Here is a 288,358-nt window from a genome sequence, read left to right on the forward strand (position 1 = left end):
AAATTTCTCAGGGCTGGTGCCATGGCTCACTTTGTTAATCCTCCACCTGTGGCGCCAGCATCCCATATGGGCGCCGGTTCTAGTCCCGGTTGCTTCTCTTCCAGTCCAGCTCTCTGCTGTGGCCCAGGAGAGTAGTGGAGGATGGCCCAGGTGCTTGGGCCCTGCACCCGCATGGGAGACCAGGAGGAAGCACCTGCCTGTTAGCTTCGGATCGGCACAGCGCACAGGCCGCAGCAGCCATTTGGGGGGGTGAACCAATGGAAGGAAGACCTTTCTCTCTGTCTCTCTCTCACTGTCCAACTCTGCCTGTCAAATAAAAAAAATTTTTTCTAGGCCGGCGCTGTGGCTCAACAGGCTAATCCTCCTCCTGCGGTGCCGGCACACCGGGTTCTAGTCCCGGTTGGGGCGCCGGATTCTGTCCCGGTTGCTCCTCTTCCAGTCCAGCTCTCTGCTGTGGCCAGGGAGTGCAGTGGAGGATGGCCCAAGTGCTTGGGCCCTGCACACCCGCATGGGAGACCAGGAGAAGCACCTGGCTCCTGGCTTCGGATCAGCGCGGTGCACCGGCCATAGCGCGCCGGCCACAGCGGCCATTGGAGGGTGAACCAACGGTAAAGGAAGACCTTTCTCTCTGTCTCTCTCTCTCTCACTGTCCACTCTGCCTGTCAAAAAAATTGTTTTTTCTAAGACAAAAAAATTTCTCTGGTTGCCATACAGATAAAGCATTTTGGATGAGAGAAATAGAAGTAAGAAGATCTGTCAGAATTATTGCTATAGACTAGGATAATGGCTTAGACTAAGGTGGTAATGGCGGTGACTGAAGAAAGTAGATGAATCCTAGTTATACTTTGAAGGCTAAACTAACTCTTGCAGAAGAATTGGTCTCAAAGGACAAGAAAAGCATAGAAATACAGGCTGACTTGTGGGCGAGGAACTGAAATTCTAGTATACTATTTTATAAAGTGAGAAAGACTGGACAAGAAATAGATTCAAGGATGGGGCCAGCGCTGCAGCACAGCTGATTAAAGCCCCAGCCTGCTGTGCTGGCATCCCATATGAGAACCGGTTTGAGACCCAGCTGCTCCACTTCCAATTCAGCTCTCTGCTATAACCTGGGAAAGCAGTGGAAGATGGCCCAAGTCCTTGGGCCCCTGTACCCATGTGGGAGACCCAGAAAAAGCTCCTGGCTCCTGGCTTCAGATCAACTCAGTTCCGGCCATTGCAACCATTTGGGGAGTGAACCAGCGGATGGAAGACCTCTCTCTCTCTCTCTCTCTCTCTCTCTCTCTCTCTCTTTGGTTCTACTTCTCTCTAAAACTCTGTCTCAAATAAATAAAATAAATCTTTAAAAAATTACATTCAAGAGGGAAATGAGAATTGTATTTTGGACATTACTTTGGAATATTAGTAGAACAGACAAAACATCAAGGAAGTAGGTAGTGAGTTCCAATCACCACTTCTGAAATCCCACCCATTCAGTTGTCTATCTACATTTAAATATGTGGACACTTGCCACATAAATTCTACTTCTGGGTGTCTCTCTTCTAGGAAATACAAGCATACATGTACAAAGAGACATGCACTGAGATATTTATTGTAGCATTTGTTTGTGAAAACAAAAACGATATCAACCTAAGGATTCATAAAAAGGAGTGATTCATAGAGCACATGGCATCTTTAATCTAATGTCTCTGGCAGTATTGGATGGGTAGATGTCATGTGCTAAAACAAGAAGAAAGCTTTGTATATAGTTAAGTGAAAAAAGATTATAGAATAGTATATTATTATAGTCTCGATTATGGGAAATGTAGCATTACAAAGATATGTACACTAATAAGCAAATCCATAAAAATATAGCCCCATAAAATTACACCTGGAGAGGAAAATACATCTGGTAGATTAGGGAATAAGGCTTAAATTTTTAGGGCCGGTGCTGCGGCTGAGTAGGTAAAGCTGCTGCCTGAAGTGCTGGCATCCCATGTGGGTTCTGGTTCATGTCCCAGCTTCTCCACTTCTGATCCAGCTCTCTGCTATGGCCTGGGAAAACAGTAGAAGATGGCCCAAGTCCTTGGGACCCTGTTCCCTCGTGGGAGACGCAGAAGAAGCTCCTGGCTCCTGGCTTCAGATCAGCTCAGCTCCAACCATTGCAGCCATTTGGGGAGTGAATCAGCAGATGGAAGATCTCTCTCTCTCTCTCTCTCTCTCTCACTCCCCATAACTCTGCCTTCCCTCTCTCTCTCTTACTCCCTGTAACTCTGCCTTCCAAATAAATAAATAAATCTTTTTTTAAAAGACTTAAGCTTTTTATTCTACTTGAGTATTACTTGAATTTTTATAAGAAAAATGTGTAATACATAATTTTATATTTAAAATAATATTTTAACCTCTAAATCATGCCCACTGACCTCAAAAATAATAAAATTCTACTCCCATATTTTACAGGAAATGGAACAAAGATGTAAAAAGGTTGAAGTATCTCATCAAGATTGCATGGTTGGTTGAGACTGATCTCAGGTTTCCTGGTAAGGTAGGCTGCCTGGCTCTTAACACATGTTGACATGTTTTGTTCCTATGTGAATGTTTTGTTTCCTTACGTATCTGCCTGTAATATGGATTTTGAGGATCAGACGTATTCTGCTGGCCTCTACATAAAGAATACACGCATAGTTCTTTCTAGCAGTGACAGTAAGAATTAAGAATGAGCAGATCCAGGGGATTTGAACTGAGCTATGGAGTCTTGAATAAGTAGGAACTCAGTAAGAACAAGAAATACTAATGGGAACCTGGGATTTCTCTTTGTCTCTCTATTTCTCTCTCTCTCTCTCTCTCTCTCTCTCTCTCTCTCTCTCTTTCTCTCTCTCTCTCTCTCTCTCTCTCTCTCTCTCTCTCTCTTTCACACACACACACACACACACACAAACAGAATGAGGACCTAACAATTTAGGATAAAATAATGGACTAGCCACATGTCCGAAGAATCTGACTTCCCTCACCATCACACCCAGAACGGTGATGACTGCTAATTAAATGATAGTTTTAAGGTGTAAAGAAGTAAATAGTAAACCAAGGCAGGATTTTCTGTGGCCAAGATTTAATGGACATGAGAAGAAGATAGATCCTCTAGGAGGCAGAGGACAGAACAAAGAAGTATATCTGTGATTTTGTTTTTGAGTGTTCTTTTTTTATTGCAATTCATCCAATGTGCTATTGATTCTTTCAAGTGGGGATAACAAGCATTACCTTCGCTACAGGGACTCAAACTTAATTCCCAGGTATACTGTTGGGGGAGCTGGGAGAATGTGGAAGTCTTTCCCCACCCCACACTTCCATAAGGAAAGGTCTTTGTTACTACAGGGGCCCTGTACCCTCCCCCGCTTCACCCATTCCTCACTAGGGAAGAGCACAGCTGATGTCCCTGACTTTTCGTGACTAAGATATGAACCTGCATCATCTTGGCCTTTCATCTCCCTTTTCCCACTATGAGATTTGAAATTACCTGTAGGAAGCATGCATTCTACTCTTTCTCCATGCCCTGTGCTTTACATTCTCAACAGTGCATGTATTCTCAACATAGCAGGGTTGATATGGTTAAGTTTTTCTACTTCTGGGATTCAGGGTTAGTAAGCCTGCTATCCCATTAAAAGAAACTACATTACCTTATATCAGCCTCAATAATAATATGAATAACATACTGGCCTCCAATATGCCTCAATCTTAAACCTTATTATCCCCTTGGTTCAGAACCCAAATGACAAGAGGGGTGCAGGTTTTTCTGGCTCCCTCAAACCCCAATAACTACACTCACATATGGAACAGTGGAGACAGAGTTCTCTGGTGGAATTGGATTCCATATCAGTGACTGGGAACCTTCTGGGGCATGGTGTTGATGGCAGACTAAGAAGCGCCCAGATCAGAAGACAGCATTTTTTTCCGGATTCATTGAACAAATATTATCACAGAAATCAACATTCTGCTATTATTAGAGCTTTGTGTGCACCACATGTCATTAAAATATCTCTATTACAATGAAAATAAAGCATACTGCTTGGTTGGCTTTAACTCTATGAAAAATATTAGCTCTTCCCGCAAGACCCATTTCCTCCTGCCTCAGTTCTTAAAACGATTTTTTTGTACCACTAAAGCCACTTACTACAATCAGCCTTCTATGGCAGCAGCTCTGAATACATTTTCTCTCCCATCTCTAGTGTTGTTAGCTCCTCCGGTCAGGGACCGTATCTTATTCATGGATGTATGCTTTGCAGTATCTATTACGAGATTTTCAATTTGTAGATAGCAAGGAAATACATTTTTAAAATGTTCAAGAGGAAGCATATCATAAACCAAAAGGTTTAAAGTTGATGTCAAGTCGTATGTACTTTTCCTCTGCATAGCTCATTAATTACCTATTGAAAAATCGATAGGTATCAAGAACAGTCTTGAAAAGCCAAAATTTCTAAGAAGCAGCCTTGAGACATTGAGGAAGGAAGAACAAAGGAGAGGCAGTGCCTCTTGTCCTATGTTATGTTCTTTGCTTTTTCTAAACCTTAATAATCCATATTTCTCAGGCTCTCGCTCGCCTGCATGCTGTCAGAATAAATGCAAGAATTCACCATCACTACAAAATTCTCCACTCCCTATCACTATGACCAAATGAGGACCTCAGGTGAATTTTCACACTTCTATCCACAAAGCCTCTTGAGGGGCTTGTGGCACCTCTTTCTGCCACAACTGTCTCAATTCTTGCCTTGATTCTCGATTCTTTCCAGTCTCTTTCTCTGAGGGTTCCCGAAGTTGCATTCCTAAGCAACAACATGGTCGAGGAGGAGGAGGAGAAGGAAGAAGAGGGTCTCAGAGCCAGAGGAAACTTGCACCATATCACTTGACTGCAAAGAAGGGATGCTTCTGTTCTTGTCTTCTGGAGAACATTGCTTTCAACTTCTGCCTGGAGTTCCCTCATTTCCGCCCATCTTTTCTTCCAGTACTTGTGCAAACCTAATCTCACTCTCCTTCAGGAAGAAATAAAATTCCTCAGGAAAATCCATGCTTGGAGATCTCACTCACACTTCAGCTGTGTTCCCAAAGGATCTAAACAAGGGATTCATTGCTTTGGATCCTGGCTTATCCTACACTGACTGGTGAAAGAAGCAAGGTAGAGCTTCAAAGGGAACCTCAGGACCCCAGAGAAGTCATTACTAATAAACTGTGCAAGCAGTCCCTTAGGCCCAGATACCTGCTGCTCCCTGTCCCAGCCCAGGGCTCCTGCAGGCCAGTCACTGCCCAGCTCTACAGCTCAGACTCCACCCCAGCATTATGACACAGCAGACGGGAACGTGATGTATGAGCCTCAGAGTACCAAAAAGAGCTCTGTAGTCAATGTGACATCATGGCTCCTCATTCCAGGCCCAGCTCTGCTCCTCCAGCCATGTGACCTTGGCAATTTAATTTTCTCCACATGTTTCCCTTTGTATGTGTGGTGGTTGACTGGATCTCATGATCTGCTTGACAAGCTAAGGAAATGACATCTTATATAACAGAAACACTAAATGCTAACTTTTCAGTCCTTGTTGAGTATCTTTTGATCATTCAAACAGGCCCCACACAATCTCATGCTTATTCAAACTTGATCGCATCTAAGATTGCACAATCCCAGGGATGCTCATTCAGAAGTCCCGTTCATGGCCTTTCAAGGTGGAAAATGGCTTGCTGCATGCTCTCCTGCTGCATTATGACAAATCCCAGGGCTGACAATGAATTAAGCAGGAGAAGCCTTTAGTATTCCTGCGGGAGCATCCAGTCTGATGGTAGAAGTTCAGTAGCCAAACAACTGTTTCTGTTTTAAGCCATCATCTTGGCTAAGGAAATACACTGAACCACTGGGTTTTATCTGACACTCAAGGAGGGTCATGTTGCAAAAGAAATAATGGAATTGGAGTTTGCATTGCAAAGTAGCAAAAATCAATCGCTGACTTGAGCTCCAGGAGGCCTTTCTACTGCACAGTCCATATGTGATAAATTGCACACCTTCTTTTCTCAATGAGAAACCAGGCTCAAATTCATTGCATTAATTTTATTGATTTACAGTCTGTGCAAGATAAAAGTCATGTGATTGCGTGGCTAACCCTGGTAATACTCCATGTTCCTTGACAGATTTTCTGATCGGTGTGAGAGTTATTTTTTTCCCTAGGCCACATCTTAAACAGCCAACCTCAGCATTTTCATAGTAGCTCAGGAATGCAAGTGATCTCCCAGGTTTTCATGTTAACTCTCTCTTCCCAGTACAAGGATTCACATCCACTTAAAACTTCTCTAAGGATCATCCAATTTAAGGGAACACATCTAAGGGGTAAGGAATTTATGACCTCTTGGGTCAATATTTTTCATTTCTGAAATAACTTCAAAGCTTAGAAAGTTCCAAAGAATTATGAGTCCAAATTCTGTCTTTCCCAGGCTCTAAAACGTTACCTTAACCTATAAACTCAGCCCAGCTTCTCAAACATAGTACAAACTTCATACACAGTAGATATAACACAGTTACTATACTAAAATAATTCACACCATCTGCTACCATCATGGATTGCAAAAGCAGGCATGCCTAAGGTGAAGTGTAACTTTGGGTAAACTCTAAACCTCACTTTCCTCATCCTAAAAATGTGGATAATAAGAAGCTTGGCATTGTAGAGCATCAGGTTGGGCTGCTACATGTAGCACTGGCATCCCATGGACCACCCATTCAAGCCCCAGATGCTCTACTTCGCATCCTGCTCTTTTGCTGATGTATCTAGGAGGGCAATGGAAAATGATCCAGGTGCCCAAACTGCCACCCACACTGGAGACCCTGATGCAGTTCCTGGCTCCTCGCTTTGGCCACATGCCCCAGTCCTGGCCATTGTGGCCATCTAGGGAGTGAATCAGCAGTTGAAAGATCTTTCTCTCTCTCTGACTCTGCCTCTTTCTTTATAACTTTACCTTTCAAATAGAAGAGTAAGATGAGTAAATCTTGTTTAAAAATATGGGTATATGGTCGGTGCCAAGGCTCACTAGGCTAATCCTCTGCCTGCAGCGCCAGCACCCCGGGTTCTAGTCCCGGTTGCTCCTCTTCCAGTCCAGCTCTCTGCTGTGGCCCAGAAAGGCAGTGGAGGATGGCCCAAGTGCTTGGGCCCTGCACTCGCATGGGAGACCAGGAGGAAGCACCTGGCTCCTGGCACACTGGCTGTAGCAGCCATTTGGGGGGTGAACCAACGGAAGGAAGACCTTTTTCTCTGTCTTTCTGTCACTGTCTCACTCTGCCCGTCAAAATAAATAAAGAAAGAAAAAATAAAAAATTTTTAAAAATAAAAATATGGGTATAGTAACTCTAATAGCGTTTTGAGCATTAAATGAGCACCCAAAAGATTTAGATATTATTAATATTACCTTAATATTCATTTCCAGTAATGGTGTCTTTATTTTAAAGATTTATTTTATTTATTTGAAGTACAGGATTACAGAGAGAGGTGGAGACAGAGAGAGAGAGACATCTTCCATCCACTGGTTCACTCCCCAAATAGCCACAATGGCTGGAGCTCGGCCTATCCAAAGCCAGGAGCCAGGAGCTCTCTCTGGGTCTCCCTTGTGGGTGCAGGGGCCCAAGATCTTGGGCCGTCTTCTACTGCTTTCCCAGGCCACAGCAGAAAGTAGATCAGAAGTGGAGCATCCACGATTAGAACTGGCGCCTATATGGAATACGGGCACTGCAAGCAGTGGCTTTACCTGCTACAACACAGCACCAGCCCCAACAATGGTATCTTCAACTAAAAAATTGTCAGATACATACACTAAAAGGAGATGAATGAAACAATCTGAGAGAGTTAACAATATAAAACAATCCCTGATTGACAGCAGGAATTCTCATGGTTCATCTTCCAATCTCTTGTGCATAGCACAGTACTGAGAACTTGGTATGTGCTACATAAATATTTATTGAGTTGAACTGACCCAAACTTTCTTTTAATGAGGACAAATCAAGCATAACATCAAAATATGTTCTCATAGACATTAGCATTCTCCCATTAAGCTTTACTTGGAAAAATCTATGGCAAATGTATTGGTTGACCATTATAACTTTTTTACATAAATCCTTTTTAATCCTTTCTTTGTTCTACATCCTTTGGGGCATTGGACCTATTTTTACTATTGCTTGTGTATCTGGATATCACAGCCTATCATGTCTACCAATCAATGATCAGAAAGTTAGAACAGATCATGGAAATGGTTATATTTGTCTTCTATATTTTATAGATACTGAAATTAAGAACTAGAGAGAGGAAGCAGCATGTCCAAGGCCACATTGGCTTTTAGTATTAGAACTAAACCAGAAAATTACCTCTGATTCTCAAGTTATAATTCCTTTTATCCTACCATATTGTTAATATTTGCCAAGATGCTCATCAATGTATGGCATCTTTGGCTTTCTGAGCTCTGTTCTATGAATATAACTATAAGTGTATTTTCTCTTTATATTTGTGAAAAGCATTTAGAGATATTTGATCTACTTTCCTCTTCTGCCCCCTCTCTCTTGCTTTTTCCACAGATTTTCAACTAATTACCCTCTTAAATAATATTACTTACATGAATCAGACTTATTTGGATGTAGATAACTGGAAGTCAACTCAAACAAATTCAGGTAAAGGGTAATTATTGAGAATGATTGCTACATGTCTTCCATTACATAGGCAAATATTGAATTTGAAAAGGAAAAAATTAGCTTTTAATTCATGGACCTTCTGCCCAAAATACTATCATAAATGTGATATAACTCCAGTGATACCCACCCAGTCTGTGTCTCTTTTGTTCTTAGTTCTAAGTAAGAGAGGAGAGAATGAGAGGAAAAGGGAGAGAGAAGGAGATGGAGAGGGAGAGGGAGAGGGAGAGGGAGAGGGAGAGGGAGAGGGAGAGGGAGAGAGATCCAGGTTTAGTCCTTGAATCAATTTGCTATCATGAAAGTTGGAGAGTTATCCACATTGCATAGCTTCCCTAGAGGATTCCTTCCTTTGGACACTAGGGGCTGTATATAGAGAAAAGGAAATTGTGAACAGAACAGCTGCTGTACCTTTACAAGTCTCTCTGGGTGGATTTCAGGAAGTCAGGGACCATGTCAATTTCATCTTTAGACAGTATATTCAAGTACCTCCATTGCCTTGTGTGTAGTAAACACCCATTACATGTTTGTAGAATTAAATTATATTGAATATGCAATTTCTATTTATTCATTTGAGAGGCAGAGAGACAGAGACAGTCATATAGAAAAAAATCTCTTATCTACTGATTGACTACCCAAATGCCCACAACAGCAGGGGCTGGGCTAGGCTAAAGCCAGAGCCAAGGACAGAATCCGTTTCCCATGTAGGTGGCAAGGGCCCAAGCACTTGAGCCAACACCTGCTGCCTCCCAGGGTGTGCATTAGCAGAAAGCTGGAATTGGGGGGGAGGGGGAAGCTGGGATTCAAACTCAGGTACTCTGATATGGGATGTGGGGGTCCTAACCACTAGGAACAAATAATCACCCCAGAAATTTCCTTTGATCCCATTTTACTGAGGCAAGATGAGAAAGGAAAGAGGCCTCTTGCAGTGTTTTGGGGCGCTTAGAAAACCTGAAACACAAATAATGCATCAAAAATACTCTCCCCGTGCTTCCCGCCACATCTTCCTGTAAAGACAGAGCCCCCTTTCTCTGGCAGCCTCCCTACTGGAAGTGGCTCTTCCTGACACCATGGAGCTTCCCCACAGCTAAGTCTGCAGTGGTTGAAACGGAGCCCTGCTGTGCCTGAGTCATTAGGATTCTCATCTCTCCTCTTCACATGACAGACATCAAGAGGACACATTCTCTTCTCCCCAGAAAAAGCCCCAATTAAGCATGCTCATTAAAGCCCTGTGATTCTCCTGCTTTCCTCAAATACACAACAAGAATGAATTACTTTCTGCTGACCTGAAACCTGGCCAGGGCGTGCTTGGCCCAGGCTGCGGTGCCGGCTGACTGCCAGAGCCTTACGAGATGCAGTAGGCAGTTTCCCCATCAAATGCCAGGCTTTCGCGGCTGCCCCTCCAGCTGGGTATCAGATGCTGGCACGCAACTTGTAAAGAACCCCAAACAAAATATCACAGTTTACCCAGAATCAAAAGATGAGAACAAATTAAGGTAAGAATGAGTTCAAATCTGCCTAATTCATCCCCTAATTGGTCTCATCTACTCTGTCCTAGCTTTGTAAGCACAGGCTATAATGTAGTATGGTAGGGAGAGCAGGAGAGAGAGAGTCAGTTGGCCCACTGGCCTTGCCATTAGCTGCTTTGTATAATCTTTCAGCCCTGAGTGCTTTGCTTGCAAAGAGGATACTGCTAAGATTTTTCAGGTCAAAGACTTTATTGTAAGACATGGTTCCAACAAATTTCATTATCCCTGATACTACTACAGTTAGCTAATGTTTATAAAAGATTTACTACGCATCAGATACTGTTATGAGCTTAATTATTATGCGTTCACTTGTTTAATACTTATAACAACCCCATGCATGAATCTAGAATGCAAATATTACTCCTCCTATTTTATGGGTGAAGAAACTGAAATATGGAGAATGAGATAACTTGTTCAAGGTTATACAGTCAGTAAACGACAAAGCTTCAGAGCCCATCCTTTCCATCTCTTCTGTGTTACCCCAACAGTATTTTAGTTACCACAACCAATGTAGTAATACTATGCTTCTAGCTTGATCTCCCTCTGCATCAAACACTTTGCTTCTATCCTAAGTGCACGGTTTTCTATCCTTCAAATTGGTTCACTATTTCTGTACTACTTCATAAGCCCTTATCCCACTTAAAAATCATTCCCTCACTGCTTCTATGACACACCAGAGTCTCAATGTTTGTTCTGATCTCCATGAATTCACCATGGAAAATTTTCATTTGGCAATGAATATGTTGTCTCTTTAATCATTTATTTTATTATTTTCATTTATCCCTTGATCATACTTCGTTATTTATGTCTTGTCTCCACAACCAGATTTGAACCTGTTGAGGACCAGGATGTGGATCATACTTCTCTAAACTTCTTTTAGGCTCTGGCACAATGCCTTGTGCCAAACTTGTGCCAATCCATAAATAGTAATTCAGTTTGGTATAACTTTTCCTCAGCTTCAGCCAAAATTATATTTCCTATCAGTCCATGTATATATATTTATGTCATCTTTAAAAACTATGGGATTAGAGTATTCAACCAGGAGCCTGGCAGCCCTTCTATGGCAACATTTAGCTTTCTCTGTGCAGAAGGATGTGGGAAGGGCACCCTGACCCATACCCATGCTCCTATGTTAGCCTTGGTGAGTCTCATTTTGTTGTCACACCACTATATGTCTGATGGCATCAGGGCAAGCTTTTCCGGTAATGCCAGCCAGGAAAAGAACTGCTGGCAAACGTGAAAATGATGGTAGCAGGCACCTGGCCCACTTAGATCAGCTTTATATGCCAGCTTCACATTTTGCATCAAGGCCAATATGGAGAATAGGAAATGACTACATCTTCTCTTCTCTCCAAAAGCTGGTCTTTGGTTGCCAGGTTCATTATGGTCATCTGTCTGTCCATAGCACCTGCAGTTCAAAAAGACAAATCCCAAAGTTGCCAAGATATTGACAGGGTACAGTGGCAATGCTGAGAGCCAAAAGGATGACAAGTGTCTAGATTATCTTGTCACCTCCTCTTGGACACTGTAACAGTGCAGAAGGAAAAAGGAAAGTTATTCCAGATGCATTATATTCTACAAATATCATGCATTTCTGAAAATAGAGGAAAAGATTCAGCAAATTGTGAGGCACTCAGTGATTGATTTTCAGTAGGAATGATGTCTTTTGATTGCTTCTACAAAACTGAGCTATTAACAACCCTCAATATGCTTCTAAATAGCCAGCTGTTCTCCAGTAGCATTGAGAACAAGGCAAGGTAAACTGATTTTGGCCAGAGTAGAAAGAGAAATTCCTACTGTTAGTTTTACCAAGAGTTACTTAGTTTTTACTTTTAGTTTTGCAACTATGCTTTCTTTTTTCTTTCTTTTTTTTTTTATTTGACAAGTAGAGTTAGACAGTGAGAGAGAGAGAGAGAGGTCTTCCTTCCGTTGGTTCACTCCCCAAACGGCCGCTACGGCCGGTGCTGCGCCGATCTGAAGCTAGCAGCCAGGTGCTTCTTCCTGGTCTCCCATGGGGGTGCAGGGGCCCAAGCACTTGGGCCATCCTCCACTGCCCTCCCGGGCCACAGCAGAGAGCTGGACTGGAAGAGGAACAATCGAGACTAGAACCCGACACCCATATGGGATGCTGGTGCTGCAGGCGGAGGATTAACCAAGTGAGCCACGGCGCCAGCCCCCAGCTATGCTTTCTTTAAAACTGCTTTGAAGGAGCTGGTGAGCAAGAAAGGCTCTGGGCAGGGAAAAGAGTAAATAGTAGATATGAAGCCATTTATACTGCTATTTGATTCTGTTGAAATAATTGACTATTTAAAACAACAATAATAACAATGCATTGTGGGGTTGATAACATGCAGAAACATTAAATGTACAACAAAGCACAAAAGCCAGGAGCAGAAAAATGGAAATATACTCTTGTAAGATCCAAATACTTGATGTGAAATGTCATTTGGAAAAAGATTTGAATATGATTGAGACAAATACAAAAACCCCATACCCAGCCATTAAAATAAAACAGGTAAGAGTTATACCTAATTTGCCAACAAAGGATATAATAAAATAAAACCTTAAGAAAAAAAACTCAAGAAGCAGAGAAAGAAAGGGGAGGAAAAGGGAACAGCTGGAACAAATAGAAATGAATTAGAAAAAAATGCTTAAGTTAACCCAACCATGTAAATAATCACAGTAGCTAGAAATAATCTAAACATGCCTGATTAAAAGAGAGAGGTCTTCCATCCACTGGTTCACTTCCCAAATGGCCACAATGGCCAGGGCTGGGCCAGGCTGAAGCCAGGAGCCAGGAGCTCCCTTCAGGTCTCCCAGGTAGATGTGAAGGGCCCGGCATCTTGGGCCATCTTCTGCTGCTTTCCCAGGCATATTAGCGGAGATCTGGGTCATAATTTAACTATAATGTTATAATATTTTTCAGAGATTTCCTCAGTAGGGAGTGGAAGACATTCTAATGTACTTTTCCAGAATGTATTGACACCAACATTAACCTGAGTATAAGTTCTGGGGACCAGCACTGTGGCATAGCGAGCTAAGCCACTGCCTGAAGAGCCAGCATCCCATATGGGAGCAGGTTCAAGTCCTGGCTGCTCCACTTCTGATCCAGCTCACTCCTAATGTGCCTGGGAAAGCAGTGGAAGATGGTCCAAGCGCATGGGCCCCTGCACCCATGTGGGAGACCTGGAAGAAGTTCCTGGCTCCTGCCTTTGGATTGGCCTAGCTCCAGCCATTGTGGCCATTTTTGGAGCGAAACAGTGGATTCAAGATCTCTCTGTCTGTCTCTCCTTCTCTGTCTCTGTAATTCTGCCTTTCAAATACATAAATCTTAAAAAAAAAAAAAGTTCTGAAGCTGATGAACCAGTCCCAGCCAGAACAGCTAGGGTTAGGGCAGAACAGCAAATTCCCTAGTTAATTTTCTGTCTTATCAATGCAGAATTTATCAGCTGATCTTGAGGACTGGGAATAGAAGGATCCCTAGAAATCACTTACTTTCCTTGATGTCACCTTAAGTTCAACAAGTCCTGAATTCATATCCCTGATTAAATCAGCCGAATCACTGGACTGTTTAGCCAAAGATTATGCAAGTCCCAACTGTAGAGGAGAAAAAAAAGAGTAAACCAGAGCACCCAGTTCAAGTATCGTCAGACCGCACTAGACAATAAACCAATTCTACCATGAAAACCATAGACTTTGTAGCAAGTTATGTCCCCAGATATGTGAACTGGGCAAGTCCTCTGACTTCTTCTCCAGAGCCCCCTATATTGTGGCCTCACACATCTCCCATGGACCAAGTTCCTTCTTGCCTCCATGCCTTTGAGCAACAATTTATCCTTCACATGTCAGACAGCTTCTTTTTCAGGTCAGTTCCTGACAGAAGACTTTCTGGATCCATGTATGAAAAGTTATCCTACTAAACTCCATCCCCAGTCACTCTACCATACATTCTGAGCTTTCTGTTTCATAACCATTAATATCACTTTTATTTGTTTACTTGTTTACTGTATCCCAAATGTAAACATTTAGGTTACATGAATATTGGATCAAGCATTTTTTTCAAAACTTGTGAAAATATTCATAACATAAAATTGATTATTTTAACAGCATGCAACCCTTTTTTCCTACAGAAACCTTTTATTTTAGGAGTATAAATTTCATAAGTACAACTTTAGGAATATAGTGATTCTTTCTATCATACCCGTCCTCCCACCCACAATCCCACCCCTCCTCCTTGTCCCCTTCTCAGTCCCAGTCTCCATTAAGATTCATTTTCAATTAACTTTGTACACGAAGGCCAACTCTACACTAAGTAGATTTCAACAATTTGCACACGCACATACACACACACACACACAAAACAGAACAAATTTTACAGTTAACTCTCATAATACAACTCTTTGAGGACAGAGGTCCTGCATGGTAAGTAAGTTGCAGACTGACTCCTGCTGTTAATTTAACAATTAGCACTCTAATGTATGACATCAGTAATCATCCAAGGCTCTTGACATGAGCTGCCAAGGCTATGGAAGCCTTTTGAATCCACAGTCTCTGATAGTATTTAGACAAGGCCATAAGCAAAGTGGAAGTTTTCTTCTCCCTTCAGAGAAATGTACATCCTTTGATGGCTGCTTCTTTCCACTGGTGTCTCACAGATATCCTTAACGTAGGACATTTTTTGCTGTAGTGTCTTGGCTTTCCACACCTGAAATACTCTCATGAGCTTTTCAGCAAGACCACAATGCCTTAAGGGATGATTCTGAGGTCAGAATTCTATTCAAAGTGATTGTCATTCTATGAGTCTGCTTTGTGGACTGCTTCCCATGTTGGAACATTCTCTCCTTTTTTAATTCTATCCATTATTATTGCAGACACTTGATGTTATTTATATGATCCCTTTAACACTTAATCCTAGCTATATGATCACTTTAACACTTAATATGAACAGGTATGTTCTCCCTTTCTGCTGTACCCCAGTGCCAAGAAGGGTTGACAGCAAGCCAAAAGCATTCATAGTCTATTTGTTGAAATAATGAATGGAATCTTGAAAGGAGGGTAATTTCTACTCTGCCAGCTTCATGGGACTCTTCTAAGAGAGAAAAAAATGGCTCTGAGAAGCTACCCATAAAAAGGTATTGGTGTTTTTACCATTAAGGAATGTGATGTAGTTTGATGGTGATTGGATGAGCAACAGAGTTAGATGGGGCTGGAAAGATCAGAGTCAGCTTCTTGGAGTAGGGTTAGAGCCCAGTGGCTGAGAAAATTTGCATCTTACTGTCCTGGACTTGTCTAGAGCCCACGTGAGGTGTTTTCACTTGCTGTCTTTTTTAAAAGGTGCTCTTTCCATTTCCTGCAAAAAGCCAAGGAGGCCAAGTTGGTGCTTCTGAGGGAACAAGCAAGGAGTATATATTCTGGGAGTACTTAAAGAGTTCTGATGGCTTTGTGTTTTCCCTTAGAGGGCTCACAGCTTGTAGATCTTCTCCTCTACCAATTAGGACATTACAGTTTTGGGGCCTGTGTTGTGGCACAGAGGGCTAAGCTGCTGCTTGTAACCCCAGCATCCCATATCAGAACACCTACAGATTCCAATGCAGGCTGCTTAAATCCCTCGTTTACAAGAGATAGGAATATTTAGGTGGGGCGAAGAGTTAGTAAATAAGAACCTTGGACTCATGGGTACAAAAAAGTGATTTAAATTGAAAAAAAAAAGTAAACAAAATTATGTGCAGACCAACTAAAGGCAGTGTGTGCAGTTAAGAGAAATCCTGAGAATGGCTCCAGAGAGCTGTGAGTGCTCCCACCTCTGGTCTTGAGTGTCTGAAGGTCAGAAGTTGTTTTCCTTAATAACTGAGCTTGGCCTCCTGAAAACAAGAACCATGCACTAATGTAACTCCCAGCTCCTTGCTGGCCTTGCTGTTCTTGTGATGCTCTTCTGTTCTACCTGGACAGAGGCAAAGTCAGCAGAAGTCCTAGGCAGCCTTATACCACATTTGCTGATCTCCGCCCACATTGACTCAGGTGGGAAATTCATTTTAGGACCCTTCTCTCATGTAATGGGGGATGGGATGCCGCATTTGGAGGACTGTGATCAATTTAAGAAAAAAGGAGCTCATGGAAAGAATGTGGGCAGCTGAAAACCACGGCAAGACTAAAGAAGCAAGAGGGGACATGGAGCCTGGAGCCAGCTAGGATCAAAGCCATCGTGTTCCCAGTCTGGCACCCCAAAGATGTTATGATGCCTCCACCAACACTGGATGCCAAGCTGGCACCACCACATACACCCTCAGCCTTCACCCAGGAGGTCACAACTGGCAACACGAGGCTGCAGCAGCTGTGCTGCCACCTGCCTCTGGAACAGGTTTTTGGCTGCGTCTGTTTGTTGCGCAACAAGCTCCCAATGCACTCTTGAAGGCCAGGTCTGATGATCTGAGCTGCCATTATAGACTCTAGTTCTAGCACAACAGAAATGGTAAAATGATTACGTGGGTGGTTTTACATCTACAGTGGGCAACAAGTTCTATCTCCCACCAAGACTTATGAGATGAAGATTCCTCCCACAGATAGAGGGGCTCAATAATGTCACAGCTATAAAGACAAATGTTTGAAATACCTGAATAACTTGCCAAAAGAAAATGACATGCCTCCTTAAAGTCCCCCGTATCATAAAGGACTTCAACTTCTTTTTATTTTTAAAGATTTCTTTTATCTATTTGAGTTATATATATAATTCTCTCTTTATACATACATACATATATACATATATATACATACATACATATATATATGTATGTATGTATAAAGAGAGAGAGAGTTCACTCACCAAATGGCTGCAAAGGCTGAAGCCTGGAACCAGGAATTTCATCCCGGTCTCCCAGATGAGTGGCAGGGGCCTCAACATCTGGGTCATCTTCCACTGCTTTCCCAGGTGCATTAGCAAGGAGCTGGTTCAGAAGTGGAGCAACTGACTGGAACCAGTGCTCATATGGGAAGCTGGTATCAAAGGCAGTGGCTTAACCTGCTGTGCCATAGTGCCAGACCTGGACTGCAGCTGCTAAAATCTAGTCTTGGAAAATAGATTGTAGGCCACGCCATCTAGCACCTTCATTTTACAGATAAGCAAATTGAGGTTTTCAGAGGGATGATAACCATCCCAGGTTGACAGCTGGATTAGAGCTGGGTGTCCTGCTTTTAAGCAAATTGTCTTTCCACTGTGTCAGGCTGCCTTCTAAGATAAAGAACAGAATCCTTCTGTGTTAAATGGGTTTTAAATGTCAAAAGGTTATAAAAATGTATTTATTTTTGCAGTTTAGCTTGGTTTGATTTGTTGTGAAAAAGTTGAGATTAAACAGAGCAGATATGATCCCCTCCAGATTCAGAATTGCTTAGTACTTATTAATCACCTACAAATGTGGCAGACCTTGAGCTGGTATTCTCCTTCATGTAGCAGGAGGCGCAGGGATCTGCCTGCATCTACAGAACAATTGATAAAGGGGAAAAGAGTGCTGTGGGCTTCTCTCATCACCTGTCACTTTTGCTTTTCTGTGATCGTCATCTTAGTCTCCCCTTTTTGATAGATATCTTCTGTATCTGGTCCCCTTGGCTGAAACCAAGGCCTGGAACAACTGCAGAAAGTTATGTTAGCGTGCCGATGACTGGTACCTAAATCCCAAGGATGAAACAGTTGACTTTGAGTGTCCATCCCTGGCCTATCAACAGAAGCCAGGGGGTCAGAATTACATTGTGCTTGGCTGCTCCAAGAATAACTACAAGGATGGGGAGAGAGGTTCCAGGGAAAGCTTGGAAATGCTCCAACAAAACATTGATTCCATCACACAGAGAATTAATTTAATGCATTATCCCCATTCATTTATTCATCAAATATTTATTGAATGCTGCTGCATTTTAGCCCTGTTTTAGATAATAGAAATATGGCAGTGAACAAAATAAACAAAGATAGAAAAAAAATAACAGCATCTTAACCATTAGCCACAATACCACCCTAGAAATATTTATTTTTAAGATGAGTATTACAGCAATTTTTTATGCCTATGTGAATGATCCAGTAGAAAGGAGAAACTCATGGGAGAAACAAGGGTGAAATACTGTAAGGATGTCCCTGGATTGGTAAGAAATGGTGGGACCCAGGGCACCCAACTGAAGATTGACCTTAACCAGATGAATAGATCGAAAATTCAGCCTTTGTAACTGGAGGAAATTCAAGTATAAAAGTGGATAAAATGTTAGGTGTAGTAGTAGAAACATACGGAAACTATCTGATGCTTCCAAGTCAATTTCTCTTTTCAAGTGAAGTAAGAAAATCATCAGCTAAAATTGAGATGGGAAGAAGCAACCCCAGAGGTTTGAGGAGCTAGGAGTGAGCATGGATCACAAGCAAATGGGAGATTAGACAGGAAATTTAGGACTACAGAATTGTAATAGCTTTTCTGCCTGCCCTGTGGACTCTGTTCAAGTTTGTGGGAGATAGTGTGAGGCCAGGCCACAGAGGTAGTTGTTATTTTCCAGGTGCATTTAAGCTGCGTGTGTGTGGTCACAAAGTAGGTGGAGTATTGGATTTAGCCAGATTCCAAGTTTTGCCAAGCAAATTTGATCAAGAAAGAGAAGAAGAGAACAGAATAGAAGGTATCAGCAAAGGGGTGATTATAATGATGGGCTATGGAAGGTAAGTTGAGTAAGGTGGGAGAACTGTGGGGTATAGAAGCAGCAAAAGGATGGAAGACTAAAGGATTGTGGCTCTCAATGGAGTTGAAACATTGTTAGAGATGGGATCCAAGAAGCCGAGGATCACACATCTATAAAGCAGTCATTTACAACCCAGGAGGTAGGATGAGACATGTGGCCAAGGGCTCAGTAATTGAACCAAGAAGAAAATGCTTCTTGTGATGGAAATAATAGTGGACAAGGACACAAAAGAGTCAGAACAAGCAGGAACACATTCTTGTGGCAGCCTAGAAGCCTCAGGGCCTTTTCCAGTCTCTTCTCATTTGCTCCCTCACTGTTGTATAAAGGATTAGTAAGGGTGGAAGCCTTTCAAGAATTCATATTAATTCTGTAAGGTCATTGAAGTGCTCTAAAACTGTTCATCTTCATCTTTTCATTCCTATTTTGAGAAACAGGAAGAAAAATAAACAGGAAAAGTACATGAAAATCCCCAACAGGAACCAATTGAATAAAAATAGTGCTGGCAGGAAACAAACATGTTAAGACTTTACAGAGGGTGGCGACAGTATGGATTGGGAAATCCAGTAGGACTGAGTCTTTTCAATTGATGCTGAAATAATCACTGTTAAAAGGAACAGGGACCATTTGGGCAACAGCTTAGCACCTACTGGCAACCACTTTCCATCTTGCTAAACATTTCCCAAAACTGCTATCTGCCTACACTCTGAAAAGGAGAAGGAATCAGACCTGGCAGTGCCTCTTACACAGACCTTATAGGCATCTGCCTAAAAGTAATAGCTAGCATTTGTTGAGAGCTATTGTGTATTAGACACTTGCTTGTGGATTCCACCACCAGCCCTTTGAAAAACTGACAAACCTGAAAAGTTCGTCCTTCATTCAAGTCATCCTGACTTGTCAGTTCTAAGCTTTGATTAGCATGTAATGCCTCAAATGTGCAATGTGAATTAATTCATCAACTTATTCAGAGTTGGTTAAATGAACATTTATAGAATACTATTCTGCAGGGTCCCCATTGTGGCATAGTGGGTTAAGCCACTGCTGCAACACTGGATGTATGTGCTGGTTCGAATCCCAGCAGCTACTCCACTTCCAATCCAGCTCTCTGCTAATGCCCCTGGGAAAGCAGCAGAGAATGACCTAAGTCCCTGGGCCCTGCACCCATGTGGAAGACCCTGATGAAGCTTCTAGCTCCTGGCTTTGGATCAGCACAGCTCTGGTCGTTGCAGTCATTTGGAGAATGAATCAGAGGATGGAAAACCTCTGTCTCTACCTCTATCTGTAACTCAGTCTTTCAAATAAATCTTAAAAAAAAAAAAAAACTATTGTGTACAAGGCATCCATATTATCATTGTGAATGAAGAGACAGATAAGGCATAGTCCTCAAGGAGCTAATAATCTAGTTAAAACAATTATATTTAGGGGCAAAAAGTGTTCTGGTGTAATGGGTTAAGTTGCCGCCTGCAACCTTGGCATCTCATATTGAGTTCAAGTCCCAGCTGCTCTAGTTCCTTTCCTGCTCCCTGCTAATGTGCCTTGGAAAAGCAGCAGAAGATGGCCTAAGTCCTTGGACCCCTGCACCCATGTGGATGAAGCTCCTGGTTCCTGTCTTCAGGCTGGCCCACCACCATCCTTTAAGGTCATTTTGGGGAGTGAACCAGTGGGTAGAAGATCTCTATCTCTATCTCTCTCTCTGTAACTCTGCCCTTCAAATAAATAAAATAAATCTTTTTTTAAAATTACAGTTAGGATTTGTGAAAGCTCTATTATTGATGTCAATCACGTGTTTCCTAGTAAAAGAGAGACTTGATTGGAAATCAGGACACTTTTCCTACTCTGTGTGCCACCGCCTTAATCAGCTGTGAGGATGGCAGGTGAGTAATTTCCTTTTAAAAAAAATCCAATCACCTCTCTTTAAAGGACTGTTTTGGCCCCTTGTCCCTATATTCTCTTGCAATGCTGACAATCTGTGAGTGACTACTATTTTAATTTTCTTTATTCAACTGATGTCAATATAGCACTATGTGTCAAGTACTACTCTAAACACTTTACAAAAATTAGCCTACATATTCGTTGTATAAATACTATTATTATGCCTAGCAGTATAATTATATTAGTCATATAATAAAATTATTATTAACTCCTTTTACAGATTATGAAAATGAGGCACAGTCATTTCAAACACTTAAGATATATTTACTCTTGAGACATTTATCATGTGTTTAATTTTGCTTTGCTGAGTGACCTATAAGCGACCTTTGACATTTCATTAACAAGTACAGTTATGTTATCTGTTTTTACAGAATCTGTTTCTTACTCAAGTGGAAGAAAAGCCCCAGAAAGATTTCCACTGGAGTCAGTGGAGCAAGAAGTCTGTGTCACTGTCACACACACACACACACACACACAAAACAGCCACACTTGAGCAATCAAAGGGACCCCTGGGAACATCTTCCTGTCCTTTCCGCCCCCACCAACCCCATTATCTCCTAACCCCTCTTTAAAAGGGATGTAAAAGTGCCCAACATAAAGATTGGCTCATTTCCCACTGCGAAAAAAACCTTCCCTCCTCTTCTCACCTTCTCTCCTTCCATCTTTCTTTCTTTCTCACACTCTACCTTTCAGCACCAGTGATGTGCTTTCCTGTTTTCTACTTCCTGTCCAGTTGGCTCCTCCCCCACTGCAGGCCATCTGATCCAGGTATCCTTTTCCTGCCTTGCCCACTGCTGGTGTACATGAACTTGCATCATTCTCTTGCTCTACACTTTGAGAACTCTACATCTTCTGTAATCGTGAGGTTTGACCTGACCTTAGCCTTCTCAGTGCCCTGCCTATTTGACAACACAAAGTGGAACTTTAACAATGTGTGTTCATTATCATGCTATTGAGCAGTGATAAAAAGATAACAGTTTTAGACAAATGTACAGAGCAAGTTGCTTTAGTTTTCACTTGATAGCTATATATTTTAACAATTTATTTTAAATTGAAAAATTAAAATTGTATATTTACCATATACAAGACAATGCCTGAAGAATATATACATCATGGAATGGCTAAATAGAGCTAAGTGACATATGCATTACCTCATATACTGATCACTTCTTGTGGTGAGAATACAAAACCTATTACCTGAGCAGTTTTCAAAAATCCCATACATTTTGCATGCTTTGACCAACATCTCCCTAACCCTACCCTACCTCGCCAGTATCTGGATACCAACATTAGGTTCTCTACTTCTGTGAGTTCAAATTATTTAGATTCCATATCTATCTAAGTGAGACCATACAGTTTGTGTCTATCTGCATCTGGCTTATTTTACTCATCATAATGTCCTATAGGTTCTTCCACATTGCTGCAAATGTCAGAATTCCCTTTATTTTTAAGTCTGGGTAGCATTCCATGGTGAATATATACACATTTTCTTGATTTGTTTAGACTGAACGAGCAATGCTGCAATGAACATGGAGTGCAGATTTCTCTGACATACTGATTTCATTTCCTTTGGATACATAATTGGTTGTGGAATTACTGCATTATATTGATGCTAACAATATTTAAAGTACTGACACTTGTAATTTCTCAGAAGATAGAGACCAGGCAAGGTGACGTGTGTATTAATATGACTCTCATTTGCATTATGACATCATTCTTGAGAGGTAGAGATAAGCATTGTCCCCGTACTGCTCTCTAGCGATTTCACCCCACCCTCAGCTATGCCCAGGGGAGACTGTCATTCAGGTGGGCGTCATCAATCAAATGTGTCCTAGTGGGGAAAAGGTCTCAAGCCAGGAGAGAGGGGCCTTTGAGTCAGAAGATTTGAGATCATATTCTAGCTTGTTATTTACTTACACTTTAACTTTGGGCAAGTTATTTCTTTCATTTGACTCTTGGTTTGCATGTCTGTAAAATGAAGAACTTGGTATATTAATCACCAAGATACCTAATGCTTTAAAGTTCTAAAATTGCATGATTCTATGTTTATTATCCAAAATGTCCAATTTTTTCAAATTACTTATGACAACAGTGATTTCCCAGCTCCCTCGCTGAGTAATACCTCTATGCTACGTGGGTTCTGTGGACACAAAGGGAAACATCAACCACGGATCCTACCTAAAGGAACATGACTTATCTGCTGAGAGAAAAGTTGATTAGGATAATCAGCATGAATACATGGGAAATGAAATATTTTAATTCTAGTTACACTTGAAATTCACCAAAAAATTTATAATTAAAGACTGGCATGATATTGGTTGTAAGCTGGGACTTACAGAATGGGTGGGTTTTGATTAGTACACAAAGGAAAAGACTTTGGGGTAGAACTAAGCTCCAGTGAGTATTTGATAGGATGTGTAGACAATATAATTGGACAGTAAGAGTTGAACTATATTATGGAGGGTTTAGAGAGAACTAGTCAGGAAATTTCAGCTTTGATTCCATGAATGATTAGACACATTAAAGGATTTCTGATCAGATAACTGATATAATAAATGCAGTCACCAAAAAGATCAAATATACATCTATCTCAGACGCTCTTTAAATTTTACGTATTTATTTATTTGAGAGAGACACACAGAGAGAGAGAGAAACTGAGAGTCTGTCTGCTGGTTTACTCTCCAGATGCCCATGATGGCCATGATTGGGCTAGGCTAATCTGAAAGGGAGCCAGGAACCCAATCCAGGACTCTTGTGTAGGAGGCAGGAATCCAATTACTTGAGCCATCACTGCTGCCTCCCAGGGTCTGCATTAATAAGAAGCCAGAGCCAGGAGCCAGAGCTGAGTATTGAACCCAGGTACACTGCCGTGAGATGTGGACATCTTAATCAACAGCATGTTCATTGCTAAGCCAGATGCTCCTCTCTCCAGGAAGTCTGAAATATGGCAGGTTCCAAAGTTAAGGACATTGCTGTAAATTTAAAAAAATAAAATAAAAATTTTAAATAAAGCAAAGAAAAAAGATGATGTAAGCCTCCTGCCTCTCATTTCTGATACTGCAACCTGGGGACTATTAACTAGAGCAGCAGAGTTTTAATTGCCTGTTAATTGACACTGCATGGGGAGGGAACTGATTGCGGAGGTAACCAGGTCCCAAGCCATATGGGGCTTTGCAGAGTCATTCCAACACCTTGAACTACCCTTGGAAATGAACTGCTGCTCTGTCTGTGGCTAAGCACTTACTTCTAACATCTACCCAAAAGAAGGCAGGGCAGTGATCTGCGCCAGCTGACATTTCTAGGTGATTTAATTTAAAAGAGAAGTTTGATGCAGAAATTTCATCAGGAAACACGAGAAGATAAATTTCTATCACTGGATCACAATTCTCTGTTAAAACAATTGTAACTGGGACACTTCAGAAATTTTTCAGCAGAATTTTGTAGCCGCAAAGTGTTATAACTGGAATTGTCCTGCAATGGCAATGCTTTGATTTTTTTTAGTTGAGGAAATTAGCTTGGAGTGGCAAAGGAAGATTTTCAAGGTCAAATTTTAATTAACAACAGACTTGGGATTAGACCCCAGATTTCACCTTCCTCAGGCAATTTTTTCCCCAATTTATCAAATGATTTCTCATGTTATTAGTTGTTTCATTTAAAGAGACATTCTTCGGGGCTGGCACTGTGGCATAGAGGATAAATCTACCGCCTGTAGTGCTGGCATCCATATGAGCACTGGTTCAAGTCCTGGCTGCTCCACTTCCGATCCAGCTCTCTGCTATGGCTTTGATAGCAGTAGAAGATGGCCCAAGTCCTTGGGCCCCTGCACCCACGTGGGAGACCCAAAGGCAGCTCCTGGCTCCTGGCTTCGGATCGGCGCAGCTCTGGCTGTTGCCGCCAGCTGGGGAGTGAACCAGTGGATGGAAGACCTCTCTCTCTCTCTCTCTCTCTCTCTCTCTCTCTCTCTCTGCCTCTCCTTTTCTCTGTGTACTTCTGACTTTCAAATAAATAAATAAATCTTTGGAAAAAAAAAAGAAAAACATTCTTCACAATATTCAAGATCAGTGTGGGACACAGCAATGGTGAAGTAAGAGTTCTTTGAAATTCCCATGTGGGTAAAGTACTCTGTGCAAAAGACTCACAAATTCTACCAGTTTACCGATGCAACCGCAAAGTGACAAAGACTTTCAGTGATGTGATCCTATAAGCAAAAGCTTGGTTATTGCTTGACAAATCAGCTTCTAAGTTACTGGATATTGTGATGAAATCTATCCAGCTTAAAATTCAATTTTCAAGGTCTCCCTTCTTGCTACTTCTCTTCCTTTTATCCTGCTCTTTTTTTTTTTTCCATAGCATTTATGACTTTCTAACTTAGCATGTGATGTTCATGTACACGTTTTGATTGTTAGCTGATTACCCAGAAGCTTCCTGCAGGTCTCCCACATGGGTGCAGGGGCCTAAGGACCTGGGCCATCTTTTACTGCTTTCCCAGGAATGTTAACAGGGAGCTGGATCAGAAGTGGAGCAGCTGGGACGCGATGGTGTGCCGGCACTGCAAACCGGGGCTTTAACCCAGTGCACCACAGCACTGGCCCCTGTAGCAGGTTTCTAAAGACATTGTCTGTCACCTCAGGCCTCTGAACTCAGCAACAGCTGCCCTTCTGTTTGTCTTCCCGAGATTTGTAATTATCAACTCCTTCTTCAAGCCAGAACAACTGAGTTTCCCTCAATAATTTATTCATTTTATTTATTAAAATCTCTGTTGTAAGCAGTGAAGAAAACTGAACGTAACCTTCTGTCCGATATTTCCAGAGCTTGTTCTTGTTCACCCTCCCATTGTCCTCATCTGTCTGCTTTTATGCAAGTCATTTAGATGTGCCTCTGCCTCCCCTGTGACTCCTGAGTTCCTCACCAAAATCCATATCCCTTTGATTCCTACCACTGCCACCATGGGTTCTCAAAAAATGCTAATGGAATTGAAGCTGAGAAAGCACATTTTCTTCTAGTTCCAAACTGATTCTTCAAGTTCTCATATAATACTTAATCCACAAAGAGAAAATTTTTTCAAACGCTTAGAATAATTAAATATTGAGATTTAAGGAGAACTTTAAGTTCAATAGCTATGATCTAATTTTTATATCCTTATTATATCACTTATATGGGGATGAGACACAAAAAGATACTGGAATGATTGTAAGGCAATGTAATATTCACCTGTAGGAGATTGTCAACTGGAGGAGAGTTACTCTCTGTCTCATTCCTTCATCCAATGGTCCATGGCTGGACTAGAAGCAGGATTGATGTAGACAGAAGCAGAAAAAGGACAAGGACAGAAGTTCGCAGTCTCTGGAAGAGGCAGGATGGACCAACAGAGAAACCTGTGGAATTGGTACAAACAGTATCAAGACTAACGTACATGTAGGGTCTTCACTCACATATGTATGTGAAGCTCTTTGAAAGTGCATCTCAGAAGTGTGTGAGGAAACTAAAGAGGGGACGGACAGCTTCAACTGGAGTGGGAGGTCAGAGATCCACGCTCCCTAGGCAAGTCTCTAAGTAGTCGTGGAAGATCCTGTCCTGCCTTTGTGATGGGAAGAAAGCAGATTGCACTCAGGGCTCTAATGAGATTTCTCAATCTTTTCTGTCTATTTTTCTTTTCATGTTGATTTCACTTCAAATTTCTATTTGATGGCATTTTTTTTTTAAATTTTTATCAGATCATCCACGGGTGTAGCTGAAGATCGGATGCAGGGTAATGGGAGGCTGAACAGGACGCACAGAAGCTGCCTGTGCACTATTCTTACAGTTAGCTTACCAAATTCCACCCATTAAAAAACTCCTATCCAACCCAACTAACACAGTGTATTATTGAACTTTTTGATCTTTGCCTTTTTTCACAGTCAAATTTGTATTTCAGTATGTTTTCAAGTTGCATGTCCTCTATAAAAGTCTAAGAAAAAATGTGATATATTTAATATAAAAGGTAATTTTGAGATGGGGAAGACTATTTCAAGCATGACACAAAACCTAGAACTCTGAGGATGGCAAATAAAAACCAATGTTTCTGAGTGTGTTAAAATAATATAAACAAAGTTCAACAGCAAATGACAAGAATAAATATTAGCAAAATATATAAAATACAAAATGTTATAATTCCTTAAAAAAGGAATTTTATGAATTAGTAAATTTGTATTAATACAATACAATAAAGAAATATAGGTAGAACATGAAGGAAAAGTAATAAAATGTTTCTAAGAGAAAACTCAATTTCTCCTTTTCTTACACTCCAATAATTTCCCAGCATTCTTGGACTCAAGATCAGAATCCTGCATGACCTGCTCTCTTGGACACCATCTGGCTCCCCTCCATCTCTGATCACATGGCCTGCAGTGCTGCCCTACCTTCCCTCTCTCTTCCAGTTTCTTGACTTCCATCTGCATTCTCTTCCTTTGAAACACACCCTCCTCCTGGAAAAAAGAAAAATGAAACACAAGCCTTGTCACTGACAGAGATTCTGATCTGATCTTAAGCGACACTTTCTCAGAGAAGCTTTTCTTGAGCTTGACAACCCTAGCCCATACTAGATGAAATTCAGTGTTCTTTGGCCTCATTTTCTCCTACAACCCAATACCATCAACTTAACAGAGAACATTGGGGAAACCCTGCAAGACATTGGCATAGGCAAAGACTTTCTGGAAAAGATCCCAGAGGCACAAGAAATAAAAGTCAAAATTAATAAATAGGATTATACCAAATTGAGAAGCTTCTGCACTGCAAAAAAAAATACTCAGGAAAGTGAAGAGGCAACTGACAGAATGGGAGAAATTATTTGCAAAATATTCAACTGATAAAGGTTTAATAACCATAATATATGAAGAGATCAGGAAACTCAACAGCAACAAAACAAAGTATCCAGTGAAGAAATGGGCAAAGGGTATAAACAGATATTTTTCAAAAGAGGAAATCAAATGGCCAACAGATAAATGAAAAATGCTCAGGATCACTAGCCGAGAGGGAAATGCAGATCAAAACCAAATGAGGTTTCACCCCACCCCAGTTAGAATGGCTTTCATACAGAAATCAACAAATGCTGGTGAAGATGTGGGAGAAAAGGTACCTTAATCTACTGTTGATGGGAATATAAACTGGTAAAGCCACTATGGAAGACAATATGGAGATACCTCAGAAATATGAATATAGACCTTCCTTATCACCCAACCATTCACTCCTAGCAATTTACCAAGGGAAATGAAATCAGCATATGAAAGGGTTATCTGCACCCCTATGTTTATTACAGCTCAGTTTTCAATAACTAAAACATAGAATCAACCCAAATGCCCATCAACTGAAGACTGAATAAAGAAATTATGGGATATGTACACACAGTGGTTAAAAAAAAAAAAAGAAATTTGGTCATTTACAACACAATGAATTAATCTGGAAAACATCATACTCAATGAAATAAGACAGTCCCAAATAGAAAAATACCACATGTTCTCATTGACTGTGATAGCTAATAGAACACCTAAAAGGCAATCTATAAAAGTGAAATTGACACTTTGAGAAGCAGTGACTTGACAGCTTTTGTTTTGACTGTGAGGAACAGTTTTTTAATACTATTTGTTCAACTCTCTACATAACATAGATTTAAACATATGTGTATGAAGTCAATTGAAAATAGATTTCCATAAAAAGTAAGAGTGGGAAAAAGAGAGGGAGGAGGAAGAGGAATTGGGAGTATGTGTGGGAAGGTGGCATGGTGGGAAGAATCACCATGTTCTTTAAGGTGTAATTATGAAGTGTATGATGTTCATAAGTGTAAGGCTGTATAGTTCTGCATGCATTCCTATGGACTTACTTCTAAGGATACAGTTTAAAACTCGCTATAGAACTCCAAATCCCCTTAAGCTTAGTGGTAAAAATATCATCTTAAATGTTAAAGTTATATGGATAGGATTAAGGGTCTGGTAATAATAGAAGTTAAAAGCAAGAAATTCTCCAACATGTGAAGCAGTTCATACAGCAGACTCATAGAATGACAATCACTTTAAATAGCACTCTCACCTCAGAATCAATCCTTGAGGCATTATGGTCTGGTTGAAAAGCCCAAGAAAGCATTTCAGGCCAAGATACTGTGGCAAAAAATGTCCTACATAAAGGAGCTCAGTGTGTGAGCTCCCAGTGAAAAGAAGTGGTCAAAGGAAGTATTTCTCACTGAAAGGAGAGAACTTCCACTGTGCTTATGGCCTTGTCTAAATACTGTCAGAGTTTGTGGATTCAAAAGACTTCCATGGCCTAGGCAGTTCATGTCAAATGCCTCGGGTGATCACTGATGTCATACATAAGAATATTGATTATTAAATTAACAAGAGCCACTGTACATTAACTTCCCATGCAGGACCTCTGTCCTCAGAGAGTTGTATTATAATTATGCCTAAGTGCTTACAAAAGATGTATCATTCTTGGGTGCTTCCTTAAAGTTAATTTTCTAAAAAAAAAAAAAAAAAAGTGAAATTACCTTCAAGATGTAATGACTTTGAACAACTCTTGTCTCCACTGTTGAGGAACAGTTTTTGTTTTGTTTAGTTTTGGTTTTTGGTTTTTGGGTTTTTCTTTCCATGCAAATTGTTGACCTCTACTTAGTATAGAGTTGGTCTTCTGTGTATAGCGTTAATTGAAAATGGGAAAATATTTGAAAATCATGTCTGCTAAGTGTACAGTATGCCGAATATTTAAACAATTCTTATAATAGATAAAAATCAATAAAAATGGGTAAAAACTTGAATTGTCATTTTTTCAAAAAGAAGATCCACAAGTAGCCAAGAAGCTTTGAATAGAAATTTCAAATTAAAACCACAATGAGATGCCACATTAAACTCATTAGCATAACTATAATATAATAAGAAAATAACACTGCCAGTAGGAACACAAAATGATGTCAATGCTACGGAAAAACTGTTTGGTGGTTCCTGTAAAAAGTAAGCGTAGAATTATCTTATGATTCAGAAATGTCATTCTTAGGCAAATGACTGAAAAGAGGTGATCAAATAAAACCATGCACATGCGTGTTCACAGCATACTATTTATAACATCCGAAAGATGGAAATATCCATCAAATAACCATCCATAGATATATGTATAAACAAATTGTGACATATACATACCAGAAAATATTACTCAGTCATAAGAATAAACGGTAGCCAGTGCTGTGGTGTAGTGGGTAAATCCACCACCAGCAGCACCAGCATTCCATATGGGTACCGGTTCTAATCCTGGCTGCTCCTCTTCAGATCCAGCTCCCTGCTAATGCTCCTGGGAAAGCAGCAGGAGATGGTCCAAGTCCTTGGGCCCCTGCACCAACATGGGAGACCCAGAAGAAGCTCTTGGCTCCTGGCTTTGGATCAGCGCAGCTCCAGCAGTTGTGGCCATCTGGGAAGTGAATCAGTGGATGGAAGATTCTCTCTCTCTCTCTCACCCTCTCTCTGTAACTCTACCTTTCAAATAAATAAATAAGGAACTGGCACTGTGGTGCAGCGGGTTAATGCCCTGGCCTGAAGCACCGGCAACCCATATGGGCGTTGGCTTGAGATCCACTTCTGGTCCAGCTCTCTGCTATGGCCTGGGAAAGCAGTAGAAGAAGGCCCAAGTCCTTGGACCCCTGCACCCAAGTGGGAGAGCCAAAAGAAGTTCCTGGCTCCTGGCTTAGGGTCAGTGCAGCTCCGGCCATTGGGGCCAATTGAGGTGTGAACCATCAGATGGAAGACCTCTCTCTCTCCCTCTTTCTCTCTCTCTCTCTCTCTCTCTCTCTCTCTCTCTCTCTCTCTTTTTCTCTGCTTCTGCTCTCTCTGTGTAACTCTAACTTTCAAATAAATAAATAAATCTTTGGAAAAAAAGTAAATAAACAAATAAATAAATCTTAAAAAAGTGGAGCTCATTGATACATTCTATAGCCCAAAGGAACCTCGACATTATGCTAAGTGAAAGAAGAAAGACACAAAAGATTATCTATTAATGTATGATTGTATGAAATAGGTAAATCCACAGAGACAGAAAACAGATTGGTGAGTGGATGGGAGAATGGGGAGGAACTCTTTAATTGGTATAGGCTTTGATTTTGGGGTGATGAAAGTGTTTTAGTGGTGGTTGCATAACAACAGAGGGTATTAAGTGTTATTGTTTCATTCACATTAAGATAGTTCATCTTTTGTTAATTTCATCTCAATTTAAAAGAGAAACTATTTAGGCCCTCACTCTAAAATCCCAACTACCTTTTTAAGAGTCCCTAATTGATCATTGATTTTTAAAAGACATAACAACAAAAAGAGCCATATAATTTTAATAAAGTTGTTTGTAAACTGATGCTGTGATCTCAACTGTTCTAAATAAAGATTCTGACACTAAAAACCTGTAGTAAATGCCACTCTTAGGATCATTGGTTACTATCCTCACTCTGTCTTTTATGACCTTGTCTAAATATGATCAGAGTCGGCAAACTTGGAAGGCTTCCATATCCTTGGCAACTCATGACGACAGCCTAGGATGGTTACTGGCGCCATAAACTAGAGTGTCAATTTGTTGGGTCAACAACAGGAGCAACTGTGCACTTGCTCCTCATGTGGGATCTCTGTCCTTAATGTGCTGTACATTTTGATTTAATGCTATAACTAGTACTCAAACAGTATGTTTCACTTTGTGTTTCTATGTGGGTGCAAACTGTTGAAATCTTTATACTAAATTGATCTTCTGTATATAAAGAGAATTGAAAATGAATCTTGATGCAAATGGAAGGGGAGAGGGAGCGGGAGAGGGGAGGGTTGCGGGTGGGAGGGAAGTTATGGGAGGGGGAAGCCATTGTAATCCATAAGCTGTACACTGGAAATTTATATTCATTAAATAAAAGTTAAAAAAAAATAAAAATAAATAAAAAAAAAGAAATGAAAATAAATAAAGTACATTAATATATTTAGGTTAAAAATAATAGTTTAAAAATATCCTTTGTTACTAAATGCAAAAAGAAAGTTTTAAAAAATAAACTTTCAACCTCTTTGGGATACTGAGATATGCTGAGGTCCTGCCATTTTGACAGAAATCACTAGAAAACTATAAATAACCACGAAAAAGCTGTGACAACAGATGGTGCAAGACTATGCTAGGATAGCAGGCCTATTATAAACAAAGTTAGAGATCTACGTTAATGGAGCGATCTTGGATGCTCTACAAGTGTATCTGAAGGAGATCAAAGTCAAGAGCTGTGCTCCTGAGAGCAGTTCTGCCATGACTGACACCCGAGCATGGTGACTGTCAGATCACATGCCTTCAGTACTGTGGGCCATCGCCATTCTCAGCTACACCCTGCCTGGTAATGGATCAGACATAATGATGCCCACTCATTTGAGCTCAAAAGGATGAAGTTACTGAAGATTGATATTTCCCTCAAAACCCTGCTGACTCTCCACGGAGATAAAATCCTGTTAGCCTTGGAAGAAGTCGTGATTTATTGTAACATTACCAAGGACATTTCTCAGGATATCCTTTCTTCTTCCATTTATTTTTGAGCTTAGACTGACACAGTCTTTTTCTCTTTCTTACTCTCTTCCCACTTGAGTTTTCCCCTTTCTCCTCCTCTTTCCTCTTATTCAACAGATGGCCTTCTCGCCAAGGGATGGAGGATGTGTACTAGTTGGTACCCAAAACTCTTATAATCAGACCTGAGTAGGTAGTTGAGGAAGTTCCTTTTCATTTAAAATATATATATATTTTTTCATTTTATTTGAAAGTTGGAGAAACACACATACAGAGACATACAGACACAGACAGAAGTCTTCCATCTAGCTTAACTCCCCACCTACCTACAACAGCTAGAGCTGCACCAGACTGAAGCCAGGGTCTTGGAATTCAACCTGAGTCTCCCATGTGGGTGGCAGGAACCCCAGCACTTGAGCCAGCATTTGCTGCCCCTCAGGGTGCACAAGAACAGGAAGCTGGAATCAGAAGCGGAACTGGGACTTAAACCCAGGTCTCTGATACAGGATGTGGGTGTCCTAAGCAATGTCTTAACCAATGCACCAAACACCTGACCCCAAGGCAGTTCTTGAACAATATGGAACCAATAGTTTCCCCCACGGAGTTCACTCTAGAATTCACCTATTTCTGATTGATGAAGAGGGGAACTCACAAAGAAAACCCAAAAGTTACTCCAGAATTCATCTTGGGCCTCATTTTGATGCTTTTTATGCCCAACATTAAAGGATATGTGTGTTTTAGAGTTTGCTTCCTTCACCATCTATGTGAAAAATAAATGAGGTGTGACAGAAAACAGAGAAAGGTAAGAGAAAAAATAAGATCCTGAGCTAACCACAAACAGAATACTCAACTTGCAAAGCAATGAAAATGAACATTTGTGAGCTCTTACCTTGAGCCAGGCAGTAATCTAGACACCTGGAAAGGATGAGAAGAAGATGCCAAAAACAAAATAAATAAATATAGATGAATAAATGAATAAACCCAAGAATTTGAGCTAGGATTCAAAGTATGTGAATCTTCACAGTCAAACTAAGTAAAATATGATTATCACACCAAAAGCAGTAGTATGCCTACTATACCTGATGTAACAGATTCTTAAAAATTTAACTTTGGGGGCAGGCATTTGGCCTAGCAGTTAAGATGCTGCTTTGGATGCTTGCGTCCCATGTCTGAACGCCTAAGTTTGATTCCCAGCTCTGTCCCCAGCTCCAGCTTCCTGCTATTGTGCACCCTGGGAGACAGCAGGTGATAGTCCAAAGTAGTTGTGTCCCTGCCACACACATGAGAGACCTGGACTGAGTTTCTGGGTCCCTGCCTGGGCCTGACCCAAGCCCCGCCCTGGCTGTTGAAGGCATTTGGGGAAGTGAACCAGCAGAGGAGCCCTCTTCCTCTCCCTCTCCTTCGCAAATATGACAAAAAAAAAGGCAATAAATAAAATTTTAAAGCTTAACTTTGGCTTTCATTTAGGTGTTGATTACCTTATCTGTTTGTAGTCTTTAATCATCTCAGAATATAAATTTTCCTTCATTGCAACAGATTTTTACCACTCCAGGTTTGCCTGTGTTTTGCAAATTTTGAATGACCTTAAGTCTTTGGCTGATTATAGCTAAAATTGATTCTCCTAGGCAAAGTAACTCACTCTGCGCTTCCACAGCATTCTGTTCACACCTTTATCAAGCAAGGATCACACTGCATATTAATTATGTGTTCTTTTCTGGCTCCTTCACTAGTGAGAGCTCCTTAGGCAAAATGATTGTGTCTTTTTGAGACAGGAAAACATGGCGAGCAGGCATCCAGGTTCCCCACTCATTCTCAAGTTCAAGTCCTTGCTCTACCATTTCCTTTCTTGCTATGTTACCTTGGATGAGTTATTTGTTACCCTCTCTCTGTTTCCATTTCTTGCAGTGAATAATAACAAATCTATTTCAGGAGGATGTGTTGTGAACAGTATATTATATATATACAGTATTTTCTACAGTGCTTAGCACCTGAGCTGGGATCAATAAGTGCAGAATCTCCTCCCCTAGTCTAGGGTAAGGATTTACAAAAAATTCATAGCCAATTAAATTAATAAATCATTTTATAAGAGCTGCCTAGGTTAGGGCATAGTTTTTTCCTGCCAAAATTTCCTTTAGATAAAAAGAGAAATACCCTCTCAGACATTTCAAAATGCTGGAGTGAGTTATTCATTTCCCTTTGGTTTCATGGGGAAATGACAGTAATTCTTTCTTCCTCTTGTTTCCCAGAATGGTTGGACTCAGCTGAGAACTGCGATAGGGAGCCATGATCACAAGAGCAGCTGACAAAGGGGCCCTGACCTTGCAGTTTTCTGGGGACTGCTGTGGCCTGGTAAAGGTCCTCCACAGAGAGAACACTGCTACACATCTTGACTTTGTTAATAAAATGCAGATTCCCACCTGCTTCCAAGGTGAGTTAACACTCCTCCCTCCAGTCCCCCAGTACCTAAGTGATGATTACGAACTCTGAAAAGCACAAGCTATGCTAAGTGCTTCATACAATTTGGTCAACAAATCTCGAGGCTGGTGTTGACCTTCATTTCACAGGTGAGGAGACTGCAACATAGGGAGTTGAAGTCATTGGCTCCAAATCACAAAGCTACTTCCTGGCAGAGCTAGAAGGTGACAGGAGGCTGTCTACTACCCTAGTCCATGCCTGTAAAGAGCACTCCAGACGGCTTCCACAACTACTTCCATGTTATTCGTTCCCCTATCAGGTAATGGCAGGGTCTCTAATCTGCCTCTCCATCCAAACTGTGGGCCTCTTGATGTTATGGCCCATAATGTCTCTGATCCCCCTACCCTTGTCACAGGACCTGGCATATAGCTGATGTTGCATACACATGGAAGAAATGAGTGAATGATCACACACATTGACTTAGGACTTCAGGTAGGAGACACTTTGTTGGATTTGAATGAAGATATGGGAGGAGAGAAATTGTGTGTGCTTCCAGGAGAAACCTCAACTCTCCCAGCTCCGGCTCCAAGGCAGGGTAATGGAGCCCTCCTCTCCACACTCCTCATTTAAACATTTAGAAGAAATTTTGAATAGAGATTATTTACTTGCCTTTCCCCACAATGGTTCCAGAGTCCTACAGGTAGCTTTCACAGCTGACTCTTAGTCCCTTGGCCATACATTCCCTTCTGACTTCATTCAGCTTCCCTGAACTGCCCCTACCATGGTCACTGGGACCCTGAACACCTGTCAAAACTCTCTCAAGTGAAGCAATCCTCAGTGGCTGGATGTGCTCATGTTGGCCCAACAATCGGGCCTGTGGAAGCCTCTCAAGGGAGCTCTTTAGGCACAGCTCTTCCTTGCTTCCCCAGGAGTGGGTTGCTTTTCCTGCCTTTGGTGGGTTCTCTCCACCCATCTCTCAGAGAAGAACTGGAGTCTTCTACTGACCCACCCTGTTGGTTGAAAGTGTCATGAAGACTTTAATGAGGATTAATGATCTCAGGGTATTTTCTTGAAGAAGAAAACCTTATTTGTAGCCAGGCATCTGAGTGTTTCCATTAGGCTTTCTTATGATACTGTGAATAGAACCTGTAGCCTTTAAACTCTGGAAATTTGACTCCTGGTTCTTAGCCCCCATTGCCAATAAAATACCTAAACAGAATAAGCAGGATTCTGCCCAGGATGTACAACAGGTTTCTGTAGCTCAGGATATCCTTCTGGAGTTAGTTGCAAATGTTTGGATTCTGACACACTTCAAATAGAACTGAAATAGAATAGATATGCAAGAGTGGATTGCCTGGTGATATGGCTTTGAGAAAACTGGAATATTGATATTATACAAAGAACTATAAAGCTATAGTGCTGCCTTAGTCCACACATTCAAGCATGGGCTCAAGTGGATTAAGAACCTAAATGCTAAGATAAAACCATGAAATTGTCGAAAGAATATGAAGGCCATCCCTGTGAAAGATAGGAAAAGCCTTCTGAAGAAGTATTCCAGAGCACAAACAATCAAGTTTAAAAGCTAGTGGATGTGACTGCATACATACTAAGGACTTCTGCTCAGCGAAAGACACACTGACAGAGTCAACAGAGGACAAACTGGAAGAACACATTTACAACATCTACAGCAGTCAATGCATGAATATCTAGAATATGTAAAGAACTTCCACAACTCAACAAAAAAGATAGAGGAAACAAAGCAGAAAAGTATTTCAAGAATATGAACAAGTAATTTGTAGAAAGAAAAATCTTAAGTAGGAAAGTTAGGAGAACAGTTTATGAAAAGATACTAATAAAAATGCAAATTGTACCAACATGATACCACTTTACACTCACCGAAATGGCAAACTAAGAAAAGAAAATAATACCAATATTGGCAATAGTATGTGGAGACAGAAATAATTTGGCACTGCTGGTTCTGTGTATAAAACTTGCAGCCTTTGTGTGATGCAATCTGGCGATGCTTTGTGACTGTAAGGACAGGTCTACTGCATGGTCCAATAATCTGAAGGGGAATACCTAGAAAATTTCTCCCTTGAGTTCACTGAAAGACATAGACAAGGGTGTTAATTGTGACATTATTTGTTGTTTCAAATATATGAAGGTGCATGAATAGCTTTTTTTCATAATATGAATATTTCATGAACTTTTTGGAAGACCCCTTAGTACATGGAATTAAAAAAAAATTTTGCACCAAAATAAACATTTTTAAATTCCATTATCCTGTGACTATTTGGTAGTACACTCATAAAAGCTACAAGTATCCACCAGAGGAGAATAATGAGAACAAGGTGGTATGATAATACACTGAAATAAGACTGTGGTCACAGTTATTAACTAAAGCCACATGGATAGACCTAAAAGCACAGTACAGAATGGAAATTTCTAGCAAGTACCTTTAAATCATTTAAAACACATACATAAACCAGCATTTGCCTAGTTAAGGACATATCAACTACAGTGGAGTGAGGCTCTAAAGGAGAGAAGGAGCTAAGAATGACTGTTGTCAACAGAGAAAAGGCATATAATAAAACAAATAAGAGTACTAATGATGATTGTATTCTATGAATCAACAAATGTAATTAAATAAACTTCGTGGGACTAGGCTTAAAAAATAGACCAAATAACAGGACTTCTGATGGGAAATGATGAAATAGAGAAAAAATTATCCTGTCCTGCAAGAGAAGTTCTGAGTTGCCATGGTGACTCTGCCTTTTGCTTATTGAGGAACACATACCAGGTACTTTTTCCTCTAGATTTCCATTTTTCTCTTTGGTATGATAACAAAATGAGGCTAAAATTCTAAGATTTTTTTCCAGCTTGGTGCATCAAATATTCTGTTCTTCCTCTCCCGTCAATAACCTCTGTAATGTCATAAGCAGCAATAAAACCATATCAGCCATTTCAGAACAATTTTATTTGCTTTGAAAAACAATCTAACTTCTAAGAAATGTCTTTTGCTGAAGGTGTGTTTTCATACACCTGACTGACAGAGTGATGTCCTTTTTTCAAATGTGTAGTCTTTTTCATCTTAAAGCAATGCTTTCCCTCTTTGTAGATCAATGAGTAACGACAGAAACTTTAACAAATGGCATAAGTGTTATTCAGGAAGAATAGAGGTGCTGTAGAACCAAAGAACCTTTCATGGATAACCAGAGTCTGGATGATAATGATGATGGTGATGAGGGTGATGACAATAAACTAGAAAAACATGCATCCAGGAAAAATCTTACCTGGACACACCTTGCATGTGGAGGTCACTAGGCTCTTCTTGCTGAACTTGATTTCCTTTAGATCCATCTTTAATTTACCTTGAATTACACTCTTGAGAGATGGAAAGCATTATGAAATGAAGGAAGTCGCCTTATAGATCTGTGGACCCCATTTGCAAAACAAAACAACAAAATGGAAAAGTACACATTATCATAGAAAATCTATTCTGCATTGTACTAGAGGAATTCTTTCACCCTCTTAAGAGCTCATTAAAATGCAACAGTGCTCATTTCAACCAATTACTATTTTGGCTATGAATAGGAAAATATGTGTGAATGGCCAGTTCAGTGCAAACGAAAACATTTGCATAACATCAGCTCTTTCTTTGGTTGCATAATTAATCATTTGGGATTAGACATTTGTAAACATAATTTTTCAGTGTCAGAAGAAATCATATTTTACTTTCTGAAGCACTGTGCATCATAACTGCAGCTATCGGTTATTGAACACCCACTAAGTAGCAGGTATTATACAAATAAAAAGTTATGCTTTAAAGTGAATATTATTGTATCTGTTTTCAGAGAGGGTGATAAACTTGTCCAAGACAATAAGTAAGCAACCCAAAGCTAAGGATGGCTGTCTATGGAGTTCATGTTCCTTTACCGCACTATGAAACCTCCCCTAATGAGCTTTCTTCTGAAAAGAATGACCTCATATTAATAGCTAATATATACTCTGGACTCACTACAGACCACTGCACATGTAACTCTATATGCATTGCTTTATTTAATTCAACAACCATCTCTATGATATGTGAATACTCTCATTATACACACCTTAGGTAATGAGAAAGTTGAGGCTTAAAGAATATGATATCTGGTCCAATATAGCAGAGATAGAAAGTAATAGAATCTGGATTCAAGGTCTTGGCAATTAAGTTCTTTTTTTGTATTTTATTTTTAAAAATTTACATACAACAAAACTGACCCTTTTTGATGCATAGCTCTTAGAATTTTAATACATGTATAGATGCCTATACCCATCACCATAATTTGTATACAAAACAGTCCCATCACCCTAAATGCTCCCTTATGTTACCCCTATGTAGTCATACCCTTCTTCCACAGCAGCCCCTGGCCCTTCTTGATCTGGTCTCTGTCACTGTAGTTTTATCTTTTTCAGAATGTGATCTAAATGGAATCCAGTGGTATACAACCTTTACAAACTGTCTTCTTTCACTCAGTATAACGCCTCTGAGCTTCATCCATGCTGTGTGGTCCTTTTCATTGTTGAGTGGTTTTCCACTTTGTGAATGTGTCACATTTGTTTATCCATTCACCTTTGGAAAGAAATTTGGGCAATTTTCTGTTTGGGATGACTGTAAATGCTATGGATAGTCATGTTCAGGCTTTTGCATGAATGGAAGTTTTCATTTCGTTAGGACAAATACCTAGGAGTAGGATTTTTGGGTCACACTGTAAGTGTTTGTTTAACCTGGTAAGAAACTGCCACAGTGATTTCAGAATGATTGTATATCATTTTGCCTTCTCACTGGCAATGTATTAAAGTTCTAGTTGAATCCTTGTCAACATTTGATATTGTCAGTTGTTGTTTCTTTAATTTTAGCCATCCTAATAGATATGTAATAGTGTTCCCTGGTAGTATAGTCTTCATTTTTCCCTCTTAAATTTATCTATGTGTTTCTTAAAGAGATTTTAAGCATCTCTTCATGAGCTTATTTGTCATATATATCTCTTCAGTCATCTGTTCAAGTATTTTTGCCCATTTAAGAAACTTCCGTTGCTTGTGTTCTTATTGTTAAGTTATAAGAATTCTTTCTATATCTAAAATATAAGTCCTTTATCAGAAATACAATTCACAAATATTTTCATCAGCAAATCTGTAGCTTGTCATTTCAGCACCTTAACAGCGTCCTTCACAAATCAGAAGTTTTTAATTTTGCTGAAATCCAATTTATCAATATAAAAAAATGAATCATGCTTTTGATGTCATGTTTAAAAACTCTGATTACACAATCTGAGTCCAAGACAAAGAGAAATTGGAAGACACTGGAGTCATGGCTTTGCTGGTGGAGAAAGGGGCCACGAGTCAGGGAACACAGACTTCCTATAGAAGCTGGAAAAGAAATGGGTAAGGCTCTGTCTTGGAGGACTGATGTTAGCCTAGTGAAACCCACTGAGTTTTGATCTCAAGAAATGTAAGATAAGTAATGTATGTTGCTTTAAACTACTATAACAACAAAGAGAACTTGTACCTAATGGCATTTTAAAAAAAATTTACCTTATGGTTTCCTGTAAAGGTTTTGTTGTTTTACATTTTACAAATAACTTTATGATTCATCTGGAGATAAGTTTGTTTTGTTTTTGTTTTTTTTGACATAAAGATTTTTTTTCTCTTTTTTAAAAAAATTTTATTTGAGGTATAAAATTTCATGTATTGTATATACAGATTTAGGAACATAGTGATACGTCCCCCCCTACCCTCCTTTCTGCCCATGCTCCCACCATTCTTCCTCTTGCCCCTCCTATTCCTACTCTTGATTTTTTACTAAGATCTATTTTCAATTTACTTAATACTCATAAGGTTAACCCTACACTAAGTAAAGGGTTCAACAAATAGCATGAAGAAAAAACACTGTTCCTCAACCATCAAGAGAAGAGGTATAAACAATCATCAAATCTCAAAATGTCAATTTCACTCCAAAGCATTACGTTTTAGGTACTCTGTTAATTACCACAGATCAGGGAAAACAGATGGTATTTAACTTTTTGGGACTGACTTATTTCACTTATTTCACTAAGTATAATGGTTTCCAATGTCATCCATTTTGTTGCAAAAGACAGGATTTCATTCTTTTTTACAGCAGAGTAACATTCCATAGCATATATATATATATATATATATATATACATATATAATAATTTCTTAATCCAGTCATCAGTTGATGGACATCTGGGTTGATTCCATATCTTAGCTATTGTGAATTGAACTGCAATGAACATGGGAGTACAGATAACTCTTTCATTTTCTGATTTCATTTTGTTTGGGTAAATTCCCAGGAGTAAGATTGCTGGGTCATATGGTAGATCTATTTTCAACATTCTGAAATATTTCTGTAATGTCTTCCACAATAGCTGCACCACCAACAGTGGGTTAGTCACATCTTCCTGTGGAATTGATCCATCATTACATAGTATCCTTCTTTGTCTCTTTTAAGAGTTTTTGTGTTAAAGTCTTATTTTGTCTGTTATCAGGGTGGCTGGCTACACCAGCTCTGTTTTGGTTTCTGTTGGCATGGATTATATTTTTCCATCCTTTCACTTTCAGTCTACATGGATCTTTGTTGGTGAGATGTGTTTCTTGTAGGCAGTTTCTTTAATCCTTTCAGTCAGTCTGTGTCTTTTAACTAGAGAGTTGAGACATTTACATTCAGGGTGAACTATTGTTAAATAATGACTTTGTCTTGCCATATTTCCATTGTTAGTCCTAATATTTACTTGAGTTTCCTTTGTGATTTTACTGGATGACTTTCTTTCTTTACCTCCTTTCTTAGTGATGTTCCTGTTTCTGTGTTTCTGTGTGTAGCACATCCTTGAGCATCTTTTGTAAGGCTGGGCAAGCAGTTATAAATTCTTTAAATTTCTATTTGTTATGGAAGATCTTTATTTCATCTCCATTCATATATGAGAGCTTTGCAGGGTACAGTATTCTGGATTGACAGTTTTTTTCTCTAGGGACTTAGAATATATCTCGCAATTCTCTCCTAGCCTGTATGGTTTCTGATGAGAAGTCTGCTGTGAGTCTAATTGGGGCTCCTGTGAATATAACCTGGCATCTCTCTCATGCACATTTTAGAATCTTTTCTTTAAGCTTTACTTACTGTGGAGTTTTACTACAGTGTAACATGGTGAAGATCTTTTCTGGTCTTGTCTGTTGGGAGTTCTGTATTCTTCCTGTATTTCCCCTTCTTTCTCCAAATTGGGGAAGTTTTCTGTTATTATTTCATTTAAAAGACCTACTAATCCTTTCTCTCTTTCCACACCTTCAGGAACTCCTAGGACCTGTATGTTGGGTAGTTGGATAGTATCTTGTAGATCTCGAACAGTGTTTTTTCTAATTTCTTCTTTATTTTTTTTTTGGGGGGTCTGACTGTAAAATTTCCAGAAATTTATTTTCTAGTTCTGATATTCTTTCTTCTGTCTCACCTACTCTATTGTTAAGACTTTCCACTGCATTTTTATTTGATCTATTGAATTCTTCATTTCTAGTATTTCATGCTGATTTCTCTTTAATACCTCAATTTCATGGGAAAAATTTTCATTTAGTCCATGAATTTGCTTCTGATTGTTTCTTAGTAATCTGAAGATTAATTTTCTGAATTCCATTTCTGGCATATCCTCTTAACCTACTATTGTAATGTTATAGTGTTCCTTTGAGGGGCTCATCATGTCTTCTTTATTCTTATTTAAGTTTCTTCCTTTGTTTTTCGGCATTTGTGTAGTTTTTTGTTTGTTTATTTTTGGTCTGGTTGCTTTTATCTTTGGTTTGTGTCTTTGTGGTTTAGTGGGACATCTGTATTTTCAGTGAGTACCAAGAGATGTGTGCTATATGTGGTCGGGTTGCTCTGTTCAGTATTCCCGGTTGTAGTAAGTATCCAAGGTAAGGCCCCAGTGGGGCTTTGTAGCTCTCCTCTGGTTATCTGGATGGAGGAGGATGTTCACCTCAGTTGGTGTGACCTGTCCTCCTCACAGCTGCAGGACACCCCAGTGTTAGCCCCTGGTGTGTCTAGTTCACACTGATAAATGAACTGCACCTTTGATCTGTGGAGTCCTTCCTGCAAGCATGGTTCCCTCTGTTATGAGCTGCTATAGGTCTGTGGGTCATGAGCTGGTGCACAGAGCCCCCACCTACTGGAGCCTAGCTCACATCTAAATGGTGGTGGGAAGGTACGAGCTTCTGAGAGGAGGAGCTTCCCCTTGTCGTAGAGCTTGTGTGGTGGGGGAAGGAATTCTTTTGGATTGTTGTGACCCTCATTTTTGGTAGGGGGTGAAGCGACCCCCACTATTTCTGGGTGTGTGGGAGGCAGGGGTGGTAGCCACTTGCCTGTGTCCAAAAATAAAAACAAACAAGTAGTGAAATGGCTTATCCCTATGGGTTGCAAGTCCCTGCAGGATGGGGAGAGGGAAGAGGGAGGTGTTCCACCTCCCTATTTGTTCATTTTTTTTTCCCCATATGGAACTTCAAAAGCGGTTCACCAAGCTCTCCCTCCCACTGCTATCCGCAACTCTGTGGACTGGCAGATTTCCCCTCTCACTTGGTTCGCCAGGGCTGTCGCTTTCTTCCCTGGATCCAAGCCTCCACCTTTTTTTTTTCCTTATTTGCTCTTTCAGCACAGACCTGGACCGTCTCTGCTGTTCTTGCCGGGTTTCCCACTGCAAATTCCCCATGGCTTTATCTCAGGCCTGTATTTTCTCCCCTTTTTATGAAAATATTATTTTTACCCCGCATGATTCAGACCTTTGTGTCGCTATTCTGCCATCTTGGAATCCCCCTCATTGGTCGTTGGTATAAAGTTTGAGGTTTATGTCAAGGTTCTTATTTTCCCATATGAACATCCAATTGTTCTAACACCATTTGTTGCAAACACAAATCCTGTCTTCACCGAATTTCCTTTAGAGCTTTGTCAAAAATCAATTGGCCATATTGGTATGGGTGTTTCTTGGTTCTCTCTGCTATCCCACTGATCAATATGTCTACCCTGTCCCCAGTGCAAGACTGGCTTGGTTACAAGATACACAGTTAGTCTTTAAATCTGATTGTGAGTGTGATTCACCCAGCAGTTACTGTTTTAAACCAACCAACAGTACAGCACAATGGAATCAGTTCTTTGCCACCTGGAGGATGTTAATAATATGATTTTTTGTGTGTAGAAAGGGATGGAGAAGCAAGCTGTCTGACCTACTTCCTAGTTCAAGAGAAAAAGGGATGGCTGTCATTTGCCTGAATGGCCTGGAAGTCCCCACTAAACACATTCATTATGCATCTTATATTCTTTTTTACTTCTTCTTCTTTTTTTTTTTTTTTTTTTTTTTTTTTTTTTTTTTTTTTTTTGGACAGGCTGAGTGGACAGTGAGAGAGAGAGACAGAGAGAAAGGTCTTCCTTTGCCGTTGGTTCACCCTCCAATGGCCGGCCGGAGCACCACGCTGATCCGAAAGCAGGAGCCAGGTGCTTCTCCTGGTCTCCCATGGGGTGCAGGGCCCAAGCACTTGGGCCATCCTCCACTGCCTTCCCGGGCCACAGTAGAGAGCTGGCCTGGAAGAGGGGCAACCGGGACAGAATCCGGCACCCTGACTAGGACTAGAACCCAGTGTACCGGTGCCACAGGCGGAGGATTAGCCTATTGAGCCACGGCGTCAGCCCGCATCTTATATTCTTACAACCCATTTATTGTTGTGTGCTTCTGTGTTGGACATCTCTGTAGACTGTGAGGAAGAGCAGGACACAGGAGTTTCTTCCTCCTATGATGTTTATATCAAACAGTAGACAAGTAACATATAAACAATGGACACAAAACTGGATGGCTGCTCTTCAATGAATCAGCATTGAGTAAAGTGTGAAAGAGAGACTCGGGTATCTTAGATTGCACGGGTAGGAAATAATTCTCTGAAGGTGACATTCACACTAAATCTGAGTGGAGAAGAGGAGGATTCTGGGTATGAGTCTGCAGAGCCTTAGCTGAGATCATGCTTGCTATGTCTGAGAAGCAAAAAATGACAAGGATGGCTAGGGAAGTGAGCCAGGGAGAGAGATAGGAAACCAGTTCTGGGAGGTGGGCCAGGGGAGATGAAAGGACTTCGCATCCAGGACAGGAATCTGGGTTTGACTCTAAGTGCAATGGGAGGCCTTTAGAAAGCTTACACGAAGAAGGATTATGTGACCAAGCACAGAACTGGGCTCTCAGAGAGACATAGGAAAATAAGTATTGTATGAATTTGCCCAATCTCATTTCCCACAGAAAGTGTTCCCTGTTCAAGTTAAGCCAATCTCTACACAAAGGCAATGTATGTATGATTCCAGAGAAGTCAAGTTCTGGACTCTGTCCTCCATGTCATGCTGAGTTGATCAATGACCCATGGCAGGGAAGGTTGGATCCTGGGGTAGGGCAGTTCAGCTCTTCTGAAGCAAAGGAGGCTGCTGTCTCTCGGCCCTGTGAAAGCAGAAGCAGAGGTCCCTGTTTGCAGGCAGGGTGAATTGTTCCATCACAGCTACTGCCCCATGGTTCCCAATCTTCATAAACAATGTGTTCGGAAAATTACCCTAATATTACAGTGTGAAAAATAAAAGTCCTGCAGGGAAGGATTTTCCTGCCATTGGAGCAATCAGCACAGACTGTATTTCTGGGCAGAGGTGTGCACAGCCTCCCAGAGACTGTATTTATTCTGTTTATTCACATTACACTCTGGATAAATAACTACCTGTGTGGAAACATAACCATTACACCTCTTCCCCATTATAGAATCACAATTTCCAGCTCTATGCCATCTCTTCTATCATCAATGTGTATATATAATTTTTATGGAGTTATAATCCCTGTGATGCTGGCTTCCTGGTGTTCTGATTTTTGCTTAACATTTCACATCAATTTTCCATGTGACAATGCAGCCTAAATGCTGACCCTTTCACAGAGCCGCACAGCAATACAGTGCAATAGGGACAGCCCACACTTGCATGGCAACCGCTACTGGTCAGGCATCTTCTAAGCACACGACAACCCTCCCAGGTGGCTGCCATCTCTCTTGGTGTGGCTTCAAGATAAAGCAGAGACTTAAGTAAAGGGTGTCATGCAGACCTTCGTTCAGGGCCCAGTCCCAGGCAGGGAGAGTTAGGGGAGGGGAAGTGAAGGGAGGCAGGGAAGGGGGGAGAGTGCATTTCAGGGCATGGCTGAAGAAGCTGATTGCCAACAAAGGAGGTGGATTGCTCCTCACAGGCCTGTCTTCCCAGCAGACCACTCTCCCCAACGCTGCATACACTACCTCTCAAACAGCCATTTTGGGGGGGAGAGGGTGTTGATAACAGCAAAAGCAAACCCTGACTCAGTTTCTCTTCCTGTGCACGCACCACGCAGACTTCTCTCACTCCTCATGTGAGGAGTCTCCTCACACCCACCAAGCATGTAATTCATTCTGCAGCTGAGTTTTCTCAGATCTAATTCTACTCTGATGCTGCCCACCTGGAAATAGCATCAGACCCCATAGGTTGGGGGCTCAGTTCCCAAGACTGCCCTCTGTAGATTGTTTTGCCTGCACTTCTAACTGGCCATAAATTGGAGTTCCCAGTACATCCTCTTTGGGTTCAGCAAATTTGTTTGAGGGACAGACAGAACTCAGGGCAACACACACATATCTGAGCTGGTGCATGTCACACCTCTGTATGAGCAGGGAACTCTCAGGGTAGATCACAAAGGTAAGCTTGAGGGCTTGAAGCTAGGTACTCTATAGTTTGCCTACACAAAGTCATAGAGTGGATCAGAGCCCAGGTGACTCTGATGTGGCAGGAATGGCTGGAACATACAAGTGATTGTATTATTGCATGGATTTTACAGATGAAAGATAAAGTGATTAAGTGCCTGCACCAAGCCATTCAGGTAGTAACTTGTGGCATTACAATTTGAGCCCAAAATGCCAAATTATGCCGAACTATCTCTTCGATTTGGGGAGATAGAGCATACCAAATGGATCCATGGACATGGATCTGAGATTTAGACCCTGGCTCAGGCGTTTGGAAAACTGCTTCTCCATGTGTCTGAATTTGCTCATCTGCTTTTGGAAGAGTTCATGCTAAATGATCTTAAAGGTGTCAAGTTCTGATTAATACTATTCTAAAAATCTGAAAAAAAAATATTTTTTAAGCTTGCAAATCCTTAGGATGAAAATTCAGAAATTTGATCGCTGGGTCATAGAGTAGGACTATTTTTAGGAGTTATAGTTTAAATTAGCAGATTGCCTTTGAAAATAACCACATTGGAACAGGCGTTGTGGCACAGTAGATTAAGCTGCCACTTCAGACATTTGCAGCCAAAATCTGAGTGCTGTTTTGTGTCATCTACTCTGCTACCAGCCCAGTTTTCTGCTAATACACACCCTGGGAGGCAGCAGGTAATGGCCCAAACACTTGGGTCCCTGACACCATATGTGGGAAACCTGGATGGGTTCTGGGCTTCTTGCTTCAGCCTGGCCCAGTCCTAGCTACTGCAGGCATTTAGGGAATGAACCGGAGGATGGAAGATATCCTGCCCCCCTCCCTTCCTCTCTGTCTCTGTCTCTCTCTGCCTTTCAAGTAGATGAGTATAAATAAAATAAACATTTATAAAAAATCACAATCACACCAACTTAGTACAATTATAATATCTTCATGCTTGATGATTATCATTGGAATTAAGGGACATTATAAATAAAAATATTACTTTTTGATTACTTTATAACCATGCAGTAGTACTATAAAACTGTTTTGTTTTTTATTTCTTGGGTGACTGAAACAACAAAGCAAACACCTCTACCAGTGGTTTCCCTAAGATTTCCTCTTGAGTGAATTTGCTTTGGCAAGTTGCTGCCTTTCTCTGGAGAGTTAGCTTTGTCACCCCAAAAATTAAAACATAGACTGAAGTCTCCAAGGCTGTCGTGAGGGTTCAATGAGACAACCTAGAGGATGTAGTTATTGCAGAACTACCACAGTTCAGTAAGTAGACAAGTGAGGGCTGTGGCATCTTCAACATTCCAGGAATGAGCCCAGAAAGCAGCAAGAATGCCCTTGACCAGGTATCTAGTCAACCACATTCTTTGCCTCCAGGTGGTTTATGCATTAGTCCACCCTGAAGGAAGAAAAGGTGAAATTAAATGGCCTACATGTTTTTTTACTGCAGTTTGATGAGAATCAGATATCAAATTTCTCTCTCACAGTAGCACTGATCTCAATGGACTTATACTTGTAGGGAGCTTCTAAGCATTTGACACATTTGTTCTGAATTTGTGGCGACCTACTTATTCTAAGTTTCAATCTTTTAGCAGAAAAGATTAAACATGGCCAAAGTAATGATGTCACACTTGTCATTCTTTGGAGATTTAAAAGAAATAGGACAGCACGCTCAGACGCTAGGGCAGAGGCAGGAGCCTGGGAACTGGGAATCTGAAAGCAGATGATCATCATGTTTCCATTTGGTGCCAGAGTTTCAAAGAAAGAGAGTGATCCTTGGAGAACTCCAGGCTTTTTTTTTCTGAGCCTTTTCCTCCATTCCTTGCTCTTCCTCCTCCTTATTTTTATTCTCGCATGAAAATCTGTGCTCAGAACGGGACTAAGAGGCAGGAGAGATTAGGCCCAAGCCCAGTTCTACCACTGAAGAGCTGTGAATTTTAGTGGGTAATTTCTTGTCATTGAGTCCCAGTTTTCTCACCTGTGGCTATGATTAGAGTCTCTTTGATTGTTTGTTCGTACTCTCCATGAATTAGTTTGTAAGATTCCTGATTTAATGCCAATGCTTTGTTTCTGTGGTCTCTACAGAGGCCTGATGTAGAATTTGACAAATGAAGGTGGTCCTTCCTATTTCATATACTGGATTTTTATCAGCTTCTTCTTGTTCCTGTGAGTGATCACTACCATCCCATCTTTCTAAGGCTGCCCAGGTATAATAGCTTCATAGGACTGTTCTAATGACTGACCAGTAACTTGTTGGGTTAACACAACAGAAGTTAAAAGTCTTGGTTCTGGAGGCTTGCTGTCTCTGAAAGTTCCAGAAAAGAACTTTCCTGGCCTCTTTTTGTGATTGCTCAAGATCCTTGGTGTTCCTTGGTTTCAGCTGTAATCACTCTGATGTTCCTTTTTGTGAATATGTCTTCTGTGCTTCCATCACTCTCCATATGAAGATACCAGTTGTTGGATTAACAACTACCTTCATCCAGTATGACCTCATCTTAACTTGATTACATCTTCAAAGATCCCATTTGAAATATCACCGCATTCACAGGTTCCAAGGGAACATGAATTTGAGGGGACATATTCAACCCAGTGCATCAAGATACCTCCACATCCTTTCTCCTCCCATCTCATAGCTTTGGGTGTTGTTTCTTGTCTTTATCATGAAGAATCTTCCCCCAAGGATGACTCCCCTTTATTGGTGTCAGGTTTATCATCCTCATTATTCCCTTGACTATGGGATCTCCTTGCTTTAATCCAGGTTTTACAGGACCTGCTCTCTGGCTAATCTCATAAAATGGACAGGTTAGATATCTGAACTCCCCTGTTCAAAAACTTTCTCGCGGCCCCCAACTATCTATACTACAAGGGCCACCCTTCCTCAGAGCCATGCACAGATGTTTCCATGTGACCCCAACTCACCATCCAGGGTCCTACTCATTGAATCCCCCTCCATGCACACCTCAGATTTCCTCTGTCCTTTACCTTCTCTGCCCTTGTTTTCCTTCTGTCTGAAAAGACATTCTAATATGGTCTTATTTTCCACCACACTTGAGAAACCAACTCTTTTCCAAAGTCAACCCAAATGCTCATCCCATGGGCAGTCACAATAATTACTCTTCTCCAAACTTCTGTAATGTTTTGTTGTTTACTTGATACTTCCCGTTCTGAAATTATTTGGAACTGTCTTATGTCTCTCTTGATTAAACTATGAGCTCTTAAGAGTGGGGTGACTTTCTCATTCCCTGAGTCTGTGGTCCTTAGATGTTTGGTACATGTTTTGAGGGAGGGGAGAAAAGAAGGAAGGAGGGGAGAAGGATGGAAGAATTCCAAAGCAATGGTTTTGAGAAAAGCCTTCAAAAGAAGTGTGCAAATAGTTTTAAATCAATAATAGTAAAGTTAATAAAAATAAAAATGTTACCTTTACCCATAATTTCTAATTTTCATAAAAATAGCTCAATTCTTTATAATAAGCAAATAGTATTTACAATTACTTAATAAATGTATGTTAATAAAATGCATTTCTATCTTATAAGTGGGTTCTGAGTAAGAGTTTTTTGCATTTAAAAATTATGAAAACCATTTTAGAAATGAGGTCAGATATTGCCCCTGGCAAATGAAGTATTTGCATTTCCTTTTAGGCTCTTAATCCCAAGAGATTTATTGAGGGTTGGGATTTTTGTCCTATGGGGGAGACTAAAAGAGGGGAATGTTGTGAGGGCAAGAAGCAGAGGAAAATGATAGTGGACTTTGGGAGCTACAAAGACGGAAATAATTCTTTCATTTATAACTGATACAATTTCAGAGAAATTACTTAACTTCTCAAAAATGGTGTCTTTCTTATTAAAACGGGAATTAGCTCTAATGCTTAGTGTTGTTGAGAGGATTAAACAATATGCCTGACATGAATAACATAGGAGACACTTCATAAATGACATCCACCCCAATTACAAGGGTTTGCTCTGGTGAGAGGTGGCATGTCTTTTTCACGTGAATTGCAGCTCTAATTCCGACAGAAGTCAAGTAAGTGGATGAGGCCGGCCTTTTCCTCTAAATTGCCCCGAGGGAGAGTTAGCTAATGAAAACCACAAGAGTGAATTATCTGTTGAATGTATTCTTTTACTGAGCTCCATAATTACTTTTATAGAAATATCCAGTTTGCTAATTATCTTCTAAAAATCAAATGAGAGTTCTTCCTAATGTCCTGGTAGTGGCCAAGACATATTAATGGAAAAACTTCTGATTTTATTCAAGGATCAACACATTTAGAAAACACATTTAGAAATAAGTACCCAAATAGCTAGTGTTTGAGAGGGCATTGGAGCCGATCAAATATTTCCTTATCTGTGTTTCTTCTCCTCCAAGGTTTGGGTGACTAGATTTTTCTCGAGGGATGACTGAGAAATAGAGCTCACTTTCTGAATTAATTTGGGTCTTTAGAGGAAAGCCAGTGACAGATTTCCTGTCTTACCAGTTACTTTTCCTCTTCCAGGTGACAGTCCTTCTCTGCTCACTTCCTGGGCCTTGGTGCACGTTGGCTGGAGCAGTCGGCCTTCCTGGAGAAGGTGGCTTTACCCTCTTCTGGAGGGCTCATTCTAAGTTTGACTCATTTGTCCAAGAGGCTCTTACTCACCACCAGCCAGCAATCGCCACAAGCTTGTGCATGCACTTTCACTCCTGGGACCCAGAGTGTCCCAGAAGCAATATCCATGCCCTTTTATGGACCCCTTTCCTGTGCGTCTCTTTCTAAAATGAGGTTCTGGGGCCATTTCTGAGACTTGAGATCATTTTATCCTCACTGCCTTAGGCCTCAAAGAATTTAAACTTCTGTCTTTCCGCCTTTTAAATGTTCTCACTATTTGCCACAGTATGCCCTGAACAAGTCACCAGGGCTTTCATTTTAAGAGTTTTAGTTCAATTCAGAATAAGGAACAGACATTATTCACGGAGAGAAACGACATGGGAAAGGGGAAGTTTCCAGCATCTTACAAAGCAAGGAGGGCTCATGTCCACAGCTGGGATCTCCATTAACATGAGGGACATCTCCTCTAAGCATTTGAAAAGAAGCACTTTGCACAGTATGATTTGCTCAATGATATTTGGAATATTCAGTGATGTTGGGGATAACTGGCTTTCACTCAGAAATTGCTCTCTTTCCAACTAATTAGCACTGGATTCTGAAAAGCAGGGGGAAAGTGATGGGCTTCACTTTTTAAATTCTCTGAAAAACACCAGCTCTTTCAGAACGCATCTAATCCTTGCCGACGCCAGCCTCCCGCCCTTTCTCCTGCACGGCTCTTGATCATATTGGGCTGCAGGGATGCTTCTTGGCCCCAGTATCTGCAGCCTAGCAGAAAGGTGCAAGCATGCACCTCCTTTTCCACACTACGCCAGGCAGCTGTCTCCTGTGAGTGAGGCACAGACAGAATTTTTTTTAGGAAGTGAGGGGAGAGATTATAGTGATAAAAGCAACATGTCAATTATAACTTGACATGACCCAGCCAGTGAAGCCCCTCTAGGTGCCCGAATCTCATATCACAGCGTTGGTTTGAGTCTTGGCTCCCCATTTCTCATCCAGCTCCCTGATGATGAGCCTGGAAAAGCAGAAGATGATGGCCCAGGTGCTTGGGTCCCTGCTACTACATGGGAGATCTGGGTGGAGCTCCTGGTTCCTGCCTTCACCCTGCTACAGCCCTGGCTGCTGTGGGCATTTGCAGAGTGAACTAGCAGATGGGTGATCTCTTTCTCTCTCTGTCTTTCCCTCTATTTCTGTTACTATCTTTCAATGAATAAAAAATTTATTTTAAAAATTGACAAAGAAGACTGGAAGAAATCTAGAAAAACTCACATTGTCAAATTCTGTTCATTTACATTTTCAAGAACTTGTACCTTTTTCTCAGTCTCATTTCTTTCACATGTAAAATGCTGGATGAGATCATTATTCCAGCTCTGACCTTCTAAGACCTTACAACTCTAGATTATTCATACATGTTGACAAAGAAATCTAAGGACAGCATAAAAATAAACCAACTGGGCCCCCTACCAACCAGAGACAACAGCTATTGTTTTTGGTTGTGGGACCAACATATTTTTTCATATTCTGCTGCATATTACTTTGTGTATGCCAAGTTTTGAGCTGTTTTGCCAAGATTATTAATGCAACACATCCAATAAATGCAAAATAAGGAGAATATTGAAAGTGTTAGTTAAAAGAAGCATAGAGGATATTCGGGACGTGGGACAAGGTCAACGTAAAAATTTAAAGTAGCATGATTCCCTTAACTACAGGAAATATTTTTTAAAGATTTTTAAAAGATTTATATATTTATTTGAGAAATAGAGTTACAGACAGAGAAAGGAAGAGACAGAGAGAAAGGGTTTTCATCGGCTGGTTCTCTCCCCAAATGGCCAGGAGCTTCTTTTGGGTCTCCCTCATGGGTGCAGGGGCCCAAGCACTTGGGCCATCTTCTACCGCCTTCCCAGGTCACAGCAGGGAGCTGGATTAGAAGAGACATGGACTGGTGCCATATGGGATGCCTGCACTACAGGCAGAGGCTTAGCCTAGGCTTAGCTTACTACACCAGGGTTACCTCCCACCAAGGGGAGTGGCCACAGTGAGTTTTCAGAGATGAGCACAGACCTAAGCTGGGTCAGTCCGAGCTCCCCATGGCACCTTCCAGGGACTCTTTATCTGGGGCCATAATCTCTAAAACCTATGTAAGCCTGGAGCTGTTGGAAACCACTTTGTGACTGCATGGAGACCAACTGCGAATGAAGCCAAGCACAGGTCTGGCGCATTAAGGGAATGCCTGAACAACCACTACCAGAGTCTCCTACTAGAACATTCTGGCTCTGGGAACCAATATATTTCTCTAGTTACACTTGTTTATTTGTTTATTTAATTTGATTTGAGTTATTGCTGGTAATAAAACCTCCAGCATTTCAAGAGTCCTGACTATAACACTTGGTTTTGATTTTTCATCTTTTTATGGCACTCCTGTTGTGTGCCAAGACCTTTAATGGGCTGATTAATTGCCTACAGAACCAAATTAAAGCTCCTCTGCTTCACTCTCAGCACCTTCCACAGGGGTCCACTTGTCCTGATCCAAGGGCATAAACCTCAGACTGCCCAAACACTTAATTCTTATAGGAACACATGGTATCAATCCATTTCTGTCCTAACCTCTAGAATTCCACATGTGTTAGCTGTTCCTGTGGAATTATTGCTGCTTTGAGAGTAGGGACCATGTCTTACAGACAATTCTGTTCAAGATTTTCCTCTACAACTCTACTCCTTGTGACAGTTCAGTTCTTAGCCTGGTACCGAACCCATAAAACACCCAGCAAACACTTGTTGAATTACATTTCCACAGCAATATTTCTTTGGGAAGTAGACTTCATTTTCAACAGGCTATCCTTTTTCCTTCTGAGAGGAAAGAGACAATTTGGGGAGGAATTTATAGCATGAAAAAGTGCTGAACTGACCAAAGCCATCTTGGAGGGCAGATTTTGAAGGTCACCTTTTTTCTTTTATTTTCAGTGCTCAAAAAGCGATTCAGAAAGGGGTTCCCAACAACCGACCCAAGTAGGACTCTCTTTCATACGTGAAAGAGAAATCAAATTCTTCACAGATCAGCTGTCCAAGAGCTAAAAAGTTCTTCATTATTCTCAGCACATGATAATAGATAGTATTTGTTGAATATTTTCCCTTGGGTTCTTTCTTCCAACTCCAGAATTCACCATTTCCTGAGAAAGACACAAAACTAAGGTGTAACAATTCCTCATATTTTTATAACATTTTTATAGCTTTTATTTCCATTCTGTCTTTTTTACCTGCCCTCCACCATAACTTTGTATCTAGGAGGCGAGAATAATGTCCAACTTACAGAGATGGAAAACTGAAGTTCAGAGAGGCCAGGGAACCCAAAGGCTGAGCTGGGAAAGAACAGACTTGAGCTGTCAGGCCTTGTAACACAGCCGTATCACTTCCCCCCAGGTTCTCTACTCATCACATGTTCTGGTAGGTGACCGGAAGGCAGCTCACAGTTGGTGCTCAAGACAACAGATGTGAAGTCAAGGAGACAGAGGGGAAAGTCTGCATTTGCCGCTTACTCTCGTGTGGCCTGAAATAAGCTGCATGATCACTTGGTTTCCTACTGAGGAAATGGGAATGATACTGTGACTTCCTAAGGAGAGTGAGGATGGACTGACAAAAGACTGAAGAATGCCCAGCAAATATTGATTGTTAAGAACAAGGGTGTTGGGAATAGGGAGGTAACAAGGAGTGGTTACTAAAGGCCTGGAAACTGGAATTCAAATCTCCATTAGATCACATAGGCTAGTAACTGATCTATGCGATGTCAACTATTGCTACAGTGGGAAACAGCCTCCTCTTTGTAGGACATCAAGAAGAGAAAGAGAGCTGGTACTCAGCCCCCAAATCCTTAGGAATCCCCAGAGTTTATCATTTAGATATTGTCCTTGGCTGACTATGTGAGGGAACCTGTCCATGTCAAACTATGATCTCCCAAGGAGGACAACCGAAGCAGCACTGGAATTCCAGAGTCAAGGGGCTAGGTCTCTGCTACTTCCATATCACTTGAGATTTCTTATTCCAAAACAAATGTATTGCTTAAGTCCTTGCTGCACTCTCCCTGCATGACAGTACCTTCCCGTTCAATGCAGTCTCCTTTGTGTGGGTCAAGGCCTGGAAGACACAGATGTTCCACCCTGTGGCCACGTCCCCACCCACCCCATTGTCAGCTTTCATGCAGCCTTGTCCATCTGGAAGTGACTCCTGACTTTCTAGACTCCTCAAGTTCCAGGCCCAGGCTTTTTCTTATCTACTTGCCTTGGACTTGCCTCAGGTATTTTGTGAGGCCATAGCTCTATCCTGATGATTGCCTGGAAGGATGTTCACTCTATTTTAGTCCAGACTCTGCACTCCAGAGGGATATGCCCTTGTCCTGAGGCTAAAGTGAGACATAGCAAATGAAACCTTGGGAGCAGGTGTTGTGGCGCAGCAGGCTAAACCACCACTTGGGATACTTGCAACCCATGCTGGAGTGCACGTTGGAGTGCTGGCTACTCCACTTCAGATCCAATTTCCTGCTAATGCATCCTGGGAGGCATCAGATGATGGCTCTAGTGTTTGGGTCCCTGCTACCCACGTGGGAGACCTGGATGGAGTTCTGAGCTAATGGCTTTGGCCTGGCCCAGCCTTGGTTGTTGTGGGCGTTTAGGGAATGAGCCAGTGGGTGGAAGTTTCTCTATCTCTCTCAGTCTCTGTTGCTCTGTATTTCAAGTGATAAAATTAAATAAACATCAAAAAATAAACTGAACCATGTAACAGTAGATTATAACAACAGATAAACACCTATTCCTGGAGGGGAAATTTTCCTAATCAAAGGCCATTAGTTAGTTGTTGTGATTGCTGTTTATCTTCATCAAGATGCTCCATGTCAATTTACAAACATGCAATTCCAAGGAACAGACAAGGCATCCCTAGCCACACTTCTACCCAGGTGAATTCATACGCTGTGGATGGTTGAACCCTGCCCTCCCTCCAAATGTGATGCAATAATCTGCTTTGCCTGTCCTGCAGGATTGTTGTGAGGATTAGTATTAAAATGAGATACTATACTATCATCTGCATTATGTAAATATCTAGCCATATGATCCTAAGCCTCTAGACACATCCTCCATCTTTGGAAAATAATGGAAGAATAGCACCGCACAGCAAATGTTCAGTTATCCACACGGAAAGTTGAACTCTGATCCCTCTTGAGTGTTTCCCATGTCAGTTAATACCCACTCCTCGATGATGCTCATTTATTTAATACCCCTGATCAATAACCTCATTTCTCCCCAGTCTTCCTTTTACTAGCCTCTCTGATAGATTTAATTAAAGTAATGTACTTTACGAGGATAAGAAACCAGGCACCTGATGACGTCACTTCCTGGTTTGGGTCCCCTCAGCTTCCCTTTCATAAAGTAGAAAGTGGGAGGGGCAGAGGGGATGAAGAAGTATAATTTATCCAGCATGAAACTGGATAAAGACTGGTCTGGAGTCCTCTAATTCCTGTAATTATCTTAATATTTTTAAATGTGACATTAACCTCAAAGCCAGGGCACTCATTTTGAATGCCATAAAACCATCATTTCTCAGAAGCAATGCTGGGCTGGTTAGCTCATTAGTAGAAAACATGAATTCCTGTGTAGGCAGAAGAATGAGTTCAGTGCCAGGAAAGGGGAGGGTGGCAGTGAAGTAAGTAAGCTAAGGCATGTGTATTCAACAGCGATTTGCTAACCCAACAGCTATTCCTTCAAATGACGCAGGGGCCTGGGGAATGGCAATATCTCTGTGTTCCATGAAAATTACTCCTAGTGTTCTAACACTTATCAGAGAATGACAAGACTGTTTCAAAGATTGAAACAACAGGAAGAAAGTGTTCTCCTTTCTTTGGAATGGCAGTGGGTGAAGAGTTAGCAATAATCAGCTTCTGAAAGAACCTGTCACCTGCATACAGCACCCTGAAGGATTCCTGTGTGACTTTGCAGGAATGGCTTGATCTCTCTGTTTTGTCTGCATATGTGCTAATAGCTTGGACATGAGTATTGGAACAAGCACAGAGTAATCACTGTCTAAATAAAAGAGGTCTTGATGAATGTTCCATATTTCAGCCAAACTGAGCCACTCAATGTTTCTATGTACATCACACATTTTACTGACTCTACACTTTTGCGTATGTCATTTTTCCCATTAAGAATGTCACCTGCCTGTTTCCCTTGTGCTAATTTTATCCATTCTCTAAAGACAAGGTCAACTGCCTCTTGTGTTCTCAGTTTTTCCTGCTTCTTTACCTGGAAGCACTGTTCTTTCTTCCAAACCTGCAGACATAGCACTTGTTCTTTGGCACTTACGATTTGTAGAGCTATGTTTTTATGTACTTATTTGACTAAGTATCTAATGTTCTGCCATTAGGGGGCCAGGGCTATGCATGATTAATTTCACAACATGGCCTGTGATTTGTACCTAATAAATGTGCATTGCGTAGGTGATGTGGTAATCAGTTTTACTGTCAGCTTGACTAGGCTACTGTGCCCACTTAGTTAATCAAACACTAACCTAGGTATCGCTATGAAAGTGTTTTGTGGATGTTGGTTAATATCCACAATCACTTGACTTTAAGTACAAATTACCCTGGATAATGTGGAATGGCCTTATCCAATCAGCTGGAAGTTGAAATATCCCATGAAAACAAAACACTAAGCCTCACAGAACAAGATATTCTGTAGCATCATCTCCTGTGTGAGCTTTGAATATGCTGACTTGCCCTCTACATTTCAGATGCTAGCCCTACAGATTTTGGATTTGTCAAGCCTTCTAATGCCACAAACCAATTCCTTGAAATAAATCTTTTTAAAAAATTATTTGACCATCCCCTCAGCTGCAGTGGTCACTTTGGAAGTTGGGCTGAGTGAAGGGCTTTTCAGCTTAGAGCCAGTAAGATCTGTGGCTCTGACCTGGGCATCCTTCGACTCCAGGGCAGGTCCATTTCCAGTGATCCAACTCTTGGCAGAGCTGCCAGGGCTCTTCACAAGCTGACTTCTGCTGAAGCCCAGGCTTACCACATTGAAAGCCACTGCAGTGGACTGGCCTGTTGGGTCTCCTTGAGGGCAGATCACTGTACAGATCAGCCATTAATAGGCCTGCCACCCATTGCTTCTGATGCCGAGCTTTCTTTTCCTCCTGGTTTGTGTTAAAGCAGACCAGAGGATGCAAGTCAAGGGAGTGCCCGTTTCCCATCTCTAATCTTCGGTGGCCTGAACTACAAGTCTATAGTCACAGGCATGTTCTGTAGTAGTTTTTCTAAGGTAGACAATGCCCATGAGGAAAATTATATTCTCACTTTAAAACTTTCTTTCCCTTTGGTCTGAAAGGGAGGTTTTTTCTACTTACTGTATACTTCGCTGATGGTGAAGTGAATCAAGCTATGAGATTATTATTTGAGTTCTTATTTTGGCTATGCTATTGCAGAAAAATGCACTGCAGCTGAGGGGATGGTCAAGTAGGGTCAGCAACATTGCAGGCAGAACTGTAAATCTCTTCTTAGAGATGCCACCTGCCTTTACCTGGCCAGCTCTCCTCCCAGGCCAGCCAAGTAATGAAAGTCAACAGAGTGCCTTCCCCCAGGAGGTTCACACCTCCCTTAGGATATACCCCATGTGAAGAGATAGATAGGTCTGGGCCTCTGAATTTACAAGGCCTAAAGCCCACCAGATTATTATCAAGCCCCTTCTATCAGGTTCTATTTGCCTCTCAATCAGAAAACTTAATTGTAGCTTAGACAGCACCTTTCTTAGCTCCTCTAATAATGACTCTGTCCTTTGTTCTAGGCCCTGTCTAGTGCACTTGGGCCTCATTCCTTTGTAATCATAACCTCTACTCTACCACCAATGGCTCTACTCCCAACATGTGTGTACTGATGGTCCTCTTCCCCACTTAATGCTGTATAATTGTTCAAACCTGGTAAATGCCACTCTTAGGATCATTGGTTACTATCCTCACTCTGTCTTTTATGACCTTGTCTAAATATGATCAGAGTCGGTGAACTTGGAAGGCTTCCATAGCCTTGGCAACTCATGACGACAGCCTAGGATGGTTACTGGCGCCATAAACTAGAGTGTCAATTTGTTGGGTCAACAACAGGAGCCACTGTGCACTTGCTCCTCATGTGGGATCTCTGTCCTTAATGTGCTGTACATTGTGATTTAATGCTATAACTAGTACTCAAACAGTATGTTTCACTTTGTGTTTCTATGTGGGTGCAAACTGTTGAAATCTTTATACTAAATTGATCTTCTGTATATAAAGAGAATTGAAAATGAATCTTGATGCAAATGGAAGGGGAGAGGGAGCGGGAGGGGGGAGGGTTGCGGGTGGGAGGGAAGTTATTGGGGGGGGGGGAAGCCATTGTAATCCATAAGCTGTACACTGGAAATTTATATTCATTAAATAAAAGTTAAAAAAAAAATTATTTGAAAGATAGAGTTACAGAAAGAAAGAGAGAGCGAGAAATCTTCTATCCTCTGGCCCATTCCCCAAGTCACCACAATGGCTGGAGCTGGGCTGATCCAAAATCAGGAGCCTCTTCCAAGTCTCTCACATGGGCGCAGGGGCCCAAGGACTTAGGCCATCCTCTGCTGTCCTCGCAGACACGTTAGCAGGGAGCTGGATCGGAAGTAGAGCTGCCAGGACTCGATCCGCCATCCACAAGGCTTCACCTGCCGTGCAACAGGGCGAGTCCCTATTCATCTATGATATTTGTTCCATTCCCTTAGACAACCCTGATACAGATGGAGAGGTTAATTTAGTATACTACATCATTTACCATCTACACTGACTTATCTGAAATGAAAGCTTCAGGAGGACCAGAATCTTTGTTTTGTTTGCTGCTGGATCCCCAGTGTCTCAAAAAGTATCTGACACCTAAAGAGTGGGTCAAAAAAGATGCCAAATTAATGAATAAAAAAGACAACTTTGTGGGAAAATACCATATTCCCACGGTTGAGACATTTACTGGGCTATTTTACTAGGTTTTTGGCAATGGTGGCCATTTATAGCTTTGTAACAGCAATTGATGGATTAATAATGATGCATGTCTTGAATAGACATGAATGGCAGAAAAATCCAAGTCCTGCAGTTCTGGGAGTTTCCTTAGGCAAATCACCTCTGTTCTCCCCACCTCATCTCCACTTGTGGAATTAAGATTTCATGTGATGGCACTCCGATCTTCCCCTCTTCTTTAATATTTGAATTTTGTACATGACTATACCCTTAATTTCCATCTATTTTTGTTGTCATGCATATTTGAATATTATTTAGTGCCTGATGATAATTTCTTCATTACTAATCATGCCATCATCAGTTGCTACCTGAAATTTATAAAGTTGCTCCTTATACTGAAAGAACACTGCAGCTCAGATTTCTAGGTCCAGACTTCTTTCCCATTTAGGTTTTGAAGAAATAAGATTCCTTAAGGCTTTTTACCAAAACCACAATTCCTTGTACCCAAGTGCTTTATCATCTTGGCTACAAAGCCCCCTATATACAATTCATCTTGCACCTGGGCTTCAGAACATCAAACCTTTCCTTTGAAATTTAGGGCCAGAAAATTATTTTATAACAGTTTTTCAGCCTTTCGCAAATACTTCCCAGGGTATTTTCTTTGGGAACCTATTGTTCCCTCTTATCCTGTGGGGAGAAAGATTTCTGGAGTCTGATGCACCTGCTGGGTCCTGGCTGGACCCTAGAATCCCGAGGCCTTAGATCCATGCCCCAGGGCTGAGCTGCCGAGTGAATTTCAGCAGCGGGCTTTGCTTCCTCCCCCACCAGCAGAGAATAAGAAGCAATTAACGAATATGTGCCAAGGAGGGGGTCTTAATGCACTTACAGACTCTCTTCTCTTGGTTTTAGGCTAATTCTTACAGAGTAAAGATCCTTAAAAAAAATCTTAGAACATCCAACTATGGAATGTCCAGCTGTGCACGGATGGACTGGGGGAAAATAAACAGAGGAATGTGTTAAGGATTTGTGCGGAGCACAAGATTGCTTTATTTGTCTTTTCATGTTAGCTACAGTCTCAGAATGTCACGCCTGGATAACACCTTATCCGGTGCATTTACACATGAAGAAAAGAGATTCAGAGAAGGGGAAAGATTTTCCTCTGATTGTGGAACTAACCAGACTAGAACAGAACTCTCCTGACTTCCAGCCCACTGCTTTCATCTGAATATGCATCCTAAATACTCCAAATAAATAAATAAACAAGGCAAACGTCATCAAAATGCTCACACTCATAGATATCCCCAGGACCTATGTTTAAGCACACAAGAATCATCAGAAATTAATTAACTAGGGTAAGCGGGTGTGTTTTCTTCTTTCCTCCTTTTCTTCTCCTCTCTCACCTTTTTTCCTTTGCCTTTGCCCATTACACTGTGGAGAAATACTCAGGTTTTGAGAGCAGGGTTTTGTTTTCCGCCTAGCAAATCCTAACGGAGAAGGCTGGGTCCGGGAATATATTTATGGCTGTGCGTGATAGTGTTGTCAGAGCTGAAGGAAGTCAGCATTTTCCTCAATGCCCTCTCCAGGTTTTGCAATGTGGAATTTAAAATGAGCTTTGGACCACAGCTCAACACATCTGGCCTCAGATCAGGGGATACAACTCCTTGTTTTTGTATACTGCACCAGGCGTGGCTGGAGAAAGCGGGGGAAAAAGGCAAGTTTTCAATAGATTTGATACGGTGCAGGGCTTAGAGAATCCAATCCTTTTTGGGCAAGGTCTGGAAAACAAAACAGGACTCACTGTGATTCCCTGATCAGTTGTACAGACCTGCTCAGAGAAAAGGCTTCTATTACTATAAAATGAGCGTGTAAATTAACGTGCTAAAGGAAAAAAAATTTTTTTATTAATTAAAAAAAAAACTTGTGGGGCGGGGGGCAGCGATCTCCTATTAGCTGACTCATTCCCCAAATGTCCACAATGGCAGAGGCTGTGCTGTACCTCCATCAGGACTGAGCCAAAGCAGGACCAAGGCTTGAGCCAGGAGCCAGAATGCAACCGAGGCCTCCGGCATGAGTGGTAGTGACCCAGTCGCCTAAGCCATCCCCACTGGCTCCCAGAGTCTGCATTGGTGGTTATCTGGGGTGAGGAAGGAGCTGCAGTCAGAAATCAAACCCAATCATTCCAATCTAGGTTGCAGGTGCCTCAACCAATAGACTAAATGCCTGCTCCCAGGGGGGAAAAATCTTTTCTTTTCCCTGAGATCTATGAATATAGATTTGGGGTGTGGGCTACGTGTGATGTCTGTGGCATGTTTCTGAGCCACAGGACTTCTTTGCACAAGAGGGGAATGAAAGAACTTGCTGGAACTAGAGACTAGGAAAGTCAGAAACAAGGAATATATATTTTTCAACTTAAAAAGAAAAAATAGCCACAGTCTTTGATCTCGGGTCTTAGGTGAAAATGGCTATAAAACACCTTGTGTTTAGCGCCTAGTGTAGCTCCGTTGGGAGGCATTTCCTTGTAGAAAGCCGTTCTTGGTTATTCTGCTAACCGAAAATGGATCACAGAATCAGTCAGTTTCTCGGAGGTAAGAAGCACTGGAGGAGTCAGAGTCTGGGTTCCTCACCCACTGAAGAGCCTCCTCTGGCACGGCCCGGTCGGTGATAGACGGGTGACACAGGTCTCAGCCTCTCTTGTGACAGGGACATTACTAATTCATAAAGCAGCACACTCTGGGCAGGGCAGCTCTTGCTTAGAACACCTTGCAGCTTTTATTTCTGAAGCTGTGCCCATCTCACATGGTCCCACCCTCTTCAGCCACTTTAAAAGAAAAATTTCTCCTGAATTAATGGATCACAGCAAAAGAAGCCAAACATCCCCATTCTTTCCATAACCAAGCATCACCCTGCATGCTCGGTGCATGGTGTGGTACCCAAGATACACACAGGGATAGGACACGGATTGGCCTGGAGGATCTCGAGCTGGGCCTGTCTGCAAGTTCAAGGCTAGAAGGGATGTAAGCGATTGGTTGTACCAGAGATGTCAGATTCCTCATAGCAGCTGAGGGGCTGAAGACTTTGTTCATTTACAAACAACACTTACAGTTATTTATAATTGCCTGCAGTTAGGTACTTTGTCTTTTCTTGCTTTATATGGAGAGGTCAAGTTGAATAGGCTTCCCCTCAAAGGTGGATCAACTGGAAATTTGGACTTAGAGGTTATTCTGTTGTAAGTTTATTGAACAAATCATCTGAGCTTAGTTTCCAAGGTAAAGAGGAATAGAAAGTTTTGCTGGCAATGAGGGAACTCGAGTCAAGCTTTAGGGTGAGAGCTGTATGGGAAACACCGGGTGAAATATGCCCAGTCTCTAAAGGGTAAGAGATTACTGGTATTTTCTGAATATTCAATGGTAGCTAACAGTGGAGTCGTTGAGGTTTGGTGGAAGGAACCTGGATCGTCACTCAGAAGACCTGTGTTCACAGCCAGAGCCTGCCATCTGGTTCATTCACTTACTTTTTCATTTCTCATTTGTTAAACACCCGTGGGCTTTCCAGATCCAGTGATAGGCACTGGGATACACCTGGGATCTGCTGCCCCACGTGGAGCATGCACTCTTGTGAGGGGGACAGATGACATGTGGGAAAGCAGATATCAAAGCCCAAAGGCAAACCAGAGTCTACAAGGGGCGACTCCGGCCAAGGCTTGGGGTGCAGGAGGTCTAGGAAACCGTGTCTAAACAGAGAGGTGATAGAGGACAATCACTGCCTGGTGACCTCACAAAAATCTCTCTGAACCTTCCTTTCTTATCTCTGAAGTGGAACTAACAGTGCTAGTCCCAGCTAACCCGCTATGGTAGAAACTTGTGAAGAGGCAATGAATGAAGTTTTGTGATGGGTGCTTTGTGGAGCAGTAAAGTGCTCCCTTGCTGCAAGGCATGTCAATAATTGTTATCAGATGTCGTTATGTCCGGTCCTAGACTTTTTCTTCTTTCCATACACACAGATTTCACTGCCCTGAGGACAGCAGGAAGAGATCAAAGCAACAGACTGGGGCAGGGAGATTTACGTTGCTGTAATTATCCGTGCAGCGAGACCACCCCGCTCCCAGTATTACTGGGAGAAAGCATGGGACAAGGCTCTCTTAACCATGTGAACATGAAAGAATGGGTATGCCTCACTTGGGCCCCATCTTTTGGAACTCAGTTGTCTGTGTGAAGAGAGTTGTCCATACTGTTTTGTGAACCTCGCTAACATTTCAATGGACGAAAAGGGCAGAAGTGCCCCATTTGTCCCAAGCAGAGACATGCGCACCTGAACAACTTTGTGTGACACAGATTTAGTTCTAGTCCTGATTATCCACCTATTCCCAGGAAAATGCAGTAGCCAAGTGATTTCCAAATGTCAGCAATTCCCAATTCCAGGTGTAACTAACATTAATTTTCAAATGTGGTGAGCGCATTTTGCATGGGGATCATTCTCCATTGTTTTATTTCTTTCCCCTGTGATTTCGGTCACGTGTCATGGTTTTGCCCATGCCCCTTTGGTGGACTGGAAACCCAGTGAGCATTTTAGTAAGTTTGAATTAGCATAAAGAACAAAAATGGTGCTGTCTCTCCTCCATAGGCAGGGCTCCCTTCTTTTTTTTCAGTTCTCCCTTCTCCAAGACTAAGGCAGTGGACAGCGTTTGTCTTTGAAGCCCCTTGCACCAGCAACATTCTACACTCCTGTGATGTTTGCCTTTTTCCTGCCTACACTTTCAAATCATAAGAAAGCCAGGCCACTTGCATTTTTCAGACCTTCACCAAGAATCCAGCTGCCCGAGAAGGTCAGGTCTTGTAGCCTGGGCTGCTATTTAAATCTCTGTCAGACCAGAGAATCTTTGTTTAAAATTATATTTTGTTAATCCATCATGTGGATGCGGAGCTTGCTATTTTTAATTCATGCTCTGCACAGCTCAGTTATTCATGGCTGAGAGTTGGCCACAGAACTTCAGAGCTGCACTGAAAAACAAAGAGCTGTAGAGAAGCAAGATGAAGGTGTCTTTCACAGTCTAAAAAAATTCAGAGTGGGACAGTGAAGGGATGGGAGTTTCTCTGTCTTGATTTGCTTATTTATTTATTTATGTATTTATTTATTTATTCTGGTTCCCAAGTTTTATTCAGGAACCTATACAAAATATTCCAGATAAATAAGTTTTTATCCTCATCTTTCTCTCTCTCTTTTTGGTCCTGCTTAATTTGGAAGCAACATAATTTGTGACTCTTTGTGTTACTGGTTGGCCACCACCAATCTCATACTGGTCTTCTTCACATATGTTTTGGTGAGATATTGCAAAGACCCTTTGGAAAAAGTCATCTCAGAAGTTCCTTGTTCCTTTGATGGTTCCCACCCCTTCATCCTCTGCATGAACAAGTGAAAGAAGAGCCAACCTCAGTTCTTATTTGGATGGCAGACTCTGGTGGGGCTTTCTTGGGTCATTTGTCAAATCCAGAAATGTGCATTTTTATTACAAGGCTTGGGTTTTTTTTCTTAACATCTTCTTATGATTATTCTTTTTTCTTCATATTTCTTTCCATTTCCCTTCCTTCTCTTAGATCTGCACACAAAAAAGAGACTTGAAAATGGAAGCACTTAATTAAGACTCCAGTTTCTTTAACTACATTTTCAACAACTCTTAAGTGATGCTGGGAACCATCGCTAGTTTACACTGAGATATGTAATTGTACCAAAATTGCCTGTGTGCCGACTCCCTGGACTTTGAGGGATGGTATTAGTTCATTCATTCACTCAGACATAATTATTAAGGTCAGAATATGGGTCAAGAGGTACATTAAATGCAGTGTTTGCAAAGGTATACAGAGAAAACACTTGCTCTTGAGTTCATCTCCTGGGTCCCAGAGGTTATAAAGTCTCTGAAGAGACCAATCAGGAAATGATGGCTCCTGAACAACTTTCTCTATTTTTCCAATTGAAGAAGGGATATTATACCATCTTATCAGAGTTCTAAGAGAACCTATGCAAAGTATTAAGCTTCACCATAAATACATAGGCTTACTGAGGGTCAGTGAGTCATAGAATTGTGATTTAGCTGATGGAAGGAGAACAGACACAATGAAGAACCACAGCAAAACCAATCATTGACACAGACTGTCATGGCCCAGAGTTAAGGCCCGACTGGGAGTAACTCCTGCTGACCACCTGTTGTCTCTCTATGATTATAATGAATATCACAAGAAGAGGTAGAAACATGGGGACAGCCAAGCGTCATCCATGCTTTTGGAAATTCACAAAGGTATGTGTACATTTCTGCTTGAAGTATTTCTAACTGTACAGGGCAAGTTGGAAATAAACTCGAAAACCGTTGTGATTCAGGGGATACCTGCTTCAGCCAGCTCTCTCACAGAGGCCTGCCATTGGATCATTAGAGAAGTGCTGATGGATGGGAATAGATTAATCTGTTCCAACCACTTGTGTGGCTTATACTACTGCCCAGGTGATGAGAAGTCAGGGCAGCATGGCAGAGGGGCAAACGTCAGAGGTTTAAGTAGTTTCCGCGTTAGTTCATCAGTGTTTATATAGCACATGTCTTCCCTTTTCCATACTGGCAGTGTGAGAAAGCTTGTTTTGGACACCAAAAGCAAGACATTACCTGGTTATGTCAAAATCCTTCACTCAGTTTTTGATTCAACACACAGAAAGGATCCTTGTGTAGGGCCAAATGTTGTGGCGAATTCCAAGATGAGCCAGATGGAATCCTCACCCTCAACAATCTCCTGGTCTCAAATTTGCACTCACAATGATTAAGCACAGTCAATATGCATTGGTGTCCCAGGTAAGCTTTGGAAAGGGTGCAATGGAGGTTTCCAGGGAGGAAAGGTTGCCGTCAGCTAGGAAGAGGCTCCTGGAGCTCTCTGGGTAAGGCAATCCTGGACCGGGCCTTGGTGCTGAGGTGGGAAGGGAGCAGAGAGCAATTCTGAGCGGGGAATGTCAGTGGTCAGATCTGTGCTTTGTAAAGATCTCCTTGGCAATAATGCGGACTAGATTATGGCACAGGCAATAGACGCTGTTAACAGCCCACGTCTATGAAGTAGTTATAGGATGTCAGTCCTTGCGCTAAGGGCCTTGACCTGCTTCATCTCACATCTTTTCCTTCAAACAACTTGTGAGACAGGAATTGTTATTATTCCCATTTACCCAGAAGGCATGGCAGACACTGGAGTTCCTTCCAGGTCTCACAAAACAGTTTCTATTTATACGAGAACCCAGGTAAGGTAAGACAAGGAAAAAAAAAAAAAAACTGATCTAAATCAAGGATTGTGGGATAGAGAACAGATGGATGCTGGAGAATTAGGGAGAAAGATCACTCTTGTTTCTGAGAGCCTGTGGGCCTCCCAAGTGTTTGTGTTACCCATCTCACAGAGCTTAAGACCACCACCATGAGATCCCATTGCCTCAAGGGCTTTTCAGGTAAGTGTAGATCTAACTGCATGTGGGCAGGGACGGACGGGTCTGTCCACCCACCTGCCCACAGTGAGTGCTCTAATGCTTCAGCTGAAAAAGAAAATCTTCTCCTAGGCATTCCACACTCATTGGAACCTAGGGCAGGTCATTTGGTTTCCCCTCCCCTACTCTCACAGCTTAGTTCCTCTATGTTTATATTAGAACAGGTTGAACCTCATTAACTCATTATGTGTTAAATTGAAAATGCTGTTATCCAGGAACATTAATTACCTAGGTCAAAGGGCAAAGGTAGAGGTACTTTAGCGCTTAATTGGAGCGGCTACACAGGTCAGGATGGCTACGACCCACCACCCCCACCCCGTTTTATTTTTAAATAGGCTTAATCTTGTCACGCTTAGCAATCCAAACAAAAAAGCGCAGAAGCAGGTTTCCTATTCCTCAAGGCAGGTTCTTTCACCTTCTAAACGTCTCGGAGTTCTCGGGATGGAGGCGGAAAGGCGTCCTGGCCCAGGACACCGCCCTTAAGCTCCGGCGGAGGCTGACTGCCTCCCCGTGGAAGGCGCACCGCAGGCCCTGCCCCCAAGGGTGGGGGTGGCGGTGGAGACGCCCACACCTCGCGCCTCTGCCCCAATACAGATGGGCAAGTGGCAGAGGCGCGCACAGCTCTGTCACTTATTTATTCCTGTCTCCACCGGGTGCGCTGTCCCTTTAAAAGGGGACGCTGGTGCTGGCTCCGTAACACGGGAGCCGGCAGCTTGTTGATTTCAGAGCTGGTGAATTTCACATTGTTTCCACTTCACTTTCCCTGCCCTGGGGGAGGCTCCGCGCCGCTCCGCCACCGCCTTCGCCTCGGCCAGCTCGGGCCAGGGGAGGGCAGGGACCTGCAGCATCTCCGGCGGGCGTGGGGCCGGCGGAGAGGGTGTCGGGGCCACACGCGCACCCTCGCTGCAGCCCGGCTCCTCCCGAAGCCCGGCGCCCGAGCGCACGGAGCGGGGGACCGCCCGCCTGGACGCCCGCCCACGGGCCGGGGCCGAAGCCCGGGAGCCGGCGCGGGGAGGAGGCCCGGGGGGCGGGGTGGGGGGCGGGGGTGGGTGCCGCCGCCGCCGCGGAGCTGCTGCTCGGCGCGTTTTGCATGAAGATGGCGGCTCCCACCGCCAGCAAGGCAGCCTCCCTGGGCTGTAACAACAAGCCTGCGTTCCCGGAGCTGGATTTCAGGTCGGGAGCGCGGGTGGAGGAATTGAACAAACTCATCCAAGAATTCACGAAGCACGACCAGCGGGAATACGACGACCAGAGAGCGCTGGAGATCCACACGGCCAAGGATTTCATCTTTTCCATGCTGGGTAAGGAGCAAACGGGGGAGGTGTGTGCGTGTGATGGGAAGCGGACGGGAGAGCCCACTGCCCCCTCTCTGGCGCTAGCCTTGTCCGTTTCCTTCACGGAGCCCGGAGATAACCGGTCTGTGTTCCGCCGCCAGCCAAGCCGCCTTCCCTCCCCTCCTTACTGTACTTTGTGCAGGGTGCCCCTCTCCCCTCGGATCGCCGGCTCTTTTGTTAATTGCTCGGCCGCCGGGGGCTGGCAGGCAGGTGAGGCGTTGGAGCCGTAACGTCTCCCCGCTGGGGAAGCCGCGCGGCGCAGGTGCGACCCCGAGGCGCCTACTCCACGGAGGGAGCTGGCTCCCGGAGGCTCGGCTCGGCTGCTGCGCACCGGCCGGGGGCTCGGCGCCCGAGCGACAAGTCGCTCCGCCGGTCCTGCGGCGCGGCGCTGTCACGCCGAGCCCCCGGCGGCCAAACTTGTGGGGTGTTCCCGAGTAACCCGCTCAAGTAGTCTGGGAGCCCGGAGTTCCTGCAACTTTGGTTTGCCAATCGACTTCCCTTTGAAGCGGTCGGAAGCATTTCCGGTGGCGTCTCCTGCTTGTTGCTCAGCCGGGAATGCCTACTTCCCCAGCTCGAAAATGACCCAGTGCGGAGCTCTGCCCGCCGGGGCGCTCCGGACCCCTCCTCTTTGTGCATTGTCCTTGCGCCGGGCGGAGAGAGGTGCCCCCTTACAGTCTGGGGCCGGGGAATGCGCCGCCCGCTCTCAGCCCCCTGCCCCTCGCCTACAGGTCCGGGAAGACTGTTGCGTGCCCAGTAAAAGGGAAATAACCCGGCGGGTTTGGCAGACCGAGCGCCACCCCGCTGTGTCCGGCCGCCGGGATTCTCGCTGCCGAGCTGCAGCGCGGAGCTCCCGTTCGGGTCGCGGCGCCTGCGGTGCCACCGTGGGCGTCTAGCGGCGTGCGGTCCCGCGCTAACACCCGCAGAACTGGGTTCTGTCGCGGTGCGCTCCGCGCGTGCCTCCGTATGCGCTCCACAAATGTATCCTCAGCCGGTTGCCCAGGTAGTGGAAAATTTGATTTGCACAGATGTTTCGTCTTCCTGCTGCAGCCTACTTCCTGGGTTTCAGCCGGCTGTGGGTTGGTTCTGGCCTGGGATGCCTTCCTCACCTGCCTCCAGTGGTCCCCTGCCCATCTGTAACACTAACGCTTTTGCAAGTTGGATGGAACCTGTTAAACCTCTGGCCGCTTGGTACCCTGTGCTCCACACCTCCGGAGTGTATCCTAGCATGTGTATGGAGTTGAAAATCTCTTTATAGAGATACTCGCCCATTTAATTATTTAGATGATTTAAAGGTTCTTTTTCTCTTATAAAAAAATCTGTAACCTGGTGGGTGTGCGCTTCCAAAGGGAAGCCTCCAAATGCTTCTGAGCTTCTGGCTCTGAAATGCAACTCGGTGATTGGAGGGTGGGGACACGCACAAGGCCCAGGGCAGTTAATGAAGTTGCCTCATCATGACCTTTCTCCTTGGCATCGGTAAGAAAGTCTGTCATTGTGTTACTTAAGCACCCCCAGCAGATCTGGTGCCTCCTGCCTGTGGTCATTCACTGGGAAAAATTGTGGGTCATGGATGGTCACAGATCAGAAGACGGGAGAATGTGGGGAGGGGCAAGTTTAGGTGCTAGGCTCATTAGCAACATCCAAGCTAATCTCACAGCCAGCACACTGAATTAGCCCAAGCCTTTGTCCACATATAAAGGGAGACTTACTCCAGGGTGCTTAATGTGTGCATGTGTTTTCACGTCGTGTGTGGCATGTGTGTTGACAGGTAAACGAGATTCACGTCTATTCCTTTTTAAGCACTTGACCTTGCAAGGGAAATCTTTGTTGCCCCCCCGGGAATTTGGTCTTTCCACCTGCCGGAGAGAAAATTCAGGAGAGTGTCATTTAAAGCCTTTGCCCCTCTGGACACTAGAAGGCAGATGGCGAAATGAGCTTCCTGTGTATGGTGCTGCATTCATTTGCGAGTTTCTTGCTTTCCTTTAATGAGGTGCTGGCTGCTCCAGACAAGTGAAGGTTTGGCGACAGCAAGGATCCCCATGTGGCTTTACTTTTTCTGAAGCAGATTTTCGCTTGGCTCAGAAAAAAAAAAAAAATCTCTTTCAGCACAGTTTGCTTCACTTGTCACAGCGCTGGGTATTTCCTGAATATATGAATGAGGGGTCTTAACGATGCCCGGCTTGTTTGTTAAGGTCGCACCTGGGTTGCGCCAGGCCCTCATTTCTGGAAGTTATTTTTCAGGGGAGGGGGAGGAGTCCTCTTGGCTTTGTTCTGGCTCTGTCTGGGCTGCACCTGAGGATCCTTAGCAGCTTGACAACGTTATCCACTCTCATGAAAAGAAATGGCCAAGGAATTTGGTGCATGCTCTTAATGGGGCAGAGTGGACAATGATGCTGCCTCTGGTTGTAGGCGGATGGAGGTGTCAGGGAGCTAGCCGCTCTGTAGGAGGTTGCTAGCCTGGGCTGAAACTCAAGCTTCCCACACCCTTTTCACATGGTCTGGTTTGGAGGCGATGTAGGCAGAAGAGCAAAGCGGTGGCAGACAGCTGTGATGGTGACCCGTCAGCACTTGGGCATTCCCTTGTTCTTTCAAAGCAAGGTTCTGCCCAGGCTGTGGGGTTGCTCTGAAGCCACTGGTGGTCACCAAGGTGGTGGTGACCTGGCCTGATGTTCTGTGTACAGAGATTCTCATTCCTTTGCAGGCTGATGTTCGCTGGAATCATCCAGACTTGCTCTTTAGTTCTCTACACCTTGGTCTTTTAAGGAAAATAATGGCTGTTATTATCTAGTTAATATTTGAGAGCCCAGATTGTTTGAGAGGCTGGCAATGCATAATAAACACCATTTATCAAAATTCAGGGAAATTGCCAGAGTTCATTAATGATTTAATAATATTTGGTATTTGCATAATGTCTCTGCCAGCTCTTTTGTTATCTTCATTCCCTGGCGAGGTTGGAAGAGACTGTGTCTCCACTGAATACATGTGGAGTGCGGGGGCGGGGTAGGCAGAGACTGGAAAAGTCTGTTGGGAGAAAAGTAGTCAGTTCACCTGTGATCCCAGTGTTTGGTGCCGTGCATGGTTGTTGGAGTAGCTGTGGTTTATAGACTGCCTTCTTGGGGGCAGAAACTTCACACAGTCTTTGAGTGGGTATTGCTTTCCCATTACACAGATAAAGATACTGAAATTTGGTAGAGGGAAGGGGCTGTGGAGTTTGGCCTCACAGATAAGCTGCCAGCGGGATGCCTGCATCCCATACTGGGGTGCCTGACTTCCATGACTGGCTCTGCTCCTAACTCTAGCTTCCTGCTAATGTGGACCCTGGGAGGCAGCAATGATGGCTCAAGTCATTGGGTCCCTGACACTTGCATGGGAGACCTGGGTTGAGTTCTGGCTCCTGACTTCAGCCTGGCCCAGTCCTGGTCATTCTGGGCATTTGAGGAGAGAACCAGTGGTTTGGAATGCTCTCTGTCTCTCCCTGCTTTGGTCACTCTATTTCTCAAAGTAAATACACAAACAAAAATAGTGGGCATACGAAACAAGTGGTCATGTGGCTAATGAAGGATAGAGATGTTACTAAAACTGAAGTCAGCCTGGTTCCAAGTCATGTTCCTCTTCTACTCGAGTCTATTAATAATAGGTGCCTGAAATCCAGAGGAGGGGCATTGTTTTAAAACATTTCTTTTTCTTCTTTTCAGGATCCTGTTTCTGATTTCAACTATAAGTATTAGCATAATAGAAGCAGCATCCACTGTGATTTCTGGAGTAGGCTGAGTTCAACTACTTTATTCCATCATAAGATCACCTATTTGAATTTTTGAATGAGAAATCATGATCATTATAAAACATTAAAATCAGAAACTCCAGTCTCAGTCTGCTTCTTGCTGGGCATGTTATCTTAGTCTTTTCATCTATTAAACATGGATAGGAGTAATACATCGCTTCAGAATTAGCTTGCCTAAATGTGGCGTTACTCTGCCAACAGAAAAGGAAGGTACACGTGGTTTTTATTTATTTAAAGAAATGTGCTGTACTAGAAAAATCTAGTGAACTTAAGCTGGGATTGTTTCTGCAGCTTGGCATTAGAAAGGACTATGGAGTACAATTAGGGGCAGCCTAATGCTCTGTCGAGGTAGGACTAAATCCAACGTGCAGTGCCGTTTGTTAAGCTCATACTGTGTCCTGACTGTGGTGCTAGCTGCTTTGCATAAATCCATTCGCTCATTTAACTGACAACTTTGTCAAGATAGGTATCGTCAAACCTGCTAGAGAGATAAACACCCCATTTTTTTCTTTATTTCAAGATTGATTTACTTTGAAAGAGCTACAGAGAGACAGGGAGAGAGATCTTCCACCCGCTGGTTCGCTCCTCAGATGGCTGCAACAGCCAGGATTGGGCCAGGTTAAAGCCTGGAGCTTCATCCCCATCTCCCATGTGAGTGGTAGGGACCCAGGTACCTGGGCCAGCCTCCGCTCCTTTTTGCAGGCCATTAGCAGGGAGCTGGACAGGAAGCGGGGCAGCTGGGATGTGAACCAGTGTCCACATGGGGTACCAGCGTGTCAGGCGGTGGCTCTACCTGCTGCGCCACAATGCTGGCCCCAGTACTACCTCTTTAAAATGTGAAATGCAGAGAATTCAGGAGGTCAAGTGCCAAGATCATACAGAGCAAGAGCTTGAACCCAGGTATTTCTGCCTCAGAAGTTCATGTTCCTTTCACTGTCCTAGCAGTCAGTTGTCATTGCTTTGGGTCTGACAACCAAAAGGCCCCACTTCCTGGGTGAATACAGCATTCCGTAGCCTGCTTAACCTGGAGGACTGGGGGTAGTTTGTCTTTGTTTGCCTGTTTATTTTCTCTGCCCCTCTTTTTATTTCTTTCACGCATTAAACAAGTACTTCATGGATGTACTGTTTGCCCAACAGTCTGCAGAGTTCTGAGGGTAAAATAGTAAGCAGAAGCTGAGAAATTTCTGAAGGCCTTAAGGAGCCCTCCCTGTTCCCCTTTGCCCCAACTCTGAGAGCACGGTTTGCTGGCCATGTTCTCTTCCCAGGCCAGTAACTGCCACAGGCCACGTTGGCATTCGAACCTTAAGGTATAGTGCTTCTGAGAGTTCTTGCTTGGTTCTGCCATGTTTTCGGGCACTTTCTGCCTCTTCAGAGCACACGGCTTTGAAGCCCTACCTTTCCAGTGTTCCAACGCTACTTTTCTCTTCCTGGACTCACCCAGCCCTATTTCCTATGGCAGTTGATCGTGGATTGTTGTGTTGTAGTCTCTAACGTGTTGAGTCTGTACAGTGGACAGGATGATTCCTGCAGCTGGCTCTGAAAAACCCATGTGCGGAGGGCAGAGGACGCGCTACACATGCATTTTTGCAGCAATTTGTGGATTGCATGGCCCTGGCCAGTTGCCGCCCTTCCTTCTTGACAGAAGAGGCCTGGGATAATTCATTGCTTGTGATTTGGCTGAGCCTCTGTTGTATTCATGCAGATGTTACAGTCCCTCTTGTCAAACTGAGAACTTGGCAGTGAACGCTAGCCCTGTGGATGCTCATGAGGAGCTTACTCACAATCTAGAATCCCTGGGCCCATCTCGGATCTATTGAATCAGAAGCCCTGGAGATCTGCACACTGGCTGCTCAGCACTTCAGCATCCTGTCCCGTTTTGGGCCGAGGCTGTGTGTTCTTGTTCCAGTCGAGCTGCTGCCACACATAATGAGCCTGACCCTGGAGGACTTTGGAGACCATGGGCAGGCTGCTGATCTAAAGAACAGATTTGCTGGCTCCTGGAAGACAGTCCTAATGTCCAGAGGCAGGGAGGAGGCATTCTCTGAATGTATTAGGGCTTTGTGTCCTTGCATCATTGAATCATCTCCATAACCCTTTAAGGTAAAGAACCTTGAAATGGAGAATTCTAGGATTGGAAAAATTTGGGAATTCCCCCCTAATTTTTTAGCAAGTAGGTGGCATAGCTGACTTAACCAAGGCCAGGCTGATGCAAAGCCCTTACTTTTTACCAGTGTTCATCTTCAGCATCCAGAACAGCCGGGGGACCCAGATTCTAGCCCTCGCTTCTCCAGTCACTTGGTATCAAGCCATGTAGACTTTGAGCCTCAGTTTCTGAATTTACCAGTTAGCCTGTTTTGTTTATTTGGGTCCATTCAAGTCTGAATCTGAAAGCTTTTGTACAGTACAAAAGACAGAAGTTTCTAGTTCTGGTGCCACCTATGTTTTATACCATATAGTATGCATAGTTCCCTGCATAAGGCTCCTAACTTCATCTGGGGCTCTTTTTGCCCATTTTCCAATGATAGAAAATATGAATAAAAAAGTAAAGTCACCCCCAAATTCTAATGACTATTTAATAGTTTGTGCATTTTTTCTAAACATGTATGTTTATGCACACGCTTTCCCTAGCACATATTTATGCATACAATTTTCTAACAGGGTCTTATGGGATTTGTGCTCTTTTTGTGAATTTATCAGCATGCTGTCATCTGCCATACTTTAAAGAGGAGCTGTGACTTGAAAGCTGTGTAGTGATGTTCTCCCAGCTTCTTTCATTCATTTCCTCTTACATGAAGGTGTTTTTCTGGAACACAGAGCACACTCTGTGATTACATATTTCAGGGTGATGGACCCTCATGTTGGTGACTCCTGAGGATTTTCCCTGCCTTCCATCGGGTGTTTTTTGCATGGTCTGTATGGTTACATAACACACTTCCTATTTCTCTTTCTTCCTTTCCTTAGACTATCTTCTCTAGCAGGCTTGCCTAACTCATTTTGATGAGAACAGTTAAATTGGAGTCTGTGAACTTGAAGGGAGACCTGTAACTGATATCCAATGTACAGTACTTCCTTCCATTGTAAAGAGAGGTAACCAGCCATGGTAGGTAGTATTGGGGGTGCCAGCAGAAATCACAGGTATTTTCCTTTCACATCGTTGTTGAACTGTTTCAGATAATCATGTATTGCTGTTTCCACTTTATCGTGGATATTAGAGTTGCTGTTGGATTTGATTTGTGTATAAAGGATCACATATGGTACTGTATCACAGATCCACTTTAACAATGCGTTTTTAATCTTCTGATTTTCTGGACGATGCTACTACCGTAATCATTTAAATTCACTGTTGTTGGCAGGGACCTTCAGGGTTCTCCTGCCTGTCAAGAGGATCCAGCACAGAAGCAGATCAGAGTCCCAGCTTCCCAGGTGGCCCTGACACCTGCTCTTTCTTTCCCCTTCCAGGACTGATGCCTCTTGACTCATGAAACCTTCCTATATTTCTCCAAGGAGGAAAAAATACTACCTTTCCTCTGTGTCGTCCTAGGACCTGCTCCCCTTTGATGGCCCTTGGCATATTCTTTCCCTCAAGCTGATTGAAAATCCCTGGCTTCCTCATCCTTGCAGCAGCATGGGGTTTTTGCCCTTAGTAGGTGTTCACTGAGTGTGAAGTAAATGACACTCTTTAAATGAGCTGTTCCCGGTGAAGCTGCTTTTTTTTTTTTTTAAGATTATTTATTTGGGATAGGGTTACGGAGAGAGAGAGAGAAAGATCTTCTATCCACTGGTTCACTCTCTAAAGGGCCTAGGCTGGGCCAGGCCAAAGCCAGGAGTCCCATGCTGGTCTCCCACATGGGTGGCAGGGGCCCAAGTACTTGGACCATCTTCTGCCTTCTCAAGCGCATTAGCAGGGAGCTGGTTTGGAAGCAGAGCATCTGGGACTCAAATTGGCACTCTGCTATGGATGCCCGTGTCATAGTGGCGGCTTAACTCCCTGCACTGCCGTGCCGAGTCCCTCCCTGCCATGAAGCTTGTGTGTGTTAGGCTCTAAGAAATGAACACTTTCTAACATTGTCTCTGTATGACTTTCCTCTTCCTTTAAGCCACTCCACATCATCTTTTCTGGAGATGAGAAAATCTCGATTGTGACTCCTGTGGCAGAGGAGTGTGGGAGAATTATTTTTTTTTCTTTGCATTCTTAGGGCGATTTAAGAAATGTTCAAAGTAGATTTTTGACAGACAGCGGCCCCCAGGGACTGGAGAGTCGAGGGACCGTCCCCTTTCCTGTGCACCCTGATTTTTCTTCCACAGTCACGTCAAGGTGTTCCCGGGCTCCTGACAGCCTTTGCTCGGGCTCTACAGAATTCGAAGCAGGCACAGGTCACCTTTCCCATTGAGGTGTTCCGTGTGTTTGTCAGTCCTCCTCATGCGGATCCAGGTTGTGGCCATTCTTTATTGTTATTACAAATGACTGTGATTTGTCACCAAGAACAGTAACTTCTACACACGAAACGAAGTGTTTGACAGATTGCAAGACACATTCCCACTGGAATGGTATTGTCCTTTGGGCAGATCTTGGAGAAATGTTGCGTAGAACCACTGACCTCTGTTTACTGATGTGGTCACTGAGACTCTGAGAGGGGAAACGACTGGATTCGAGGTGTGACTCCAGCCATCTTCTGCGGCAGTCCAGCACCTGCCAGAGCTTGTGGGGTTTTCTACCCTCGGATGTTATTCATGGGCTGCTGGGCTGATTCTGTATCCTATCTTCTTAGACAAAGCTAGCAGGTTCCATTCCTCTCTGGGCTTTCCTGCCCTGAGTTGAGGGCATACAGCAGGGGAGCAGGGCTGAGAATCGAGTGGGTACGTCCAAGCCTTGTGGATGTCTGTTCCCTGGGGATGGTTGTTGGGCCTCGCCCACCTGGTTCTTAGTCTGTGGCAGTGTTTGTAATGAACCTGGCTAAGTACTTGCCTGCTGAGTGATCTCTTTAAGGACAGTTCATAATTACGGCATTCTGTGAGGCCCTGTCTCCAGGAAACAGCTATCTGTTTTTCATCCACTTTAAGTGCCTACTCGTGAACTCCCTGTGCACCAAACAGATAACAAGGGATGGTGCTGCTGTGAATAAATCTGTCATGGAGACTGTTGTTGAATTTTTTTTTTTTTATAACTTTTCTTCAACACTGTAAGACTTGATTACTGCTTATGCATGGAGTCAAGTTAGAAGTGGGAGTTGGTGGAAGTCTTGTTTGGGTTTTTGTTGCTTCCAGCTAGTACTGGAATGTCTATAATGTGTAGTCAATGATGTGAAGCATTAATTCATTAACTCACAAGCTCATTCAACATGTGTTGGCACACCTGCCATGTGCTAGGGTAATTACTGTGGTCCCATTACCAGGAAGTGCAGAGTGGTGAATGAAAAGAAACAGGATCACTAACTACCTCCATAGAGCTTCTGTTCTCTGAAGGGCTTAACAGATTAAGCATGTGTTTCTGTGTGTGCTACAGAAAACAAGAAGCCCGGAATATTAGGATGGAGGGCAGCTGGCTAGTGTGCAGTGACAAGTGGTAAGAAGGCTTCGCTGGAGCAGAGGCAACGGGATAGGAGACCGTCAGCCACCTGAGGACTGGGTGGGAGCATATTCCAGGTAGACAGAATAGCAGGTGGAAAGGCCCTGAGGTGGGAGGTAGCTCGAAGCAGCTTTTAAAGCTGCTTAAGTCACAGGAAGTCAGATTTGGCTTCTGAAAGAAGGAATGGTGTATTTAAATGAGGCCAGGACAGAACGGGCTGCCTGCTTTGGGATGTGGTGAGCTTTCTGTAGGTAGAGGCTTTTCTATGGGACCACTCTTTGCCTGGGCTCTTGTCAATGGCATTCGAGTAGGAAGGATGCATTACAGGTGCTTAGAAAGGCCTTTGGTAGGCAGTGCTTCTCTGATGTCACTTCTGATAGCCCCAGGCTAGAAGCAGTGAGTCCCTCTCTTGATGATTTGTGGGTCAGACTGCAACCTTCCTTTATTTTTATCCCCTCCTCCACAGTTTTCCAAGCGCTTCCATAGGCATAATCCTGTCTGATTTACTTCTCACAAAGGCCCCATGAAGTAGGTGTTGTGACTGTGTCTATTTCAACACAGGAAGAGATGGTAACAAGAGAAGTAACCCACTCCAGATCACCCACCCGAGTGGTGACCATCTAAGTGCTTTCAACCTCACCCAGTTCTTTTTTTCTTAAAGATTTACTTATTTATTTGAAAGAGTTACACAGAGAGAGGAGAGACAGAGATCTTCCATCTGCTGGTTCATCCTCAGATGGGCACAAAGGCCAGAACTGGGCCAGGCTGAAGCCAGGAGCCAGGTGCTTCATCCAGGTCTCCCATGTGGATGGCAGGGGCCCAAGCACTTGGGCCATCTTCTGCTTTTCTCAGGCCGTTAGCAGGGAGCTAGATCAGAACTGGAGCAGCCAGGACTTGAACTGGCATCCATATGGGATGCCGGCATCACAGGTGCAGCTTAACCCTGCTACAACGCAACACCAGCCCCCCAATTTTTTTTTTTTAGAATTATTTATTTGAAATGCAGAGCGAGTGAGAAAGAAGGAGAGACAGGAAGATCTGTTTGCTTGCTGACTCGCCAAATAGCTGCAACAGCCAGGTCTGGGCCAGACCACAGCCAGGAGCCTGGGACTCCATCCAGGTCTGCCATGTGGGTGACAGGGGCCCAGGCACTTGGGCCATCCACCACTGCTTTCCCAGGCACATTAGCAGGTTGTTGGAGTGGAAGTGGAGCTGCTGGGACTCGAACTGCAGCTTATATGGGATGCTGACGTCGTGGGTAGCAGCTTACTTACTGCGCAACGCCGGCCCCAAGGGTCACCCAATTCTTTGTATCATACTCACTTCCCCTTCCCCATCCCACCGTGCAGAGGGCATTGAAAGAGGAAGATTTCTGGTCCTGGGAGAGGCATTGAGGTCCAGGGGGCCGAACCAGGCAGTGGACTTCACGTCTCCCTGTGCCTGTGTGCCTGTATTGGTATTCAGCGAGTAAGCACTTTTCTAGGCTGCTTCAAGATCACCCTTTTAGCAGCTGCAGCTGTTCTTAATAGCAGCTGCTTGTGCGGATGGTGTTGTGATTAATAAAGGAAACTCAACAGTTTGTTCTCTGAACGGTGCCCTTGGTGTGCACAGCCTGCTTTTATACAGGCCGTGTTTCTGATTTGGAACAACACAGTGTGACACTCGTGGGGTGCCCAAGGGGCTCGTAACCTGCTTGTGAGAAGAGGAGGTCCGTGTAGACCAGAGTTGGTGTGTCACAGAGCCTCCCAGGACGGTCAGGGAAAGGATGTGGTGGGTGGCTCCATAAATACTAGTGGCCCTCAGTGTCAGAGGCAATGACACCTGGGTGGAGGAGTGCAGCGGCGGACGGAGGAAGTCTCTCACATCTTTTCTCCAAGGAGACCCTGCTGCTCAACCCTGGCCAGATGCCCTTCTGCAGCGGAGACTGTAAACCCCAGTGTGCATCAGACTGTCTGACCCCACTCCTAGTTTCTGTTTCTGGAGGTCTTGGTGGGTGGGTGGGTGGGGAGCTGAGAACCTGCATTTCTAGGGAGTTTCCAGATGATGCCGCCACTGCTGCTTCAGGGACTACATTTTGGATGTCTGGGATTTTACAAGAAAACTGCAGGGGCCGGCGCTGTGGAGTAGCGGGTAAAGCCACTGCATGCAGTGCCGGCATCCCATATGGACACTGATTCAAGTCCCTGCTGCTCCACTTCTGATCCAGCTCTCTGCTATGGCCTGGGATAGCAGTGAAAGATGGTCTAAGTCCTTGGGCCCCTGCACCTGTGTGGGAGACCTGAAGGAAGCTCCTGGCTCCTGACTGTGCAGCTCCAACTGTTGAGGCCATCTGGGGAGTGAACCAGCAGATGGAAGACCTCTCTCTCTCTCTCTCTTTCTTTCTCTCTCTCTCTCTCTGCCTCTCCTTCTCTGTGTGTAACTCTGACTTTCAAATAAGTAAATAAATAAATTTTTTTTTAAAAAACTGCAGATTTCTAACTAATAAGAATAAAATCAAATTTTAAGGAAACATCACCACAGGGTTTCAAAGTGAAAGGGGCAGGCAGGAAGGCGTTAAGATGCCTGCATCCCATAACGGAATCCCTGGGTTCCACACCTAGCTCCGCCCACGATTACAGCGTCCCACTAATGCAGACCCTGGGAGGCAGCTGATGGCTCAAATAGTTGGGTTCCAGGCACTCACTTGGGATTGATTTCCTGGCTTTGGCCTGGCCCAACCCCAGCTGTTGTAGCCTTAGGGGAATGAACTAGTGGATGGGAAATTCTTTCTCCCTGCCTTTTAAATAAGTAAAATAAATACTAAATAAAACTATAGGTCAGATAGAACACATCTGATCTGAATACTTGCACAAGAGAGAGGAGAGGGCGGAGGAGGGGGAGGGGGAGGGGGGATGCATGTGTTAGTCCTAGCTTGCTACTAGCCATGCAGCAGCCATGTACCTTTGCAAATTGTGATAATCACTCTAAACTAGTGTGTTCCAAGAACTGTTCTAACTACTTTATCTTTTACATACATGGACACTGAGGAAGGCACTGTGATTTTACTGATGGAACATCTGAAGCACCAAGAGGTTAAATAAGTTGCCCAAAGTCGTGCAGCTGCTGATAGAGCAGGGATGTGAGCCCGAGAATTCTAACTTCAATCAGAAATGTAACCCGAACCTTTTTCTTAAACTTTATCAAAACAAAACAAAGCAAAACCTGGGCACCCGTGTTGTAGTAGCCGGTTAAACCATTCTATGGCATCCTGTATGGGTGTCAGTTTTGTGTCCCAGGTGCTCCCCTTCCAATCCAGTTCGCTGCTCATGTGCCTGGGAAAGCAGCAGAAGATGGTCCAAGTGCTTGGGCTCCTGCACCCACATGGGAGACCTGGATGGAGCTCTTTGTTTCTGGCTTTCGCCTGGGCCAGTTCTGACCATTGTAGCCATCTGGGGAATGGACCAGAGAGTGGAAGATCTCTCTCTCTCTGTAACTCTGCCTCTCAATTAAAAAAAAAATAAAAAAGTAAAAAAAAACCCAAAAAAACAAAAAACAAAACACCAAAATAACCCTTTTCCCAGGCAATATGGAAATGGTTAATGGAATCTTACAATTTTAATGCTGCTGGGAAACTTGGAAATCGAGGGCCCTGACCTCTCCCCTCTTGCATTTCACAGATCTGGAAACTGAGGGTCCTGGCTGGGCACTCATTTTGCTTTTGGGCAGTGGGGGTAGGGGGACAGATAGGTAAATGCTGGGCAAGATAGCAGCTTCATGAGCCACTGTTTGCACCTGAACTGGTTGTCTCCATAGTGTTGGCTCCCCAGGGAGGACTCTGCCTGGGTTTGTAGAAGAAGGGAGTAGATTGGCAAGGGCTACGCTTCCAGGGAGGGACTTCTCCCTGCTACAGAGCCACCTTGGCGGTCCCTGTTGCCTGAATTGCCATTAGAGGGAGGACGCTGGGTAAACCAAGCTCCTGGGCAGAGTATGTCTCAGGTCTGTCGTGTTTGCTTTGGTCTTCTCATGGTTCCTTGTCTCTCGTTTCTTCCCTCTGAATGTCCTTTTCTTACACCTGTGCTGTTTCCATGGCTCTAAGTGTCATGGTGCATATTTTGACTTCTGAATGATCTGTGCTGAATAATTTGGGTGAGCTGGTCCCCAGGGCTCCAGAGCCAGCCTGTGGCTGGGAGGAGGTGAGGGACCACAGGCTGATCTAAGTCCTTGGGGGCCTGGCTAAGCACCAGCAACGCTTCCCTCCCTGTTGCTGGTCTTAGAACTCAGGGCCTTAGGAGGATTTGCAACTGTGATAGGATCCAAAGAATTATTGGGGTTGGGGGGCATCTCTTGAACTATTTACTCAGACTTTTTGTTTTACTGATGAGCCTTGGCCCCACCGTGGACAGGGAGTTGCTCAAGGTCAACAGTGGTGGTGGTGATAATGATGCAATTGGGAAAGTCTTCCCCACTGTCTTTCAGGCATGGTTGCTAGCTTGTTAAAAACAAATGCTTATTTTCATCTGTTTGAGAGGCATAGTGAGAGTGAGAGCAAGATAGACGTCTTCTATCTACTGGTTCACTCTCCAAATGCCTGCAATAGCCAGGGCTGGGTCAGGAAGAAACTAGGAATCCAGAACTACACCCCAGTCTCCATGTAGGTGACAGGGGCCCAGCCTGAGCACCAGGGCCCGAGCATCTGATGCCTCCTAGGACTTGTAAGCTGGAAGGAAGCTGAATTGGGAATGGAGTAGCCAGCACTGTGACATGGGATGCAGGCATCCCCAGTGGTAGCTTGACCTGCTGCGCCAGAATACTGCCCCTGTTGCAAGCTTTATAATCATTAACCGTTTAAAGCCTCACAACAGTGGTCTAGGGAGGGTGTTTTTTCCATACCCATTTTACAGATAAGGAAACAAAAGCTGTGCAATTAGTTGCTCAAGCTGGAGGTAGAGGCTGAATTCAAAGGTGGCAGCCCTGCCCCTTCCTTCTTTGTACTTCCCAAACCTGACCATGCCAGGCTGCGTGTGGTTGATAGCCTACCAGGCGAGGTGGTGCCAGATGCAGAGGGGGGAGAGGAAGGGTGGGGACAGTGGGTGGAGCAAACAAGATCCAGGTTTTGCTGTCTGGAAAGCTGGTTGCTGGCGTGGCTCTGGCTCCTGGTCCAGAGTCTTCCATTCTGTCATTTGGCCTTCCTTGGCAGCCTGCAGGACAAACATTCTCTTGATGCTTGTGGTTTTTGTTTATTGAAAAGTCCTTTGTATGAAGTCTCATCCTGTCCACAGCCTTCTCCTTCAGAAAGTAAGAAGGTGTGGCCGGGCTAATTGGTTGATTTAAAGCTGTGTAAGAGTCAACTGGGCCCTTGACGCCCAGTAAATTAGGGCAATTTTAGGGAGATGCAGGCTTTTTCCTCCTCCTCCTCCTCCCCCTACCCCGGTGGGTTTCATTCCAGATTTAGAGCATTTAATTAGGACATAGTTAATGTGGTCTATCATGGCGGGGATAATGCGGGGTAGACAGTTAACGGTGAACGGCAGATGCCAAATGCATTTTTAAGAAACTTACTTGGAATCAGAATTTATAAATTGGATTTGGTTTCATGTGAGCTCGGGGACCTGCCTCCTCAATGCTGAGTGACTGTGACTCTTTTTGAAAAGTGGCTGATTATTTGTTAAAAGGAATAACCCAGACCCATTGCCCTGTGTGGCTGGACACATGTTAGCATCCTGCTGTGGACCCGGTATGTGCCATGCTGAGGGCTAGCATTGGAGTCCCCAGCCTGCTTACAGCTTTTTTGGCAAGAAAATTTCCATGGGAATGGCTCTGTCCCTCAGTAGTGAACACATCTGGACAACATAGAGCGCCTGGAAGAGAACTTTGCGATTTCCTGTACACCTGCTGTTAGAGACAACCCTCTGAGGCACTGACCTTGCACTTCACGTTAAGGTGAAAACCCAACATTCTAACCATGATTAGACCTAATGCAGAGCCATTATGTGCTGTCATTGGCCTGCCTTGGCAGTGTTCTGTCTCCTAGGCCACTTCAGCCCCCTGGTCAAGCCTCAGAGACCCTGGCCCTTTCATTTCAGGCACAGGTTCAGCTCAGTCAAATTAGCACTTCTTAGGGCGGTCTCTCCAGCTCGCCCCGAGCAGGTCACAGTCTCCTCAACTGGCCTTCTAGCATCACAGGGTTCCTGGTTGCACTGATCCGTTCTGAATTTGCAATGATTTCTGATTAGTGTCAGATGTTTCTCACTGCTCTAGATGTTCGCTGATGGTCTGTTGTCTGTTTTTTGTTTTTTTTTTTAACCCGCCTGAAAAATAGTTTGCAGGGGCTCAATATGTACTCCTGGCATTGTTGGAAGTTTTGCTTTTGTTCTTGACCTTGGGCACAGGGGTGGTGCATAGCTCATGTCGAGGCACTACGATGGCCGTGTATGTGCTGAGTTTTGAGTGCTTGTGGTATTTCTCTTCCTTTTCATCATCTCCCATCTCTCAGTAGCATATAATCATGGAATTACAAAAGCAAGGAATTTAGAAATGATGTAGTTCCATCATTCCCAACTTCTAAATAGGAGAATCTTTGTTTTTCAGTTCAAACATGAACATTCAAATGTAGTGACTGTATTTTTATCAGTTTTTTTTTTTTTTTTTTTTTTTTGTAGAAAAGTGAGTGGTTATAGAATACTGCTGTGAATTTAGTTAACCGTCTACATTATTCTGGATTTTATCTTAAGAGCACCTGCTGATAACTTGAAAGATGGTAGTATTCTCTGTGTGCATGAGGGAGAAGGTATGGTGGTCATTAAATTTATGGCACCGATCACTCCGTGCTGCTGTGGCCCCTCAGTCAGGAGCCAGCTGTTGGTCTCGGGCCTTAACTTTTCACATATCAGAATTAGGAGTGTGGGCGTGGTTTCCGCTGTATAATGTGCTTGATTTGCCCAGCATGGTGTTTTTAAAAATTTGGTGGAGGCACATAAAAGCTGGGAGATTTTTCACAAAACCAGTCTTCCAACTTTCATTGGAAAAAATGAGAGGAACCAGACCTTATTTCCTGCCTGGTTGCCCTGAGCTGGTGCTGACGGCGGCTCCTCCGTTAGACGTGCCACACTTTGTGGGGTTTGTCCCCACTCTCGTGCATTGCTGCTGCTGCACAGCCAGCTCCTGGTGGAATGGCAAGTTAGCCCCGAGTGAGGCCTCCTGTCTGTCTGTGCACAGGCTTCTGAGCAGGAAGAGCCCTGGCCCTTGTCCCCCGCTGCCACTGACTAGGTGGGTGACCTCGCACAAGCCAGTCGACTGCTCGGAGCCATGTTGTGGCTTTATCATCTGCCCCACGTTGTGGTAAAGACCCTCTGGACCCCAGGGTTCTTTGATTTACTGAGGGAGAGTTTTTTACTGTAATGGAACGCTGGTCGTTAATTCCCCCATCTTCTCATTTTGTGCCTGTCCCCTGTGTCGCTCATGAAGAACTTACCCTTCTTCCTTGCACCTCGAGGGGTTGGTCACTGGCTCCCTCATCCTTTCTCTCCCTTACCCCAGTCACGTCTGAAGGAGGTGCTGCTCCTTTTGACCCATGTCCTCTGCTGCTGCCAGGGGTCCTGCAGCCTTAAGCAAGCTCCTGCAGTGATGCCCACAGCATCTCAAAAGTTGGAACTTTGAACGTCAGGCAGTTACTGTAGCTGGATTATGGCCTATGGAGACACTTAGCGGCCAGACAATTGTGTCCTTATTGAGCTGTTGCTCATACCCGTGAAATGCTAACAGGATATGGGGCTAGCAGGGAGGATCAGCGGCAGTGTTCCTGGAGGCAAACTTGGAGCTCAGTATTAAGTTTCAGTTTTGGAGATGAACAGTGCAGTATTTTTGTCTTTCTTGATCTGGAAGGGAAGGTAGACATCAAGGCCACAGAAAAGGAAAGAAACCTGCAGGAAGGCAGGTGGTGCAGTGCAAAGGAAAAATGTAGGCGTGGGGTCAGACAAGGCCTGAGTCTCTTATGAGACAGCTGTGAGACTTTCAGGAAACTCTTATTTTTTTAAGATTTATTAATTTATTTGAAAGGCAGAGTGACAGAGGAGACACACACGCACACACACACACATCTTCTGCTGGCTTACTCCCCAGATGCCCACAGGTCTCTTATGTGGGTGGCAGGGACTCAAGATTTTGAAGGGAATGCCTACTTCATAGGGTTGTGTATAGGCCTAACAGTGCATGTGTAGTGTATTAAATGTACAACTACCCTCCCTTCCAGGTTCCTGCAATGATTTTTTTTTTTTATTTTTTAGGTTTATTTATTTATTTGAAATACAGAGTTAGAGTGAAAGAAAGAGAAAAAGAAAGAGAGACATTGGTCTTCCATCTGCTGGTTCATTCCCCAGATGGCTGCAAAAGCTAAGGCTGGTCCAGGATGAAGTCAGGAACCTGGAACTCCATCGGGGTCTCCCACATGGGTGACAGGAGCCCAAGCACTTGGGCCATCATCTGCTTTTCCAGAAGCGTTAGCAGAAGGCTGGATGGAGCAGCTGAGACTTGAACCGGTGCTCATGTGGGATGTCGATGTCCCACTCGCCAGCGTAACCCACTATGTCACAGTGTAGGCCCCCACTGTGAAAATCTGTTCCTCTCCTAAGTAGAACAGAGAAGTAAAGGCATCTGAGTGAGAGTGTGGTGTGATTCTTCCTACAAGAATTTTGGCTCAACATCTTCATTAGTGGGTAGAACGGTGCACCTAGTGATTTTTAAAAAGTATTATAAGTAAACAAAACTTAAAAAAGCTTTTCTAAATTTTCCAAGAAACTAAGGAAGTATTTTTTGCTTCTAATAGTTTCCTGGACCTTTCAAAAAGTGCAGGATTTGGCCAAGCAGGATGCTTATTGGAGCCACTCTGTGAACTTAGCCTTCAAGAGGGAAACAGTCTCCTCCCTGCTTCCATCCCCCCCACCCCCACCCCCCGCCCAGTGATTAGCTGCATGGACTGAAAACCTATTGCCCTGGATTAAAGTAATTCAATTTTTTTAAAGAAGACTTCATTGTTTTTGTTTTTGTTTGTTCCCTTTAACTGGAAGGCAGAGAGACAAATGCACTCACGCGTACATCTTTGATCCTCTGGTAAGCACTTGAACCATTACCTGCTGCCTGCCAGGGTGAGTATTAGTAGGAAGTTACGTCTGAAGTGGAGCCAGGACTCAAAAGCAGGTACTCCAGTATGGGAGGCAAGTGTCTTAACTTCTGTGCCCAGTGCCCGCCCTTAAGCTGAGTTTGAAATCTTATCCTTATACTCCTTGGAGAAGAAGAGGGGAATGTAGTTTAGGGGAGCACTGACTTGGAAATGATTTCAGTGTAAGTTTGGGTGAGGGAGAGTGTTTACCTCCCACTCACGAGTCTGCATATGGAGTTTAATCCTTTTGAGGGTTTAGGTGGGGACAGAGATTGGGTGAGATGAAGGTGCACACCACATGTAAAACTACTAAGACATCGGCTTCTGCAGCTCCCTTGAGAAGTGGGGGCCCCGGCCTGCACAGACACACCCATCCCCTCAGCTTTTTGCTTCTGCCCGGGCTTGGGGACTGGCTGGTGGTGAGGAAGGAGGCACTGACGAGGAGTTGGATGCCGAAAGGATCCTCTTAGATGGAGAAGAGTTCGGGAAGGAACTCTGAGGCTCAGGCAACGAGATTTCTCATCACTGCTTACCTCTCTTGCTAGTCTTGCCTTCTAGTGTTGGGATTAGGTGAGAAAGAAACCTGGTACAAACCTTTCTGTTGAGAGTAGCCGCCCTGGGAGATGGGCGGACCCCTTGTGAGGATACACGTGGGGTGGGAGTGGGCAGAGAAAGGAGCTTCTTCAAGAACAGAGGGAGAGGCTAGCACCCCGGCTCACCTGGCTAATCCTCCACCTGTGGCGCTGGCACCCCAGGTTCTAGTCCCGGTTGAGACGCCGGTTCTGTCCGGTTGCTCCTCTTCCAGTCCAGCTCTCTGCTGTGGCCCAGGAAGGCAGTGGAGGATGGCCCAAGTGCTTGGGTCCTGCGCCTGCCTGGGAGACCAGGAAGAAGCACCTGGCTCCTGGCTTCGGATCGGCACAACGCGCTGGCTGTAGCAACCATTTTGGGGGGTGAACCAATGGAAGGAAGACCTTTCTCTCTGCCTCTCTCTCACTGTCTAGCTCTGCCTGTCCCCAGCCCCACGGAGCTCTGCAGGGTGAGGTGGGAGGGGCCGGGAATACCACACCCCAGGGGACCAGGACCTCACCTTATACACAGCTGCAGTCGCCCTGCAGGTTCCTCCCAAGCTCTTCCACCTGCACCTGGGAGGGCTGCATCCCTCATGTCTTCAAGGAACCCTGTGTCCAGGGCAGTGCCACAGTAGGAGACCTGCAGCTTCAGGTCTCTGTCCTGAGCTGCCCCTTCATCCTGCTCATGCCCACAGCCGTGCTTGCCTGCTGCCTCCTCGGAAGTATGAGGAGGGGTGAGCGTGGCACTCAGGACGGCTGACTGTGGTGCCGGCCGAGGCAAGGACTTGGGCATGGTACAGGCCACGTACCTTGGCTTCAGCAGTGGGGATAGCAGCACCCCAGCCAGACACGTGACAGCCACAACTTACCACAGACCTTGGCGAGGACACCAGGGAGCTGGCAGGTGTGACCCAGGGGTGGACAAGGACCTCTGGGCCCCTGCACCCAGTGCTCTGAACCGCAGTGGCTCAGAGTGGCTTCCTGCTCACCCAGTACACAGAGTTTGAACCCAGAGCAAGTCCATCCTGCATTTACATGGCAATGGGAATGCCCAGACAGTATGCTGTGTACCTGTTGCCAGGGCCACGGGCCGCCCACCTGCCTCTGTTCTCCATGCTGGGAGGGCGAGGCTGACCTCACCAGCCTAAACATGTGTCCAGCTCCACATGGATCTCTGAATCAGCCTTCAGGAGGAGAGACCCTTCCCAGGTATAGGGGCCAAGCGAAAGGCTGGGGGCCCCAGTAGGGAGTGGTGTGTCCCAAGGGAGGTTGGCTGTATTGATTTTATGCTTATAGCTTCCTGGGATGGCTGCTGAGGTTAGTATTACCAGCAGCGACCTCCCTCTGACCAGGATGCTTTAGCGAGACTGGGAGACAGTGCCAGCAGATCCATTTCTGTATGGCAGAATAGGAAGAGAACAATAAACTTCTTTTCAACAGGAACAACAGCAAAAGAATGGAGGAGGGTTAGGGGCAATGGGGCTTTGGTTTCATTTGCAGCAATAGAGGCTCTGATTGCATTTTTTTTTAAATATGTATTTATTCATTTGAGAGACAGAGACAGAGCCCCCATTCACTGGGTCACTCGCCAAATGCCCACAGTGGCCGAGGCTGGGCCAAGCTGAAGCTGGCGTTCCATGTGGCTGGTGGAGACAGAACTACTTGAGTCATCCCTGCTGCCTCCCAGGCTGTGCATCAGCAGGAAGCCAGAGGCCATGGACATCCCCACTGGGACTCAACTGCTAGGCCAGAGGCCCCCCTCTCTGATCAACTTTTCAAAAAAAACATAGACTGTCTTATCGCACATGGGCAAGAAGTCTGAACAAACGTGGCAGCTTTTTAGGAGTCTCGGTTTGTTTCTTCATAATGGCTTAGCTCCCCGGAGAGATGAAAGTGAAGGTTCCAGGGTGCAAACGGCCCCAGTGCTTGTCTGCTGGAGAAGCCAGGCCAGCAGAAAGCTGGGGAGACCCTGCCCTGCAGAGAAACACATGGTGAGAGAGCCTGGACAGGGGTCAGCAGGGGAGGAGGAGGGCAGCCCTTTAAAGAGGAGAGGAAGCAAGTGCCTGCATGGAGAGGGAGATGAGTGCCGGAGTGCCTGGCTGGACCCCGGCAGGAGAGGGAGTTGAGCGTGAGAGTGCCTGGCCAGACCCTGGCATGTGGGTAGGGAAGCCGGGCTGCCAGCTGGTGAGGACTTCTCCCAGGGGTTCCTGGAAAGGCAGTGTTTCCCAGGACAGCCCCTGCATTCTCTTACTGTGTCCTCTCCAGCAAGCTGCTTCCCTCCCCTCCCCCCACCCCACCTTTTTTTAAAAAAGATTTATTTATTTGAAAGCTGGAGATATAGGGAGAGAAGAGAGGAGAGTGGGGAGAGAGAGAGAGCGAGAGAGAGTGTGAGCTGTCTTCCATATCTTAGTTCACTCCCCAAATGGCCACAATGGCTGGGGCTGGGCCAGGAGCTTCTTCCAGGTCCCCCATATGCGTGCAGGGGTCCAAGCACTTAGCCCATTTTCCACTACTTTCCCAGCAGTATTAGCAGGGAGCTGAATCGGAAGTGGAGCAGCCAGAACTGGAATGCTGGTGCCCCAGGTGGAGGCTTAATCTTCTACACCACAGTGCCGCCCGCTACTTCCCCTTTCTAACTCTCACTTTCTTCATCTGGAAAATGAGGACCTCGGACTTCTTTGTGACTTTAGGGCTCTGTAAGTGGCATCTTCTCTCACTGATTCTACGGCTCATGTCAGAGAGCTGCACTTTGGAAGTTCTGGGTTAGAGGCGACAGAATTGCTGTGGTGGTTGATTTGGGGACAGTGATTTATTTTTGCAAGGAATTTCTGGGGAGCAGTTTCTGTTCTCATTTGAGGATATCACGACGTCATGTCACATGACGCCTGAGGAAGCTCTCAGAAGGGTGAGTCACTGATGGGGGGGGGATGTTGGCCCCTGTTGGGAAGTTGGTCACCTGCAGCTGCTCTGTGGAAAGCACCAAGGTGGCCAGGAGAAGTTCACACTGCAGGTGACAGCCAAATACCATCGTGCAAATTAAGCAGGACACCAAGTGGCAAATTCATCTTAATCTTCTTTGAATACTTACCACTCATTTGCCGAGGTTCTAAGTAATACAATTTCAAAGGTTCAGAGGTGTCTAATACAATTTCCCCCCCTCTGTACATAATTCTGTGCCCATTGTGTAACTCTGTTAAAGACATTAGGGTAATTATAGAGCCACGTTCTGCTTTTGCATTGCTGTAATATTAGCCCTGAGTCCGCCTGTACTGGCCACGTTAATAAGCAGTGACTGAAAATTAGAAACGGTTTAGCAGACTCCTAACTGCAGATTTTTTTTTTTTTCTCCCAAGTGATTATGTGCTGTGGTGGGCGGGCAGAGGGTGCATGGGATGAGCTCTGGGGTAAGTGTTCTGAAACCCAGTTTCTGAGTGTTGCTTTGTAAAATGAGAACAAGGTTGTGTGCACTCCCAGGCCCTTGTGCATGTAAGGATCAGTGGGCCTGTTGGGGGTGATGACACCTTGGGTGCTGAAGAGGAACCATAGGGTGGACTGCACATAGACGAGAGGTGGGGTTGTGAGCACAGTTCCCAAGGTGCAGGCAGCAGGAGCTCCCAACCCCCAGTGGTCTTCATGGGTCTATTTCATGGAATAGACGTTTTATACTTAGGATTTGGGCTAATAAACACATTGTAGTATAAAAATGTAGTTGCTCTAAAATTCCATGTAGTCTTGTTTTCACCAGTTCTACAAACCAAACAAGGAAGGTGCAGATATGTTAAATAAGCTGTTTGAAAATGATTTGTTGAAACTTGGCTTGCCTTTACAGCTTTCTGAGTTTTTCTCTTACCGCATTTTACTCTTGCAAAGGGTTCCCATAACCTTTATAACAATAATAACAACTGACACTTATTTATGTATTTTAAGATTTATTTATTTGAAAGGCAGAGTTAGAGAGAGAATGAGAGATTGTCCCTCTGCTGGTTCACTTCCTAAATGGTCCAGGAGCAGCCAGCAGGGCTGGACCAAGCAAAAGCCAGGAGCCTGGACCTCCATTCAGGTCTCCCACATGGGTGCAGGGACCCAAGCACTTGTGCCATATTTTACTGCTTTCCCAGAGCATTAATAGGGAGCTGAATTGAAAGTGGAGCAGCTGAGACTTGAACAAGTGTCCATATGGGATGCTGGTGATGCAGGCCATGGCTTAACCTGCTGTGTTACTACTGATGCCCTGATACCTGATATTTAATGAAGCTTGGTCAACGCCAGCAGGTCTTATGGATGAGGAACCGAGGGGGTTGGGAAGTAGCTTGCCGAAAGGTGCGCAGCTAGCGTGGCAGGCCTGTCGAAGCTTTTCTTGCCCTAACAACAGCAGCTGCAGCAACAGTGGCATTTCTTGACCTTACAGTTGGTGCCAGGCATTGTGTCAAACACTTGCGCTGGGAGTCTCACTTGGTGGCCCAGGCAGCTCTGGAAGGTGCTCTCTGACCAAGGAGCTCCCCAGCTCCCCCGTCTCACAGTGGATTCCCAGGTACCCTCTTCTTGCTTCCCTTGTCAGTGCCTCTGAGAATATATATTTCTTTTTGGTTCTCTTTTTGCATCTGTTACCTTAATCCAGATGTTACAAATCGTCTGGCTGCAACCTGAATTTGCAGTCCTATCTTTTAAAAAAAAAAAAAAGATTTGTTTTATTTGAAAGGCATAGTGACAGAGAGAGAGAGAGGGAGAGAGAGAGAGAGAGAGAGAGAGAGAGAGATCTTCCATCCTCTGGTTCACTCTGCAGATGGCTGCAATGGTCAGTACTGTGCCAGGTATCGGAAGCCAGGAGCCTGGATCTCCTTTTGGCCCTCCAGCCCTATCTTGTTTGGCTCTTATCATATTAAAAGAAGCACATGATTTAATTAGATAGCAACATCTAAAAATTCATGTGACTATATAAAAATCTATATTTATGGTTTATCTTAAAATTGTGGCAGTACAGGGTCTGCTTATTAGCATACCAGCATCCAGCTGCTCCCTTTACACTGGAACCTATCTTTATTTTTTCTCCCTATCTCCTTTTTCCTTTTCCCACCTAACTAGCAGACTGAGGCCCCTAGGAGTATATACTTTACGTAAGATAAAAAATAAGTCAATCTTGGTATGAGAAAAATTCAGTAAGCGTATGCTAAATTGAGTTGAAGTTGATGGCGTAAATAATAGGTATAGTTTGGTAACAGTATTTTCTATTTGCGAGGTAGCTTGATTGCGTGGTATTTTTTGTGTAGATGGGCATTATTAGGCTTAATCTGTTGTACAGGGGAGGGTCAGGGTGCTAGCCTTCTAGCTGGAAAATCTGTGATTCTTCAAAAGGTGATTCCCATAGAGCATTTTTGGTAAACATTACTTTTATTACACTGCTCAGTGTTTGGGAATATAAGGACGCTGTTTTTCAATAACAAGCCATAGATTGGATGAGATTATGTATATAAAGGCACTTTGTATGTTGTTGGGTATGGAGCCAGTATGTTGATGGAAATGTTTTGAGAGCACTATCACCTTGTGTCATTTCAAGCTTAGGATGGACTTTGCATCTTTGCTCTCTGCCCTTTGTACCTGGCTGCACCTGTCACTTAACCTTTCTGAGCCTGTTTCACACGTAAATCAGACTAATGTTATTTCCTAGGCCCTAGTCTGGTGCCTGGCAGAGGGGAGATACTCAGTGTTTATGTGGGATAAGTGAATAAATCACAAGGGGCTTTTTGAGACTTCATTGATCTAACATACATGAAACATCAACCAAAATGTCAGCATGTTAGACAGCTTGCAGTTTTTATTTGTAGGCTGTTTTATACAATTTTCTGCTGGATGCATGCTGAGGACTGGTTTCTGGTCTTGGCTGAAGGGACCCAAGGGTTGGCACATGTGCTTTCAGGCAGAGGACAGGAGGGCCCTGTGGGGCAACACTGGGTGGATAGAAGCAGAGACAAGTGTTTGTTCCTCAACCAGATGCTAGAGCTGCCCTGCTGCTGTTTTCATTCTGTTTTTTTTTCTGATCCTTGCCCTTTCTTATCCAGGACATGCCATAGGTTAATGTTTAGGCAAGAGCAAGATGATTCAGACACATGGGATTGTGGAACCTGGTGATTAGGGGTATTAGCAACATTACAGTGTTAGATCGGGAGGGGCCCTTAGTCATTGCCAGGCCCAACACCTTCCTTTACTAAGAGCAAACACAGGGACTTTGGAGTTGAGCAGTCCTTGGTCTGAGTCCCTGTTCTGCCTTTTTCTGTCTAATTGCTACCGTGCTTCTTCAGCTCCTTGACACAAGGCAGCTCACTGGGTGTTGTTGAGACTTACATGAAGTGTACAGCGTTCTTAGCACAATGCCTGGCACAGAGTGGGTACTTCAGAAACATGGCAGCCATCATGGTTACAGGCAGGAAACTGAAGACCAGAGAAGGGAGTGGTTGGTTAAAGGCACCTGCCTGGGGTAGGAGGTTGGGACTTACACTGGGACCCTGGTGTGTGCTGGGGAAGAGAGGGTGGAGCAGGGCAAGTTGGATTTGTCCATGAGCAGGGTTGAGAGTGAGCCAAAATAGAATTGAGGAATTCCAAGGTAGTACTTTACCTACTTAGTTGAAATAAAATGGCTCACCCAGTTCACTTGAGCAAGAGACTGCTGGAGGAGCTTTGCACAGCTCAGAAGATGATGTGTATTTTTGTGGCCTAAGAAAATCTTTTGTTTCAGCTTACCCTGAATGGTATTCCTTTTCTTTGAGATTAGTTATTAAGACCTGATAAAAATGACCTCTAGAAGTACAGTAACTCCAGACTTGGCTAGAAGATGCCTTAGTCCTTTTTTCCTACCCAGGACACTCTTTGAGTTTGTATTATTAATATTTAAAATCAGCACTCGTTCTTCCTTTCTCAGTTGCTCTGCTTGGACGTGTTATTTAGGGACTCCTGAGAGGCAGGTACATCTTACATCAGTAACCACCTGTCATGGAGAATGTGTGGATGGCTATTATGACTTAATGCTATTTTCTCATAGTATATATCATTTTTGTGGAAATTCACTTGTTTCAAAAGGTTTTTACAAGATACACGATCACTTGACTTCATGGCTTTCAGAATTTATGAGTTTGTACCTGTGTGGTTGGGAAGAGGCATGGATGCCAACTTTATAGGTTTTTTTCTGTCTGCATCACTGACAAAACAGATTGCATCAAACTTTTTTCCATACCTAGGAAACTGTCACGCAGGAAGCGTAGGTTTACCTTGAGTAGTGACAGTCCATCAGGTGTAGAAAACTAACCCTACCTCCCCATAAAACTCATACTGTCTTTAAAGGATACCACAGACTGTCTATCTGTTGGCTTGAATTTTCAAGAGTCACCCAAATCATGATTGCCCTAAACATACAGAAGCTGAAAACCCAAGATAAACTACCTCTTATAGTTCTGATATTTCTGTTGAGAATTTCCCCTGGCATTTGTGATCCGTAGAAATAGTTTACCTACAAAATTAGAAGAATTTTTGTTTGTTTGAGTATTACTTTACTATTAAGAGAAGACTTTTATATATCGTTTGGTCTTCATACCTATTCTTAACAGACAGGGACGGGCTTTAGCTATATATTCCAAGGGCAGATGTCAAATAAAGGTTGTTCTTGGTTCTTCTTTGTGTTCTTCTTAGTGAAAATAAATAGAAGTGAAAAGAATTGTTCTGAGTAGCTGTAGTTTCAGAAGTAGCATTACACACTTCTTGTTTCCCAAAATCTGTGCTCTTCAGGGAAGACATCTGTGAGGCTTACTCTTGGATTTTTGGGGGAGTTTCTTACTGAAAAAACATTTATATTATTTTATTTTGCTAAATTAAGTATTGGCTCTTGGGATGTGGGTTTTTAGGACATTAAATGCTTCTGTTTGAGGTCTTTGGACTTGGTATAATCGTAGGAATAATAAGAGTTATCTTTAATTGTGTATGAAAAATTTTACCATAGTATTTTACTGTTGCACAGTTTGCCAATATTCACAAAACACTTTTGAAAGTCATTGTACACTGGATATGTATTTTTTTGGTTTCTTCATTAGGTATTTTGGGTGACAGTTTTGGCGTGGGCTTGAGCTGCTCTGGATACTGTACGTGTTTCTTTATCGTCTTGTGCTCAACCAGTTAGGGCTGGGAGGGCCCTCCCTGAGTAGGTGCCTTGTAACTTCCTTGCAGGCAGTAGTCTTTAGGAAATGCTTTGAGGCTAGGTTCAGTGAGAATTTTTTTTTTTTTCTTAAAATAACACATGTTAAGTAAAAGTTAAGTATTAATGTAAAAGTAGAGATTCAGAGCCCAGGTATTTTTTTTTTTTATAGAAAACTTAAATTTAATAAACATAAATTTTGAAAGTACAACTTTTGGATTATAGTGGTTCTTTTCCCCATAACCACCCTTCCACCCCCAAACCATCCCACCTCCTACTCCCTCTCACATCCCATTCTTCATCAAGATTCATTTTTAATTATCTTTATGTACAGAAGATCAACTTAGTATATACTAAGTAAAGATTTCAACAGTTTGTACCCACACAAAGTATAAAGTACTGTTTGAGTACTAGTTTTACCATTAATTTGCATAGTATAACTCATTAAGTACAGAGGTCCTACATGGGGAGCAAGTGCACAGTGACTCCTGTTGTTGATTTAACAATTGACACTCTTATTTAGGACATCAGTGATCATCGGAGGCTCTTGTCATGAGCTGCCAAGGCTATGGAAGCCTCTTGAGTCCACAAACTCCAACCTTATTTAGACAAGGCCATAGTCAAAGTGGAAGCATGTTTTAGAGTAACCAGTCTATTGCAACCGTTTCTTCCCAGTGCCCTGGCAGTCTGAGTCCACATTCCAGGCTGTTCACTGATCTCACTCCTTAAGTGCGTCAGAGCCTTGGCCATGTTTACCCTTTTGTATTATAATAAGCACCTTTCTTTCAAAGGCCGGCCCCAAAAGCATCTTAATGAAGACTTCTTAAACTTTTTGTCTGAAGGATTCCTTCTGCTTGCCCCGAATGGAATGAGTGTGTGCGTGTGCATATGTGTGTTAATTGACTCATAAATTTAATTTTTCCCTGGGGTGACTTTTGCTCTGGATTACGTGCTCGCTGAAGGCAGGGGCTTGTGTGGGTTTCTCCCGCCCCTTGCAGCAGCTGGGCCTGGCGTCCTGTTGCGCCTGTGTGGAGTGTAGGGGTGCTGTTTGAGTTACTCCCCTGGACTTCCCAGGGCAGAGAGGGTGGTACCTTCTGCTTCACATCATAAACAAGGGTGAACATTGTGTGGAAAACAGTTGCAAAGAAGAGAGGGATTAATGAGTCACTTAGTGTTGGCCTGGTGCTTAGCAAGCACAGTGAAGTGTGATCCTGTGATCGTAAGATAACCACTTAACCCCTGTGTTCTGAGCATGTGTGGTCTGAACAGATTATATAGCGTGCTCTCCCAGAACATTTGACTTTGGTGATGTCATCCTGATGGCCATAAAAAATTAGAGGGAAAAACCGTATTTTGCGGACAAGATTTCTTTTTTGATTGGTAGAAATTCTTTTTATGTTGTCATTTCTTCTGCGATGCAATGGTTATTTTTTTAGACCTTGCATATTTAAATGAATTTTCTTTGCCAGATTGATTTACTAGTGTTTCCAAGACATTTTGCTCTTTTAAACTTCTCTGTTTGTTAATGATTCCAAGTTTGCCTGACTCTCTGAACTTTGACCCCTGGACATGTCTCTCTGGTTTAGTCATTACTTAATAGATATAGGAGTAGAATCTGGGAGGGCAGGAATTCCCCCTGGATTGTGAATGAGTCTGGGTGGACAAGGCAAGCCCTGTTGGAATAAACCTGGTTGCCAGGACTCCTCTGTTTTTTGTGCGCACTAGTGTTACCACTAGTGAGTAGTGAGGTTATTCAAATACAGTTCAAGTGCAAGGAGCGCTCTCCTTTCTAGAACCACACCAGGTGAAGCAGGTCTTAGAACTGTTAGCATTTGAAAATATGCTGCTTTTTATTTCTACTTAAAAGTGAAATGAAACTTTTTGGTGGGTAGGGCTACACCGTTATTTAAAAGTTATATTTTGGAGAACTTCAAACATTATAAAATTAGGGAGAATGTATCATGAAACCTTTTTACCTCTCCACTCTGTAGCCCTACCCTGGATTATTTTAAAGCAAATCCCAGACTTGTAATTTATACCTACATATATCTCTTTCCTGTTTGAAATAGTTGTTGCAAAATACACATAACCTAAAATTTCCCACCATGCCCATTTCTCAGTATGCACTTCTGCAGACTTAAGCCCATTCACTCTATCATGCATTCAGTCTCAAGACCTCTTTTCATCTTGCAAAACTGAAACCCTATAAATATTAAACAATATCTTTTGGCTTCTTAACCGCATTGCCATTATCATACCTCAGAAGTAAAAAAGTTAACATTAATTCATCAATATCATCAATAACTGGCGTTCAGATTTCCCAGATTGAATTTTGGCTAAAAGAAACCAGGGCGTTTATTTTGGTGCCTTCTCTACAGGAATCGGTGGCCCTGTTTGTCAGTAGGAAGAAAACACGGACTGTTGTGTGAGAATTAAGTCTGAATTACTCATTACGTCTTAAAATTGGGAGAGCTATTTACTCTTTTATCATTTTGGCTACTAGATTACTATGAAAATTGAGTTAGGTTGGAATACTATACAGAAATTAGAATTCATGAACTAGAGTTATATGGATACTTCAAAAATTCATGGAAAATGAAATTAATATCAGTTCTGGTATAAAAATGCTGAAATCCATTCACAGTTTGTTTTTTTAAGATTTATTTATTTATTTGAAAGAGCGACAGAGATAGAGATAGAGAGATATTTTCTGTCTACAGGTTGACTCTCCAAATGGCCACAGTGGACAGAACTGGTCCAGGCCAAAGCCAAGAGCCTTGGAACACTATATGGGTCTCCCACATCGATTTCAGGGGCCCAGGGGCTTGGGCCCCACTGCTTTCCCAGACACTTTAGCAGAGAGCTGGATCAGAAATGGAGCAGCCAGGACTCGCCGGCGTCCACATGGGATGCTGGCTCTGCAGGCTGGGGCTTTAAGCTCCTACATTACAGCGCCAGCCCCCCATGACATTTTTAAGTATCCCTTGCATGCATAGATTTCAACGTTTTTGTAGTAAAATAAACTTACCTTTCAATTTCATTTTCTATGAACTTTTTGAGTTCCTTTTCCTGTATTTCCAGCATAGATAAACCTTAAAAACATAAAGGTTACCAGTGGAAAGGAGGGACCATCAAAGAAGGAGATACCTTTCTCTGAAGGGAGGAGAGAATTTCCACTTTGCTTATGGCCCTTTCTAAATACTGACGGAGTTTGTGGACTCAAAGGGCTTCCGTAGCCTTGGCAGCTCATGACAAGAGCCTCGGGTGATCAGTGACTTCACAAATAAGAGTGTTAGTTGTTAAATCAACAACAGGAGTCACTGTGCACTTGCTTCCCATGTAAGACCTCTGTCCTTAATGAGTTGTACTATGCAAATTAATGGTAAAACTTGTCTTTAAACAGTTCTTTATACTTTGTGTGTCTGTGTGGGTGCAAACTGTTGAAATCTTTACTTAGTACAGAGTTCTGTATATAAAAAGAATTAATAAAGATTCATTTTTAAGAGTACGAGGTGGAACTGAAGTGAGGGTGGGAGGGCTGGTATTGGGGGAAGAACTGCTATATTCCAAAAGCTGTACCTATGAAATTTGTATTTATTAAATAGAAGCTTTCTAAAAAAACCAAAGATTAGAAAAAGCAAATTGTAGAGGGATTTGTACAACAGGACACCATTATTTAATGTTGAACAAACTAGCATATAAATAGTTAATGAATATACACAGGTAGTAAGTGAGAATGTTTCTGAGAATGACACCCACACATTTCGCCTCCCTGCATGACGGGAAGGTGGAATGGAATAGCTGCATCTGTAGTTTTTTTTTATTATTATTATTATTCAAAGACCTGAAGGAAATATGGCAAAATGTCAAGGTTTGCTAAAGCTGGTTGACAGATGAAAAATGTATTCATGCTATTATTGCTATTATGTATGTTAGGAAATACTGCAGAAATACTTTTTAAAAAATCCATTTATGTGAAAATATTTTGTAAGCTCAAGTACTCAAAAATGTGAAGTGTGCTTTTAAATCCCTCCCTCATCACAAAGAAATTTGAGACCACTTGTGCAGTGTGTGGGATTGTCCAGAGCCTCAGTTGCCTTGCCCACCTTAGCACAGGAGGCTCAGGTGAAGGTGGGAAGACGTGGAAGGGTGGGTCAGGGCCAACTTGGTCAGTCTTGAGATTTATGATGTCCTGGCCAGTCCCAGCTTGTGATGGCCTCAACAGCATCTGATGTTCAGACCCTGTAGGTTGCTCTGTGACTTGTTCTCATCCTGTCTCTGGTCAGCACTGCTTCCGAGCCATCCGAGAAGGTGCTCCAAAGATCACCAAGAAAGAGATTGGTGGGACTTTCCTCCCCTCACACCCCCCCAACATTGTGTGTTTTTGAAAGGCACGGTGACAGAGAAGGAGAATCATGTGCTGGTTCACTCCCCAGGTGGCTACAATAACCAGGGCTGGGCCACCCACAACCAGGCACCTAGAACTCCATCTGGCTCTCCCACATGGGCCCAGGGACACAAGCACATGGGCCATCTTCTGCTGCTTTCCCAGGTGCGTTAGCAGGGAGCTGGATTGGAAGCAGAGGAGCCAGGACTGGATCCTGCGCTCTGACAAGGTATGTCTGTTTCGCAGGCAGAGTCCCAACCTGCTGTGCCACAGCACAGACCCCTGGTGTACCTTCCTGGAGGACTGTTGGGCATTTCATTACCTGTCCCTTCGAAAGACCTTCCTCACCCCAGGGATTTCCTGCTGAGCAACAGTGCGCTGATCAGTGTTCTCATTATAATAATCCTTGCCTAGAGGGTGTGATAAAGGTCACCAATTTGATATTTATTCATGAGTGTGGAAGGGGAAACCATTCGCTGTGGATATTCTCTCTGCCAATGGCGATGATTTGAGCTTTTAAACCAAAGTGCACGTACTGTGGATGGGAGCAGACATATAGTTAATTAAGCCACAAATTAATAGACATGACACCCTATATCTTACCAAGGGTTTAACTCTTTGCTATTTCTGCAGGTTGTCTGGCATCGCTGTTTCTTGGTTGTGGCTGTTTCCTTGTTAGTAACGAAGTCATGCCTACAATCTGTAGTCACATTTGGTAACCGAAGACAGCCCCCAGGTCTGTCTGTGAGTGTAATCTCACCCTTGCCGCTCTGATTTTATTTCTCTCACAGAACCGATTTCTGTCTCGTTAATCATATTTATTGCTCTTATCTCAACTCTCAAATATCTCTAATCTTCCAGAAACATATATAATTATCTTTTAAGGGTCTGAATCGTGCCAGGTGTAGCAGAAGAATTGCTTCTGGCTCCTGCGTGACACTCACTCTTTTTGTACTAGGTGTTTCCTCTTCAGCATGGGAGGCACAGTCTGTCCTTTCCTGTCTCTGAGGGACTTGTGGGTCTGTGCTCTCATTCAGAGGAGCATCAGACACTGGTGAGCCCCTCTCACGTCTAAGGTGCTATGTGGAAGACGTGGACACACATGTGTGCCAGGAGAGCGTCGCAGTCCCATCTCAGAGTTCCTGATTTGACCAGGACAGAACAACAAACCCAAGTACCTTTTCTTCTTCTTCTTCCTTTTTTTTTTTTTTTTTAATATTTATTTATTTATTTGAAAGAATTAGAAAAGGAGAATCGGAGAGAGCTCTTCCATCCACTGGTTCACTCCCCGAATGGCCACAATAGCCAGAGCTGGGCCCATCTGAAGCCAAGAGCCAGGAGCTGGGAGCTTTTTCCAGGTCTCCCACATAGGTGCAGGGGCCCAAGCACTTGGGCCATCCTCCTCTGCTTTCCCAAGCGAGTTAGCAGAGAGCTGGATTGGAAGGAGAGCAGCCAGAACTTGAACCAGCGCCCCTATGGGATGCCGGCACTGCAGACGGCGACTTAACCTGCTGTGCCACAGCACCCACCCCCTAAATACCTCTTCTAACCTCTACTCCCAGCATTGCTTTAATTTCCAATTATAGTTAAAGTTGGGGAGAGGAAGTAGTACAAAATCAAAGGCTGATTTCCTGCATCTGAATGGTGGAGAAGCTAAAAATGATTAATTTAGGGCATAAACAACAGCAGAAGGAAATGCAGTGGTGTGTAGCTCTGACGTCACTGTGTAGATTGTGCACCCTGACTTTGAAAGGGAAGGCACTGCCCGTCTGATAGAGGCCTGTAGCAGGTTCTTTGAACCTAGCTTTGTGTAGGAACCCATGTCCCTGGGAACCCAAGTTCTCTTGACTCATGTGCAGCTTCTTTGCCATGGTGCGGTGCCTCCGATGTCCAGAGACAACCACTGAGACAGACAGAAGCCTGAGAGGGTAGGGCTGTCTCATCCAGATGTGATTGTTGCTCTCCGAGAGCAGCACCGCATTAATAGAAGTGACCCTCAGTGAGACGTGGGAATGGAGGTGAAGAAACCTGTTTGATAATCCTTCGACAGTGGAGCTGAAGCTGCAATACAGAGAGCGGTTGACTCACCCAGTGTTTCCAGTTCATCTCTGGGCCTGGAACTTCACCCTGTTGACTCCATGAAACTATAGTAGAGCCGTGACTACTCGCTGGTGTTCCTAGGGACCTGCTCATTTATATTTCTGGCCAAAAAAAAAAAAAAAATACTAAGCCTAGTGATGAGCTAAACTAAAAATCATCCCTTTAATTCTCCTGACTTGGACAGCTATTTTTAAAATTCATTTATTTATTTTTATTCATTTGAAATAGAGATTTTCCATCTGCTAGTTTATTCCCCAAATGTCTACAACAGCTGGAGTTGGCCTGAGTGGAAGCTGAGAGTGTGGAATTCAGCGTGGGTCTTCCTCATGAGTGGCAGGAACTCAATTACTTGAGCTGTCACCTGCTGCCTCCCAGAGTGTGCATTAGAAGGGAGCTGGAATTGGCAGTGGGGCTGGGACGAGGACCCGCGCACTTTGGTGTGGGATGTGGGCGTCTCAAGCAGTGTCTCAACCACTGTGCCAATCCCCTGCCCCATTTGTAAGTTTGTCTCCCACACTGCCTTTTCCAACCTAAAATAGAAGTATTTACATACCTTTCCTACGCTTGTGCTATACTACAAACCAGATCTTCTTTTCTTGTGTTTCTCTTGTCAGTGTGTAATTTTAAGGAAGTTATAAACATGACTGTTAAACAAAGTGAGCACATGTCAAAAATGTATTTCACTTATTAACGAGGGAACTGTAGGAAGATAAAGCTGGTTCAAAGAGCATTTGAGAAACTGTAGCTTTAAGCACTGAAGAATGTTGGAATGTGATTGCTTAGGTTAGATATGAAATTGGTTAATGTCCTACAGAGCAATAAAAAGTAGTATTTGGTGCTCTTATTTCTACTAGAGAAATCATATACTTCTAAGATAGATAAAAATCTCCAAGTTTTTTTTTTCTTTTTTTTTTTTTGACAGGCAGAGTGGATAGTGAGTGAGAGAGAGAGAGAGAGAAAGGTCTTCCTTTTTGCCATTGGTTCACCCTCCAATGGCCGCTGCGGCCTGCACATCTCGCTGATCCGAAGCCAGGAGCCAGGTGCTTCTCCTGGTCTCCCATGCGGGTGCAGGGCCCAAGGACTTGGGCCATCCTCCACTGCCTTCCCGGGCCATAGCAGAGAGCTGGCCTGGAAGAGGGGCAACCAGGATAGAATCGGGCGCCCCAACCGGGACTAGAACCCGGTGTGCCAGCGCCGCAAGGCGGAGGATTAGCCTGTTAAGCCACGGTGCCGGCTAAATCTCCAAGTTAACATGTAACTTCCCAGTGACTGAACCCTAGTCAGTGGTAAATGACAAGGTAAACAGAACTCTCGAAGACTTCTGTGTGCCTGTTAGGGACTGTTCAAGTATGGCCTTGAAAGGACACCAGCCCTGCATATGGCATGGGGAGTAATGCTGCCGCCTGCAACACTAGCATCCCAAAGGGCTGCTGGTTTGAGTCCTGGCTGCCCCACTTCTGTCCAGCTCCCTGGTAATGTGCCTGGGAAAACAGTGGAAGCTGGCCTAAGTGCTTGGCCCCTGCACCCATGTGGAAGACCTGCAAGAAGCTCCTGGCTACAGGTTGGTCTGTCCCTGGTCCTTGTGGCCATTCTGGGGAGTGAACCAACAGTTGGAAGATCTTTCTGCCTCTTCCTCTGCCTTTATAACTGTGCCTTTCAAATAAATAAATAAATCTTTAAAGAAAAAAAAAAAAAGGACCAGTTGTCTTCCCTTGTCTTATCTCCAAGTGCTGCCCAGTGTTTTCTGATATCCTTAGTGTTAATGCACTTAGCCAGGGAGCATATGTATTAATTCAGTTGTTCATTTTGTTTCATAATCATTGAAAGTCAGTTTTATGTCATGTAGTAGGGTAGGCAGTAGAGATAGAACTGACTGGGACAGATGGTCCTTGCTCACAGAGTTCAGAGGCTTCTCTGTTAACATCTAAACAGATAGGTAGGCAAGTCATCCTTTAGGAAACGAGTTTTCTCCTGGGAGAAGCAGGGGGAGTCATCCTTTTTGGCTCATGGTTCCTTTGGGTGTCCCAGTGTTTATAAGGCTATGATACAATGCAGATATCATAGAGAATGACAGCCAGAGCCTAGCACTTTGGGGCCAAGAACAAACACTGACCCCACTGCTTTTGTCCATGTGTGGCATTTACAGCTCCTTTGTGATAAACTTCTGTGGGAGCGAGTGTTTGCCACCTGACCTGGAGACCCAGTGACCGTGCTGCCAGGCTTCTCCTGAGGCCCCAGCTGCCTGCACAGGTCCAGATGTGCTTGTTCCTGGCTTAGCCAGTTTGTAACGAACAGCAGCAGCAGCTTCTGTGGCAAAGCCCAGCCAGAGGCTGCTCTTTCCCAGAGGGTTTTGGGAACTGGCAGACAGCGTGCACTTCATCACTGCGGTGCAAATCTGTACATTTATGTAGGGTGTTATTTGCATTTGTCAAACTTAATTTATCATTTCAAAAAATGATAGTGGGGAGGCTTGGCTGACATGGGTCTAAGAGTGGTGAGGTACTGAGCTGGAAGGAGCTGTAGGGATCATCTCCCCGCCTCCTGCTGACCCATGGAGACACTGAGTACAGAGCCACCTGTGTTCACTTTGTTCTCAGGGTGAATCCCTGGGCCCGACGTTTGTCTGCTCTTGGGTTTCTTTCACCTTAGCAGTGGTTCTCACCTGCAGGTTCTCATGAGCAGGATATAGAAGTTGTCATCTGTTTATTTACAAGGACCAAATTACTGCACATAATATTGAAAATATTCAGATAGAAGCAAAATCTTCTGATATCCTAACATCTACAGATAATCACAGTGAACATTTTTGGAATGATCCTTCCAGGCAGTCTTCTACATGAAGATGTACAACTACATCTCTGTTAATATACAGGTATAGGCACAGATGTGTGTGTGTGTGTGTGTGTGTGATCTTTATAATTTTAAGTAAATGAAAAGTGTAGCATTTCCTTGCAATTGATTTTTCTGTGCCATAAAAAATGATTGTTAAATTATTTTAAGTACAAATGGAAGTATCTTCCTAGTGGTTTGTATTTTTACTCATATTAATATAATCCTAGTAGCTTAATATAAACTGTTGATCTCCTTAAACTTAACCATAAAGACAGGTTGTCTTTAGATCAGGTGGATGGGTTAGCCACAGAGGGGTACCACCCAGGTCCCTTTGGAGGAGGACAGGGAGTGCTGTCTGCAGGGGGGGCCCTCTGCCCACTGACACAGAGAGCTGCTCACCCCAGACCTTGCTCTGCCTGGGGACCCACACCTGGAGCCCCCTGAAGGCAGGTGAAGTTGGTATCTGAGGGCTCCCTGGGGACCCAAGCACCCTGCAGAGGCTTTATTGGGTTTCTTCCTGTGCCCATCCTGCCTCTTCCATGGCTGTTTACAAGGATTGATTCCCCCATAAACATCCTGAACCCCACGCTCCATCTCGGCAGCCACGTCTGAAGAATCCAAGCTGCAGCAGCGGGTTCTGTAGCTGCTTATTTGTGAAGTGGGGCAGCAGGCACTGGTGCTGGAGCCCCGCACGCTGGAGGGTGAAGGCCAGGGCGCCAGTGGAATCCTGGGGAGCCCAGGAGCTCCTAATCCTTTCCTCTTCAGGGTGAGCTCATCCTCTCCTCCACCCCTTCTCTGAGATTTGGCATTTGAAGAATTTGGCCTTGAGCAAGGCGCTGGAGCTGACTAACTGCTTTGTGGTTGAAATCTGAAAAGGCTTTCTTGCTGTGGGTATTCTCTGCAATAAAAACCCATTTTAATTGTTTATGACATTAATCAATTAAAGATTTATCTGCTTTGGGAGAAATTTCTCTACAGCAGTCATCCAAAGTTCCTGTCCCCAAGTGTTGATTAGAATTTTTTTTTTTTTTAGTCTCCAACAGAAACTTCCAGCTTTGTTCCTCTCAGTTTCCAACCAGCTCTCTGACGAAGGCTGTCTTCTCCGAGGTCCTCCCCAGCCGCTCCTGAATTTCCCGTAGATGTTACAATCTGTTTGATCAGCTAGGAGGGAAGAGGTATGGGAGTCTGAAGGAGGCAGGGGATGCCCCTTGTTTCTTTTCGGTGCCTTTGCTCAAATGCTTTATTGTCATGGGCAGTGCTGTCATGGGCGGAGTGGACCCTGCCCTGCCCCATCTTCTCAAGGGCCCTTTGGGGGTCAAGGCTGTATGTTCAGCCCAGCTGGAGTGCTGGTGGCATCTGGCTTCAAGACAGCCTCGGTTGTGCTCTGTGGCCCCTCCCTTGGCACCTGTCTCCTCTATTCAGTATGACCTGAGGCTGAGAGAGAGTCCAGGGTCTTGATCTCCCCCTCCTCACCCTACAGTAGTTCCTTGTCAAGCTTCCAATCTTCAGCCATCACCGGCCATGAGGAAGACCGGTAGGAGGGTTGGGCCATTGCTCCGTTGGTGCCCCGTTCTGTATTTTCGGTTGTGGTGGTGGTGGCTCTGTGAGGGTTGTGCTGACCCAGTGATCCTGCTCTTCAGCGCTAAGTGCCCACACGTGATCAGCATAGGCTGGAGGCAGCGCCATGGATTAGCACAGGAAGGCCTGCAAAATCTAGTTCATATAGATCCACCCATTGAAAGCCTCACTTGCTTAATGGATGTTTTTTAAAGCTATAAAAAAAGTAAGTTTTCTACGAAAGGGCAAACTAGATGAGAAGACGCTGCTGAATAGTTCTTTATTCTACAGAGGTAATAGGCAGAGACTTGATACCAAAGAAACTGTTAAGCTTTTTATTTCTTGTCCAATTTTCTCTGTAGGGGGAGAAAGGTCTATAAAAGCGTTCATCTGTGTCCACTTTTTAAATGACTTAGTCCTGCCACTGAATGTGCCTGGGGGAAAAGAACGTGTAAGTGGGTAATACAGCACAGAGTCAAAAAGCCATCCAAGTCATTTAGTTCACGCTTCGGTTTAGGGGTTGGAAAGTGGGAGGAAGAGGACAGTGCTTGAAGACGTTTCTTAAAGGCAGTCCCTATCTTCTCCCCGCAGCGAGCTGCCTCTCAGTGTTTCTTCTTTTTCTTCTAAAACAATAGGTTCTTATGAAAGGGAGGTAATGATATACCAGGGGCTTGGAGCTTCGGTCCCTTCATGCTCTTTTTTTTTTTTTTTCCTTAATTTAATTTGAGAGGCGGAGGGGAGGGGGGGGGTGTGTCTGCATGATGAAACTTGGGTAACTAGCTGTAGCATAGCTCCCATGGTGCCCAGGGAATCCTTGGCCTTTGTGGATGAGTTGGTATTTAAGATGGGCAAAGCCCAGAACAGGGAAGTTAGAATGGTATGAATAAAGTTTCACATTCTGAACACTGAAAATGATTGTTAGGTGCCTTAAAATTTTAAGTCAGATTTTTTTTTAAGATTTATTTATTTATTTGAAAGTCAGAGTTACACAGAGGGAGGAGAGGCAGAGAGAGAGGTTTTCCATCCGATGGTTCACTCCCCAGTTTGCTGCAATGGCCAGAGCTGTGCCGATCAGAGGACAGGAGCCAGGAACTTTTTCCAACGTCTCCCACACAGGTGCAGAGGCCCAAGGACTTGGGCCATCTTCTACTGCTTTCCCAGGCCATAGCAGAGAGCTGGATCGGAAGTGGAGCAGCCAGGTCTTGAACCGGTGCCCATATGGGATGCCAGTGCTTCAAGCCAGGGCATTAACCAGCTGTGCCACAGCGCCGGCTCCTAAGTCAGATTTTTTTAAGAAAAGATTTTATTTTATTTGTTTGAAAGGCAGGATTACAGAAAGAGAGAAGACACACACACAGTCACATCTTTGATCTGGTGGTTTACTCCCCAAATGGCAGCTGCAATGGTTTGTGTTGGACCAGGCCAAAGCCAGGATCCCAGAACTATATCCAGGTCTCCCTCATGGGTGCAGGGGCCCAAGCACTTGGGTCATCACTCACAGCTTTTAGGCACGTTAGCAGGGACTTTGATCAGAAGTGGAGCGGCCGGGACTCCAACTGGGGCTCTAGTGGGATGCTAGTATTGCAGATAGTGGCCTAAACTGTGCCACAATGCCAGTTTCCAAATTGTTCTTGCTTTTTTTTTAGACATTTATGGGGTTTTCTTCAAAAATGAACTTAGAATCATCTGGAATTATTTGAAGGTAACACAACTTGAATACAAAGCAGCAGATATGATAATCTCTGGGAATTTATTCCATCTTGTAAATTAGAGCACTGAAGAAAATAGGAGTGTTCAGTCAAGACCTTTTTGGAATCCTTGGGGCCCTGGACAATACAAATACAGCTGTAGTGTAAGGTTTGCTACAGAATTGGCTGCTCTCTCCCTCCCTTCCTCTGTCTCCCTCCTTCTGTTTTATGCATTCATCCATAAACACATATTAATTATTCACTGTGGGCAGACGCTGTTCTTAGTCCTGGCAAGAAATGAGGAGCCAGTCCTCTGTCCCCAAGTTTTACTCAGAAAGCAGACTAAGACTCCCGAGTCATAAATGCCAGGTGTGATGAGAGCACACAGGGACAGCACCCAACCGCGTTCTGTAGCCCTGAGAAAGATTCTAGAGAGCTGCAGACGGAAGGGTCAGCAGTAGGAGGCAGCCAGATAGGAGGAGGGAGTGGGGAAGACAGGGCATTATAAGCAGAGGACATCAGCGTGAGCCTATGGACAAGGTGGCCCCCAGGAGATCACAGTGGCTTCATATGAGTAGACAGAGGGTGAATAAGGAAGTGAGGCAGAGAGCAAGCAGGAGCTGGATGAGGAGAGCCTCACAAACCAACCTAGGTCGCAAGGTGCTGCTGTGAGGACAATGTCTTCGAAGGGTTTTAGGCAGGGAATTGAAAGGCGCTGTGGGTGGACCACTGTGGCTAGCATGTTGAGAGTGGCCCAAAGAGATCAACAAGGAAGGCCAGTGAGGGATGTGTTGCCAGAATCCAGAACAGAGGAGATAGGAGCCTAGATTGGGGTAAGAGCAGCCACTATGGAGAAAGTTAGACAGACCCAAGAGATAATTAGAAGGCAAAATGGGGCAGAGTTGGTGTTTTGATGTGGTTGGTAAAAGAGGCAGAAGTCAGGGACAACAACCAGGTTTCTATCTTGGGCGCAAGAATGCATGGTGGAGCTGAAATTCTCAGAAAAGTAGGATAGGGCCTAAGGGGAGTGATTCTGGGGTAAGCTGGAGAGTTTGGCATTGGTCCTGTTGAGTTGGCAGTGCCTGGGGGGAACAGCCAAAGAGTGACACTGACCTAACTTTGCCATCAGGTGTGCTAACACAAAAGGTAGTGGACATGCAATGTCAGAACTCCAGGGACATGGGGTTTGCCAAGGAACCCCTGATTTCACACATGAGGAAAGTAGAGTTCAGAGGGAAGGAACAACTTGTAGGCTCACAGCTCCTTCCTGGTTGGTGTGCAACTGGTATGTAAGTCTCCAGCATCTGTCTAGCAGTGTTTCTACTCACATGGGTAGTATTGTGACCTCTGACAAACATGTGGAAGTAAATCTAAGTTACCCCTTGCTTGAGAACTGCTGATAATAAAAATGTGGGCCATACCCCACATGGGGACTATGCCCTATTTGCATCTCATTTGATTCCATCTGCCCTGTCTTGATGTGGCTATGGCAACTTTGATAGGCAAGTGGTTGCTCAACACAGAGGAAAGTCTTGATTATTCTTTAATAGCTGTGTAAGAGGGAAACTCAACTTTACTGTTTAATCATTTGGTTGCCTCTTTAAAAAGTTTATTTTAGTATTCCATTTATGTATCCATAAAATATATAAATGCATACTTGTTACACTTCTATTTTCATTCCAGATTTCAATGACAGAAAAATATTTTCATTTTAAAGTGTTATTGCTGGGTAAACACAGCAAATTTAATGAAAAAATTAAAATTTAAAAACCCATCTATAGTCCTTCCAAACAAAACAACAAAAATTCAGTTTTTATGTTCACTTAATTGCTTTTTCTGCACATCCATATGGTAATCCTAGTTTATATTCCCTTTTACTTTTTTTCTTTCAACAAATATTTTGCCGTGCTCATTCATTCATCCACCCATCCATTCATCAGCCGTGACTGTGGCAGGTGCCGGATACTCCGCAGGGTGTTAAGGTTTATGTAGTGCCAGAACTTACGAAGCTGACATTTGGGTAGTAGGAGAATGTCTGTGGGGGTAGCACTTAAATAGGTAGCCATATCTTTAGAAAAACATGGCAATGAAGGGAATACACATGGTATCACAGTCTGTGTTACGGATGTGGCATCACTGCTTTTTTCCTTGTTACACATTATATCGGTCAGGGTTTCAGTGGAAAGGTGGTAGCATTCCCAAGTTAGGACAAGTGGAGGGGGAATCTGGGGGCAGTTTACAAAGGGGGGGTCGGAGTGTAAGGAAAGCCCTGGTACTGGTGACTCTAAAGCACCTCTAGGCCTGATGGAGTCAGTGGAAGGAGAGTTTCTGAAACTCTGGAGATCATTTGGTGGAGAGGAACATGGCCATCGCGAGTGGCCCTGCAGAGGAGTTAGGAGGACAAAGGCCCCAGCTGATGCTCCTCTCTGCTTCTGGTTTTCTGCTAAGCTCCCCACTGGCTCACCCTACCATATGCCAGCAGGCAAGAGAGACTGTGGCAGTGTCCAGAAAGGTCAGCCCTCCAGCGTGATGAGCGGGGGAGGCAGACATAGAGTGGGCAATAGATGATATCCAACCGGGAGTCCACAGAGTTACCTTCAAAAGTGTTTTGGGGCCGGCGCCGTGGCTCAACAGGCTAATCCTCCACCTAGCAGCGCCGGCACACCAGGTTCTAGTCCCGGTCGGGGTGCCGGATTCTGTCCTGGTTGCCGCTCTTCCAGGCCACCTCTCTGCTATGGCCCGGGAAGGCAGTGGAGGATGGCCCAAGTGCTTGGGCCCTGCACCCCATGGGAGACCAGGAGAAGCACCTGGCTCCTGGCTTCGGATCAGCGTGGTGCACCTGCCACAGTGCGCCGGCCACGGCGGCCATTGGAGGGTAAACCAAAGGAAAAAAAGGAAGACCTTTCTCTCTGTTTCTCTCTCACTGTCCACTCTGCCTGTCAAAAATTAAAAAAAATAAAAATAAAAAATAAAAGTGTTTTGGCAGACAGCTCTAGATAGGCAACTGTACCATATAGTTTAACAAATCACAGTGGGTTTATTAGGATTGTTATTTGGCTAATTTTTGATATTTTTGGATGCATTTTCTTTATTTTTAAATATAAGCTATCATGAAGTTTCATTAGGGTATCAACTTAAGGTTTATAATTTATCCCAGACAACCCTCCCTGGTAGGTAGGCCTTCAGAGAGAAGACCTTGATTCTAGCACTGGCTCTGATTCACACATTCATTCTTTTAGCTTCATTCAACATATTTCCCCTCCTTTTTTTTTTTTTAATGGAGGTGCAGCCTTTACTTGGTAAGGGGCAAAATCTCTGTGGACAGCTCAGTAACTGTTCACAAGGAGTATACTTGTATAACCACCACCCATACCTACATACAGAAATCCCCAGAACTTTGGGAGGCTTCTCTGTGCCCCTTCCTATTCACATCTTTGTGTCTTACCCTAAGCATGATTGGGACTTTCATTGGCATTAGTGAATTTTGTGTGTTCTAGATCTTCATATAAGTGGTATCCTGTAACATGTAGTCATGGATGGTGTCATGGCATTTCAGTCAACATACAACATGTACATTGGTAATCCCATGATTATAAAAGAGATGAACAATTCCTGTCACCTGGTGACATGGGCATCACTGTGCTCTGCTGAACCCACATGGTTGTGGTGTGCTGCACTGTAGTAATGTACAACTGTAGTTACCTACAGCTGTGCACAGTACAGAATACTGCACCATGTTAACAAGACTGTTACTGAGTCCTGTAGTAATTATGATACAATTTATTGTTATTTTTAGAGTATATCCTTATATAAAAAAAAAGTTGAAACAATGTACTGTGTCACACTGCTGCAGCTTCAAACATCTCTTGATTGATTGTGCATTTGTCATGTGGTTGGTTTATCTTGTGTTGTTTTGTTTGTCGTGGCCCTTGGAGCAATATGCTGTATGTGTGTACATACATATTTTAGATGTGTGTGTACACACACAGACATCTCCTATAGCCTATGTGTGTAGGAGTTCTATACCTTCTTGGTTTGTGTGAGTGCATGCTGATGTTTGCACAACAAAATCTCCTAACAATATGTTTTCTACATCATAGAATGTATCCCCAGCTCATGAGTGTGTTTGTGTCAGAGTTCTACTCATCATTAGATCTATAATATCTTTCTTGTTTGCATATAGCAACAGCCCTTTATTTGTTAGAATTTCCATGGGACAGATTCTTTGGAGGCATTTTGGGACAAATTTGTGTGTGTGTGTGTGTGTGTGTGAATTAATTTGTGAAAATGGGAAAAATATTTTGAAAATTAGAACTTGACAATCAGTGTGCAGATTACTGGTTGGAAGGAATCTGCTGATTCAGGTGTAGAGCATGAACGGGATCTGTGGAATGCAGGAAGGTTGCGGTTGACGTCTGGGCAACTGGGACAGGAGCACCTGCAGTAATGGTCAGGCCCAACGGTGCATCTGGTTTGTAGCTCTTGCTTTGCTCTAGGTCCTCTCTGCTGCTGATGGTGGTGAGTCACTCTTGCAAATGAAGTAAGTATCAATACATGTATACACATAGTATGCTTTATACAAATCCTTTGAGTTGTGGAATAATAGCACATTTTGGAAGAAAAATAAGTCCTGAAGTTGGCAGTTTCAACATGTGATTCTGTGTAGTGTTAACTTTGCCGGGGGGGATACTCATGTTCTGTTATTTGCCTATCACCCAGTAGGATTCACGGCATTTTTTCTGTTAGAATACATAGATGCCCTAAACTTATGATGGGGTTAAGTCCTGGTAAATCCTTCTTAAGCTGAAAAGACCAGTAAGTCAGAACTGCATGTAATACACCTACCCTACCGGTGTCATCCCTTAGCAACACAACAGAGTATTAGCTCTTTCCCCTTCGGATTGCACAGCTGACTGGGGGCTGCCATTGCCTTGCATCATGAGAGAATATCATACAGCAGGATGCTAGCCAGGGAAAAGACTGAAGGATCAAAGTACAATTTCTATTTTTTTTAAAGATTTATTTTATTTATTTGAAAGGCAGAGCTACAGAGAGAGGTGGAGACAGAGAGTGAGAGGTCTTCCATCCACTGGTTCATTCCCCACATGGCTGCACTGATGGGAGCTAGGCCAGGCCAGAGCCAGGAGCTTCTTCCTGGTTTCCCATGTAGGGGCAGGGGTTCATGCACTTGGGCCATCCTCTACTGCTTTCCCAGGTTGTTGGATCTGAAGCGGAGTAGCCTGGACTCCAACCGGCATCCTTTTGGGATGCTGACGCTGCAGGCTGGGGCTTTAACCCACTGTACCACAGCGCCAGCCCCAAAGTACAATTTCTACTGAAGGTGTACCACTCTCCTACCTCTACAAACTCAAAATATAGTAAAGCAAACCATTCCTAAGTTGGTAACCAAATGCATTTGCTTTAAGATTCAGATCTTTGTAAATGATACAAAATGTAATTATTTTCTGTGGATCAAACTGCCTTTAGAGATATCCTAATAAGGAATGGACAGTATGAAGGATGTTACGTTTTTTCCATTTTCTCACTTCTGAACCTGAAGATTGGAATCTGTTAGGAATTTGAGAAGACCATTGATGTGTTTTATTACAATGTATGAGTATACCCCAATACTGACTTAGATCCATTCTCTTATTGGTGGGCCATTTGGGTTGTTTCCATTTGGGGCTATTATGAATAGTGCTGCTCTGACCATACTCTTCCCAATCTTTTGGTAGATACACTGCTCATTTCTATGGCAATCGATAATGCTTTTTAAAGCCACTCTCATTGTGTTGCGGGGGGCCGGGGCGGGGGGGGGGACTGTGCTTAGTGGTCAAGAGCAGGGAAGTTTCTGTCCCCTGGGAGTAGAGCTCACGGACTAGACCCCCAGAGGTGGGGTGACTGGCAGGGGCACAGAGGAGGCTGCTTGCTTTCCCCAGCTGTGAAATGGGCTTCCTGGTGAGAGTACAAAGGAGGGAAGGGAGAGAAAGGCTGAGCTGGCCTCTGCCGATCCTGGGGCAGAGCTTCTCAGTTTCCAGCTAGGGTGGGCTGTGCTTAGAGGTGGAGACAGGGCAAGCAGGCCTCTGACAGGGACACTTCTGGCCCTGGGAAGCCTCTTCTCTTTCCCTCCAGTATCATAGAAATATTGTCGCTCTGTTTTGTGTCCTGTTGTATGACAGAGTCGAGAAGCTTCCAGGGGGTTCTGGTAGCTATTGGGTCTGTCATTCCAGAAACTCTCCCTGTAGTGTCTGAAGCTGCACCCTGGGTTATTGATAACTGTTACTGAACTCTGATGGCACTGTGTATATGGCGTCCTTTCTGTTGTTGCTACTGTCACAGTGAGGGGTGACAGTTTCATCTTGGGGAGAGCAGTGAGGGCGGCATGGTAGGACAGGGTGTAGGGACAGGAGAGGGTGTGCAGCATCTGGGTTGCCTAGCTGGTGAGTGTGTCTTCTCCATGTGTGGCTTTGCTGTTTGGTGCTTTGATGAGCATTGCCAAACGTGGGCTCTGTGGGACCTAAGCTACTGGGGCGCTAATGACTCACTTGTGCTAAGCCTTGTGAGGGTAGAGGGAACGGAGGTCAGAACCTCATGGTCCCTTTAATGGCTGAGTGCATGGGGGTGTGTTTGTGTCTTTGAATGAATGAAACCTTGGCTGTGACCTATGTTTTTAAAGACATAAGGTAGTGTCTTTTCAACTGTCAAGTTCTTGATTTTTCCAATGTTTGTTCCTCTTTGGTTCTGATGGAGAAAGAGGCTTGTCTGAGATGAGCTAACAGGGTACCTGGGATCTGGTTCTGATTCTTAATGTCAGCCTTCTCCTGGGAGACACTGCCCTCACCCATGAATTCTTGACTGCAGACTGAAACGTCAGGCATAAAGTCAGAGCTTTGCAACTTGTGATACTGAAGGTCTAGTGGGAAATGGCGGAAGCCAACACTGCGCTCCCTTTTACCTAACCATGCATTTTGGCTTCTTTGTACTCTGTAAACTATTTTATTATAACCTTCCTTCAGATCTTTTCTGGAAACAGGGGAAGGACTGAGTAATAAATCAGCACATTTTTCTTTATCCAGATCCAAACAGTTAGATAACTAGACAAGGATTATTTCCGCATCTCGCTTTTAGGAGAGATAAACTCAGATCATGATTATATTAAAAAAAATAAGTGACCTGTTTAGGTTATGTCACAGATTATGTCACCTCTATCTCCATCTACCACGGTGATTTTTTTTCATTGTATTTTGATGCCATAGGGTGTCTCCTTCCCTCTAGGACCCGAGGGAATCTGTAGTTACCAAGTGCCTTTTGAACCTTCCGGAAGAGTCTAAGTAATTGCTCTCTGCAGTTTTGTTCTCATCATTTTCCTCATGTATGTAAGACCTGCCTTGATTCCTGTTCACACTAACTTAGAAATCATCCTTGTTCACCTGTTTTTGAGGCCCACCTGGCCTGCCCAGCCTCATCTGGGTGACTTCTGTGTTTGTGCCTGTGATGCTCGTTTGTTGTGAAATGTCCTTCTCCATAGAAGGTAATCCTCATGAGGACAAGCTCTGCATGGCTCTTGCTATGATCGTGTGCCCCTGGTGTCCTGCTCCGTGCCCAGCAAACAGTATGTGTTCAGGAGAGATTTGTTGAAATTAGAGATACGTGCTTTACAGTAGTCAAGTGTTTTGGCATTAGTAATCATATTTAGTATGTTGCATTACTCTTAGAGAACCGTCATTTTGAACAAGTTAGTATACATTCCGTCTGTAAGTGTGACTTTTCTTGCTACCTGGTTGTCAGCAAGGGCAGGGTGGAAAGTGGGTCCTGTGTAGAAATGGGAGACTCAGCCCCACCTTTGTGAGCGCGCTCACCCTCCTTTGGAGTTGAAGCTTTCCAGCTGGAGACTCTCACTCTGGTTATCATCGCTGATGACCTCATGGGAAGCCCTGGATGGGGTTGAACAAAGGTCTTTGTCCCCATTTACAATTAAGACGTTCTCACCAACAATTGAGTAGAGTCTGATTGAGAAGTTGTGTTGAACATTGACCCTGAGGATAGGGATGCTCATCAGCCAGGCCACACTGGTTGGAAGGAGATGGGTAAAGAGTTCCATTGGCCACAGGAGACCATCCCCGGTTTAGAAGTAAGATATTTTGACCTTAAGAAGGCCTATGATGAAAACTGTCATTGGAGCTGTCTGTTCAAAATATTTATTTATTGGCCGGCGCTGTGGCTCAATAGGCTAATCCTCCACCTTGCGGCGCCGGCACACCGGGTTCTAGTCCTGGTCAGGGCACCGGATTCTGTCCCGGTTGCCCCTCTTCCAGGCCAGCTCTCTGCTGTGGCCCAGGAGTGCAGTGGAGGATGGCCCAAGTGCTTGGGCCCTGCACCCGCATGGGAGACCAGGAGAAGCCCTGGCTCCTGCCTTCAGATCAGTGTGGTGCGCCCGCCGCAGCGCGCCGGCCGCAGCGGCCATTGGAGGGTAAACCAACGGCAAAGGAAGACCTTTCTCTCTGTCTCTCTCTCTCTCACTGTCCACTCTGTCTGTCAAAAAAAAAAAAAGATGTTTATTTATTTATTTTTTTTGACTGTTTGTTTTGCTAATTAAAAAAAAAATTATTGGAGAGTGAGAGAGACTAATAGAGTGAGCTCCCATCTGCTGGTTCACTGCCCAGATACCTGCAGTGGTCAGGGCTGCTGGGACTGGACTGAGGCCAAAGACAGTAGCCAGGAATATAATCCAGGTCTTCTGCATGGGAGGCAGGGACCCAATTACTTGAGGCATCCTTGCTGCCATCCAGGGTCTGCACTGGCGGGAGGCTGCGATTGAGAGCCAGAGCCAGGAATTGAACCCAAGCACTCCCATGTGGGATACTGATGTTTTAACCGCTGGGCTAAAAGCCTACTGCAGGCTTTACAGTTTCAGCAATAGGGTAAGCATGATGAAAATGCCCAGCAGGACCAGTGCACTTCCCCATTGTGCTCACTCTGCTTTATTTACCCATTTTATAGATGAGAAGCCGAGAGCCACAGGGTATCATCTACCAGGGAGACTTAGCAAGGGAATGGAATTGGGATTGGATCCAGGTTCCTTGACTCATGTTAGGGACTTAGGGGGAAAGTCTTTGCTGTGGACTGAGGGGGCCGGGGTGGGGGGGGGCAAGTGCTGACTTAGTGGTTTTGAGATGACTGTGTGTCAAAGCAGTCCTGGGCCAAGAGCATCAGTGTTGGACTGTGTAATGTGTTTTGTGATGGTGCTTATTCCGCTCCTTCAGCAAGCCTTTCTGATAAATCTCAGGACCTCGCTCTCCTCCTCAGCATCATCCATCCAAGTGCTATTGATGTACAATTTATTTTCCTCTGGGAATTGCTCTGTGTGGCTCTCATAATGTGAAGCCTGCGGCTGTCCTGCTTCTTGCTGCTTCTTGCTCTTCGAGTCTCCTTCCCAACTCAGTTCAGCAGGTTGCAGGCAGTGCTGACAGTTGCCCGAAGAATAGTGGTATTTTTCATTATTGATAGTGTCAGTGGCGGATTTGTTGCTTCGGCTCACTGATGGCAGCTGGTGTAGATTCTCTTATTTCCTGAAGATCCAGCAGTAGCTCTGAGTACAAGGTCAGTGGTTATGGGGTTGGGATGAGGGGGATTGCAGAGCCCACAGGCTGGGAAGAGTCTGGGTAACTAGCAGCTTTACTCTCCTTCGGCACAACCAGGTAACCCAATTGTGATTAGAACCTGAGCAGGGTCAGCTGCATTCCGGGTGGCCCTGGGTAGCTGTGCTGGGAGGTTTGTTCTAGTGCCTGGGGAGGCAGCTTCGTCAGAGCGTCAGACCTTAGCTGGAGACTGCTTCCATGTCCCAGACTGCTTCATTCATTGTATGCTCTCCCACCACATTATCCCTCTTTCACTTCATTACTAAATGTGATACATTTATTTTAATAAATTATTCAGATAGTGGCCTACCTAATCACTTATGTCTTATTTCATGGTCAGGGTTTCAGTGAGCAGCATGGTCCTCAGAGTTAGTATTTCCGCGGTTCTGTCACTTCCCGCTGTGCTTTGGTTGGGGGTTGGCCTAGCTAGTGCCAGGCTGATGGGCGACTGTAGGCTTTCTAGGTTGGATGGCAGGGAGTAGCATGGAGGAATTGTCCCTACAGAATCCTACAGATGCCAGAATTCTCTGTTCCCTGGGCATCGTGCAGACCAGCTGTTTTATTTTGTAGACAAGAGAATGGAGCTTTGATGTATTTAAAGTTTTGCTCTTGTATGTTTTTTCCCTTCTGTAAGATGACTTCTTTGTCGCTGTTGAGTGAGTATTCAGGAATGGAGGAAACCATGGGCCAGTGACATCCCTCTTCCCATTCACTAGCAGTTAGGGGTTCTACCAGCAGCAAAGTTCCAGAAAATTCAGCACACCCTTGCTTAAGCAAAATCTGAGTTTATTGACTCATGTCACTGAAACATGTGTGGGTAGAGCAGGCTGGGTCAAAGGAGTCAAATGATGTCATTTGTCTTTGTTCCTCTCTGTTCCTGGCTCTGTCTCCCATTGCTGTGGCTCCATTTTCGGAGAGCTGCTCGCCTCCTCCAGCTGCCTTTTCCATTTCAGGTCCAGCAGGGAGATGGGTTCCAAAAAGTCAGACAGTGAGGGCCCCACACAAGCCTGTACCACGCCCTGCTGAGTTCTGGATTTGGCTGCCGCAGTGAGGATGGGGGGGAGAAGTGGGAGGACCCTGGGACATGGGGTCACAGATTCAGAGGCGTTAGGGCTAGAAGGACTTGAGTAAGTCCTGTTCCAGTTATTGATGGCTGTACAGACACTACTATAAAAGATGATCCTGTTGAGTCAGAAATTTAGGCAGGGCACACAGGGTATGGCCTGAAATTGCTCTTGCTTTCTGGACCCGAGCTGGGAGCTGGCCAGACATCTCTGTCCTCCCTTCATGCCAATCTTCCTTCCTCCTCCCCTCCCCTAGCCTTCTTGTATAACCAGCTTGTCCTTTGTCATAGCACCGCAGCCTCAGTCTTACACGGGTGATCCAGGCTCCCAGAGAGAGCCACCCAGGAAGCACAGTTTCTTATGGCCTGAGCCTAAAAACCAGCAGAGCGCCACTTGCACGTTACTCTGCTGGTCAGAGCCTGCTTAGAATTCCAGGGCCTGGGATCCAAGAACGTGCAGCCAGCTTTCACCAGCCACAGTCACCTCATCATCTTTTCTATTATTCATGGGTGAAAAACCTTGAGGGCCCAACAGGAGCAGTGACTGGTCCAGTTTCTCTGAGTCCCCCTTTACAAAAACCACCACCAGGAGAGAAGCCCATTCCCCCACAGCCAGAGAACCTGTGCTCCCTTTCTGCTCCCACCTCCTTTTGCTGCTTGCTTATTGCTGAGCCATGGGGACCCAGGGCCAGGCCACACCAGGCTCTATTATTTTCTCTTTGCAAGCAGGATGCTGGCAGATTGCTGCTTGTTAGCTTAGAGGGGCATGCTTTGCATCATCCTCAGGCAACTTGCTCTGCAGGGACTCGATACTCAGCCCAGAGCAGAGAGGGCGAGCCTGTCCTGATTGGGCGTGGAGTGTCCCTTGGATTGTTGCCTTCGTGCTCCCTAGAAGTGACGGAGGAGGCTGCCGCTTCCTCCCTTCGCTCACTGCTCCTCTCATTAATGAGTGGGCTGCTCACAGATTCCTGTTTGAAAGTCGGTCATTTCATAACTGAATATTGCAGCCTTTCCTGGGTTTATTATCTCTCTCCAGCCTGTAGCTTTGCACCATCTGGTGTGCACACATGCATGAGAGGAAGAGAGAGAGGAGGAGAAGGAACAGCTTTCTCCATTCTGTTTCACAGTCTTTCCTCATGCAGAACCTGACACCTGTTTCTAGGTGTGTGGGGCAGGAGGAGAGGGGCGGTCCGAGAAGACAGCGGCAGCACAGGGCAGTCCAGCGGGGCCTCGGAAGCCAGTTAGTGTGCTTTCCTCAAGGTGACAGCTCCTCTTCACTCTCCAGTTTTCTTCTCCCAGCCGTGAGGGCAGACATTGTGTTTTGTGCTCTGCGTGTTTCACGTGATCATGCTTCAAAAACAGGCACTGTCTTCACGGACAGGCAAGGCAATTAAGTTCATTTAAAATTCACTTGTGAGCGGGGCAACCTGGAAGAGAGTAAATTACAACTCAAAATCCAGCGTGCGTGTACGTGCATGTGTGTTTGTGTGCACTCTGCATGCTGAGACGCGCCCTCTTTAAGATTTAGATCAGACAGAAAGAAATCCCTAGTACACACAGATTGGGCTGAGAAGTCAGTGGAGGTTAGGAGATAAATGTAACAATTTTTTATTTCTTTGCATCGGTCCCCTCCTTTTTTTTTTTTTTTTGACAGGCAGAGTGGACAGTGAGAGAGAGAGACAGAGAGAAAGGTCTTCCTTTTGCCGTTGGTTCACCCTCCAATGGCCGCCACGGCCGGTGCGCTGCGGCCAGCACACCGCGCTGATCCGAAGCCAGGAGCCAGGTGCTTCTCCTGGTCTCCCATGGGGTGCAGGGCCAAGCACTTGGGCCATCCTCCACTGCACTCCTGGGCCACAGCAGAGAGCTGGCCTGGAAGAGGGGCAACCGGGACAGAATCTGGCGCCCCGACTGGGACTAGAACCTGGTGTGCCGGCGCCACAAGATGGAGGATTAGCCTAGTGAGCCGTGGCGCCGGCCGGAAATGTCTTCTAAGAACATGCTCTTTTACCCTTCTCATGGAAGATTCATCATGTAATTCAAGTCCATTTTATTTATCCCTGTTTAACCATTTTCCCAATATATGATTCAAGAAGCCCTGATTCACATTTCAAAAGGAAACTAACAAATTAAGAAGAGTGCCAGTATCCTGGGGCCAGAAGACTGAATCTGGTTTTGGGTCAGTCTCTGACTTGCAGCTGATGTACCGCTGGGCCATCTTTCAGCCTCATTGGCACTGCTTTGTTCCCTTGAACGGTGACACAGGAGAGGCTCTGGGTGGCTGCAATGTTCCATATAAGGAGTTAAGTAATTGTGTTCTAAGAACACACATGGGTGTCAGGTGCGAGAAACCAACATCCTCCACTCTTGGGAAGCAGCTTGTTGGGTTCCTTTCTGCCTCTTCCTTCTCCATATGCCAGAGTGAGGAGAAATGAATGGATGAGAAATCTGCTGAGGCTGGAGGAAAACCATCTGAAGGCTCTTCTGTCTCGTGAGTATTTTAAGTGCTGATCTCCCAGTTGGAGCCATCAGGTGGGTGTGTACCCGTGTGGCAGGAGGAAGATGGTGCATGCTCCAGACCTGAAACAGTGGCGCTAGCATAGTGTTCAGTGAGAGGGGTCACTAAAGAAGACTCTTAGAACAAAGGAGTCGGGGTTGTGCAAGCACCTGGGGGGTTTCCCTGAACCAGTTTGTGTCCAAGTTAAGCTACTTCCACGTAGCTCTAGTGTTTTGTTTCTCTTCCCTCCCTTCCTTATAGTCTCCATCCCCAGAAAGCACGCTCCTGTCTTGGTCACCTGGAGAGCACCTGCTGATGAAAGAGCGTGCTTGGCTGTAGCTCTGCAGTCTTCCCAGGTGTTCTTCCCTTTGCCTCTGCTACAGCAGCCACCACTGACACGAGAGCATCGAGTTATACCCAGTTGCTCTAACAAAATAACACAAACTGTGTGGCTTCTAAGCAACAGAAATTTATTTCTCACAATTCTCGGGGCTGGGGCGTCCAAGGTGAAGGTGCTGGCAGAGCTCCTGACTCACAGCCAGCTTTGTTTTCACTTTGTCCTGACCTTGCTGGCAGAAGGAGCAAGGAAGCACCTTTTCTAAGACACTAATCCCATTCATACAGGCTCCTCCCCCTGTTGGCCTCTAGGAGGCCTTACCCTTAATTCCCTCTCCCTAGGGGTTTGGATTTCAGTGTGTGAATTTTATTATTTATTTATTTTTTAAAGATTTTATTTTATTTATTTGAGAGATAGAGTTACAGACAGTGAGAGGGAGAGACATATAGAGAAAGGTCTTCTGTCCCTTGATTCACTCCTCAGGTGGCTGCAACGGTCTGAGCTGTGGCAATCCAAAGCCAGGAGCCAGGAGCTTCTTCCCAGTGTCCCATGTGGGTGCAAGGGCCCAAGAAATCAGGCTGTCTTCTACTGCCTTCCCAGGCCACAGCAGAGAGCTGGATTGGAAGAAGAGCAACTGGGACTAGAACCGGCGCCCATATGGGATGCTGGCGCCGCAGGTGGAGGATTAATCTACTATGCCACAGTGCCGGCCCCCATCAGTGTGTGATGTTTTAGAGTACCGTTCAGACCATATCTCAGGGTAACCTCCTTGAGAGCAGTGATCAATAGCTCTTGCTCCTTATTTCCTCAGGGCTAGAGGAATTTTTGTCATATGTTCAGTACTAAGTAAACGTTTAATATGCACATGAATGAGTTAAAAAGGAAAATATACAACTAAACCATGTTCTAGCCTTGCTTCTGAGTCAAGAAGTAAGGTTAGTACCCATCATAATTCCCACTGGGGAAACAGCCATGTGAGACTTAAACAGAAGCTCACTAAGCTGAGGCCTGAGTTACATGCATTCGTTTCCCAGGGCTGCTGTACCAAATTGTCGCCGATTGGCAAGCGCGAAACACATACACTCACCCACAGTTGTGGGACCTCACGTCTGAGGTCCGAGAGTTGGCAGGTACACGCCCCTTTGGAAGGCTTGAGGGAAGAATCTGTGCCTTGTGCCTTCCTAGCTTCTGGGGCTTGTCAGCATCTGTGGTGTCCCTCGTCTTGTAGGTGCATCACTGGGGGTTCTTCGTGCCATCTGTTAGCCCCACTCTGGCCATGGTCTCAGTGTTTGTGGTCCTGCAAATATCAGGTGCTTAGGGTAGTGGAATGGGATTAGTGCCCCTCTAAAAGAGACCCCAGCAGCTGTTCACCTCTGTCCTGTGAGGACACAACGACCGGCACCGTCTTTGAAGCATAGAGTGGGCCCTCACCAGATGCTGAATCTGCTGATGCTTTGGTATTGGGCTTCCCAGACTCCAGAACTGGGAGCCATCATACAGTTCTGTTTGTAAATGACCCAGTCCGAAGTATTTTGTTAACAGCAGCCCGAGTGGACCAAGACAGCCGTTGCCGTCTCTGTGTTTCTGTGTCTCAATTTCCATGCTCCTGTCTTCCGTCATTGGATTTGGGGCTCACCCTCTTTCAGTATGACTTCATTGTAACTTATTTTCAGGTAAGGTCACATTCACAGGTGGGGAGAGGGGGAATTAGGATTTGATCGTGTCGTTGGATGACACAATTCATCCTGCCACCGTGTGTTGACCTAATTAATGGAAGCTCAGCTCTGGAACTCTTCCACATCCCCTCCAAATTGTTGTCCAACTTCTGCTGCAGAATCCCTGCGAATTACTTCCTCTATCAGTGGCAAATTCTCTGCCGCGGTAGCAACTTTCAGGGTTATTTTTTTCTTTTTATGAGGCCAAAGTCTATGTCTCTCCTGTTTCCTTCAGGCCCTAATTCAGATGAAAAGGGAGCAGTAATCAAACTCCTTGTGGTGGTGGTGGGGGGAGCTTTGTTTTTGAAGCCGGTGGTGCTGATCTCTCTAAATGGTTCCTGGTCCTTCATCTAGGTGCAGTTTCTTTATCGCCCTTCCTCCACGCTGATGGTACTTCCTGTTTGTCACTGAGTTGTGTGAAAACAGTGGGAATCTTCCAGGTTGGTGTGAGCTGCACTTGCCAAACACATTTCCTTCCAGGGAAGCGACTTCTGCTCATGCCCTGTCAGTCACACTATGTCGGCAGCCAAAGCACACCCTTGAAACATTTGGACTAACTGTTGGTTGCCTGTCATCCTGTTAAACTCTCTTCTCGTGTAGCATTTTGACTCCAAGAGCCAGGGCTGGCCCTTGTATAATTATGTTTTTACTCTGTTGCACTTGGCCGGTTGCACTGACCTGTTGCCCTAGCTTGTTGGGACATCTTTGCTGCAATGTTGTCACTGCACTTCCGATGCTAATGGATTATAATGGGAGGAGAGTGGAGAGAGGGATCATTGCTATAGATGGTTCTGTTAGAGGTCACTGTTCTGGATCAGACACAATCTGGGTATAATTTGGTGACAGCTGTGGAAAGGCTGTAGGATCTCTGTCATGCGAGGGTACCGAGGTGGGAACAGCTCCATCTCACGTGCTGTTTAGTGAGATCTCCTCTGACGCTTTGATACTAGTTGGGATGCACAGAGACCCTGGTGGTCCCCAACTTGAATGGATGCTAGAGAAGATCAGAACCCGAGGGGGCTTGGATACGGTAGAATCAAGAATTGAGACTTTGAGCCCCAAGATCCAGGTAGATTTGCATTTCTGCTTTTACCTCTTGTTTGAGACTCTGGGAAAATTACTTTTCTACAATGGGATTAATAAAATGAACTAAGAGTGTTGTTAGGGTGAAAATAATCAGGTCCATTTGATTTTAGCTAAGATGCAGTTGAGAAGCGAAGCTGAGGCCCCAAGAAGTCAGATGATTAGCCTGAGATCACTTGTGTGCTCACACATACCAGGGGAAGGCCAGGTTTCCAGCTTAACGCTTTTTCCTCTAAACCACAGTAGCATCTGAGACATCATCTGCTTATGCCTTTTATTTGCCCATCTGCTTTCGTTTATGGAATAAAGGAAGGGAAATAGAATTGGTCTTGAAAACCTTTATTGCTAGAATGTTGGAGTTCCCCTGCAGTGCCTATGGATTTATTCAGATGTGTCAGTTGCCTGGAAGACGCTTGTCCTCTAAGAGAGGGACATGGGGCAGAAGCCGCCCCAGCCTTGCTTCTCTCAAGCCGGGGCACTGTTTGCTCTTTCTGCTGGGCAGCCCTTCCAGGGATCCTTTCCCAGGCCAGTTGGCTACCTGTGCATATCCAGCAGCTGCCTGCATCCTGAGGCCATGCTGCTTCCATTTAATATGCAACGTGGACTGGATTTTCTCTCCATTTCCATGAATTGGAGTGGCACTCTGAGCCAACTTTCTTAAATTGCCACAATCAATATTCTATTGCCTTTATTTTCTATGCATGCTAATGACTTCTCTCCTTATGAAGTGTGCTTGTTTCCCAGATGAGTGTTTGCAACATTAAAGAAAAAAGGATAACTAAAAAAGGAAAGAAAAAAGCCCTTTCTGTGGCGTGAATGTGGGCCGGAAGTGGAAAATACTGCTCTGCTGTGCTGGGGAGACCCTGGCTGGCCTTTCCAGGTCAGCTGACCCGGAGCCAAGTCAGAGGGAAGACTGGGTGGGGTTTTGGCTCAGAGAACCACTTGGCTGTGTGGGAAACAGCTTGAAGGCCTGTGCTGCATTTACTGGCTTCCAGGAACCGTCCCTTCCCCCCCGCAGCTGAGCTGCTTTCTAACAGGACTCCTGTGAGTTCGTGGGCACCAAGGTGCTCTCCTGAGACGTGGTGGTGGCCCTTTGCCCCCTGTTTACACAGAACAGTGTCTCTACAGCACGCCAGACCCCGGGGGCTCCATTCTGCATGTCTTACACTGCAGACAAAGGCACTGCTGTTGTTCCAACCCCTGCACTTCCCCATCTAAATGCTTTTCCGTGTTGCTCTCTGCACTGTGCTGAGTCTGGTCCTACTTCTTGTTCAGGTCTGTTTTTCCTGAATGCCATCCGTCATTTACAGACAGACTCAAATGTTGTCTCCTTCTTGAGGACTTCTGTGATTTCTGTTTTTTCATTCATTTGAATTTTGTTTTTAATCCGTGCTTTATTGAGCACCTAGTACATCGAATGCTGTGTGTGTGGTGCTGTGGGTAAAGCACTAAAGGACCCACACAGATCACTGCCTGTGGCTCCTACGTTCTGTTCAGGGGAGAGAGAAAGAAAATGCGGGCACGGGTGATAAGAAGATGGATCAGGAATAGGGTTGTGATTCTTGGTAGTGTGGAGGAAGCCTCACTGGGAAGGTGAAATTTGAATCAGGACCTGATGATAAAAGCACTGTCATGGTCTTCTGACCCCCTGTGTGTGCTCTCTGTCCTGTTGTGGGCAGGAACCACCTAGAAGGGTGGTGAGGACAGAGGAAGAGACTGAAAGATAAAGATGAGAGAGAGATAGAGAGAGATTGCCTGTGTGTCTGTGTAGACCCCTAAGTTGTGCATTCTGGTATTTTTTTCTCAGTGTTTAGTACAGTGATTTTGTAGTGAACATTGTTGCCCTGGCTTGTTCCACTACTATTCCCAGTGAGATGGAACAAGATTCACTCTGCTGTGCATGACTGCTCGCCAGTGGGTCAGGGAGCCCTCTGGTCTCCTGGTTTATGGTGATAGCGCAGGAGTTGAGTGACGTGACTTTGCTGTGTGCCCCCAGCACACATGAGCCTTTTCTGAAGACTTAGTTTTCTTGACTTTCACTCCTAAGAGCTCATCTAGCTCCAGAGTTCCTCTATGTTGTTTTGTAAACTCTGCACCAGAGGGCAGGAGTCCTTTACCGATGATTTTTATTTTTATTTTTTTAATATTTATTTATTTAATTGAAAGGCAGAGTTACAGACAGGCAGAGAGAGAGAGAAGTCTTTCATCTGCTGGTTCACTCCCCAAATGACCACAACTGCCGGAGCTGGGCTGATCAGAAGCCAGGAGCCAGGAGTTTCTTCCGAGTCTCCCATGTAGGTGCAGGGGCCCAAGCACTTGGGCCATCTTCTACTGCTTTCCCAGGCCAGAGCAGAGAGCTGGATTGGAAGAGGAGCAGACGGGACTCAAACCGGTGCCCATATGGGATGCCAGCACTGCAGGTGGTGGCTTTCCTGCTATACCACAGCACTGGCTCCCTTTACTGATGATTTTAATTTGCAGGTCTGTTTGCACCTAGCACCTGCACAGGTGTTGTGAGTGTCCCATACTCTGTGTCCTGGGATGGTGTCTTTTCCAACCAGATTGTGAGCAGCGGCAGGACAGGTCGGGGGACATGCTTGGTCTCCGTTGTAACCTGCAGTAGAAGACCATCTGTCCAGGGCTAGTTGATTCATAGTTCCCTTCCTCTCCCTGTCCATTGTTTCTTGAGTGCCCAGAGAGTATAACAGGCTGTGTGTCAGACCCTGGAAACCCTGAAAGGAAGCTGATTTCTGGCCTTCAGAATGAACAACATGTTGGAGGAGTCATTATTTGTGGAACACTTTGAGGTTTGCACAGCATTTTCACATCTATTTTGATGATTGACCTTCAGATATAACTAGGATTGAGATGGGAGTGATAACATGAAGTTGTATTTTGTGCTCTGCAAATTTTAAGAATGTGGCTTGGAAAACACTGTAAGGGGGTGAGGATGACGTAAGTGGAGCTGGTCCCCCGGAGTCTGGAGCCCTACTGAGAGGCTGTGTTCTAAGGAGCAGGAGGTGGCTGATGGCAGATGGAGTCTGTTCTTTCCTCTGACCTTATGTCCCATGCACCTCTCACGGTATGTGCATTAAAACTTGTATGCCCAATCTTTTGAGTAATCTTATGGGTGTCTCTCTCTCTCTCTCTCTCTCTCTCTCTTATTTATTTGAAAGGCAGAGCATCAGAGACAGAGAAAGATTAATTGATTTTCCTGTCGTCCATCTACTGTTTCACTCACTCCCTAAATGGCTTCAATGGTCAGGTCTGGGCCAGGCAGAAACCAGGAGCCAGGAGCTCCATCTGGGTCTCCCACATGGATGGCAGAGGCTCAAGTACCTGGGCCGTCTTCTACTGCTTTCCAAGGCACAGCAGCAGGGATGCTGGATCAGAAACCGAGCGACTGGGACTTAAGCCAGCACCAGAAGAGCTGACAACCTGCTGCACCACGGCACTGGCCCAGATTTTATGGGTTTTCAAGGCCACATGTACCATACGTGATTTTCCTGGACACGTTGATTTAAGAACTGAGTCCCTGTTGTACCACTTCCATACCTTCTTCCCATGTTATAGCTGAGTAGATGGCTCCATGAAAGGTAGATCTTGGGTTATTCACGGTCCTTCTTAGCCTGCAACCAGGGATTTTCCTCTTCACCCTGGCTTCTGTAATTGAGCAGAAGTAATGCCTGTGGAGAGAACTGGGGCCAGGGGCTGGACAAGATGTGTGCCCTGGAACAGTTAATAAAAGGGTGGCTTCCTTTTGTGTCTCCAGCAGCTCTAAGGGGCAGGGGGTACTTTGGGCTCCTTTTGGCCTGAGTTGGAGATGCCTGTTTGGGAATGTAGCCGCTTCTCCTTTGGCAAATTCCAGCTGACCTTGAACGTTCCTCCGGCTCCACTGTGGAGCTTTAAAGCTCATCTTCCTGTGGAGTTGGCAGGTTTATTTAATTGTTTGGGAGATACCATTTCAGAATACCCCTTCTCCCACAAATGGCTGCTGCTGGTCCACGTGGGTCTTCAACAGTGTCTCTCTGAGATCTTTCAAACTGTATTGCGAAGTCTGTCTTTTTTGAAGGGATGTTTTGGATATCGGTGACGTTTCTTAATGTACTCATTTGTGTGTCTTTTGCCTTTTCTTTTTTCCCTGTAAATCTCATCCGTGAATACCACGCAGTCACGGAAACTGTAATGAAGTACAGGCACTGCTTTTTTCTCGTTTGCTCTCTGTACTGTGCTATTTTTTTCTTTTCTTTTTGGTTATGTTTTAGGGTGATGATAATGTGATCACCCTTATGACTGTTTTTCAAGTCAGTTCCTGCACTTAGGTCTCAAATGGTAAGAAGATTATGAGTGGATAAGAGAAACGCCCAGAAAACTGTGACCTGGACTTCAGAAAACTTGCCAAGTTCAGTGCCCTGTGCCATGGCGTTGAAAAGGCAGGGCGGGTCTCCTTCCTCATGATGCCTGTCGTCCATTTCCCCTGTGATTCCTCGTCTCCCCACAGAGCTGTGCTGGGGGACAGCCTTGTGATTCGCACGTAACTCTTGAGGAACCCGGGTCTCAGGATGGTGAGGTGGTCTTTTCATGGTTGCAGAGCGGAAAGAACCAGAGCTACATTGGAAACCCAAGCCTGCACATTCCAGGGGCCCGTGTTAGAGTCTGTATGATGGCAGAGGGGCCTGCTTCACACCCTCAAGCCGGACCAAGCAGCATGCAGCAGCCCTCCCCAGGTGTGGTGAGGCAGAGATTCCGCCCAGTTTTCCTTGTTCTGAGCCCTGGCCCTTATCTTGCGCCGTAACTTCTCCAGGGCTTCATCTTCTCTCCTTTAAGTGGAGAGGGTAGAGACGGAGGTAAGGGAGAGGGAAGAGAGGAGTTGAGTATTAAAAGGAATGAGTCCTGAAGTCAGTAGACCTTGTCTTCTATCCTGGCTCTGCTTTGTTTTCACTCCATGATCTTAGGAACTTGCACTTCCTTGTTTGTAGAACAGAGGTGACAAGTACACACCTGAAAGATCATTTGAGGATGAGCGTACACACACACACACACACAAAACCAGCCCAGAAATGTCTGTGAAACATAGTACAGAGTAAATGTTTTCAGGTGTATTTTTTTAGTGGGATGATTCATTCATATTTGTGTTCAGTGTTGAGGGACACTCATGTTGCAGCCTTAACACTATTGTTATAACTCCCATTTTGACCCGTCCTTGGTACTTAATAAGGAAGGCGTTGTAGATAAGACATAGGGAGTCTGCAGTGTACTCCCAGGTGTCACATAATAACTTTGAATGAAAAAGCAGTTATCACAGAAGAAAGGAGTGCTGGATTCTGACAGGATTATCAGGGGATGGAGTGACTGCTGGGAAGTATAGGGATATGGGGTGAGGTGGCCTGGAATGGAGAAGCTTCTGGAAGGCCATGTGTTAGGTGGGTGTGGTTGTTCCTAAAGCCTGGGCTAAGGCATTTAGGCTTATTCATTTTGGGAGAGAAGGATCAGAGCCGGTATTCTGAAGATGAGCCAGGCCAAAGGCGATTAAAATGGTCTCAGAGGGACAGAGGTCATGAGCACCGGATTAAGGGCAGGATGATGGGAAAGAAAAGTGGCTGAGAGAAAGCAAAGATGAAGAAATGTTTTAAAAGCACTTTTCAGAGTCTGGATTTCTGGGTGATCATGAAAGTGGATCAAATAAACCTGGAGGAATTTGGAAATGCCATGAGGATGTTACTGGCAGGAGGTAGTGGGCTTGGGGATGACAGTCATTGGAAAGGCTATGCAGAGTGCCCGAAAGGAAAGAACTCATTGTGAAAGTTCTAAGGATTTGCTGGGCTTCATCTGCTCCCAGCAATCACCCATCTCCTGATTCTGTCACCTACACTGTCAGGTGCACATTGGTTTTTATTTTGTTCTTTTATTTTTTTTTCCCTTTCTTTCTTTCTTTTTTCCACCCACTGGTTCACTCCCCAGGTGGCTTCAACAGCCGTGGCTGGGCCAGGCTGAAGCCAGCAGTCAGGAGCTTCCTCCAAGTCTCCCATGTGGGTAGCAAGAGCCGAGCACTTGATCCATCTTCTGCTGCTTTTCCCAGGCGATGAGCAGGGAGCTGAATCAGAAGTGGAGGAGCCGGGTCACGAACTGGCGCCCATATGGGATGCCATCATTGCAGGTGTCAGCTTTACCCACTATGCAACAATACCAGTGTTTTAAATTTTCTACACTGTTTTCAAATTCTAGGAAATGCAATGTCTAAATTTTTTTTCTCTTTATCTTGAAATTAAGAGACCATTTTCTTTTTCTTGTTTGAGGCTAACCTCATTTCTTCTGTTTTTCCTTCCTTTGGAGTTTTCCACTAAGAAGATGACCTCTAGAACCTACAGTTGGGACAGGTGTCAAGAATGGTCCAACGGAGCTGGAATGTATTTAAGGATTCTTTGCTGCCTGCCAGTGCAAGCAGAGAAGCTATTGCTTTGAAATAAGAGTCTGTTTGTTTCCTACCACGTTCTTTCTCCTTTTAACCACCCTGCCTCTCCGCCCCCCCACCCCCACCCCGCACACTTCCTGTTCATTTTTATAGCCATTACAGCCATAGAAGAGAAACTGTTTAAATAGGTAGGAAATTGATGCTGTGCCTGATGGTTGCCGTCTCTGGTTATGAGCCCAGCTGAAAGGGTGAAGTAGGCTTCTCCCTCCCCGTGCTTTTTGGTCCAGGGTCCAGTCCCTGAACTGGTTTGTCTACTGGTTCTGCTTGCTGATCATTTTCCGTGTCGGCTGAACCTGCCATTGACCCTCAGCCACAGTGAATCATTGTAAGTTGGCACTACTCCAGATGCCTGGGGGATGAAGTTTGGTCCAAGTTGGCCAGTTGTTCCTCGAAGCTTCTCTGTTGTTAATGTTTCCTAGAAAATTCTGGCTCTGCATCTGTCATTGGTTACTTAGTTTATTTGACATTTAGCTTGTCTTTTGTGTTGGAGACTTTAGGGGATATAGTGATGGGATTCAGGCACTGGGCTAGTAGCTCATAAAAGTGGAATAAACCTTATTTTCTAAGTTTATGACTTAAGTGTTTTAATGCAATTGGAAATTTCTTATTGATCACTGCCGTTTAATTCCAGAGTGTTTTCCTCACCCCAGAAAGAAGTCGTATATTCAACAGCAATCACTTCCTATTTCTCTTTCTCCATTGACCAGTCCTTGACAATTGCTTATCCACTTTTTAAATCTTTGGATTTGCCTATTGTGGACATCCCATATGTGTGCAATCATGATATGCAGTATTTTGTGCCTGGCTTCTTGCACTTAGCATAACGTTTTCAAGGTTCATTCATATACCTTTACTGCTTTTTATAATCTAATAACATTTCATTGTTTATAGAAACAGTGTCTTCAGTGTGTCTTACTATTCCATGTGCCTTACCTGTGTAAAATTCGCTTGACTTCACAGGTACCCTACTTCCTAGGTACCTTTTTAAATCCCCATTGTGTAGATGAAGAAGAAGGCATCAGTAGGTCACATGGCCAGTGAGTGGAGAGCAAACTTAGTTTACTTAGAATCTGTCCTTAGCACAATTACACTGCTTATTCTCTGGCCCCAAACCAAGAGTCAGGTCATAAGACTTATTTTAACAATGTTTTATGAATATGGGAGAAAGTTACAAAGTTCTTAAACTACTGTGGGGTTTAGAAGCTCATGGCTTTGGTATGGGGTACTCTGCTCTATGTTGAATCTTCTTGGCCTTTGGATTTTGGTACATAGTGAATTTAGGGCAGCAAAAGTCACCTAGGCCACATGAAGATGGGTGGGGACCCCAATCCACTGTCAAGTTTGGTCAGACTGACTTAGGCAGTGGGCAGGGCTGAGCCTGAGGCCAAAGGCTTCCAGACAGTCTGTGTACCTGGGTGGGGCCCAGGCAGGCAGGAACTTGACAGCAAAGCACCTCTTTTCTCTGGAATGTAGAGGAGTACATGCAAGTCTAAGCATGGTGCCCAGCTCACTGCACAAGTGGTAAATCATAAACACACACACAGAGAGATGGCCATATACGAGGGTCTTAAACCTCAAATTGAAGATTCTGTGGAATGTGCTGTATGTATGTTCTGCCCAAGTCTCACCACATCTCTCCAATTCTATTTGAGTTTCCTGTCCAGCATCTGCCTGCCTGCCTGCCTGCCTGTCTAGCTCCATTCTATGATATAGAGTCCAACTCCTGGGAGGGGGGGGAATCGGATCACCAGACCCAGTCTTTGAATCAGTGGAGGCCTCATAAGTTGTTCTGCAACATAGCATTCTGTCTCTGGCAGTTCTTCATTCATTCAGCAAATATTTGAAAGCCTGCTGTGTGCCAGGAATTGTCCTAGGCACTTGTGACACATCCGTGAACACAATGGGGAAGGAGCCGTGCTGCCTTAGATGTTCTGCTGGGGCAAACTGATCATAAGCAGCTGACATAATAAGTACACTGTAGTTTTTATTTTTTAAGCCCATGCAGTATGTGTTACGGACAAAAGAAGTAGAGCAAAGGTAATAGAAGGTATGGTTTGGTTTGAATGTGACTTGACCCCTGAAATCATGAAGAGTTATAAGTTATTGGTACTAAGAGGGCAGAACTTAATCCAGTTGTGGAATTTAGAGGTGGGGCCTTTAGGGAATGAATAGATTGGATTGGGTCACTGGGATGGAGCTCCCATGACTGACTCTTTTTTGACAGGCAGAGTGGATAGTGAGAGAGAGAGAGACAGAGAGAAAGGCCTTCCTTTTTGCTGTTGGTTCACCCTCCAGTGGCCGCTGATCCGAAGCCAGGAGCTAGGTGCTTCGCCTGGTCTCCCATGCAGGTGCAGGGCCCAAGCACTTGTGCCATCCTCCACTGCCTTCCCGGGCCATAGCAGAGAGCTGGCCTGGAAGAGGGGCAACCGGGATAGAATCCAGCACCCCAACTGGGACCAGAACCCTGTGTGCCAGTGCCACAAGGCGGAGGATTAGCCTGTTAAGCCACGGCGCCAGCCCATGACTGACTCTTAATGGATTTATAAGGAGGGATAGACAGAAATGAGCCCTCCCTGGCTCTTGCTGTGTGAGGCTCTGTGTCAGTCCTGCACTATGTCAGCAGGAACAGCATCACTGGAGGCTGTGACAGTGTGGCCTGCCCCATCTTGGACTGGGAGCCTCCAGAATTGTGAGCCAAAGTAAACCTCTTTTCTTGCCATACTATTGAGTCAGTAATATGTTCAGTATACTGCTTGGACCAGATTACTCAAGGAGTGAATGAATCACTCCCGTGGTGAGTCCAGAATTGGGGGAGTTCTGAAGTCACTGCCTTTGTTTTGTTGTCTTCTTCTGGTCAACCAGAACCTCAGGGGGCAGCAGAACTGGCCATGTGGTTCAGTGGTTTAAGCCACTGCCTGCAATGCTGGCATCCTGTATCAGAGCACTGGTTCAAGTCCCAGCTTCTCTACTACCAATCCAGCTGCCTGATAATGCCCCTGGGCAGGCAGCAGAAATGACCCAAGTACTTGGGACCCTACCACCTACTTGGGAGACCCAGATGGAGTTCCAGACTCTTGGCTTCAGCCTGGTCCAGTAACAGCCATTGCAGCTATTTGGGGAGTGAACCGGCAGATGAAAGATCTCTTTCTCTCACTGTCTCTCCTTCAGTTTCTGTCACTCTGAATTTCAAATAAATAAAATAGATTTTTATTTTTCTAAAAAAGAAGAACCTTAAGTAGAAATGAGTACCTTCTAAAGTGGAAGCTTAGCCAGGCTATGGATTTTCATGCTGCTGGCTATACTACAGTGCCAGGACTTGACTCTTATTTGTTCCAGAAAGATTCAGAAATTAGTACTTGACCATATGCATACCTTGTGTGTATACTTTGAAAAGTAGGGATATTTGTGTCTACCATGTAGTTCTCGGAAGTTAGTGTGTAAAATGGTTGTAGGTTGGTTTATTCCATTTAACAAGGTTTTCTTTAGGTTAGAAATATGATCTCTGAAGCACACTTTTAGACTGTAAGATATTATACAATCCCAGCTTACTCCATTGGGAATAGGAAGTGGGTCATGAAGTAGCCACATTATCTACCATATTAATGGACAGCCTGTACAGTACTAATAGTACAAAGGTGTTGATGTCCAAGCTCAGCTTGGAGCTTTCTGTGGGCTAGAAGTTTATGAAGATGGTCCTGAGTTTGAAATTCACTTTATACTCATTTTACTCCCTCTCCTCTCCCCCACTAGAGATTTGTGGGCTAGCTCTTTGGCAAAATGTCAGTGCAAACGTTTGTAGAAGTGGGTGAATGAATTAAAAAGCAGAGTAGGCATTTAACTGGCAGGCTGAAAGCAAAATGTCAGTTTCCGAGGGTTAAGCAGGATCTTTGTTGCATATTTAGCACTTGACTTCTTCCAAACTTGCCTGCATGAAATAACCTCTCTGTTTTCACACATGAACTGTTTGAATGACTCTGAAGTATGTGTGTAATGCTGGGTATGTGACCAGATGGAAGAGCACTTTTAGGCTGATAAATGTAAACAAGTGTTAATGCTACAGCAGTAGACATAAATGTATTTGGGTTGGTTATGTTTTGTTTTTGAGAGTGCTCACAGACCAGCTCACATTGAGTTTCTCTGTGCAGTTCCTTGGTGGAGTGTCCATGGGTGTATCAGTTGTACCTGTCCTTAGTGACGGGAATATTTTAACTCTGTGAGATGGATGCACCTGTTTACAGATAGTGCCCAAGCTGTTGTTTCCATCTCCAGTTCTCCAAGAAAAATGCTGCTCACCCAGCTTTGGGATGTTGTAGGCAGTCAAAAGCCAGTCGTTGGCTAGAATGAGGGGTCACTGAGTTTGTAAAGAGTTTTTGCATCAGATCTTCTTCTGAGTTGAATTGGAAATTGTTGTTTGTCCTGCGAGGATGTTGGGTTTTTGGTGTTCTGGTGAGTGATGTAGCTTTATTATAACCCAGAAGGGAAGCCAAAGCATCTCCTGTGCACTAAGCACCAAAGTCTCACTTGGCATCTCATTTCATTTTAACTTTGCATGTGGATTGATCTTATTCCTATTTTATGTCATTGAGAGCACTTCCAAGATCTACCGCTGCTAGTTGGTGGCAGAGCCTAGATATGGACCTAATAATTCCAAACTGTTCAAGTCCCTGTTCTTTTCACTGTCTGTTTGACTTTAGGGAGGGAACAAGGTGATTCCTGTCAAGCATGTCCCAAATGATTGGATCTGACAAATCTAGTGTTTCTGAATCTCTGTGTAATTAAATGAAGAACCTGTATTTCTAGCTGTTAATGAATTGATTTTCAATATTTTATCAGCAAAGTAATGTTGAGTCTCTGACACCCAGTCATCTGGGTCTTGTTTTGACAGATAATTGTGTGATTATCCTGGAGACTAACACTGGCTTAGATTCCTCCCAGTTACCTTGACCCTGGGACCATGAAGGTTCAGGGATGAGTCCTTTCAACATGTTTCCAGACCTTGCCTCCTATGATAGTGGGTCGTCTCCAACTGGATTCCAAATAAACGTGTCTAGGGAGCCCTCAGCCTAGATCATTTGTGTGATCTTAAATAGCATTTAGTCAGAATGTTTGCAGGACTTATGGTTCCCATGTACACAGTTGCTGGTGCATGTGTCCACACTCTTGTATTTTGAAAAATAAGAGACAAATGAAAATAAGAAGTTCCAAGAGAACCATAGGCTCCAAATTTATGAAACAAAGAGCAGGAAATAGGTGGTCCTGACTGTTAATTCTAGGGCTCTCTTTCCACTATGCATGTTCTGAATATGGCTCAGTCAAATGGTAGCTCTTTCTCTTATCTTACTGAAACCTTAGGGCTTCTTGCTTGGGGTATTTTTTGTATGTTTCCGATAGAAAAATGTTTGTTTGGGATCCCAAATCTCTGACTTCTGAATGAGGTAATTCTATGAGTGGGCTAGGGGTTGGAGTGACTCAGGGTGTGGACTTGTGTATCTGCTTATGAATGCATTGAGCCAAGGGGATGATTGTGGCATGAGAGGAAAGAAAGGAGAAGCAGCAACCAGTAACTAGATAAAAAGAAAACGAACAAAACAGCCTAGAGCAACGGATTGCAGTACAGATGTATTGAAATAATATATATGATGTAATCTAAGTCTGGCATGTATTAAGAACTCAGTAAATACAGTTTCCTGTGTCATTGCTATTCCTTGTTTTACTGTTCTATACCTGTGTGTATATCGGATGTGCATGGGAGAAAGGCTTCTAGGAATTAAGAGATCACACTGACAGAATTAGATGATGAATGAGTGTGATTAGAAAACAAGTCAGAATATGGGGCACCCAATCAGAATTTTATGATTTGGCGAAAGGTGGTATTTTAAAGATGGAAATAAATGTAGACTTTTGTGCTGCTCTTTCTAAGCCTCCTGTGGACGAAAGAGGAAGTGGGTCAGAGTGAAATCGGACACTTCAGCCTCTGGACCATCCCTTCCTGCAGGCCCTTGGGAGTGCTTTGGTGGGGAAGGCAGAGATGGTCAGTGCGGTGGGATACAGGAACATGAACAGTGGCAGGCACTAGCTCGGGCGAGAGGTGTGGGCCAGGATTTCCTCAGCTCTGTGACCCTTCTGTTGCATGGTGGGAATTTCTGCTCAGAGCCTAAGATGAAGGCGACACTTTCTGAAAGGCAGCTGTGGTTTGTAGATGCCGAGGACTACCGCTCACTCCACTGTGCAGCCAGGCGCCTATTGGATGCTCAGCACAGTTGCCTGAGTTGGGGGTGGTTCATTGTTCTTCCTGTGAGTTGTAACTGATGGAAGTGGTCGGCATCACATTTTCCCTGGCTCTTAATTTCAAAGGGATAAAACCCTTACTCAGTAAATTATGTCATTTGAAGAATATGTGCCGGTCACCCTGTAATCCTTCTCTCACTGTTCATTAGGTTTCTTCAGCCCTTACTTTGCAACTTCTAAGTTTCCCAAGGAAGTGGGACAATGAATACATGTTTCTTTTAATTTTGAATCTAATTTACTTAGCAGCCAAATCTATAGTGAGCAGAGAATCACTCTTGTTTAAGAGGCTGTTAATCACCAGCTGTAAAAGTTCCAAGTGGCAAGAAGGGGGCAGAGCTTTAATCTTGTTGGCCTCACATTGGGAGGAAAAAGAGGAAGGAGGTTGCCAGCCACCTCGCAGAGATGGGCGGTGTGACAGAGGGTGGTCAGGCTGTGTGTGAATGGGGCTGTTGAGAAGGCACAGCCTGGAATAGGGCCCTAAGAGTTGGTTTATGTGGAGAATGGTTATACTGGGGGGAAGGGCGTTGAAGTATTTCATCTCCCTCTGGAATTTGGAAGCTCTGTGAGAGCTAATCTATCTCCGGGGGTTTTGCTGGTTCCACTTGCCAGAGGAGAGAGGTATCAGGGGAGATGATCTTGCAAACAGAAGCGGGTGGTGGTTTTGGATCGTTTTTTGAGCTTTGATGTTGCGGTTGCGTGTGGCTAATTTACTTACTAGTCTGTGAAAGGGAGGGGATGGGAGAAGTTAAAGAATGGGGCAGGGGGAGAGACATCTGGCGGCTGGCTGTGATTTCAGAGGAAGGCTACTTATGCCCGTAGTGTTAGCATGCATCCCAAACACAACAGGGTAATTCACATAGGGAAGGTTCGTTCATATGAGCACTAGCTAGCATCCAGAGCATCAAAACTGTCTGAGGTCTTTCCCCCTCAAAAATTTGAAAGTGAAATAAAAATAAATGTGAATATCGATTCACGCTATGTATCCAGGCTGCATCATTCCAGAGGCAGGAACATACAAGTGAGTGCATTGGATTTCCTGCGGGTTGGCTGAGTGTGGAGGGCATTCGGGTGTTTCCAGGGCAGGTTTCTGGCCAAGGGAGTCAGAAGTAGAAAACTGGCTGAAGAAATCAAAACCTGGGTGATCATAGCATATTTTGAAATCAGCAAGTGAAGTAAGCATGGGGGTGGGAGTTTGGGAACTGGGGGAGACAAGAGCTCTGGCAGTGTAGGACTCATATGCAAATGGAGAGAATTTCTAGGAGGCTCCTTGTCTGATTGCCCCTGGAGGTTGGCCATGGCTGCCTGTAAGCCTTGGCAGGGGGTCGTGGAGGCACTTCTGTCTTGTGGTCTTCTGGATAGTGAGAAGAGGAGAAGGGCATTGTTTTCTGTTTCACAGTTGGGGAAACTAAGGCTGAGAGACGTGAAGTAGCGCACAGGTTGTGTGGCTGCTAAATGGCAAAGCCAGTGTGTGAGTGCGGGTTGCAAGTTGCAGTCTTGCACGTGGGGCGGCTCTTTCTTCCCTGACCCAGCTGTCTTGTTTACATGTTCACACTGTATACACTTCCTTTGACAGACTGCACTGTTTCCCAAACAGAGATCTGTTTATCTTTCTGTGCTTGTTTTTCACATCTAGTTTCCATGAGCCAATGTCCCTACCTGTATTGCTTTTGAATCTGGGAGGATGGTCTGCATCCCTGTGGTGTTAGCAGGGCTGGCCCTGAGCTGTGTGTGATGACAGTCGCATTGTCTGATCAACAGGTGGAAAAGCGCTGGTTACTACAGTTGGGCTCTCACCCCCTCCCTCCTAGGAAGACCTGCTAGCATCCCACGATTACACAAGCTCCTTCCGCACTTGCCTTTTGTTCTTCAGTGACAGAATCCTTTAGCAAGTTGCACACATAGATGGTGGTGCCTCGCCCTCATCTGCTTCCTAGATGAGCCTTGAGCTAGGCCAGCTAGCTGTACCTGTCTCAGCCTGTGCCCCGAGCAGTGTAAGGAGTGTAGATGAAACAGCCTCCGATGTGTGCTAAGCCAAATGGCTCCTCACCTTGCGTGTCCAGGAGGGAAAGGCTGCATGTGCTTTTGTCACCCCAGTGGTATGTTGCTGCTTTTCCTCTGGCCCCCTGGGCTTCTGCCATTCAGAGAGGGGCTGCCCAAAGTTATGGCCCTGGCTCAACTGACTGCCAAAGTTGTGCCAGAATGGCCCTCAGTGCCTCTGAGTAATTGGGCATACCCATTTCCCAAAGACTCCCAAGGCCTCAGGATCTTAGTACTAATACTGTTCCTCAGTGCTTGGCTCCTCCAGCCTGCCAGTAGAAAGGGATTGCTTTTGGAATTCTCCCTGTATTACTGTGTTCCCTTTGATGATTATTACTCTGTGACTTTATTAAAGATAACAGTGTCATGTGGAGTCAGCTCTTGCGGGGAGGTGATTGAAGAGGAATCGAGCTTCTACATTTACTATAATTTTGTGTATCTAACATCTACTGTATTTATGGTGTTAATTTTGTAGTGCTGTGTGTTGTATACCAGAACAGCATGTTATATGCATGAATGGCGGTGCTTTGACTGAAAAATGTGTCCTGTGGTAGCTTTGTCCTCAGGCATGTTAACTAAATATGCAGACAGATTAAAAATGACCAAGTGAATGTTTGGAAACCTCGGGCTCTGACAGGCTGGGAGACTGGCGTTTTCCGTGATGGGCCAGGTTCATGCTGTACTTCTCAGTCAACTCCGCCTTCCATTCCTGCTTAGCTGTGTTCTAGTCCAGCCTCTTACTACCTTCCCTGTGTCATTCCAGCAGCTCCTATGGGACCTCCTTGCCTCTGGTTTTACACAGGTGTTCCATCTACTGCATGCCCACCCGTGGGGAACCTGTGTCCTGATTACAGCCCGGTCAGGTGTGGACACTCGGTCATGGATGCATGTCTAGCTACGTGCTGTCTGCTGTGTTTGATACCTCCCTGCCCCTCTGCTTGGCTCACTCTAGCTAGTGGCTTGTAGCATGTAACCATGGTCCACTGTTAAAAACTCAGCCTTCCTTCAATGGCTGTCAACCTCTTTGACAAACAACCCCCCAGCCTTCTTCCTGTCCCAAACCCTGCAGCTGTTTGTGTAGCCTAGTATTGCTTACCCACAGTACTGAAGTAGCCTCTATCAACTTCCACAGTGGCTGAGGGGCGGGAGTATAGGCCGAGCTGGTGATTCTGAGCCAGGTTTTCTCACCAGGTTGCAGTCAAGCTGTGAGCTGGGGCTGCAGTCTTCTGCTGGGCTGCAGGATCTACTTCTAGGTTCACTCAGGAGTGAACTTGGCAAGAACCCCCGGTTCTTCTTCACTCAGTCCTCTTTATGGGGCTGCTCGGTGACCTGGCAGCTGGCTTTTCCAGAGTGAGTGGTGAGCGAGAAAAATAGACAAAGATTAAGGTTGCAACTGCTGTACGTTTTGTATCCTAATCTGGCCATAAAAGCTGCCACTCTTGTTTGTCACAGTGACCGGCGCTGACACAGTGTGGGAGATGACTGCCCAAAGGTCGGAATCCCAGAAGGTGGGGTCATTAAAAGCCACCTTGGAGGCCAGCTACTGCACCTGTCTTGTCTTTTTGCAAAATATTCTATTTTTCCAGTAACCCTGGGAACTATTTAAGATGAGAGGCTGCTTTCATTTACTATTGTGGCTCTTTTCCTTTATCCAAAGTGATTTTCATGGAGATGCTTAATTTTTCTTTACAATAACCTGTTAGCTCTTTTGGTTTTCTTTCTTTTATAATAGATGGGGAAAATTGGGGCCCACGAGGGTTGATTATTTAAGTCATTCACGTGGTATGCACTGAAGTTTGTGAAGTCACTCCTAGTTCTTTCTGATCTAAAACTTAGGTTCTTTCCATTATACAGATAGTATGCTGGTCTTAATTTCTGTGAAGTATTTTCTGCAGCCTTTGAGTTTCGGTGTTAACTGAGAGGAATGACTTGGGATGATGATCACAGGGAATTATTTATATAAATCAATTGCAAGATAGGAAACGTCTCGGTGAGGTTGTCCCAGCCAACTCAAACCTCATCATCCTGCTCCTCGTCGATTCGGCATTTGCCTCATGGCCTCTGATCCACTTGACGGTTCTGGGGGACACAGGAGCTTGCAAGTGCCATAGGCAGCAGGGTCCTTGTTCCTTGGTGATCTGGGGAGATTCAGTTCGTCACCGCCCACCGTAAGAGGCTTCCTGCCACAGGGCCGTGCTCACTGTTCCAAGCAGGGAAGGCTCTTAACACAGGGACTCTGGGTTTTCTAGGCCTGATGCAATTGGGCTGTCTAAATCAGAACAGCTCCCAAAAAAGCTCCAGAGACAGACTTCGCTTCACAGGGAGGGTCTAGGAAAAGGAAAAACAGGTCCTTGGTGCCCCTCCAAGCTCAAAGTTATGGTGGTTGAATTCAGGAAAGGAGCTTTGATTTCCCCTTTGAGCAGAATTCTGGCCTCTTTATTTGACTTTGAAAATGTGGGATGTGTGTGTATTTCTAATTTCAGGCATTCCCCCTTTCTTCTCTGCAAGAGGGAAGCACCGCAGGTGGCTCTGTAAAAGTTGGACACCTTCGGTTTTGTGTTCCTTCTCATGATCACCTTTGATATCTGCAGGGAACACTTAGACTTTTTCTTGTCCTGCCCCTTGGACTTTTGGCTTATTGCTTCAAGATACAGTTTTTAAACTTACTTTTTTATCCAGCTGTGTCTTCTCTCCGCCCTCTCCCTTCCCTTCTCGGTGGTTGGAGGAATATTGAGTATTGTTTTTCAGATTCTTATCTCTGCATGGATGTGTATTATTTATATATATATATATATATATATATATATATATATATATATATTTTTTAACCTGCAGTACCCATGGCTGGTTTCATGTTGCATACCTCACCACGATGAAGTTCCCAAAAACTGTGGAATTTTTAAAATCTCTTAAGAATCCAAACATACTGCGCAGGAGAGGATTTGAAAGAGAACTGAGAATGCGCTTTCTCAGACAGCTCTCATTGCTCCTAGGCAGTTCTCAAGTTGTTTTTTGTCCAGATGGGACATTTTCTTGAGTGGCCATACTCTCTACCAAAATCTTTTCTCTGGAGCAGCTCCTATTCTGACAACACAAGACTTCTGTCATTATTTTTCATCTGTCTGTATCTGGATAAATGATTTATATGTGCAGACATACTTGGAAGCACACAATGTTTCTAGAAACTTCCATGTTGTTGTGTAGTTCCTTCTTACTCTCACCCTCAGTCTCAGTGAAATTCACAATATCGGGGAGCAATTGGATGTCCTCAAGGGAAGCTCTTCTGTCCGTGGCTTTGGGTGGTGGTTTTACAAAGCCCATCCGATCCTAGTGGCTGGGGACACACGCGGGGTGCATCTACCAGAAAGAACACACAGTAGGGGCTTTGCTTGGAGAGCAGCAGAGGGCTCCTTATCTTCTAGAAGGAAGGCACACGCGCATCCAAAGGGTGCACACGAAGGGAATTAAGGTGACCTGAGTGTAGTGGCCTCTCTGCCTTTTGTCGTGTGTGCTCTCACTGGAAATGAGCACGTGAGTAGTCACGGTTGTTCACGTGTGTAGCCTGTTAGCTCTCTGTCCAGCACTGCTGTGGACTGTGTCTTCCTTGGCCCTCCCAGTATCCCTGTCTCCTGCTGACACTCCCCCCTACCCGCTTTGTGATCCTAAGCAAATGTCATCGTGTAACTGAGGAAAGCAGTAGTTCATTGCTACTTGGTGTCCATAGCTAAAAATGGGAAATTAGGGTCAGAGACACAAGCCTTTCTGACCACTAATTCTGTATGCTTCTGTGCTCTGCCCCTAACCTATCTGAGCAACACTGACTTGACTTCCTTAAAGGAGGATGATACACTGGGTGCTGCACGTCTCTCTCCAGTGTCCCTGAGAGCAGAGGGAAGACCTTGAGTGCCTTCATGTCTCTGATTTTTTTGCTTCCTTGTTGGCACGTGGTAGGAACATCGGAAATGGTGCGAGTATAAAATACTCAAATGTCCATGAGTTCCTTGAAGGGAGCCTGTTCCTCTGGGATGTGGGTTGGACTGGCCGTTCTCTTGCACTGAATGGAAGCAAGTGGGACTGACTGCACAGCCTTGGAGGTCATGTCACATGGCCTCAGAATCAGCCCTTAAGGCATTTGGATCTGGCTAAAAAGCCCATGAGAGCATTTCAGGCATGAAAAGCCAAGACACTGTGGCAAAAATGATCTACATGAAGTATCTCTGTGAGTGAGACTCTTGTGGAAAGAAGAGGCCATCAAAGAAGGATGTACTTTTCTCTGAAGGAAGGAGAGAACTTCCACTTTGCTTATGGCCCTATCTAAATACTGACGTGGTTTGTGGACTCAAAAGGCTTTCATAGCCTTGGCAGCTCATGACAAGAGCCTCGGGTGATTACTGACTTCATAAATAAGAGTGTCAGTTGTTAAATCAACAACAGGAGTCACTGCACTTGCTCCCCATGTAGGATCTCTGTCCTTAATGAGTTGTACAATGAGAATTAACGGTAAAACTAGTATTCAAACAATATTTTATACTTTGTGTGTGTGTGTGTGGGTGCAAACTGTTGAAATCTTTACTTAGTATAGAGTTGATATTCTGTATATAAAGATAACTAAAAATGAATCTTGATGAAGAATGGGGTGTGAGAGGAGGTAGGAGGTGGGATGGTTTGGGGTGGGAGGGCAGGTATGGGGGGGAAGAACCACTGTAATGCAAAAGTTGTACTTATGAAATTTATATTTATTAAATAAAAGCTTTCTATATAAAAAAAAGACACCGTGGCTTCCTCTCTGCATCAGATCACTTAACCTGGAGGAAGTCAGCAGCCATCGTGAGGATGCTTGAGGTGCCCACTGTAGAGGCCCACCTGGTAAACAATCCCAAGCACTTGGGCTGTCTTTCACTGCTTTCCCAGGCCAGTGCAGAAAGATAGATCAGAAGTGGAACAGCCAGGACTTGAACCTGCGCCGGCACTGCAGGCAGAGGCTTAACCTACTACGCCAGAGCACCAGCCCTTTCTGACATTTCCAATAGTGACTCAATGATAGGAACTGCAATCCGTAGACACTGCCTACTTGTCTGTTGTGTTCTTTCAAATCCCAAAGATGATAGCAGTTTTGAGTGTTTTCCAAATTAGATAATCACCTGGGGGTCATTTAAACTCACAGAATCCATGCGGAAGACATTTGGCACAGCAAGTTAAGATGCTACTCAGGATGGCCACATCCCATACCAGAGTGCCTGGGTCAAGTGCTAGCTCCGCTTCCAGTTCCAGCTTCCTGCTAATGTACACTTAGGGAGGCAGTAGTGATGACTAAAGTAGTTGGGTCCCTGCTACCACTTGGGAGACCCAGATGGAGTTCCAGGCTCCTGGATCAGCCTGGCTTCAGCCTTGGCTGTTGGCAGGCATTTTGGGTGGGAACCAAGAGATGGGAGCTCTGTCTCTATCTCTGCCTCTCAAGCAAAACACAGACTATAATGCTTTACCCCTAGCATCATGAGATGGAACCTTCTAGGACGAGGCTTTGGAATTTGCGTGTGTGTGTATATATATATGTGTGTGTGTGTGTGTGTGTGTATATATATATATATATATATAGTTGACAGGCAAAGTTAGACAGTGAGAGAAAGAGACAGAGAGAAAGGTCTTTCTTCCGTTGGTTCACCCCCCAAATGGCCTCTACGGCCGGCACGCTGCGCCTATCCAAAGCCAGGAGCCAGGTACTTCCTCCTGGTCTCCCATGTGGTGCAGGGCCAAGCACTTGGGCCATCCTCCACTGCCCTCCCAGGCCACAGCAGAGAGCTGGACTGGAAGAGGAGCAACCGGGACAGAACCGGTGTCTCAACCAGGACTAGAACCCGGTGTGCCAGCACCACAGGCCCATGGATATTTTTAGGAAACGCTCAAGATGATACAGATGCAGATATCCAAGACTTATCCAAGGAATATCATTTGGGAATCGCCCAATTAGAACTCTTCCCCTTTTCCTTATTTCACTTCTGATCGTTGAAGTTGGCTATGGGATAACCCCATTTAGTTTCCTTCGGGGGCTGTCCTAATGCCTTTGGTGGTGGGTACCTGCCTTGGGCTGATGAACTGTTGCTGGATCTTCCGCTGCTTCTCTTCGTCAAGCCTTATCTGGTGCTTGCCGTGGAGCCTGTGTGAGACCAGGGATGGGAGACTGCCCGTTCCAGCACTGAGTCTGTGAGTCTGACCAACAGCTAGGATGGAAAGAGGGTACTCTGCCAATGTTGAGCCCAATGCTTAGCATTCTTCTTCTTTTTAAAATGCTATTTATTGTTACTTAATGAATGACAGAGTTATAGAGAGACACGGAGAGAGAGAAAGATCTTCCATCCACAGGTTGACTCCTCAAATGGCCACAATGGCCTAGGCTGAGCCAGGCTGAAGCCAGGAGCCAGGAATTTCATCCAAGTCTCCCATGTGGATGGCAGGGGCCCAAAGACTTGAGCTATCTCCTTCTGCTTTCCCAGGCATGCTAGCCGGGAGTTTGCTTGGACGTGGAACAGCTGGGACTTGAACTGGCACTCAAGTAACAGCTTAACCCACGGTTCCACAGCGTTGGCTCCTGGTGTTATTCTTAAAACAGTGTCTTTCCATTTGACATAGAAGGCCTCTTTCAAGAAGAAAAGAGCCCAGAAGAGAGTACAGAGTGTGGGGAGTGAGTAGCCATGGTAGCTTTTGCACTCTTTCGTGCCTCTCTGGCACCAAGGAGCTGTGTGACCTGGGGGTAGTTACTCTGCAGCTCTAGAATGGAAGCCTTTTTTTCAGAGAGTAGAGGGATCAGGCAAGACAGTGGTTCCAAGTTCTTATCTAAAAACTAACCTTTCTGGTGTTGTACTGGTTTGCTTGGGCTCTATTACAAAGTACCGCAGACTGGATGGCTAACCCAAAAGAATTTTGTTTTCTCCCCATTCTAGAGGCCAGAAGTCTAAGATCAAGGTGTGGGGAGGTTCTTGGTCTCCTGAATCCCCTGTCTTTGATTTGCACGTGACCTCCTCATTGCTGTGTCCTCACCTGCTTTTTCCTTGGCACTCACACATCCTTGGTGCTTCTTTGTGAGTGAAAATTTCCTCGTATCGGGGCACTGTTCAGATTCTGTTAAGATCTACCTGAGTGGGGGCCAGCGCTGTGGCACAGCGCGTTAAAGCCCTGGCCTGAAGCGCTGGCATACTATATGGGCACCAATTCTAGTCCCAGCTGCTCCTCTTCCGATCCAGCTCTCTGCTATGGCCTGGGAAAGCAGTAGAAGATGGCCCAAGTTCTTGGGCCCCTGCACCCACGTGGGAGACCCGGAAGAAGCTCCTGGCATCAGATCGGTGCAGTTCCAGCCGTTGCGGCCATCTGGGGAGTGAACCATCTGGGGAGTGTCTCTACCTCTCTCTGTAACTCTGTCTTTCAAATAAATAAAAAATAAATCTTTAAAAAAAAAGATCGACCTGAATGGCCTGACTTTACCTTAATCCTGTCTTCAAAGGTGCTGTCTTCAAATACGATCACTTTCTGAGTTACTGGGGGTTAGGGCTTCGATATAAGAATTTTGAGAAAACACACTTCAGCCCACAACAGGCATCCAGTTCACATCTGGGACCTAGAGGTACCTGTGAAGCAATGGTGTGGTTGGGTACTGGACACCGTTGGGTCTATAGCAGAGGTCAAATAGAAGGAACCCCCATGGTGTTGGGTCATTTCCCTGCTGTTCCAGACACAAGCTTGAGATCACCTCCGTGTGCCCCATAGAGTCAAAGTCAGACTCAGAGAGCTGCTAATGCAGACGAGGTCCCTTGAGTGAATACCCCTCATTTAATATTAGAGGGACGGAGGCCCAGGGAGGCATTGAGCTATGTTCACAATTAGGGCTCTTGACTTAAAAGCCAATTCCTTGCACTCTAACACAAGTCAGAACATGTGACATTGCTCTGTGACCTCACTGTTGCCTCCCTGCCACCCTGCTTAGGAGTGATAGGGCATTTTCTCCAGCTCAAAGGAGGGAGGCTGGAATGGTCTTTCATTGGAAATGTGTTAAGGACATTCCAAAAATAGTAACATCCTGTAATCAAAAGCTTTGTGTCTGAAGCATGGCTTTTTTCAAAGCTTTCCTCTTGATCTTCTAAAGAAGGTCAGGTTTCTCACCATGAGCTGTAGGATCAAACCTAGGAAATATAGAAGTTGGCAGAGTTCTGTTGTATTTAAACAGGAGGAGGACAGAAACAGACAATAGTAGGATTAAGCCACTTATTCTTTATTATATTTCTAAGGTTAAGGCTGGAAATGATCCTTGATGCGAGACTTTACAGACTTGTAAAGTGTTTTAAGAAATCCTATCGAGTTGTCTTCACTTCTTTTTGTAATCCGTTGAGTGACTTGGAAATCAGAGATGTGACTTAGCCCTTAAGTGGAATAAAATTTGCAAATGTTGTAAGTAAAAAAACCATTTATTTTTTCCAGTGAGACAAAGTGAGCTTCCATTCACTAGTTGATTCCTCAGATGCCCAGAATAATTGGGGATGACTTGGAACTGAAGCCAGAAGCAGGGACCTCAATCCAGGTCTCTCACATGGGTGGCACAGACCCAACTATTTGAGAGCCATTATGGCTGCCTCCCAGAGTGTTCATTGTCAGGAAGCTAGAATCAGGTGCTAGAGCCAGGACTTGAAGCCAGGTACTCTGATGTAGAATGTGGGCATATTTAACCAGTGTCTTAACCACTAGGCTAAATGCCTGCTCCAATGAACTTTTTAAAAGTTCTAAGAGCATGGCCGGCACCGCAGCTCACTAGGCTAATCCTTCGCCTGTGGCGCCAGCACCCCGGGTTCTAGTCCTGGTTGGGGCGCCGGATTCTGTCCCGGTTGCTCCTCTTCCAGTCCAGCTCTCTGCTGTGGCCCAGGAAGGCAGTGGAGGATGGCCCAAGTGCTTGGGCCCTACACCCGCATGGGAGACCAGGAGGAAGTACCTGGCTCCTGGCTTCGGATCGGCACAGCGCTGGCTGTAGCAGCCATTTGGGGGGTGAACCAATGGAAGGAAGACCTTTCTTTCTCTCTCACTGTTTAACTCTGCCTGTCCCCCCTCCCCCCCCCCCCAAAAAAAAAAAAAAAGTTCTAGGAGAAAGGGCCAGCGCTGCGGCACATCAGGTTAAAGCCCCAGCCTGTGGCACCAGCATCCCATATTGGCGCCAGTTCGATTCCCAGCTGCTCCACTTCTGATCCAGCTCTCTGCTATGGCCTAGGAAAGCAGAAGATGGCCCAGGTCTGTGGGAGACCCAGAAGTCGCTCCTGGCTCCTGGCTTTGGATCAGCTCAGCTCTGGCTGTTGTGGTCATCTGGGTAGTGAACCAGTGAATGGAACACCTCTGTCTCTCTATCTGGCTCTGCCTCTCTCAGTGACTCTGTCTTTCAAATAAATAAAATAAATCTTAAAAAAAAGTTCTAAGAGCAAATCAAATATAAACAGTCCTCTGAAATATATGAACCTGGGGTAGAAAGCAATTGTGTACACAATCCAATGAACATTTCAGTCTATCATGGGAAGGAGACCCTGTCAGTGTCACACGGGAGTTCCCAGTGTGTCTTGCTCTTTTGATAAAATAGCTGGCATTTCTTTGTGAATCTACCGAAGGAGAAAGGCTGCTGGACTTTTTCTCAAAGCCTGAGATCCAGGTACCTAGGCTGAGCTTCTGCTACATGTAATTTGTAAATTATCCAAATGCAAAAATGGAGATGGCTTTTCATGTGCAAGAACGAGTTGCCACATTTATTCTGTCAACTGTTCATGAGATAGAATATTTGATGCAGTCACTGTTTCCCAAATGATGTGTTCACTCAACAAAAATTGGGAGAGTCTTCCCGGTCTAGACACTAGGGATCTAATGGTGAATGACAGTCAGACAACATGGGTTTCTACTCTCCAGGAGTTTGTATTTTAGTGAGAAAAATAGACTTTAATAAAATTGGTAATTATACTTTTGAATGTATAGCTCCAGGTTGGTCTGAATTCTCAAAGGAATGGACCTGATTCCGGAAGAAGTAGGTGCAGGCAATAGAGGAGCCTGCCCCTGGTTGGAAGGCTTTCTTGAGGCCCTGGTAATCAGCTGCAAAGTGATCGATGAGGGTGGAGTTGGTGAGGTTGGGAAGCCCGGGAGGTGGGGGCAGAAGACCGGGACCCCACAGAGGAGCAGCCTTGTGAAGACTGCATGATGCAGAAGCAGAGGGTGGAGGTGAGAGAATTTGCATTTTGTCTTTTTTCTTTTTTGGTATGACTTTGGGAGAAAATCACTTCCCTGCCTTAAGAATATGAATTCCCTTCCTTGAATCTGAATCTGTGAATATGAGGGACAGCAAAGTCACCTAACCTTATTCATTCATTCCCTCACATAAAGCCACTGAGCACCTACCATGTACCAGGCACAGTAATGGGTTCTGCAGTTCAAAGAGGAGCACGCTGGGGTCATTGACCTCAATGGTGGAGTCCAGCAGCTCAGCCAGTCGTGATGCCTCGCTCTGAGGGCTGTGGGAGGGCAGGAGAGGAAGGGATTGATTCTGATAGGAGCACAGGAAGTCTCGAGGAAAAGGCCCCTCTAGAGGAGAAAGAGAGTGATGTTTGCCTGGGCAGGCAGGCTGGTGTGACAAAGTTTGGAGGATTGAAAGCACTCATGCGGCAACACTGAGTTGCACACTGCATGCGTGAAAGCGCTGGCGACTTAGTCCTGTCCCCGGAGACGCTGCGGATCTGTAGGTTGATTGTGGAAATCCTTGTCCACGTCTCCTTGCTCCTTAAGGCTGGGGAAGCGTAACCATTTCTCTGCCCCGGCTGAGTTTTCCATCTGTCAAAAAATGCCCTTTTCACAACCCGGTTCTACCAACTTAATTATTGGTTGTAGGAGTTTTAGAAGTTCAGGTCAAGGAAGCGTGTCTGCTGCAGAGCTGAGGGAGTGAGATGTTTCAGAACACAGTGGGAGATCTGGTTTTTGTTTTGTTCCATTGTGTTTTTGTGGAGAAAGATGTTAGTGGCCTGAGTGTGCTGACCTAGTGGGGTCCCGCTGTCTAGAAGCTGTGTTGTATACCAGAGAGAGACAGGAAGAGCTTTTTAGGATCTGCTCCGAAATCATCTTTCCTTCATTCTGTTCATCTTTGGCTTGGATGGGACGCAGAGCTTTCTTGCCAAGATAGGGTTAGCAGTCCTACATGTTTTATAACCTGGCTGAGGGATTGGCGTGAGAGATGACAACCCAAGCAACCCAAGGAAGGGATGCTGCACTGATTAGAAACAAACAAAATCCAAACAAACATTGTTGGTTTTAAAATTTTTTCCCTAGTGGTTTCCAAAAGGAAGATCTTCAGTGTCTATGACATTGCCATTTCTGGTCAAGCCAAAGCCTTCCAACCAGGCTGTGTAGCAGCAGATGTGTCTTACTTGACTTACCTAGGGGTGTGTTTGGGGGTATGAATTTCAGATGAGAGATTTGTAACAGCCTAAGCAAAAAAGGGAAAATATGATTGTCGAGCAATTTTTATTGACTGATAAAAAGGAAAGGTTAGCCTGTCAGGAGATACATTTTTAAAAAATTTTTACTATATTACTTTTTGGGAAGGGAAGAGATCTATCTATCTATCTATCTATCTATCTATCTATCTATCTATCTATCTCCCATCTGCTGGTTCACACCTCAAATGCCTGCAACAGCTGTGGTTGGGCCAGTCTGTGTTCAGGAGTCTGGAACTCACAGTTTACCTTGTGGGTGTCAAGAACCCAACTATGTAAGCCGTCACTGCTGCCTCCTAGGTTGAACATTAGCAGGAACCGGGGTCCAGGAATGGTGCCAGCCCTAAAACCCAGCCACTGCGTAGGAGAGGTGGGCATCCCAAGTGGTGACTTAACCACCGTGCCAAACTCTTGCTCCATATTCTTTGATATACTCTTTGTACAGATATTTATACTATAAATGTTGAGTAGTGTGATTTGTAACTTAAGTAAATTATCTAGCTGGTGATAAACCTTTATCAGGAAGTTATGCTTTCTGCATTGACTTTCAGTGAAGTCTTATACTTGATTAAGACATTTTTTTGGTATGGCAGCTGCTAAAGCAATCAGGTTTGTAGTTTTGTATAACTATTTGATACAAGGAAAGTTCTCAATAAGTAGGTATATATTATCTTGTTTAGATCAGTGTTTTGAAGCTTGTGTGTTCATAAGAACTGCCCGAGGCTCTTGTTAAAAACAGATTTCCATTTCCTGTCCCAGATTTACTGAATCAAAGCCCATAAGCAAGGGGCCTCTGTGTATCTTTCACGAATGCACCAAGTGGCTTCTTACGCTCGAACAAGTTTAGAGAACACTGCCATAGATGGTTTAACTTGACTCTTTTTTCCTCTCAAGCTGGGGTTCGTAGCAGTTATTTTGAGCATAAATTGTGATGGAAGCCTGAGGCAAAAGCATTAAAAGTGAGTTGAGGTAGCCCAGCAGAGGCTGTTTAATTAGCTGGTGTGGGCAGCCACGATGCCACTTCCCTTTCTCAAGCTTTGGGGTTGGAGATGCTACCGGCAGCTCCTTCCATGGGCCTTCTCATCTGTTTCCCACTCATCCTTAGGGCATCTCTGTGTGGTGCAGTTATTGAATACTCATATTCCACTGACTTTAAGAAGCACATTTTCCCACAATTTTTAATCTCTAATATTGGTACGTATCTTAGGAGTGATGGTGTCTGCATTTGTGTATTTTTTCTCTCTTGATGGCACGTGAAATAATGGTGCATCTTTCATTCACAAGTGTCAGTGGTTGATGAACTGTGGTTGTTCCTTTCACAGATGGGTCATCTGAAGCATGAAAAGGTGATGGACAGCCCCTACTATTTGGGGATCACCAGTCTCAGATTCAGTTCTATCCTTCTGCTAGTTATCTGCTGTTGGCTAACTACTCCAAAACTTCATGCCTAAGACAACATTAAACACACTTATCATCTCTCAGTTTCTTGGGGTCAGGCATTTGGGTGGATCTGGTTTGGGATTCCTAATGAGGTGGCAGTTAAGATGTTGGTTGGAGGCTGCCGTCATGTGGAAGTTTGGGGCCAGAGATTCCACTTACAACTTACTGTTGCTCAGTCTAGGTACAGGCCTCAGTTCATTTCGTGTGGGCCTCTTCCCAAGGTCCCTTGAAAGGGCCATAACAGAGACGGGCTCCTCCCAGAGAAAGTGATCCATGGCGTGAAAGTTGGGTTATAATGCCATTCATGACCTGGCTTCAAGAGTCTCATTTCAGCACAGAATTGCCACCCAGACCAACCCAGACTTGGTGTGTAGGGCGTGAGTGTCAGCAGGTCAGGATCACTGGGGGCTGCCTCTTTCCTTCACACCACACTACCTTTCCAAAAGAGTTTTGTGCTGGTTGGCTTGGCCATTTCATCCCCTAGAGCCAGTTCTTAACTCACATGAATGAAAATGCTTCACGCTTTCTCTCCCCTTCGAGCACTTCTGCAATGTCTTCTGTGAACTGCCAGCCTACTCATTCCCTAGGTCTCTTGTCAAACGCAGATTCTGACTGAGGGTCTCAAACGCAGGCGGAGATTCTAGCACACTCCCAGGCGGTGCCCTTGCTCCTCGTGCATGAACCACTTGGTGAGTAGAAGTGAGCACAGCCAGGCTGGCCTCCACCTGCAGACTCTTCTGCAGCTGATTGGACCAGCACTCCTTTGTCTTTGTCAAAGTGCACTTGCTGCCTCCTTTTATGGCAGAGAGGCACATGGTTCAGGACGAAGGAACCAGGGAGCCAGAGCAGGCGTCTGTGTGACGTCGGTTAACGTGCAGGGAGCCATGAAGCAGATACAGCCCATGCGTTATGAGGTAGGCAGCTTGCTGCAGCTGTGAGCCTCTTTACATTGAAGGTCACGTTTCAGACAGCAACAGCTGGGTGCTCAGAATGGCGAGGTAATTAGCTTGCAGGGGTGGGTTGAAACCCAAACAGTGCTCAAAATAAAATGTGTCAATGCATTATGCAGAACTCAGAAACCCACCATTGGATTCCCCTTCCTTCTTCCTCTCCCTACCCCCATTCCTCTTAATGTACGTGCACACGCACACCCGTGAAGCATTAATAATCAGGAAAGCTCTAGGTCCAGAAAATAGATTTCCCTAAATAAAATGAGAATTCTAGCTTAAAACCTCACAAATGCTGTCACCCTTTAAGCTGCTTAGCTAAGAGCTGGAACGCTGGTCCTGGCACTGTGCCTTTCTTGCCCGGGGCAAAACTTCTGTCTTGTGTGCTCCTGCAAGTCAGTTAAGAGGAACACATTAGACTGTGGGGTCCACACAAGACCAGCTATGTCTGTGTTGTTCATCTCCATTTGGTTCTCTCTATTCACACACACACACACTCACACAAGAGTGAATAAACCGACACCTATGTGGTGGGGGGAACTCTTACACCTTTTGAATCTAGTAGGAAATGCAATGGGGTCTATGCGGTAGGACCCAGAGAACTTCACTTTCACGTTTCAGTGACTTGGGAAAGGTTGTCAGCCTTGCCTGTGTGCCTGTCCTTGGTGCTGTGCTGAGGGACACTGACATGCATTTCATGGGGCCTCAGCTCCTGGAGAGTCTGCATGTGGGATACTGATTTGTTAAAGAAATAACCATTATCTGAGGCTACCCACCAACTATCAGCCAGTCCATACATGGCTGGTGGCAATGCAAAATAGCACAGCCACTTTCAAAAATAACGTGACACTTACAAGAGAGGTAAACGCACGCCACATACTTAACAAGTGGCACAGCAGTCCCACTCCTAAGTATTTACCTAAGGGAAATGGAATTTATATCTATACAAACACCTGTCTATACATAAATATTTATAGCAGTTTTATTCCTGTGGGCGAAAAACTTGAAACTGGTTACTGGATTAATAAATTTTATCAATATAATGGAATACTACTCAACAATAAAAAGAGAAGCAAGCTATTGATGAATGAATAAGATGCAAGAAACATCGTACTAAATGCAAGAAGTCAGTATGCATAGAAGGCTGCATAGTGTTCCATTTGTCATCCGAGAAAGAACAAAACTATGAGAAATGAGATCCGTGATTGCCTGGGGGCAGGAAAGAGACTCTGAGAAGTCTTTTTTGGCATGATGGAAATCCTCTGTCTTCATTGTGTTGATTGTTGTACATCTGTCAACCTTCACCAAACTCATGACATTACATCTTTTTTTTTTTTTTTGACAGGCAGAGTGGACAGTGTGAGAGAGAGACAGAGAGAAAGGTCTTCCTTTGCCGTTGGTTCACCCTCCAATGGCCGCCGCGGCTGGCGCATCTTGCTGATCCGAAGGCAGGAGCCAGGTGCTTCTCCTGGTCTCCCATGCGGGTGCAGGGCCCGAGGACCTGGGCCATCCTCCACTGCCTTCCCGGGCCATAGCAGAGAGCTGGCCTGGAAGAAGGGCAATCGGGATAGAATCCGGCTCCCCAACCGGGACTAGAACCCGGTGTGCTGGAGCCGCAAGGCAGAGGATTAGCCTGTTAAGCCATGGCGCCAGCACTACATATGATTTTAAATAATAAATCAAGCAGTCCAAAACCACCGTGTCTCAGATGAGGGGACAAACATGAGCAGGTGACTTGTGTCAACAGCTGTGAGTCAGGAACCCATGCTTCCTGGCCCTTGTTCCTGTGTTGGGAGTGAGCTGGAGCCTCCGCCTCCTGTTTGAGCCAGAGCACATCCCTGCTGGGACCAGAGTCTCATCCTGACTCCTCAGTTCAGCTCTCTCCATGGCTTTCTTAACCCCCTGATGCTACTGTGCTGCCCACCATGCTGTTGACCTGCAGTTTGGCCAGCAGCAAATTTGTATTCAACCAGAATCCAAAGAACAGGCCGGTGCCACGGCTCAATAAGCTAATCCTCCACCTACGGCACTGGCACACCGGGTTCTAGTCCCGGTTGCTCCTTTTCCAGTCCAGTTCTCTGCTGTGGCCCAGGAGTGCAGTGGAGGATGGCCCAAGTCCTTGGACCCTGCACCCGCATGGGAGACCAGGAGGAAGCACTTGGCTCCTGGCTTCGGATCAGCACAGCGGCCATTGTGGGGTGAACCAATGGAAAAAGGAAGACCTTTCTCTCTGTCTCTCTCACTGTCCACTCTGCCTGTCTAAAAAAAAAAAAAAAAAAAAAGAATCCAAAGAACAAAAAGCTCTAATAAAGAACTTCTAAGTACATATTCCATTTTCCACTTGTGGTGCAGGGAGGGTTGAGGGGGAACAAAGTAACATCATGGGTGGATTCTGAAAGGTGTGTTTTATAGGGCATTGCCATCTGGTCTACAGAGAACAAAGGGTTCTGTGGAGAATCCCACCAACCTCTCATATCAGAAAGCCGTGAGATTTGCAGTGAGCCAGACCTGGCTTTTGTTTCTACATCTTTCATTTCATAATGTCACACTTTTGAGTGGGTACTTAACTCCTCTGTCTGCAGAACAGTGACCCTGAATGAGGGACTAGGAAATAGTCCTGAGCCCCCCTAGTACAGAGTTCTCAGTGTGTCTGCTCTCGGCTCTGCCTGCACACATCATCTTCAGCCTTAGCAGTCGTCATCCCCATTGTGGAGAAGGTCGCGCCCCGTGTACGTCATCTGTCAGCAATGACGCCACCTGGCCGGCGCCAAGATTTCAGTAAATGATGATGGCTCTGAATCAAGTCCTGTTTATGAAGTAATTGGTGGAGGAGGCTGGGAAGCAGTGAAACCCTGCTTCCTTAATTTGAGAAACAGCTCCTTTTACAATTTTTGCTTTTTAAGGTAGAGAGGGAACAGTTGAGAGCAAAACTGGGGCATTGAGAGAGTGCCAAACGCTGAGCTGAAAGGCAGCCGTCCTCTCCAGTCTCATCTGCACCAAGCCTCCTCCATCTTCGTCCAGAAGAAGCTGTCCAACAACCAAGAGACCTGTGTCACTGAGGGCCCATCTAAGTGGGGGAGACACCTGCCTTCCCTCAGCAGGGAGCCCTTTTGAGGACATTTGGTCTAGAGGCTGGGTGAACACAGTCTGAAATAGGGCCAACTAGACTTATGGCTAACTTGTATTAAATATGTTTATTTCCCCCTTTTACTGGTTTTCCATTTTCACTTGACATTTCACTGTCACACCTAGTACATCCAGATTAATGAAACACCAACTAGTTCTAATCGCCTGAGACAACTGGCTAACTTGCCTAAGGCAGTGCCATTGGTTTCTAACCTATGTGTATTTAAATTCCTCCACTGTGTCCTTCATGTATCTTGACTCAAGTTCCCTTTCCTAACCCTGTCATCTAATATTAAGTGACCAATTATACTTACAGATTCTAGTGCGCCCTGATAAGCACTGTGTACCGTTTTTGTGTTGTGATTGTTCTGTCAAAGTATGTAATTTGGGCTGAAAGTAACCAAACTAGGCATGCCCATCATCTAGGGGATATGATAAAGGTTACATCTCTGTATGGGAGGAGAGAAAGCACAAAATGCTTTAGATGCTAGAGCATTCTCTACTACCAAAGGCAGAATTACTATCCTCTTAAATAGTTGAAGAGCCTGAGGACCAGAAAGACGAGTCGGGGGTAGTTGGGAGATTGACTATAAAGGCAGTCTCCCAACTCCAGCCCCCAGCTGTTTCCGATAGCCCACACCACATTCCCTTTGTGTAGGTTATTTAATAAATTCATTTCACAACCCATAGAGCGCAGTAGGAAACAATGCAATTACTGAACCATAGGAACACAGCTGCCAACATCTTGTTGATTCAGAATTGTCCAAACACTTCCATGTGGGGGCGGGACTGATGCAATTTGCTGGTTCAACAGTTGACATTGATAAATTGGAGTTTCATTTCCTCTGCCTTCTGTTGGAGGTGCTAATGAGCATTGGAAGGCTGGAGAAACACAGAAGGGAGAGGAAGGGAGAATCTTGCCTGGTCTATATACTAAGTAATTGAGCCTGGAAGATGCAAACTTGACACCACTCGGTAATGGGTGGACATGTTTGAAGGCACTAATAAAATCCAGATGAAATTAGTGTTGTGAAATGTTTAATTATTTAACTTCCACTTGCAGGTTGTGTGGGCTGGAATCTTCATCTACTAAGAAATAATGTTTGCTTTTCCTAATATTCTCTTATGTTTCCTGAAATGTTCTTTTATATTTCGTGGGATACTGTGCCAAGATTCCTTGAGTCTAGAAAATGAGGGGGTTGGACCAGATGATCTCTGAAGTCTCTTCCACACTTCCCTTTGTTTTTGGTGACTCACTTTGAGAATTTGCTTGAAATAAATTGCATTCCCCTATACATAGATTTATCCAGGCCTCTGTTTTCCAAACCAGTTTTGCTCATTCATTCAACAAGCTTACTTTGTGCCAGTTGCAGGCCCCTCTTCTCTTGGTGGGGAGATGGTTGAATGTTGTCAGGACGCTAAGGGGAAACAGAGGGCAGAAGAAAAGCACATAGGAGGGTCCCACAGCAGATGTCATCAAGGACCATGTGTAGCACAGGTGTTTTAGGGAGAACCCTGGAATCAGAAGGCAAAGATTGGGAGGAAGAAGTGTTTGGATGGTCTGTGTTCTCGATGCCTCCCAGAACTGAGCGCCTGCTCTTAGTGTGCCCAAAAGGGGATTCCTGAAACATCATAGACCTGGGGCTTGCTTTGTCTGTGAGCACAAAGCAGAGAGGAAAGGGGTGATTTTCAGGGGATGGATGGCAAAGCATTAATGCCCAAAGAGCTGGCAGTACAATGATATCTTGTAATTCCCTCCTTAAATTCAAGTATGTCTTTATAAACACCAGTTATTTGTAAAATCGAGTTGAAAAATCCTTTAAAAATTGTCTGTATTCATCATTTCACACGTAAGGCTGATTGATGCCCAGAAAAGTTAATTACTTGCTGTCACGGATCGAGCCAGCTGTAGAACTGTCCTCACCTCCTGGAGCCACGTTCCTTCTTGAAAGGTCAATTCGTGGTATCACTTCGTCCAGAAGGGTTTCCTTTAGACTGAACTCTTCCTTCTTATTTTCTGCCAACCCCAACTTTAAACTTCTTTCATTAACAAGAAGGAAAAAATCTGAATTTTTAACGTATTACTTGAGGTCTAATTACAGTTCCCAACGTACTTGAGGAGTTTACTTGATCTTTCTCATCTAACATTATTTACAGTGGGTTCCTTTGGTGCTGGGACATTGCTCTTATCATCGGAGAGATTTTGGTCTAAGTAGGAAGACAGATAACATGAATTTAAAGGATGGGAGCGTCCTCTGGACTTTGAGTCCCTTAGTAAGCTGATCCTGTTCTTACTCTCCAAGATTCTCTTATAAACCTGGATTTATCCGCACCAAGGCCTCATAAACGATCCGTACTAGACTTGTGTCAGCAGAGAGGGAGGACTTTCCATTTTGTGTGCCTCAGTGGTCATCAGGCCTCTGTGAGATGCCCCCTGGTAGAAATATTTTTGTTATTATTAGCATAGGAACCAGTTATTTCTGTGGACTTGATTTTTTTTTTTTTTTCAAAAACAAATTGATTTGAATAAGGCAGGTTGACACAAGGACTGGACTTTTAAAATTACACTTTTCCATATTCGAATGTGTCTGTTAAAGCCCAGGCCAGTCGTGAATATTCCTTTTCCTGTCTGTTAGCTCTCAGAGGAGGAGACCTGGAGAGACATATTTTGCAAAGCTATGGGTAGGTGCAGTTAGGGCATCAGACATTTATTTATTGAGTGTTTTTAAAGCAAATTGGATCCATTTTTGTATGGCATTAATGAAAATTAAATGTGTTCCAGACAGAATTTCTTGGCAGGGAATCTTGACTTTGCTTTCAGTGTGTATGGTGAAGCTACCTGCAAAGTAGGACTAGGAATACTTGGTATGAAAACAATTCAGCTGTGTTTGAAAAGTGTAAATTTAATTTTGAATGAATGCCATACTGGCTTACGAATGTGTCAGAGATGACTGCAATTGGACAATCATATCTATCCTATCTGTTGAGTAGCAACTACAGAAAGTGAATATCATCTGAACACGGCCATCAGTGTGATGGTCAGAGTGGCTGTGCAGATCGAGAGTTTTATTTTTTTTAATGAGTTTATTTGAGAGGTAGAGTTACAACACACACACACACACAGAGGGAGGGAGGGAGAGAGGAGGGGGGGGGGTCTTCCATCTGCTGGCTCACTCCCCAAATGGTCACAATGGCTGGAGCTAGGCCAAACTGAAGCCACCAGAGACAGGACCCAGGAGTTTCCCCTGGCTCTCCCATGTGGGTACAGAGGCCCAAGCACTTGGGTCATCTTCCACTGCTTTCCCACACCATAAGTAAAGAGCTGGGTGGGAAGAAGAGCAGCTGGGACATGGACCGATGGCCATATGGGATGCCAGCACTGCAGGCAGAGGCTCAGCCTGCTATGCCGTATCGCCAGCCTGGCGGGTTGAGGCTTCTCTATGTCCAGTCCACCTCACCTCTTCCATGCTGTAATACTTGACTGATACCGGGCATCAGAGCGTTCATGTGAGAATTAGGAGACTTTGGTCTGGTCTTGGCTCTGACCCTCATTCGCTGTGCAGCCTTTAATCACTAGGAACACCCCTTTGGTCAGTATTCTCTGTAAAATAAAGCCGTCCGAGTAAATGCTCTAATGGCCCATGAAGTTTGGAGATGGGTGAGGATGAGGGCTAGGATGTTCCTTTCAGTGTTGCATGCAGAGAAGCAAAAGTCAGAAAAGATAAGTGACCTCAACAGCGGCCATGGGCGGAATGCGGGCTGCACAGCAGTTGGCCAGGCTTTCAGCCCTTTGTTCCTGCAGCTCCCTTGTGGTCACGCTGACAGCACCTGCCCGGACTTGGACTTTGTTGTTTACCAGGCCCAGTATTTGGACCCACTGTTGTGTCTCACGGTGCCTTCCAGGTGGGCGTTTAGAAGATGTGGGAGGAATCAACTTAATAATTCTGATCATGAATTCTGCGTGTTGAGATTGGTATCAGCGGTGAACTGACTCTTACTTTGGGGAAGAGGCCAATAATTTGCGTGGAATAGGATAAATTACTCTCTGGGGTACCATGAACTCTCCTGTAAAACTAAACTTAGAAATAACTCTATTAAGAATTACAACTTTAAGCAAGGAGCTGGCGCCGTGGCTCACTTGGTTAATCCTCCACCTGCAGTGCCAGCATCCCCTATGTATGCTGGGTTCTAGTCCTGGTTGGTCCTCTTCTAGTCCAACTCTCTGCTGTGGCCCAGGAGTGCAGTGGAGGATGGCCCAAGTGCTTGGGCCCTGCACCCGCATGGGAGACCAGGGGGAAGCACCTGGCTCCTGGCTTCAGATCGGTGCAGTGCTGGCCGTGGCGGCCATTTAGGGGGTGAACCAACGGAAGGAAGACCTCTCTGTCTCTGTCTCTCTCTCTCTCTCTCTCTCACTCACTGTCTAACTCTGTCAAATAAAAAAAAAAAAAAAACAAACTTTGAGCAGATCCCCCATTGCTTCCTCTCTCATGCCCTTCAGCTTGTGGCACACGTGATCAGACGAGCTGTGACTGGTGTCCTGGAGCCTCATGTTTCGAAGTGGGATGGGAAGGACGCGTCTTAGGCGGCTCAGCTTGAGGAACAGGACGGAGGGAGAGGAAGAGGAGACTGTGCGGCTGTTCTGCACCTGATAGAGCATGTCCTGGGCACTGCCGCTGGTCCTCGGAGCCCTCCAACACCCTGGGGGCCCCCATGGCACCGGGTCAGTCTCTCAGTCCACACCCCCTTCTGCCCGAGCAGGTTCTTGCTGCTGCAGTGAGCATGTTGCACATTTATCTTAGGAGGAAGTGGTAATTCAGGAACTGCCAAGTTTCTCATTTTCCAAAATTTCCATTTTTTTTTTAATTGTGAAAGTGACCCTAATTGGTAGAATTTCAGGCAAGATGAGAAGACAAAGAAAATTCAGTCCTGAAGAATGTGTCTGCAGGTTCAGCTCTACTTGCCTACCCCTGGTAGCCCAGTTTCTTTTTTTTCTGGTCCCCTAGTGTTTGAAAGCTAGGGCAGTCGTGCAGTTGTGAGGTTGAGGGTGAAGAACCAGGGGAAGCAGGTGTGAAGAGGCAGCACCTCTTGTGGGTGTGACAAGAGTCAGCTCCACTTTGAGAGTCAGACACTTGGGTCCAGACATCCACTGTGAAACTTTGGGCACTGACTCAACCTCAGAGTCTCCATTTCTTCATACCATCGCGGGGCATCCTTCAGTGCACGGAAATACATGAAAACCTCTTGGTCCAAAGTAGAGGCTCAGTGCATGGAGTGGTGGCATCAAGACTCCAGGTGAGCTGGATAGGGATACAAATAATATGTGCCACCAGGCAGCAGCATTATCTGTATTCAAGCTTACATCCATACAGGGTACAAGCAGTACTACCTGGAGGTGCTTCATATCAGAGACCATTCTGCTTGAAATAGGTTTGTGCGGTTGGAAAACAGAGGTGGAGCTGCAGTGTAGGAACTCAGAGTTTGTACCTCCAGATTTGTGCCACTGAGGCTGGCAGCACTGCCCGGAGCAGGGAGAGCTGGGGTGAGATGCTGGAGGAGTGTTTCAAAACAGCTTGAACAGTCACCGAGACACCCACACTTGCAACAGCAGTCTGTCGTCTGGTCGAGGCGAGAATCAATACCGGAAGGAAAAGGTGACAAATCCTTCACTGCCTGGAGACTGGCTGTAAATCTAGTGCCGGTTGTTTTCTTTCTAACCTCCTGATAGACACTTGCGTGCAGGTCCGGTCCCTGCAACACAGCCTCATCCTCAGACTTGGGAAAGATTGGAAAATAACTGTGTTGTCTGGAGCTGCTGTCGCAGAGGAATTAAAGGTCTCTTATGATCTGTCCTGCTTAAGTGACATCGGCATTCATAATGGGTTTGTGTTCTTATAATCTGTTCCTTGTGAATTTTAGAGAAATAATCTGTCTGAAGGATCTACCTTTGGGTCTGCATGGGTTGGTCTGCCATGGACTTGTCCACCAAGGAGCTCTCACTTGCTACAAACTTGGTCTCTCTCTCTCTCTCTTTTTTTTTTTTTAAGATTGATTTATTTGTAAGGCAGAGTTACAGAGAGAAAGGGAGAGACATACACACACTCACACAGAGAGAGAGCTTCCATCTGCTGGTTCACTCCCCAAATGGCTGCAATGGCTTGATCTGAGTCAATATGGAGCCAGGAGCCAGGAGTTTTTCCTGGTTTCCCACATTGCTGCAGGGGCCCAAGTACTCGGACCATCCTCTGCTGTTTTCCCAGGCACATTAGCAGGGAGTTACAACAGAAGTGGAGAGCTGGGACTTGAACCAGTGCCCATATGGGATGCCTGCTATGCCACAGCACTGGCCCCACAAACTTGCTCTTAACAGCATTTCACTCCCCTCTCTCTCAGCACAGAAATGCAAATATATTTTTATATGTAGACTTCTGAAAGTGAGAATATGAAAGGTCATCTGCCTGGAACCTGCAGAAGCAGAGGCTTGGGGTGTGGGGAGTGGTGCCTGCTCATGGACAGGCCCAGGCCCTGGGTGTCCTCCTTTGGGTTCAGAGTGGGTGTGAGATCCAGGGCTTGTTCTGGGAGCACCAGCTGCCAGGCTGCAGGATCTGCCCTCCACACTGCTCAGGCTTCCAGTCAGCTGCCTCTCAAGCTCCTGGGATGTCTGGAAATGGGTAGAACTAGTTGAATAAGCAAGTGAAGTTGGTGCAAAGTGAGGGTTTTTATAGGCAGCTTCGGAAAGATTAGAGCAGGGACTTGGGGACCCCCAGCGGTGTTCTGCATGGAGTAGTCTTTTGTAAGCACTGATTTATTTTTCTGCTGAAGGCCAGCCTCAGGCAGAATTGGAAAATAGGTAGCTTTGTGTGATGCAGTGATTTTCAAACCCCTGTCTTGCTTCTAAAACTGTGGGACTCTTACTTGGAGTAGCAGCACATGAGGAAGCCCAGTATGTAAAACCGACGAGAGTGATGATGGGAGTGAGGCGGGGAGGCCCAGGTAGGCTCATCTGGCTCTGAAATTCTTCCCTCACCCTTCATCTCCTGCGTCCAGCCTCCACTCATTGCAGGGCTCCATGGGAGGCCCAGCCCTTGGCACTCAGTTTGGAAACCACAGTTGCAGTGAAAAACAGGAGTTTTGGATTCAGGCAGGCCCGTGTGTTGGTTCCCGTAGGCAGATCCCTTGATCATGGAGCCTGACTTTCTTTTCTTTTTGATTGAGAATGAAGCATCAGCCTGTACATGCTAAGTGAGGTAGTATATGACAGCCCTGGGCCGTAGCAGACACCTGTAGAGATGGATTCCCACGTCTCTTTTTCATCTCTTCTTTCCCTCTTCCCTCTTTCGACTCCTCTGCCCCCTCACGTGTCCTCTCCCTTGTAGGAGCCAAGGCACCTGTGGTACTCCTCAACCATGCTCACCTCTGCAGCAAGGCCACGAGTCGCTTACATTCCAGTGTCAGCGCAGGTCAGCCTGTCTCCCCAGAGTGTTTCCACTGGCAGTTCCAGATCGGGCCCAGGAGCTTCATCTGCACCTCTCTGACGATCAGCGAGTTGAGCGCTGGCCTCAAGAAGTGACCTCGGAGGGAATCACGTTGAGGGACCTTGTTATCCTTTGCTTCTTTTTTCTTTCTGATAGGCAGAGTGAGACAGTGAGAGAGACAGAGAGAAAGGTCTTCCTCTTTCTGTTGGTTCATCCCCCAAGTGGCCGCTGCGGCCGGCACGCTGCGCCTATCTGAAGCCAGGAGGCAGGTGCTTCTTCCTGGTCTCCAATGTGGGTGCAGGTCCCAAGGACCTCCACTGCACTCCCGGGCCACAGCAGAGAGCTGGACTGGAAGAGGAACAACCGGGACTAGAACCCAGGGTGCCGGCGCCATAGGTGGAGGATTAGCCTAGTGAGCTGCAGCACCGGCCCCCTTTGCTTCTTAAGAGCAGCAGTCTGATCTCTGTTCCTGGTGAAGCTGAGTACCAGTCTAGGAGTTTCTGTCACAGTGCGGTATACACGTTTCCTCCTGTTTCACGGATTTGTGTTCCGAAAACGCCCCGCCTCAAGGGATGAATAAGATCGTGCACAGGTCACTCCAAACTCATCTGACTTTGTAAGCGGAAATTAATAAATTTTATTAATTTTATTAATAAATAAATTTTATTAAGAAACATTAATAAATTAATAAAACAGGGAAACGTTACTCTAGCTTGGACTTTTCCCTTTAAGGTTGAAGGTGGCTTGATGATAAGGGTTGTAGGGAGGGTATTAAGTTGTTGAGTTTTTGTAAAATCAGAGAGAACAAAAAAGAAAGCCTTTCCATGCCAGACCACACGCCAGCCTGAGCCAGGACGAGCCCGAGCGCTGTTCCCGCTGTGGGCTGCTGCATTCTGCTCGTTTCAGAGTGTTTTGTTTAGTTGCTATTCCCTGGTTGTACAAAATATTAACATTCTGGGGAAACCGCATCAGAAACAACAGGGCTGTGATTGTGCTGACATGCTTCTCCTGTGTGCCAGTCCCGTGTCAGCTGGTTCGTGTCACGGTGACACGTTCTGCAGCAGAACACACTGCTTGTAGATCACGGTGCACTCACTCCAGGCCAGAAATGCAGAAGAGAGAGACACCATCCCTGCCCGCAGATCCGAGGCCTTGTGTGAGACTGAGACATGAGAATGAGCTCCGGTAGTTGTAATCCAAGTCCCACATACAGCTTATGTAATATCTGGCTTATCGGTGGGCTGTGCGAGGAGAGAAAGGACCTCATAGGTACCTTTGTGGAGAGATCAGATTTGAGGTAGGAGGTGGGGTGGGGTGGGGGTGTGATGCTGTGGTACAGTGAGTTAAGCTGCTGTGTGCAGTGCTGGCATCCCATATGGGCACCAGTTTAAGTCCTGGCTGCTCCATTTTTGATCCAGCTCCCTGCTAATGTGCCTGCCTGGGAAAGAAGTGTAAGATGGCCCAAGTACTTGGGCCCCTGCATTCGTGTGGGAGACTCAGATGGTGTTCTGGGCTTCTGGCTTCAGCCTGGCCCAGCCTCTGCTGTTGAGGTCATTTGAGGGGTGAGCCAGCAGATGGAAGATCTCTCTCTCTCTCTCTGTATCTCTCCTATCTCTCCTTTCTCTCTCTCCCTCCCTCCCTCCCTCCCTCCTTCCTTCTCTATCTCTGCTTTTCAAATAAATTTTTTAAGAAAAAGAGTTGAGGGGGTAGAAATTGGCAGGATTTCAACAGGTAAGGGTGCAAGGCAAGAATAGAGGGCCTGGAAAAGCAGGTTCATTTTGGGGTAGGAGCCACAGAGAAGCATGCGAAAACAGGTGAGAGATGGATTGAGAGGGAGGCCAGCCCCAGAGGGTGGGAGGCCTTGGCTCCAGCACGCACCATGGAGGTGGGCAAGCTACAGGCTCAGAGCCTGTACTTCAGGATTCTCCATTTGGAGGTTGTGCTGGGCCACGGTGTTGGGGAGTAGAGTCCAACTAGGAAGTGTGGCCGTTGTCCCTGCAGAGGTGGAGCTAGGCGGTGAGAGTGACACATAGCAGCAGTGGGATGTATGGAGGAGACACTACCACAGCCATTTTAGAGAGAGAATTTCAAGCATCTGCCAACCGAGTGGACAGTGTAGGACTCCAGACGGTCTGTTTGTAGCACTGATTGGCAAGGCAGGGCTAGGTTTTAGGACGTTCAAAAATCTGCAGTGGCTATAGCACACCTGGGTTCTACTGCTGGGCTCTACCGAAAGGTGGGCACAGCTTGGGACCCTCAGCGTACTGCTGGGTGGCCTGTTCAGGCAGAATCAAAGAGCCGTGTCCACAGCCCCAAGCAGGGAGATGGTATTTCTAATGTTGCCCCAAGCCCCGGTTCTTACTTCTGTGCTGATTGTGGGACCATTGCAAGTCGACAGATGGAAGACTGCACCCTTTGCTTTCTACATGGAAACTACGGCCCAGAACATTCAGGTGTTGTGTTCAAGTGGCAAAAGCCCGAAGAGAACCCAGGACTGTTACTCACTGATCCTTATTAAAGTAATGCCTATTTAGCATCGTTGGGCAGGAGTCTTCGTTTCTAAATTTTCTGAGTTTGGGCGGACCCATTTCCTCCTTTGATTCTTAGTTAACCTCACCAGCAGACAGGCGTTATTCCTCTTTGCAGGGAGAGGGGGAGCAATTGGAGGCATGGCAAGTACTGAGTGTGTGCAAACAGCAGGTGTGAGCTGGTGGGAGATGGCAGTGAGAGTCTGGGTTTCCCATTCTGGTTCCATTGTCGTTCCCACCCTGGGACTGTAAATCCTGTGGCTGTGCCACACCAGTCATTAAAGTGTGCTCTTGGGCCAGCCACCTTGGTCTCACCCGGAAACTTCTTAGAAATGCAAATGGTTGATCCCACTGAATCAGACAAGCTGAAGGGAGCAGCCCAGAAACCCGTGCTTAATAAATTCCCCAGAAGAACCCTCCCTCCCTCTCCTCCCTCCTCCCTCCTCCCATCAGATGCCTTGTGTTTTTTTCCTTGATAAGGCTGGCTGGCTCTCATGAGATTTCATTCGTTCATTCAGCCCACATCACTCACCCCTCATGAGGCTCTGCATGGGAAACTCTTGGTGATAAAGAGGTGAATCAAGCACAGTTGTGTCTGTCCTGTTGAATGTTGACCCAAGGTGGCTGTTATCAGAAACGCGCATGTCCAAATAACAAGGCAGAACCAGTGCTATTAATTGGTCATGAAAAGTGCAAGTGCTATTTTATTTATTTATATGAAAGGCAGAGTTAGGAAAAAAGATCTTCCATCCACTGGTTCATTCCTCAAATGGCCTCATCAGCCAAGGCTGGGCCAGGCCAAAGCCAGGAGCCCAGAATTCCATCTGAGTCTCTCACATGGAGGGCAGGGATCAAACACTTGGGCCATCTTTCACTGCTTTCCCAGGTGCATTAGCAGGGAGCTGGGTCAGTAGTGGAGCAGCTGGGACTTGAGCTGGTGCTCATATGGTGCTGGTGTTCCAGGTGGCAGCTTAAGCCCCCTGTGCCACCATACTGGCCCCCTGGATGGGATTTTATTTATTTATTTATTTATTTATTTATTTATTTATTTATTGACAGGCAGAGTAGATAGTGAGAGAGACAGAGAGAAAGGTCTTCCTTTTTGCTGTTGGTTCACCCTCCAATGGCCGCTGCGGCTGGTGCATCTCGCTGATCCGAAGCCAGGAGCCAGGTGCTTCTCCTGGTCTCCCATGCGGGTGCAGGGCCCAAGGACTTGGGCCATCCTCCACTGCCTTCCCGGGCCATAGCAGAGAGCTGGCCTGGAAGAGGGGCAACCGGGATAGAATCGGGCGCCCCAACCGGGACTAGAACCCGGTGTGCTGGCGCCGCAAGGCGGAGGATTAGCCTGTTAAGCCACGGCGCCGGCCCCTGAATGGGATTTTAAACAGAATCATTTTCTCTGCATTTGCAAAGTTTCAAAAACTGTACTGGCAGCTTTATGTTGTTAACTTTCAGTCAAGTGTTGCAAGAGCCTGTGAGAGGTGGTATTACCTCCCTTTTTAAAGGAGAAGGAAACCAGAATGCCAAAACATCGTGTAACTGGGATCGATCTTGTGGCACAGTGGGCTAAGCAACTGCTTTAGAATGTCCACATCTGAGGGCCTTGGATGGAGTCCCATCTCCACTTCCAATCCCAGCTTCTGCTGATGTATCTACAAAGTGGCATACTGGGTCCCTGCCACCCACATGGTAGAATCAGTTGGAGTTCCTGACTCCTGGCTCTGGCTTGGCACAGCCCCTGTTGCGGCCATTTGGGGAATAAGCCAGTGGATGGAAGATCGGTCTTTGTCTTTCTCTGTGTCTCCCTCTTTGCCTTCTTCTGAATCTCTCTACCTTTCAAATGGCTAAATAATTAAATCTTAAAGTCAGTTAACTCACTGAAATGTCACACAGCATTCAAACCTATTTGTTCTGTGGATTCAGTCTTTCCACGATGTCACTTCCTCTTCTTTCATGGAATCATCTCTCAGGGCATCTTTCCATCTGCCTTTTTTCCTCCCAAAGCGATAGAATGTTATCAAAGGATGTGGCATCCGCCATTACAGTAGGATTGCTGCAAACAGCACGTGGGCATTTGGGATTGGCTAGCAAAAAGCAGTGTGTTCTGTGTTCTGACTCACCTGGAAAGCACAGCACAAACATCGGGTGTGAATTTTAAAATTTTATATCTAACCATGCGGCCTTTATCCCCTTCCTTGGGTTGGAGCCAGTACAACTCTAAGGAAAAGTTAGGAAGACCTGACCTCTAGTGGAAAGACTGGGAACTTCAAGTGGCTGGAGGCTGTCTCCCCAAACCTCCCCCTCTTTAGACTGAAATTACAGACTTTTTTCCCCTTCAAAAGTTATCTCATATCAACCTTTGGTTCTGTGCACAGAGTGACATTTTTATCACGACCGAGATTCTGTGTCGCGCAGTCACGCCGTACCTGTGTTGGAGTCCCTATCTTACCTTTCCCAAGCAGGCATCATCTTTGAAGAGAAGGCCTATCCTTTGTTTTTTGTTCCTGCTTAACTGTTAAACCCAATCTAACTGGATTTTTAGAAGGGACACAGTGTGATTATGGGGGCTGTTTTTAGTTCATTGTGTCTCAGTTCACCTCTGGACAGTTGATAGCTCCGGAGGAAATTGTATACCTCTATTCAGACTGTTCACACCCTGCGATCTTCTGTTTCAAGGGCTGAGCTGTAATTGTGCCCAACCCCGCAGGTTCAGTGCTCCACTGCCAACTCGGCCCCATGCTCGGTACTCACTGACCCACATATGCGCTCCCAAGAAAAGTGAGGTGTTCGTCAGTGGCCGGAGCAGGTTCTTGGCTGGTGATGGAATCACTTTGTGCTTAAGACGGAAGAGAATAGAATTGTCCCCTGTTTTCCAGCTGAAGGGAGACCAGGGCTATGGAACAAGTCAGTGAAAATACATCAGTTTCTTTTGCAGCAAAATGAATGATGGTCAGGGTAGCTTCTACCTCAGTTCCTGTGAGGCGCTGGAGAACCACTGGGATGGGGAATGCCTTCCTCCAAATGGACAACTTGGGCTCTCTGGATGGTGTTGTGCTTTGAAATGGAGGGAGAGAGCAAGTAAACGGTCTCCATTGTTTTTTAAAAAGATTTTATTTTTTATTTATTTGAAAGGCAGAGTTACAGAGAGAGAGAGGGGAAGAAAGAGGTCTTCCATCGCTTCTTCACTCCCCAGATGGCCACAATGGCTGGGCCAAGGCCAGGTTGAAGCCAGGAGCTTCTTCCAGGTCTCCCACATGGCTGCAAGGGCCCGAGCACTTGGGCCATCTTCTACTGCTTTCCCAGGCCACAGCAGAGAGCTGGACAGAAAATGGAGCAGCCAGGACTCAAACAGGAGCCCATGTGGGATGCTGGCACCACAGGCTCGGCTTTACCTGCTGCACCATGGTGCTGGCCCCTAGACATCCGCTTTTAAAGGCATGTTAACATGGACAGTGTAAGACCTGCTTGTCTCCGTCAGGGCTTCTGGAATGAGGCACAGACACCCACATGTTACAGACCCGTTGGTCTGAGATCCCAGTGTGGAGAGAGCCCTGGAATGGGAACCAGGGCCTTTGGATTCTTGTCACAGCAGCTGTAGCACATGCTGAGCTGTCACCCTTGCCTTTCAGTCCTCAGCAAACTGCTCTGTACCCTGACACTTGGGCTAAATAACCTTGAAAGTGAGTTCTGGCAGCAGTAATGTGCCATTCTACCCCTTGTCACAAACAACTGTTCCTTCTTTCCCTGGAGTCAGGAGGTGCAGAGTTTGCAGCTGATCCGAGCAGCCTCCTTCAGCACCATGCAGCGAGAAACCCAACAAGCAGAAACTTGATTTCTCCCTGAATAGCCACCACTTTGATTATGCATTTGTGCATGCATGGCCCCACTTGGCATCTACTGACTCTTGTCACCTTGGCAGGTGGTTGAGGGGAGGCAGGAGGAAGAAGCCCTTCCTCGGAACACCTGTGTAGTGTCCCCATGCAGCAGCAGGGGCTCCTCTCCAGCTCTGAACTGCTTCCCTTTCTGTATTGATCGGATGTGGATTTAAAAAGCTCGCAGCCATTGGCCCTCTGTTGAGTGATCTGCCTGTGTTTTTACATTGTAAATCTCAACCTCCCTATAACATGTCAGCTTCTTGATTTTTAAAGCCTATCCTTTTTTTTTTTTTAAATTTATGTATTTGAAAGGTAGAGTTACAGACAGAAGGAGAGACAAGGAGAAAGGTCTTCCCATCCGCTGGTTTACTCTCTAAATGGCCACAATGGCCATAGGTGGGCCAATCTGCAACTAGGAGCTAGGAACTTCTTCTAGGTCTCCCACATGGGTGCAGGGGCCCAAGCACTTGGGCCATCTTCTGCTGCCTTCCCAGGCCATAGCAGAGAGCTTGATCAGAAGAGGAGCAGCCGGGACTAGAACTGGCACCCATATGGGATGCCGGCGCCACTGGTGGAGTATTAACCTACCTGCGCCACAGTACTGGCTCATTTTTTTTTAAGAAGTATGTTTCTAGGCCCCAGTTGCCATAGAGCAAGTTGGGCCACTGCCTGTGACGGTGTCATCCCAGTTTAAGTCCTGGCTGCTGTGGTTCCAGTCCAGCTCCCTGCTGATGTGCCTGGGAGAGTTGCCAAAGATGGCCCAAGTGCCACCAGAATGCGAGAGGGTGGAGTTCCAGGCTCCTGGCTTCCACTGTTGTGGCAATTTGGAGAGTGAACCAATGGATGGAAGATTCTCCTTCTCTCTCTCTCCCCCACCCCTTCTCTGTTACTCTGCCTTTCAAATAAATAAGCTTTTTAAAAAGATTTTTTTGAAAGCACCAGGTTTTTAGCGAGTTAGCATTTTGGAGTTTAGAAACTCCGCTGAGGACATTAGCATCTGAAATAGCGTGGACTTTATTGAAGGGAAAGACAGTGTAAGCTGTAGTCATTACCATTAACAGCCTGAGTGGAAAGCTGACCATAGTCATCAAGTATTCAGTTACTGCCCTGGACAGACAGGTGATCCTCCAGGAACGCGTGGGCAGATGGGAAAGCCTCAGTCCAGCATCAGTGAAATTCCCAGGTTCACCCCCATCCCAGTGTGGCAGAGCGAGCTTTGCTTTGCACTTTGAGCCTTTTCTCTTTTTTGCCCACATTGCAACAAATAAAGTGACAGTTTGGTTAAAAAAAGAAAATCCGATAAAATTATCCCTTGTGGTCAGGTTAGTTTTTAATCTGGTTTAGGCCGCGGACCTGGGTGGAAATTCTGTGCATGCACCTTGGCTTCCTGCTTCGCTGCCCAGAGCCTCAGCTCCCACCCTGGGGGTTGGAACCACTGATGCTTGTCACAGACTTACTGTGGGGACAAAGAGGTGAGGCTGTGACCACTCTGGGGACTACAAAGCAAAAGACAAGATGTGGCCATGTTTGCCTTGATATTTTTTGGTTGAGGTTAAGATAAAAAAGCAGTTTCCTGGGGCTGGTATTGTGTCAGAGTGGATTGAGCCACCACTTGTCATGCCAACATCCCATGTCTGAGCACCTGTGTGGAATCCCAGCTGCTCTGCTTCCAATCCAGCTCCCTGCTAATGCACCTGGGAAAGCAGCAGAGGATGGCCCAAGTGCTAGGGCCCCTGCCGGCCACGTGGGAGACCCAGATGAAGTTCCTGGTTCCTGGCTTCAGCCTGGCCTACCCTTGGCCATTGTGGCCATTTTGGGAGTATATCAGAAGAAGAAAGATCTTTCCCCCTTTTCTTCTGCCCCACTCCCGCTGCTCATCACTCTGCCTTCCAAATAAATTAAATAAATAAATAAATAGAGATTTTCTAAGAGTGATTTCCTTTTTATTAATCCTAGAATCTTTTCGCTGTTTATTTGTAGCCAGAGTGAAATAGTTTTGGAGAAAGTGTAGTGCCTTAACCTGTAGCATCTTCTTTGCCTTCTCTCGCCTTCATTCCTAGGTCTAAAACGTTCCTCTCTTTTTGGCAATGTGAACTGAAACCTCTGCCTTGCATCAGTGCCTTTGGTGTCCCTTGGGAACCCGTTGTCAACCATGCTGCCCGCTCTGACAAGGCATCTCCCAGACTTGGCTCAACCTAAGGTGGAAGCCCTCAGCTCCTGAATTTCCAGGGGGCCTTCTGGGGACCCAAAAGGCAAAGTTCCTAAACACTGGGTGGTATCTGGGGGCAAATAGGCCCAAGATGATGCTTTTCATATATCTTACAGAGCTGTAACCTTGTATTAGGCTTCTGTCCTTAGAGTTTTCATTTCAGGATTTTAGGACTTTGGAGTTGAGCTAGTAATTCTAAGTAAATGAGTAGAGTGTGGCTGCCCTCTGCTGGCAGCTGTTGGGATTGCATAGTAAGGACCGGTCCTTTTTTGTAAGTTGGATACACCAGAAAAGGAAATTTTATGGTTATAATCTTTTCTAAAAAGTCAGGTATTATACTTTTATCCTAAGTCACATTGTTATTATATAGTAATTCCCCCCCAGTTCTGTGCTTAAGGTTTTTGGCTGAAAATTGGTGCTTTGGAGAATGTCCTAGACCTAAGTGGCTCTCTGTGAACAAGAGCAGGTGCTGCTGTGTAGTTAGGGTGCAGTTCATGGTCAGCTCCTTAGTAGGCTCCTGGCCTTTCCTTTCTGTCTCTCTGAGGATGTAGCATGATTCCCTCATTTGCAGATGCAAAGGCTGTGGTGTTTCTCAGCCTGTCTCAGAATGACAGTATCAGATTGGCACTGTCAGTCTCAGTACATATCACCTGACAGTTTCATCTTCTTTAGCGTTCGTTCCAGTAAACACTGCTTTTAGTTTATACCAGCTGCTTATTCATTTGGCTCAAATCTGGGGCGCTTCTGTCATATTATGTCAGGAGAGACACAAGTCGTTACACAGAGGGACACCGACAGTAAACAAACAATGGGTAATTGGCATAGACGCCGCAGTAAAGAAAGCATGGGTAGAACTCATTGAGTTTCATACAGCTTGGAATATCAGACCACAGTAATCCCAAGCAGAGGCTGAAAGAGAAATGTTGTTCTGGTCTTTGATTTGGCTGGAGACTTTTACGTGTGACTAAGGCAGGTGCGTTTGAGCAGAGCTCAGCTCTGCAGATGGGTCTTGAGGGAAGCTGGGAGCTGGGCTACTGCTCATTCATGTTTTCCCACAAACTAGTGCTTCCCGTTGCTCGCTTGGTAATTTAAGTAAGAATGCCCGTATCTGGGAGATATATCGATTTTCGCCTCTCCAAAGTTGTACAGGACCAGAAAAGGTTTTAAAATGCCCTTTGGGGAACAAGGAGAATTGGATTTTCAGCGAAGCAATAAATAAATAGGCAGGATGCTAACTGTAAGCAGGCAGAAAACAAGTTTGCTGGGCTCAGAAGGCTGGTGGACTCCTTTGGAGACTTGGACTTGGATCTATGTTGTAGATGCGTAATGGATCTGTCGCCTACTGTGGGGAAGGGCAAGGAGTTCATTATCATCGACTGGCACGTCTGTTCTCAGGGCCAGCTGCATACCCGAGTGTTGCAGTTTTATCAAGAACCAGTAGAGGTGAGCCCGTCTGCCTCTGTCACACATGCATGGGCTCACACACATGAGAACTGGCCTGGTGTGGTGGTCCATTTGGGACGGGAGGGGTAGAGCAGCCGAGACTGAGAAGGGAGGAGAGCTGCTGAAGCTTCAGTGTGGTGATCAGCCGACAGCTGAGAACCTCCTGTGGGACTCCCTGGGAAGCTGTGTGCAGCCCACGGTAGAACTGTCCACAGAGTCCGGGGGAGGCGTGTCCACTCTCTCCGGATGCTGATTCCTCTGCTGCCTCCTGCAGGGTTGCCCCCGGCCGTGTCAGTTCTCTGCCTTTAACCCCTTGCACTTGCAGGTAGTGGCTGGAACAGAAATCGCTCTTGGGCCCAGGAGCAGTCACTGGCAGTTGAGGAAGGGTGCTGCCCATCACTGCAGGTGAACTCAGCCGCAGGCTGGGGACACAGGGTAAGACATCCATAGCAGCTGTCATGCACACACACACATGCACGCACACACTCACACAACATATTCATCTGTTCACGTGTAGCAGGAAGATGCTAAAATCAAGTGAAGTCCATCATCATCATAATAATGATTATTAGTTTTGTTTAGAGATGAGATTGGTGATTATAGTATTAAAAAGTTGTTATCAGTCAGACAGCTATCGTGAAGTGATATGAGTGAAATTATACGATGTTCAGAGTGAACTTTAAAATATAGCAAAAACAAAACAAACAAAAAACCTACAGAGATAAATGAAACCAGAATGGCAGACATAATTGCAGAAGCTGGGTATTGGGATGTGGTGAGCTGTTACACTGCTGGCTCCACTGTTACGTATGTTTGAACATTTCCAAAGTAAGCTGATTTTAAGACAAGGTCTTAGACTACCCTCTACCTTGTAGAGGAGCCATCTTGATGTAACGTGGCATGAGTCTTGGCCAGTGTAACAAGTCTGAGCATGTACTGTAGCCCATAACTAGAGACAAGGAGTGACAAAGACAGGGCACTTACTGTGGCCTCATGGAGACCAGTTATTTCTTAGCTTTGTTTCTTTTTAGAAAAGGCTGATATCCTTCATGTGTCTTTCCCCCGTGTCTCAGTGTGCCTGAATTTTCTGCAGAAAAGAAATGTGATGACAGTAGGTCCTGCTGTACTGCACAGGAGCACGTCTTCCTTGTTTGAGAGCTTCTGGCTCGGTGGTTGCTGTGTTGCCTTTGCTAATTGCGTTCCCAGCCACCCTCCATCCTCTCAGCCAAGTAGCAGAAACTCAGGGGCCATGGCCTTGAACGTGGGGCTTTGCTGTTGGGTTGAAATAAGCCAATTAGACAGTGTGTCTGAATATGTGGGAGTGCTTTCAGAGTTTGTCTCAGGGGCCTAAGACTTCCAAGGATACTGTTGTGTCTAGAACACTTCTGGATTGTTCTGTGAGAATTGTCCAAGACTTCAGTAGAGAGCACATATACCTGCTTGAGCACATACATACATGTCACAGCACCAGATATTCTTTTTTTTTTTTTTTCAAAATTGTTCACATGGTCCTGGCCCATTTTGGTCATATGTTGCATCCACAAGGGATGGTGAAAATCATTTTTATCCACTTTAAAAATCATTTCACTCAAATAAAATTTGTTTAATTTTGGGGCAGAGGAATAAGGCTCTACTTAGTGTTTCCTGTGTTGTTTTATGTTGCAGTTTTAAAGAGGAAAGCCCATTTAATGCTGCAAAGCAACATGGGACAAGGAGTGTGACATCTACTTGAATTTGGATCCCTATGAATAATTTACTTGACTATTATTTATTACCTTGATTCACTTGTCTGTAAAATGGGAACAGTACTGCCTGCTGGGAAGTGTCAGGGGGATTGAATGGGCTGACATAGGTAAGGCCAACACCCTAGTCCATACTGCACCCGTCAGTATGAGTCCCCTTCTCAGGGAACCTTGGCATGAGGTGTGTGTGCCTTGAGAGCACACTGCAGAACTCCAGCCCTTCCTCTGCTGTGATCTGTGTTGGTGCTAGTATGGTGTTCTCTGCTTTTAGAATGGGTGCAGCTGGCTGGAGGGTGTGATAGCTGCCAGGCTGCAGGGTAGACATGACGCACAGGAGAGAAGGACAGTGTCCAGTGTTGGAGTGGAGGGGAGGGTTCCTTGCTTACTGCCCTGTTCCTGGGGCCCGCGTGGCCTGGTCAGGGGTGGCTATTGGAGTCTGCATGAGAGCTGTCTGTAGGCATAGGCTCTCGTAATGGCTACCTCCTTGGGAGACACTTGCACTCAGAATCTGCCATTGCAGATTCTGACTGATCTCCTGGGACAGGAAATGCGCTGCCTCCTTAGGCAGCATTGTCAGAAAATTCTATCTGATGGAGCAATCTTCCATCTACAACATTAGACTGAGTAGTTCTCTCTCTACCTTCTCCTCACGTAAATGATAGAAGGTCAAGTTAAGTTCTTCTTTTTAAAGACAACTTGTCAGATATTTGAAGGTGCATCTTATGGCCTTCTGAATTTTCTTCTTTTTTTTTTGTCTTTTAAAAACGATTTATTTCTTATTTGAAAGAGTTACGCAGAAAGAGGAGAGACAGAGAGAGGTCTTCCATCTGGTGGTTCACTCCCCAGATGGCCGCAATGGCCAGCTCTAGGCGATCCAAATCCAGGAGCTCCATCCAAGTCTCCTGTGTCAGTGACAGGTGCACAAGCACTTGGGCCATCTTCTGCTGCTTTCCCAGGCACATTAGCAGGGAGCAGGACCAGCAGTGGAGCAGCTGCGACATGAACCGGTACCCCTATGGGATGCCAGTGTGGCAGGTGGCAGCTTTACCCGCTATGCACAATACCGGCCTGGCCTTCTGAATTTTCTTATCTCCAGGCTACACAGTTTCTATCCCTCCCTCTTCTGTTTTCTCCAGAATCTTTATGCTTCCCTTCAGTGTTTTATCTCAATTTATAATTACGCGTTCGTTAGCGTGTGCTTATTTGATTAGTTTGGGAGCTGTTCATGGTGCTTATCTAACGTTTCCAGCTCTCCACCTTCCCAGCGTGTGAGAGAATAGCACTCTTTTCTCTAGAGCTGGTTGGGACTGTGTGACTGGTTTTGGCTAATGGTTTATATGTGAAAATGCTGTATGTCATTTCCAGGCAAGCGTGTTTAACACTGAAGAGACCTTACAGAGCTTTCTTTTCCTCCAGTAGAGTGATCAAGCAAAAGGTCAGGGGTGCTCCATCCACCTGGCTCCTGGATCATGGAGAGGAGAGACCCCAGAGAACTCTGATGATCACACAGCATAGTAAAAAAATAAAGTGTACTTGTTTGGGATCCCAGACACACTAGATTCGTTTCTTGGCTTGGCCTCATCTATCCTGGCTGATTCTGTTAACATCTGGCTTTCTCACTAAATAATAAGCATTATGCAGTGGGGACCGTGTGTGTCTCTGCTCACTTTTGTGTCCTCAGTATCTAGAACAGTACTGGTTCACGGGCGGAATCACCTGTGTGTCCCTGAAACCTGAGTTGTGGATGCCATCTCCATCCTTGCCAAGATTGCCTGGACTCAGCTGACTTCATTCTTCTCCTTCTGAAATGTAGACTTCTCTGCTTCCTAATCAAGCCCACTGTCCAGTTTCAGAGTCGCTAAATAGTTCACGTGTACATGTCCTTTGGGAAAGGAACCACGCCTGGACTCCACCCATTCTCAGGCAGAGGTGCCGGGGCCCAGGTGGCTGAATTCTGCACATCTCCATCACGTGTCCGGGGTCTCGCTCATGCATTTGCGTCCTGATGCAGCCAGTAGCCGCAGAGTGACATCAACAGTGCTTTTCCACTTGCTAATTTTTGGTCTTTCAAGAAGGAGCCTTCTGAAGCGAACATTCCTCCTGTAACTTGTCAGACTGCAGTTTTCATGCCCTGTTGTGGCTCTGGGAAGCTGCTGGTGGGGCTAATGTTTTGAGTCTTGTCAGTAAGTTTTGTGTGGCAGAAGATGTGAATTTTCAAACTATCCTGAGAGCGGAAAAGAGAAAAGGCAGCACTTAGTAGTTAGGGAAAATACACTGGTATCGTGCGTGTGTACCATGCACGCAGAACCCCTCGTTCATTGACCACCAGCTAAGGAGCAGACCGCAAGCTAAAGTAGTTGAGTGTGCAGTTTCTTCACTTTATCCCCATAGCCACCAACAGATCTGTTACTCTCCAGTTTTACTGAAGCCAGTTGAAGTCCAAAGTGCTTAATCTTGTTGGTCATAGGTGAATTGGACTTGAATCCAGCTGTAACTCATGTTGATTCTATTTAAAATAGCTTGGTAGACTGGCAAAGCTCATGACTTTTCGGAGTGTAGTTTTAATTTTTGAGAAAGAAAATATGAAAGGTTAGAGAAGTTTTTCCTTTCTACCTGATTTTTGGATTGTTAGTAAACAGTTTTATAAACATAGGCTGCTGGGAGTTCACATTATATGGTGCAGCACGTTCGTGGGCCCCATGGTATAAGTAATGGGGGAGTCAAGGGATTGAAACAAATGGGAACTCAACAAGCAGTTGTCTGCTAATCCCGGGGTCTGTACTCACGATTCGGTAATAAAGCCATGACCTTGGAGCTCATGCAAGATTGCCTGTCATCGGATCGTTCATTTGCCCAATGCTTTGTATTATTTTGTCATTTAGGAGGTAAAGTAAGCCATGGATATGGTTCAGTACTGCCTTAGTCAACATGAAACATGAAAGTTCAAGTCAAAAGCCCCCCAAAGGGTTATGCAGCCTGTACATTCACAAGGAACCTGGATGAGAGAGTGAGAAAGGCTGGAAGCCATCCTGCCCTCTACTTGCCTAACTGTGTGCTGAGCCACACGATGCCATGCACCTAGAAGAACTGTCCCTGGGCTAGGGGACTGCTGCACTTGTCTCCCTGCATCTAATACGTTTTATGTGCTTTGCATATGCTGGAGGCTTTGGATAGACTGTTTACTTAAAATCCTCAAATCAACTCTATGCAACAGGCATTTTATGCTATTCTAATTCTTTGGGTGGTGGAAAAGGAAAGAATGTGTGGGAGAAAATGAATTAAATGTTGACTGTTTAGATACATCATGTCAACCCTATAAAGGCAGTTTTATTTATTTATTTAGCTTTTATTGGTTTGTTTTTAATAAACAAGGAATTGGAAGCTCATAAATGTTAAATTACACATGAGGCTCACTTAAATATTAAATAACCAACCCAGGACCCAAACGGAGCCTGTCTTACTCTAAGGCTAGTGACATTGCACACTTATCAGTGTCAAAATGGAGAAAGATCAAGGAAGACTTCTTTGAAGACATCTTTTGAGTCATTCTTATTACTGTGTATTTTCTACTCCAAAAGGCAGTACATTAACATGCATGAATTAATCAGTTTTAAAGGGTTTAATAAAATTATGTTATTCCAGAAATAATGCAAAATAAAACTGTTTGACTTAAAAGCATATTGTGCTACTTGTGAATATTATGGTCACTTGGGAAGCTAGTGAAAAGCAGAGATGGCCAGCGCCGTGGCTTAACAGGCTAATCCTCCGCCTTGCGGCCCCGGCACACCGGGTTCTAGTCCCGGTTGGGGAGCCGGATTCTATCCCGGTTGCCCCTCTTCCAGGCCAGCTCTCTGCTATGGCCCAGGAAGGCAGTGGAGGATGGCCCAAGTTCTTGGGCCCTGCACCCACATGGGAGACCAGGAGAAGCACCTGGCTCCTGGCTTCGGATCAGCGAGATGCACCAACCTCAGCGGCCATTGGAGGGTGAACCAATGGCAAAAAGGAAGACCTTTTTCTCTGTCTCTCTTTATCACTATCCACTCTGCCTGTCAAAAAAAAAAAAAAAAAAGGAAAAGCAGAGATGCTCCCCTGATGTCTTCTGGATTTCTGGTTTCTTACAATCTCCTAATCTGGGAATACTAATGGTGTTAGTATTATAGTGATATGTTATATACATTACAGTTAGATTTGGCTCTTTTCCTTGTGATGAATATGGATGATCATACATGTTGTTTGTCCAAGGTCACACCGAAGCTTTGACCAACAGAAGCACAAAGCTGGCATGTTGCCTCGTGACCTCTGTCACTCCCTTCTAAGTGATTCTGTGTTCATGTCCAGTCAAGTCATGGGAGAATAGCATGGATGTGCCACTCTGATCTTTGCAGCAAGTGGAGGAATAAGTTGATGCTGTACATCAGTCACTAAGGCTATGTGACCTTAATGAGTCATTTCTCCTCTCTGAACCCCAGTTTTTACCACCTATAATGCAGGATCGAGGAGTTCTAAGTATGGATGAGACAATGGCAAACCTTCTGCCAATCTGAGTCATTAAAGATCCCATAAATTTATGAATTTCTTAGGGAAAGCTAGCCATACCTACATCTTAGGATGCTTCTCAGAATGTCAAGTAGGCTTCACAAACATAGTTTTTCCTTTGAAACACAAGACATAATATTTTTATGCAAAGGGTTTAGATTATTATCAACTAAGGACACGATTGCTTTTGGAAATGCATCAGAATCACAGAGGATTTTGTCCCATTCGCCCCACCTGTGCCCTTCTTACCATTCAGAGTTACTGCCATGATAAGGCAGTGACACGTGAGTGAGTCGTGGCCAAAAAAGATAACCATTTCATATGAAACAGTGACTATTATTGAGACATAAGTAGACAACATTTTTGCATTCCTAGTTAAAAATAATATAGAGATAAAACCTAATTTTGTAACTTTAATTACAAGACATGGAAGCTTTACCTCTTTTACAGATCTTTTTCCTTTCAACATATGTGTTGGTGTGTGGCTTTGTTTTTTCTTAAGAAACCTATTCAATTATACCACTTTCACTTACCTACTTGCTATACTGTCTACTTGAGCTGTCTCACAGCTACTGGCAGGGGTTCATGAAGCCAGGGGAAGACCCAGAAAACCAACACACACTTAGTCGTTCTTCAGTGGTGTTAACAGTCTGGCCTTACATGATTGAGTGAGAGGGATTAGTAACCTGAACGCAGTAGGATGCGATAAACATTTTATTCACCAGAACATGAGGGGGTCGGGGACAGAGGTGCATTTTTCACTTGATATTCTGAAGATGAATCAGCAAAGAACTAAGGGGACCATGTGGAATTCCTTTGTTAAACCTGATGCCCCAGGAGCTGTATAAGAGAGTAACTCCAAGGTCTACTTAAGAGGAAATTGTGGGGCCGGTGCCATGGCTCAATAGGCTAATCCTCCACCTGCGGCGCGGGCACACCTGGTTCTAGTCCCGGCCAGGGCGCCAGATTCTGTCCCAGTCGCTCCTCTTCCTGTCCAGCTCTCTGCTATGGCCCAGGAGTGCAGTGGAGGATGGCCCAAGTGCTTGGGCCCTGCACCCGCATGGGAGACCAGAAGCACCTGGCTCCTGGCTTCGGATCAGCGCGGTGCGCCGGCCTCAGCGGCCATTGGGAGGTGAACCAATGGAAGAAGGAAGACCTTTTCTCTGTCTCTCTCTCTCTCACTGTCCACTCTGCCTGTCCAAAAAAAAAAAAAAAAAGAGGAAATTATGAAATTAAACTCAAGGAGTGGAGGGAGGGAATTGCTGGAAGGAAGGCTGGGAGGCCCTTGTGCTTGAAGTTTTTTGAATTTCTATTTATTTATTTGTGAGAGAGGGAGGGAGAGAGAGAGAACACAGGAACGTGTGCTTCTATCTACTGGTTCACTCCCCAGATCCCAGCAATGACCAGGGCTGGGCCAGGCCAGATCTAGGAGCAGGGAACCCAAGTACTTGGACCACTACCCCTGCCTCTCAGGATCCGCATTTAGCACAGAGCTGGAATTGGGAGAGGAGCTAAGACTTGAACCTGACGTTCCATTATGTGATGCAGGCGTCTTACACACTAGTCCAAATGTCTGACCCAACTTCAGGATTTTTAATAGCACACTTAGGCCAGAGCTTCCTTAAAAAGAGATGCATGCAGAGCAGTGAGTTGCTTCTCCGTCCTCCTTCCTCTTCTTTGCTGCCAGTGGAGTGTGTGCATTTTCTTTGTGAAGTTAAGCAGTCAGAATCTCCTGGTCTTGCCCTCCAGTATCAGTTCCCAGGTTCCTTGAGTGGCACTGAGCCCCACGACTAGAGTGCAGTTGAGCTTTTTTCTCTTCTATCTTCCTCCCTTCCAGCCTTTGGCTGTGTTTTAGTTGCGAGGCAACCCATCTGCTGTGACAGCTGATGTCAGCTCATTTTCACTTTAGCTTAACCCAGGAAAGTTTTCGACTAGGACATGTGGGCTTGCATAATGCTGGAGAAGACTCTGATTTGTGTCACCTACTGGTCTGTGAAACTGCAGACCACTAGGCTCTGGAAGGGTGAGTGGAATGCGGACATCAGCAGGGATTTGTTTCTGGAATAGTGTGGCCTTGGGGACTGTGTTTCTGACTTCCAGGGCCTTAGTCAGGGAGCCTCTGCCAAGTTCTCTCTGCTGCTCACATTCCTTTTGCACTTCAGGGAGAGTAAGAAGCATCCAGAATACCCACACTCCTGAATAGTCTGTTTGCTTTCTTTTTATTTTCATGTTAATGTGATATTAATACAAAAAGAACAGATTCGGCATAGTTCATATATGCAATTCTAAGAATGTACTGCTATCCCCCCCTTTCTTTCTTTTTAAGTTTTTGAGATAACATTTTAAATTTATATTGTAGTCAAAGGCTTACTGCTCCATTAAATAAAGAATTCAACAAGTTAAAAGTCAAAAGACCCTAGTTCAGTGGGAATGTAGGCAAGGGCTGTAAAAAGTAATCAAACGAAAAGACGACCATTTTGTCATATACAGTAAATTTTAAAACAAGCACTGATAATTAAAACTATACTAGTGTATCATTCTTAACCATTGGTTTGACAAAGATATCAGTACAACTGCAAATATAGTTCTGTCAAATTTTATTGAGGCTGGTGTTGTGGCATAACAGGTAAAGACACTGCTGGTGACACCAGCATCCCACATGGCTGCTGGTTTGATTCGTGGCTGCTCCACTTCTGATCTGGCACCCTGCTAATGTGCTGGGAAAGCAGCAGAAGATGGCCCAAGTACTTGAGCCCCTGCACTCGTGTGACAGACCTGGAAGAAGCTCCTGGCTCCTGGCTTTGGATCAGCTCAGCTCCAACTGTTGCAGGCATTTGGGGAGTAAACCTGCAAGTGAAAGATCTCTCTCTCTCTCTCTCTCTCTCTCTCTCTAACTCTGCCTTTCAAGTAAATAAATTCTAAAAATATTATGATTCTTTAATGTTTTTGTTTTATGTCTAACTCCTGAATATTGCAATTTAGTCAAATATTTTCTATTGACTACTGAAAGAAGGGTCAACATTTTAAGCAGATGCATAAGCAACAGTTGGAAGGAAAGAGTATTTTATCATTGGTTGCATGTTCTAGTGTAGATACTAACAAGTGAAAATCAGTTGAACCTTCTCTGAGCCAACAGAGAACAGAAGGGTGTTTTAGCAGTTTCCCACCTGAAACTATCCAGCCCAGGTTGTGACAATGCAAGGCAAAATTCAGTGGCACCTGTGTAGAAAAGTCATCTCCAGTTTGTAAATGCACAAGTGTTACTGGCTGTATAGACTGGGCCTCGGTGGTGTACTCAGGGCTACTTTGATTCTGTCTGGGATGAAAGGACAAAGGGAATTTTGTGAGTTATTTATGCCTGAGAGGGGCCAACAATGTGGCAGCCAAGTTCCAAGTGCACTTGTCTCAGATCTTTACTGAACACAACAGAGCAGTTCACATATTTTTTCATGCCACAGACTTGTGGTACTCCTAATGCCAGAATGAAATAATGGAGGATAAATTATTTCATTACTAAATACATCTACTTGAAGGTAACTGTGGGGCCGGTGCTGTAGTACAGAGGGTTAAGCTGCCTTCTGCAGTACCAGCACCCCATATGCATGCTGGTTTGAGTCCTGGCTGCTCTACTTCTGATTCAGCTCCCTGCTAATGTGCCTGGGGAAGTAGCAGAAGATGCCCCAAGTCCTTAGGCCTCTGCACGCGTGTGGGAGACCCAGATGGAGTTCCAGGCTCCTGGCTTTGGCCTGGCCCAGCTCCGGCCCTTGAGGCTATTTGGGGAGTGAATCAGCAGATCGAAGATCTTTCTCTATCTCCCTCTGTTCATAATGCCTTTCAAATAAATAAGTAAATCTTAAAACATAGTAAGTAACTAGACCTATGTGAGAGTTTGTACCATAATCAAAATGATTTTCACCGCCTATTCTAGAATAGGAGAAATCAGTCTTGGCCCTCTATAGCAAAGCTAAAACTTGGGGGTGGTATTTGATTCATTGTGAAAATAAGATAACACTAAAACAGGATCCCATGGACTTTGGTCTTGGTCTTTATGATAACCCTCAGTCCTGGTTGCTAAGTTTGGCTTTTAAAAATCCACTTTAAAAGGGAAAATAAATTTTTCACGTTGTATTTATAGTGCAGGCTGTTTTAGCTTGGGTGGTGTGTGGTGTCCCCAGAAGCAGTCTCTGAAATGAAGTGGGGTGTTTATTTGTGAGCACCATGGGAATGTGTGCCTGTGGAAGGGAGGGAAGGGAGCAAGATGAAGTAGAAGGAGAAGCTGACTCTCCTACAGGTCCAGCCTGGGCCTCACCAGGAACTGCAGGCTTAAATGGCCCCCAAGAGAGTTCTGAGCTGTCCCACTCCCACGTAGAGCAGTTATTGGATGTGCACCCCAAGCCCTAGAACATAACCTTGGTTTAGGCAGCTGTTTGCAGCCAAGACAATACTTGTGAGATTATACTCCCAGGAGTTGGGACAAGTCCTTCATCAGTCTAGGGTTTGGATAGAATATCACAGTATAGGGAGGCTATATAACTGCTTTGGTCCCTTCAGACTGTTACAGCAAAGGGCCATAGCTTGAGTGGTTTACAGACAGCAGGAAATTATTTCTCATTGTTCTAGTGGCCGTGAAGCCAATAGCAAGGCACCAACAGGTTCAGTGTCTTGCAAAGGCCCACTTCCTGGTTTACCAATGGAATCCACACATGGCTAAAGGAGTGAAGGAATTCTATGGGGTCGCTATTGTAAAAGTGATAATCCCATCCACGCTTGCGACCTAATCATCTACTAAAGTCCCCACCTCCTAATACCACCGCACTGGAAGTTAGGATTTCAGAATTAAAAATTTGGAGCAGAGTTGTAGGGGGGAGGGGACAAACATTCAGTCTATAACAATAATGGTAGAAAAACACATATTTGGCTTCTTTATTTGCTTTGGAGTTACTCTGTGAGCAACAAACTGTTGGTTTAAAATAATTGTAGTAAATGATGGAATATTAGTTTGTGTTAGTTCTTTAGGAGAAAGCTGTTAAATAAATCATAGAGACTCATGCTAGTCGCTTTCAGATAATGAAGCACAAAGAAGTCTATAATAAAAAAGCCAGAGGAAAGTACTTTTGTAAGTTTTTCAGGCAGTAAGTCTAGCCTTTATTTAAGTACTTAAGCTAATTCCATGGGTTAATGCCAGCCAGCCATCCATTCTGTGCATTTGTTCCTTTGTCATTTAGTCATATCTTTAATTGCATGCAGACCCTGTGTCTGCATAATCCATATTTAAGGCTTGATTCTCCTCAAAGGACTCACAGTCTCATAAAAAACGTACTCATTAGTATCACCACCCGTTTGATCAGAGGTGTGCGTGGTCTGGGAGTTGTCAAGCTGATGGTGTAGGACATGAGTTTTCTAACACTTCATTTTCTCTGTAAATCTCCAGTTTCATCTTTGGCAATAAATGCTGCTCCTTGTTTTCTTGAAGCCAGGCTCATTTTGTTTATTCGTAAGGAAAATGGCTGCCACACACCCAGGTCAGAGCAGGTGTAGTCGGTCCATCAGTTGTTCTTGAAAGCAGAAGTGGTGTTCAGAGACAGCGGCTGGCGGAACTGGTAACTGTACAGAAGTGCCCTGCCTGAAGGCAGCGTTCCCGGCTCGGGGTGGGGCAGGTGGGCTTATGCTGACTTCCCGTTTCGTCCCACAGACTCCTAGAAAGGTGGTTTTTCTAGTGGCTCCCAGATGGAGATTTAACCAAGTGAATCATTTTCCTTCCCTGTCAAAGATGTTCTTAGATGAAGCAGGATTGTATTTTACTTGCCAGTGTGATGAATCCACTGCCTGGTGTTAGAGGTTGGTGCCCCTGTTTGACTTGTAGGACAGCATCATCTCCTCTCCCTGGCATTTGTGCCTTCAGTGCCAGGGCCCACACTGTGAAGAAGCCAAATCGTATGTTCACGTTGTTATGAAGAGTCACCTTTAATTACTGAGAATGCGTGCAGCCTGCACCGAGAGCTGCTCATACAAAGAAAAGTTTAAGTGGGAGAGCCTGGGGGAGGCATATTGCTTTGGCAAGAAGCCAGAAGGGACCCATGCTGACATGGTGGCAGGAGAGATGCAGAGCTGTGATGGATGGGAGAAACCTGCAGAGGGTACCTGGCAAGACCTGGCAGTAGAGGGTGAGAGAGCCAAAGCATATCAGGCCTGCTGAACTGCTCAGCCTGGATGACCAGGTACATGCCAGCACCACAAATGGAGGTGATGATGGCGGAAGAGGAGTCCTGCTTTGTGACTGAAAATGATGATGCATTTCACTGTGATAGAAAAAATCGGTCCTAACTCTTTAACTCTTGGGAAAGGGTACATGGTCGCACTGGCAAGAAAGAACGGAATATTGGTTGCTGAGTCTGTGGAGCAGCCTGAGATCTGGCTCTGTACTGACCACAAATTTCAGGTCTTGGAAAGGTTGGAGCATTCTGAATGGATGGGGCTGTGCTTCCACTAATACTGCTTCTTTTGTTTCCTAGGAATGGTGCAAAAGCTGGACCAAAAACTTCCAGTGGCTAATGAGTACCTATTACTTTCTGGAGGGGTGCGGGAAGGAGTGGTGGACCTGGACTTGGATGAGCTTAATGTGTATGCCCGGGGGACCGACTACGATATGGATTTCACCCTCCTGGTGCCAGCCCTCAAGCTGCACGATCGCAACCAGCCTGTGACGCTGGACATGCGCCACTCAGCCTTGTGCCACTCCTGGCTGAGCCTCCGGCTCTTCGACGAGGGGACAATCAGTAAATGGAAAGACTGCTGCACCATCGTGGACCACATCAACGGTGCCACCAACTACTTCTTCTCCCCTACCAAAGTGGCTGACTGGTTCTATGACTCCATCAGCATTGTCCTGTCAGAGATACAGAAAAAACCCCAGCGAGGGATGCCAAAGGTGGAAAAGGTAGAAAAAAATGGGACCATCATCTCCATCATCCTGGGTGTCGGCAGCAGTCGCATGCTGTACGATATCGTCCCTGTGGTGTCTTTCAAAGGCTGGCCTGCCGTGGCCCAGAGCTGGCTCATGGAGAACCACTTTTGGGATGGGAAGATCACCGAGGAAGAGGTCATCAGTGGGTTTTACTTGGTGCCTGCTTGCTCCCACAAGGGCAAGAAGGACAACGAATGGCGACTGTCCTTTGCTAGGAGCGAGGTGCAGCTGAAGAAGTGCATCTCCAGCAGCCTCATGCAGGCTTACCAGGCCTGCAAAGCCATCATCATTAAACTCCTGTCCCGGCCCAAGGCGATCAGCCCCTATCACCTGCGCAGCATGATGCTCTGGGCCTGCGACAGACTTCCCGCCAACTACCTGGCTCAAGAGGACTACGCAGCCCACTTTCTGCTGGGCCTCATTGATGACCTGCAGCACTGTCTGGTCAACAAGATGTGCCCCAATTATTTCATCCCTCAATGCAACATGCTGGAGCACCTGTCGGAGGAGACCGTCATGCTCCACGCCCGGAAGCTATCATCCGTGCGCTCAGACCCGGCAGAGCACCTGCGTACGGCCATCGAGCATGTGAAGGCCGCCAACAGGCTGACGCTGGAGCTGCAGAGGCGTGGAAGCACCACCAGCATCCCCTCCCCACAGTCCGACGGAGGGGACCCCAACCAGCCTGATGACCGTTTGGCCAAAAAACTGCAGCAGCTGGTGACTGAGAACCCAGGAAAGTCGATCTCCGTCTTTATTAACCCTGATGATGTCACGAGGCCTCATTTCAGAATTGATGATAAATTTTTCTGAGGGCTTTGCTGACTTTCTTTCTTGATTCTAAAAGTCTCATGATGTGTAGTGTGGTCTGTGATGCTGTCTTTATGTTTTTTACATATCCAGCCTCGATTGGATTTGTTAAGAACAAACTTAAGTTTCCTGGTTCTGCAGGACGGTGCAGGCTCTGAAACAGTATATTACTATTTCATAATCTGCCTCCAGTTTTGTTGTTTGTGTTGTGTCATTATTGTCACATAGTTTTGTTTTAGGAGAACTTGAGCCATAGATGAGAATGCCCATGAATCCTCCTGCTTTTTTCTCTTTCATACTTCACGCAGATTTGCTAGTGGGTATGAGAAATCTTTTTCATACACTAAAGATCCTGTTGTTATTATTTGTCTTCAGTTTTTAAATGAGCTTTCATCATTATGGGTATTTGAGAATCATATGAACCTGGGAACTACCTGGCATGTGAGCTGGATTTACTTCTTTTGTCCACTGGCCAGAATGGTCTCCCCTTTGTCCACCAAACAATGTCAACTTTGAAAGTGATATTGCTACCAATTTTGTTTTGGAGCAACTTCATTGAATGTAATTGTCTTCAAATCAGAGAACGTTGGATGGTTTAGAGGGTGTGTCTGATAGCTTTTGAAACAGAATTAAGGTTTTCAAATGTTAGTTTTAGTGTGTGTAATTATTTGAAGCCTTATTTAAATCCTATTAAAGAACATACCATTATAATTGTTATTTGCACTAATGACATCTTTGCCACTGTCAGAGTTGCAATATGTGTTTCAATATAAATTAACATCTGCTCCTGAAACTATTGTTTTTTCATTTAGCCCATTTCTCTCAATCAGTAGAATGATTAACTTTGCAACTGTTTAGTTCTCCTTTAATTGTGGGGTCCTATTTTGCCGTCTTTGATATTCCTGGTTCCTATCTCGCTGAGAACAGTTTTTAAAGCTTTATACCTGTTAATTGACTCCATATAAAGCTGGAGAAAATATATACTTGATAAAGTAGGTGTCTTTATATTTATTTCTTTTGGGGTTATAGAGATGAACTTTTCTTTTTTTTAAATAAAATCTCATTTCTCCTGAGAGTTTTCAGGAAAACTGGCAAGAAGTATTTATAATCCCCAAAGAGAAGATACCATGTCTGTTCAATTGCTGGTTTTACCACAGAGCAGGAACCAGGGCGTATCTGTGGGGGGCAGCCTTGGTGCACAGAGGTCCTGTCTATGAGTGAAATCGCTTGCCAGGTTTAGGCACTGCAAGGCTTTGGCTTTCTTTTGGTGAGGACTCATGGCCAGCTGGTGTTTGAAGGGTCAGGGGACCTGCTGATCTGTCAAATGATACCCATGATTTCTGCTAATGGAAAAGCCAAGCAACATTTTGGTTTTGGTCTTGAATTGTCCAGACATATAGGTTGAATTTTATCCAATTGAAATCAGGAATATGCAGTCTTGGGTTTTTGCATGGGAATTAATGTAATGCTTATAAATGAAAATGAAATCATTCAACCACCTTAAGTCAAATGAAAAAATAATAATAAAAAAGAAACATACTGGCCTTGGAATTTTGTTGTTGTTGTTTGTTTGTGAGCCGGAAATTATTTTCTTACAGGTAATAGTGTTCGGTAAATAAAACCAGATGTCCATGTAGTGAATATTCAGGATTTATTCTTCCTTAGCCTTCCCCCAATTTCCCTACCAATATCTTTATCCTCTACGTCATCTGTTATCCTTCCTAGGAAATCCTTCATCCCTGCCTCCAGACATGCATCCAGGAGCTGTGAACCATTCCCTGGCCACAAACATTAATGAGGATCATGCGTGATGTATGCTCCTCTGGTCAGGGGCATGCACAACATTCTAGCTTCAGACGCTGGGACAGAAGCATGCACTCTCTGGATGTGCAAGGGGAAGGATTCTACTGCTGCTGACGACCATCGCACCATCATAACCAGAGCCAGCCTTAGGATGAAGCTGACACTGAGGGCACTACAGAGAGATGGGAAATACAAACACGAACCTCCGCAGCCCCCGAGTCTAAGGCCTCTTCTTCAACTGGAAGTTCTAGTTATTTCACTCACTTTGAATTTACTTCCATTCATCAAAATATTTAAAATGCTGTGCTTAGCTATAAACAATTGCCATCAATGTATACCTTTTCTGTCTAGTGATAGATATCAAGGCTTCCCATATATTTTACCTAAGAGCTGGTTTATGTTGTCTGATTTGAATAATTCCAAAGAATATCATGGCTTCTATAACTATGCATCTACTCAGAGCTGTTAAAGTTTATTATACTTTGACCATTGTATTCAACATTATAGGTTAGAATAAATTGTTATAAAACATTGATGTTGCAAGCGGAGTCAAATACATGTAGCTTCAGAGTCAACTACAGGCTGCCATAACTGTGCTCTGAATTGATGCTTCAAGTGTGACTAGCAGCATTTGTAATGTTTTAAATGTGTGTTCCAGACAAAGTTTCATTACAGGCGTAATAAGAACCAAGCTTCCGTGATCCCCTTGGCACATTCTGCCCCTCTGCTACCTCTAGTCATGTTGAAGAACATTTGCAAATTCCTCATTAAGCTGTGCAGCAAAGGTCCAGAGACTACAGGCTGAGAGTAATTTTACAACTTAATTTTTTTAATGCCTGGAATTTGCTGTCAGTACTCTAACCCTAGGACCCTAGTAAGCCAGACATTGAGGGTGTCTGATGCGTCCTCTTGTCAGAGACTTAAGCAAACCTTGCACTTACTAACCGTCTGTCCTCCTGAAGCCCAGCACGCTGGTTGCAGTCACTTCTGGTTTGAGTACATTATCAAGTGCCTTAGTGCTAGAGTCATTCCTTGGGTCTGGGTTTTCTCGACTGAGGGATTTATAAGCCATGAGTCAGCAGACTTTGAATTCTCTGATAAGACCTAGTTATACCTATTTTGAGAGAAGCTCATTCTCTGACCTCTTTCTCTTCTGAAATGGAACATTCAAGGATGCAAGAACATGTTGGTCTCGCGGTGGATGGAACCAGTTAGAACCAAGTATTTTTATAATAAGAATATTTCCAAAGTTATTGTACAGAGTTATTTCAGGGAAAATGGGAGGCAGGTGTTATATAGCTAAATTTTACTTTAAGGTGGAGAAGAAGCTTGGGGGCAGGGCAGGCTTAAGAACTCCGAGTCACTTTTCCATTGCCCTGTACACATGCGTGCATGCACACACTGTCAGGACTAGCTGGTGGTTATTTGGGATCAGGTCCTTACCTTGCTGAGAGGAGTTTCCTGACCTGGAGTTCAGCCTTCCGTGGGATTGCTGGGCAGGGTAAGGAGGCGTGAGCTTGCCTCGTCAGCAGATGCTGGATTCCTGCAGCTGGGTGGCGCCCTGCAACTCCTGGATCTCCATCTTGTTAAGCTCGCTCCAGGATCTCCTTCCTTGAGTCACCCAAAGGCCTGCTTATGTGGCTGTTCCACTTCCCATCTGGTCATAATTAGGGGTGTGGGAAGAACTAATTTCTCGTTCCCCATGGACTAACCTTGAGGATAAAACTTTTTGTCTTTAAAGGGAACACTAACTACTACTGAAGGAATGAGAGACAGCATTGCCTGTTGCTGTTACTTTTTAAGTATCAGGTAAATACAAATGAATTTTTTAAATAATTAAATCAATAATCAATGCACTGGTATGAGTAAAATAATTTTTAAAGTGTACCTTATGGCCGGCACCATGGCTTAATAGGCTAATCCTCCGCCTTGCGGCGCCAGCACACTGGGTTCTAGTCCCGGTTGGGGTGCCGGATTCTATCCCGGTTGCCCCTCTTCCAGGCCAGCTCTCTGCTATGGCCCGGGAAGGCAGTGGAGGATGGCCCAAGTCCTTGGGCCCTGTACCTGCATGGGAGACCAGGAGAAGCTGGCTCCTGGCTTCCGATCAGCACGATGCGCTGGCCGCAGTGGCCATTGGAGGGTGAACCAACGGCAAAAAGGAAGACCTTTCTCTCTGTCTCTCTGTCTCTCTCCCTATCCACTCTGCCTGTCAAAAAAAAAAAAAAAATAAAGTGTACCTTATGTGTAATTGAAGAGAATGTATGATCTAGACACTTGAATAACTATTCACTAATGGAAAATTACAACATGACTAGAAGTCTACCTTCTGTTAATTAGCTGAAAATGTATCTTTTATTTATTTATTTTTAAAGATTTATTTATTTGAAAGTCAGAATTACACAGAGAGGATAGGCAGAGAGAGAGAGAGGTCTTCCATCCACTGGTTCACTCTCCAATTGGCCACAACAGCAGGAGCTGCGCCGATCCGAAGCCAGGAGCTTCCCTTGGGTCTCCCATGTGGGTGCAGGGGCCCAAGGACTTGGGCCATCTTCTACTGCTTTCCCAGGCCACAGCAGAGAGCTGGATCAGAAGTGGAGCAGCCGGGACACTAACCTGCGCGCCTATGGGATGCAGGCACTGCAGATGGCAATTTTACTCGCGACGCCACAGCGCCAGCCCCCTATCTTTTATTTCTTAAGAAAACATACATGGTAGGATTCAGGCTATCATAGTTGTGTTTCTCTATGCCCATCTACAGTGATACATTACCAGCAACATTAGCAACTTCAAAAGCAGCATGTTTCATAAGCTACACCATTTCCATGATGACAGTGAACCTTTGTACTGATTTAGTATGACTCTGGTTTCCTAAGTTTGAGTTGACAGTTTGTATCCCATTTGAGTCCCAGTATTCAGCAAACATCAGGGAGACCATATGACTCTGTTTATGTGGTTAAGAATAAGCAAGAAATATCAGAAAAGCCAAATATTAATCACCATGTAAAAAGACTTTTTTGAAAAATCTTTAAACACATATTTAGCCTTCTTTTGGTACAAGGACTCAACTGAGAATGCTTATACTCTGGGATGCTTTCCCTCTCTTCAGGATAAATGGACTCTTTGAAAAAAAATATTTTTTTTTTATTTGAAAGGTTAGAAAGAGGGAGAGACAGAGAAAAAGATCTTCCAATTGCTGGTTCACTCCTGAATGAACAGCCAAGGCTGAACCAGGCCACAGCCAGGAATTTCATCCCTGTCACCCACATGGGTGGCAGGGGCTCAAATACTCGGACCATCTTCTGCTGCTTTTCTCAGGCCACTAGCAGGGAGCTGGATTGGAGTGGAACAGCCAGGACATGAATCGGTACCCCTATGGACTGCCGGTGTTGCAGGCAGTGATTTTACCCACTATACCACAGTGCTGGCCCCAGGATGAATGGGCTATTGATATAACCTTGGTAAGGTGCAGTGATGTATTTCTCACTTGCCATCTTCAGATCCACCAATTATTCACATAAGATAAAGGGGGCTACATGGGGATAGAGGCAAAAGCTTGTTTCTTTGACTTTATGTCCTTATCTGTAAAATGCAGAATTGAAGTAACTGTTCTCTTGCTTCCTGGTTTTTACTATCACAGATTGTCTGTGTTTTCCAAAATAATGTCAATTCTACATCTGCAAATGTTTCTGTTTATATACCTGGAATATTCATTTTGACAGACTCGTTTTGAAAGGTCATCAGTTTGTTAAAACACATAGAAGAAGGGCACCATGAACGTTGCCTGAACACCCACTAGCACAGGTCTTCTTATTGGTGTTTTACATTCACAAACCTGTTTAAGTATCACAACTCCCAACACAGGAAGTCTAGATTTCAAGACTCAAAGATTAGCAGACTTGTTCAGAGTTACTTAGATAACTAAGTGGTAGAATGAAACCTGGATTTGGACCTGTTTGTTTCCAAAGTTCAGAACTTACTACTGTGTCTTCCTGCCCTTGGTATTTTAACCTATTATTATTAGTATAAGATTCTATTATGTGCATTGGTAGGAAGCCTGCATTCAGATAACCGGTAAACCTTGATCTGTGTTCAGATCACAGAACCTCCAGCAAATTCTCTTAAAGAAGTACTCATTAGCAGAATAGATGGATCATTTACAGAAAGTTAATCTCTTGCTGACACATCCTTAGTAGAACACAGATGACCACGTACAGAAAAGTTTCTGGTTGGCTTAGGAAAACAGACCAAATAGCTATCATTGTTTTAATACCTGAGCTAGTGAAAGGGCAGCAGGAGGATTGTTATTGTTAGCAAAACACTGCTGTTTTTCCAGGGGTAGGGGGAGATGTTGTCTCTGAAAAAAAAAAAAGTATAATTCAGGCCTTATGTTCAAGAGTTAACTACAAATGAAAGGTAACCAATATAATGACTCTTTCAGCTGGCATTGGTGTACAAATGAAGTGGGTGCTAAGTAGACCATCTAGTATTTTTTTAAAAAGATTTCTTTATTTAATTGACACAGTTATAGAGAAAGAGGTCTTCCATCTGTTGGTTCACTCCCCAGATGGCTGCGATGGCCAGGGCTGGCCAGGCTGAAGCCAGGAGCCAAGAACTTCTTTTGGGTTTCTCACGTGGGTGGCAGGGGCCCAAACACAAGGGCCATCTTCTGCTGCTTTTCCCAAGCCATTAACAGAATAGCTGGATTGGAAGTGAATCAGCTAGGATTCAAACCAGTGCCCATATGGGATACTAGCATTGCAGGCGGCATCTTTACCTGCTACATCACAACACTGGCCATGAATCTGGTATTTTTAAAACAGCATTTGTAATTTAGGATTTTTTTTTTAGTATGATAGTATTTTAAAAAATCTTGGGCACTTGTTAAAATTTCATAGACTAAATCCACTATAAAACCTTTTCCATTTAGGCTTTATTCACTCATGCATTTACCATTTACATTTATAAATCTTTTTTATAGGAAGCAGAATTTCAAATCAGGTTTTATAAAACTAACACGAATTGAAGACTAGGAGGTGTGGTTTTAATGATGACCTCAGTGACTGCCCAGGGGACCTGATGACCACGTTTGGTTATGACAATGCAACCTGGAAATAAGCAAGTTTGTTCTGCCCATAGCTCCTTCCAACCTTGATAGCCTATGCTTGGAGAATGAAAATATCTACTACCATGAGCTGAAACCTTTGTTTATGAGAATAAATAAATGCAAAGAAGCTTCTTGTTTTATACGATAATAAGAATGGTTGAAGATAAACTTGAATCTTTTGTGGTTACTGGCAAGTACATCCATAATGTTTGTTGAAATTCACCAAATGACTGTCCACTGAAGAGGAATCTATTAAAGGAATAATTTTCTTCAGCGAGTGGGAAAGATGGAGCTGAGACATCCTGTGCACCAGTAGAGAATGAAGTAGCACAGCAGCTGGAACCCCAGGATTCAATCAGTCTTGTGACTTTGGGCAAATCCCTTCCTTTCTCTGCATCTGATTTGCTTTCATTTGTAAACTGGGGACTGAGGTTTCTGACCTGTAAAGCCTCTTTCATGAAGACTGTTGGCTGTAGAAGAGAATAAACAGCAGGGCGAGCCAGTCACAAGGGAAGATAACAGTAAGAACCCATGACTGTCAAGGGGCTTGCAAACCCAGGCAGGGCCTCCACCTGGACGGAGGTGGGTGGAGGAGCTGCGGAGCTCAGATAGGCCAGAGTCCTGACAGGATGTTGCTACTGCCTGTCCCATTCTTGACTCCAGGGTGACATCGTTGCCCTGAGATCTCACGGCCAACCTCATGATCATAGGTGTGGACTTCTCTGTACCCTCTGCACAGCTGCGTTTCTGGTATTTTATAAAGCTATTGCTTACAAAAGGATTTTACTGGACAATTGAAGCCTTTTTTGGTTTTCAGATTGTTAAATATAGCACAAGCATTGACCTTGACTAACTCACACTGGTTTTGTTCCACATTTTCCCATGGGAATTCTGAGAGGAAAGAAGGCCATTGGGGGATTACACGACAAGAAGGTAAAACTAGCGTGGGAGTGGGATCTGCCAAAATTTGATCTCTACTTACTGTGTTCACCTTGTGGTGGCAACTTTTGTGGACAGTGTGTATCATCGTCATCCTGTGACTCTGACAAGATCACGACATGACTCCGGCGAGCAGAATCTGGCCTTGCTGTTATGTTGACCTTCTAATCCTCTTAGCTTTTTCTATGCTACTAACATGGGGAAGAATCCTACAAAGTGTAGGAGAGAAAACCGTAAAGTTACAGTCTAAAAGTGGAGTCCTAATTTTTACATGAAGAGCCAAGAAGATCTTGGAACTTTGGCATTGCTGCCATTTATTTATTTATTTATTATTTGAAAGAGCTACAGAGAGAGGAAGAGAAACAGAGAGCTTCCATCTATGGGTTCACTCTGCAAATGCCCACAACAGCCAGGGCTGGGCCAGGTTAAAGCCAGGAAACAGGAGCTGCTTCTAGTTCTCCCACATGGGTATAGTGGCCCAAGGACTTAGGCCATCTTACCCTGTTTTCCAAGTGAATTAGCAGGAAACTGGATCAGAAGTAGAGCAGCAAAGTGTTGAACTCGCGTCCATATGGGATGCCAGTGAGGCATGCGGAGGCTGAACCTGCTAAGCCACAACACTGGCTCCCGGCATTGCTGCATTCTTATTTTTCATTAGATCCTGTCCCAGACTCACTGTCTATGTTGTTTGTAGGACACTGGGTGAAGAGACTCCACCCATCCAAGTCCATGCCTGAAATTCTGTTTTCTCCTTCTCACCTTTAAATATCCTGCAATCTTTTCATAACCTCGTGCTTCAGATTATCCTTGATTCTTTCAGATGTTCTTTTCTACTTCCATATTGCTTCTCAGAGCATCACTAAGTATTTCATTCACCAGCCAAAAATATTTTGACAAGCTTTCTAAAGTTTGTATTAGGAAAACTATAGATATTAAGGGTTTTAAAAATAAATTACAAACTATACATACTCCTAATTCTAAAATATAATTATGCAACAACTCTTACCCAATTAAGATGTGTTTATTCAACAAGTGGATGCTGAAGGCATTTTCTAAATTTCTGTTTAAATTGATCCCTGTTTCATTGGGAAAAAATTCATAAATGTCTCTTAGCTAGTTTTTTCACAGATTTTGTACAAACTTTGAATTCCCCATTGAACTGATAGGGTAAGGGCCTCATGGAATTTTTTTTTTTACAAATTTTTAAGCACTCTTCTTTTTTTTTTTAACTTTTATTTAATGAATATAAATTTCCAGTGTACAGCTTATGGATTACAATGGCTTCCCCCTCCCATAACTTCCCTCCCACCCACAATCCTCCCCTCTCCCGCTCCCTCTCCCCTTCCATTTGCATCAAGATTCATTTTCAATTCTCTTTATATACAGAAGATCGATTTAGTATAAAGATTTCAACAGTTTGCACCCACATAGAAACACAAAGTGAAACATACTGTTTGAGTACTAGTTATAGCATTAAATCAGAATGTACAACACATTAAGGACAGAAGTCAGCTTGTGAAGAGCCCTGGCAGCTCTGCCAAGAGTTGGATCACTGGAAATGGACCTGCCCTGGAGTCGAAGGATGCCCAGGTCAGAGCCACAGATCTTATTGGCTCTAAGCTGAAAAGCCCTTCACTCAGCCCAACTTCCAAAGTGACCACTGCAGCTGAGGGGATGGTCAAGTAGGGTCAGCAACATTGCAGGCAGAACTGTAAATTTCTTGTTAGAGATGCCCCCTGCCTTTACCTGGCCAGCTCTCCTCCCAGGCCAGCCAAGTAATGAAAGTCAACAGAGTGCCTTCCCCTAGGAGGTTCACACCTCCCTTAGGATATACCCGATGTAAAGAGATAGATAGGTCTGGGCCTCTGAACTTACAAGGCCTAAAGCCCACCAGATTATTATCAAGCCCCTTCTATCAGGTTCTATTTGCCTCTCAATCAGAAAACTTAATTGTAGCTTAGACAGCACCTTTCTTAGCTCCTCTAATAATGACTCTGTCCTTTGTTCTAGACCCTGTCTAGCGTACTTGGGCCTCATTCCTTTGTAATCATAACCTCTACTCTACCACCAATGGCTCTACTCCCAACCTGTGTGTACTGATGGTCCTCTTCCCCACTTAATGCTGTATAATTGTTCAGACCTGGTAAATGCCACTCTTAGGATCATTGGTTACTATCCTCACTCTGTCTTTTATGGCCTTGTCTAAATATGATCAGAGTCGGCAAACTTGGAAGGCTTCCACAGCCTTGGCAACTCATGACGACAGCCTAGGGTGGTTACTGGCGCCATAAACTAGAGTGTCAATTTGTTGGGTCAACAACAGGAGCCACTGTGCACTTGCTCCTCATGTCCTTAAAGCACTCTTCTTTTTTAAAAAATGTATGTATTTATTTGAAAGGCAAAGTTACAGAGAAAGAGAGTTGTCTGTCCACTGGTTTATTCCCCAAATGGCCACATTGGCAATGGTTGGGCCAGGCCAAAGCCAGGAGCCAGGAACTTCTTCCAGGTCTGCCATGTGGATGCAGGGATCCAAGCAATTGGGCCATCCTCCCCTGCTTTCCCAGGCAAATTAGCAGGGAGGTGGATCAGAAATGGAGCAGCCAGGACTAGAATCTGTGTCCATATGGGACGCTTTTCTTACTTTTTGCTTACTTTTAAGCAGGCTGCAGCTTAACCCACTATGCCACGATGCTGTCCCATAAGCCCTCTTCCCATGGGAGTTTTTAGTCTAGTGAAGTGAGGGTATTGTGGGGAAGAGAAATCAGCCCTAGAAAATAGGGGCTCTAGCATACATACATGTATATATATGTTTGTAGTCTACATGGATATGCCTCTACTTATCTATCATCTGTCTACACATACACATCTGTCTACACAGCATAGTGTGATACTAGGTTATTTCAGCAAAATAAGAGCCTTTGTTCTGCATCTTTCAGTGTATTTAGTAAATAAAGGCAGTTCTGCTAGTGTCCTAGCCACCACCACCTAACCAATGACTTTATTTTTTTTAGTTTTTCTGTCTGCTTCAGTTCTCCCAGCTGCTGTGTGGCCACTATGAAGTGCATTCGTTCTCAATTGCTCATCTTGGAGGAAATCACCACCTGCTGCTGGTTAGGCTCCAGGTTCTTCATCTTTGACCCAAAGGAGCAGCTCTGTGTTTATCTGCCTTATACCTTAGAATTTTCCCCAGCAAGTTATTTGAAGAAAAGATCTCATCGATTTAATAAACATAAAATGTTTTGAGATTATCTGAAAAGTCCTTCTAGATTCTGATAGTTCAGTCGTTTTGAAAAGTAAATGGCAAGTCAGTGTGTTAGAGAATGGAGGAAGAATGGATAGCACTTCAATACTTACTCAAACACTAATTGAGCACCTAAAGTCAACAAACCTTTACTGAGCATCTCAGAGAGAGAGAGGGGGATAGTGTCCAGCCTTGTGGAGTTTTTAATTTGGTGAATTGGGGCAAACGTGAGGAGGAACATCAGTCTGAGATGCTCAGATACCAACAACAAAAAAAAAAAAAGTAGTCATATGAAAAAGATCTCAATTTGGAAAACAAAAACACAATATTGAAAGCTATTTGCACATATATCAGTCCATAGTGGCACAGAAAATTAGGGTTTCTCTAACTTCATACTGTTGATATTTGGAGCCAGGTAATTCTTTGTTGCAGGAGATGGCCCTGTGTATTGTAGGATGCTTTCCAGCATCTCATGCCCTATTCACTATATGCCAATATCGTCCTGCACTTCCCAGTCTCAACAAAAATATTTCCAGTCATTGTCAAGTGTCTCCTGAGAGCTAAAAGTTCCTCTAGTTGAGAACCACTAAAATAATTCTACATTATTTGTTATTTCCTGGGGGTAGAGACAATTTCAGGTTCATTTCTATGACTAGCAAAAAGTAAGAAAATGCCTAGCAAATGTTGCTTGTATTAGGTTTGTAGGAGCTGAAGTGTTAATGAATCTTTTCATAGTCTTTTATTCATCAGTTTTATGTTTGTAATTTTCGAAATGCTAACACAACCAGCTTATCAACCAGTATTCTACAGTGATTCTACTACTGCTATTAGGGACTCTGGATTATATCCTTTTTTAAAAAAATATTTATTTATTATTTTGAAAGTTAAAATTGCAGAGAGAAGGAGAGAGAGAGAGGGATCTTTCATCTCTTGGTTTACTCCTCAAATAGCCACAACAGCCAGCGCTGGGCCAGACTGAAGCTGAGAGCCAGAGCTTCTTCCAGGTCTCTTATATGGGTTTAGGGGCCCAAGCACTTGGGTCATCTTCTGTTGCTTTTCCCAGATCATTAGTGGGGAATTGGATTGGAAGTGGAGCAGCTGGGACTTGAACCAGTGCCTGTCTAAGATGGCAGTGTTGTAGGTGGCAGCTTTACCCATTACATTACAGTGCGAGCCTCTGGATCATGTTCTTTAAGATGTACTGTTTTTTTGTCAAGGAACTTAAAGTGCATAAGGGCTGATACTGACCATAGTGTAAATATAATAAATATCAAAGGAATATGCAGAAAGGGCTAAATGAAAGACCCAATAGTTACTGAATTTGCACTTAAAGAGACATTGTGAGCTGGAATATTTAGGGAAGGCTTTCAAGGTTAATAGGATAAAACTATGGAGATGATTGGGAAAGTGTTGTAGAATGAAGGCGAGACTTAGAGGTGGAGACATGGAAAAGCCACATATAGGAATATAGTAATGAAGGATTATAAAAAGGTAGCACAAAATATTTCAAAAAGCTCACAGAAAAATGGAAATAAAAATGAGTTTATTTTGATGTAAAATTTTTCATAATCAGTGAAAATGCTTTTTATGACAAAACTATGCATTGGTTTCCTGTTTTTACACCAAAATAAACTTGGATTTTTTTTTAAAAAAAGATTTATTTATTTCAAAGGTAGAAAGAAATAGAAAGAGACAGAGAGAGATTGATCTTCCATCTGCTGGTTCACTCCCCAAATGGTCACAACAGCTGGGGTTGGGCCAGGCTGAAGCCAGGAGCCAGGAACTTCTTCAGCGTCTTCCACATGAGTGCAGGGGTCCAAGCACTTGACCATCTTCCACTGCCTTCTCAGGCACGTTAGCAAGGAGCTAAATCAGAAGTGGAGTAGCCAGGACAGGAACCAGTGCCCATAAGGGATACTGGAACTGCAGGCGGAGGCTTAATCTTATATGCCACAGTGCCAGCCCTAAACTCAGACTTTTGCAATTTTTCATGAACACTTTGAAGTGCCTTTATCTGGTAGTCAGCTTTTGTTACTATAGTAGAAGACTAGGGACAGCTAACTGTGCAGACAGAAAAGGTTTATTTTGGCTGATAGTTCTGGAGGCTCATGGTCAATGGTAAGGTGGCCCCATTGGTTAGGCATCTGGTATGGGCATTCTTGCTGGCAGAGTCCCAAGGAGGTGCAGAGCATCATGTGACAAGAGGGAGAGCATGTGTGTTTGTCCATACCTGTCCTTATAAAGACACCACAATTTGACCATGGGGGATCCACCCCCACAGTCTAATCCAAGCTAATTCCTTCCCAAAGGCTCCATATCTAAATACCATAACTGGATTAAGTCTTCATCCTTTAGTGCCATTAAATTTCCACCCACCCTCCGAGTACCAATAACATAAAACTTTGGGGGCCAAGCCATAAATGCACTGGGTTTTTTAGGGGATATTCAACATCCCAAGGAATAATCAAACCATAGCATATCATCTTATCTTTTTTCCCCAGAAAACTTTTATTTAAGGAATACAAACGTCATGCATTTCATAAGCACAATTTTAGGAACACAGTGATTCTTCCCACTGTACCCGCCCTTTCACCCACTCTCTCACCCCTCTTCCCCCTCCCTCTCCTATTCCCATTCTTATTTTGTACTAAAATCTATTTTCAGTTAATTTTATATACATATGATTAACTCTATGCTAAGTAAAGAGTTCAACAAATAGTCTGAAAAAAATATTCTTCAACAGTCGAGACAGGGGCTGTTCAAAGTCATTGCATCTCAAAGTGTCAATTTAACCTCTGTACAATACGTTTTAGGTGCTCTATTAGTAACCACACAGATCAGGGAGAACATATGGTATTTGTCCTTTTGGGACCAGCTTATTTCTTTTTTTAAATTTTTTTTTATTTAGTAAATATAAATTTCCAAAGTACAGTTTATGGATTACAATGGCTTCCCCCCATAATTTCCCTCCCGCTCGCACCCCTCCTGTCTCCCACTCCCTCTCCCATTCCATTCATATCAAGATTCATTTTCAATTCTCTTTATATACAGAAGATCGATTTAGTATATATTAAGTAAAGATTTCATCAGTTTGCACCCACACAGAAACACAAAGTGTAAAATACTGTTTCAGTACTAGTTATAGCATTACTTCACATTGGACAACACATTAAGGACAGATCCCACATGAGAAGTAAGTACACAGTGACTCCTGTTGTTGACTTAACAATTTGACACTCTTGTTTATGGTGTCAGTAATCTCCCTAGGCTCTAGTCATGAGTTGCCAAGGCTATGGAAGCCTTTTGAGTTAGCCGACTTTGATCCTATTCCAACAGGGTCATAGTCAAAGTGGTAGTTCTCTCCTCCCTTCAGAGAAAGGTACCTCCTCCTTTGATGGCCCCGTTCTTTCCACTAGGATCTCACTCGCAGAAATCTTTCATTTTGATCTTCTTCTTCTTTTTTTTTTCCCAGAGTGTCTTGGCTTTCCATGCCTAAAATACTCTCATGGGCTCTTGAGCCATATCCAAATGCCTTAAGGGCTGATTCTGAGACCAGAGTGCTATTTAGGACATCTGCCATTCTGAGTCTGCTGTGTATCCCGCTTCTCATGATAGATCATTCTCTCCCTTTTTGATTCTATCAGTTAGTATTAGCAGACACTGGTCTTGTTTGTGTGATCCCTTTGACTCTTAGACCTATCAGGGTGATCAATTGTGAACTGAAATTGATCACTTGGACTAGTGAGATGGCATTGGTACATGCCAACTTGATGGGATTATATTGGAATCCCCTGGCACGTTTCTAACTCCACCATTTGGGGCCAGGTCCAGCTATTGTAGCCACTTAGGGAGTGAATCAGCAGATGGAAGATCTCTCTCCCTCTATCTATAACTCTTCCTCTCAAATAAATAAATAAATCTTTAAAAAATATTCATTTTATGTCAACATTACCTACCTTTCCCAATATTTCATTTCAGTCATTGTCTTACATTTTTTACCTTTTCATTTTTGTTTTTTTTTAAATTTTGTTTAATTTTATTCCTATTTTTTCTTGTCTTTATTGAGCTTTCTATGTATTAATTCTCTTATATTTTAATTATTTTTTAAAAAAACAATGTCAAATTTACAGAAAATTTGCAAATACAATACAAAGAGTTTTTTTCCTGAATCTTTTGGAAGTTTGTGTGTGTGTGTATAAAATACCCCATCACCAAATATTCATGTGTATTTCCTACTAACAAGACAATCTTCCTACCAACACATTTCTGTGGAAATTAGAGAAGTGACTTTGATATACTGTTTCTCTGTTAACTTCAAATTCTGTTTAGTTTGCTTAATTTCCCTAATAATGCCCTATGTAACAAAAAGATCCATTCCAGAATTTAATTGTTACATTTTTTTGAAAGATTTTCTTTTCTTAAAAATATTTTGTTGCACTTATTTTATTTATTTGAATGATGGGGGCTGGGAGGTGGGGGAGAGAGAGATTTCTTCCATCTGCTGGTTCACTTCCCAAATGCTTGCAATGGGTGAAACAGCACCAAGCTGAAGCCAGGAGCTAGGAACACCATCCGGGTATCCCCCACGTAGATGAACATTCACTGCTGCCTCCCAAGGTGTGTGTTAGCAGGAATCTGGAATCAGGAGTGTAGCCAGAACTCAAACCCAGGCACTTCACTAGGGGATGTGGGCATCTCAAGTGGCATCTTAACAACTGTATAGAATGTCTGCTCCGTAATTGTCACATGTCTTTAGTTTCCTGCTTTCTAAAACCAATTCTCAGTCTTTTATAACTTTCAGGACCTTGACACTTTTGAAGATTCCCAGCTTAATATTTTGTTGAATGTGCCTTAAATGAGGCTTGTCATTTGTTTAAATTCTTTTTGCACTGCTGAAAGTGAAAATCCAGAGATGATTCTGCAACTTGAATGCATTCCATCCTGTAGTACATTACTTAGATATTTTTACTTGAGTAGTATGTCTGCTGGCTTTCTCCATTATATGGCTGATTTTTTCTCGAAATATTTTGTAATGTGGTCCTTTAAACTATATAAATAAGCTGTTTTCATTATAATATCACTTAATTCACTCATTTCAATCAGAATTGACTTGTGAATTTTCAAATTTCATGGTTTATAATCCAGTACTGTTATTATTTGTTTTGATTCTCAAAGTACCCTAGATTTGGGCAGTGGAAGTTCCTTGAAGATGGTGTCTGTGTTCTCTCGACTGACATTCTCTCTTTGTATTTTCTTATTTTCATGACAGCAGGATATTCCAGGCTCATCCTGTACTTCCTTGCCCTGTTCATTTCTCTGAGGAATTCTGGTTCCTTTTGGCAGATAATGGTGTCTGGACACAAGAACTAGGTGCCGTGTATGTGCATTACCACTGATGTCACTTTTCCCAAGCTCTCTTAGTGAAGAAGATTGGGTGTATACACATACACACACGCCCTCTTACACACATGGAGAAGACTGGGTGTATACATACACACACCCTCTCACACACATGGAGAAGACTGGGTGTGTACAAACACACACACCCTCTCACACACGGAGAAGATTGGGTGTGTACACACACACACACATGCCCTCTCACACACATGGAGAAGACTGAGTGTATACACACACTCTCTCACACACATGGAGAAGATTGGGTGTATACACACACACCCTCTCACACACATGGAGAAGACTGGGTGTGTATACACATACACCCTCTCACACACATGGAGAAGATTGGATGTGTACACACACACCCCCTCTCACACACATGGAGAAGATTGGGTGTGTACACTCACACACATGGAGAAGACTGGGTATGTACACATACACACATGCCCTCTCACACACATGGAGAAGATTGGGTATACACACACACACACAAGCCCTCTCACACACATGCATAAGACTGGGTGTATAAACACACACACCCTCTCACACACGGAGAAGATTGGGTGTGTACACACACACACATGCCCTCTCACACACATGGATAAGACTGGGTGTGTACACATACACACCCCCTCACACACATGGAGAAGACTGAGTATATACACACACACCCCCTCTCACACACATGGAGAAGACTGGGTGTATACACACACACCCTCTCACACACATGGAGAAGATTGGGTGTGTACACACATACACCCTTTCACACACATGGAGAAGACTGGGTGTGTACACACACACACCCTCTCACACACATGGAGAAGATTGGGTATACACACACACACAAGCCCTCTCACACACATGGATAAGACTGGGTGTATAAACACACACACCCTCTCACACACATGGAGAGGATTGGGTGTACACACATGCACATGCTGTCTCACACATGGAGAAGATTGGGTGTATACACAGACATGCCCTCACACACATGGAGAAGATTGGGTGTGTACACAGACATGCCCTCACACACATGGAGAAGATTGGGTGTGTACACAGACACACCCTCTCACTAATATGGAGAAGACTGGGTGTACACACACACACCCTCTCACACACATGGAGAAGACTGGGTGTATACACACACACCCTCTCACACACATGGAGAAGACTGGGTGTGTACACACACACACCCTCTCACACACATGGAGAAGATTGGGTATACACACACACACAAGCCCTCTCACACACATGGATAAGACTGGGTGTATAAACACACACACCCTCTCACACACATGGAGAAGATTGGGTGTGTACACAGACATGCCCTCACACACATGGAGAAGATTGGGTGTGTACACAGACATGCCCTCACACACATGGAGAAGATTGGGTGTGTACACAGACATGCCCTCACACACATGGAGAAGATTGGGTGTGTACACAGACATGCCCTCACACACATGGAGAAGATTGGGTGTGTACACACATGCACACGCCCTCTCACACACATCTGCATTTATTTCTATTTATCCATTTGAAAAGCATGAGCACCACACCAACACTTCCAATTCCAATCTACCTCCACAGGGTTCACTTTTGTTGCCTTCCTTTTTTCACAGTGTATCTTTATTCTCTAAGAAACCTGGCCTTGAAATATTTATGTATTTGATCTATTTCTCTATCTGTAACTAATCTGTTCCTTCTGCCACCTTTTTGCTGCCGTAAATCCCAATTGTGAGTGCACTCTTTGTCCTACTTGAGCTCTGACATGCTCCCTGGGATGCTGTCCTCTCCCCACCCCCATGCTCTTCTCACCTAATAAAGAACCATCATCTAGAAGATATGCATCCATCATCACACACAATGCATCCTTCTCAAAAGGATGCGCTTGGCTTTGCCTAATAATTTTTGGACTGAATTGTTGGAGAAAACACAAGTTGATTTTCTTCTTTATTTTCAAAGATTGCTTGGTTCTTGTTTAATTTCATCCATATGATATTTTAAAAGATTAATATTTATTTGAAAGGCAGAGTTAGAGAGAGAGAGATATCTTCCATCTGCTGGTTCACTTCCCAAGTGGCCACAATGGCCAGAGCTGGGCTGATCCACATGAGTGTAGGGGCCTAAGGACATGGGCCATCTGATGCCGCTTTTCCAGATGCATTAGCAGGAAGCTGGATCAAAAGTGGAACATCTGGGACTCGAACCTGCACCTATATGACATGTCAGTGCCACAGGCAGTGGATTTACCTGCTATGTCACGTCGTCAGCTCCATCCATATAATTTTTAACCATTGAACTTCTGAATTTTTCTTTTCTTATTCTTTGTGTTTTTTTCACAGGCACAATAATATTCATAATATGTTATAGCTTATTTTGTAAAATTAGCTTTCATCTGTTTTATACCCACATTTTTCTTTGTTCTTGTAGAATATCATAAGTGCGCTCTCTCATTGTTTCTCTCTTACTCTCTCCCCTCTCTCTGTAACTCTCTTTCAAATAAATAAATAAATCTTAAAAAGAGGGTGTGGCATTGTGGCACAGTGGGTTAAGCTGCCACCTGCAATGCCAGCAGTCCATATGGGCACCAGTTCCAGTCCTCGCTACTCCACTGCTGATCCAGCTCCCTGATAATGTTCTTGGGAATTCAGCAGAAGATGGCCCCAGTGTATGGGCTCCTTCCACCCACATGGGAGACCTGGATGGAGTTCCAGACTCCTGGCTTTGGCCTGTCCCAGCCCTGATTGTTGTGGCTATTTGGGATTGAGCCAGCAGATGGAAGATATATCTCTCTCTCTCTCTCACTCTCTCTCTCTCTGTCTGTCTCTCCACTGTCCCCAAAACTCTGCCTTTCAAGTAAACAAAAAAAAAAAATCTTTAAAAAAAGAACATTGCAAGATTCATTTTAATACTTTTCTTGTAATTTGTATTATATAGGGTTAAACTTATTTTTTTTTGTTCCCCCATATTTAAATAAGGTGGATTTTCCTGGGCTATTTAGAAGAGTTTCGTGTTTGGTGGGATCTGAGATGTAGGTTGTCTTTCCTGGTAAAGAGTTCAGTGACACCCTGTTCTGTTTTTACCATGAAAGACTTAATATGCCCTCTCTGTGTAGACAAGTCAGGTGCATTCGTATCTCCTGCTGCTAGCCTGTGTGCTCGACCTGTGGAGATCTTGGTGGGTGCTCTCTGCCATTAGAATTCTTCCTGGGATTGACCGCATGGGAGGCTCCCCGCCGCTATCGCAGAGCCCCATCTCTTTCCAGTCCATTTGATTTTTGTTTTCCAGTATTTTTCCTTCAAGATGAGTTTTTATCTTTCTAGGAGAGAATACACAGTGGACATTTCTGAAATTGTCATGGGTCCTGACTATCTCAGCACTTTTTCATTCATATAACCTTTTTTGATTTATTTTGTATTTATGACAATTCTAACCTTTGTAAAGATTTTTCCCTGTTTATCTGGTATTTCTCAGAAAAACTCACATGGTTGCAAATCCGGGTAGTGTTTTCCAATGGATGAGCATCTGTTGATAGTTTAGTTTCAATAGGTTTTAACATCCATCACATGACAGTTCCTTCATGAAGGTCCTGTTGCTATTGATGGTTTGATAACAAATGGTTTTTAGGGGCACTTGTTGGAGCTGTTGCCCTTATCTTTCCCCCCTACAGATGTGTCTGTTTTCTTTTCAGGAAATTTGGGTAACATTGGAGACTACACATTGAGTGCCCTAATTTCTGAATGAAGTGAATTCTTCCTGGGCTAGTCCTTTGCTGTAAAGTGTTGTGGAAAGGCCCGGTTCTCAGAGAGAAGCTGCACATGAGGTGGAGTGTTGGGTTGTAAGGAGGCAGGTGATTTTTTTGTTGTTTTTTGGCTGAGAAAAATTGGCAACTGTAGAACTTTTTATCGACCCTTGCCCTAGCTCCACTAAATGAGATTCTCTCCTGCTGCCTCACTGGGTAACAAACCTGGCATGCTAAAAGCTTCTGTTCTTTGCACCTGTCTTTATTTGTCCGCAATTCTTTGGCTTCTTTGTGATGTTGAAAACAGTTCAGTGAGGCTCCCAGGCGCTGCTTCCTCATCTCCAAGCAAAGAGTCAGTGCTTTTGCCCCTCTGAATGTACCTCCTGTTTGGAGGTGACTGTGGCCAGCTGCTTCTCCCATAAGATGTGTGGTGGCCATGTGCCCTGCACATCCTCTCTTCCCAGGCTCAGTTTTCTCCACCCTGGACAGATCTTTTTAAACTTAGATGATTTAGGACATGAATGTTTCCTAGTTTGTGCTCAGAAAGCATGTTTTTTTCTTACTCCAGTTGTTTCTTTTAATTGATTATTGGAAGAAGTGAGAAGAGTTATTTGTACTTCCCCATCTTATAACTCTTCTGCTGTTGTTTGTTGCTTTTTCTTTTTAATATACAGAAATCTGCCATTTTTTAGAATTCAAAACCTACCTATCATCAAGTCATTTATGATGACTGACTTTAAAGTCTTTCTTAGGGCTTTCTTACATTCACATATGTTTCCTTTTTGTTTCATTTGGTACATCCTGGAGCTTAGTTTTTATTTTTATGTAAGGTTTATTTGAAATGTCTGATTTACTTATTTTATAAATGGCTAATCTGTCTGTTCCCTATCATTTGTTAATAGCTGTGCTTTCCTGCTTGGTATGCAATGCTGCAGAATGTATTAACTTCTATTTATTTGTTACAGGGAGGTAGGGAGGGAGGAAAAAAGAGGAGAGAGAGAGAGAGAGAGAGAGAGAGAGAGAGAGAGAGAGAGAGAGAGAGAAAGAGAGAGAGAGAGAAGAGAGAGAGAGAGAGAGAGAGAGAGAGAGAGAGAGAGAGAGAATGCTTACATTCTGTTCTGTTGCTGGTTTATTCTCCAAATGCTTGCAATAGCTGGGACTAGACTGGCCAAATTCAAGAGCCCAGAACACAATCCAGGTCTCCCACATGGTGGCAGGAACTCAATTACCTGTGTCATCACCTGCTGCCTCCCAGGATCTACAGTTGCAGGAACTTGGAGTCAGGAGGTGGAGCTAGGAATCCACCCCAAGTATTCCAATGTGGAACATGGGTGTCTTAACCACTAGGTTAAGGGCTGCTCCTAGAATGTAGTAAATTTGAATGTAAGCTTTCTGTAGCTCAGTGTACTATTCCACCTAATCATCTGTCATTTTGTTCCTGCTTCAGGCCAATAGCATTTCCACTATTATATATTGAATATATTTTATTATATGAAAGAAAAAGTTTATCTCTTTTATTTTTCCAAAATTCATCTTAGCTATTTTGAATATTTTTAAAGTAATTTTTCAGATTGATTAATTGATATTTTTATACCTGGAGGTCCCTGTCAGAGTAGGCAATTATATTTCTTTTTCTTTTTAAAAGATTTATTTATTTATTTGAAAGAGTTACACAGAGAGAGGAGAAGCAGAGAGAAAGAGGTCTTCCATCTAATGGTTCACTCCCCAATTAGCTGCAACAGCTGGAGCTGCGCCCGTCCGAAGCCAGAAGCCAGAAGCTTCCTCCGGATCTCCCACGCGGGTGCAGGGGCCCAAGGACTTGGGCCGTCTTCTACTGCTTTCCCAGGCCATAGCAGAGAGCTGGATCCAAAGTGGAGGAGCCGGGTCTCGAACCGGCACTCATATGGGATGCTGGCGCTTCACGCCAGGGCGTTAACCCCCTGCGCCACAGTGCCGGCCCCACAATTATATTTCAATATGTCAGTATAGCAGTGAACATCTCTGATTTACTTTACATTCCTATTACTCAAATATGGTTTCACTCTTATTCCATTATAAATAGTTACTACAGCTGTAGAGTTTTTTTTTTTTTTTTAATTAATTTATTTGAAAGTCTGAGTTACAGAGAGGAGAGAAGACAGAGATTGTGAGAGATCTTCCATTTGCTGGTTCACTCCCCAGATGGCTACAATGACCAGGGCTGGACAGTCTGAAACAGAAAACTAGAAATTCTTCTGGGTCTCCCACATGGGTGCAGGGGCTCAAGGACTTAGGCCCTCCTCTACTGCTTTCCCAGGAGCATTATCAGGGAGCTGGGTCAGAACTGGCACCCATATGGGATGCCAGCAGCAGTGCAGACAGTGGCTTAATCTGCTGTGCCACAGTGCTGGCTTCATGTAGAGAAAAATTTAATAAAAGTTAAGGCTGGTCTTGAGATATTAATTAAAAAGATTAAAAATGCATTTAAAGGGTTTAAATATTAGGAATTATCTGTTCCTTGAGTACTTCAGGAATTTCCATTAAAACAAACAAGGAGTCATACCATGTTGTGGGAGAGCTAAATTTGCATTTTTAAAAATGTTTTCAATAGACTTTTTAGGACATAAAAGCGACAAAACCATCCACTTAATTCAGTCTCATAATAAACATCATCTGCCAGCCCTGTGCAGTGTTAGGGATCCTGAGATAAGACATATTCTTAGCTTCTGTGCTTCTTAGACATTTATTTTAGCTGATTAAACTCAAATATTCTGATGTTAAATAATGATTAAACTGGAAAAATGTTGGAATTTAAATTCTTTTGAAAAGCTCTTCTTTTGATGTTATTGGTACTTAAAGTAATTCTGGTAGGTCAAGTGCTATAATCTTCAGATAAGCCATTGATCAGGTGTCTATTTGAGTCCCTACCTTAACTTCTGGAACAGCACATTTTTTAGCTTATCTCTGTCTCAGACTCAGCCAACCCAAGGGGTACTATTCAAAACTCCTACTGGCGGTGATTCAACGGGTTAATGCTTGAACAGTGTGAAGAAACCTCGTGCTGATGTTCCACTCCCCACCCCTTTCATCCAAAACATGTAAAATCACCTTTCTAGAACTTTTCAGATTTATACACATTTCTTACATATGTTTAAAATTTGGATATGTATAAGACACATTCACAGCTATGATTTCATTTGCTTCTCAGAATAGCCAAATAATGCTTAGGGCAAAGATTAGTTCTTTTTACAGTCAAGAAAACTGAATCTAAAACAAAATGGCATAGATTCCAGCCTCTACACTTCAATGTCAGGTTCTCTCCACTGGACCAAGCTAAGGTCAGTGTCATTTGGAATTTCTTTTAAGAGTTGTGAATAAGGTAGTATTTGATTTATGTATCTCCAGCTTCAGAGAGTGCTGCTGATTGCTCATGCCTAAATTCTATGGTGCCTAAATTTGTTTTTGTTTTATCTTGTAAGTGGATGGTTATTCTCCAATGCCTGACGATGACTCCCATCTTTCCTTTTAGAAAATTTTTTATTTGAAAAAAATTATCATACATAAAAATTGCATGCTACAGGATACTATGTAATATTATGTACTAATTTTGTACATGTATACATTGTGTAGTGTCCAATCAGGGTAAATATATTTATTCCTTCAAACATTTAAGATTTCTTTATAGTGAAAACATACAAAATCCTACCTTTGGGTTCCTTTTAAAAGATGGACTGGGAAGAGCTATTGTGTCAGCCTCCTCACTCAGCATTTCGGTCCTGACAGAAATTATAGGAGCTGCTTCTTCATGGTGACATCTCTTATGTTGCTGACCTAGCTTTGTCCCCATTTTATTCCAACTTGTCATTTAGAACAAAACTATGTTGTTTTTGTATTTTTAGGAAGAGAGAGAAAATATAAGCTGTGTAATGAGAAGAGTAAGAAGAAATTATTGAGATATAATATTCAGTTCTATTTTCTATAGGGGAACTAAAATTATTTCATGCCATTGAGATTACAGTTTTTAAGTGAATGAGATAATCCTCCCAAGTAAGCATATAATTATGGACACAAAATGAAAATTGTAGTTCATGTAGAGTACTTTACATTCTTTATTATGAAACACACCATTCAGTGAGATACAAGACATGTAAATATTTAGCTGAAATTTAACACGTTTTTATACAAGTGAACACCCATTTAAACACCATCCAGGTTAAGAAATAAAACATCTCTAGCACCCTCAAAACCTGTGTGTACTTATTGCCAATTACAACCCCCTTTTCCCTAATGAATGTCAATAATACGAAATTGTATGATAATCTCATCTGTTTTTCCTGGTAGTTTTTCCATAAATATCTGCATCTATTGGGGACATTTAGTTTAACTGTTTTTGATTTTTGTATAAATGGATCCCACGTTGTGTGCCTGGTTTCTTCTATTCAGCTCTATGTTTCTGAGCTCTATCTATGTTTTTCAGGAAGCTGTAGTTGGTTCATCTCCAATGTTGTCTGATATTCCATTAGGGGGACACAGTACTGTTTATTCAGTGTTGGTGGATATTTGACTTGTTTCCAGGGTTGTTGTGAATAATTCTGGTGTCAACATTCTCATCTGTGTCCCTTAGGGCTCATATACACAGGATTCTTTTGGACATAAATCCAAGAGTTCATTACTCATGCTGTAGATGTCCTTTCCCACTCTGTCACTTGCTTTTTCATTCTAAGGACACATTTTGACATCAAGTACAAGTTCTTAATTTTATTTTAATATAAAATATATCGATCTTTTCAGCATGTTTAGAAATTTCTTTCTGATTTGAAGGTTGAAACCATTTTCCTATATTATCTTCTAAAAGCTTTGTAATGTTTCTTTCAAACTGATGTCTACATCCCATCTGGGAGCACTGAGGTTGTTTCCAGCTTTTGTCTGTTTTTGACATTTTTTTATGATCAGTATTAAAGCTGCTATGTACATTTTGTATGTGTCTTTTAATTGGAAATATGCCCTTGTTCCTTGGGTATATATCTAGAAATGGAATTTCCAATTCAGAAGATAGCAGCTAATTTCAAATTGTGATCAAAACTGTTGTGCCAGTTCATACTTTTGCCAGCAAGACACGAGATTTGCAGTTGTTCCACATCATTATCAGCATGTAGGTTGCTACCTCTTTTATTTGTAGTCATTTGGGTAGTTACATTTGTACACTAGTATCTCCTTGGAATTTTAATTTGCATTATCTAATAATGTTGAATGATTGTTCTTATTCTTACTTGGTATTTCTTTGATAAGTTGCCTCTTGAAGTTATTTGTTCACTTTTCAAATTGGTTTCCTTTTTATTTTTTCTTTATTACTATGTAGGTGTTCCCTAAGTATTTCAGAAATAAATCCTTTGGGGCCAGCATTGTGATATAGTGGGTAAAACTGCCTCCTGCAATGCTGCCATCCCATATGGACACCAGTTCCTGTCCCAGCTGCTCCACTACCAGTCCAGCTCCCTGAGAAAAGCACCTATGTGGGAGACCTGGATGAAGCTCCTGGCTTCTGGCTTTGGCCTGGCTCAGCCCTGGCCATTGTGACCACTTGGGGAGTGAACCAGTGGATGGAAGACCTTTCTCTCTGATTCTCCCTCTCTCTGTAACTCTGACTTTCAGATAAATAAATAAATCTTTAAAAAAGAAAGAAATCCTTTATCTATACATGTGTTATAAATATCTTCCTCATTTTACAGATTATCTTTTCATTCTCATAATGATATCATAGATAAAAAAAAAGCTCTTAATTATACAAAACATTTCTCAAGTTCTTTTCTGGTTATTGTTACTTGTGGTTTATTAAAATATCTTCACCTGTCCTAAATATTATATAAGTACTGTCTGATTTTTCTTCACAAGCCTATTTTATCTTTTACTCTTCAGATTTATGATCTGCCTCAAATTAAATTTTGTGTGTAGTGTGAGGCTTAAGGGTTTTTGTTTTAGCTTATGACTATCAATTGACCTAGTACAATTTACTACAGATTGTATCCTATCATCTGAATTACAGAGGTACTTTGTTGAAAGCCGAGTGACTCCACATACCCATACGAGCATGCATTTATGGACAGTTTTTTCTATTGTATGATTGATATCTCTCTCCTTAGGCAGTGCCACACTATCTTAACTACTGTGGCTTTCAGGAGGTTTAAGCCTTTATTCTAGACTTTTTGCATTTCTGTATAAATTTTAGAATCAGTTATTATCAGTTTTCACACATATACAATGCTTGCTGGAATTGATTGGGAAGGTATTGAATCTATAGATTAACTTTGGAAGAAGCACATTTAATAACTGTAAAAAAGATTAAATTTAAAGTAGTGTATCTTCCAATCTATAATGTATTATATCTTCATTTACAAGTTCTTCTTTAGTTTCTCTAAGCCATATTTTGCAACGGTCAGTTAGGGTGTGACACAAATTTTCTTAGGCTTATTCTTAGGTTTTTATGCTACTGTAAATGTTATTTTCATAAAATCTGATTTTCCAGTTATGATTTTCTTATTTTCATGTAAATGAATTCCTTTGGGTACTTTGTTATATATTTTGAGATAATCTTGTTTTTTCCTTTTTTTCTAAGTTTAGTCTATATCTGTTTCATGATTTTCCTGCTTCTTTGCCTGCTTTTATTCTTGGGTTTTAGATTTTGGATTTGAAATACTCTTCAATATCTGCACATTTTTTGTTTAATTATTTTGAATTCACATCAGAGTATTAGGGTACAATTTCCTCTACTTTGTGGTTGTTGTTTTGCAGGATGCTTTCTACTAGACAAATATTTTGAGCTTTATTTGCTATTTCATTCTTACCATAGCTTTGTATAAATGTGGATTGCTAGACTCTGCTCATTTTTAAACAGTTCGGTTTTTTTTCTCACATAAATGTGTCCTTGTGTGTCTACGAAGGAGGCATGTGAGGTAGTCAGGCACTTCCTCTGCTTCCTGTCTCAAGTGTGCTCCCTTTTGTCAGTTTAGTGAAGTGCAGTTTTATTAATACATAGTATCCTTTTGGTGTGTATTGGGGTACTTAGTTATTCTTGTATATGCAGATTCTTCAGTGACTGCCACCTACATTAATTTAAAGTTTAGATGGCATCAAATTTAGAAGTAAGGCATTTCCCCAGTTCTGGAATATTAATATTGCAAAAAATCTGTGTGACCTGTTTCTCTGCAGGTTTTACTGTGAATACTTGGTGATGCGTAAATGTCTCTACCTGCATTCCCTTCATTGATTTCTGCTCTTTCTGTAATAATTTTTAGAAGATATTTATTTATTTTTTAATTTTTTTATAGTTCAATGTATTTTAATAGCAAACTTACAGGAACAGCACAGAAGACAGACAACATTAAAAACATGTACTTGCATGTAGGACAACTCAGTTAGAAAAGTATAGTGAATGGATGGAATCTACTGTATGATAAAAATGCTACAAACACCATTTAGTTGCTGTCAATAAGAAATTTACTTATTTTAAAAAAATCCAAATGCTGGCATTGTCCAGAAAAATTTAACAGGTTTATTTATAATTGTTATAAAGTTGAACTGCTGAAACTTGTTCACTGAAACATTTTGACTTGCATTAATGCTTTACGTCCCCGCATTTATATTAAAAATCCACACACAAATGAAAATGGAAAAACTGCCAATACCTGATTTCTGTCCCCTATTTTCCACTCGCAATCATATACTTAGGTACCTTTTGACCCCATGGAAAAAAATATCTAACGTTCAGAACTACCAATAACAGGAAGAAGAGAAAAAAATTTTTTTGAGAATGAAATGTTTCCCTTCATAGTGGATTCTTAAGCACGTTCTCCACGTATGCGGCGTGCTAGCTGGATGACTTTTGGCATAATTGTTACACGTTTGGATGGATAGCACACAGGTTGGTGTCTTCAAAAAGGCCAACCAGATAGGCCTCACTTGCCTCCTGCAAAGCACCAATAGTTGTGCTCTGGAAGCGCAGATCTGTTTTGAAGTCCTGAGCGATTTCTCGCACCAGACGCTGGAAGGGGAGTTTGCGAATCAGAAGCTCAGTGGACTTCTGATAACGTCTGATTTCACGAAGTGCCACAGTACCGGGCCTGTAACGATGAGGTTTCTTCACCCTCCAGTAGAGCGGCTTTTGTAGCCAGTTGCTTCCTGGGTGCTTTACCACCAGTCGATTTGCGGGCAGTCTGCTTTGTAGGAGCCGTGGTATAAAGACCTCCTCACTTACCCCCCTTCTCCTTCGGCTGGAGCTAGGGGAGCGAGAGGCGAAGCTGGCGTTAGAGAGCGACGGCGGCGCGGCGGCGGCTGCGAACACTAGAAGATATTTATTTAAGATTCATGCTTCCCATAATAGTAATGCAGAACATATTTTACACTGTGCAGTGATTGCTTTAATGAGAGACTTTTGAGCAGTTGCAGGCATTTTCTGGTGAAGGGTGTTGTTAGAAAGGATCCAACAGCAATGAACACTCTTCAGGACAAGAAAAACTAGTCTAAGATTTTTTTCTCCTTTATGCTTTTTCTGAGCTCGAATACTTGGAAAAATTATTTGAAAAAGTGAAGTAGCCACCAGAAAGGAAATGTCTAGACAGTGAGGAAGCCTACCTGACATCAGTTTATCACGAAATCCTCTAGAGATGCTCCTTAGAAATAAGCTCCAAATGCTGAGAAAGTTTCAGCCTTGACACTTAACCTCTTATTATAGTCATTGCTTACAACTGTTTCTGGAGAAAAACATCTTTCAGTTCTCACAGGCCCATCCATTGCCTGGATGCTTCCCTAATGAAATTCCTTGCTTTGTAAAAACAGCACTATATAATAGTCTGTCTATGCTGGCCAAGGTCCTCTAGGGGGCAGCAGAGTAGCAAGTGCCATTTACATCCCGAGAAGTCTGACGCTTTCCCGAGTTTGAGGGCTGCTCCAGTCAGCGAGGAAAATCAGGAGACAAGATTGGAAAAATGTCAGGATCAAGAAAAAAATGAAACTGTGTACAGATATTCTTTGGGTGCAGAAGTGTGATTCACCTAGAAATGAGAGATGGGTTTGTGCTAGTTAAATGGAGAAAGTAATATTTACTTTTTCATTAAAAGTTTCCTTGATCCTTCAGGGATACAATAAGGAGTTCTCTTCTTGGTAGTAAAACACAAAAACAAGTAATCAAGTACAATGTGCTGGGGCTGGCGTGGTGGTGCAGTTGAGTTAAAGTTGCTGCCTGCGAGTCCAGCACCCCATATTGGTGTTGCTTGGAGTCCCAGCTCCCCGCTAATGTGCCTGGGAAAGCAGCAGCAGATGTCCCAAGTGCTTGGTTCTCTGCCATCCACATGAGAGATCTGGATGGAGTTACAGGCTCATGGCTTCAGCCTGGCCCAGCCCTAACGTTGCGGCCTTTCGGGGAGTGAACCAGTGAATGGAAGATCTCTGTCTTTCAGTCTCTTTCTCTGTAAGTCAGTTTTCAAGCAAATAAAACCTTTTTTTTTTTTTTTTTAAAATACAATGTGCTAAGTATTTATAAAAATGCCTAAGGTGCTATGGGGATTAAAGAGTGACTGTGGGAGTGGGAAGGCAGAAGATAGTGATAGGGAGAGCTTCTTATGTAGATGACATTGGTGCCTGAGCTTAGAGAACGAGTTGTTCGAGAAGGAACAGGGAGGGGGTAAGTAAATTCTGTATTTTTGGGCAATGGTGAGCTGTTCACCTGAGCTGCAAGGTCATGTCCACGTGAGGAAGTGGGAAGACATGAAGGTCAGCTTGCCATCTGTGCGTGTTCCCTGTGTGCAGGTCTCTCTGTTAGTATACTCTGAAGAGAAAGTCCAGAAACTTCCTTCATCCACATTTCTGGTTTGCATGGCTCTTTGGGGTTCTTTCATGAGAGTGAAGACTAACTTGGTTTGCAGAAAACTAGGAAGTTTTATTATCTGGTTGAAGCTAGAGAGCCCTTTAGAAGATAAGCATTGAGAGCTCACTCTCTGCTACATATTGCAGGGCAAGGATCTGAGGCTGGGAGGAGAGACTTTATTGAGAAAGAAAAAGCATATGTCAACTCATCATGAACCTTTGCACTTGGTTGCCCTTGTAGCCTCTCTTTGAGAGCTCTAGGCATCTCAACACTCTCTGGGCTTAAATGGTAAGTATCCAAGAGTTTCAGACATTTCAACACTTGAGTTCTTCCTTACTCAGCATCGGTGGATCAAATATCCAGAAACACACAGCTGTGACTAACAAACCTTCCTGGAGCCTGAGCTATCTCCAGTGTTATGGCTTCAACAATGCGAATACCATCTGAAATTAATTATGGCCACAATTTTGAGATATGAAAATAGGTGTTCTGCATTCAAACCCATTTACAATTCACTTTTACTTTTGTTAATGGAATCTACTGTAAAGTTCTTAGCTCCTTTTTAATGTAATCTTAGTTGTTTTAAATATTTAGGTGGTTGTGAAAAAAGTGGCTTTACTTTTTTTGTCATCTACTTTTGTAAATGTTTGTCATCAATGATGATTATCAGGAATTTGAAAGGAGGATGTGAATGAGGAAAGAGGAGTGAGAATTAGGAGGATTAAATTCTATTGTATAGCACAATTGCCATAGTTAACAAAGTGTATATTTTAAATGGCTAAAAGAGTTTTAGATGTTTTTACCACAAACAAATGTCAACTGCTGGAGGTAATAGATATGCAAATTCACTTAATTTTCCATAACATAAATGTGTCCTAAAATATCAAATTGTACCCAATAAATTCATGTAATTATTATTTGTCAAAAATTAAATGAGAGGCAAGCATTTGGCAGAGCAGTTAAGATGCCATTTGGGATATCCTTATCCTGTATTGGAGTGTGTCAGTCAAGTCCTGGCTATACCACTTCTGGTTCCCCTTCCTAATATTGTGCACTCTGGGAAGCAGCAGGTGACAGCTCAAGAAGTTGGGCTTCTGTCATTCATGTGGGAGACCCATATGGAGATATTAGCTGCTGGCTTCAGCCTGAGGCAGTCCTGGTTGTTGCAGGCTTTTGGGGGAATGAACTAAAGGTGGAAGGTATTTCTTTCTCTCTGTCTTTCAGATAAAATGAAAATAAATAAATACCTTTTTAAAAAGTGAAATGAAATTAAAAAAATTAAAGAGCTCATTATTACGAGATCTTGTCAGTAATTGACCAACAGCCATTTCCAGTGTATAATCTGAATTAAAAATTTTAAATTCATTGACAAAATTTCATTTCAGAAAATACTTAGACAATTTTATTAAATGTAGTACATTTTCTTAATATGCTATTTTATTATTTTATAATTATGTATTAAGAAAAATATGACAAACTTTTTGCCAAATTATTTATAGACTCTCCAAAATAACTTCCAATTTTCTTTAATGTGCCAGACAAGTATTATCCCTTACTGGGAAGACCAGCTTGCACATCCTGTTCTCTTAGCTCATAACAGGAGGAAGCATGTTTTCAGTCTCTGTGACCAATGGGGACACTTGTCTTGACCTAACAAAAAAGATTTTTTGGCCTCTTATAGAAAGAACCATCTTTAAGTCTTTTTTTAAGATTTATTTTATTTATTTGAAAGACAGAGTTGCAGGGAGAGGTAGAGCCAGAAAGAGAGAGAGAGAGAGAGAGATCGAGAGAGAGAGATCTTCTATCCATTGGTTCACTCCCCAAATGACCGCAACAGCCAGAGCTGTGTTGATTTGAAGCCAGGAGCCAGGAGCTTCTTCTGGGTCTCCCAAGCGGGTGCAGGGGCCCAAGCACTTGGGCCATCTTCCTCTGCTTCCTCAGGCCATAGCACAGAGCTGGATTGGAAGTGGAGCAGTTGGGACTCGAATCGGCACCCATATGGGATGCCGGCACTGCAGATGGCAGCTTATTCACTGTACCACAATGCCGGCCCCAATATAATATTTACTTTTTTTAAAAAAATATTTTTTATTTATTTTGTTTTAGAGGTAGAGTTACAGACAGTGAGAGGGAGAGAGAGAGAAAGGTCTTCCTTCCGTTGGTTCACTCTCCAGATGGCTGCAATGGCTGGAGCTGCACAGATCCAAAGCCAGGGGCCAGGTGCTTCCTCCTGGTCTCCCACACAGGTGCAGGGGCCCAAGCACTTGGGCCACCTTCTACTGCTTTCCCAGGCCATAGCAGAGAGCTGGATGGGAAGTGGAGCAGCTGGGATTTGAACCAGCACCCATATTGAATGCCAGTGCTTCAGGCCAGGGTGCTAACCTGCTGTACCACAGCACCGACCTCTCATCTTTAAGTCTTATGCTTCACTTTTTTCACACTTGGCCTCTATAAAAAGTCATGCATTTATTGTTTTCAGTGTTATTGTTTATTAAATTATCCAAATTTCTTGTGACTGAAAACTTTTTGAATGTCTTTTGTTTCTAATTGGTATTATATGAGCTTCCTTTATCATCCAAAGAAAACTGAGCAAACCATTTCATTTTCTTTTTGTATTGGCCTTAAAGTTAATAATTTAATTCTCAACTTCAGTGAGAATTATTGCCAAACATATTAAAATGTTTGTTAGTAAAGAAGAATAAGTTATCTAAACAGGTAAAAGCCATAATTTCTCATTCATTGCAAAGAACTTATTATTTTCTGAAGATCAGAATTTATCACTAGATTTTCATCAAAATATGCAAAATTTTCTTCTTTTTCTCCCTAATTTTTCATTAGTATTTTGCTGATACCCACATATCACTCTTGCCTGATATAATCCTTGATAGGAAATATGGCATTCTCCTACATCCTATCTGTATAAAGACAAGCAACTTACGGTACTTAATAGCTAAGTTTTTAATTATGGCCCACAAAGACTGAACTGGTCTGAAATATTGGAATCTGACTAATATTGTTACATACAATAGAAAGAAAGAAAATCAACAAGCTGTGGAAAATAAGGATGTTGAAAATCTTGATTCCTGCCATACTTAGGAAATTATTTTTAAGTTATCTTTATAAATGTGAATCAGATTGTAACCAGAGACATACTGAAGTTGTCACATTGTCACATTGCTCCTTCTACACAATCTCTCACTATAAGAACCCAACAATTGTAATTGCAAGCCTAGCAATTATAAACCAGCCTTGTTCAAGACTGCCTTCAGCACCATTGGTTCCTCCTGTTTGTCCCTTTCTGCGCATCATCAGCTATACCTGTCCTCTTTTGTGTTTTAAACTAGTATTCAATTTTTGAGGAGTGGTAAAAATTGACAGAGATGCTTATGTAAACATATTTCTGATGTTTATTTTAGATAAGTGCACCACTATTTCCTTCTGTTACTCTAATTAGAAATAAATTACGTTTTATTTTATCTTTCATAAGTGTCTACTTGGTCTCCTTGAAGACAGTGCGACTATGTGTTTAAAAAACCTAGTAATCAATGATTTTTGTATATTCTGATGAAATTAAAAGGAGCCCACCCCACTCTGCTCTGTTTTGTCTAATGAAACATGACTTTTAAAGAAGCCTGTACCAGCTAGAATTTGCATCCGGGACTCAGGAGAGCCTTGGATTCCTGGGTCTAACTTCGGTGCTAATTTGCTCTGCAATTTTAATAGATTATTTCTGTTTTTTTTCTTGTATTTTCATTTTTTGTAAAATTAGTTGAATTGAGCAAGATGTTCTCTAAATTTTCTGTCATTTTTATAGATCTGTAGAAATAAATTGTCATCTATGTTCAAATATCTTTGATTTAACCCAGATTAAAATGAAAATTGAAGCCTGAGGCTACAAGGCTATTTTTCTTTTCCTTTTTAAGAAAGAAGCTTGAAAGTCTGATAAGCTGTTGACACAAGAGCTTTTGAGGATGGCAAATGGAGTAATTTTAGTTGATAATTAAGGAGACAAAATAAAAGGATAGTGAGTGTTTGCAAATCATCATTTGCCACAGAATTTAAGTAAATCTGTGTTAATCTGTTAACCTTCATCTAATCTTTAAAAGAATGGGATCTGTACCTCAATTAGCTTACTGAAAGGGAGAGACGAACTTTATTATAGCATTAAAAATTTTATTTTCATTGTCCCAAATGTGATTGGCTTATACCCTTAAATTGATTATTATTATTTGGAAAATTTATTTATTTATTTATTTGAAAGAGCTACAGAGAAGCAGAGAGAGAGAGAGAGAGAGAGTTTTCCATCTGCTGGTTCACTCCCCAGATGATAAGTAGCTGGAGCTGCACCAGTCTGAAGCCAGGAGCCAGCAGCTTCTTCTGGGTCTCCCATGTGGGGGCAGGGGCCCAAGGACTTGGGCCGTCTTCTACTGCTTTCCTAGGCCATAGAAGAGAGCTGGATTGAAAGTGGAGCAGCCAGGGATCTCCTATGGGCGTACATATGGCATGCTGGCACTACAGGCAGTGGCTTTACCTGCTACACCACAGCACCAACCCCTAAATTTATTATTATAATTAAATGCATTTGATAAAATATTTGTTACAGAAAAATATTTACATAAAGTAGTAAACTTATCATGAGAATTAATGCATGCACCAAAACTATAACAATTCACCTGCTATGATTCTATCAACTCAGCTTTAATTAACTCAACCAGTATCCAAACTGTAGTTTCTCAGAATGAGAACACATCTGAGGTGCTCCTAGTAAATAGTCATTTCACGTATGAAAGAAATGTCTCTAACAGATTGACTTCAAAATGCAAGAAAGAACATTAATTTTCTGTAATTGTCTAAATTGCAAAATGAAATAAAATTGATTTTCTACAGCTGTCATTAAGAAATTTAAAAGGCATTTCAACCTGTTTCTGAAAAGTCAGCAACCTGATGCATTCTCTCTCTCACTTTTAAAAATAAGCCAGAAACATTTAATTTATTGTATCTCTAGGAAAGTAAAACATGTCTCATGTTTGGTTTATGTTATTTCAAAGCAACTGGTAATTATTCAGGATATAACCCTCCTTTCTCATCACTTTATTACCAGGAGAAAAATATTGTGACTGTTTGTACAAGGAAATGATATTCGTCTCCTTGTCTCCTCTTAACCCTAATCCAACTTCTGCTTGGGGGCTGCTCTAACCCACACAACTCAGAAGAGTTGGTGTTACTGGAAAGCATGAATGCTTTGGTACCACTAACAACACTGTGGTCATAGGCTGTGAGTATACCTCTGGGTGGAGGAAAAAAATAAGTTGAGAAAACCAAGAGGAAGCTTTCAGTAAGTTGTAGAGGAGTGCAAGAAATATATAAGTCCCACTGCTAATATTTTTGAAAGTGAAAACAAGTATTTGCCATTTCACTTGAAACTGAAAGTGTTGAAGATATAGCTGTAGAAAATAAATTCTATTTTTCTGTCATTGTCAATTGTTATGAATTAAAAATGTGTGTTCGTGAAAGCATTGCTTTTTTTTTTTTTTTTTTTGACTGGCAGAGTGGACAGTGAGAGAGAGAGACAGAGAGAAAGGTCTTCCTTTGCTGTTGGTTCACCCTCCAATGGCCGCCATGGCCAGCGTGCTGCGGCTGGCACACCGCGCTGATCCGAAGGCAGGAGCTAGGTGCTTCTCCTGGTCTCCCAAGGGGTGCAGGGCCCAAGCACTTGGGCCATCCTCCACTGCACTCCCGGGCCACAGCAGAAAGCTGGCCTGGAAGAGAGGCAACCGGGACAGAATCCAGTGCCCTAACCGAGACTAGAACCCGGTGTGCCGGTGCTGCTAGGCAAAGGATTAGCCTATTTAGCCGTGGCGCTGGCAAAAGCATTGCTTTTAATACATTGAATTAATATTTTTATTTAGAGGTTTAGTTGTAAATAATCCTCAGCATATTAGCATATGAAATATGAGTAGAAATTTGTTTCATGTTGAACTTCCAACCAGGACACTGAGTTTTTCATTGCAGTATTATCTCAAGCTCACTTTTGTAGTTTAATGATTTCAACATTCCAGAAAATAATGCTTTCCCTGCTGACTGCAAATACTAATTTTGTATGTATGGAACCCAAAATTTGCAGGTAGAATGAAAGCTTAGGGATAATTTGCTAAGAACCCCTTTACTTGTCTGTGTGCTTGTCAAAAGAGTCATTATATTAGAGCAACATGACCCTAACCATTGAATCCAGTTGTTTAGTTCAGGAGCGGGCACACTTAACCCAAACCAGGGCTAAGTCACTTCTCTCTGATATTTTTTAATCTTTGGGCTAAGAACTAAGTCAGTCTCTTTGTAGGCCGAGACATTAGCATGCAAATCATCATTAGTGTTGGCAGCTCTGCTTTCCAAATTGGAGAAAATTGGATCACAGTGAAAGAACAGCAAAACCCTTCCTAGAGAAAAGCAGAAAAGAGATCCTACATGGGGACCATGTACCCTGTGACTCCCGTTGTAAATTTAACAATTGGCACTCTTATTTATGATGTCAGCTGTCACCCAAGGCTCTTGCCATGAGCTATCTAGGCTATGGAAGCCCCTTGAGTTCACCAGCTCTGAACTTGTTTAGTCAAGGCCGTATCACAGTGGAGGTTCCTTCCTCCCTTTGGAGAAAGGTGCCTCCCTCCTTGGTGGCCTGTTCCTTCTGCTGGGGTCTTGTTCACCAGGATCTTTCATTTAGATTGTTTTTGCCACCGTGTCATGGCTTTCAAGTCCTTGATTGCAGCCATTCCTGAGGTCTGCTATGGCTTTGCTCTGAGATACTTTGTAAAATAATTTTGTATTATTTCACTATATTCCCATTTTTCTTAAGGCATCCAAACAATCTAACACCTTGTCCTTTTATTATCTTGTGTCTTGTTCTCAGCAGTGTCTAATGGAACTAGACAGGAAGACTATGTTACTCAAAAGAAATTAGAGAGACCAAGTAATATGGATAACTTCTATAGCCTGAGCTTGAGTTTGAAGTTAAGCATGAAAACTAGTCTACCAAATAATTTCCTGTTTGTCAATAAATTCACGTTTTTAAATGTTGAATTAACTTGGAATTGTAGTATGAATATTCAAACATAAAAAGAAATGTCAATATGGATGCGAATCTATGTGTGAAATAATTGCATGTCTATTAAGGCTTGAGAAAATTAAGAAATATTACATTAGAGGTGAATCCTCTTTGGGATCATCTAACACATTCTTATTTTCTTCCCAGATGAATAAACTGAGAAAAGAATGAGAAATTGATTTATTATAATTAACAATGTTACTATGGTTGCTTGACTTCTAGGTCAGTGTGTTCTCTCAAGTTCTTTGTGGATGGAAGAATACTAACTTACTGTGTGACCTTTTCTCTCCAGATAGATCTCAGTCTGTCCTCTATAAACACTAAGTGGATTATACCAGATAATAACTAAGATTCATTCTGGCTCTAAAAGTCTATGATTCAATGACTTTATGATGCATAAAGTCATTATACAATGTTTATAAAATATCATAGGACTTTGATTTTATTTTAAAATCCAGACTGAAATTCTACCTAAGTAAAGGAATAAACAGTTGAGAAACAGAAGAGAAAACCTGGGACACAAGGACAAGAATCCCAGAAGTGATACAAATTAAAACCAAAATTTTGTGGATTTATTTGTTGGCAATTTATAAGCTGAATCACTATGTGCTCTTTTGGAGTCATTTTCCATTTACATCTGGCTTACAAACAGATTTCTCTATTTACTTTTTTGCCTTTAGTCTAAACGCAGTGTTTTTCGATTAAAAATACATCAGAATCAAATTCAAGAATAATTCAGTGAGGAACACTTCCTGCCTCAGCCTGGAGGATGAACTGTGTGCCATTTTAAAAAGCTTAGCTAAAATGATACTGACAGATTAGTTATATCTTAATGTAAGGTATAGGGGGAATCTTAGAAATAATGGGTTTCTAGTTAATATAGAAATTTCTGTAACAGGTTAAGAAAGACAAAACCAAATACACTTGATGTGTTGAGAGATTTTGAATTGAATCTAAGTGCCAGTATTTGTTATCTATTTGCCCTTGGACAAGGTATCTAATCTTTGTAAACCTCAGCAAACCTCAACTTTTTTTCTGTAAAATAGATATACTATCATTGCCTATTCAAAGGACTGAATGAGACAATGTATGTGAAAAGCTTAGCATGGTGTGTTCAGTAACTATTCCTATTAGTAGTTTCAATCCAAGTGTGACATTTAAACTTGACAACTTTAATGTCAACATCCTTAAGCAAGATAGACTCTAGGTTTCTATTGAAATTCCCATGAACAAATAATCTTATTAAATCAAGTATATGAGTTTTTAATAATGAATGGGGAGGTATTGACAAAAGATATATTTTAGATCATTGAAAGTAGTACTTAATATTTATGGAGTTATTCGTGGCTTTTGATAATTCCGTATGTAAATTAAGAGTATGTGTGTGTTACATATGTTGGTGTGTATAATTTTGAATTTTTTCCTCTCACCAAATAACTGTTATTTCCATTCTTTAAATGAAGAAAATGATTTAGAAGCTGATATTTATATAATGTTGGTATTGTCACTTGAAATCAAGTCTTTGGACCACTTCTGGCCTTCTGGCCCAGTACTCTATCTAATGACTATTTATTAAGCATTTATTAGGAGCAAAGCACTATAATAGGCACTAAGAGAGATATATTGTAGTACACACCTATCTTTTTGGCTCTTGTGGTATTTCTCCTTTCAACTGACTCACACTTGTCTGAGAATTGCTAGAACTCAACTAAATTTATAGGATGACCAAGAGAGTTTCCATGTCAGCCTCATTCCAGTCATTATAACCAACCAAAGAAGCCACCTGATATAAAAATGGGAGATTCAGAAGCCCTCTAGTATACTGTGTGCCATAGTGCATGGGGGAGAGAGAGAGAGAGAGAGAGAGAAAGAGAGAGAGTGAGGGAGAGGGGGAGAGAGAAAGAGAGAGAGAAAGTGTGTGTGTGTGTGCATGTGTGTGTGTGGTGTGTCTTTGTCTTTGTGTTGTGGAAGGTGTACACGTGATGGCTCCAAGCAAAATTCAATAGTTCTATGAGAATTCAGACATTAGAAGAGAACATTAACTGAGTATGCGGACTAAAACCTATAGCCCTTGGAAGTGATGGCAGTTACAACCTGCCCCTGAAGAAAAGAGGAAGCCTGTCTGAGGGGAGGCCGAAAAGCCCTGTAGATATTCAGAGCCCAGTCCGGAAATAAGACAGAAAGGGTCTAGAAGGCAACTTTCTGGTTGTTCTTGAGACTAACTGTGTTCTTTCTTGGTGTTTCATGAACAACTCCCATGCCTTTAAAATCAATCTGCCATTTCTATTAATTCAGTTGGGATTATATTTTTGTTATCTACAGCAGCTTTGTAATTAATACCAAAATCAAGATTGCAGGCATGAAGTTTCTGCTTCTCTGAGTCATTTTCCAAATGACTAATAACAGGCTAACTGCCTAAGGAGTCCTGGGGCGCTTGTTAAAATTCAGAACTGGGGCACCATCTCCTACAGGTTCTGACTACAGGTGTCTTCAATTTGGCCTGGGAATCTGTGTTTTTAAAGTTATGATTTAATTAATTTGAAAGAGAGACAGCGAGAATGAGTGACAGAGCTTACATCTGCTGGTTCACTCATCAAATGTCTGCAGTAGCCAGGGCTGGTCCAGGCCAAAGCCAGGAGCTCAGATCTCCACCTAGGTCTTCCACAAGGGTGGCAGGGACAAAAGTACTTGAGCCTGATGACTGCCTGCCTCCTAGGGTGTGCATTAGCAGGATGCTAGATGAAAAGCAGAATGTGGAGTTGAACCCAGGCACTCTAATATGCAATGCAGGCATCTTAACTACTGAGCCAAATGCCAAATGCATAGAAATCTGTATTTTGGTAAACTTTTCAGGTAAGTCTGATGAACACGAAGAGTAGGAAACCACTGGTAGAAATAAGTCTGTGTTTTTAGGACCTAACTTAAAGAATGCCAACTATAATGGTTATTTTAACTATATTGAAATTTGTGTCCTGATGGTAAAATTAAACATTTCCTTTTATGGGGTTATTAGCCTTTTGATGTGTCAGAAAGAAGAGAAAAGAGAAGACAATGCAGTCACACTTGGAGATAAGGAAGTTGGTATAAGAATAGAGAAGAGCTGAAGATAAGAATGGGAGTTGGAGGATGGGCATTGTACCACAGCAAATTAAGCAGCTGCATGGGATGCCTGCAGCCTGTATCTGAGTGCATGTTTCAGATCTGGCTACTCTGCTTCCAATCCAGCTTCCTTCTTTGTTCCTGGGAAGCAGCAAATGAAGGTCCAACTACTTGAGTTCCTGCCACCCATGTGGGAGACTTGGATGGAATTCCTAACTTCTGGCTTTAGTTTGGTCCAGCCCCAATTGTTGCAGCTATTTGGGAAGTTAACCAGCAGATGGAAGCTCTCTTTGTCTCTCTTGTCTCTCTCTGTCCCTCCCTGTGTTTGTGTTAGTTTGTCTGTCTCTCTCTACCTTTCAAATAAATAAATAATATATTTTTTAAAAGAATGGGAAATAGGAAAGCAGCAATGGGCTGTGAAGAACCAAGAGCATGGAGTCATGCCTCTGCTCAACTCACAGAATCCATCCCAGCTTAGGCATTCCTGAAAAGAAGTGTGGGAAGATGCAAAAGTAGAACAAATGTTCTTTTGATGGAAGAAGCCATTTCTGTGTATTTATGTCTCTTTGTTTGCCCTGGCCTCTGCTAGGAATGTAGTTCATTGATATAGAGAATGACATTTACCTGATCTTGGCCTCTGAATCCCATGGTAGAACACCAGATGGGCATCTGGGGAAGAATTACTTCCTACCCCCAAATTGACCCACTGTAATTTGTATTTGCCTCAGCATCTTTCAGAAGTGCAGGCCATCAGCACTGTATGGAGTAGCTCTAACCACAATCAAGCTGCAAGGACACTCATGAGAAGCTTTTCCATCTGAGAAACACAAACAGCTCCATCGATCTTGCTAACACCCTAGAGGTAAGTGTGAGAGCAATAAAAATCATCTTGGGGTTGGAGTGGGAATAATAGTTCCTGAGTTCTTTCCTGGCTTTGCCAAAAAGCATTGCTGGGAAATGGAACCTGGGTGTGGTTAAATTCTCAATCCCCTAGAAAGTCACTGCAGGAAGGCAATGGAGACATTACCCGCCCATACTCTTTTTACAATTGAGAAACTGAACTGTAGAGAAAGGAAGTGACATGTCCAAGTTCATCCATCTAGTTGGTGGCAGTCTAGAATTTAGATCTAATGCTGAACTTCATGTATAATAAATGTTCCCTATCTAGGCACTGTATTGTGTGCCCTAAACAAAATTTTCATGAGTAAGACTCATAACTGTTTCTAATGAAATCTGGAAACACAGCCAGGCTGAGAAATAAAACTAGAGAAGTGTCAGTCAGCTTCAACCACCATAGCAAAACACCACAGCCCAAGTGGTTTAAATGGGAGAAATTTATTTCTCATAGTTTGGGAAGCTGGGCAGTACAAGATCAAGGTGCTGATGATTTGGTTCCTGGTGAAGTTTCTCTTCCTGGCTTTAAGATAGTCACCTTTTTCTCTGTGTCCTTTCAACGTGTGGGGAGGGTGGAGAGACTGTGTGTGTGTGGGGGGGGGGGCAAGAGACAGAGAAAGTTCTAGCTCTCTGGTATCTCTTCTTATATATAGCGCATTAATCTTTTTGACCTCTTATGACCTCTTTTAACCTAAATTACTTCCTTATAGATCCTATGTACAAATACAGTCACACAGTGGGTTAGAACTCAACATATGACATTATGGGTTACAATTTTCTCCATATCAATGACCATCTTAAACCCAGCCTGCATCTATCTCTCTGTCTTTGGTCATACTGATGGTTTAGATGGAGGCAACTACTTGTTCTTACTGCCATTAACAGACACTGTTTAGCAGAAGAGGAAGCAAAAGTATTCTTCAATAATGACACTTGGTGTCTATTTTATTTGCTGTGGTGTTTTATTATGAATACAGTAGAAGTCCACAGGAAAACCAATTCAGTGTAAGTCAACCAGCAATGATGAACCTCTTGGAGGGACTAATGGAGTCACTCACATTACAAATGGAGTCACTACTGAACTGAGTAGTTGTACAGTTCTACAATCCTTTAGCTGCAATTCCAAAATCTGACAAGATTTGAAATCTGATCATTCTTCTAAAAATCTATAGCAAACTCACTTGGTGGCAAACACGACCTATTCTGATGTGAGGCTGTTCGTTGCTTCTACTTATCCCAATTATTGAGAATACTTATGTCTTGCTGAAGACATGCTAAAGTATTTGGTTATGTAGTCTTGCCCCAGATCATACTGCAGTGCTTGTAATACATTAATAAAGGTACCGAAGGGCTGATGTTGGGGCACAGGGGCTTAAACTGCTGCTTTTAGATGACTGCATCCCATACAGAGAGCGGGTCTAGTCCTGGCTGCTCCACTTCCTATCTAGCTCCCTGCTAGTGTGCCTGGGAGGGCAGTGGAAGATGGCCCAAGTGTTTGGGCACCTGTCATCAAGGTGGGAGACCCAGGTGGAGGTCCTGGCTCCTGGTTTCAGCCTGGCTCAGCCCTCGCTGTAGTGGCCATTAGGAGAGTGAAACAGCAAGTGGAAAATCTCTCTCTCTCTCTCTCTCCTCTCTTCTGTCACTCTGCCTTTCAAATGCATAAAATAAAATAAATTTGTTAAAATAATGGCACTGAACTATCTTTATAAAATCCATATAAGTATGAATTCTTGAAACACATATGACCCTAAGGGTCTTAGATAAGGAAGTTTGGATCTTTACTAAAGTGAATATTCTATTCCAAGGATGGAAATAAGGTGGAATATGATAGAGAAGGGGAAGAAGATAAAGTAGGAGCAATTCTTTGCTCAAAACTAAAGGTGAGGTTATCAGAATGTGTGTGATAGAGAAGACAACCGGGTTGTGTGGAAGGACTGATCCAGCCTCTGATTGCCTCCAGGTACTGCAAGTAGGGTCATGGAATTCTTCAAATGAATTTTGGAAGTCATAACATCTAAATCCATAGTTCTTAGTAATCTAAGGGGAAAAGCTATGGTGATTTGACACTGTGATAGAATGCAGTTGTTTCAGGGATTTCGTGATGTCATTTCAGTTTGAAGGTTGATCCCCAGGGAGAAGCTTACTTTCTGCTGTTTACTTATTCATTTGTTCTTGTTGGAAATTGGCCAAATAACTTGAAACAGATGCATCTTTCTTTCCCCCATTATAGTGTGGATAGCATGAATTCTTTCCCTTACCATATTCAAAATCAATATATGAAATATCATTTACAAAAGACTTTAAATTCCACATGGCCTTGTTTGGAAGGTTCCTTGATAATAAAGCTTTGATTCTAATAGATTGAGTGCTAGGCTGGCAGTCCAGAGTCCAGGCATTACTTCCATCCTTAACATTCAATTCCAGTGTGACCTTGACCATGTCACTTTTCCTCTTTCATTTGGAAACCAAGAAACTTAGAACTCACGATCACTGAGGTCTCTTTTTATGGTTAGTACTGAACCTACATATAACAAGATGATAATAATAGTTAAATTAGAATCACCACTTTTTAAAAGCAATTTAGAGTTTATAGACAACTTTTACATCCATTAAGTCATTGGATACTTACAAAAAACTTTTCAGTGTATGCTAGGCATGGAGTATTGCTCTCTTCTGAAGAAGTTCAGAGAGAAGAGAAGTTACTTGGTCAAGATCATATAGTGGCCGGCACCGTGGCTCAATAGGCTAATCCTCTGCCTGTGGCGCCAGTACACTGGGTTCCAGTCCTGGTCGGGGTGCCGGATTCTGTCCCGGTTGCCCCTCTTCCAGGCCAGCTCTCTGCTATGGCCCGGGAGTGCAGTGGAGGATGGCCCAAGTCCTTGGGCCCTGCACCCACATGGGAGACCAGGAGAAGCACCTGGCTCCCAGCTTCGGATCAGCACAGCACGCAGGCCGCGACGGCCATTGGAGGGTGAACCAATGGCAGAGACCTTTCTCTCTGTCTCTCTCACTGTCCACTCTGCCTGTCCAAAAAAAAAAAAAAAAAGATCATATAGTAAACTAGCGTCCAATAAAGAAAGGGAAAGACTGGGTTTTCTGACTCTCTAACCCTTACCCTGTATTCTTTCTATTCTGCCTCTCTACTTCACTAGTTTCAGAGGTTCCTTGCTTAACAAATCATGGAAAGACATGTTGTGTTTGTGTTTGTGTGGTACCAATAGAAAAAAGCATGACTCATGACCAGAGCAATGACTTCTACCATGCTTTGAACTTCAATACTTGTTGGTGCCAGGTTCTAAGCAGGGGACCAAGTAAAGATGCAGTTAAAGGGTGTGTGAAGAGGAGCTTGAGTGTGATTGCTCCAAAGAAATGCTGAACCCAAGCACACTGGGAACAGGAGAAGGAGCTAAGGAAACTGATGTAGGCAGAAGTGCCATGACCAAACTGAGACACCTGGAGCATTCTGAGAGAAAGCACACTTGGGAGTTACCACATGTCCCCAGATTTTTAAAGCCTAGTGTCAGTTGAATAATGTTTTCTACATTTTGATGGCATTTCTTTGGAGAGAAAATAACCAGATAATGTTTGTTAGCACTTGTTCATCAAGACATTTTTGTTTGTATGTTTTTGTTGTTGTTAGCTGAGAATATATTGGCACACATGATTTCAGAAATGTTTAGGAGAGAACAAAAGCAGAAGGGTGAATTCCCTCTCTGGGCCTTGATTGTCCCTTCTGTAGATGAAATGGCACCCCAGGCCACCTGCCATCTGACTGTGACCTTCCATAGCATTGCTCCTCTCTATTTTCCATTTCAAAAATCCAGGTTCTGTCTCTTGCCCATGAAGCCATCTGACCCTTTTGCTTCCATAATTCCCTTTCTTTGATTTTTAATCTTCATTATCCCAATTCCTTCTGTTTTTAAGGCCAGCACAAATCCTATGAAACTCCATGAGCTCCCTACCAAGAAGCTGGCATTTCTTCTCAGTCCCCCAGCCACAGATTTGTGGGTAATGCTTAACAATTTCTACATCGTGTTACAGTTGTTCATTACATAGTGGTGCCATAGCCTGATGGGATCCTTGTTGACGGACACATCTCTGGATTCTGTTCCCTTCCCAGGGCTGGGTGACTGCTGAAGTCAGAATTAGGATACCCGCTGTAATTTTAGCGTCACACAATACTTGTCCTGAAGCAAAATCCACTTAGAAGTAAGATTCTTTTTACAAAGTTATAACTGAGCCTTGCCTAAGGAAAAATGAAGCAGTTTTGGCTGAATTCCTGCTTCTTTAGAAAGGAATTAACTTAAACAGTAGGTGCCAGGTACTAGAAAGAAGATTGATTGGAAATTTGATCCTGCGAGAGTTGATGTTGAGATCCTGCTGTTTCTAAAGCTATGTGACTTTAGACAAGTCCTGTCGCATTTCTGAGTTCAATGTTTCACACAGAAGACAAAGATAATTTGTTTCACAGAGTTTTTGTGACAATGAGTGTTAAAGTGCCTTTGCAAGCTGAAAAGAACTCCACCTGTAAAAGGGGTTATTATTACCACTATTACTACTTTATAAGCCTTTTCCTCCAGATGTAAATGCAGTCTCTACAGTTCCTTTGGGCCTCTGAGTGTACAGACTGTATTTATAAGTTTATATCATACCCAATATGGGTTGAGTAACAGCCAATCAGTGCTAATACCCCTGGATCCTTATTTACAGAGTGCTTTTCTTCTGGGACTTAGGGCTGTTGAAAGCTGTATCTATCATTCTCCCATCCATTTTCATACCATCATTCAGCCAACAAGTATTTATTGTATTCCTACTATGTGTCAGGGAGCACTTCAGACAGTGGGTGGGTGTTTGCTATGGTTAATGCCCTGCTTAGTTTGTGGGAGTCTCCAAGTCCACAGACTTTCACAAGGTTCCATGTATAGTTAGGGTGGGGGCAGGGGTGCAGCTCAGAGCTGAGGGTGGGCAGTGGCCTACATTGTGCTAAGAATAATGGTTTCATGAGCTGAAGCTGGGGACCTCTGATTAGAGTCACATTTCCTCATCCTCAGCACACCGGGCCCTTGCTTCATGTGCCCATAATGAGAAATGATGTCAGTGGCTGAAAGGCACATGGTGTGACCCAAGTTGCAGGGGTTAGGTTCTGAATTGCTTTGGTCGGCTTGATTTTAGCCACTTTGGACAGGCAAGTTGAAAGGTAGCTATTGATTGCGTGAGATTTGAGTCTGTCCCAGAGCTGACTCCTGCAGAGTTCTGCACCTGGCTGCAGGCACACCTCACAGAGTTGCAATTTCACTTTTATCCTCCTGAGAGAATAGACTCTTTCTTCCAAGTGCAGGAATTTTAAGATGCTGGGATAAAAGCACTGCTTTCATGTGCGGGTGACTCAGAGAGCAGGGAGTCAGCAGGGATGTGGTGAGCAGGTCCGTGGTGCTACAAGGGAGCGCCGGGCTGGGCATGTTTCCCACTTGCAGCTTTGGAGCCTCTCCAATACAGCTTCGGAATATCCCCAGCTGTGTTAGCCAGAACAGGAAAACAGCATAGACAACTCAGAATGTTTTCAGTGGCAGAACTGTTGACAGTCAGTTTGCCGCATTTGCTGCAGGATAGTGGACCTTGCGAACGGTGCAGAGATGACAGGGCCATGCCTTCCAAAAGCCCGCTCTGGGATGATGCTGATTACATAGAGATAATTAGAAGGGACTCTTATTCAGCAAATGGTTGTTGACTTTCCCCAAGTTATCTTCAAAGAGAGAAAAAGGATTTGGTGGAACTAAGAAATCTTTTTTTTTTGTTTTGTTTTATTTCAATAATATGACTTTGGGAATAGCTTTGTAGCTAACTAACACGAGACAGCAAGGAGAGCCTGCCTCCCTAAGGTGAGCAATGTCTTAGAGGCAGGCAAGCAGAAGCCATTCCTGTGCCCCAAGGACGGTCCTGTGAGGATAGACTGCAGAGTACAACAGGCAAGTGCTGCAAACAAAGGTCCCGCCCATCACTTGGTGGTCCACTTAGCTTCCATCTACTTGGATGGCCCTACTGTAAACTTGGAAAGTGCTATATGGAAGCATTTAATGATTTTCCTTGTATAGCCTAAATCCTTGGTGCATATAATTTCACAATCCACCCAGTCTCTTACATGTAACAGATTTCTCTGAGCACCTGGAAATCCATCCTGTTCTGAAATAATGAACACACTGTGATTCCTGATGCAAGAAAGGTCAGAAAGATCTCCCACAATGGTTTTTCCAACCACCTGGGGTTTGGTGTGAACATTGAGAATGATTTTCGTGCTTTTGGTAAGATGACCCTAGAAATTTAATAATCATACTGGGGTCATTCATTCATTTTTATGAATAATGTACTGGGTTGGGTGAGAGAGAGAAAAAAGAAATGTTCCTAGTTTTCTTTTTATTAATTTTCTTTAGGCCACAGAATCACCTGTTTCCTTGGTTTAAATATAGGTGAGCATTCTATTTTTGCAAGTAGTTTCCTCTTGTTCTCTTGATTATTAAAATGTTCTAAATGATTAAGAATGAGTGTATGTTGTCTCATTTCTATCAAAGGAATGCATTCACTTTCCAGTATTTCTGTTTCAGTTTTGAAAAGAAATTCATCAATTACATACAGGCACATGTGAGTATATAGATCCACTCATTCAAAATTACCCAAAGCCCCAGATTAGTGAAAGGCAGTATAAAATAGTGAGTAGCACCTGGCCCTGGACTGCAGGAGGAGTGATTTCTCCTGGGCCTTTGCCATTTACTAGCTTTGTGAGTCACATTCCTGTGCTGGGCTTTGATCTTTTTTTTTTCCAGGGAAATTTTCACCCTTCCTTGCTTTCAAGTAATACTTAGGTCTGTGAGGATGGTGAGCACTGGACTCCATACTGGCCGCAGTTGCAGGTGCTTTCCTTCACAAAGCCTAAGGTCTAACAGGGGTGATCAAAGTTGCTCAGCAGCTTCAGTCATGTGAGAGGAGCATTCGGGGTTCTCTGAGAGCCCAGCAGAGGAATCACACGGCAGGATAGGAGAACGCTTCCGGTGAGCATTGTGCTTGTGCTGAGTTTTGAGTGAGGACGGGACCGAGGACAGCGTGACTGTCTTTGCAGGCAGGAAGAGCAGCACAGGTGAAGGCAGAGGCTCAGCACAGCTTGCTGGAGCTGAGGCAGCACCGAGAGGTTCATGGTGGGAGAGAAGGGGCTGTGTGAGGAGTCGCAGGAACACGGAGCTGGGAGTGTAGAGTGAGGGCTCTTTGAGACTAACCTGGAAACACCATGACTGCTAATAACTACTTTTTGTTGAGTGAATTAAACATACAAGAACACAGTTTCAGATTTTAGAGACTGGTAGAATTAGTGTGACAGCCTAGCTTTTCACCAGATCATTATTTCTTCTTCTTCTTCTTCTTTTTTTTTTTTTGACAGGCAGAATGGACACTGAGAGAGAGAGAGTGACAGAGAAAGGTCTTCCTTTTCTGTTAGTTCACCCCCCCCCCCATGGCTGCTGCGGCTGGCGCATCGTGCTGATCCAAAGCCGGGAGCCAGGTGCTTCTCCTGGTCTCCCATGCGGGTGCAGGGCCCAAGCACTTGGGCCATCCTCCACTGCACTCCCGGGCCACAGCAGAGAGCTGGACTGGAAGAGGAGCAATCGGGACAGAATCCGGTGCCCCAACTGGGACTAGAACCCAGGGTGCCGGTGCCACAGGCGGAGGATTAGCCTAGTGAGCCGTGGTGCCGGCCCAGATAACCATTTCTAACATTTCTGAAATGTCAACAAGCGTTAACCAGATGTGCTGACTAAACTGGGAATGATCAACAATGGCAAGAGCCAAATTATGGAAATTATGCTATCCTTCCATAATATTATTTTCTTAAAGATTTATTTACTTATTGGAAAGTCAGAGTTACAGAGAGGCAGAGGCAGAGAGAAAGAGAGCAAGATCTTCCATCTGATGGTTCACTCCCCAGATGGCTGCAGCCACCAGAGCTGAGCCAATCTGAAGCTAGGAGCCAGGAGTTTCTTCCAGTCTCCCAAGCGGGTGCAGGGGCCCAAGCACTTGGACCATCTTCCTCTGCTTCCTCAGGCCATAGCACAGAGCTGGATTGGAAGTGGAGCAGCTGGGACTCGAATCGGCACCCATATGGGATGCCGGCACTGCAGATGGCAGCTTATTCACTGTACCACAATGCCGGCTCCAATATAATATTTACTTTTTTTAAAAAAAGATTTTTATTTATTTTGTTTTAGAGGTAGAGTTACAGACAGTGAGAGGGAGAGACAGAGAGAAAGGTCTTCCTTCTGTTGGTTCACTCTCCAGATGGCTGCAATGGCTGGAGCTGCGCAGATCCAAAGCCAGGGGCCAGGTGCTTCCTCCTGGTCTCCCACACAGATGCAAGGGCCCAAGCACTTGGGCCATCCTCTACTGCTTTCCCAGGCCATAGCAGAGAGCTGGATTGGAAGAGGGGCACCCGGGACTAGAACCCAGCACCCATATGGGATGCCAGCACTGCAGACAGGGGATTAACCTACTGCGCCATGGAGCCAGCCCCAATATTAACTTTTACAGCTGTTAATCCAGTCACCAGACTGCTTTGATAAACCAATCAAAATTTCAACATATTTTGAGAGTAATAAAAATTTACTACGTGGTATTTATCCTACTTCAGTCCTCCTGAGCATAGATATTCAGGACATTTTTCATTTCTTGGCACAATTTTATGAGCATTCAAATTAAAATCATTTCTCATGCTTATTGTAGCAGGAATATATTAAAAACTAAATGGAATAAAAAAAGAAAAATTTGAGGAGAGGAGTGTTGAAGTTCAATCTACCAATAAATACTATATTCTGCCACATATTAAATTCAACCATTTTGATAGCTCTATTTACTTCGGTTTGTTTTAAACTTGTGAACTTTAGGAATAACCATTCACAAATGTGAAGATAATACATACAAAGTACATACAGTAAGTCATTGATAATTTATACAGATTACTTAGCAGGATCTGTGTCACGCTGTCACTTGACTTCACCTCCAGGGCAGGGCAGATGGAAGAGGTGAGTCAAGGAGATTTCTGTGGAGCAGAGACCATGGGAGGAGGGGAGCTGAAAGGACTGCACCTTCACCTTCCTGAAGGTTGTTCAAAACTCACAGAATTAAGAAAGAGTGTGGAAAACACAGCTGGATGGGAGGTGAGGTCAGAAGCTGATCTTGCATCATGCTGTTTGGAGAGATGAGTCTGTTAATGCAAGTCAGATGCAAAGCTGGTGGCCAAGTAGAGAGAAGAATTCTAGAGTCAAATTACTGAGCGGGTCAAAGGATGAGAATCTAAACTTGCGTGTGGTCCAGATTTCTTTTTTGCATTCTCAACAACTTGGATCCTTAAAGGAGAGGCACCAGGAAGCTCAGGGCTGGGGAAAAACATATGTGCCAGATTCAATCTTGGCAGTCAAGGAACTAAATCTGATAGGACAAGTACATATGAAAAAGGTCAATGCTAAGTGCAAGGGAGAGCTTTCCAAGGGCTTTAATAAAAGTAATTAAGTTACACGGAAAGGCCCCTCCATCCTGGCGACTCCTCTGTTCCAGTTTTATAACAGCTACCCTGAAAGGTTGAGGCCACTGAGGCAGAAGTTAAAATTGACCTTCCAGATGTGATAAATCCCAAGTTCTACTGGAATCCTAGGAATGTTAAGGTTTCATCTTCCGTCCACATTCAGAACCCCTCTTCTCCCCAAGTGTCTCCATTCCAGGAACACCAGACTATGTACCTCACCTCAAATCACCCTACACTCTCTCTTCAGTGTGCTTTATGCTGAAACCTCTGCCAGAAAAGATTTTCTCTCCTTCACTGGAAAGATGTACTCATCCCTTAGTATTCCCTAATTCTTCCCTAGCTAGAAAGGTTGTGCACTCCCTTTCTTGAGCTCCTGTAACACAAATGCTAGTGGCAGGGTATGTGTTACTTACCAAGTGCATGTCCTTGAGGAATGTGCAAAGGTCAACCATTTAAAGTCTGTAAATAATTGGTTGGGTTTTTAACTCCACAGCTTCTTTGTGTGTGTTTTTGGGCAAATACACCTTTTTGGAACCTTAGTTCATTATCAGTGCTATTATGGGAAATTAATGAGATAGTGGATATAAAGCACTCAGCATCATGTAAGATAAAAATTGGGATGTTTTGTTTGTTAAGGTCAATCTATGGAATTCATATTATAAATAATTATAAAAGGAAACTAGTCATATACCTTATACCATATCTTATGAGCTTCCTTCAGTCTAAGAAAGTGGTTTATTTTCTAAAAAATCTACTGCCTCTTTGACAAATTTTCTGATAATAACAATAACATGTTTTCTTTTCCTAGCAATTTTACTGTTTTATCACCATTATAGTGATAACAAGGAGATATTTTAATCTTATTTGATATATAATCACAAGAAAGTTATTTAATTTTATAAACATTAGACTTTTTCAGTGTTGATTTATTTTATGTCTTCTAAAATTTACTTTATTATTGAAATAGATGAACTATTGCATTTTTTCTTCTCCTACCATCTTGGTTACAATCAGAATTCAGTGTTCCTCCACTCAAGGCAAGAGAAATAATTGTTGTGTCTCCACCTTTTAAAACGATTAACAAAGCAAGCATTTTAAAATTTGGATTATCTTTATTTACTGGTTATTAACACTTTGTCAGCTTGCAAATGCTTTCTCCTGTTCTATAGGTTGTCTATTGTGTTCGTTGTTTTGTTTGCTTTGAAGAAAAAGCTTTACAATTGTAAGGGAACTCATTTCTCTATTTTTGCTATGGTTTCTTGTGCTTTTCAGATCTGATTCAAAAATTCTTGCCCATAGCCCTGTCCTGAAGCATCTCCTACATGTTTTATTCCAGTAGTTTCAAAGTTTCAGGTCAAACTTATATAGAGAGCTTTGGTTCCTTTTGAGTTGATTTTTTTACATGATGAGAGCTATGGGGCTAGCATCATTCTTTTGTATGTGAATATCCAGTGTTCTCAGCACATTTTAATGAAAAGACTATCCTTTTTCCAATGCATGTTCTTAGTACACACCTTTTTCAAAGGTCAGTTGGGTGTTGATATGTGGGTTTACTTCTAGGGTCTGTATTTTGTTCCATTAGTCTAAGTGTGTTACCTTTTCAATATCATGTTACATTAATTATGTAACTTTGTAATATATTTTATATTTTTTGTAATATATTCATGTATTTTTTCTTCTGCTTTGTTCTTTTTACTCAAGATCCCTTTGACTATTCAGGAACAGTAGATTTAAAAAGATATTTTTCAAAGGAAGTCATACAAATGGCCAATAGGTACATGAAAAAGTGCTCAACACAATTAATACTAGGAAAATGTAAATCAAAACCTCACCTGACTCCAGATTGGCTGTTACCAAAAGACAAAGATAATAGGTGCTGGTGAGAATGTGGAAAAAGAGGATATTTGCGCACTGTTGGTGGAAATGCAAATTAATAGAGCCATTGTGGAAAATAGCATAGTGGCTCCTCAAAAAACTAAAAACAAAATTACCATATTATCCAGCAATTCCATTACTGGATATATATTCAAGGCAAATGAAATCACTCTGTTGAGGAGACATCTACACTCCCATATCTATCACCATACTATTCACAATAGCTAAGAAATGGAAATGACCAAATGTCTGTTAACTAATGAACGGATAAAGAAAAAGTGGTACAGATGCACAATGAAATACAACTCAGCCACAAAAAAGGATGAAATATCATTATTCACAACACCATGGAAGGAAATGGGGGTCATTATATTAACTGAAATAGGTCAAAAACTGAAAGAGAAGAATTGCATGATCTTACTCACATGTGGAATCTAAAAACATTGGTCTCCTAGAAGTTAATAGTAGAATGGTGGATACCAGAAGTTGGAGAGTGTAGGGGGAAGGTAGGAATAAGGAAAGATTGCTTAATGGGTATTGAGTTACAGTTAGATAGGAATAAGAGGTTTTTGTGTTTTATTGCACAGAACAGGGACTATAGATAAAGCTAATGTACTTAATATTTCTCTTGAAAAACTCAAGAAGGATTTTGAGTGTTACTACCATGAAGAAATGCTAGATGTTTTAGGAGATAAGGTATGTTTGCCTGAGTGCATATGATGCAATGTACATATGTTATTAAAATATCACAAGGTACTCTTTAAATATATATGATTTTATGTACTAGTTAAAAACAAACACAGAGCAAAACTCAGGTATAGAGAAGGCACCATTTCTGTTGGCAATTCTCCCATCTCCATCTGTGCTGCCCAAGTGTTTGCTTTCTGTACTTACAAGACATTAATTTTTTGGCACTATTATCTGGAGCAAATAATGCTGAATGTAATAATAGCAAATGATTTGGCATGTGCATCAATGTAGAATTAAGGTTTACAAATGCACAGTAATGCGTCCTGCAAGAAGACATCATCTTTAAAATGTGTTTCTTGAATACACTTATGTTCACTTGAGAACACACCACATCCATTATTAGAAAGGTGGAGTGTCTCTTCATATTCTGGGAGGATTCTTGAGAGATGATTACTATTTTAAGCCATAGAAGCTAGTATTTCACTAACAGGGCGGGGGGGGGGGGGATGAGGGAAGTCCTCTGTTCAGGGAGAAAATCAAGAATTGAAATATTTTAAGTTTCCTTCTTAAAAGGAGAAACAATAATGGTGACAAAACTAATGGAAGTGGGTAACAGGATCAAACAGTAACATTTAGCTATATTCAGTGCTTGAAGCTGGAAAATGAAAATCAATACAATATTTATTATTCATGCATTTCTTTGTCCAAATCATTCCTTCTTCCCTTCACTGAGCTCTGCTTATGGAGGTATATGGAACTTAGCAAGGAAATTTTTCATCAGGATTCATGTGTGTGTGTGGGTGTGTGTGCATTTGTGCTGCTGGTAGTAACATAGGCATCTCAGGAGCAAGAAATCCAAGACCAAAGGACAAGAAGGTATAAAGTGAAGAAAGCTTGAAGACCTTTATTTCTCCAACCTGGAGCTTCAGGGGGAAAGAGTGAGAATAAAGCAGCTGATCGGTAGCACTGAGGGTCTTGGTGGTAGATCCAGCGTAGAATAAGTACTTCTGTTCAAAGTTCATTTTTATTTGCTCCTGGGTTACAGTGAATAAATGAATCAACTGATTCTAAAGCTTCAAAGATGGAAGAGAGTGTCTGGCATAGCAGTTAAAGCCTCTCTTGAGGGGCTAGCATAGTTACTCCAAATGGGTGCCAGTTCAAGTTCCACCTGTTCCACTTCCAATCCAGCTCTCTGCTATGACCTGGGAAAGCAGAGGAAGATGGCCCAAGTGCTTGGGCCCCTATACCCACGTGGGAGACAAAGAAGGTCCTGGCTCCTGGCTTCAGACCTGCCTAGCTCCAGCCGTTGTGGCCATTTTGGGAGTGAACTAGTAGATGGAAGATATCTCTGTCTCTCTGAGTAACTCTGCCTTTCAAATAAAATAAATAAATCTTTAAAACCAAACCAAACCAAACAAACAGAAAAACCTCACTTGGGAGGCCCACATCCTGTATCAGAGTGCTGGGTTTGCATATTGGTTCCTTTGCTTCCAACCCAGCATACACACAGTGGAAGACAGCAAGTAATGGCTCAAGAACTTAGGTCCCTGGCACCCTCATGAGAGACCCAAATTGAATTCCTGGCTCCTGGCTTTGGCCTGCTCCAGCTCGGGCTGTTGTGAGCATTTGAGGGGTGAACTAGCAGATGGAAGAGTTCTGTCTGTCACCCTCTCTCTACCTCTGCCTCTCAGATAAATAAATGGAATAAAAATAAAACTCCAGAGACAATCTGGACCTTCATTAGTCACGTATCGAGTAATTCATTAATGAATACAGAACATACTTACTCTATACCTACTGTGTACTGGGTATTATGCTATGTGATAGTAGTACACACTCTGTCTCAGTCCACTCAGGCAGCTCTAACAACATACCATAGACTTAGTGGCTTATAAACCACAGACATTTGTGTCTCACAATTTTGAAGGCTGGGAAGTCCAAGATTAAGTGCTGAAAGATTTGGTATCTAGTGGGAGTCTGCCTCTTGGTTCATAGACAGTTGAGTTCTTATTGTAACTTCCCATGACAGCAGAGGCAAGATAGCTCTCTGGGGTCCTTTTACAGTGACACTGATCTTATTAATGAGGGATTAATCACTAAAGTCTCCACACTCAAATACCATGACTTTCGAGGTTAAGTTTTACCATACAAATTTGGGGGGTGGGAAGCAAACATTCAACTAATAGTACAAACTTTAGAGAAAGACAGATATATAAATAAACAGTCGACATGCATGAACAATACTGAAAATGCTATGACAATTAGGAGAAGATTTATTTTTCAGGAAACACTTCAAATGGGTTTTAAAAAATACGTAAGAGCTTTGGAGGCTGAGAAAAGGGCGGACCTCAAAGCTCTATCCAGTTCTGCAGCTCTGTGGGACTGTGTTTGTCCTCCCTTCTCTATCCTGGCCTTGAGTCATCTGCAAGTTTGAGTCACTGGCACAGTGCAGGGGGTGATAATGGAACAAGTGGTAAGATATAAGACAGAGGGTCAGTGAGACAAGAAGAGGGAGACCACTTTTTTTTTTTTTATTTGACATGTCGGGGTGAGAACAGAGGGATAGAGAGTGGGCAAGCAAGTGAGAGAGAGAAACTCTTATCCACTGGTTCACTCCTCAAATGGTTGCAACAACATACCAGAGACACTATCCAGGTCTCCCACATGGGCGGCAAGAATTATTTGAGTCCTCATGGCTGCCTCCTAGGATCTGCATTAGAAAGAAACTGTAGTCAGGAGTTGGAGCTGAGAATTGAACCAAGATACTCTGATGGGATATGGGTGTTTTAATTGCTAGGTGAAATGCCTGCACGAGGAAACAATTTTGATGGGTTTGTATCCCTTCCTTCAGTGGTTGAGTGGCATTAATGGATTTAGTGGTATACTCTTTCTTCACTTCAACCTACTTTTTTTAAAAATTTTGTACTCATTACTTTGTACATAATTGACAGATGGAATAGTCACGTAGTAAAGAGACAGTATGAAGTATAAGATAATAGTAGAAAGTAATGACTTTGGATTTAAGCAGTTTGAACAAACCTTCTCTTTCTGAACCTCAGGTGCCTCAAATATAAACTAAAGGTTTGGCTACAGGAACGCTAGGGGCCCTTTTAGCTCTTCCAATGAGATGCCAAAAAGAATGTGACATTCCTGTGTGATAGCTCAGGAGTGATATTGTGGTCTAATACAGAAACTTTTAGTGTTGAGGCTACAAGGGGACCAAACAGACTGTTTTGTCCAGCTCCCTTCTTTTGTAGAGAAAGAGAGTAATGTCCCAACTCTTTCCAATATCATTTTTATAACAGCTATTCATTATTAAGTATTAATAGTTTGTGATTCTGTAAAGAGAAAGAAAAGATGTTTACTTAATGAAATTGGAAGTGAATGAGTAGGCTAACAGTCTATCCAGTCATACTATGTAGGCATATTTTTCAAATCACACAAAAGCATTTTCGCCTGATATTTTAAATCAAGAGACAGGTGGTTGAGAGGGGTCCTAGGAACATCATCATCATCATCATCATCATCATCATCAGTATCTTACAACTCCAGGACCTAGAGATCAGAACACAGACAGGTTTCTGCTTGTAACAGCAGTTGTGGTTACATTCATAAGTACAACCCTGTCTTTTCTTCCTTAACAGTCCAGTAGATCCATCTAATTGGAAATGATGATTAAAGAGAAAAACATACAATGTTAAAAAGTCTGCAAAGTACTTTTAAAGGATGCATTTTAAAAGACAAATGTTTTATCTATTTGTTGATTTGTTTGAAAGCCAGTGTCACAGAGAGGGAGAGACAGAGAGAGAGAAGAAATATCTTCCATGTCTATCCACTGATTCACTGCACAAAGGGTTGCAATGGCCAGACCTGGGCCAGACTGAAGCCACATCTTCTGTGTCTCCAAAGTGGGTGCAGGGGCCCAAGAACTTGGGTCATCATCTGCTGCCCTGGGACCCAGCTGCCAGCCCTGCCGGCCGCACGAGATGAGACCCACAGTCTGGCCGCCGTCGCCCTGAGCTGCAGCCTTGGCCCCAGGATCCTGCTTGCAGCCGCGCAGGTACAGGCTGGAGGGAGCCTGGGGGGTTGGGTGCTGCTAGTGATTCATTAAAAAAGATCCACTGAGGCCCCGTGTCCCCGTGGTGGCGGCCGAGGCGGCACGGCCATGGCAGCATGGTTCCTGTACAATCAGCCCCCATGTGGGGCGGGGGGCCGCACACAGAGGCTATTTCTTGGCTTTGGCAGAGTTGAGGGGTGGGTGATGGGTCGGCCTCCAGCGTTCAGGCCACTGAACTGCCCGTACTTGCCCTTGTTCTTGTCTGCCGGCTTAAGGATCTGGAAGGAGCACATGAGGGTCTTGTCCACGCTCATCATGGCTCCGGCGTTGTTCAACTCCCCACAGTTGCATTAGCAGGGAGTTGGATTGGAAGTGATGCAGCCGGGTGTTGAACCAGGTCCCTTATGGGATGCTGGAGTAGTAGGTGGCAGCTTACCCAACTACCCCACAACTCTGGCCCCAAGACAATAGTTTTTTATAATTAATAATTATAGAATCCATTTGTCTTAGTTTTTGGTAGACCAAAGAATGTCAGTATTACCAGAAATAATAGTCCAAGTCCCGGATAATAATGCCTTTGTATCTGTGGTATCTTTGTACTTGTGGTATCATAATATGCTATTGCATTTTTGCTATTATTTAATTTCAGTTGGCTGAAATTAATCATTAATCTTTTCCTCCCTTTTTAATAGCAGAGTTTTTGGCACCAGTAATATAGCTAATTGCTTCATTTCTGCATTTCACTTTGCCTGGGTAGCCAGAGCCACTTTGTGAATTGAGATTTGAATATAAACATAAAGATTTTAACCAAATAAGAGCACTGGTAATGAAAGTAAGGTTTGTTATTTTTCATCAGGCAAATGATACACTTGTGCCATACATTTATGATAGTCATGTGGCAGCACATTTAGTATAGTTACCTTCTGCTAAAGTACTTGCAGTTGTGTTTATGAAATGAAATGAAAACAATTCTAAAACAAAGGTTTGCAGCACAATAGAAATAGGACAAGTCCTGCAACCAACAATGGCACACAAATGTGCATATCAATTTGGAGAGGGTTGTAATGAGATGGTACATCCGTGGATAAATTTCTAGTCTTGTTTGTAACTTGTTACTTGAGTTGGGAATGTTTCCTCCTCTCCAATCAGACATAATTTCTCACTTTATTTTTCTAGTAATCGGGCTAAAAGAGTTATAAAGCTTGTTCCTGCTGTGAAACTATAGTGTAAAACACTGAATTCACAGACAAATAGCATACCCCGACACCTAGACTACTACTTGGCACACAGTAGGTTCTCAGTGCATATTTATTCAATGAGTAGATAAAAAACTTTGGTTATATTTGTTACCTTTTCAGGGAAGACTATATCATGAACTCTTTTTATTAAAAATTATAAGCACACATATATTTGGATTTTTTTTGAGAGGGTAGGTATAGGGTGAAGAAAAGGCTTCATTGAAATGTCCATATTCTTTTGGAGTTTCATTTTTACAGTGGCTCTTCCAACTTTAACATTAAATGCATTTAGTCTACAACTCAGAGATTGGATTGGTCATCAAAAGCATCACAAGCAGATTCAAGAACTTACCTTGCATATTATATTGCCAGGTTATTTCCTACCCCTCAGAGTGAGAAGGGGCATCAGCTCAGAAGCATTATTTCCCAGTACCCTGTCTGGATTGATTATTTCTACCAGTGTCAACTTGAGGCCTAAACATTAATGATATTGGCATATCCTGTTTTAAGTGGGCATTATGCCAGTGTAACAGATGGGTCTTGAAACTGTCAGTTGATAGCTTGTGTATAAATCTCTAATATTGTCAAGTGGACAAAGTCCTTAACAAGAAATGTCAAAAATGTTTGTCAGTTGGCTTCCAGATGCCTTTTCCATGCATCATTACTCTGCTGCACCCACTCTGCGAGTCTCGTTACTCTTAGTAGACCCCAGAGAAATCACAGTGAAGCCATGTGGACAGGTGACTCCATGGCACCGAGTTCTCCAATGACCTGCAACTTTGTTGCCCTTTCCTGTATTTCCCAGGCTGTTGTTCATTGTTTCTTTCCTCTAACCTGAAACATTCTATTGAAACTTTATAAGTTGTCATTTTCTTCTCAGGAAGATTTACCTTCTCTCTAACTCAACAAAGGGAATGAGAATCTTGCATGTAAAAACTAATCAAAATATGTTTGTTGTCTGAAGGGACACTATCTTTTTTCAATAGCACTGCTACTCTCACATGACTTTGTCACATCTACCTATCATCTCTTTGTCCTGTATATTTTTGTCGTCTACCTAGCTCTTCCCTAATTTTTCCCAGCTTCTTCGGCTCCTAATGAAGTCATGGTGTGCCTATGGGAGCCTTCTTCCAAGGGATACCTGAACTCAGGCTCAGAGATACTTGAACCCACATCTGATTATTTGTAGGTTTTTGTCTTAGAGTAAATGCTGAGTAAATTTGCTAACCAACTTCTTGCCTCATAAAGATCTTGCAGCCTCTTGTAGGTCACTTGTGACCAAGTTTAGGCCAGTTAAGATTTGCCAGGTGAATTGACTTTTTTGACATGAAAAAAAGTTTTATCTCATTAAAGAAGCTGGAGCTACAAGGTAGACCTGGTCCTTGCCCTCCTGGAGCTTACATTCTGGTCACAGGTCAGATCTGATATCCCCAGTGGAGACTGTGAGCCAAAACTTGCTCTCCTGTCTTGTGATAAGTACTCATTTGTAGAGGTGAGGTGACCTTAGTATCATCACCAAAAAGTTCTAAATGGTCATCAGGCTTTTTTTTTTAAATAATAGATCATCCAATTATCAAAGATAAGTAGTAAGAAAATAATTGAGCACAAAGAAAAGAGTCAGTATTCCTCTCAATTTATATTCAGCACTTGTGGAAAAAAATGGTGAGTATATAGAAAATATTTGGTCTGGTAGTTGATTAACAAGGCCATTTAAATTGTTGATTATAATATATTGCATTGATGTTAATTTATTTCAATCACTTATATTGTTGCTGTACATTCTAGAAGCAACTAAAGCTAGAAGAATCTAAATATGCCCACACTGGCAATCAGTTACATAGTTTAACCAGAAATAAGTTGCACTGTCCATGTAGAAGGTGTTGCTTTCATCCAGGTGAGCAGCATAAGTAATGTGGCCATGTAAACTATTGTTTAAACCAGAAAAGTTCTTGATAGTGAAAGAAGAAACTAGTGAGTATAAAAGGGGAATATCTTGAGAAAACCAGAAAGTCAAGTTACTCTAGATACTCAGGACCTGGTCCCAACTAATTCTTGACATTTTGAAAGAGCAAGTTGTCTTGCTACTAGTCTGTTTCCTCTATTATAGGATCCTCTTTCAAGAAACTTCATCATTACTAGTTCAGATGATTTCTTATTAATATTTTCATGAAGCAATTTTCTCTTTACATCCTCTCCCACTTTGGGATGGGGGAGCTTAGATCCTTTTCTTGTTAAAAAAAAAAAAAGTTGGGGGAGCAGCCTTGAAATTTCCCAAATGCTAATCCTTAGCATTAGGATCTAAGAGCCCAATAAATGTGAGTATAACATACTTAGTGATGAATATTTTAGGCACTTCTGTATGTATTGTGGCCAGTGCCTATAGAATTTCTGCTTAGAAGATGATATTGCTTACATTGATAGATGATGAAAATATGACCCACAGAGACTAATTAAATTGTGTAAGGTGGTACAGTGAGTCATAATGGACAAGCTGCATTTAAACTTATGCCTTCCTGGTTCAAACCCCATTTTCTTTTCATGATGCTCTCCTGTCTCTCTTCTCAAATTTATGACAAAAATTCAGGTGCGATAAAGAGGTCTAATCTCCTCAAGGCACTCGGGGGTAGGAGGTCTGGCTTCTGATCAATATGCAGCATTTCTCTACATCCTTCTACTTTCTTCTTCCACTTCGGAGGTTCACATCTTCTGGAAAAAAACTTGAGAATGATGGTACCTACTTCTGTTCAAAGCACTTTTTGCAGGCTCATGTGGTTCCTGCCTCCCCTCTCAAGCCACCAACAATTCGAGAGCTAGCTCAGTGTGTCTCCCTGAAGAAACTTTCAAAAATCTCCCAGGCTGGCTAACAACAACCTGGTGTGTACGCCTACTCCAACTGTAATAACCTCTTTCTTCCTTACTCATAAGTTTAAGGCATGACAGCCTCTATCTTATACCTATGATATTCTTAAAGATAATTTATGTTTCTATCACCTTTATTAAGTTTTATGCTTCTGCAGGAAAGAGATAATGTTTTATTCATACTTTAACTTCTCTGTTCCTCAGCTCTCTCAGCTTTAAAATACAGGTAATAAGAGTATAAACCTCATAGAGTTTTATGAAGATAAAATTAATGAAGACATTTGGAATCCTCATTATAGTACCTGGTACCTAGTAAGCTCTTAGTGTTAACTCAACATTGTCATTATTTGTTATTATGTTCTCTGTAGCCAATGTAACATAGTATAGCACACAAAAACATGCATACTGAATATTAACTCATTTAGTCTTTATTATTGTTTCCTATATTCAAGACAGTCTTTAGATGACAAAGGCAATTTAGGAGCCTGGTTTATTAAGGGTGAGGAGCACAAATAATATATGTACATAAATAATTATGATAAACTATAGAAGGTGATACATGATGTAAGAGAGGTAATGATTCAGAACCATTGGTGTGCTGAATAGGGAATAATTTCAGGCTGAGAGAATAAGGGTAGTCTATAGGGGTGGGAAGGAATTTTTGTTGGTGCTTGAGAAATACACAATATTTGGACTGTAGACATTTGTGATAGTGATATAATAAAGTGAAGATATTCTAGCAACAACCACATAAATAAAATGTAAGAAATGGTATGGAAAAGGAAATTCTAGAAGTTTGCTTAGGAAAATGGCAATTACTGCCTAGGATGTTTTTAAAGTATTTTTATTTATTTGAAAGAAAGAGAGAGAGAGTGAGAGACTGATTCCATCTTTCCATCTGTGGGTTTACTTCCCAGATGCCTACAGCAGCTAGGACTGGGCCAGGCCAAAGCCAAAAGCCTAGAATTCAATTAGGTCTCCCACTTGGGTGGCAGGGATGCAAATGCTTGAGCCATCATCTGCTTACTTCCAGATAGGAAACTGGTTCTCAAGCAGATCCAGGACTCAAGCCCAGGCCCAGGCACTCCAATATGGCACACAGGCATTCCAAATACCTGCCTCTGTTTAGGAATTGAGCTTGGAGAAGAACAGATAGGGCTTGCTTGTCAGATCAGAGATTTTGAATTAAATTTGATTTGTTTTCTGTTTAATAAACATGTATTTTTAAGAATTATGAATAAAAATGATGTAAGTTCATAAACTTGGAGGCTCTCCTTGTTCTTGTTCACTGTAAATAGTGGGGAGGTCATTACATAAGATACCAACCTGGAATAGATGGTCACTTCTGCTTTCAAGGCAGAATTTCAGGTTCTGAGAGTTTCTGCTCCACCATGTGAGTCTTAACAAGTCAAATCCTTCTCCTCCTGCCACTTAGTTTTCCATCTGTAAAACAACAAAGATTGGGGCCAGCTGTGTGCTGTGGCACAGCAGGTTAATCTTCCAACTGCTGTGCCAGCATCTCATATGGGCACTGGTTCTAGTCCTGGCTGCTCCTCTTCTGATCCAGCTCTCTGCTGTGGCCTGGGAAAGCAGTAGAAGATGGCCCAAGTGCTTGGGCCCCTACATCCACCTGGGAGACCTGGAAGAAGCTCCTGCCTCCTGGCTTTGGATCAGCTCAGCTCCCGCCATTGCAGTCATTTGGGGAATGAAAAAGCAGATGGAAGACCTTTCTGTTTCTCCCTCTCACTGTCTATAACTCTATCTGTCAAATAAATAAATAAAATTCTTTAGGAAAAAAACAGGGAGTTTGCAATTATGAATATACACTCTATATTCTCTTTTAAAGCTTTTGAGAGGGAGTGAACATGTAATGGGGTACAGTTACAACGACAGAAATTAACTCAATGAAACAGATTATTGCTCTTAAGGAACAACTCTACTCTCGCTCATGGAGTACTTCCTAAACTTAATAAACATTTAAAAGAAATCTTGAATTTTGTGATTCTCCCAAATGTTTACTTGGGCATGCTTCCAAAGAGCCTAAAGATTAGTAGACTCTAGATGGTGGCCTCATTAATTCCATCCTAGGGTATTTTATTCCCTGATGCTGAATGAATAAAGGCTTTGCTAAGCCTCAGCAGTCCATCAGTGGGAGCCCTCCCCTGGTAAATGGCCATTTCTGGCTGAACCATCATGATTAATATTTGTAGGCATAGCCCTAAGGCATTGGAAAGTCCCAGGATGCCTTCTTCATCACCCAACGATTAAATCATAGTCAGTCTGGGGTTTCTTGTTGGAAGTACATTTTGTTGCATTCCAATGTTTTGAAAATGTGATGGAAGTCCACAGTGGAAGGATTTTTTTTTTGTCGTCTGAGGTGTGTGATGAATCTGTTCACCTCTTTCCTCAGCCATTCCACATAACTGACTTCTCTCCATTTGGTTTTTATGCCCAAGAATAATATTATTATTCTCGAGGACAGACCATTTTTTAGAAGAACTTGGACTAATCTAGTATGAAAGTAGTACTTCAAGAGCTCTTTAGCTTTCCATCTTTCTTTAGAGCCTTGGACAAGGAAAACACTTCCCCTGCAACTTCCTAAAAATGATCACATATAACGTTTTAAAGTACTTATTATCAGGAAGGTGTTGCCCCATCATTGGGGACTTTTCTTCTTGGTAGATTGTTGGAAAGAAGCTGGAAAGAGCACCTCGAAATGTCCTCAGCGGCTCTGTCTGGAGAACTTTGGAAGCCTTGGCTCAGCTGGAGGCCAAAGGCATCTTGGGAAGCAGGAAAACAAGGAACATGAGGGGCAAAGAAGCTAGAGAATATCAAGCTTTGAGGGCTCCAGGACCACCCACCCCATCCTGGAGAGCAGAACCCAAACCAATGGAATGGAGGGAGAAGTGGGAAGCCAATGGGGAAAGAGAGGGAAGCAGACTCCGAGAAAGTTACCGCTGCAGCCGGGAAGAGAAAACCAAATTGCCACCCGAAGCAGGAGACCAGAATCTCTCCTCCTCCCTCCCCGCTGCCTGCTGCACACAGCCGTACCCAGCTCGGAGACCCTAGGCTCCTCTAAGGCTTCTGCAATCCACGCTGGAAAATCGTCCAGGACTGATGCACAGCCCCAGTCCAATCCATTTTCTAGTTTGCAGAGGCAAATCCGGTCCGGCGTTTATTTTTAGCAGCGCTTCTCTGTGACCGAATGCTACAGCTCTTCATCTGGGAAAACTGAGGACCGTATTGGGGAGCGAAGCGAAGGGGGCGGGGACGGGAGGCGGCGAGAGGGGAGAGGGACGCCCTGCGCATGCGTGCCAGCGCCCATGCAAATCTGCTGTACATCCAGAGAGCGAAGTGGGATGATCTGTCACTACACCTGCAGCACCACGCTCGGAGGACAGCTCCTGCTCGCAGCTTCCAGACCCAGGTAAAAAAAAAAAAAAAAAAAGAAACCGAGCGGGCGCTGTGCATGCTTTTCGTTATCAGAGGCGCGTCGCAGCCTGTCCTCTGTAGAGGCAATCTGCTGCTAAGTGTCCTTTGCTGGCTGATTGCAGCTTCAAGGTTTAAGAAATCCCATCTTTCAGGACGCCTGAAGGGAAGGAAGGAAGTACAGGCGAAATCATCAGATTGGCTTCCCAGGTTTGGGAATCTGAAGCGGGCCCGCATCTTCCGGCCAACTTCCATTGAACTTCCCAGCACTCGAAAGGGACCGAAATGGAAAGCAAAGGTATGTGGCTGTCCCTATCGGGGGACTTCCCGCTGCATGTGCGTGTGGCCAGGGCAGTCCTCAGCGAGGGGACTGCAGTGCCTGGGGAGCGAGCAACCTACTAGGTCGATAGGAGGAGGAGATGCCGTGTCCGTTGCAGCACCAGGGAAGTGTGGCAGGAAGGCGACTTCTTTTTAACTCCCACAGCTTGGAAGGCAGTGTTTAATACTCCATCAGTTGCGTAGTGAAGTGTGATGAGTCCCCCATCACCACCCAGAGGGGAGTCCCTCCCAAAATGGAGGGGGAGGAGAGATGTGTTGGTAAAGCTATTTCTTTTCTGTCTAATGGATGGGCTCGAATAGATGTATTTCATTTGCTTTAGGATTGCTGACAGGCACGATTGTATCTGATATCCAATAATGCATTGCTTTAAAAAAATGTTTGGATTTCTCCACCCCCACCCCTTGAAGATGGTATTTCTGGGTGTGTATGACCACATCCTACTGCATTTTGAATGTATATCAGCGGAGAAATTGGGTCTATTTGAAACAGCATGCGTTAGAACTGACCTCTAAGAAGAACGGTGTATCGGAAGACTGCTTGGCTCCCAAGCATGATGCATTTACTAGTTCTGGACATGTCAATATTAATATTCTCCTCACAAACAGATCTGCATGATGTACACATACCAACTGGTAAAGCAACTGTAAAAAATCAACTTCTGGGTGGCATATTTAAGGCACATAAACAAAATGACTGTTAGATTGTGCGATTGGATATCCCTTGGTTTTAACCCCCATCTTCATCCCCTTCCTCCACCTCCTCTTCCTCCTCCTCCTTAAAACGCCCACCAGGTTGTGAGAGGCTTGAGGGATATTATCAGATATCCAGTAGGAATATTGATTGTATTTAATTTTGGTGAAATCAAAAGAAATGATGTCAACTTTTATGAAACTATATTCATTACCCAGAACTCCAGAAGCTATATTTGAAGCAAGGTTTTATTTTTAAACCAAGAATGTCAGTCAGGGTGGTAATGTTCTTGGGCTCAGGGAATGGTGATGGGCTCCCTATTTCTGGGCTGATTAGTAAAACCAGAGTGTTGAATGATAGCAGCTGTATGCTCAATAAAAGTATTTTAAGTATTTAATTGGTAGGCTTAAAGTATTTGAACCTGGGTAAGCATTTAAAGTGTAACAAGAACTGAGTTGACAATAGATTAAGACCAGCTGGTGATTTTTCATTTTAGATAGATTTTTCTCATAACACAAAGATGGGACTCTCTGTGTCTCATAGTGATGTGCGTATCGCAGAGAATCCATGTCTATGAGTATACTTGAGGCATATATTTATTAATTCTATTAAGAACCCATGTTCTAATGAAAATATTCCTTAACTCATAGAGGTTTGTGATATTCTAGTTAAGTGTTTCTGAACCATAAGATTGACAAAGAAATACAAAGTGTCATTTTACTATGCAACCATTTTTTTAGTGCTTAGATGATACTTGGTATTTGGTCATTAAATTTGTTTATCTCGCAAAGATTCTCTATAACATTTTTGCCTGCCACTTATCCACTAATTCCTGGTCCTTGTAAAATGAGGACATATCTCTCAGCAATGATCTTCTATTTCCCTTCGTTGCCCACAATGTGCTGCATGCCACAGTAGAGTTTTAGCTACTTTGCCAGTTTGGGGGAGTTCAGGAGAGAGAATGAATCTCAGAAAGAGATCTTATAAGAATGAAGCCAGAAGTTCCATGTCAGTCAGATAGCAGTGATAGGGATCACAGCACTGATCCGAAGACAATGAAGAATTTTGTCACAGACATTACAGTGGGCAATTTGCAAAAGACCCACAATTGCCTTGGACCAAAGATATTATGAAAGTCTTTATGCATGTTAGCTTCTAGATTTCCCTTATGTAGCTGAATTAGCCAGTTAGCAATCACATTAAGTATAGCTAATTATTTATACATTGGCTTCACTTTCTAAGTCGATGCAGATGGCACAGCTAAAAATTGTAACGAACTTGAAATTTTTATTCTAGAGAAAAAAAGATGGATTAAAGGGAATGTGCATGCATATTGCATTCTGATTGGTGCATCCTTCATGTGCTGCCGTGTACAAATGTATTTCTCTAACAGAATTAAATCTAATTCAAGGAAGACTTTCGCAAATGTAAGCAAATATAATTTTCATCAGAAACTTAAAATATAGTAAAAGAGTTACATCATATGATTCAGTTGAGGGTTCAAGAGTTCTCCATCCTAGAAAAAATTTGAATGACAGATTTAATTTTGAATCCTGTGATCAGCATTTGAAAACCTTTCTTAGAACACTCGCTCAGGTGATCCAGCAAGTTGAACTCCATTTACTTTTCAAACAGAATAATTTACTGCTTCCTTGTTACTTTGTCTTACTTTCTATGATGGAGGGTAAAGAAGAAAATAAATCAATTAAAAATTGATGAATTCAGAGCCTAATTTCAGCAATCTTTATATACTATGGTAATTAGTATTATCTCAAAGATTTGGGTTGTTGCGTTGTCTGAGCAGCTTTGACAGAATTTGTGCTTTGTAGATCCTAATGATTTAATAATCTTAAACGACGTATGATATAGAGTATCTAGACTGGTGTTTCACAATCTTGGGTGCACATTAAAATCACCTGGCATGCTTTTATACACCCCCCCCCACACACACACCACCAATTAAAATACAAAGCTGAGGTGGAAGGAAAGCATAGATATTTTTAAATGTCTCTAGGTACAGAAATATTTGGGCCTATTGATTTAGACTCTTACTAATCAAAATGTGGATTGCATACTAGGCTTCTAGAACTGCAGAAACTTATCTTTGCTTCAGGTCTATTGAGTCAGAATCTCTAGGTAATTTGCATGCACCATAAAATTTGTGAAGCATTGATTTAGAGGGAAGAAAGAGGCTTGCTCTATTATCTATCTATCTATCTATCTATCTTTAATTTTTTTCTCCTCATTTATGCATTCCTGCCTGTATCATGTCTTTTTGAGGTCCTTAATCTCAGGCTGGTATATTACCTATAGAAATTTCTATAGAGCTTTGCAGATAGAAAGGTGCTATGGCCATACCCCTAGAGATTTTGGCTTAATTGGTTCTTGGGTGAGTTCTGGGCACAGGCAATTTTAAATATCCCCCCAAGTGATGTTATTAAATAGCCAGAGTTAATCATTGATTTAGGCCCTTTAGGTGGTCTACAGATAGCAGCAAGAGTAAAAACTGGGAACTTGTAAGAAAGGCATAATCTCAAGCCCCATCTCAGGTTACTGAATCAAATTTGTATTTTAGCAGCTCTGATGGTCATTTGCATGCATGTTTAAGTTAAAGAAGTACTGATTCTAGATTCTAGAACCAATTGTACTTATGAATAACACCATTCAGGTAGGTACCTCAGTAGAGAAGATTTGATAACATCTGGCCATTCAATTTGGAGGATGTGGATGAGTTATCATGTTGTAGTATTCTGATTCCTTTTGTAAATAATGGGAAAAAGGAGGAAAAAGTTGCCTGCTTTGTAATTAGATCAGAAAATAGAGTAACATTTTATTTATTTACTTGGGAGAGAGAGACAGAGAGGGAGGGCTGGGCCAGGAACAGAAATCTAAAACAGGTCTTTATTGTGGTAGAAGGGACCCAATTACTTGAGGCATGACCTGCTGCCTTCTAAGTGTGCATTAACAAGAAGCAGAAATTGGGAGAAGAGCCGGGACTCAAACCCAAGCAATTCCAAAACAGCATGTGAGCGTTCTAAGAGCTCTTAACCACTAGGCAAAGTGGCTGCCCACAAACTCACCTTTAACACTCTATCTATTCTTCCTCAAGCTATTTACTTTCTACTTCCATTATCTTTGAACCGTTTATTCTCTAAATTCATTTTGAATTCCTGGAGAGGTCCTGCTGTTAGTCCATTGTAATATGATGCTATCAGACTGCTTAAATCAAGGCCTATCTTCATAGGGCGAGTGTGGCTTTACCCTCTTCTCATTGTCATACATTTATGTTCAACTCTCAGAAAATTTGTTTGACATAGCCCTTGCTTCATATAATTTTCTCTGACCTCCTCAACATCAAGTTGACATTTTATTGTCATAACTTACATGACCTAAGTACTTGTTATCCTTAACATACTGCATCATTTTACAATCAGCATTGTAAATTTTCTGCTCTTTATATATTTATTGAACATCTGCTATTTGCCCATTGTGCTTAGCTCTGAGAATATAAGAAAACCAAGTAGCAATCCTTGATATTAAAGATCTCATTCTTGTAGCTTCACTAATATTTTTAGATTAAACTTCTTGTGGGCATAATTTGAGCCTCTAATGTTCTTGCTGTCATCCTGGTGATTATCTCAGGTAGAAGATATATAAGATTTGAAGAGCAGTCATTAGTTTTTTTGTGGCATGTTTATGCACCCACAAGACTGTAAATTGGGAGAGATGAAAGAAATTTGGTTACCAAGAGGGCACCTAGAGATGTTAGTGTGATTCCAGAGACTTGCACAGGTGTTCCCAGTGAAGATTGAGTTCACTGGGTTTCATCCCAGCCATCATAGTCCAGCCAGCAGTATGAAGCAACATATTGAAGGTATAAAACAGTAATTTCTTTGAAGCATGGATGGTTCACCCTCTGGAGGAGAAAGGAAAGTCTATGTAGTCATTAGTTCAGCATAAATGAAAACTGATATTTAAAAAATCTATTTTGTGGCTAAACAACAAGAATCAGAAAACACTGAAGCCATTATTGTAGAATAAATAAAATATAATACAAGAAATTCATAAGTAATATTATAGGCATTGGACATAGGAGATATGGGTTCTTACCTTACCTCTAATGTTATAACTTTGGACAAATCACTTTCTCTCTCTGGGTCTCAATGTTCTTAAATATTAAAGGAGGTTCAGTTCATTTAATTCAAAATGCTTACTGAATTGCCACATTGTTCTAGGCACATTCTTGAATGCAAGGGATAGAGATATAAATAGGATATTGACTTGCCCTGTAGGGACTTAAAGTCCAAAGATACTTGAACAGGCTCAATAGCTATCAAATTCTATCATATTATTTGTCTTTTCCATTCATCTTTCAGAGTTGGAGTAGGTTAAATCAGAAGGCTATAATAGAAAGTTTCACAGTTATTAATGACCTCCAAAGAGGCACTTAGCATTCAATAGCAACAACACTTGCTTTTTGTTTCCCCTTTGGTTTCTTTAAGTAAAGTCATTCTATGGGAGAACGTTTGAATTGAAGTTATGTATTTGTTCTAGAAGCTGTTCCAATGGACATGTTAGGAACCTACTGACTGGCTTAGGTGGTTATTATGAAGTTTATTGGTCTCAGTAATAAGTTTGGTGGCTAATGAGTTATTGGCCATTATTTCTTCTTATTTTCTTTAAGCTTCTGAAATATTGACTCTGTTAGGTATGGTGTTTTATACCTACAGGGTGACCAATAATAGTTTATTGTATTTGTTAATATGGAGTTTTAAACTTATGAGTTCACTTATTAGCAGCTATAAATAGTGTTCATGGGATACTTTCTATTTTCTCAAAGGACTTTTAACGTGTATTATCTACCTTATAGAATTTTTTGTTTTGACTTAACTTTATAGATAACAAAACAGATATTCAGAAAGTCCAAGAGATTTAGGAACTCCTCTTACCTTGGTTTCTCCGAAAAAGAATATTGTACCCATCCCAAGCTCCATATCATAATATCATCAGTATAAAATACACCTCCTACCAATAAGTCATCTAGAGTTCTTTAGACTCAGAGTTTGACTTCCATCATTATTAGCTGTCTTTTCACTAGAATGAGAGATCCTGGAAGGTAGAAATTGTTCCTTTGCCATTTTTGTAGTTTTAGCAGCAAACATACTGCATAGACAACTCAAATGATCTTCACTGACTTCTATACTTTCATTTAGGGATTTCTTTTGTGCTTATTCTACATTTTTTATGGTAAATTATTTAATATCCAAATTTTAAAAAAAGTTTATTTTCCTCTATGTTGAAGATGGGGGGTGGAGGGAAATAGAGTGATCTTCTGTTTGCTGGTATTCCAGAAGCGTGCAGCAGCCAGGGTTGGGTCTCTCTGAAGCCAAGATCCTGGAACTCCATTTGAGGCTCTTATAGGTCCAAGCATTTGAACCATTATCTACTTCTTCTTGAGATGCATCAGCAGGAAGCTGGATCAGAAGCAGAGTAACCAGGACTCAAACTAATAGTCCAATATCAAATGTGGGCATCCCAAGCTGTGGCATAACCCATTGTGCCTCAATTCCTGTTCCTAGTATCTGAATTTGTTTCTGTTGTTGTTACAACTTAGTTTTGAATCAGTTATATAATAGCTTATGGGGTTGGGGTTGGGGATATATTGGGTAAAGGTTTACCCTTTGGATGGGCTTAAATTCTGGCGACCAAGGGTGCTTCTCAATCAAGGGTTCCTGTCAGAATCTCTAGGTGCTCCATGGTATGTGGAAATGAACTATAAAAGAATCCATGAGGTGGTTAGGCATCATCAGTTGTGAAACAATGGCTAAGCTGCACAGTGGTTACTATGAAGTTACAAAATGCACCTGTGTTCCTTATCAGGCACACTGCAGGATTCCTATGGCATGAGCCTTGTCTTTTATTATCACTCATTCAGTGTTAAGAAAGTAGATGTGTAGAAAAGAGACGTAATCCCTATGCCATAGGCTTGGGATGGGAAATAGATAATGTAAAATAGGTGGTGATAATCTGAGGCTAAAATGAAATGTCATTTTCCCCAACATCTTCTTCATGTTCTTATTAGCATCCTTGCATGCAGAGCATGGCAGGATTTCCCCCCAGGTTCTGTATTGATAGTTCTAATTTTAGTTTTCTCATCCCTCCAGTTACTTTTTGAAATAATCCCTGTCTCTTTGTCTTTTGGAGTGAAACTTTGGGAATAAAACTCTCACTCAGGGAGGCCATGGTATTTAAGTCCAGCCATGTAACTGATGGTGCCTTGGCAGAAGTCCAAAAGGACACCTGTTGCCCCTGCATGGAACTATTTTTTTCTTTTATTGCATAATCTGCCTATTTTTTTAAACCTGAAATAAATCCTATAACCAATGATTCAAAGAGCACAGATAATTGAAAGTGAGGCTTTATGCTGCATGAAATAAGTGAAAAGAAGCTGCTTTTCTGTGGTGAGGTTTTTTTTTTTTTTTCCTTTTGTCTTTGTGGACTGGCCATTAGCCTGAGAAGTAAACCAAAGGAATAGGCTACAGAAAAAGCAGCCAGAAGCTTTCAGAGATCATTCAGAAGATAACTAAACACATCAAAGTTTGCCTTAACAAACATGAAGCAGGAGGTAGCAAAATCGATCTCTTCCTATCCCCTTTATTCCTATAATTATCACCCATATGAAACCATCAAATCCTCAAATACTGATAACATTCAAACAGGTTGAACAAACCTCAACACAACAGCAAACTGGGAACTTTGTTTTCAGCTATTTGGAGACTGAAAATATAGATATGTTCTGTCTCCCAAATATGTTCAGATTATTTTTTGCTGTCAGTCTCATTCACATACTCTATTGTGTTTAGATGCTCTATAAAAATGACAATTACACAAAATTTATGGTGTTATCATTTTAATTGTTAAAATCTGGAAAGTTTAAAAATCAGATAGCTTTCTCCAAAGGTTCCTCTTTCATTTCAAAATACTTTCAACATCTCCAGCTATTTAAAATTGAATTTAGTTCATTCTTTCTTCTGGGATTTAAAGGAGAAATATATTTGCTAAGTGTCAAGATAAAGGTTGCCATGTAAATCACATTTTATTTGCAAGTCTGCAAATAATCACAAAGGAGATGACACAGGTACTTTTTAACCTGTGGATTTTGCATTCACATAAATATAAAAAGCCTTTGCATCATTACTTTCACTCACTCAAGGCGAGTGAAACAAAGAAAGCAATGATGCGGGATACTCAGTATTAATATTTACTCATTTCTTATTTGTTTAAATTTTTAAAAAATTTATTTGACAGAGTTATAGACAGAGAGGGACAGAGAGAAAGGTCTTCCCTCTGTTGGTTCACTCCCCAAATGGCCACTATGGCCGGCGCTGCACTGTTCCAAAGCCAGGAGCCAGGTACTTACTCCTGGTCTCCCATGCAGGTGCAGGGGCCCAAGCACTTGGGCCATCCTCTACTGCCCTCCCAGGCCACAGCAGAGAGCTGAACTGGAAGAGGAACAACCGGGACTAGAACCCGGCACCCATATGGGATGCCGGCACCGCAGGTGGAGGATTAACCAAGTGAGCCACGGCACCAGCCCCACTCATTTCTTATTTCAAAATTATTTATTTTCACTTTTATTTGAAAGGCAGAGAAAGAGAGACAGTCAGAAACAGATCAACAGACAGATTTGCCATCTACTGATTCACTCTATAGTGGCTGCAATAGCTGATGCTGGGCCAGTCTGGGTGTCCCACATGGGTGATAGGGACCCAAGTACTTATGCCATCACCTGCTGCCTCCCAGGGTCTGCATTAGCAGGCAGCTGGAATTGAAAGTGGAGCCAGGACTCAAACCCAGGCACTCTAATAGAGGAAGTGGGCATCCTGAGCAACAACTTATTTGCTGCACCAAACACTAACTCCAGTATCAATCTTTAAACATTAGATGATTGGTTGAATGATCCCATAAGTTGTAGTTTTTGAATACCTAATTTAGAGCATGCATAATGGAGGGTTTATGAAATTGTATCCTGGGTTGATACACTGAGGCATAGAATGAACACAATGCATGTTCTACTGAGAAAAACATGATATTAGATTAAGTGAGAGAAAACCTGGATTCCAATTCTGATACCTCCAACATGAAGGGACCTTGAAAAAAATCTTTTTTTCCCTGTGCTCAGTGTCCTAAACCTTTTTATAGAACTCTATTTGTTTATGTCTTTTTTACTTTATTTTTACAAAGAAACTGCTTTTTTTCAGCTCATTATATTTTCCTTTCTTCATACTATTGAAAATAAAGCAGAGTGGTCATAATTACCACATCATCTTGTTTTAAAGATTGATTTATTCATTTAAAAGGCTGAGTTACAGAGAGGCAGAGAGGCAGAGAGAGAGAGAGAGAGAGAGAGAGAGAGAGAGAGATTTTCCATCTGCTGGTTCACTCCTTAAATGGCTACAATGGCCAGAGCCCAGTCAATCCAAAGCCAGAAGCCAGGCGCTTCTTCTGGGTCTCCCACATGGCTGCAGGGGCCCAAGGACTTGGGCCATCTTCTACTACTTTCCCAGGCCATAGCAGAGAGCTGATTGGAAGTGGGGCAGCCAGGTCTTGAACCAGCACCTGTATGGGATGCTGGCACTGCAGGCGGCAGCATTATCTTTAAGCCTCAGCGCTGACTCCTACATCATTTTTTAAGCTAGATTTGAGGAGCTTTTTAAGGCTGTGCATTCTGTGACTGGAGTTGTTGGATGTATAACTGGGTTGAAGAATTAATTTGGTTCTGAGTAAGAAACCAGTAAGGCAAGGGAAATTGCTACATCGCTGAAGTTTGCAGATGGCATGATTGTGATCACATGTATATCACAGATATGTGTCTGTTATTCATGGATGGCTTCAATGACCTTGTGGAAAAGACACTGGCTTGTGAATCTGGAGACCTGGATCTGAATCCTGATTCCTAACCCAACTCACCATATGAGTTTCAGCTGGTCATTTTCTTTCTCTAGTTTTGTTCTTCATCTGTCAAACAAGGGTGGATCAGAGAGACAAAATTCTTTTCAGTTCTGGGATTATTTCATTTCTGGGGTATTTATGTCAAGTGAATATTTTCCACTCAGTGATTTGTGGTTGGCTGCTTGTTCTCTCCTATCTCTTTGGCTAACTCAGTGGCATTTTTGCTCAGCAGATTGTACATTATATTTTTATAGCATCTTTTTTCCATCCGCATATGTGTCCTCTTTACAATTAAGATTAGTTTATTTATACATCAGTCGTATGTGAAGTTGATTTGGTGGGTATGGTTTTGTTCTCTCTCCCAGCCCTAACCAGCACTTCCTTGCTAAAAAAGGAGAAACACTAATAGAATAATGCCACACAGCCCGAGTGCTGAGTGTTTTACTGATCCTATAGAGAGATTTGATTTTCATTTAGTTCTTTATTTTTATTTATTTATTTTTTTACAGGCATAGTTAGACAGGGAGAGAGAGAGACAGAGAGAAAGGTCTTCCTTCCATTGGTTCACCCTCCAAATGGCCGCTACGGCTGGCATGCGGCGCCAATTCGAAGCCAGGAGCCAGGTGCTTCCTGCTGGTCTCCCATGCGGGTGCAGGGCCCAAGCACTTGGGCCATCCTCCACTGCCTTCCCAGGCCACAGCAGAGAGCTGGACTGGAAGAGGAGCAACCGGGACAGAATTTGGTGCCCCAACCGGGACTAGAACTCGGGGTGCCGGCACCGCAGGTGGAGGATTAGCCAAGTCAGCCATGGTGCGGGCCTTAGTTCTTGATTATTAGTATTATTATTCAAAGATAATTTCATTCAGTCTCTTTGTCTTCAAATAATTTAAAAACTAATAAAGTTTGATTGGTTACTAATCATCTTAGATAGAAGAAGCTTTTTTTTTTTCCTCCAGAAGGAAGTTACCCAAAGTCTGAGTTTCATATTCAACAAACTAAATTGCTTGAATATGATAGTGGAATATTTAACATGATTCACATGCTTATGAACATGAGTTATAATCAGAAATACTTGCAGTATAATGGCCATTATAAAAAACAGTATATGTGAACATAGACACTGATTATAATAATGTGAAATCTATATGTCCATGGACAAATAATAGATGGTAAATTGCAAAAAGCAGAAATTTTTGGGTAAGGATGATTGAGTTGTGACTGTATTTTTATACTTTTCAAATCATTCATCAACACTCTGTTATAGTTTTTTTTTTTTTTTCAAAAAAGCATAGGTACACTAGGTGTTGGGTTTAGTTATAAACTGTCAAATGGATCTAGTTAAACTTAAGCAAATATCTCCATGCTTCATGATTTGGTGCTTTATGTCAAACATTGAAAGGGCATTTTTGGGGAAAGATTTATATATTTGAAAGGAAGATTGACAGACAGACAGAGAGAGAGAGAGAGAGAGATTGATTTTCCATCTGTTGGTTTACTCCCCAAATGATTGCACCAGCCTGGGTTAGTTCAGGCAGAAGCCAGGAGCTGGAAATCCATCTTAATTACCCATGTGGGTTTCTGGGACTTAAGTACTGGAGCCATCACCTGCCACCTCCAGTTAGCAGGAAGCTGGGTCAGAAGTGGAGGAGTTGGGATTTGAACCAGCATTCAGATATGGGATGTGGGTCTTCCAAAGCACCAGCTTAACCACAATGATCACCTCTGAAAGGACATTGGAGAAGATAACCGTGTTTTTGAAAAAGTGCTTTTGTAGCTTTCATGTATAATTAGGCAGTGTACTTTTCACATATTGACTTATTTATTCCTTGTGACAAACCAAAGAGGCCAGCACTGTTGTTATCCCTGTTCTAAGGACTTGAAAACCCAGGCCCAGAAATATTAAATAACATGTCCAGGTTGCATAGCTAATAAGGAGAGACTGGCTTCTGAGTCTCTGAGCTTAACAACTACTTAACATCTAAGTCATATTTTGCTCTAGTCTAGGAAGCCAATAACCCTTCTTTGTTACTGAAAAACTAATTCAGGTGTGTGCTACAAATCTTTATTAACCCTTACATTTGCAGCCTAATCTTACCCAAACCTTGGGCTCAGTGAGACCCAGACTTGGGGAATAACTGGGAGTACTTTCTTGCTGTCTGGTGGGTTCTAGAGAGCCTTAGATACTTTAAATTGAACACAGGGATGCAGCTCTTTCTTGTAACCCTCCATTGAATAGCTGCCCTGCTTATCTGGGAAACACAGTGCTATAATAGAAAGATCACAAGGCTTGAAATCAGACACATCACTACCAACTTTTTAATCATTGCAACTTGGGCAACATATACTCCTGTACATTTGCTTCCTATTTTTATCTTTCAATATTAATGGGACAGATACAGAAAATATTTATGGGAAACCAAGCATGAAATCAATGCTTAATGACAGCTGGTGTTGTTATCGCTGCTGTTTGTACCTGATCCTTGGTCTCACTACTTTCTCCAGCTCTTCACGGAGCTGTGTTCTTGCCTTAAACTCCTCACTCTCATGTTAGCCCCTCTGCATTGAAGTAGATGCAGCTTTTTGCATACTTTACCCCACCTTATGTGAACATTCCTGATTGATGACAAGATCCATACCTGACACTGGAGGTCACTGCTTAATCTTATTACCAGATTCCTTCCTTCCCTTTCATTGCTCCTCCTCCCTGCTTTGGCACCAACTGTGATTGGTCTAACATCCGTTACATCCCTCCATGCTCCTCTTTATTCTCCTGACCCTTGCTGCTCTCATACTGTTTCTCCTTTTGCACCTCATTCTGTTTCACACAATTGTCTCTGGATGCAACCTCCAGAATGTCATATAGCTGAGGTATACAGTTGAAAAACATAGTTAATACCTACCAGTTTAAGTTGTGCTATAAAAATTAAACATCAATTGGTTAAATTACTGACATTTTTCATCAAAATTTTGCTAATTTGTTCTCATTGTCTGGTCTAGAATGAAGTCCAGTTTCCCAAAAGACAGAATTTGACAAACCTGACCAAAAGTGTTGACATTATTGGTTAGGCCCAGGAAATATTCCATTGTTTCTTCCAGGTCAGAAGAGTAAAGACAACTTTCTGCCTAATTGTCAAGAGCTTTTGGAGTGTACATCATTATAAATTACGCAGTTGTTAAAACACAGATTACTGGGTCCCACTCCAGAGATTCTAATTCAGTGGGTCTTGTATGGGCCCAAGAATTTGCTTTTTTAATAAGTTCCCAGGACATGCCGATGCTACTAGTCTGGGGACAACAATCTGAGAGCCACTGGTGCAGACAACCAGTCTGATTCTATTGTGTTTGGGAATTGGATTCAGAGATAAAAGTATATTTTGCTGATTATTCAAAAATGTTAGAATAATGGATTAGGGGTAGTATTTTTTTAAAAAGTATTTATTTATTTATTTGAAAGTCAGAGTTACATCAAGAGCAAGAGAAACAGAGAGATAGAGATCTTCCATGTGCTGGTTCACTCTCTTCATGGCTGCAATGAACAGGGCTGGGACAGGCCCAGATGACTTCCCAGGCACACTAGCAGAGAGCTGTTTGGCAAATGTAACAAGTGGTACTCTAACTGGTGCCCATAGGGGATGCTGGTGCTGCAGGTGGTGGTGTCCCAGGAGTAGCATTCTTATGAAGGAATTCTGTAGCCCAAAAGAATAAATAAAATCACCTCTATAAAACTAACCCCATTTTACTCACAACCACAGTGGTGGTTAATCAATACAAGGATTCATGTTTGGATATCCATTCATTCATTTATCTGTGCATGTGCATAGCTTGTCATTGGGATTAGAAATGAAAAAATGATACAGAACTGACCTCACACATTAGCTTTTGAAGATATACATAAACAGAAACCTAGGAAGAACTGATCAGTGGAAATGCACGTGAAAATTGAGGTTGAATTTTAAATTTACTTTTTCCATTATATCTTCTGTGTTTGTTGTTCAACTTAGTATGATAGGCCAGAATTTAATGACCAAGACAGGATTTATGCCATATACTATCATACCAGATATCAAAATATAATCTGTGGAAATACAGATTAATCCTAAATCTAGAAAGGAGTTGGGATTTCATCTCACTCTTGCAGAATGGATGGAATTAAAACATTAGTAAAGCAATCCAGGCTGATGAAATAGGATAAGTAAAGGTAGAGAGGCATTGAGATATGGGCAGTAACTAGGAAAAGATTAATGGATCAGTTGATTCATTCACCCAGTAAATATTTGTTGTGCTAGACATTGCTGTAGGTACTGAATATAGTAGTAATAAGACAGAGTCCCTGCCCTCATGAATCACATATGGTTTATGAGGAAGTACAGTGAATGAGGAATCACCAATCATGAGAGAAAAGTTAGAAGCAAATTGTGGAAACAATTGTTGGGAAAAATTGTCACAAGCTATGTAATATAGGTGATGATTTCTTTTACATTAAAAATATGAATTGAAGTCACTGTCTTTAAAAAATAGAATCCTTTGGCTTGTAGAACGTAATTCTACCTACAAAGCTTCATCACTAGCTTTTCAAGAACACATCTAATGTGCAAAGCAAAGCATACCTATAAGCACAAGGCTGTGGCCAAAGGAAATGCTGTGATCCAGTATTTCATTCTATGGCTTTTGCCAACCTTTGCTGCTGACACATTTCCCTTGCTTAATGGAACAGCGAGTTTCATTTCTGTTCACTTTTGGCTCTCAACTCCATGAAATTCTAGCACTGAAACATATAGATTGATATTTTAGGGGAGAGGCCCAGGAATCTTTAGAAATGTGTCAGGCTTACAAATTCCTGCCTGAACAGCTAAAAATTGTTACCCAGTCTCAAATTGTAACAACAAAGCAAAAATGTATAAGTACTTTTTATTATGTATTTTATTTCACAATAGTAACAAATAGTTACAAAAAATTAAGTAATGCACAGAATTCCCATGTACTCCTCACCCTGTTCCCCAATTAATATCTCATATAGTATCTTTGTCACAATGAATAAACCACACACATCTTCTAGTTTTTTCATCTAAAACTATCCTTTCCATCTCTCCCAGCTTCTAATAGCCAATATCTTGTGTTCCGATTGAGTTTTTAAAAAATTTTTACCTCCTGCATATGAGAGAACATGCAGTATTTGTCTTTCTGTGTCTGACTTATTTCTCTCAAATCATGTCCTCCAGTTCCTTCCAATTTGCTACAATCACAGGATTTCATTACTTTTTATAGCTGAATAACATTCCATTATGTATATATACACCACATTTTCTTTATCCATGATATGGAAACCTTGATTGATTCAAATTTTTTGGCTGTTGTGAAGAGTGCTGCTATGAACCTGGTGGAGCAGGTATCTCTTTGATACAACAAGTTCATGTCTTTTGGATATATAGCCAGTAATGGGATTGCTGGATCATATGGTAATTCCATTTCTAGCTTTTAAAGAAATCTCCATACTGTTTTCCACAGTGGCTGTACTAATTTACATTCCCATAAACAGTGTACAATGGCAAATATATACACAGTTTTTTTTTATAACTTTTTTTTTTTTTTTTGACAGGCAGAGTGGATAGAGAGAGAGAGAGAGACAAAGGTCTTCCTTTTTGCCGTTGGTTCACCCAATGGCTGCTGCGGACGGCGCATCGTGCTGATCTGAAGGCAGGAGCCAGGTGCTTCTCCTGGTCTCCCATGCGGGTGCAGGGCCCAAGCACTTGGGCCATCCTCCACTGCACTCCCGGGTCACAGTAGAGAGCTAGACTGGAAGAGGGGCAACCAGGATAGAATCCGGCGCCCCGACTGGGACTAGAACCCAGTGTGCCGGCACTGCAAGGCGGAGGATTAGCCTGTTAAGCCACGGCACCGGCCTATACACAGTTTTTAAAAAAGACTTATTTATTTATTTAAAAGGCAGAGTTACAGTGGGGCAAAGCTGGTTCACTCCCCAAATGGCTGCAATGGCTGGAGCTGAGCCATTCTGAAGCCAGGAGCCAGGAGCTTGTTCCAGGTCTCCCAAGTTGGTATAGGGGTTCAAGCACTTGGGCCATCTTCTACTGCTTTCCCAAGCCATAGCAGAGGGCTGGATCAGAAGTGTAGTAGCCGGGACTAGAACCGGCTCCTGTATGGGGTGCTGGCACTGCAGATCAGGCCTTTAACCCACTGTGCCACAACAGCAGCACTATATACACAGATTTTTTATAACCATGTTAAAGAAAGTTCCTCAAATTCTTCTATCCTTAAATATTTGAAGATTCATGTGAACAATCTGTCTCCAACCTCAGAGACACTCTTCCAATAGTATATTTTGATATTCTGACTACCTTTCTTTAGAGAAGATAAGTAAACTAATAGAGAAATTTATTAACCCAATACTGGTCTTGATTTTTGTTTGCCCACTTCCCTGATAAAGACATTGGGCAAAGTTCCTAATCTCCCTAATCCTGGATTTTCTTATCCATATATGGATCCATATATGGATCATATCCATAATGATACCTACTCACAGAGTTATAGGGAGGATTAAATGCAATAATATACTAAAGTATTCACTATACTGCTTGGCAAAAAGTAAGCACTCAATAAAATGTAGCTGTTATTAAGTACCATACCTCATTATAACTATTGGTACAAAGTCATCGCTGTGGGCTTTTGTTGCATCTGATAATTTTGGGTGTGCTTAATTGTTTAAAGGAACTCCAAGCATAACATTTACACTCTGTGCCTTTAGATGAAACATAATATAGAGCTTTAAAATGTGGCAACCCTAAGAGATACTGATTTTGTATCAAAATCTTCAAACTGTCCCAGGAAGACACATCCTGGCAAACTGGATAGCTATCGTCGATGCTTGAAACCTAGACTAGCACCTTGTACAGAGAAGTTGTCATCAGCCTGGTGGTGAAAGATTTATGAGCAAGATTTTCAAAAGGAAGGCCAGCAGCTGATTTCCATCTAATAACCATAAGAAGCAGTTAGACAGATGGCAAAGGCAGTGTGGTCTTCACTGTGCGCAACCTCTTTTGATCTCCACTGGCCACTGAGTCATGTCTTAGTAAAGATGAGAGCGTGGCAGGGGACACACTGCAGCCTCCAGTGAGATTCATCCCTTCAGAATGTTCCGAGAGCAAGAACAGCATGAAAATGATCTTCTTTTCATAAAATCCGAGGTGATTTCTTCCTTCCCTTTTCCTTTCTGTACTCATTATCTTTGTCACAGTGATAGAAGGTGTATAATCAAGGATGGCCGTGTCTTGTCCCTCCGCCCATTGTTGTCTACAAAGACGATCACGTTCAGCTATTTTTGATATTTACCCTCATGTTCTAGCTAATGGTCTGCTGCCTCTCAAATTCTCCACTCTTCTTGTTGATGTGTCACCCAAGAAATGAAGTTTTCATCTCAGTGCCGTTGACACATTCTCAGTACCTCATGAATCCTTTTTCTCATGGTGCCTCCCTGGGACTGTTACATTGGGATTTGGCCACATCAGTATTTTGTAGTGATATTATTACGGTTATGTAAATGCTTTTCCTAAGACAAACTGAACAGCGATTACTATTCCTTTTGTCTTAAGATTTTCTTTTTTCTGAGTTTGATAATTGTCCCTTTTGGTTTGTTGGGTGTTTTTCTCAGCGTTCTACTTGGCTTTTCGCTCTTTGACTCCATGTCCCTGCCCATTGTCTGAATCTCATCTGGAAACATCCAGCCACACAGAGTTCCTAGAAAGTTTGTCTCATCAAAGATTTGTCTCTTAGAACCTTCTGACTGTGTGTCCTTTGCTTTCAATGCCTTGTGTGTAGGTTTAGTGTTGTGATCTCCCTCTCCATAAGCCTGAAAACCTCCACAGGTCTGTTTGTTTGGATCTCTTATTCCTTTATTTCGGTGTAATACATTCTCTAGGAGTTTCCCATGACAAAGGACACAGAGTAGCTATATTTCCTGGCCTTTGCACATCTGGAAGCATCTTCATTTTGTCCTCACATTTGAAGCAAATTTGGTGAGGTGTAGAAGTTGAGGCTTAACATAATTTTCCTTCTGAATTTAAATGACACCACTATGATGTCTTCTTTTTTTATTGTTTTGTGGTTCTGGTCTGATATTCTGATTATTTTTTGTACATACCTGTATTTTTTCCTCTCTGAAAATTTGTAGAATCTCTCCTTTTTCTTCCAAGAGTTCTGAAAGTTATAATGAATTATCATTTTGTGTTTCATTTTCACCTATTACTTCAGGTACTTACTATGATAACTCACATTCTTTAATTGTAGAACACTTTTGTAATTTCTAGAAAACAGTATTTTTCTTAATGACTTCCTGTTCTCTCTTTTTTGTTGTGTTTCAGCTCTATGTAAACCTTGTTACTTAGATATTATTATCTTGAACAGTAAATATTTTCGTGTGTTCTATTTCCTATTTTCAATCTCTTATGCTTTTTCTCTATGTCCTTGGTATTCATATTTATCTTCTACTCTTTATGTTACTTTTGTCTTTAATTTCTACTACCATATTTTAGCTTTCAAAAGTCTTATTTGTTGGTTTTGTTTGATTGTTTCATCTTATGTTATGTTGCCTTATTTCACTGAAGCAGTATTTTCTAATACTTTCTTGAGAATACTAACATTATTTTTAAGACATCTTCATCTCTTTCCACAGCCCCTTTTCAATAAGTTATTCTTTTATTTGTTTTGATATCCACCTTTCACATACTTGCACATTTGGTTGCCTGTTCATAGTTAAGAGTGAGTGTAGGCTCTGGCCTCGGAATCAGCCCTTAAGGCATTCGGATCTGGCTGAAGAGCCCATGAGAGTATTTTAGGTATGGAAAGCCAAGACACTCTAGCAAAAAAAAAAAAAGGACCTAAATGAAAGATCTCTGCAAGTGAGGTCCCAGTGGAAAGAACGGGCCATCAAAGGAGGTACCTTTCTCTGAAGGGAGGAGAGAACTTCCACTTTGACTATGGCCTTGTCTAAATAAGATCAAAGTCGGCAAGCTCAGGGGGCTTCCATGGCCTTGGCAACTCATGACTAGAGCCTGGGGAGATTGCTGACACCTTAAACAAGAGTGTCAATTCGTTAAGTCAACAACAGGAGTCACTGTGCAACTTACTCCTCATGTAGGATCTCTGTCCTTAATGTGTAGTTCAATGTGAATTAATTATATGAATAGTGCTCAAATGCTCAAACAGTATTTTGCCCTTTGTGTTCTGTGTGGGGGCAAACTGATGAAATCTTTACTTGATATATACTAAATTGATCTTCTGTATATAAAGATAATTGAAAATGAATCTTGATGTGAATGGAATGGGAGAGGGAGTGGGAGATGGGAGGGTTGCTGGTGGGAGGGAAGTTATGGGGGGGGGAGCCATTGTAATCCATAAACTGCACTTTGGAAATTTATATCTACTAAATAAAAGTTAAAAAAAAAAAGAGTGTAGGGGGCTGGAAAGTTCTCTGGAAGCTCTGTGCACATGAGTGGGGCTTGTTAACAAGGACTTTAGTTATAGGGTGGAGTTCCTGAGTTTTTCACTGTGAAGCTCCTGATACAAGTATCTTTAGTGCTTATCTCTTCTGTTTACAAGACTTGTCAAAGAAGTCTCTTCATTGTCTTGTCTGGCTGGGAAAGACCAGGGTGTCAGGATTCTGTGGGTGTCAGCAATCAGTGTATAAATGTTAACTTAATTTTCCACTTATTGATGAGATTCTCAGCCCACCATCCCAACCATTGCAAAGAATAAATTGCCAGGCTTCTGCTGGATTTGGAGGTAATAGCCTAGATGCTCAACATTTAGGGGAGGATTTGAGCCTATAACAAACACCATCATAAAAACACACTTGCTACCAATCCTGCATCTATTACCCTTTTCCCTTTCACCTCACTTCTAGAAATTAAATAAACTAGGTTTTAGAAGACTGCTCAGTCTAAGCATGCTTGTTGGCTCTTGCCACTTCTGTATTAGGATTCAGCCAGGGTGGCTACACTGCTTATATCTTCCCCAGCTTGACTGCCCGTTCTAAAGTATTGCTGTTGTTGTCTTTTTTCCCTTTTGCTTTTTCTTTCATGATTCATGCAACACACATACACTCACACCCCTTAATTATAATTTTAATGATGTTTCAGGTTGGAATAAAGGAAAACCTGTGCTCAACCTTTTATCCTTACTTAGAATTCTCAAAAGATACTACATAACTTGTGGAAAGATCATTTCAACAGAGAGCTGCTGGATAGAGCCATGTTTTGTGGCGTTCTCAGCAGTCTTCTGCTCAGCTGCCTCAGTTCAACACATTTTGGGATACCCAATAGCAGCATTATTAGCATGGTCTCTCCATGTGATACTACCATGCAAACAGCTTAGAAAAGTTACTGGCTTGAGAGGATGATCAAGATTGTCTCCGGACAGTATTTTGAAGTCATGTTTGACATGCTCATTCATTCATTCTTCCACTTATCAGACATCCATTGGACACCTATCCTGAGCTATTCAGATTATAATAATGAGTAGGAGACACTTCCAGACCTCATGAGCCTGCCATATTAGCCTGGAAGACAAGCACCAGTGCCCAAGATACAGTACTGTAAACACCACTGTGCAGATCCTAACAAGTGCCAGAAGCCCTAAGGGGTGAGAGTGGTTAACTTTACCTTCAAAATTGATAATTGGAAATGGATCTCAGATCTCACTATTCAAGCAATAATTTCCAAGAAAAATTCTCTTGCAAATTTGCATGTGGCAAAATTACTAACTTTCGAGAACTGTTAAGAGTCTTTATAGTCAGAAGAAACTTTCAAAGTAATTTTTACCTCTTTCATTTTACCTGGAGAAATTGCAGCTGAAGGAAAAGTGCCTCAATCCTGGTCCATTTGAGGTTGAAACTCATGTTTCTAGATTCCCATACTAATGCTCTTTCTACTAAAGTCATATGAAACTCTCATTATCCATTAATAAGATTAAAATTTTTTAATCAGTGACTCAGAGTCTCACAGGTCTGGAAGGACCAGTTTTCAAAACCTCTGAAGATTTCTTCAAAAACAGTCATGTAAATGATTGAGTTGCACTTTGGACATATGAAGGGCCTTCAAAAATTTCATGGAAAGATGCAATGACAAGAAATGTAATGTGCATTTTCTACACATCTCTTGAAGTACCATTACAGTAGCAGGGCTCCAATGTATTTCATACAATGCCATAGAGAATGGCTTGGAGTCCCCATCGCCTGTTTTGAAAGCGGAGTCACAAGGAAGAAGACTAGAGAATGAGGGCTCATTGTATTTTTCAGGTTAATATTGATTGAATTTAAATTCACTCAGCAAATTCACAGGACAATTTCCCAAGTGAAGATTTAGCATGTCATTTGGAAATGTGTTTTTGAGATGTTTATATGTTTCTGTTGTCTGGAGAGCACACAACAGATGTATAGACACAGAATTTAAACATTTTGGGAGGCGGAGAATGTTGTCTTCAGTGAACACTTAAGAATGTAATGTATTCTGTTAAATTTATGGTTTCATGATTTAATTAACAATTAGCAAATGGTATATTATAGGGAAGCTAAGAACTATAAAAAACATATTGTTCAACTGTCAGTTCTTTATCAGCAATGTAATATTAACAATAATTACATTACTCATTAAAAGTAAACACAACTGGAAAGAGATCTTCTATTTGCCTAAAATATATTAACCTTTTATAGACACAAATACTTGGGTTGCAGTTTTTCCAGTGAGAAGTCTTTCCCTCTGTGGGGATTGGAAGCTCTCCTGAATGCTGGTTTCTGGCTAGACTATACTGTAGTTCCTGGATCCATCACTTCTCCAGGCTATGAGCCTCAGCAAGGCAACGGATGCAATCTTTGTAATCCCAGTACTGAGTACATACTAAGTATATAATTGAGTGAGTGAAAAATACAAAGCCCTCCATATATAATATTTGTTTATTTGATTTTCATAGCACTTTTCATTATATCCTAAGCATAAAGTAGCTAAAGACTCGAGGATGATATACCTATAGCACACATACCTCAACTTTTCCTTTTTTCTCTTTAGAAACATCAGTCTCCTTCACCCCATGCTCAGGTATAACTATGAATCATAATCTAAGTTCTGGACCGTATTTACTACGTCTTAACTTCCTCTTGCCTATGGAGCCTCCAACCCTGGGAAGCCGATCATGAGTAAAAATCTTATCTCCTCCAGCTTGGAAGAAGCGATTTCTCTGCTGTTCCTGAAGATGAGAAACAAAGCAGTCTCTTCCCCACCATCCTCATGCTTAAGCAATGGGGAACAGCATGATTCTTCATTATTATCTGGGCTTTTTTCTTGACACCAGTCTTGTGGTTCTCCCGTCTGCTGGCAGAGCCCAGATGTGCCATTCCCTTTCGGTTCCCATGAAGCCAACTCTGACCACCTCCTTCTATTCCCAGTGCGTTCTTGTCTTTGGTTACAACCCTGACCTCAATGACTCTAGTACAGATTGCACTTCTCAGGACATCTCATGTGTGTCAGTGGAGACTTCTGCATCAGTTCAAAAGGTTGTCATCTCTGGAGTGAGGTCCAACATGAACACTACTCTTAGCAGAACCTCAAATCTCCATTTCCTGTAGGTCAGGAGGAGAGGTACTTCAGTTCCTTCAGCTCAAAAGTGGGAAATGAAATAAATGGGTCATGAAGCCTTTCTTGTCCTTCATTTGTAAATCACTGTGCTGAACAGGCATTTCAGTGGTTGGCCTGTCTCAACTTCATTTTGTCTTCACTAATTCATCTGCTACTTTTGCACGGGCTGTTCATTTGGTTGGCATTAAAGTTCATTCAAAGTCAGCCTCTATCTGCAACTCTTTGCCAAGTTACTGGGGAAGGCCCTTTAGAATCTTGGCTTTGTAGGATGCAAACAAGATTATAGCAGATCCTTTCCTTTGATTGTATCTCTGAACAAAGATTGCTGTGGATTTATGTACAGAGAACTAGATTTGTAGTAAGAAAGTCTGGGTTCAAGTTTTACCCCATGACCTTCAATATATTGCTCTGTTTCAAGGCCTTATTTTATTTTAAGTGGAAGTAAATATCCTGCTTTGCTGCTTGGGGAAGGTTGCCAGGAGGGAAAGTATATGGAAAGTGCTTTGTAAACTATACAGTACTATATAAAAGCAAGTTGTTCTTAACAGAGAGCTGACTATTCTCAATTGTTTCTGCTTGGTCAGTTAGTTCTGAATGAATAAATCTGAGAGGACAGGAAGGAAGGAAACAGCACCGGACTGGGAGTCTGGTGACCTGGAGTCCATCCTGGTGCTATTCAACACTCAGTCACTGACTCAACATGACCTTGGCAGAATGGCTTTAGCTCTTGTGTCATTTGTGATAGGAGGGGGCTAAAGAAAAAGTGATCCAGAATCTCTTCCAGTTAAAAAAAAAAAGCAAACTATGTTTTTAAAATCTAGATAGTTAGATCATTTTTAAGGGTATCATTAATTTTAGATTATTAAATCTGAATTCCTACCAATAAGATCCCTAAACATATTCTGAATACATAATTTTAAGGAATTATTTTAAAGAAAATTCTAAAGCTTAACTGTTTAAGGTTAAAACATTACAGTTCTATATGGTAATTAGTCTAAAGGTCTAGCTGTGGCATAAGGGTTACAGTTAATATTGTACTACATACTGGACATTTGTTAACAGTAACTATTCAAAATGGTGGATATAAAAATTGGCAATCATGTTGTATATATTAAATATATACAACCAAAAATACCTAACTTTACAGATAATGAATAGGATATGCTCTTTTCCCCAAGCAACAATAACAACTGCAACAAAACAACCAAAATCTTGGTCTTTCTGAAGCGCACAAATGGGACTATACTTACAGTTTCCTAAACCAATTTCCTTACCACCATATACAAATGGAGTAAAGACAGCAGCAAGAAGAATCTCATTTGGTATGGGGATACTGAACATTATCTTGGTCTGTTTTGCTGTTGGTACAATATTTTTCCATGAATTCCCCTTAAATAATTAATGCTGTAGCCCAAATAATCATTATTATGCAATACTAACATTTCAAGGAACTATGTGTATGATTATCTTGTGGCCACAAATGCTTTTAATAATACAATTTTTCAAGTATGTTAAGGGACTTCCCACAATAAAATGATGATAGGGTGGTGAGAGGTCATTGCTCCATTTCAGTGATAATTTTTTTTTTTACAATGAAATGTGTCCTTTTATTATGAGATTACAGGACTTTATTTGGTTTGTTTTATTGCCAAGTAAAATTCTAACTTTATTTAGCACATTAAATGTAGTGAAGGTTAAATTTTAATAATCGTGATGACAGTTTATTTTATTTTCTGAGTTCTTAAATGTGATCTTTGGTTATATTCTATACTATTTGTAAATTTTCAAAATATTATTTCTATGTCCAGACTCTGCAACTTGGAGGAACTTGGGAAAAGAGAGAGAATGGATATGGAATGAACACTTTAATTACTGGTTAAGGGACTCGCAGTTACCTTCCTTGCCGAGGAGAGCATGCAGGAGATGTGCTCATTACCACTCGTGGGTGTCTGAACAGATTTGATGAGGGGCGCCTTGGCTTCCACTTCCACTCAGACAGAGAGGTTTGGGCCCCATCTTGTGTTCATGGTAATGCAGTGGAGCAGCAGTCAGCGAGGGATATTGCAATTCCCATGTGTAAAGATCTCCTAAGATGTGAATGGATGCTCCTTGAGTTTTTAAGTTATCTCTTCTTGTGTCTGAATAAAATGATCTTTCAAATTATCTTTCAATTCTCCTTTGGGGGCTAGAGATGCTAACCAATTTCTCTCACAATGAAAATGCTTAGGTATAGCGAAATATTTGGCTCAAAGGACATGGGGAGTGTCTCTAAAATGACTTGATCATATACATGAGGAGCTGGGAGCCCAGAGACAGACTGCTGTTGAGAGAACATACATCAAGAGCTTGCATTAAACTTCATCACATCAGGGCTCTTCCATCCCTCTGCATGGCTTCTGCTTATTTACTGTGTGATCCAATGGGATTTAATCAGTCATTACACAAAATTAGAATGGAAGGTCAAGCTCTGGATAAATTGGGAACTGCACCTTTTCCCAAGTGCTGCAGGTGATGCCTTATTCTGTCAGATCAGTGGCTTTCTGCCAGTGTGGCTAAGGAAGAATACATTTGATTATAGGTGATTTGCAGTTAGAAATTATGTAGCTTTTATAATGTGCCCTCAATTGTTATGCTTTTCTCTCACGAGCTAGAAATACATATGCAGGAGTAGGTACCGTGTCCCCCACAGTGATCTCACAATTACTACTTAGAATTTCTCTCACCTGAAAGGAGTATTAATGTCCCACTAGCTAAGGTTTTTTTTTGGGAAGCATGATTACCACTGATTCCTTCCTGTTGCATGACTTGACACTGTGTAGGAAAGGAAAGGGAAAGTTCCAAGCATATTTCTTGGTTGTGGAAAAATGATAAAGTTGAAAATGGCATTGATGCTGTTAGGTCCAACCTGTCATCTGACAGATGCAAAACTTGAAGCCAGAGTTGATGTTTGGTGGCAGGTGAGGGTTAGAAGCAAGGCATGAGAATGAAAAACTATATATTTGAGAGTTACAAATGTGTTATAGGAATTCATCTAGAAACATTGATAGCAATTTTTTAGGGACTAAGACAGTTACCTTACATCTCCTTAGACAGGATGAAGGAAGACATCTCTTCGTGATGCATAATCCTCTTACAGCATTAATATTAAATAACTTTTCCAAAAGAACAAAGGGACTAATATTTTAAAAGGGAGAGGACAATATGATGAACAATGGAAGGCCAAGTGTTTTTTGTGGCTTTTCTTTGAGAAATGGGAGTGATAATCACCTTTTGGGAGAAGAAGATATCTATTACTATTTGATCATCTTTGGCAACTATCAAGCCCTCTCAAATCTCCAGAGCAACCAGGAAATTACAGGGCTGGCAGGAGTATTAGAATACATTTTTTTCTGCTCAATGCAAGAATGTGGGTTAATATTTAACTTTTCATTTCATTTCTGTATTTTGCCTCCCTCCTGTTGAGAGGAAGTAAGCTCTGTTGGAGTCAGAGTCTCTGTTTAGTCACCTTAATGGCCTTGATGTCCCCAGGAAAGTGTCTGACACATAGTTCATGGTAAATAATGTTGTTGTGTATGAAATCATTGCTTTTATTGTTTTTATTATTAAGTAATGTGGATGTTTCTAAGGTGGTTGGACTCTGTTGTAATGCCTATATTTTGTTGTAGAGATGGAGGCTAGGAAAGAGGCCTGTATAAATTTACACATCTACATAGCTACAGACCATAAAGAGAACCAAGATATACCAGTTTTGTTTGTCTTCTAGCACAGAACACTAAGTTTTGTTTTTGTTATTTAATTAAGAGGAAGAAAGAGAGAGAATGAGAGACAGAGACAGATAGAGATAAAGACAGAAAGAGAGTGCTCCAATCTGCTGGTTCCTTCCTAAAATGCCTACTATGTTGTGGGCTAGGTGGGCCAATGTCCGAATGGGGAACTCATTTTGGGTCTCCCACTTGGGCAGTAGGAATCAGTTACTGAGCCATCACTTTCTGCCTTTCAGCTTGCATATTAGCAGGAAACTGGAATCAAGAGCAAGTCTGGGACTTCAGTCAGGGGACTGTTGTATGGAAATGCCAGCTTCCTAACCGTGAGGCCACGCAATGGCCCCAGAACACTAAAGCTCTGATTAAAGAGCTTTGTCAGAAAAGCTCATGCAGCCCTGATGAGTAGTCACATTATCTGAGATTCAAGACTTCAGTAATCTCATCGTTGAATAGTTAATTAGAAGATTTATTTTATTATTTATTCATTCACCAGTTGTTCTTGAAATTCATTGTATGAGCACCAACCTGCATAGAACAGTGAAAAAACCAACAGAATTTCCTGATTTAGTTGAGTTTACCTTCTGTGGTAGGGGAGAGAGTAACAAATAACTAAACATTTTATGTTCAGGTATTAGAAAGCACCATGAAAAAAAATGATCAGAAAGAGGGATAGTGGATGCCAGGAGACATTTGGAGTTTAATTTAGAATTTTAATTAGATGCTTCTAGGTAAGTCATGGAAGGTCTTCCTGAAGAGGTGACATTTAGGGAGTTAGCATCAGCCTAAATGCTAGGAGGCAGCATTTCTGGTGGAGGGACCAGTGTACGCAAGTGCTCTGAGGTGGGAGTGTGTCTACCACGTTTGACCAGTGAAGCCTGGGAAGGTGAGAGCATTGGAGATGAGGTTTGGTGAGACCACGGTGCTTCTCCATCATTATGCCCCATGTCTGCTGACTGCTTTCATCACAGTCAAATCTCAGCTGTGCCAGTTAACATCCCTGAGATGAGACCGTCTACCTTTCCCTAGTGTCAGAAGTTTTCTGCCTCTACCAACTTCTTCAGACAGCATCAGAGCCTTCTGCCAGATTTAAATCCAGAGTGTCCCTGGAATTCTGAACCAGGGCTGAGAGTTGACCTTCTATATGTCCTTGTATACCAGAAATTTAGGATAGTATCAATAACTTACCCTTAGAAAAGGCACACTCTCCTACTGATGTTGCAAGGGCCTCAGATTACTGGTGTGAGGGAGAAATGCAAATGAATTTGCAAGTAGCAATATTCTCCATAGCCTGTTTCCAAAAACAATGCAAGTCTATCAGAGGAGTTGTTGATCCCGACCATGTTTCATTGTAGGGGAGTCATGTGTTTTTCCACAAGGCTCCTCAGAGCCCCCCATGAGCCTTTGGGGATTCATTGCATTGCTAAATCACTGCATTAGGTTGTTGCCTCTGTAGAAAGCTAATCCCATTGCTTCTGTCAGCAGAAGTCAGCTCTTGGGCAGGAAACTGACTGCAGGACTAACTGAGGTGGGAGGAGGGTGAGGTTAAAAAGCAGTTCAGATCTTCAGGGTAGGGAGAGGGGCCAAGAAATCCTAGGAAATGCTGTATTAAAGAGAAAGCACCCATTTTATTGTTGTTAATCATGATGGCTCTTTAAAATGTGTTACAGTTGATAAAGAACTCCCCTATTTCTTACCTCCTTCAGTCTCCTCTTCAATCCTATGTGCCTTCGCTGTACAAAATGATACACACCAGCATATCTGCACTCCACAGGAGCTTATTGGAAATGCCTTCTTATTACTGAGCTAGAATTCACATTTATTAAGACTTCCATCTCCTTGAAGTTTAAGAATCACTGCTAAAAAAGTCTGTAGGACAATCATTTCTCCTGCTTACAGTATGGAAATGGAGGATCAGCATGACCAGGGGACTGACCCAAAATCACCTACTCGGCAAGTAGTAAATGGACATCATACCCACCCAGGCTTTGTGCCTCCTGGTCTAGCAGTGAACTGGATTTAGTCATTTCCCACTCTATAGTCCCTTCATGGTGTACCTGTGATGTACCCACTTTGGAAAGAAAAATGACTCTTTTTCTCTGAACCCAGACTACCTCCTTCTCATATTTTATTCACCAGCTACCATTTACTGGCTTCTCCCACATCCACTGGCTAGTTCTAGCAATGCTAATATCCTGAAAACTCTGCAGTATTTCCCATAATAAGTGAATCTGAGAAGAATTGCTGCTATCAGTCACTTGCTCTGGGTTTCTCTGCAAAAACTATTCAGCTTTGCTGAAAGGAAGGGGTGCAGATTCAGAACAGGATTTTGGAGAAACACAACCGGGACCCTCTGGTGAGTACAAATATGTTTTCCCACAATTGCTTACTGTTGTGGAAACACATGTGCGGGGAGCTCCACAGCCCGCCATTCACTATGACTTACTGTAGTCCTCCAAGCATTAGCATTCCCATTTTAACTATGTGAAAGTGCCTAGAGGTCATTTAGATTACATGAAGAAGGTGAGAGCCTCATCCTTGCTGACTGATGGAACCTACAGGCAGACAAAACTGAGTCTACCAGGTAAAAAAGTCTTCATTTGTAGGAATTTTGCCTGTGATGAGGGAAAATCCTAACAACATTTTTAAAAATGTGAACCATAGATCCCAAAATATAATTCTTGAAGTAGCGAAAGCCTAGAAACTTCAAGTTCAACCTTCACATTTTGTTAGTTTGTTCATTGAAAAAATACTATGAGACATTTTCTGTGAACCTACTATGTGCACACAGGCTATAATAGTGGGTGGTAGGAAGGGTTCAGAGATGAAAAAGATACTTTCTAAGGGGTAACAGTTTAATACAGTGAACATGACTGTATATGAAAGACTATAAGGGGACACAAAGGGACATTTCTGAATGGGACATTCCTTTCCTACCTCCCCTAATGCATAAAGGCTCAATCTAGGAGTGGCTGAGCTCAGAAGATAGGCTTTGGACATTCAGAGTCCCAGAGTAGAGAAAGGCATCGGGTGGGGCCACAACATAGAAAGATACAAGATGAAAAATGCTAGGTTTATATTTGGAGCAACAAATAAACAATGGATTAAATGAATCCATCAATTCACAGACAAAATAAATATGACTTTGGTTTCTTTTTCTTTTTCATATATGTAAATAATTACTATAATCAAGGTAATTAACACGTTCATCTTCTATTCTTTTTTTGGAAAGAGCATGTAAAACCTATTAACACATTTGCAGCATACACTATTATTGACTATAGTCCTTATGCTTTACATTAGATCTTTAGACTTGCTTACCCCACGTAACTGGAACATTTTACCCCTTGACATATGTCTTCCCATTTCCCCACAACTCTCACCTCTGCCAGCCCCCATCCTACTCTGTTTTATGTATTTGACTTTCTGAGTCTACATTTAAGAGAGATCTAGTAGTACTTTACATATATTTCTCACAATCTCTTTATCCACTCATCTGTTAAAAAACATTTAAGTTATTTTTATATCGTGGCCATTGTCAATGCTGCAGTGAGCACTGGTGTGCAAATATCTTGTTGATGTGCTGATTTCATTCCTTTTGGATATACCTCAAAAGAGGGTGGCTGGGTCATATGTGGTTCTATTTTTAATTTTTGAGGAACCTCTGTATTATTTTCCATACTGACTGCACCAATTTTCATTTCCACATTTACAAGGATTTCCCTTTCTCTGCAGCCTTATCCATGTTTGTTACCTCTTGTGGGTTTTTTTGTTTTGTTTTGATTTGATTTGGATATTGGGCACCCATATAGGTGTGAGGTGATATCTCACTGTGGTTTTGACTTGCATTGCCCTGATCATTAATGATGCTCAGCATATTTTCAAATACCTGTGGGCCATTTTTGCAACTTCTTTGGAGAAATCTCTATTCACAACCATTACTCATTTTAAATCAGTTATTTGATCTTCTCTATTGAGTTGTGTGACTTCCTTATATATGTCCCTTTCACAAGTCCCTATGTATTCTTCTAGGAGTTTTAAGGTTTCAAGTGTAGTGTTTTGGTGTTTAATTCATTTTGATTTGATTGTTGTGCATTATGTAAGATAAGAGTCAAATGTCATTCTACTGCTGTGGATATACAGTTTTCCTAGCACCATTTATTGAAGAAATTATCATTTCCTTATTTTTTTCTTGGTGCCCTTATCAAAAATCAATAGACCATATATGCCCTTGCTTCTGGGCTCTATTCTGTTTCTCTGGTTATGTGTCTGTTTTCATGCCAGTACCTTACCATTTTGATTATTATAGTTTTGCATTATAATTTAAAACAAGGAAGTGTGATACCTTCAACTTTGGTTTTTTTTCCTCAGGATTTCTTAGGTTGTTCAGGGTCATTTGTAGTTCTATAAGAATTATAGAATTGATTTTTCTGTGAAATGTGCCACGGGAAATTTAATAGAGATTGTGTTAAATCTGTATATCACTTTGTACATAGACATTTTAACAATATTAATCTTCCAATCCATGAACATGGGATTTCTTCTTCTATTTTTGTCTTCAATTTATTTTTATCAATATTTTATAGTTTTTGGTATATAGATTTTTTCACCTCTGTTGTTAAAATTTATTCCTAGGTATTTTATTCTTTTTGATGATTTCATAAATGGGTTTGTTTTCTTAATTTCTTTTCTGAATAGATTATTACAAGGGAGCTTAAAAACTTCATGGGAACTGCATATTATGAAATTAATATGCACAGATTTCAAAATTTTGGCACCACATTAGACATCCTTTAATTACATTTTCTACAAATCTTTTGTAGCCCCTCTTAGTGTAAAGAAATATTGATGTCATCATTTTTTTATCTGAGAAGGAAAGGGAAAGACTGAGTGGAGAGAGAAAGCAATGTCTCCAATCCACTGGTTTACCCCCCAATGCTCTTGATAGCTGACTAGGCCATGCCAAGTCAGGAGCTGGGAACTCAATCAAGGTCTCCCATGTGGGTGTCTGGGGCCTGACAACCTGACCATCACCTGCTACCTCCCAGGATGCATATTAGCAGGAAGCTGAATCAGGAGTGGAGCCAGGACTTGAACTCAGACACTCTACAGGATACAGGCATCTCAAGTTGTGTTTTAACTGGCAGGCCCAGTGCAGTCCCTTATATTTTGATTTTGTGGCTTTCCACTTTAATATGTTAATTTATTTATTAGTTCTGAGAGTTTTGTTGTAGAATCTTTATGATTTTTTTACATATAGGATTATGTCATGCTGCATAGATGTGGTGAGATGGGGAAGTCTTACATTCTGCCAGATCTTTGAAAAGTTTTCAGTTTACAAGCATTGATTTTGATGTGAGCTGTAGATTTTTCACAAATGGCCTACATTGTGTTAAGAAATTTTCTTATATACCTAACTTTTTGAGAATTTTTATTATGAAAGCATGCTGAATTTTGTCAAATATTTTTCCTATATCTACTGAGATGATAAATTTATCCAATAGTTCATTTTGTTAATTTGCTATATCATATTGATCGAATTATCTATGTTAAGCTTACATCCCAGCGATACCATATTTAGTTATGATATATGATTTTTGATGTGATTTTGAACTTGTTTTGCTAGTATTTTAAGAATTTTTATATCTAGTTTTATCAAAGTTATTGGTGTACAATTTTCTTCTGGTGTCTTTTTCTGATCTTTATTATCAGGGTAATTATGGTCTCACATAATAAACTTGGAAATATTTCCTCTACTTTTTTTTTAATAGCTGAAGAAGGACTGGTATTAGTTTTAGAATGTTTCCTAGAATTCAGCTGTGAAGTCATCTGGTCTTGGGCATTTCTTTGCTGGAAGTTTTTTTAGATCTCAACAATTCAAATTTGCTAATCACAGAATGCAATTTTAAGATGATTGCATTGCAGACAATTTTATCTAAAAAGGTAGAACCAATCTGAAAAAATATATATTCTTAAAAAGACCCATTGACGTGATCTTAGAAACAAAAATACATGGTGGGGGCCAGTGCTGTGATGTAGCGGGTAAAGCAGTGCAGGAGGTGCCATATGGGTGCCTGTTCAAGACCCAGCTGCTCCACTTCTGATCCAGCTCCCTGCTAAGGCCTGGGAAAGCAGTGGAAGATGATCCAAGTCCTTGGGCCACTGCACCCGCATGAGAGACCCAGAAGAAGCTCTTGGCTTCGGATCGGCACAGCTCTGGCTGTTGCGGCAATTGGGGAGTGAATCAGAGGATGGAAGACCTCTCTCTCTCTCGCTCTCTCCTCTCTCTCTGCCTCTCTTTCTCTCTGTGTGTGTGCAACTCTGACCTTCAAATAAATAAATAAGTACATCTTAAAAAAAAAAGAAACACATGCATGGGTCAGCACTGTGGCACAGCAAGTTAACTTGCCACTTGTAGTACCAGCATCCCTTATGGTGCTGGTTCAAGTCCCAGCTGTTCCATTTCCAATTCAGCTCCATGCTAATGTACCTGGGAGAGCAGCAGAAGATGGCCATAGTGCTTGGGCCTCTGCACCCTCCTGGGAGACCCAGATGAAGCTCCTGGCTCCTGGCTTTGGCTTGGCCTAGTCCTGACAGTGACAGCCATTTGGGGAGTGAATCAACAAATGGAAGATCTCTCTCTGTCTCTCCCTCTCTCTCTGTAACTCTTTCAAATAGAATAAGGAAACCAATCTTTTAAAAAAATTAAAAAAGAAACATATACAGTTTGACTAAAGGATTTTGAATGCAGTCAAAGGATTATTTTTCTTCTTATATTATTGTAAAATGTTTAGATAATAAATATAATATTGGAAGGTTTTAAGTATTATCAATTTTTATTTGTTATTTATTCAGACTTTCTATTTTTCCTTGATTCAATCTCAATAAGTTGTATGTTTTCAAGAATATATCCATTTCTTTTAAATTATATAATATGTCAGCATGTAATGGGTCATAATAATCCCTTGTGTTCCCTTTTATTTATGATGTATATGTTGTAATGATTTCAGTTGCATTTTTAATTTTATTTATTGATCTTTTTTCTTAGTTAATCAAGATAAGGGATTTTCAAATTTGTTTATTTTATTTTTAAATTAACTTTTTAAAATAATTTTTCTGTTCTGTGGTTGATTTATTTATGCTTTCATATTTTCTATTTCTTACTTCTTCTAGCTTAGATTTAATTTCTTTTTTTCCTAATCCCTAGAGGAGTAACTCTTGATTGTTTATTTGAGAACTTTTTTAATATAAGCATTTTTTTTTTGCTATAAACTTACTCTTTTAAACTGCTTTTATTGAATCCACAGTTTTGGGTACATTATGTTCTTATTTTTGTTTGTCTTAAGACATTCTTAGATTTTCCTTTTGGATTCTTCTTTGACCCTTTAGTTGTTCAGAGCATGTGCTTTAATTTCCAAATATTTGTGAATTTACTAGTTTTACTGATTTCTAGCTTCATACCATTTAGATCATTTGACATGATTGAAATCGTACCTTTGTACAGACTTGTTTTTACCTAAGATCTGATCTATGCTGGCATATGTTCCATGTACACTTGGAAGAATGTGTATGCTGCAGCTAATGGATGCAATGCTCTGTAAATTTATGTTAGGTCCTTGTGAACTGTAGTTCAAGTCCAATATTTCCTAATTTTTTTGTCTGGATGATTTATCCATTGTTAAAAGTGAGATATTGAAGTTCCTATTATTGTGTCGCACATCTATTAATATCTAAATATGCAGTGCTCTTATGTTTGGTACATAATTATTATATATTATTGGTATATTGATCCTTTTTGTTATATAATGACCTTCTTTGTCTCTTGTGATAGTTTTTTACTTAATGTCTATCGTGCCTGATATTAGTATAGTGCTCTTTTTTTAATTTTCATTTGCATGGAATATCTTTTCTCATCTTTTGCTTTTAGTTTATAGATGTCCTTAACAGAAAAGTGAGTCTCTTCTGGGAAGCATATATTTGGGCCTTATTTTTTTAATCCATTTACCACCCTATGTCTTTTGACTGACAAATTTAGTCTCTTAAAGTAATTATTAGTATATAAGAATTTGCTATTATAATTTTATTATTTTCTAGCTGTCTTGTAGAGCCTTTATTTCTTTCTTCCTCCCTTATTATCTTTCTTTTTGATTTGATGATTTTCTGTAGTGGCTTTAATTCTATTCTCTTTTACTGTTGCACATCTACTAAAGGTTTTTGCTTTGTGGTTGCTATGAGGCCTATGTAAAACATCACATACCAGTCTATTTTAAGCTGATAATAGCTTAACTCTGACCACATATGAAAGCTTTGCAGTTTTAATTCCCCCAAAATACATACTTTATTTTTTGATGTCACAGTCAACATGTTTTCATATTGTAAATCCATTAACAAGTTAAGATAACTGTAGTTATTTTAATACTTTTTACACTTTTATTCCAGAGGTATATGTGATTTACAGACCACCATTTCAATATTAGAGTCTTCTTATATTGACTATATATTTACCATTTCCAGTTTTATACTTTCATGTTTTTACATTACTAATTAGAAGCCTCTTGTTTTGACTTGACAAACTGTTTAGCATTTCTTGTAATGCAAATATAGTGATCATGAACTCAGCTTTTATTTGTCTATAAATTTCTTTATTTCGCTTTTATTTCTGTTTTGCTAGGCTGACAG

The 288,358-nt window shown here is 43.1% G+C and overlaps 1 protein-coding gene and 1 pseudogene across 1 annotated transcript; one reads left to right on the plus strand and one right to left on the minus strand.

Annotated features, from left to right (window-relative positions):
- The first annotated feature begins 68,686 nt into the window (after nt 1-68,686).
- MB21D2 (Mab-21 domain containing 2) lies at nt 68,687-189,983 on the plus strand. Its single transcript, XM_062210102.1, has 2 exons — nt 68,687-68,899; nt 187,171-189,983. The coding sequence occupies exons 1-2, from the start codon at nt 68,689-68,691 to the stop codon at nt 188,433-188,435; spliced, it is 1,476 nt and encodes a 491-aa protein (XP_062066086.1). The 5' UTR covers nt 68,687-68,688; the 3' UTR covers nt 188,436-189,983.
- Nucleotides 189,984-216,166: 26,183 nt separating this feature from the next.
- LOC133751289 (histone H3.3A-like) lies at nt 216,167-246,089 on the minus strand (annotated as a pseudogene).
- Nucleotides 246,090-288,358: the final 42,269 nt, after the last annotated feature.

This window comes from Lepus europaeus, chromosome 2 (assembly GCF_033115175.1).
Source record: "Lepus europaeus isolate LE1 chromosome 2, mLepTim1.pri, whole genome shotgun sequence".
Classification (NCBI taxonomy): domain Eukaryota; kingdom Metazoa; phylum Chordata; class Mammalia; order Lagomorpha; family Leporidae; genus Lepus; species Lepus europaeus.

Excerpts from the sequence above, each read along its gene's own strand:
- MB21D2 (XM_062210102.1), top strand. The coding sequence starts at position 68,689 with ATGAAGATGGCGGCTCCCACCGCCAGCAAGGCAGCCTCCCTGGGCTGT. Across the intron at positions 68,900-187,170 it reads TTTCATCTTTTCCATGCTGG|GAATGGTGCAAAAGCTGGAC; the intron begins GTAAGGAGCAAA and ends TTTGTTTCCTAG.